Here is a 261,431-nt window from a genome sequence, read left to right as displayed (position 1 = left end):
TGAACCTGTAGGACTGGTGAGGAAAAGGAAAGTCGTCACATCAAGTAAATGCATTTGCAGGTAATGTGAAGCATTACTAACAAACCATAGGAAGTCTAGGGACTTTGAAGCCCCAGTATTGGAGACACACACACACACACAGACACACACAGACACACACACACACACACACACACACACACAAGTGAAGAAAGCAGATGCTGGGAGAAACTGGCTTCTCTAAAAGGGAGAGAAGGCAGGAAAGCCTAGGAGAGAGGACAGACAGAAAAAAGGAGCGCTGTCCTTGTGACAAGATGAAGGCCACAAAGTTACACTGAGGAGCTGTACCAGCTGACCTCTTAAAGGGGGCCTTCAGGATGATGAAAGAAGCAGTAGTCACTCATTGGGCAGATTCAGAAACATCTTGTCCAAAAGGTTGCCAGGATTGGAAAAAAGTGACTTGCCAGAGTAAGTCCGTTTCCCAAAACTACGGGCCTAGAAGACCCACGCATAAAGTCCATAACCGCTAATGGACTTCGGAGTCCTGTAGAATCCCTGCTGTACCATTTGGCAAATCCGGTGACTCCCGTTAAACCGCTTGCCCTGGGCGGGTCACACTTTATGGTCAAGGGCAGACTTGGGGCGAGAACCCTACAAGGTCGCTGACTCCAGAGAGGTGCCCTTCCAGCAACCCGATGGTCCCTGGGGCCTGCAGCGCCTCTGTGCCCCGCGCCTGGGCACCCCACAGAGGCGTCCCACGGGGGAGCGGGCCGGGTGGGTAGAGTCTGCAGGAGGTGGGCGTGGGGCTGGGGGTCGCGGGTGGGAGCTCCCCGAAGTGGCGGGGCCGCGCGGGGAGGGGGCAGCCAGGTGGTGATTGGCTGGGCCACACGGGCAGCTCCGGGCCGAGAACAAAAGAGCGTGGCGGCGGGCGGCCCCCGGAGTAGGCGCTCCCGCCCGCCCGGCACGGGCTCGGTGCTGGGGGAGGACGTGCCCACCGCCCGCCGCGCAGCCGGCCGGCGCGCTCCGTTTCTGGGCGAAAGCCGGCCGTGCACCTAGGAATTAACCGGCCGGCGCGAGAGGGGAGGCGGCAGCGGGCGGGGGTGCTGAGCGCGCGAGAACAATAATAAGATCGCGGTTACGGTTGCTGCCCGAGGAGGAGATCGGAGGAGGCGCGAGGCCCGGTGCTCCGCCGCGCCCGAGAGCCGGGAGGGAGGCCGGCGGCAGCATGAGGCAGGCGGCGCGGCGCCTGTGAGCGCGCGGCGGGCCGAGCCGAGGCCGGGCGCCCCTCCCCGCGGCCGGGCCGTGATTTGCGGGCCTGCTGCGCCCCCCGCCCACCCCACGCTTCAGCTGCCGCCTCGCCGCTTCCCCTCCTCGGAGCGGCCGCCCGTCCGCCCGCCCGCCCGAGGCCGCGGGGAGTGCGGCGCAGTCCGTCGGCCCGCGGGGGGGGGGCGGCCTCCTGGCGTCTTAGCGGCGACCAAGGACGATCGGGAAGGGGAGCGGCCGGGATGGCGCGTCCGCGGCCCCGCGAGTACAAGGCGGGCGACCTGGTGTTCGCCAAGATGAAGGGCTACCCGCACTGGCCGGCCCGGGTGAGTACGGCGGCCGCGCGCGGGCCCGCCCGCCCACCATTTTCCCTTCATGATGGCGCGCCCGCCCCTTCCCATCGCTACAGCCCGGCCGGCGCTGCGCGGGGACGACGGGCCCAGCCCGCACCCCGCACCCCGCGAGGACGGCCCCGGCCCCACAGGCCCGCCGCCGCCTTCCCGGGAGAGCTGGTGCTGACGGAGCCCGGGCCGCGGGAAGCGGCCTGGGGCGGAGGCGGCGGCCGGGGCAGGGTCGTGGGAGACACCGCGGGTCCCGGCGAACGTCGGGGCGCGCACTGCAAATGGCCGTCCGCGAGGCGGCGGGCGGCGGCGTAAATGCTGGTTAAGGCCCGTGTGGTGTCTCCGAGAGGCCAGCGGAAGCCTCGGGGCAGTCGTTCATCCATCTCTCCAAGCATCCTCCGCCATCCAGACTTGTTGAGTTTTCCCCGAGTGCGATTCCGGGGGCCCCGCCTGCCCATCATTGTCCTGGGGTACATGCCTCCCTGTGCCCATCGTTCCTTGAAACTGACGCCCATAGCAGCGGCTGGTGGGACCAGGAAGCCCCTCGTGCCTTTTCACCTCCATATTTGTTTTAGGTCGATCCCAGACCTTCTCCTTGGCCTCCCGCCACAGTCCACAATAGCTCTCTTCCTGTGTAGCAGGGTTGTCGCTGGGCTCTCTCTAGAAAGCATCCGCGGGTGATACATAACATTAATATTTTTTAGTAGGCCCTTTGAGCAAGAGGTACAACACTACCATGTGTGTGCTTTGTGTGTTAAACTAAATCCCTTTTAATTTTTTGATTGTTGGCACTTCATGGCTTGAAATAAGAAATACAGTAAAAGGAGGATCAAGGCATCTCGGAGACTATATTGATTGGTGTCCTTGAGGAATTGAACTAGACATGGGAAATACTGGCGTAAATATGAGTGTGAGCTCTAAAATGTTGTAGTCAAGTGACGATAGCAAAACCAAAGAGAAAAAAATACACCTATTCACAAAGGAAGTGACATCATGAGTGAGCAGCCTGCAATTTAGTGAAGTTGAAGTAAATGGATGGACATGATCATGTTTTTGTGTGTGTTTAGGTTGCCATGATTGTAAAATGGAAAGAACACTGGGCCAGGAATTGGGGGACTTGGTATCTGATGTGGGCTCATCATTTCAACTATCTGCATATCCATTTCTGCAAATATAAAATCATCATCTCTAGGGTTCCTTCCACCACTTAGACAACCTCAGATTTGAAATGGAGAAAACAGACTTATTCAGGTTCCATGAGACTGCAGAGAACTTTTCTCTACATCTGAACTGGAAGTTGTCCTTAAATAAGGCAAAATTGTCCTGGTAGAATAAGTGGTTATTTTTCATACTGCTGTGCCATACTGTTCAAAGAGGCAAGACTTGTGTCTTTAGGAGCCCTTCAGTGAATCCCTGAATATATTTGTCAAGTGAGAAACAGCTATAGGGCACATATGTTTATACATAGTCAAAAGTGAATTAAAGGTTAGCATTATCAGTTGGTCGTTTCCTTGTAATGCAGTGGCTTTCTTTAATCTTACCTTTGAAAACTATTCTCAGTCAAAAAGAAAACAGTCTTAAAATTTCCTTTACAGGTTGTTTGCATCACTTGGCCACCGGTAGTAATTTTGAAACAAAAAAGTGCTGCAGAAGTGGTCCTAGTTGTATATATAATTGTACATAAAATTCCTGTAAGTTATAATTCCAAAACAAGGCAAATTGGAAAATAAAATGAGAAAAATAAAACCAATTATTTTAGATAAAATACAATAAATACAGGAAAGAAAAATCTATGTTCACATTTAACATGAGCTCTTCAAGGAAAGGATCGTAATTTATTTATTTATTTATTTTTGGTGTATTTTATAGTGAGTGGCATGTTGTAATTTCCAAAGAAAAGTAAAGGTAGAAAAAATGAAAGCTATTTGAGTCCCTGCCCTTTGTTAGTTACAGTACTATGTGCTTCATATATGTTCTCAATTTAATCCCAATTCTGAGAGACATTTCCCAATTTTACACCTGGCTATAGCTTTGTAGATGATGATATTACAAAATACTAACTGGAAAAAAAATCCTACTCAATTCAAGTTGCAAATACTATCACTTGTTATGAAGGCCAGTCGTGTGGGGAGTCTATATGGCCCCAAGAAATGAAACCTAGGAGGAAAAACATGGGGGAGACAGATTGCAGCTTTCTAACAGTCAGAAGTGACTTCCCTGCTATAGGGAAGACATCTGGTCCTGGGCAGCCCCTTGTGTGGAATGTAGGCCAAGGCGATTCAGACTTCTGGTAAACTTGGTCAGGTTGGATTTAGCCTTTAGCTGGGCTTCACACTCTGTGACCTCAGGCATGGTCTGTAATCTTTGTAAGTTTCAGTTCACTAGTCTAAAATAGGGATAATTCCCATCTCACAGATTTAGTTCATGTAAAAGCACCAAGCAGTGGTACGTGAATGTTCCTACCTTTTTTCCTTTTAAATTTCTAACTTTCCCCCTGTATCGCTACACTTTCACATTTTCAACTCGTGAGTAGATTTATTTTTTCCAACATTTTATCATGAAACATTTCAAACATACAGAAAAGTTAAAAGAGTTGTATAGTGAACACCTATATATCTCCCACCTGGACCCTGTAATTAACATTTTATTATACTTTATCACATTTTTGTTCATATATCCATCCCTCTATCCATACAACTGCCCATCTTATTTTAATGCATTTTAAAGTAAGTTGCAGACATCACTATAATTTACTCCTAGACACTTCATGCACATCATTAACTAGAGGTCAATATTTTTTATAGATCCTTTTTTTTTCCCTTTTGAGGTAAGATTTACATAGACTGAAATACCCTGTACCATTCAATGATCTTGACAAATGTATACACAGGTATAATAAGAAACCGTACCGAGGTATACAACAGTAGCAATACCATGAAAGTTTCCTCATGCCTCTTCCTGGTTCATTCCAGTGCTCCTCTCTGTTCAGATGTGTTATTTTAACATTGAATAGCTATTTCAAATGAGTATACTTTATTGTGTATGATTTAAAAAATCACAAGTTCATTTATGCCTAAGGATTAACTAACTTAGTACTGAAAAATGTGCTAAAACAAGAGTCTCTGAACGCTTTTGATTATGTACTTCTTGGTAAAATAATTTGAGAATGCATCCCAAATATGTGTAAATTTACTTTAAAATTATATGTACTTTGTACTATTATATACATTATAAAATAAATACAAAAAGAAACTAGAAGGGTTGACATGATATAAACAATATGTTATAAAATTCTTATTGGCAAAATATTAATATGATAGATTAAGTCCATATTTTTAAAAGTATTAATTTTGGGAATATTTTTTGCCTGCTTCTGACCTAGATGATCACAGATTTCATCTCCTAAAGAGAATTTCTATAACAGAACTGTCACCTCAGCCGTTTCCTTGTTTGCTTGTGCTTACATTATTAGTGATCTATTTGTAGGACTCCTTTTAGCCACTTGTTCATTTGGCAAGAGTTCAGTTAGAAGTAGATATTCCATAATTCTAAAATGGCAATAAATCACAGTATACCCAAAGCAAATGAATATAATCATCTGAATAAGGACACTGATGTCAATTTATGTATTAAATATTAGTAAAATTTACTTTTTAGGTAAAGGAGTAAGAAGCAAAAATAGAAGCTGTACTGTTTTCTTCTTACAACCCCCCAAACCATGTTGTTTATCTCCATAATAGAAGACTGATAGAAATATTTCTATTGATAGAAATAGAAAACAGCCCAGATGTCCATGGACAGGAAAATAGATACACAAATTTGTAGTATATCCATGCAATGGAGTGCTGCTTAGTAATAAAAAGTATCAAACTACTGATACCCACAAAAATATGGCTGAATCTCAAAACTACAAGGTTGAATGAAAAAAGTCAGACACAGACAGTATATTCTGTATGATTCCACGACATTCACAAACAGGCAAAACTGATTAAGGTGTGGTAGGCGGGGAGTGGGGGTGGTTACCGGCTAGGAGGAAGCACTGAAGATGTTTTGTATCTTGATCTGGGTGGTGGTTACATGGGTGTATACATACCTAAAAATTTATCAAGCTGCGCATTTAAGATTTGTGCACCATTGAGAAGTTTATGCCTTAATTTAAAAAACTCACTGTGTATGAGGTGGGGAAAGAAAAGAATCTGCTCCAAGCTTCTTCATGTGTTGAATTTCACCACTCTTAGCTTTCAGTGGGAAATTTTTGTTCTGTAAGACTTCAGGCCTACCAAGTTGCTGCTCGTCATAGTGCTGATCTAGCTTCAACCTCTCACTTGGTAAAGCAAGAATAAAGCATTCAACTTACCATTCTGTGACAGCTTGAAGAGCTGAACTCGTATTGAACTTTTACTGAGCACCTACTGTGTGTAAAGTAAGGCACTGTGCTAGATGCAATTTTTCATTTTCTGTCAACAGATTAAATTCTGCAATTTAAATAACATGATTATAAAAGTGTTTCCATTTCCTTTATTAATATAAATAAATACTGGTTGGGAATCCTCTATTTCTGATCCATAGCACTTTGAATTTGTTTGCTTAGATAATAAACTACTAGCCTATGAGACTTTATTTCTGGAAACAAGGCTACATGTTTTCAGGGAATCACTTGGGACTTAAATTCTTTTTAATCTTAAAGTAAGATGTTTATAATCTTCAGTACTTTGGCCTGAGTCCAAAGAAATCCATCATTGGTTCATTCCTCAAGTACAGTGACACAGGCTCACTCAGGCTTTTCCCCAGGGACAATATTCACATAGCCAAGGAACTGGCAGGTTGTCTCATTTTCTTCCGCTCTATCCTGGGAGCGTGTAGGCAACTTAAACACTCAGTACCAATAGGTCCATTTGCATTGCTCCCGTTTCAACCAAATGGTTGTCTATTTCTGGCACATCCCCTTTGGAATGCCCTAATGACTACTTTTAACCCATAATTTGGGTTTGATTCTTTTTCAAAAATGACTGATGGTTTAAAATTATATATGACCATGAAAATGTCTATTAGCACTAGAAAAACATTATAAACTAGTAAGTATAGTAAACATAATAGGGGAAGAATCCAAATATCACTATTTGATGGAGAAAATTGTCTTCTATTGTGAAAGAGTCTCCAGATGTTAGATCAGAATCTAGTCCAGCTGATATAGTTATTAATCCACTGCAAAAAAGGCTTCTAAATCATTTCAAGCAGTACCACGGAAAGCCTGGTCTGCGAACTGTTATCTGTCAGTGACAAGATAGGTAAAGAAATTGAGAGTAAAAGTTCCTACATTTTCTTTTTTTAGCAATTTCACAGAATAGCAATGTTTATGAATCTATGAATTTTAAAAAATGAAACTTGAGTTTTGTACGTCTTATTTTTCTAATAATTCATCTCTAATACTGTGTTTCCACAAAAATAAGACCTAGCTGGACAATCAGCTCTACTGTGTCTTTTGGAGCAAAAATTAATACAAGACCTGGTCTTATTTTACTATAATATAAGACCCGGTATTATATTATATATTATATCATATCATATTATATTATACCCAGTCTTATTTTATTATATAATGTAATAATAATTTAATACCAGGTCTTATATTAATTTTTGCTCCAAAAGACGCATTAGAGCTGATTGTCCGACTAGGTCTTATTTTGAGGCAAATATGGAATATTTTACTAAAATGTCAGTGTGAAACAAATTAGAAAATAACAAACTGGTCCTTTACCACAGATAGCATAGAAGTGCTGCTTCTATAGAAGTAGTGGGCTTTACACCTGACACAATTTGCTCATACTGTATACTACTTAAACTATCTTTAAAAAAGAGACTGAAATGACCATGTTGTAAACAGTAATTTCACCTGTGTGAAAAATGTTCTTAAATCAGTAGTAATGTTCACTGTAGAAAGCTCAGCATCCCTATACCTAGCTATAAGCATCATGAATATGTACCTATAAATATGTAGGTACGTAATTTTTGTAATATATACAGTTTTGCGTCCTTCCCCCCCCCCCCAGTTAAACACTATGTCTTAGATGGCTTTCAATGGCAATGATACATTCCTATCATATTATTTCCAACAACCATCTGATAGGTAATTTATGATATGGACCTATTTATCATAAAAACCACTTCCTGTTAAAGGACATTTGTTATTTCCAATTTTTTACTATAAAATAACAACTCTGAAAAACATTTCATTTAGCTAAATCACAGTTATTTCCTTAGGACAAGTGAAGAGTTGACTGTCGTACCTACTATCGGAATAAGAGAATATCTGTTTTCTCTCTGTCACTCTTTCCTTGAAGAAAAAAAATGAATATCTGTTTCCCACATATTCGTTAAAAGCAGAGGATTCAAATTTGTAAAAATCTTTGTAATTTTAATAAAAATATTTAATTGCATTAATTTCTTTGGTTACAAGCTAGGCTGAATATATATATGTGTGTATATATATATATAATGTATATATACAAGTATATACATTATATATAATAAAATCATGTACAATATGTCTTGATTACAACTTAGGCTGAATATGTATATGTATATAGTAACAGTACTATGAGGTAGCTAGCCCCATAAAAGAACTAAGATTTGGCTAAAGAAATTCTAAGCTCACACTCTTAAATAGGGCCTTAATCTCAGACTGTTAAGAATGCCACAAGAACATAAATGTGATAGCAGATTAGGCGAAAGGTCGGAAGAAACAGTCTGTCTCCTTGAGTAGCCCGTTGACACAGCAGTATAAAAATAAGGAAGACATTAGTTATGCATGTAGAGAGAGCAGAGACCTGTTAAAATCCTTTCTGAACGAGTAGCATGGTGTTGACTTAGGTATGGGTTCCCAAACCTTTATGATGAGAGAACACATCCGCTTGGAACAGCAGGTAGGTAGATATGAGATTTACTGGTTCAGTAGAGCCTAGGGGCTAAATCCTAAGAACTACCACTAGCCTGTGTTGCTTTTCGCCAGTTTACTGCTTTCTCAGTTCCATTCATACTTATAATCTCCTTTCAGCTGATTAAAGTAGAAGTAGTAATTGAATTTTTCTCATATCTTATTCTTAACGATAAGAATTTCCCGCTGTTGGTCAGGTAAATAACCCATCTATATGGTCACAGAGAGCCACATAAAGGTAAAAAGAATGAAGTAAGCTAGTGACTAGTGAGCTCAAGCCTTCGGAATGAGGTCCTCCAGACTTCCAAGCAAGATTTCTTGTAATGTAAGAAAAGACAGCAAGCAATCCAGTAGTTAAAAGACACGCAACTCCATCTCTGTCTTGCTTTGTTAGACTTGAGCATCTTTTTTCTTATAACCTCTTTGTTAAATAAAGAGGATGATAATTCCTTCCTTTTTTTCCCTAGATATCAAATGTTAAAATGTACATGAAAGAAGTGTTTGCTGATTAAGTACCTAATAATTACCTCCCAGGAACACCAGACTCCTTATTATAAAATGCTAGGAACCTAGTAAACTCTCAGTAAATGCATTTGTGGTTTGGCTGGTATGTCTTTCAGCAGCTTTAAATAGTGAGTTGGCTTTAGGCTCTGGGAGTTGTGGGGACTCCTCATTGTTACCCCTCCTTCAGATCTCCTGAGTTTGGTGGTTCATATCTAGAGGTTCCACTACACCGGGCTATGTTGCCGTACAAAAGGGTCTGTGGATAAACTACTCTCCCACTTGATCACGGAGACCAATCTCTGAGTGGATTGTCTAAGTCTGATTATAGAGACCCTTAAACTACCCCAAAGTGGAGATACCCAGTTTCCAAAGTGTAGGCGAGTCAGTGGAACAACAAGGTTTCCTCCATGGGGACTGGAAAATTCTTGATGACATAGTAGTAACTTCTCAGTTTCTATTGCAAAATATGTTTAAGATGAGAGTTGTTAACATGTGACAGGTTCAGTTAAGTTCAGTAATGGTTAGCAAATACAAATGAGTTTCACAGAAGACTCAAATATTTTTATGTAGGGAAAAATGTCAACTTGTGGCTTAAGATGTCTTTTCCTTTTTCTTTGTCACTGAAGTAGAGCTTTTGTAGTAATGGCATCTTTAATTTTGGAGGAAATGCTGTTGAGAGGAATAGTATTATAAATTTTCAGTTGATTTTTTTTTAGAGTTAGCATACATTGAATGGATTGAAAATTAATTCTCTCTAGACCTCTGACTTTCAAAATATGACCAGCTATTTTCAAACAAGGCACAACTGTTCTTATCTCCTTCGCTGGGCTGCTCCACGAGAATTAAGTCAGTAATTTTGAAAAAGTATTTAGACCTTGGAAATGAGTTGTTGCTGATGGATTCTGATACAGTCTAGTGGCTTTCAGACGTTTTTGACTAACCCACGGTAAGAAATAAATATTAATGTCATATGCACACACCAGAAAAATCTTTTCACCAAATCACGTATGATGATATATTATATTTTGTATTATCATGTTGCAACCCACTAAGTCAATTTCACTCCCTACCGTTGAAGAGCACGGGTCTGGTCTGTTAGGCCAAAGGGAAGTGAATCTGTGTGAGTTGTATCTGTTTATATGGAAGAGTAGTGGGATTCGGGGGATGAGTTAACAGTCCTGAGCTTTTTAATCTGCTATAGCCACGGTCTTACCTGCAGATGACATGATCATAATAAATGAAAGTTACATTATGTTTGGTCATTTAACCATCCAAGCCAGTATTTCACTTGGTCTCAAAAGGCTAGGTATACAGAGCTGTATCTTTGTACTCTCCTCTTCCTTCTAATCTTTGAACTGCAAATGTGTCTACAACTTTCTTGAAGCTAATGGTAGTTTCATATACATGCCTTTGGGGTAATCAGCTCCATACATTTGCTAACTACTGCGCTATGAGACTACACAGTGTTCCCTGGCTGGTGATACTGGAGCTCTGCGGTTTTCTTGGGTTTGTGAGACTGGACTGTGGAGGTGTCAGGGTATGTAGGCTGACAATGGAGGACGAGGGGCTTTTAAGCCAGAAGACTAACAGGTAGGGCGGGTTTGTGGTCCCCTCTGAGGGTACAAGGATTCCGATTTCTCTGTGTCTTTGTCAAGACTTACTGTTTTCTGTTTGTTTTTTAAGTAATAACCATCCTCATGATTTTGATTTGCATTTCTCTAATGATTAGTGATGTTGAGCATCTTTCCATGTGCTTCTTGGCCATTCATATATCTTTGGAGAAATAGCTATTCAAATCCTTTGCCTGTTTTTTAATTGGGTTGTTTGGTTTTTTGTTACTGAGTTGTAAGAGTTTTTTAAATATATATTCTGGATATTAACTCATCAGGTACATGATTTGTTAATATTGTCTCCAATTGTGTGAGTTGCCTTTTCACTCAGTTGATTGTTGTGCTCATTGTAATTTATTTAAATAAGCAAAGAACAGGACTGACGCGAAATCCCCAGAACAGTCAGTGTGTATGGAAGTCCGTCCATATACTGCATATGTGGGGAAAGCAAGAGCCATGAAGTATGAGGCCCTGGGGTCATTGTGACGTTATCAAATACATGGAATAGAACAAGAGAGGACGTTACTGAAAGATGAAAAGGTAGGACTGTGGACAGTCCTCAGCCGAGTTTGCCCAGGTCTAATCTTACGTGAGGCAATTGGGTAGAACTGAGAGCAAGTAAAATTAGGGTGCTCAGTGAGTGATCATTAAGTACCTGAATGAGTTTTTGAACAGATAAGGTCTATGGTAGGATGGTTTGGCTAAGCTACCAGCTTTATTTGTCAAAAACAGGCATAGTTTAAGACTAAATATGGTTTAGGAGCATTGGAGATCATGCTTCCTGGCAATTGTCAGTTTTGGCTCAAACTCATAAAAATTTAAAAAAACTATGGTATAATTTGGTTTTCTGCCTAGGATTATTCACATTTTCACATGATGATTATCCTCTCTGAGACAAACTGAGGGACGCAATCTCAGAAAATTATCCAAAAATTATCTATTTTCTGCACGCTATGGTGCCAGGAACCAAGTCTTGTACTCTACTTGTGGAACTATTGCAACTAGTTCATTGTGTTATATTTTATTTTTTTAACAATTACTTTGAAACATTGAGAGTTAGCATTCGTTTCCTAATCAGAATAATCGCCATTGTCTGCTCTTTTAATGGTGGTACATATTGGTGTTTTCTTCCTATTATGGTGTCTACTTTCATTATTAAATATTTGTTTAGTCCGACAGGTATTCAACAAAGTTTTTTGGTGTTTTTTTTTGTTCTGTTTTGTTTTTGGCATAAAGACAAAACTATCTTCACATCTTTATTGCTAAAAGAGGTAAAGTACAATAGGATGCATTTAGCAAATGGTTCTAAATCCTTAAGGAGTTATTAATGTGCTATAAGTTAAATGTTTGAGGCCTTTGATGGATTGTCACACTTATACTTTGAATCAGTGATTTTTGCCTTTTTTATTCAGGGTAATTGCTGCTGTTTTAAATATGAATGTATACAAAGAGTATTTCCTTCCTCCCACCTTTCTAGAAAGTCTTCTCCCACAGGCTAACCTAGGACTAGGGGAGAGGAGTAGGTGATAAGTTCAAGGAAATAGACAAAATTCATATCATATAGGATCTTACAGTTACAGTAATGGGTTTAGGATTTTTTAAACTATGGAAAGTCATTGGAGAGTTTTGAGCAGAATGACATGATAGGACTTGTGTTTAGGGTCTGAAGAATTGCTGGAGGCAGAGGTGGGGGCCGGGAGGTGGATGCAAAGGGCCCAGCTAGAAGACTTTTGTAGAAGTGGAGGCATTAGGTGATAGTGGAGTAGACCAGAGGGAACGCAGTGGATGTAGAAAGAAGTGGATAGTGTGGGGATATATATTTGGGGGGGGTGCGGGGGGGATTGAAAGGACTTAATGATAGATGAGATATGTATGTATGGGAGGGAAATAAGGAAGAACTTCCAAGTTTCTAATAGAAGCACCTGGTTGGACAGTGAGGCATTTTGTTCACGCTGGGAATACTGAAAGATAAACAGGTTGCGCCATAAGACCAAGCGTTTGATTTTAGACCTCTTAAATTTGAAATGCCTATGAGACACCCAAGTATGTGAGGCTGAAGCCCAGAAGGGAGGTCTGGAGTTCAAGGGTAGACATATGAGACACATAGAGCGCATTCAGAACTTCGGAACTAGATGGGATCACTAAGGAAGTAAGTGTAGATGGAGAAGAGACTGAGAAGTAGTGGATGGTGGAGGAGGAACAACAAGTGTCAGGAGAGCGTAGCATCCTGGAACTCAAGGAGAAAATGTTTCAATGGACATAATACATAAGAGAAATACATTTGCAATGGAAATTATAGATACCAGGTTAACATAGTACAATAAGTGAAAAGACAGACCCCTGTAGAGAAATGCAAAACTGATGTGATTAGGCAGTTCATTGAAGGACAAATCTAATAGCCAATAAACTTATGAACAGATGATTAATCTCACCGTTAATCAGGAAAATGCAAATCTAAAAGAGCAATAACACCTAATGTTGTCAAAGATTGGACGGGAGGTCATTTTCATAGCTTGGTGGAAATGTGAATTATTACAGCTTTTTTTGAAAGCAACCTAGTGATATCTATTAAAATGAAAAATACCTCGTGATCCAATAGTCTCACTCCTGGAAATACATCTCATGGAAATAGAAGCATCAGTACACAAAAGTCTAAGTATGTTTACTGTAGTCTTCTTTAAGGGCAAAAGCGCTAAACATAAGGTAAATACCCATCCCTCAGGGAAATGTTGAATAAATTATAGGTTATACAGTCGCTGAATTATTCTGCATCCATTAAAAATAAATGAGTTAGATCTATGCCAGTTGACTTGAAGGACTTTCATAATGCAGAGGATTTGATAAAGGATGATCCATTTTGCGTGTGTATGTGTATAAAACACGGTAGTCCCCCTCTCTCCAAAAACCTGCGTGTGTAGAAAACATTTGTATGTATATGATTGTGTATATGAACATGGAGAAGAGCGTACTTCGTTACCAATAATGATTACCTGGGGGAAAGTTAGTCCAAGGGAGGTTGTGGAGGGAAGCTTCCACCCACCTACTCACTCGATAAACACACACACACCTCTATTTAAAAGAAAAAGGATCTCCATGATAAAACAGTGTCTGTGACGTATCCGATATATGTAAAACATATATGCATATATATATATATGTATAAGACATTACAATAGTCACCAAAATGATAACCCAAAAGTACAATTAGTTTTTTAAAATAAAATGCTAAATTGGGATTCACACGTTTGTTATCTCACAATTTCTGTGGGTGAGGAGCCCAGGCACAGTTTACTTAGACCCTCTGCCTCTGTGTCTCACAAAATCACTCTCACTTTAAAGCTTGACTAGGGGATGGATTTGCTTCCAAGTTCACTCCAGTAGTTGTTGGCAAGATTCGGGTTCTCAGTGGGTAACTGGCCTAAAGGCCTCGTTTGTTCATGAGCCACTGGCCAGAGCCCTTGCTGGGGTCCTTGCCACATGGGCTTCTCCATAAAGTAACTCATAATATGGGAGCTGGGCTTCCTTAGAGCAAGGAAGCAAAAGGGCAAGTCAGCAAGAAGGAAGTGACATCCTGTCACTTTTGTCATGTTCCAGTCATTAGAAGTAACTAGATCAAGCCCACACTCCGGAAGAGGGGTTACACAATGCCATGAATACCAGGCCATGAGGATTATCCTTGCCGTTTTAGAGGCAGCCCACCACCCAACCACCAGTATTCCTGGTGTTACCTCACTTTCACTTCTTTTGATACAGGCTAATGAATCTCTCTTCCAAATAGTCATTTAAAACCCCCTCTTCCCTGAACATCTCATGGTACATTTCCACCTTCTTTCTGCTGTGGTCCCCTCACCTGCCCCCTTGGACAGGTTTTTAAGAGAACCTTCACACTCTCTCTACCTAATGGTCTGTGGAAAACTTGCATCTTTACCACAAGAAACTCTGGGAGTACAAGCCGATCCCAGTGCAGTCACCACTCATTTCACTCTGCCATCAGAGCAACTAGCCAGAATCCTATATTCTTTCTCAAGATTTCTCAGACTTGAGTCAGAATTCAGTCTTGTGTGACTCCCAAGCTCTAGAAGACTTATCTTAAGCTCTCCGGATGGTCTTGGGGAAAGGGAGCTTTTTCCAAAAAGCCTCTCCTAATCTTCAACTCTTCTTTTGTCTTCTCCAGTCCTTTTTTGTTGTTCTTACGGTAGACCTGAAGTTTACAAGGGTTTTGGACCACATTCTTTGCAAGTCTGACATAGTGGTTACCTCATTCTGAATGTCCTACTTTTGTCTTGGATCTTCAGCTGAAACTGACACTCAAGTGGTTCCATGTTGATGTCCTGTTTCATCTGCTCTTTGCCTTCTCCCTACTCCTTTGAAAGCATCTGCTTTGGAGAGTTGCCTGGTACAGTCACTGTAACAAGAAAAACGATTACTAATTTATTAAACCAAACTGTAAAACATAAGAGAGAAAAGATGGGGAAAGATTAATAAAGAATGGGAAAGCAAAGAAGAGAGGGGAGAGTACTGAATACCTTTTGTTTCAGATCAGAATAAATATTCTTATATAAATACTGTTTTAATAGTGCTCTTGAAATATTTGAAGTACTTGTAGAATTAAAAATGAGGTATTTGAGTTATAATTCGTAGAATAAAGGTAAATATGAAGATTAAAAACAGGCATAATAAAACCAGACATGGTATTACAAGCATAAATGGTCTCCATTTGGATCAATAAATAAAATCCAACAATATAATGTTTATAAGAGACTTACCTAACACAAAATAGTTGATAGAAGGCAAAAATTACCCTCAAATTGGAAATATGTGTTTATCACACTTGAGTAAAACAGAAATGGCAGTAATTCATATCGGACAAAATAGAATTAAAGGGTGAAAAAGCAGACGTTGTGTATCATCTTACGTTGGCAGCATAAGACCCAGTGAAATTGACACCAAAAATAAGAGATGTACCCAAATTGGCACAAGTCTAGTGAATTGGTTTGACAAGTTTCTGAATTCAGTTTTACATGATTATCTTTCTTTAAATTTTTTTTTGGTGGGGAGCCAGGGTTTGGAAGGTCTGAATAAAGCAGTGAACTCTCTCCCCATTATAACGTACTACATAAAATTTTTCGTGTGATTAAGGAAATTTCGCTGAAGGAGGACCTGCTAGGAATCCTTACTAGGAAAATGAGAAAAGGAAGGCTAAAGTTCTGCAAATATCATTTCCTTAGGCATTCAAGCCAGAGTGAGAACTGGAGACTCATTCTAAACCCCTTTGTGGGGTAATCAGATAAGGTGCTCAGTGGTTAGGCCTTACAGGGGCTGACTGTGAGAAGGAAAAGCCACCCTTAGCAGAGGCAGACAACCAGGTCTGCTCAGTTTAATTAGTTGTCCACTTGTTCATACGTAATAAAATTCCATTCTGGAGTCACTGTTTTGAACCTGACTTTTTCTGGGCAAGCCCTAACATCTGCATTTTCATTGGTTTACTTTTAATATAATTAATGTTATTGTTTTTCATTTCAGAACAAATATAGTTTTGTAACAATACCATTCCTACTCCATTGAGCTAACTAGCATTGATCGTGTGGCATGTACCCTCCGAGTGTTTTCCTATAAGCACTCACATGCACACACGGTTTTATGGAATTACAGTTTTTTATTCTGCAGCTTGCTCTTTTCACTTGTGCTTGCTATATTGCCGGCTTTCCAAGTCAATACATATAGATCTTGGCTATGGATATGCCAAGCTGCACCATAATGTCGTTAACCATTCCTACGCCAATGGCCTGTTAGTCGTTTCTTCTTTTGGCAGGAGAGCTTCGGTGAACATCTTGATATGTTTATCTTTATATACTTGTGCTCTGATTTCTGTAGGATAGCTTGATTGCTAGAACTGGAATTGTTAAGCTATGTGCCATGTATGTTTTTAATTTTATAATATGTATAGTCATATCAAGTTCTTAAATGTTTAGGGGGCCGGCCTGGTGGCTCAGGTGGTTGGAGCGCCGTGCTCCTAACGCTGAGGTTGCTGGTTTGATTCCCACATGGGCCAGGGAGCTGTGTCCTATACAACTAGACCGAGAAACAACAGCTTGACCTGGGGGGAGAGAGTCTGAAGAAAGGGGGAAAAAACAAACAAACAAGAACTTCTTAAATGTTTGTAGCCATTTAAATTCCTAGTAATAATCCTTTATGTGGGTGTTCATTTCCCCACACTCACTATTAGGCACATTTCTAGCTTAAGAAAATAACTCATTAAAACTACAAAAATAATACAAAGGAAAATAAGGAGGATTTTTTGGGTAATCTTGGAATGGAAAGGCCTCTTAAGCAAGAAACAGATGCATAAGTCAGAAAGCAAAAGATTAATAGCTTTTACTGTGCAAAAATTAAGAATTTCTGCTGGCAAAAATGTTTCAGATGAAATCAAGACAAAGATAAATGGGTAAAAAACATTTATTTGTAACATTTGATAGAAAAAGGGTTGCAATATACTCATGTATAAACAAGATGAGGTTTTGCAGATCAATAACAAAAGACTAAAAAAATTGACATTGGATGTGAAAAAGCTTTTACAGAAAACGTTAATACAAGTAACTTTTAACAGGAAAAGATGTTCAACATCATGTATAATTAAGAAAGTGATAATTAAAACAAAACATCATTTTTTGCATAGCAAATTTAAGTAAGATATCGATAACACCCATTATTAGTGAAGATATAGGGACATAGGGACTCAGTCATTATTGGTGAAAGTATAACTGGTGCAATCTCAGTTATTGGCAATTTGGCAGTTTTCAACAATTCTTTTGTAATTGTTTTTAGCTAAATATTGTATGTACATAGTTTTAAAACTCAACCTTGGCTTATAACGAAACACAGCTGTCTCTTGTCTCATCTTGATTTATTGACTAAACAATATCCATTAACTTTCCATCTTAACAAACAAGGATGTAGATATAATCAATTTGCTATACCACCTTCATCCTCTCTCCCCCTCCTCTTGCCTATTTTTACCAAAATGTTATTATGAAAATTTTGAAACATATAGAAAAGTTGAAATATAAAGTGAACACCATGCACTCACCAACTAGATTCTACAGTTAACGTTTTGTTCGGTTTGTTTTGTCACATTTCTCTCCATCTGACAATCTCTATCCATCCATCAATCCATCTTATTTTTTATGTGTTTTAAAGTACTTTGCATACATTATTATATTTTATTCCTAAATACTATAGTATGCGTACAATTAACTAGAATTTAACATGTATTTTCATTTTGAGGTAAAAGTTGCATCCAGTGAATACATAAATCTTAGGTGTTCCATTGAATGGCTGCAGTGGGATACTACTTGGCAACATAAAAGAATGAACTACTAATATATAATATGTATTTATCTCAAAAACACACTGAGCAAAAGAAGCCAATGACCAAAGATTTCTGACTTTTTTTTTTTTTAAGTTCAAGAACAGGCGAAACCGATGAGTGGTGATGGAAATCAGGAAAGTGACCTGTGGTGGGTGGGAAATAGCTGGTGGGAAACATGAGGAAATTTTCTGAGATGGATTAAATATCCTTTACTTGATTAGGTATTGGTTATATGGGTATACGCATTTATCAAATTCTCATTAAATATGCATTTAAGATCTGTATTGTATATATTGTATATACTATATATAAATTTTATCTTAAAATTTATACTGTGTATAAATTGTACCTCAATAAAAGTGAAAATGAACCCGAAAAACAAGTATATTTTATACTTGTTCAAAATTGAACCTGTGTGGACAGTTGCTTAGAAGATGAGCAGGAGTTGGGGGAATATACCAAATTTTTAGACATTTCAGTTTAAAATATGACTTCTAAAATTTAAAAGTAGGGGACCCGGAGGCTTACATAAAGATTTATATGAAGACCGTAGACCAAACTCCTCACTTTTTACTGGTCAAGTTGGGCTTTTTCAGCTGTCAGAGCCTGGCTGTCCTGACACGAGGTGCCACGAGGATGGCCAACGCTTCACATGAGCTGCTCCTCCAGATTCAACCCTGTGGGATACAAATGAGGAACCTCAGGAAGGCTCGGCCTGTCCCTATACATGGCCAACAGGAAGTTCAAAGCACTGTGTTCTAAGTATATCATGACCTCTCAGAATTATTCTAGTGAGATGTGACATCTCTGCTATCTGCACAGATTATGCAGAGGGCAGAGAATAATGACCTTTTATCACATCTTGTTTGGAACAGATAGAGTAGCTCCAAGACCAATTTGTTGTTTTCACAGAAAACCAAATTCTGGCTTTTGTATTAATAAATATTTGACAGTAGATTTTTCAAGCTTTCCCTTTTTAATCTTACGAATAAGTCCATCAAAACTGAGCCAGCTTTGGCAAACTTTTAATATTTCATTGTATATTTTTAGACTATTATTTGCAGTTATCGTCCAAGGCAAATCAATTTCCCTTTTCCTAAACCTTCTACAGCTTTCAGTGTACATCCAGGTTTTGTCCTTCGTTATCCTCTCACATTTTGGAGCATCCTAACAAAGCTAATCTTTTCCCATTAGTGCAATAAAAAGTGCATACTATTACCTTGCATACACAGTTGTATTTCTATGCCACTGTTGTTCTTAGTATAGTCTCAGTCTCCATGGCAATTACAACTTAACCAAAGTAACTGACTTCTGTTCACACAGGGTTAGATCATTGAGAAATTTTTGTCATATACAGTATTTTAGCAAACCAGCAAAGTTCATGGGTACACAATCCTCATAGCTTTTCTGTAACTTCCTTAAGTGGCAAAAATAGCCACTACATAACATATAAAAATTAAAATCATATATATCTGAAAACTATACTTGATGAACAATGTTTCAATAGTCTATCTTACTTAGAAATTATTCAAGTATGCAAAGATTATTAATGAATTTAATATTAAGCCAAGGTCCTAAAGTTATTGGAAATTATATTTAATCTAACATACCCACAGCACATAAGTACTGTTGATACAGAAAAGTTTGTCAGAATTATAATTCAAGTTTACATTTCCCTTAATCGTAAGCATTAACATGGAAGTAAGAGTTTGCTAGATCCATTTAAGCAGTTCAGATGTAATTAGTGCCTTCATGAGAAACCAAACCCAAATTTTATTTAAAAAGTAATAAAACATTTGTTTATCTTACTCTCTAAAATGATTAAATCTAGACAAGGCAAATATCTGTTTTTAAACCCAAAGTATCAACCAGTCTGATTTGTTCAAGGATTCTCTTTGATTACTTAAATATGGATTCATATATAAAAATGTTTCTGAGCTAGGTGTCTATGAGAAGAGTTTTTCTTTAAAGGCCACTACATTTAATATAGTGTAGAACTCCTTTAGTAAAAATAGCAATTTTGATATTTTTTAAAGTATTAAGAAAACAAACGAGCACTAATGCATTTTTGTAATCTCAGTGTAAAAATTTTGCAGATTTAGAGATTAGTATTAATCAGAAGAAACAAAGGCTTTGCTTGGGATGAATATTCATATATACTTTCTGCCTTAGAGGCATCCTCAGGAACCACACCCAGAAGATGGAATGCCTTAAAATGTATCTCAAAATCATCTGGAGGCCTCTAAAACAGATTCTTGGGCCTGATTCCCAGTGGGTCAGGTCAGTAGGACTGGGTTTGGACCTGAGAACTAGCATTTCTAATGAGTCCCCAGGTGACACTGGTGGTGAATGTCCAGGGATGAAATTCTGAGGACAAGTTTTCTAGGAAACATGAGGCTGCCTAACTCCAGGCCCAAGTCCATGGGCTGTGGGGTTGGAGACTGCATGGGACAGAGACTTCCCCTGAATGTTTCTGCCCTGAGCAGGCAGAGCAGTAATAAAAAGGTCTCTATATATATTTAAAGTAATCGGTATTCACTTGCTTATTGCCTAAGGATTCTTATGTTCCTTTATATTAGGTTTTTGTAAGTCTTATTAGTATCTGCAAACCAATAAAAACAACTCTTATTTTAAGAAGCTTGCATCTAAGTTGTTAATACCCTTTCCAGAAGCAGAATGTTTAAACTCACAAGGGAGATAAGGGGTAAGGTAAATGCTCTCCAGTATAGACACACAGGGCTTACAGCCTCAGGTCTGCAACTTCAGCTACAGGTCAGAGGAATCACCAATGCCCTCACTGATCTGGATCTCAAAGGCCTTTTCTTTTCAGTAGAAGCAAGACATACACTTTTACAAACCAAAAGACTAATAGTGTTCCAGATTCATTAGCCATGTCACACCCAAAAGACAATAGGTCCCCATCATCCTGTTATGAGTAACACATTGGCGGTATGCAAACCAGAGTCAGAACCAAATATAGCCAAGAACCAGAAATAAAAGTACAAACACAAAGTCAGGAAAACAGGAACAGTAGAGAGAGAAACAGAAACTCTGAAGATAAAGTTCTGTTGCCACTTGGTATTCACTCTGAGTCAAAAAAAACAGTGCCTGGGAGGTGCACGCTTTAATTGGTTCAGAAAGGCTTACCCACTTAATAGCTTGGTATTATTCCAAAATTGTCAAAGTATGATTTTCAAAAAAGTTAAAAACAAGACTCTCAATAAAATACTGTGAGACCATGTCAACACATTAACACTTTTGTGAAGAAGCCAGCGTGGTGATAAGGCCAGTGTCTGTTTTTGGCAATATTTCTTGCAGGGAACAGGAACTCCAATACCTAAAGAGGCCAGGCCAGCCACGTAAATAAGCAGGCATCTACTACACCTAGAGAGTGGTGGGGTGTGTGACAAACTGGAGAGCACATACCTGTGTCAAGCTGGCAACCTTGGATCTTCTTCAGCTAATTGTCACCTTGTGGGAATGCAAGCTTAGTGTTGCTTATTCCCATGTTCCATATGTTTTTCACAAAAGCTATTAAACTGGATTTTACTGTGAATTTTCCTGTTTTAAAGTGTTATCCATTAATCCGGTTTTTAAAAAGCACTGTATGAGCCTGCAAGCAGCACATCGTTAGGCGAGAAATGGCCCCAGGGCTATCAGCTTCCAACCTCTGCAGTAGATATTAGTTGTATAACATAGCAAAGGAAGAGTTAAACCAAAAATTGTGTTTTTGTTTGAAAGAAAAGTTTTTAGAGATTTTTTAAAAGCCGTTCACTTTCAGTTTTCTCATAAAAATGGTTAAAAAAAGACATCATGTGATACTGCTTTGTCAGCTAGTAATTCAGTGCCTACCACATAATATGCGTTTCCGTTTTAATGTCTATTTTTTGTCTATTTAAGATATAATCATTTTCTGGAGATCTGTTTTACAACAATGAATATTCTTAATTACTGATAAAAATGGTTACTGTAGAAAATTTTATGTCGTGTTTTTCTCACAATTATATATATATATATATATATATATATATATATATATATATATATTGAATTTATTCAAAATGAAGTTATTGATGTTAAATGGTCTTTGTGTAGTACTGAATGTAACACATACCAGAAGTTATGGTAGGTAACAGGAAATCCTGGAAACAAGGTGTTTTGAAAGGCTGCTATAACAGCCTCGTAAAAAGATCATGAGAACTTGATTTAGGGAACTAAATTTTTCCAATGGGAATGGTGATCAATTTGAGAGGTGTTTCAGGAGCTGAATTGGCAGAATTTGGTGCAAAGCTGAATATAAGGCTGGAAAAAAATAATAAAAAGATTAAGGCTTTCTTCTTGGTAACAGAATGTTCCAATAATTAAGATAGGAAACAAAAACAGATTCAAAGGAAATCAGCTCAGTTTTTTAGGCAAGCCATGGCATTTCAGAACTTGAAGGGAACCTGGAGGTTAGCTATGCAGCCACCTCGCGTTACAGATGGGAAATTCACGGCCCCAGGACAGTGATACCTTCGATGGCAATTTAAATCAGAAGCAGGACTTCAGTTTTCTCGGTACAGCAGAGCATCTGCTGTGTGACACACGGTTCATTTGTTCAGAGATGCACTTAATGATGACGGTGCTGTAATCCCCGGCTATTGCCGTGTGTTAGTTAACAAGGCAGGTTTCTTCAGGAGGCTGGGTACCAGAGCCTTTTTCTTGCTCTCCAACCTACAAGTGTGCCTCCTCTCCTCCTGTTTGTAGCCTTTTCTTCAGTTTAAGCTGCTTGTAGGACATGGAAATGGAGATGGTTTGTAGATGTTTGTAATTTCCTGCCTGAAGACCAAAGGGAATGTTGGGGCTACAGATGGAGATTCGGGAGTCAAAGACCATCGCTTCAAACATTCTAAGGAATAATGCGTATATAACTATATAACATTCTAAGGAATTTGGACTTTGCCCTATCTCAACCTCAACCGTACAAGAATTGCTGGGTCTGGGGAAAGGCTGAAGTATTTTCATTTTTTTCAAAGCTCCACAAGTTTCAGATGCACAACCGAGAATGCTATAAAGCAATGAGAAGCTATAGAAGGATTTGAAGCAAGGAAGTGGCATAATCAAATGGGCGTTTTAAAACGCAGTTCTAGCTTCCGTGGGTGGGAGAGGAACTGGCAAGTAGTCCAGGCAAGAGATGACATCTTTTAATGCCTGCATAAGATTTCTTCAAGTTACTTCTTCATAATTCTCCTATCTTGCAACACTTACGTTTCTGTGTGTGTGTGTGTGTGTGTGTGTGTGTGTGTGTGTGTAAAAATTCACTATTACCCCCAAAAAGTGCATCTTTTGGGGTTTTTTTTAATTGTTACTCTTTTGGATAGATTCCCAGGAGCAATTCTATTGAGGGGAAGGAAATGAGTAGTTTAGTCTCCTGATTATGCAGTACCATGAGGGTCATAATCAATTTACAGTGTTACTGTCCATGTGGTGGGCCAAATATGACCTTTAGAATCATTTTTAAGGTTCAACAAAAGAGAAACTACTGGGATTTTTATTAGAGTAATTTTATTTTGAAACTAGCAGTACATTATCAGAACAATGTTTATATCATACTTACGCTATTTTATGTGATTTAACTGCATATTTAATAACTTAAATTTATCTTTAATAGATTGATGAACTCCCAGAAGGAGCGGTAAAGCCTCCAGCAAACAAGTATCCTATCTTCTTTTTTGGTACCCATGAAACGTAAGTGAGCAAAGCAAAGTTTCCACAGCTCTAATTTGACTCTGTTAGACTACATTGTTTATAGATGATCTATATAACATTTTATATATTGTTGAAATCATTATGATTAATTATATAAAATTAGCAACCTTAATAATGTGTTTTTCTTAAGGTAAATTATTTTGCTTTTGAATGTCATTTTTGTTTCTGCTTAAATGTTGAGCATCACCCAGAAGCTTGCTTTAGGATATTTTTAAGTCTTACGGTGGTCCCCTTACTACTCCTGGTAATTTCTTTTGTCACTCTTATATATTTCCCTTCTAGAGAAATTTTTCCCATTCATATTTCACTGAACAATATTATGTCCTCTTAGGCTCTCTCAATTTGTTGGACCCTGAAACAAACATGCCAGCTTTTGAGGGTTTTCTAACTGTATTGGTTAGCATACAGGCTGAATTGTTGAATAAAGGAACCTGAAAAGACAAATATTTCAAATAATACAGAGGTTTAATTCTTTCATTTGAAACAATCCAGAGATAGGCAAATAGAATAAGGTGGGTGGAATGCTGCGCTCTAGAGACCAAGGTTCCTGTGTCATGTTGGCATGCCAATCCCTGGTGTGTTTTCTTTGTCTGCTTATTTCTAAAGAAAAAAAGTTTTAATTAAAAAACAAACAAAACTGGCTAAGCAGCACCTGTGCATCTTCCAGGTAGAGGGAAAGGGGAAAGAGAAGATGTAAAGAACACGTAATTTCTTGTAAGGAAATGACAAGGAAGTTGCATATATCACTTACACTTGCTTTCATTTCCTGTGAAGGGAAACTGGGAAATACAGTCTGTTGTGGGGGGTGGGGAATTGGGAGGAGTGATCCATTAATAAAAGAAAGAAGATAATGGATACTGTGGGACAATTGGCAATCTTGACACATTAAGAATGCATGTAATTACAACAATCACACAAATGGAATAAGGATTGCAGATGTGGGGAAAAGCTAGAAACTATCACGAAATCTTACACGTCTTCAAATTCAAGGTCCTCCCCTAGTTCACTTGAGTGTTATTAGAGCTAGGTATGCGCCTGTGCGCCTTGTCTTAGCTTGATCTCTCTGCCAGTCGGGCACCTTCCTCATTCTCGTCGGGAAGAAGAGCTCTCCCAGAGAAGGCCCTGACGACATAAGTCTTTCTTATCTTCACATGAGAAATAGTTATATATCTTTCAGGAAGTTAGTTTTATTTTATTTTGTTTTCGTCTAACAGACACTGTGACTATACAACTTACTATGTTTTCTTCAGTAGAGAGGTTGCTAGAAAGTAGCACAATCCAGGGTTGCTGGCTTGTCTAGCCAGCTATCCATTTTTTCTGCCTTGAAGCATATGTGTAAAACATCTTGAAATATGTACCTAACTCAGACGATTTATATATACTTTTAATTTGTTTATTAAAATATGCTCTGACACCATATTTGATTTTAATACTAAAAACGTCTTACAATTGAAGGTCAGAGTATCAATTTTATTTCCAATGTATCTCTGCAGTGCATTTCTAGGTCCCAAAGACCTTTTTCCATATAAGGAATACAAAGACAAGTTTGGAAAGTCAAACAAACGGAAAGGATTTAATGAAGGATTGTGGGAAATAGAAAATAACCCAGGAGTAAAGTTCACTGGATACCAGGTAATGATTTACTTCATTGTCACTTGCTATAACTCATTTCTTTGATTTTAATTCCTTTTTGGATGTTTCTTATATGTACTTTATATTAAAAGTTAACCTCCATTTGAAGTCAGAATTCTTTTTGGCTCCAGTAGCAATTTGCATTAAGTGTGATTCTGTTACCTGAGAGGGTTTAAGTGAAGTGATCACTGGGAAATTGAGGTTGACAGCCCTTTCTTTTGAAAATCTTAAGAGTAAGCTAAACCCTTTCAAATGAAAATATAATGATTCACAATCTACTTTCAAAAATGCAGTTAGCTAATATTTTATTATTTCTTAGGCAATTCAGCAACAGAGCTCTTCAGAAACTGAGGGAGAAGGTGGAAATACTGCAGATGCAAGCAGTGAGGAAGAAGGTGAAAGAGTAGAAGAAGATGGAAAAGGCAAAAGGAAGAATGAAAAAGCCGGCTCAAAACGGAAAAAGTCATACACTTCAAAGGTTACTGAGAAACTGTTCCCATTGTTATTAATGTTACATGCTTAGTCATTGACAGTGTTAGATTATTTTTAATTCATTCATTGGGCACACAGAAATATACTAGCTCTGTGAAGCTTCTGCCTTAGAGACACATAGCCGAGGGGAATTAGACAGGTAATCTTAGATGTGAGAGTACCTGGCTATTGACTGTTTGGGGCTGATTTAGCCCCGAAAATACCACCTTCTCAGCTAGAGGAGGCCTATTCTTTAGTCAAGGGTGCAAGCTAGGCATGCCTCCTACAGCAACCCCCAGAGGAATGCTGCAGAATTTGGGCATATAGGAGACTCAGTACTACATAGGACCATCTCAATGTACTATAGATGTAAATATAAAGACATATATTCATATATACTTTCTGCTTTAAAGAATGTGCTTTCGCTCTTTTGTGTTCAGTTCTTGTATTTTCTCATCACCAATTCTGTCAGACACTGCACTAGGTATACAGTAGTGAGCAAATCCATCCCTACCCTCATGTAACTTACAATTCAATGAATGGGGCGGGGGAGGGCAAAGTAAACCAGCAAATAATAAGTAAATATAAATTGTGAAGGAAATGAATGGAAGCAGGGAATGACAAGGGAGGGGCCTGACCCTCTGAAAAGGTGAAGTCCATGCTGAGACCTGAGAGGGGGAGTTGGGAGGAGGACCACAGTGGCAGAGTAGCAGGGCCGAGGCTGGCAAGAGTTTGGCATGTCCTGAAGTGAAAGAAGGCAGGTGTGGTTGGACAGGCGTGATCCAGGGAGAGACAGACAGAGGCTAAATAGTGGAGATTTGCATGCCACAGTAAGGGCTTGGCTTTTAGTCCACATGTAACGGTAATTTATTGAAGGTGTTAAACAGAGGAGTGACATGATCCTAGACTGACAAATTGGAAGTCCAGGCTTTTCATACAGTGATTCAGAAATACAATTGAAAAAATTAGGAGATTGTGGAAACTGTTCACCTTTTATAAACTGAAAGCAAGGTAAACGGATCATTGAAGACCAAAGATTGGTGTAGGTTTCACTACAGTTGGTCTGTCACACGATTGAATACATGGATAAATTAGTTCCATTTAGATTCTGGTGTTTTGTGGCTGGCTAGACTTAGGAAACACCTTAAAAACAGTTGCCCAGAGTTTGTCAAACTATAAACATTTTGTGCTACAGTCTATAAAATCTGCCCCTCACTTACAGGTAAAATTGTATAAATACGTGTTACTTCCCACGCACCCAAGGAAAACCATGGTATTTGCTTAGGATGAGGATGAAGTTTGCAAATAACAAAATTATTAGAATTTCCCCCGTCAGACTGTATCTTCCATTGCAGTCATATTTTAAGCTGAATTTGTTTTAGCCTTTTGGACTTCACTTAAACACCCAGTTGAATAGATTTTATTTAATTTATGATTACCTGCTGAGCTTCTGTGTAATGCTTTGTATCACCCCAAATAGCCAAGGTAACTTAGGCATTTAATAGTGTGGAAATGTAGCTTTTAAGAGCAGAAGAGCAGAAGTAATGGGGCTCATACATCTGTTTACATCTGTTTCTTAAAAGTTGAATAATTTTCCTTTGCCACTAAAAACCAGTGATTCACAAACTTTTTGACTGCATCCCACCCCCTCTCTACCTCACATAATAACATTTTCCTATGAGAAAACAAAATTCAGTCAGTGATCAGAATGAAAAGCCATACGTAGCACAGGCGGATTTGAGGCAGGTTATGTATATGTCTTTTAGCAGTCCTTATATGGATGACTCATATTTGAGCCATAGCACACAGTGGAAAATTGTAGGTGAACATATTTTGCATGCAAATTATTTACTGTATACAGTAGGGCTAATCCGAGAGCTTCCCAGTAGATGATGCCAAACCACTAGTAATCTTAGTTAAAAAACAAAGGTGACAACAGCTGGGCACAACCAATTCAAGGCCACACTGGTGAAACGGGTGAAGGGTCCTTCCCCCAAAGTACAGAAATTGTGATCAATATGCACAGAAGATGCTTTGCAAGGTTGGCGGCCCAGTTTCTTAGTGAAGACGGACTGTGACTCATCAGTTTCAGTAATGCCCGATCGTAACACAAGTGACTCTCAGGGTTACTCCTAAGTAGCCTTTGGAAGCATTGCAAGTTTTAGGGAGTTGGGCATTGTTATCTAGAACTGCAGGCCAGGGACTATTAATATTTGAGAATCACTGTATAAATTGGAAGGCTTTTCATATTACTACAGTTAGTACATTTCAATAATTATACTGCATTTACTAGGAGAACAAAAAGTATTCCGCTTTTTGTATTGTCAATACTGGATCTTAACTACCTCACTCCACACTTGGATTATGAAACCGGCCTTCCCTTCCTGTAAAAAGTGAAAATGACCTCATTTTAAACTGACGTTTGGGGCATGGTTGGTAGTTTCAGTTAAGTCAAGTAGCAGCACTGTCATTACGTAGCCTGTCACGTAGCTAGAAGCTGCATTCTTAATTACTGATTGTCTGAGGAAGCTCCCGTTTGCTAATTCATTGCTGAAGACCCACAGTGATTTGGCTAAATCAGGTTTGCCTTAGCTCTTATTTGCCACGTGCTTCAGTATTTTTAAAATTCCTCAAAGAAGAACTGTTAGTGAAATGCTACATGTTATTTTCTTCCAGGTGTCCATGGGGCCCGCTTTGGGTCACTTTAATGCTGTTCCACAAAGCAGCTCTGGCTGTGAACTCTACTGACTCTTTGTCTTCCTCTAGAGTTCATCTTCATTTCTAATGCAAGATGATAAGGACCAAAGGGCGAGTGCACCAGTATGGCCTTGGGTTCTTACCTAACTGTCCATAATTTGAACAGCTTATATCACCTGGTGATAACAAAGTTTTGTCGAGATCATTCCATGTGTTCCATTAGCTACATGGCTTCAACAGGTGTCCCAACGTGAATATCTGTGTATTATCTTAGATAGCTCACCTCGCTTCTCGGGACCTCAATTTCTACTGTAAAATGGTGGAGAAGGAGCGGATGGCCTTTACGGCGCCCTCCTAAGGCGTTGTCCATGTGGCGCTGTTTCTTCATTGACAGTGCTCTGGGGGTGTGAATCTCTTATTTTCTGCTTTTAACATCACACTTCTGGAAAGAACTAAAATAAAGGCTATTTAGTCCACCTCTACTTCCTTTCCAGCTGGTTAAACTGAGGCCTAGTGAGGTGAAATGACTGGTCCAGGGTCACCAGCTCAGCCTTGGCACACTGCAGGTTGTAGCAGTATATCCTGTTGTCTGGCGGGAAAGACAGGGTGGAGGTCAGTTACTTCTGCCTTTCTAGCTTACACTTGTGCTTTGGATTTCCACCTTTGACTGTAATTTTTAACTTATCTAAACATTTAGAAATCCTCCAAACAGTCCCGGAAATCTCCAGGAGATGAAGACGAGAAGGACTGCAAAGAAGAGGAAAACAAAAGCAGCTCTGAGGGCGGAGACGCCGGCAATGACACGAGAAACACAACTTCAGACTTGCAGAAAACCAGTGAAGGGGTAAGGAGACGCACAGCCTGTCTCTTCGCTTCTGTTAACGTAGGAGACACTTTGCTTCAAAGTCAGGATTCGTGTCTCAACATTAGTAACCCTGTCGGAGTCAGTGGAGAAGCAGTCTCAGCCTGATCCTAGATCCATCCAGACCCCCTGAGGAAGAGATGAGGTGCTTAGAGTCTGCGAATAAAAGTGCCAGGTGGGAATTGTACCTGCCCACCAGTTTGGATCTCTGTGAACAGTTTATTCTTTTTTAACCTAACTTCAGCAACTCGAGAGTCTCTTAAAGTAAGGTGTGAAATACTGAAATTATGAAATGCCACCTCAAAACTTGACAGTTGTATTTCTTTCACTGTAAAGTAAATGGCATGTTCAAAATAGGGTATTTCATACTGCTTCTTTCCTAGAAGTGGTAGGTAATTTAATGTACCCATGGGGATTTTAAGTGTTTAAATAGTCAAACAATATATGACTTTTGGTATTTAAAGCACCCAAGGGGAAAACTTGCCCACTTTGAGTCTTGGTAATTTTTATTAATGTCTAATAACTTCAAAATCACAGGTAAGAACCCTGTTGTTGAAGTGTTCGTGAAGGCCTGCTTATTATCCAGTGCCATGTAACAAATTACCCCAAAGCTCAGTGGCTTAGAACAGCATTTATTATCTAGCATTTTCTATGGATCAGGAATCCACACAGGTGTAACTTGTTGCGTCTTCTGTCTCTGGGTCTCTCCAAAGCTGCAATTAAGGTGTTAGCAGGGGCTCAAGTCATTTTGAGGCTCAAGTGGGAGCAGGTCCTGTTCCAGGCTCATTCAAGTAGCTGTTGGCAGGACTCCGTTCCTCACAGCTGTTGGACTGAGGGCCTTAGTTACTCGCTAATGTTGGCCTGAGGCCTCGCTGGCTTCCCGGCACACGAGTCCCCTGTAGGCAGCTCCAGCAGGGCAGCTGGCCTCATCAGAGGACGTGCAGAGGACCAGCAAGAGAGGGCGCTGGCAAGACAGAAGCCTGTCTTTGTTATCTAATGTCGGAAGGGACATCCCATCACTTCTCTGTCATTCTCTTCATGAGAAGCAAGTCATGAAGTCCAGGCCACACTCTGAGAGAGGGGATTACATGGGACATGCTACCGGGAGGCAGGGATCATTGAGAACCATGTCAGACGCCCGTCCCTGAACCAACCACTGATACAAGGGGATTTGAACTGGCTTGGACCAGTCAGGTTCTACCCACCCCTGGAGCTGGAGTCAAATCCCCAAATGACAAGGCTATCAGGTAATTTCAGGGAGGGGCAGAGGATAGAATACGAGGTGTGATCCAAAAATACGGTGAGTGTTTAAATTTAAAAAATGAATTACAGTAAAAGACACATTGCCATTAATCCCCCTCGAGATGCTCCCCCTCGCTGAGAACACATCCCATCGTTCCTGCCACTTTCTGAAGCAGCTCTGCAAGGCCTCTTTCCTGAGTGTCTTTATGAGTAAATGAGGAAAATCTGGCTTTACTTAGATACTAATTGGAAAATGTATACAAGTATTTTAATAGTCTTTTCAGATCATTGTGGTTATTTTTTGATATGACACCAATTCTTTAAGTGCTAGCTTCTCAAAGGTTAGGTGCAGTGTGGAATCTGAAATCTTTGTATTCTGTTAGGTGGAAATCTGTTGAACTGTCTGGCACGTTGAATATCTTTTACCCATTTGGAAAATACTGGTTCTCTGAGTTATTTGTGCCTTCCAAATATTTCATTATAAATATACCATCCATTATAAAATATTTAAATTACATATTTAATATCACTACCTATCTTGTCAGAAAAATCTGTAAGTATTGGGAAGCTGTCGATTGTAGAGGATTTAAGTTTTCCAGAGTTCTAATTTTCACTTAAAAGCTACAATTTTATCACTGGCAACAAATACTTCCAGTTGTTTTCCTTGAAGTAATAGTCTCATTTCATTTATTTTTGACAAAGTGCCAAATAGCCAACCCTGAAGAACCATAGTTGATCTGTCATCACTTTTTCAAGTCAAGATGGTGTTCCATGAAGAGATCCTATGACTTTTCCTGCCTCCTAACTTCTGCTTACTGTGTCCTGGCTGTCTTTCACCCTCACACACCCTACAGCCTCTCCCTGTGCCTCAGAGAGAAGCTGATTAAATTAGCTGGCCATTATCCGCTCCGGGGGTGCCATGGCCCAGCCTGGCAACCCTCGCACGGGCACGCACTTCCGGCTGCTCACTGGAGGAGACTTCCTGGTCTAGAAAACCCTCCGAGCACACTGTCCAGAACATACACCATTATGAATTAGTGAGATATTTCTTGATGCATAGATGCAAATAGAGTGATTATGGTATGAGAAGTAAAAAACAGATTCATAATTTGCTTTTATAAGCATCCATTGGACAGCTCCTTGTTTAAAGACACACCAAAGAAAAGCATGTGCTTAAAGTTGTGGCTACATTCTCGTGCCATCTTCACTTTGTTTGGGGCAGAAATAATTTTCTGAGGCTGCCGTGGCACCGGGACCATCTGTTCCAAAAATATTCTTCAGTGTGGATTGAGTAATTGTCACTATGAATTTTCTACCAGTGTGGATATAGAATGCATTGCCTTTCATTTTACTATTAATAAAAAGACATTGTTAAAGAAGTTTTTTTGATTGACAGTTTTTCATTGTTTTAATGGGTGTCTTCCTCCTTCACAAAGGAGGGAAATCCTTCAAAGTCTGTGAGTATAATCTTCTATCTAGTGGTTTTATTTGTTAATAAATACTTAGAAGTCACCAGACACTGCATTTTGTAAGTTCACAGATTTTAAATGTGTTTTTTTTGTTTTGTTTTGTTTTTAAGATTAGCTTTCTCGTTTTGGTAGGAACAGAGAAGGCTAAGAAATGTATTTCTGCTGCTTGAGGGGATGGTAGGCTTAGCAGTTTTTCTATTTGAAGGTCTTGGAATCATTTATATACGGTCTTATGTACAGTTCAGTATAGACGTTGGGTCTGTAAGTGAGAACATATCCATGAGTGAGCACATTATGTGCTTACAAACACATTCATTCACTTAGTGAAGTAAAAAGGTGAAGCGGGCTGTTTTTAGAAAAAATATTTGCGACCTGCGTTCCCTCTTTCACTCATCCCATGAGAGCATTACTCGGGGGTTTAATGTATTTGGGTTAATGATGAAGAAAACAAAAAATAGCATCCCTGTGGGGAAATGTAACCTGACACAGTTTAAAGTGGGACCCACATTGAAACATCATTCTTTTAGGAAGTAGAAATATTTTATCTTTGTCACATGGATGCAGTCTGAATTCTAAGAGAAAACTAGGCTTCCTTTCCCTTTGTGCATCTTAATTTTGTCAATTCTTGTGTTTCTGTGAGCCATATGTCACAGTAATTAAGTTGTAAATATTATACAGAATAATTTGCATACACTCCAAATGCATTTTACATTTGAAGCAGCTTACCTTTCTTTCTGACACCACAGATCTCATGCAGATGAATTCCCTGCGTTTCTCCACTCACTGTGTGTTCTAACAACACATGGCCCTCGGGCTGTGCAGAGTGCACGGCTGCACTCGGTGCCCTGCCAGGCAGTGGCTTAAGTTTATTGTGGGGTTTTGCCCCCTTGTTTTAATAGAACACTAGAAATGTCCTAGTAGCTCCTTTGGCTTTCTGCCCTGATGGGTATAACACAAAGCCTCAGAGGCTGTTCTTGCTAAGTGTAGTCGATGCTGCAGTGCAGCTGAAAATCTCAGACGACCCGGTTGTATACCGTCCAGGTGTGGGTAGCTTTTATTGTTGGTGTCCTCAGTCGTCTAAACCTTGGTTTTCTTTCTTTTTTACAGACTTAACTACTGTACTGAATGCTGCATATTGAGAGAAACCGCAAGAAGGTTGTGTGTTTGGTTGTCTAATATTCTTGGATTTGATATGAACCAACACTGTCCTTGTTGTCATTGACAGATCCCCAGTTTGTATGTACATTATTCACATTCCTCTCTGTTGTGTTTGGGGAAAGAAAGAAAAGATATTTTAGCCTTTTTTAAGGTTATTGATTTAATTTCATGTTATTTGGTTGCATGAAGTTGTCCTTAACCACTAAGGATTATCAAGGTTTTTGCACAAACTTATACATGGCTAGGATCCTATTATCAAGGCAGTTATGTTCATAATTTTCCTGCCTTTCTCCACCATCACCAAACACTCAGTTAAGTATAAATTCGCATTTTTTTTAAATGACCACTCAGCATAATGTGTATTTCCTCTCTGTGACAGAACCCAGGAACCATTCCTAGATATATAACGTTGGCATATTGAAGATGAAATTAAAATTGTCCTTCAGTTTTGAGGCCACGTGTAAAGTTTAATCATACTGTAAAATATCTATTCTGTATTAGAAATAGCTAGTTGACAGCTTATACTTCTCAAAACTCATGTTGTTATGTACACAAACTCAGTTTCTATATGTGAAGTCAGTGAGTCTTTTTGTGTTACTCCAAAATAAAGACAACAATTTATTTTTTTCCCACTGCCAATACAATGTGAGCGAATTACTCAATGTGGGTACTTTACATTTTAAAGCAGGAATCAGCAGTAGCCCTATGGGAAACCAGACAAAGCACTGACTTTTAAATATAGACTTTTAAAATGGACTCATTTTCTTTCAGAACTAGAATTAGAATAGTTAATATCCATCCACAAACCATTATTATGTGTACATTATTGTTGCTATTGTGATAATAGAGAATTTTATTTATTTTTATGCCAGCTTATATTGTGAGAACACATTTAGTCAGTTTGGGTTTTATCAATCCTGTTATGCTTGTCCTTGGACCATCTTTCGCGTATTCGAGATTTGTAGTTGAAAAGTTTACTGTAAAAAAAAAAAAAAAATCAAAAACAAAAAAATGTATTGTTTTTACAGAATAAATTTATTGGAATGTGTACTGGGAGTAAGATTTGAGGTTGTAAACAACTAAGTTAGTGTAATTTGGCTTCATATATGTAATGTGAGGTATTAATGTAATCCATATATTAAAGCAAAATTTGTTAACAGCAAGTTGACAATAGAATCAAGTGCAGGTGAGGGTTTTCTTTTTCTTTTTAAATACTCTCTGGGCTTTAGTTTGTTTGCTTGTTTGTTTGTTTGTAAACACTGCGGGGAGGGAGAGGAAAAGCTCCGTGATTGCTTATACATCTAAGATATTTACCAGCTCGATGGACCCTAAATTCAGACACTTGACATTATCCATGTATTGATTTGACCCCATTTTCTTTTAGTTTTCTTGCTTTGGTGAAGAGCTAATAAATAACATGAAGAGAAAACGTGAACGCTCTAAAAGCCTAAGGGCATTAATGATGCCGATGGTGACGGTGATGGTGGTGGCCAAGGGTGATGAGGGTGGTCCAGGGTATGAACCCCCCTCCCCACTACCACTGTAGGCCACAGCAGAGGCAGCTGTGTTTGGGTTTCTCTCATTTAGCAAATGCTAATGTTTTTCTTTTATACTCACGATTCCAAATGTGAAAAGTTCATTAAAAGATAGTAGGAATGACAATCCAGTTCTTTTTCCTTAAAAGGTACTTTTTGAGTATTTTAATTGGATTTAAAATTAATGAAATGTAATTACTGTGTCAAAAGGGCTCTTCATTGCTCACACTAAAACATAAGGAGACTGTAGATGGCATTTTGACTTGGAACTTACTACTGACAAAGTTTTAAAATAAAAAGCCTAAAAAGACTGCAAAACTTCTGGAAAAAAAATGTTTCAAATTTAATGAGATTTGTTTTCATAAAAGGCCAAAAATTTTATTAAAAATATACAGAGAAATGCAATAGAAATATCTCCAGTTACCAGTAAAACAAATATTCCATTAAGGGTAACAATACAATTATTGATCTCTCTTTAGCTATTTAGGCTCACAAAGAAATTTTAGTAAAAGCAGTTATTAAAACAGCAGTAAATAATATGCTTTCCTTGGGAAAACATTTTTCAAATAGCATTTTAAAATATTCTGGCAATTTGCCTTTTATATCAATGTTGATAATGAAGCATATACATCTTATGCAAAAATATTTCTCCAATCTCTATTTGCTATTTTGAACTTTTAATATGCATAAACCATATTCACTTTTGAATCGTTTCATTTCCATGCTCACTATTGTAGGAGATAAATTGTAATTTTTCACCCTCATGTGCAAACAGAATATTGAGATAGATGGTCAAGTTTATTCACAATTTTGACTATTTCTTTAAACTGTTTCTCCACTTCAATTTTTATTCAAAAAAAAGAAAACATACCCACACAATACCATATATAGCTCACACACATAGTGCAGAAAGAAGAATTTATATATTCTTAAGTGTTCCTGTGTGGGAAGGGAATGGAATGGGACAAAATACCAGTACCAGGATAACAAAAGTCAGTAATATAGAGAAGAACAACATGAAATAATGTTTTTATTCAACTTTTTCATCTGCCTTTATTTTTATGAAGAACTCTGGTTTGTAGATACAACGATAGGCCAGGAGCTGAGGAAGAACTCCGTATGCTATGTTTAATACTAGAAAAAGGATTTTCGCTTCTTCGGGGACTCTGTACACATAAGCAGTTCTAGCATGAAGAGAAGCACCGATGTGAGAAAACTGAGCCTGTTGCATTAAAAAACAAAACAGGGTAAGCATGAACTTTGTGTTCAGTTGGGTGTACAATGAGTTCTGAATTCAGACCCTGTTCCTCTGCCTTCAAAACAGTACTTTCAAACAATCCATAGTCGTCAGTATGTCATTGAATTTAGGGCCAGTCTTGACATAACTGTTCAAATAAAGTACACCTTTAGCGTGGCTTTATTTCACCAGCTGTTTTATAACCCGAGCAGTGCCCGAGACCAAACATTAGTTCAGTCTAACAGAAAAATCTGAGAAAAGTCTGTTTTTTCCTGATTTGCATTCTGAACATCCTGTATAAGGTCTCGATAGTGGCTCATAAAGCGTGTTCCAGTGAAAATTAAGAAAGTGCAGAGTTGAAAAGCGCTGAGGACCTCAGTTTCATTTATTAGTCTGTCACCTACTCCCTGTAGCAAGAGCTCAAAGCCTTTCATTATGTATCTTTGGTGCTTTATTTATTCATTCATGTATTTGTTTCTCGTGCAACTTGCAAAAATGCTAAAAGTTGTTTTGTAAGATAAGGTTACCGATGCAGGTGGCGATGGACTTATGGTTGCTCTCCATAAAATGGCAACTGTACAGGAAGGCGACCTTTTTGAGTCTAATTATAATTTATTTAGAAGTACGGCTGGTCTGCTTATAAAATGGAAAGGTAAGAGCTTCTTTACTTGTTCAGAACACACATCAGAATGTGCTGGTTGGTCTTTTTGATACTTTTCATAAGTACAGGGGGAACTGTATTAGAAAAGGTTTCTTTCTGTGGGATTTGCTCAGGATCCTTGTATCATTACAAAGTGCAGTCCTGGAGTCTGCATTTTCATACCTTACTGAGACTCAAGATACACAGGAATAAAGAATTGGGGGTATAACTAATAGGTGGTGAGTTAATAGTTCATCAGAATCAAAGGGAAGAGACAGAAGGTATCACAGTCTAAGAAAGGCACAGATATAACAAGAATGAAAACTAAATAATTTGCTTTAAATACATATGTTATCTTGCATTTCCTTTCACATGAAATCAGTTTATTCTGCTAAGAGGTTAACAGACAAAGGTGTTACTAAGCACTTGATTTTCCCATGACAAGCAAAGGACAGGTTTTCATAAGCAGCACGTGTATGGCTTTATATCAGTGACAGATATTTCAACAGACTACATTTATATAAGTTACTGGGACATTCTGGGGACCTCTGTTATAGGTTTGCTGCTCTCTGGAGATAGAAATCAAATTAATTGGGTGTGTTGCCAAGGACACCTGCTTTGTGGTCCACCAGGCCCTAAGAGGGCTCTGCCCTCGAACACCTCCCGGGGCAGGTGCCTAAAGGGAACCCAGCAGCCCATAAGCATTTCTTCTCTGGGCTCTGAAGACAAGTGACCTTGAGAATAAAGGGTATTTGAGAGGTTGCCCAGAGCTGCTGGTCCTGTGGACATCGTGGGAACACTTAACAGGATAGTGCTCCCGGCACTATTTTCCCCTAGGGCCTGTTTGGAATAACAGTGTTTGACTGACTGTAACCAATGTTTTTCTTCTGTACTGGAGGCCAGATTTGAAACCTGATTTTCAGAAGTGTGGGTTTGGTGTCTCTATCTTTATAGACACTTGTACACATCATAGAAAGCACCAAACGTGGGGCAATGCCAACCCTACTTGCAGAGAATGGGTGATCAGAGCGATCACGCCTACTCGCATGGGAAACCAGCACAGCCAGTGATTCCTGAGGCTTTTGTCCTGCACTAACCGTGCAGTTAATACCTCATTTTCTCCAACAGCACACTCATGGCCACATGAAACCATGATCCTGTCTTTAGAGTAGATTGTAAGCCCACCGGGCAGGTACTGTCTGATGTTTTTTGTGTGCCACCTCTCGCACTGTTAGAGCTCAATAAACATTCTACAACAATGGTCTCGTGGCTGTCAAAATACAGAAAGCTTCTACAAAGCATTTCTCTGTTTTTATACCTGTTTTAGTAGGCCTTTGTCTTCAGAATTATTTCATGGGGCAAAGACGATGTTATTTTTGATCAAGAGGTGCATTTCTGTGAGAGAAGCAGCCTGAGGCTTGCTTTCTGCCGTTTCTGGTGCTGTCCATGGTTCTAATGGTGTGTGTATGATGGTGGCCACACCTCAGCGGAGTGGGCACCCAGCCTCAGCATCTGGAGTTGTTTCCAGGCTTCTGAAGTTTCAGAAGAACCTTAGCCTCACCTGAGGAGAGTCCCCAGCACATAGGTGAGAAGGGGCTGCAGAGTGTCTCCCACCTTATGACGAGGCCCAAGCACTGTGCTGGGGTCTGCTGCTGAGCTGACATGGCCCAGGCTTGTAGGTCCAAGTTATGGATCCCACACATTGCTCCAAAATTCAGTGATGTGAGGTGGAGCCCCTAATAATTTTTTGTCTACTCCATTCTAAATCATTTTTCACCTTTACATGAGATATATTTTAATTTTAATTTTTTTTTTTAGAATGGATGATTGGGATAGAAAATGAGATAATAAAGGCAAAGAAAGGTTAAATTTTAGTAGCTCTGTTTTCTTATATTTATAGAGACAGTCTGGAAGGGGTGACTGAAAAGCACATTCCTGGCTCCAGAAAGGAGAACTAAGTTTCACGTATCCACACAAATACAGGTCAAAACGAATGGGAATATTGGGACAATAGCCAGGCTCTTTGGCCAATACAGTATAAGTAGCTAATCCAGGACTGTGTTACCGTTTTTGTAGGCTTTTCTGAGCAGCATAGTCTAGTGGTTAAGGACATTGAACCTGGAAGCAGACTGACAGCGTCCAGTCCCGGCTACACCGCAAACCAGCAGTCTGACCTTGCGTTAGGTATGTAACCTCTTTGGCTCCCTCATCTGTAGAAGTTGGCTAATAACGGAGCCGGCTCCTGGGGTTGCCATGCCGGTTCAATGAGTTGATCTTTGGCAAGAGGTTAGGACCGTGCCAAGTACATGGGGCTTTTCCACAGACAGATTCAAAACCCAACCGAAATACCTGTCCAGGATCTGTACTCTACTTCGTTGAAAACCTAGGCTCTTTGGTTTTAGATCCCCTTGCTGACCTTTTGACAATTTCAAGACTGTCTGTCTCCACTAAAGGATAATAAGCACGTAAAATAGTAAACCCAAAGTCTAATTTTAAGAGTAAAGATGTTTAGTGAGGCATCACCCCAGAAGCACATGATTAAAATGGGATTTGCATTAGTATCCCAGTTACCCATGTTCTTCATAAAGCTTTCAGATATTTCTTAAAGGTTTCCATAAAGGAGAAACATAAAATTTACCTCCCATAGAGTCAACTGAATTATCTGCAGATGGGCCTCTAGACCCCTTTATGAGAAAGCATGTCGCACCTGCATAGCCAGGGAGCTGAGGACGAGGCCTGGATGGGAAGGGCGTAGCCTGGCTGAAACGGAACCGCTCCTGCTTCCGTGGCCGTGAGGGTTAACGGTGGCGTGGAGGCTCCCTGCCAAACCCACTGTGAAGCTGCCCCAAAGCTTTCTCCCAGTTTCTCTGATTTTTAGGTTATTACACACAATACCCATCGCTACAGATTAATGAATGGATCTTCTGAACAACATAAGGTATTTCCCCTCCAGATTCTTACTGGGACTCTTCTAACAACAACAAAATAATAGCAATGAAGAGGTTCATAGATTATGACATGCCAGGCAGTGTTCAAAGCCCTTTACACATATTGCATCATTTAATCCTCACAGCAACTCGATGAGAAAGGTACTGTTACTATCCTAACCACACAGAAGAGGGAACGGGATCTGAGAGAAATACCAGGCTCACTGAGCTCATTAGTGATGGCTGAGGTGGAACCAGTCTGCCTTTGGAGCTCACGCTCTTAGCCATTTTGACTCTGTTGGCTCTGATTCTCTTAATTTTCAGTGACACTTTAGCAGAAAAAAAAATTCTTCAATTGATAGAAAATGCTAATGAATGGATCTAACGAGCCTGTAATACTTTTCAAATTAGACTTGCAACTTGAATCCTATGCTGAGGAATTTCTATGGGAAGACACTTGGGTTATGAATGCGTCCCCAGTGGAACTCTGGGGTAAAATGCATCCTGGTTTGATTTGATTTTCTTTTACTTCTTGATTGATCTTTCGACTTCTGAAGGCGGCAGATTTGGCAGACTCCTGCACGGCCTGAAATCAGGGACCAGTAACTACTTCACAATGTTTTCTATGGACTTGTACTGATCTAGAAGCTTTTCAAAGGTATTTTTCTTGTTAAATTGCATAGGCTCTTGGGAATTCACTAGCTCTTTCAATACATGCAGGTTTTGACGAAGTTTGTAGGATCATGATTGCGTAAGACTTCTAAATGAGGAATGGTAGCAAGCAGGGGTGCTAGTCAAGGTAATGTTGGATGCTTTCTGTGAGGAGTGTGTCAGATACCCTCCCAAGAGGAGCATTCATTTCATAAGAAGTATTCGCTAAGTAGAAAACAAATCCCATGACAAGAATTCAACATTCTCATTGTGTGCACTATTTTGTAGCACTATGATTTGTAACTTCTCTTGTGGCTAAACACGCGGAATAGGTAGATACTAAAGCCCAGCCAAGAGCTATGGGAATGTCAGACACGTAATTTTTGGATTACATTGTTGGGTCGGGAGAAGCATCCTTCTGACATTTACAGGATCTAGTCTGTAGGCTCAGGCTACCTTGCTACACTGAGTGGTGATGGACAAGCCCAAAGATTCCTGCAAAGCCTGGGGTCTGGCCGAAGCTGCTGCTGCTGCTGCCAGTTGCTCTGCTGTCTACGCTGCCCTTCCCAGAACCGCCTGGCTGGAGTCAGGTGCCCATCTGCAGGCTCAGCCTCACCAGCAGGTACAGTCTGGGGTCAGTCCTCCTGAGTCAGCTCCAAGCACCCATTTGCCTCAAGCTGTGCCCTTCACACCTCCTGGCTGCTGGCAGTCTTCTGAGACTTGACCAGGTCCAACGCCTGGCCTCACTCGTACCAGCATCCCAGCCGATGACACGTGGCATGCAGAGGCAAAGCACACAGGTAACGAGTAGTTGTCTAGCTCTGAGCAATCTCATCCTCTAAAGAAAGGGCCTGGTAAGAGTAGGGTGAGTGGGAGGCCCTGTGTCCTTGAGGGCACAGGAAAATGTGGCCGGGGAACCAGGCCAAGAAAACAAAAGCCAAGGCTTACTCTCCCCTCAGACCTGCTGCACGCCCCATGCCTAAGTGTGTCCTTAGTCTAATAAAGCCCACTCAGCCCAGCTTGATGGCACTGCCTCCTACCCCCGAGGGTTCTCCAACTCCTTCATGCCACACACAATGCCTTACATAGCGTTCTCGGAGCTGTGTAGCATGGCTGATGTCTGCATGAGGAGAGGGATAACAGTGGAGAAGAATGTGGGCTTTGGGGTCAGACACGACTTCATATCCCCAGTCTGCCACTTAGTAACTTTGTGACCTTCAGCAAGTACCCAGCTTCCTGGACCCTTAGCTTTCTCATCTCTCAGGGAGACTTTTTAAAAACTTAGAGAATGCCATGTGGTCATCACACAGGAAGCCCACATTTATCTGCCTCCCTTCCAGGCCTGGCTCTGGAAAAATCCCACCTGATCTTTGTACACGCGAGAAATAAAACTTGATTGTGTTAAGGCACTGAGTATCTGCTACTCCAGCAGAGCACGTAGCCAGCCTGTCCATAACACAAATTCAGCGTGGTTGGCCTCACATGAAGGATGGTGATGAGAGCTCAGACCACTAGTGGCAACGAGGCTGTAAAAAAGTGCATTTGAGAATTACTCTGGAGGCAGAACTAACCAGACCTGGTGACAGGCTGGATAGAGTAGGTGAGGGAACAGAAAGTAGAAGAATTAACTCCCAAGTTTTTGACTTGAGTTGCAAGGAAGATGGGGGAAATGGAAGAGAAGTTGTGGGCAGAACCAAGAGTCCTGTTTTAGACATTAAATCTGAAATGCTAGTGAGACATCCATGTGAAAGGACTGAGTTTGGAATTTAAAGGAGTCTGGGAACTGTGGTTTAAAGATAGAAAATTGGAAATCATCAGCTTATAGCTAGTATTGAAAGACATGGAAATAAAGACCCAAAACCAAAGCCTGAGGAGTCAGGAATTCAGAGGTCTGCAAAGAGGGTAAATATTAATTATCTTCCTTCTTAAGTCCTTCAAGGAAAGGACAGCAACCATTACTTGTGGGTGCTGCATCAACTTTTTTGATATTAAGATATTAAATAAGTCCTCACATAGAGTCATTGATAGGTTCTACAACTTTAAGTGAAATGACATATAACGAAACCGGTTTTCCCATAGGCTCATTGATACAAACAAGAGTTAAAGCTCCTACAAAGTACCTCAGATGGGAAGAATACAACCCATTGTGTTAACCCATAAATACCATAACTTTTCAACCCTGTCAATTCTAGTGTGTCTTTTTGCCATCAGTTACTGTGCCATGGTTATAATGAACTGGACGAATATGCCTGGAGTTTCTGAATGAACCTCATTCTTATGCTGCTTGAAAAGAGCAAGATGAAGATAATTTTAAAAGATAAGTTCATTTAGTTTCTTTACTTGTAGTAAGAAAATAGAAGATAAAAATCACTTAATTTTCTTTCTTGTTGATAAGATGAGTTTGTTTTGCTAGTTGTTATTTTGTGAAAATGTACTTTGTGTGATAATTCCATAGCTAATTTCATTTCCAGTTCAGTGCAGTAGCATTCACTGAACACCTGTTCCAAGCTGGGGCCAGGGCTATATCTTATAGATAACAGCTCTCAGTTCTCTTTAGCAGCCACGGAGTTTAGAAACTGGGAAAAGGTACTATAAATAGCAGTGCCACTTGCTGGGTATGTGACCTTGGGCAAATCACGTAACCTTGCTGGGCCTCACCGGTATAAATGACGGTGCACCTACCAGGTAGTCACTGTGAGATTTAAATAAAATGTATATGCAGGAAGGTCTTCTAAAGAACTGTAAAACAAAAGGGCACAACATATCTAATATTTCTTACCCTAAAACACCGAGCAGAGATGTTTTTCAGCTATTCAGCCATGACAGCCCCACCCCCAGTACACTTCCAGAATGGAGCATATGCTTAGTACCTGTGCTAGACCGCCAGCGTGTATCAGGGTTATGTCAAGCATCCAGGAGCATCCGGGCACCACTAAGCCATAAAGTGCAACCACAAAGTAAGGGACAGAATAGAACAGATAGACCAGCATCTGTATTGAACAGAGAAACATCATCAGCAAATCCATGGTCAACCTGGCCTGAAGAACAGCACGACAAGTTAACATTTCCATCCTATGTCTTACGTGGGACCACATTTTCCCATTCTTAAAGAGGAAATTAATTTTAGAAAAATCTTAGGTTTTGTAACTACTTGACCTGGATTTTAGGATAAGCAGCAGGATCCTTTAGATAGGGCTCTTGAAATTGCGCATAAAATCGGCAGAGCTCAGCTGGGCAGTCCAAAGCAATCTGAGAACAGAAATGAATTCATTACGAAGATAGTCACATCTGGTTCTTAGGTTTGCTGATAAGGCTGAATGTGCCAGGTTTAGTCACAAGCTGCTTTGCTATCTAACAAAAACTATGTATTGTAGAAGCTCATCAGTAAAAGGGAAAGAGAAATATTCTGCCGATTTGCTCTAAGGAGATCAAGCAGAGGTTAATAGTGGAGCAGGCACTGGAAACTAACACTCTGCTCTTGGGTACCTTTGAGTATTCAGTATAAGCATCTGGCGCTCGCCAGCCAAAGCACAGCCTGCTTTAGTTCACCAGCTTCACTTTTCCTGGGAATGACTAGCCAGCTATTCCCTGCAGGAAGAAGAGTGCATTTCTAGACCACATTCATCTTACTACGCCACCCTCTGTCCAGTGCCTCGCAGAGTATATGGCCTTTGGGGGCGGTAAAGGACAAGGGTCTGAAAGAGGGGTCCTCTCATCCAAAGCCACCTCACTTTGAAAGAGAGCAGAGCAGGTTTGGTCACCGCAGAGTAGACCTGAAGGCCACAGAACGTGTCTCTTTGGCACATTACTGGGTCCCCTCCGAGTCACCTCCCTCGGGCATCATCCCTCATGCCCTGGCCGTGGATGTTATCCCACCCAGGTAACGCATATGAACACAGGCCAGTGGCGGAGTTGGTCACAGTGCCCCCACCTAAATGCCCACCCACCAAGCATGTGCACACCCCCACGCACACATTCTCATGTACGGGCATGAGGACAGTGGGAACTCATCTGTGTTGTTCTCTTACCTTCGGGAATTACAGCAAGCTAACCAAAGAACAGTTTCACGACTCTGTGGTCTGAGTGAAGCCTATGGCCCTGATTTCCGCTTTACTTCCCTTCTCACGCTGAGCCCAGCCAGCCAACCCCAAAACAGTGAGTCCGCTACCACAGCTTCCTCTCACCACGCTGCTCCCCAGCTGTTCTGCAGGACAGCAGGCTTAGGACAGTTACTAATTGTCATTGAACTGAACATAATTGACCGTGTAATTCTGGCTGCTCAAATTTGTTTCTCCTAAAAATAAATCGTGAAACTGGGGCACTGTGAAGAATCATTGATCGATAAAAATAGTAACAGCAGTCATTTACTGAGCACTTACTATGTACTAGGCCCTCTGAAGTGTCTGTTGTTCATTATTTCATCTTTAAAACAATACTATAAGGTAGGTTCTGTTATTTTGTAGAGGAAGAAAGTGAGCGTCAAAGAGGTGAAGTAATTTTTCCAAGGCCCCAAAACTAGTTAAGTGGCCAGGATTCTACCTCCTCACTCTGGTAGCCGCCAGTCCCATCTCCCGGCTCCTGAAAACACCTGGAGGCCATGGGCCACAGTTGTACACAGTCTTAAGTTATCAACTTTACCTGGGAGCTCTAAATCAGAAACATCAAAGGAACCAGAAGAATGAGACTCTAATGGCTAATTTTTCAGCTGCCCTAAAACAGGGAGGAAGAAACCTCTGGGGACAGTTTCATCTAAGGACCTGAAGCAGCCCAGAATGGACCACCCCCTTGGGAGGGGCGGTGTGGGCTGGACCCAGGTAGGAGTGGCAGGAAGCAGGACCAGCCTTCCAGGCTCGAATGGGAGGAATACGTTGTTAGTGTGCTAGGAAGTCCGATACACATATATTTGAATGTTATTTTGATCTATTATGCTTACCAAACCTCTAAACAGGCTAAATCCAGTTGCCAGAAGGAGACATATGACCAACATTAAATCGAATGGTCTTCTCAGCAGGTCCTTCGCTTGGACTTCCTGAACGACCTAAAATACAGTGGGTAACTAATGAGCAGGCCCAAAGTATCCAAGAAGTCTGAGATCTACTGAAACACACGTGCTATGATGATGGATGACAAGGGATTCTGAAGATTCACAGCGCCCATCAGAAACCACCAGGCATGTACCTTTAGGAAAGTCATTTCCCCCCTCAGGTCTCAGTTTCCTCATCCATGAAATGAGCAGAATGGGCCATGTGATTCTGAAGGGCCCTTCTAGCTCTGAGTCCTTTTTTTTTTCTTCTTGAAATAGCATTTTTGTGATTATAAATGTAAGATACACTCATTTTAAAAAAGTAAACCATAAACCTATCACACTATTAATAGTTGCTATATTTTTCTGGATACTTATATATCTATAGATCTATATCTACATATATATATAGATAGAGATATATATACACACACACACATTTATTTTTCACAAAATTAAGACTTAAAGGGTTAAATTTGTTAAGGTTGAGAATCGAGCCAAATTGCTTTGCAGAGCGATTCTGAGTTTCTGTTCTGTCAGCACTGCATGATTCCCTTTCTCCCTGCCACCCATGTGTTTTAACATTTAAAAATATAAAGAGGAACACTGCTGACACACTGACATGGGCCTCCAGCAGCCGCGGCACCAAGACCAAGGCCATGGTTCCTGTTTGCTGTGGCTTTGTAACAACCACCTCACTCCTCAGATAAGAGCACGGGAGGACCAGTTGTCAGTGTGCCAACCTCAGTCTACATGGCGGGTGTCTAAATGTTTACAAAAGAACTGTTTGTAAATTAAAATGCATTTTGACGAATTCTATTATAAATCGTTGTAAAATGAATCATCACATTCTGATTATCTAGTAATTCATATTTTCATATATTTAAGTTTCGCTTAAAAGAATTTTGCTTAAGGATCTGATACCTATAAAAGAAGCGAAACTTAGAAAGATGTCACTAGCTTAGAAGCAAAGACCTTAACAGAGTACCTGCCGGGCCAGTACTGTGTCACCTTGACCACTTGGCTGTGAAGGGAAGGAAGCTGACTCAGAAGACGTCCTGTAGCCAGTTTCCATGGGCCTGGATCTCCCTATGGCTGTGTGTGCCGCCGTGAACGGCAGTATCTTCCCAGCCTCCCCTCGGGGCACTACCTGCATCGGTATCTCTGAAAGGGGTGCCCAGGTGTTCAAACTCCAGGCCACTGACAGCCCCAGACAAACCACACAGCATGCTAATGCAGAATTTGAGAGGAAGAGTCACGGTGACCACTGGCAGAGGAAACAGATGTATTCAGACAGAAACAGTCTGTCTTGGCCACCGCAACTCAGGTCTGAACCCACACGGTAGAATCCACACAGTCACACGGATGGGCAGCCCCACATGCTCCAGTCCATGCAGGCACGGTTCAGTGGCCAGTGGACGTGACTGAGCCCTGGGAGTCTGAGAACGGGTTACGTTTAGCTTAATAAAAATCACCTTTGAGGGATAATTATAATTTTCTGATGGCTGATTATAGATTCTGAAACCAGCCCAGACAGGAAGACAAGTATATGGTATGCTTAAGAAAAAAGCAGGGCAAGTGCGTATTCCATACTTCCCTATTTAAAAGAGAGAAAGAGAAAGTCAGAAGTTTGCCCAAAACATATATAAACACAAGTAACATTTGGGATCCCTCCCCATCTCAAGTCATCTAAAATTTTGCTATGGACCAGACAATGTTTTTAATGAGACAAAACCAAAAAACAGGTCAACTTAGAATCGTTAGGTGTTTAACAGGCATATCCTATTTTAAAAGTATGTTTAATATAATATCCTGATTTGTTGCATGCATAAATAACCTCCTTCACATTAGCTTTAAAGTCTTAATTTTCCAGTACATTTATCGAGTTCCCAGAGTATATCAAGAGTTACACATAATACAAAGAGTTGTAAAAAGTAGTTGCATACTGAATGAAGCCACAAACACAATACTTACCCCTCTAGGTGCCTCTAAAAGTCAGTAATCACTGATATTAAATTGCCTAATTGTTCAATGTACACTTCTGAAAATTGCTCAAAAACACTTCTTAAAAGGTGAGATTAAGGAAAGGAAAACAGTTCTGCAAAACACCTTTTTACTAAGCTTGGAATTTCTTGGTTTGATTACAAGCAAAATAGCTTCTCTATTTAAAAACAATCTCCATTGTTTCAGAAAATGAAAGTGAAATTTTAAGATAAAGTTTCTTACCTACAATGTTTCCTGGCACAAAAACAACAATGCTCATAATAATAGATCCAACCCAACATAGGCCGATGGTTCTATAACTTTCCCTGTAACGAAAAAATCTTGGCTTAGTACTCTTGACTTAGAATTCTAGTCACAAACAATGACCCATGATATGATCTTTAGTCTAACTAGTAAAGAGCATGAATCAAAACTTACTAAATTGGAAGTAATAAATCAAACACAAGGAACCCTGGTGATGGAACTTCCTTTCCGTACGTGTATGTTATAGAACACTGTGTCCTTTGGAATAGGAACCATGCTTGCTACACTGATCTGTTCCCTGCAGCTCACACTGTCAAAGGCGTCCTGCGTTGCAGTCTTATGCATGAAACGAGAAAGAAGGTTCAAAAAAGGGAAACTGGGTCTACATCTTAAGTCATTGTCAAGTATGAGTAATAGGACGTTAAGTGGACTTTTCCTGGTGTGTCCGAATTTTGGCCACAGCCCCAAAGATGAAGAGAATAAGTGACATCTACCCCATGTGGTAATCTTCTTAATTGGCGATGCTGACAAAAAGTTCTTTCAACTGATAACCCCATAACCCACCTCCAGAAGGGGCGATGAGAAATTCCAAAGGAGAGTCTCAGAAGGGAGCGGAAGTGGAGACTGTGTGCGATGTGCCCTGCCCCACCCCCAAGCCAAATCCAGCAGGTCACAGGAGGCCCATCCCAAGGACGAGGATGGGCAGCAGGAGCCAGTCTTCTGCCCCAGGGGGAAGCTAATGGAGCTGCAGAAACCCTGGCCCCCTCATGACAGCCTCTGCGCCGAGCCCAAGCATTCTCAGAAATACCTGACGTGTCCCCTAGAGCTTGAGAGCATTCATGAACAGAGAGGCTGGTACCTAGAAAAGTCCAAAAATTAGCTGGAGCTGTCCTCGAGTCCATGATTGGAAGGAGAGGAGGCACTGAGCCGGCATTTGGTCCACCTGAATGTCAGCCTTGTGTGGGGGAGACAAAGATGCGTGGCTTTCTCTAACCTGTCACTGAGAGGAGGCGTGAGAAGGTCGCTGGACTTGAGCCGTCTGGAAAGGATCCCACTCCAAAGGGTCTGCCTTCTGGGCTACAGGGAACCCAGCAGAAAGAACCACCACGGGCACATACTCAGCCAGAGAGAGCATGGCGCAGTGTGGAGGGCCCTGTGGTGGGGTCTCCAAAGAACCCACACACGTGCCCCCCAAGCCAGACCTAGCACATCATAATGAAGGGGCCCAATAGCCAGAGGACAGCAAACGTCACTAAGACTCAGCCCCTCTGCCTTTACCCCCACGTACATACATTCCCAGAGAAGCCAGCGCAGAGTGAGTCGAGAAAGAAAAGAGACGGGCCGTACACCCCAGTTTCAGTGCAGGCCCCTAAGCCTCAGGGCTGCGCCTGAATGGGGGGCAGAGAGAGCTCTGAACTGACGTGAGATGGAAGTTTTGAATTAGAATGTGCTGGGCTTACATTCCTGAACGAGACTGTTCTTCTGAGAAAACATAATCAGAGAGTTAAGGGGTCTGCCATGGCAGGGGCTCATCAGAAGGACACATTCAAAAGGCAGTGGGGCCCAGAACATAAAGCCAGGCCTAACTTGTGTCCACCGAGCAGGTACCCATGTCTGTTTGTGCCTGTCTGTGTATTTGCCTCTGTGCGTCTTCCTTACATACCCACTGAGGGTTGCTAAGATGGCAAAGGCACACATACACCCCCGGCAGGCCAACTTACTCCCACGCTATGGCTGCCACCATCACCAGATACATCAGGTAGTGAACAGAACCATCCCAGTAGCAGGTCATGTGCCCATGCGCAGTGTTCAGATACGGTTCACCCTGAGGGAAGCATTAGAAAGAAGTCCACTTTAAGTATGACTCGAACACGTCCACACACAACACCAGACCTGTATTACAAGTGGAATAGAACAGAACTAATTTAGGTTAGTCTGTTAAAATAAAACTTCATCCTGTGAAATTACAACATCGGTGGGAACATGAAGATATGGCTTTACCCTGGAGCCACCAAAACCCTAGGCCCTCCTTTCTCCCCACCTTCTGGACAAGCTCCTGTTCTCTCAGACCTTCAGGTACAACTACTCTGATGGCCCCCATTCTCTCCACCAGGAATGTTTCTCAGAGCTCAAGACCTGCAAAGCCCTGCCACTGGGACATCTGCCAGGATGTCCCTCAATCGCCTGAAACTCCACATGTCCCCAAATGAACTCAGCATCATCCCTGCAAACCTGCATCTCAGCCTAGAGTGGAGAGACACAGATTATTTGTCGTCTGCAAGGTTTTGCCCAAACTGTCCCTTCAGCTTGGGAAGCCCTCCACCTCCCCAGTCTTCTCTGGAAAATGTTTGCCGTCCACTGCCATTGCCATCTTTTAAAAATGCTAAGCAGTGTCACCAAACCAATGAGGCCTCCCCAACCACTCACTCTGTGGACTGCTGAGTGGGAGTCTCGTCACTGCCCTGGGACCATGCCATCTCCCTGCCACGGCAGACCTGGAGAGAGGGAGCAGGGCTAGGACCCCAGAGTCCATATCAACCAATGTCTGCCGAACTGAACTCTTCCTCTGGCTCCTCTCGGGTTGGATAACCAGCATACTTCCAAAAGCAGGAAGCAGGACGGCGTCCTGGACCTTCCTCTCGCCATCACCCCCAACTCATCCCCAAGTCATCATTCTGGCTACTCAGTCTCCTGACTTGTGTCCCAAATCATGGCACTGACCATTCCCTTCAACCCCTTCCTTCCCAAAGCTGACTGCATTGTTCCCTGACTTAAAACCTCCCCTCACATATGGGATAAAATCCCAACTCCCTTAGCTGCATACAAAGCTCCCTGTTGTTTGAAACCCAGATGACGATTCTACTCTCTGCTCTGCTCCTTATTTCCTGTGTGACCTTGAATAAGTTATTTAACCTCTCAGGCTGGATTCATCACACCACAAGATAAGAAAATAGGACTAGTTCTCAGGTGCCAGGTAGCTCTGTAATGCTGTGATGGGGAGCGGGGGTCATCACAATTAAACGGCTTTGTTAAATATTTGGTACTTCACACACATAAGACTGACTTGGGCTTTCCGGTGTAGTAATATTCTAATAATAACAGACACGCCAATCCTCAGTGCATGTAGAGTCCCTCGTTGATAGGAAGTACAAGTTAAGGGGAAAGGAAGTGTGGAACGGAGGCTGGCCCTTTGGCTCAAGGCTCCTGATGGCGAGGTGATGCCGTACCTCTCTCAGGTAGTGTGTCATGAACCCGTCAATGAGCCCGTCCTGCTCCAGTGCTATGATGAGGTTCACCACGCTGGTAAATCCGAACACTGCGAACACTAGAGCAGAGATGAGCAGTTTACAAAGCGACAGTGGCCAAGTGCTTTGCATTCAGCATACTAATGAGTTGTTTCAATGTTTTCCAGAAGATACTGTGGACACTGAACACGGACTAACAGAATATACCTCCTGCACACGGGATCTCCGCCTGTGTCAGAGATCTGACATCACTGCCCACATGCTCTCACCAAGGGGACACTCACCAGGAGGTAAGAATGACAAACTCATCCACTAAGTCTGTTCTGCCCTCCACTCCCTACAAGTGGCTGACCAGGGCCCCACCTGCACCCCACCTGTAACCAGGGGCCAAGGGAGCCTCAGGGTGACCACAGGTTTAAAGTAATAGCTCAGAAGAGATCATTCATGTCAGTGATGAATGATGTCCCGCACCTTTGCCCTACTCCACGCCAGAGATCCTAAAGATACTGGCTGATGTGCAAGTGACGGTGGCTTTAAGAGGAGAGGCTAGTGAGTTTTACAAGTGGACATGACACGGTACAATGGAATATTAAAGAAGGAAAGCCATAGCATCTTCAAGAGTCTTACTAGGGTTATGAGAATCTCCTAAATGGAGTTAAAACTACCAGCAACGAATGGTTAAGGAAAAATACTTTTTAAACAGCAGTGATCAAATTGAGTGCGTGACAATTTATCAGTAAGGCTGCAATTTTGAAGTTGTAACAAATTGGTGTCTTAAACTATGTGATGGGCATGCACAGTAGAAAAATCTGATGGTGAACATAAGAAAAGCTGCGAAGAAAGAAATGGAGAGGAGAGTGTGGAAGGGAGGCTGGCTTTGCCCGGAGTCTGCAGCCAGGAGTGCAGCGTTCACAGTCTCCCAGAAGGAGTGGGGGCCCACACGTGCCCTGCCCTGCGGACCCTGCCTCCCTGTTCCTCAGCGAGGTCTTCGGCCCAGATCTCACTGACAGGGAGGAGCCATCGCAGGTGATGAGCCACCGTGTATCTCCCAGAAAGGAAGCATCAACAACTGATCAGTCACTGTTCCAGCAGGAGTGTCAGACGCCAGGGCAGAGAGGACAAGGGCAGTCTGTGCCCTCCCGTGGGCAGGAGTCTAGCCGGGACCTGGCCCCGAGGCTATAAGGCTGGGACAGAGACAAGGACAGACAGCTGAGAGTGTGGAAGCAAGTGTGCTCAACCCTGAGGAGTCAGGAGAGACGTAGATGCAGCTAAGCGTGGGCTCCCGGACTGGGAAGGGCAAGGGGGGAGGGCAGCGCAGGAAACCAGTCTGGAGTGGGGGGCAGGTGCCACTCAGGGGCAGGAGCAAGCGCAGGGGCCAGCTCCTCTGCTGACTGGCTGTCGGACCTTAGGCAAGTACATTATCCCTCAAAGCTTCAGTGTTTTATATGCAAATTGGGAGAAGTGAGTTACTCACAATTCTTTCCCTCCCACCTTTGTCAGTGATAATGGGCTCGGCCATGTATTGTAACTTGCTTTTTGGCCAGTGGAATGTGTGTAGAAGTGACAGTGGCCAGCTCCCAGCCAAGGCCTTAAGAGACATCACTCTACTCCACTAGCCCCACCTGTGTCTCTGTATCTGCCTTCAAAAGGGCACATCCTGGGGAGCTGCTGGTCCAAGAACAAGGTGACCCATGGGACAGCCCTGAGTCCCACCTGCAGCCTGCAGCAGAGCGGCCCCAGGGAACCTGTAAGCCCCTGAGAAGGAAACAACCCAAACGTCCCTCAACAGATGACGGATAAAGGAAATGTTTTATATGTATATGTATATGTGTATCTACACCTATATGTGTGTGTATGTGTGTATACACACACACACACATATGTATACACATTAAAACGGAATATTATTTGGTCATAAAAAAGAAGGCAACCCTGCCATTTGCAACAACATGGCTGGGATCCTGGTGAAGGATCCGCCACTTACTCCTCCTTCCCTCCCCCCAGCATGCTCTAACCTCAACTCTCAAAGGAGCTCCTTCCGGAGCTTCCAGCTGAGAGAAGGTGGGGTCCACAGCCTGGGAGAGGGTTCGTTTAGAGGCAAGGCAGTACTCCATTTCCAGCCACTTCCCCTGTGGGCTCAGCTTATTCACAGGCACGGAGGGAAAGTGACAGGGGACCTGCTGTGGGGACCACATACCATAGAATAGCGGGTCCCGGGGTAGTTTTCTCTTGACCAGGACTTGAGCCAGCAGTGCTACCAGGAGCAGGATGAGGGCAGCAACCCCTACAATTGTCCAGGAGCTGCAAGGAGCAGAATAGCGAGGCTGTCACTTATCAAAATAAACATGTTGGTGCCGGGAATTTCCTGGCTATTGAATACAGTTACTCCCAGCTCTGCCTCTGCCTGCAGCTCAAGTACTGTGGAGTAAAGGACCTTTACCTTTATCTGTAGCACATTGGGCCCTCTGGGCTGCCCCCTGTGACTTTTGGGGACCGGAGCCACCAGGTCCTCACTCTTTTGTCATCCTGACCCCCTGCACAGACTGAGCGTCCTCCACCCTCTGTTCCCTGGTGGCTGAAGGGCTGGAAATCCTCAGACTGATCTCCAGGGAACACGCAAGAGTCACAACCATGCAAACCTTCCAGGGGAATGAGGAAGAAGGGCCACAGGCCATGCGTATAATCAAAGGGACCAAAGGACAAGGCCAGTCCACGGAGGGAAAGAGTCTGGGCCCGGCTCGTTACCACACTCAGGGCCAGCAGGCCAGTATCCCACCCCACACCCGGAAAGCCAACGGGAGGTGAGGCTGGGCGCAGTTTCTGGACCTTCTCCTGGGAAAGGGAGTGGCGCCAAGGAGACCAGGGACCATGGCCCCTCCTCAGCAGCAGCACGAGGCCACGACGTTTGGTGAAGTTAACAGTCAAGACACCCGAATTCTAGTAACAATTCTGTCACTGCCTAACTGTGTGACCTTGGGAAAGTCGTGGCGTTTCAGTCATCTGTTTAGTAATTAATTTAAAAACATTGAGAAAAAGGTATGTTCTGTGCCCCTATGTGCCAGGCACTGTGGATGAACAAGAGAGGTCCCTGCCTACACGGGGGCCCTGTCTCAGTGGGCTCTGAGTTCTCTCATCCAGGAGGTCACCTCCAGTCCCACACAGACACTCGCCCTCTCACACCTCTAGCTCCAACAGGGCTTCTAGTTCTAGATGAAGCACCTCCTGGCCCACTGCAATGGCTTGCCGTACCAGAGACTTCCTCACCAACCCTTGAGAGCTGCCGAAAGCACCCTCCTCAGCTGACACCCCTCCACACCACCACAGACTGACATGAGGACTTTGGGTAACCTCCGCCATGTGCCCCTGGGACTTCTGGAGAGTACCCTCCTCAGTGACAGGTCCCACAGTCCCCCATCACCATGAGTAACAGGGACAAACTCAGGCTCAAGTTCACTTCACACACCTGCAGTTGGAATGGGTGTCAGGCACCGCTCAGAAATCCTCCCCCAGTGTCAGGTCAGTTGGGAAGTGATCCATCCGACCTGCAGGTGGATGGGCCACAAGGAGACTGGCCACAGGTGCAGGAAAGCCATGTCCCCAGCACCTGAGTCGGGGAGTGGGCTCTGGGCATCAGATTTCCAAATGCCACCCTCGACCTAAGGAATCAGAATACTTCAGAGGTGGGGCATGGGGATATGCAACTTTTCAAGATGCCTGGATGAGTGTTACACTGAAAGGCTGCCTGGGTACCTCTGCTAAGGTGTAACAAATGGATGGATGGGTGAGGGACGGAAGGAGGGAAAGAGGAAGTGAGGTAGATGTGGTTGGACAGGTGACACAGTCCTATATGAGGATGACCATGTCGGCGTCCAGGTAAGAGACTGAAATACGTTTCTATTGGCGCCCAGCAGTGTACACTCCAGGCTCCTCCTGCAGGAATAAGTTGACTCAGGAGAGGATGGGAGAAGAAGCTGATGTGGGTCAAAAACATGCTGGGCTGAAGCATCCCGTGAAGAGGCAGTGGTTAGGGTGCTACGTAAGCTGCCGGGAATGTTCGTCGCAGCCTGAGGCAGGTGGTGGCCAGGGGACAACCCCATCCCTGCTCCTACCGAGGAGCTCGGCTCACAGCTGGCACCACCACACAGCTGGCACGCTTCTGGAGCACGAGAGCGCAGTGTAAACTGGTTCATGGGCTCTCCTCACACTCTCCACCTCTAGGGGAGGAGCCACGACGGAAGAGAATCTGGGGCAGCAGGCCATCTGTGTCTCCCAGCGAAAGCCGAGTGCAAGACCTGCTCAGAACAGGGAGAAATGGGTCCAGCAGGAACTGGGGGTGGGGGGCAAAGAGGGTAAAGGCTGTGACTAACCCAAGGGTGGAAAAGTTGTTAGTCTTGGAATGGGGGCCAGCGATTACTGATGCTATGTAGGAAATCTCCATGCAGGAGACGTGTGTGGGTATGAGCAGGGGGAGGGCAACCCCAACCCTTTCCTGACTCCACCTAATTTGCTTTTTCTGTTTTTCAGGCCTTTGTGAAAGGTCTGGTAGGAAGGAAGCGGCAACTAATTCCAACTAAATCCAACCCAACTGAATGCCTACTATGCGCAAGGCTCTGTGCTGGGCAGGACAATACAAAGGTGAGCTATGGCCAGGAAGGAAAGTTCTGACCACGGGAAAGTAACTCTCGGTGGAAAGGCGTGAAGAAGGGGGCTCCGAGGCAAGAGAGAGCACATCTGCTAGGAGGGAGGGTCTGGAAAAGGGAGAGGTGGCATTGTACTCTGGACCAGAAAGTACAGGTGTGGCTCCCACAGTCAGGGACAGAGGAAGAGTCCGGCGTGAGCAGCGGTAGGACAACACTCCGGATGTGGCTGAAGCACAAGCGTGAGCCGGGCTGTGCTAGGCTGAGGGCAGGGCGCTGCGGCAGGGAACCCCCGCCCCATGGAGGCTCCGCCATGGTCTGGGTGGAAGAGGGCCAGCGCCAGGGGGAACTGGAAGGAGGGAACAGATGCTAGTGCAGACCCAGGACTTATGAGGAAGGGGGCAGTGGAAGGGACAGACTGGTGACAGAAGAGGGAGGGGTCAAAGGATACTGGGATTATAACCTGCAGGAGGATGGGGAGAACGGTTGGACCAATTAGTCATAACTGCCATGCTCAGCAATACACGGTGAGTGATATACATGCTTCAGAATGTACTCAGTAAATGCCATCGCTGTCCTCCTAGGGGCTGAGACCAGAACCTCAAGGTCATTGAAAATCCTCTCCTCGCCACGTAGTCCCTTCAGTAAATTGCACTGCTCTCCCTCCAAAACATCCCATGTCCAGCCACGTCTTTCTCCCTGCACTGCCCTTGTTCCCCTACCTGGAAGGCTCTGTCCCCAGATCTTTCTGTGGATACCCGCTGCAGCTCAAGCGTCACCTCCAAGAAACCTTCCCTGACCACCAGTCCCCTTTCCAGTCACTCTTTCGTGTCACCCCCTTTTATTTATTGATGTTTGTCTCAACACAAGCCTCCTCGACCTTTTCTGGCTTGTTTCTAGGTATATCCCAAACATTTAGAATAGTGCTAAGCACACAGTAGGTACTCAGTAATTATTTGCTGAATTGCCCATAATGCCATTTTAGGAATGCAGGGGCTAGATTCACAGATGTGTGATATTCACTGCCCAGAGTTGCTTCTTCTGGGAGATGTGCCTCCATACTGGGTCAGACCAAGGGCAGTCACTGCCCGTACTTCGGGAGCATTCAGTATAGATGAGTGCCATCTGGATAAGGTGGGCAGCAAGTGGTGGCCCCAGCAGCGAGAGAGGAGGAAGTCCTGTGGCAGACACTTCTCCTGTGGCAGACACTTCTCTGCAGCCTGAAGGTCTGGAGGGGCTTTGCAGCCTGCATACAGACTGATGCAATTTCCTTAGCACCAACTGCCGTGGGTAACATAACAGGTTACTTCCTCCTTCTGAAGACTGAAGGCACGGGGCCTGGCACCTTTCCCACTGCCCAGGCTGCTGCAGCTGCTGGTGCCGGTTACTTAGGCTGGGATCTGACCCCCGAGGGGCAGGGCTGTGAACCTAGCCCACGCGTTGCCTCCTTCAGCCTCACCCACTTCCTTAGCAGCCCCCTTCCCATCCTGCCCAGGCTCTGGGTCCTGACAATAGGGGGCACATATGGGCCACTGGACAGACCAGAAAACTGAGGCCAGGCCACAGGGTCAGGGCCAAAGCCAGGCCTGGAACCCGGGTCTTTGCCTGTTGGTTCAAGGCTATTTCCACTAGTCATTCACAACAGTTTCTAAAATTAATAAGAAATGATAAGTATGTGTGTGTCCCTACATGGAAGCATTCCTGCAAAATGCCAGCCGAACAAGACGCCACCAGAGCTAACACGCCCCCCCCCCCATAGCTGTGGGTGTCATACTGCCCCCAACCCTATCCCTGAGCTCCTCAACGGCAGAGGCACTGCCTTATTGATCTCTGTAAGCCAGCTAACTGGCACTGAGCGGGCACCCAGCACTTAACAGAAAATAGCGCCGAATGGCAGGGACGCCAGCCTGAAAGAGGATCCCCGCCTGGCCGTGCGACCCCTGAGGCGCTTCCCCTCCCCGCTCCTCCCCTCCTTTCCCATCTCCCCTTCCCTTCCTTCTCCCCATCTGAAAAGTTGCTGGGGCTCCTGCTGCCCCTCAGCGCCAACCCCCACCCCCTGCACGCCCACTCACTCGTGCTGGGACGCCAGGTGGTTGAAGACATAGGTGACCGGGATGGCCGAGAGGGACAACACGAAGACCCCAGTGGCTGCAGAGGCACTCATCGCCGCCGCCGCCGAGCCGCTTGCCCTTCACTGCATCCCGCGCGGTTGCCCCGCCCCGGCTTCCGGCAGCGCCTGCAGCGGAGCCCTGAGCCCTCGGAGAGACCGGTGACTCGCCCGGTACGTCCCGCGCGTCCCGCGCCCCTTCCTTGTGCCCAGCCACCGGCAGCTGCTGTGCAGACCCGGGAGGCACCCTCGCTGCCCTCCCGCCAAGGGGCACCAAGGGACAGCCGCCAGCTAGGGGAGCTCGGAGGAGGTGACAGCCCCCTGCCAGGGACAGGTGCTCCAGTAACACTCTGCCTGTGTGCGGGAAGGTGGCAGCACAGCCAGGAATTTGTCATGGACGACCTGGGGAGGCTCCGGGCTGAGCTGTGGGCCAGCGGAGGGAGGAGCCAGACCAGGGGTGTCAGAGTGGGAAGGGCTTGTAAGAGCATCCACGTGGGGAACCCTCGACCCAGGGTCCAGAAGGGACAAATGACCCTGAAACCTGGGAACCTGTCCACCGAAAGCCATCAGCGGGCAGCAAGCACAGTTCCTGCTTGGCGTCTGAAGCCCCATTTTCAACCCTGACTGCTCGCTCACCAGCTGTTGACCTTGGTCAAGTTACTTAACATCTCTGTCTTTTCTATTGTCTGTGAAACGGGGATAACCCACGTCAGTGTGACTGGATTCACTGAGTTAATACGCACCAAGTGCTTACCCTCTGCTGCTCACTGTACTACTGTCGCCTGCAATTCCCATTTTTTGGATTGAAACTGACACCCAGAGGAATGACCTGATTTAAGAGACTCTGGTGCCATTCATGTCTGCCCCAGGAGGCCAGCCAGCCTGCACCAGGCCATATAGGATACAAGGACCAGAAGCCAAGGCTCTGCCCACAGAATATTGTCAGATAGATGCCTGCTAGTTAGAATAATGTGAGCCAAGTATTGCCTTGCCTGCTTGACCTTGTCTGGGGGAGGAGGTGTCAGCAAGCCCCCTGAGACTGAGCCTGGGATGGCCTACTGGCTGGGAATGAGAAGGGAAGAGAGTTCCGATGCAGAACAAACAGCTCAAACCACCAACGATGTGTGACATGTACTTATGTCCTTACAACTGCCAGTGAGCTGAAGAGCCCGCAAGGAAAATGACACGAAGAGGCCATGACCTTCTCCAGGGTCACCCAACTTTTCTAAAGTCAGCTCTCTAACCCCCGACCCCAGCACTTGGAGGCTTCTCCAACTCCAAGGACGCAATGTTAAAGCCCCCGGCCTAATCTGAGACATAGCCACCGTTTCTCCAAGGAATGTCCTTACCTGTGACCTGGACATCACCCTTCCACCACTGCTCCTACCCTCCACCACTCTCCTCCAGCTCCTCCTTCCTCCTCTGAGACCCTTCTCTCCTCCAGCCAGGCCAACCCCACCATCACCACCCAAACCTTGCTGCAGCCAGCTTGCCTTCTCTCTTATACCTCGAACCCCTCTCTAGCAACCTTGGGTCCTTCCCCTTGACCTACACACATGCTCAACTATGTTCCAATTTCCAAACATGCTCCTGGGACCTGAGTTTCCTCTCTGTTTGCCATCTCCTCCCTTTTCGTCTCTCACTTGTGCTCGGTTTTAATGACCACCTTTGGGATCTATGCTGATAGATCCCAAATTATCCTTCCAAGCATTGACCTGTCTCCTTCGCCCTGTTCCATGGCCCCACAGGCACCTCACATTCCCTGCAGCTGAATGGAATTCCTTGTCAGCCTCAAGACCGCTGCAGCTTTATTTCATCTGGTGGCACCTCCATTCACCTGGTCATCCATGCCGAAACCTGGGAGTCCACATCGGTTCTGGCCAATGTCGGCTCCTTTGGTTACCACAGTCCCGCCAACCAATGTTAATTTCCAAATGCATCTCGAGCCTGTTTGTTCCTCCCCAATGGTACCACCACTCTCTTAATTCAGGTCTGTGCCATCTCTCGTGTCCTAGCTTCCTTCCTCATCTCCCTGCCTCTGACCTCACCTGCTCTAGAAGACCTTCCCTGGCCACCCTCCTGTGCCCCCCACCCTCTATCAAGCTCCCTGCTTTGCTTTCTTCATAGTAGTTTACTTATAGTTTCCCAAATTATTTTTACACACCTTTACACATCCGCTTCCTGTTCTGGGTTTCTCTCTCACACTTAGGATATAACAGGAACCTTAGCTTGTTCACTGCTCTAGTCCCATCACCTAGATTAACACCTGTTGCTGTACCAGGTGCTTAAGAAATATTTGTTCGATGAATGAATACTCTAGATCACCATCGTCTGATTGCAAGATAAAGCAAGGCACAAATGTGGGTCAAATGTATAATTTAAAATTTTCTAGTAGCAATATTAGTAAAGTAAAAAGACATGGATAAAATTAATTTTAATAATATATTTTATTTAACCCAGTATGTCCAAAAGATGACGGTTTCAACAGGTCATCAATGTCAAAGATATTAATGAGATACTTTACATTCTTTTATTTTATAGTAGGTCTTTAAAGTTGTAGGTGTATTTTACACTTACAGTATATATCTTTTCAGACTAGTCACATTTCAAGTGCTCAGTAGCCACATGTGGCCAGTGTTGTGTGTACTGGACGTCACAGCTCTTTCTCCTGTTAGATTGACCTGGCTTCCGTTGTGCTCTCTGCTACTGGAAGAATGTGCATGGTAATGAAATCACTCATAGATTTATTCAAGCATCCTCAGAGATTCTACCATGTTTCCAGCATTGTTTTAAGAAGTGGCCACACAAAGATGAATTACAAACACATCTCGCCCAAGAAGACCACCATCTAGTGTGAGAAAAAGACATGTAAACAATTACTATATAAGACAATAAAAGATGTACGTACAAATTGCTGTAGGAAGCACCAGTTCTGTCTGGAGGGGTCAAGAAAAGCCTCTGAGGGGAGGCGAGGCTTTAGGCCACGCGTGAAGAACCAGTAGAAGCTGGCCAAGCAGACGGGGAATAGCTGGGGGCTTTCCATGCAATGGGGACAGCACATGCGAAAGGCAGAAATGTGTGAGACAGCATGTCACTTGATGCAGTTGTTTGAGTTTTGGTTTTTTAGGAACATCGGTCCTGCAAGCCGTGAAGGCTAATATTATAGCTGTGAAATTAGATGAACTTCAAGTCATTTACTGTAATTGGAAGTACTGGGAGGTCCTGCATGAGAGGAGCTGGCATGAGAGGAAGTGAAGATGGAGGGAGGATCAGGAGCTCCATCTCAGAGAACGTCAAGTGCAGAGAGCGTTTGTGATTTCTGAGCAGGAGGAGAGGCTGACCTGATCCGAGTAGCATCTTCAAAGTTTTAGCTGGCAGCTGGTGTGGACCAGGGTTTACAAAGAGGAGAGCTAGGAGGCAGGAAACGCAATCAGGCTACGACAGTTGTCCCAGCAAGAGACAATGAGGGCCTGATCCAAAGGGGTGGTAACAAGAGGGAAGAGGAGAGGGCAGAGAGGACGATCTGGGGAGTTGCTGGACGAGGAGAAAGTTGGGAGGAGAGGGCTAAAGATGAGTTTGGTTTTGGACATATTGGGTTTCTAGTACCCACCGGGGGAGGGGGTGCTCCCAGGAGGATCTGTCCCATAGGAAATTGGGGGTGCTAGTCTTTGGCACCAGAAGAGGCTGCAGATGCAGATTTTGGGGTCATCAGCATGGAGATGTGGCTTAAGGTCAAGGAAGAGAATTCAGTATGGACCAAGGGCCATGGCAAACCTTTGGGGCACAGTGATGTATACATTGGAGATGATGTGATTTTGTTGCCGACAATTCCCCTTAATGCTGAAAACAGGAGTGGTCAGAATGCTTGTCGTTGAGAAGACTGCTGGACAGGACCCCTCCCAGTTTTCCAGGAGGTCACCAACCCCCTGCACATAGCCCCATTTCGCAGCACTACGGTATTGTGTAAATTATAAAGTAATCCCACTGACGTTGTCTCCTTTAAACCTCACAACAGCTCTCTGTAGAATATAGAGCCATTTATGGTGGAAGAAACTGGGACCCAAAGAGGTGAGACGACTCGCCTGAGATCAAAGGGCTACGAAGGACAGAGGGTGAGTTTGAAGTCCGGTTTCTGACTATAAGTCACTGCACCCACGATGCCACAGCCGAAAAGCAGCAAAGCACCATGCTGGGCATCTGACACTACAGATGGGACCAGTTGACTCATTGCTCAGGAGACTGAGGTCTCTCTGGAATTCTGCTCGGTGCAGATCAAGAATTACGAAGTTCCCATGTGCTTGCAGAAGGGTTGGATGTGACTTAAAATAGAAGGCATGTCGGCAGTAAAGTTGTATGATTTTTGCTTTTTAATTTTTTAGGAACATCAATCTTGCCAGCTCTGAAGGCTAATATTATAGCTGTGAAATTTGATTCCAAGCTTCCTGGAAGCAAAAATAGAAACATGGAGCTCTGCACACTGCTCATTCCCTGAAGAGAAAGACACAGTTTTTTGTTGTGTAGATTAAAAATAATTGACTTCTCAGGAATTAAACAGAAGGGCTCGTCCCCATGCCTGTTTCTGCCAAGAGGAAGTGAAAGCAGAACGTCAGGGACCTTATCACTAGGAAGTAGGGACTAAGAAAGAGCGTTGCTGGCCAGGGACTTAGGGTCGTAGTGCACAGGAACACTCGTCTGGAATAGTAAAGTGGGGGTCAGCCCCCGCCTCACTCTTTAGCTCCCAGCCCCACGGCTCTCGCTCTCTTCTCCTCTTCACATGCCTGCTTCCCACTCTAATCCTTCTGACAAAAATTGTGTTTGTGTTCTTGTGAAAGGCCACACACTCTAGATGAATGAGCAAGGGACAATCAAAGTGATTGATCTACGGGGTGTATAGGGACAGAACAAATGACCTCAGAGTGACCAGGGCAAGGATGGTGTGCCTTAGACGAGTAGGAGCCTGTCTGGAGAAGGGGTCCCAGAGTGACCAGTACACTCAGAGACACTAAGCTACTCTAAACACTAAGTTACGTTCAACACTCGGGTTCTCTTCTGTAACCCTGAGTGCCCTGACTAGGGCTACAGTTATTAACATGGGTATTTGTGAGTGACAATTGCTCTATGCCCGGCACTTAACACAGTGCCGGGCATAGAGCAGGTGCCCGATGGATGCTAACTAAAGAGAAAAAAGAGAGCGGAAGAAAGGAAGGTGGCATTAAAAAAAAAAGGGGGGGGAAAGAAAAGAAGGAAGTCTGCAGGAAAATGATAAGAAAAAATGAAGGGTTAGAATGTAAAATGTTTGTCAAAAGGTCTTGTGCAATTGCTGGATGAGGTCTGCGCCATTGTCTTGGGTTTCCTAGCAACCAAAGCAAGAAAGGGAACACAATCAATTATAATGTTCACAGTGTCCATAAGATAAAAACAGATCAGTTGCTCAGAAATGTTCTCCCATGACTCCTCTCAAAGGGAGTACAGGGACACTATACGTATAGTATGTATAGTATGTCCACAGCAGCATTCCTACAATAAATATAGAATCAAATTCTGAACAGCTGCCTCTCAATGCAGGTGACTGGCATATTGCCAAGAGGCACTCAGTACACTCAAGGAGCCAAAAGAATTGCACACAAATGAGCTAGTCTCTGAAGGTTTAGCTTGGTTCTGAGATAAATGTTTCAATATCTGGGGGCAGGAGTGGAAAATACCTTCCTGGCAAGGGTACTATCACTAGCAATCCAAGCCCAGGGCAGACCTCCCCAGTGATCACTGAACTCTGTCCCGCGGAGACTGGACGTCACCTCATAGACCTTCCCCGTGGAGCGTGGAACACACCGATCGGTTCCTCTCACATGCCAGCTTGGATCCATCTGCCAATCAGAGCTTATTGATACATACTCTTCATCGATATGCTCTATGAATATTATTTCATAGCATAATGTTTTCATATAGATGGTTTTAAAATAAATGGAGGCTTATAAGAGCTTGCACAATAGAGTTTGTCTGTCATGAGGATTTTTCTTGTCACCCAGCCACCATGCTGTAAGGAGGCCCAAGCAGCCATGTGGAGAGGCCGACATGGAGGAGAGCCAAGGCCCCTGGCTGACAGCTGACCTGACATCCCAGCCAGGAACCAGCTCTGATTAAAGCGTACCGATTCCATATTGTCGGAATGTTGCCAACACCACCGTGGAAAAAAGTTAGTTGACCTCCCAGCCATCCCAACATCAACACCATATTAAGTAAAAGAACTGCCTGGTCAACCCTCAGAAGTGTGAAAAATGACACACTTTTGATATTTTAAAGTTTGAGCTGGTTTGTTATGCAGCAGGGGATAACTGAAAAATAGAAAGCAGTGATGGAGAAAGGACAGAGGAAATTTAAACCTGAGACCAAAATTCTTCCCAAGGGAGACAAGGAGCCGGGTGGTGGTGGTGGTGGTGGTGATGTGTGTGTTTTAAGGTAGCAATTTCCTTCCTAAGGAGTTGAAGGAGGTTCTGGGAATGAGATATGGTCAGCTCAGTTTGGTGTGTTTGTGGGACTCCAGTAGGAGACTTCTGCAGATCCAGTAGACGTTTGCATCTCCAAAACAAGAATTATGCTAAGAAGAAGAATGAGAGCTGGGCATGCGGATTTGGGGACCACCAGCATTAGTTAAAATCATGGGAATAGATGAGATCATGCAGAGAGTGAGTATGAAGGGGTAAAAAAGAAGCAAGCCAAGAATGGAACCATGAGGAATGTCATCCGTGCTGAAGGGTGACTACACACCAGGACATGTCACATAGGAAACTGAAAAGCAAAGGACAGAGAGGGACGAAAAATTACAAAACTGCATCACAAAACCCAGGCAAAGAGAGTGTCAGAGTGAGTGGTCACTTATCATGCCCAACGTGGTCAAATAAAATGACAAAAATAGGGTCTTTGTATTTGGCAGTTAGGAGATCACCAGCCAGCAGCCGTGGAGGTGTCTAGTGCAGTGGTGGCAAGCCAGACGTTGTTGCTTGAAGACTGGCGGGAGGTAAGGAAGAAGCGTAAGACCCTGTGACAGGAAGGAAGAAGAAAGGGAGACACTTGGGGGCTGGCACAGTGTTGAGGCCATTTTTTCAGTTAGGGGAAATAATTACATGCTTGTGGGTACCAAGAAAAGGTGCCAGTAGAAATGGAGAGGTTGGAATCACTAGAAAGAAGAGAGAGGTTGTCCACTAAGACAGTAAGGGGGTGAACTCAAGAGCAAAGGTGGAAAAATTAGCCTTGAAAAGAAGGGAAATTTCTGAGGTGGCTGGGAGAAGAGAAAGAGACCTACTTATAACTGGGTTCATCTAGTTTCTCTTGTTGGGAAATGAGCAGAGATGGGCAGAATTAAATGAAATGTGTCCACATAATCAGCCTGGTCTATATTTATTTCCCTGTAACCAGAGAGGCAGCATATTTAAGTGATGTGGACTCTGAAACACAGCCTACTGCTTTGAACTTCATTTCTGGCCCTGACATGCTTTTTCGTGGAAGGTCATATTTATTTCACGGCAACTGTGCTTGGTCTCCATGGCTAATTTCAAAGAGTCAGAACACGTGGGACAGATAATTCCAGCTCTTTGTTGTCCTTGGAACCCTGGTAAGATTTTTATAAACACAACAACAGCCTTGATAATGTGGCATAAACTGGACTAATTATAGTTATTTATCTTATGCTCGATTGCATCAAAATACTAGGTGAGACAGCTAATGATAAAAATACAACTGAACAGTTAAAATATATTAAGGGAAAAAATCACAACTGTGACAAAAATTTGAAAACTATTTAGCTTTCACAGTAATTATAGAAATGTAAATTTGAAAATGTGACACCGTCTATTATATAATCCAAAGGAAAGTCAAATTAACAAGTCTGCAGGGTAGACTTTAGGAAAATAGTATGTAGAACGGCAAGGAAATATTTCAGTTGGTTCAATTCTTTGCATGACTGCTGACATTTATTGAGCATTTAATCTACATCAAGGACTATTCTAACGTGTATTCATCGAATCTTCATTTAACCCTCTGAGGTAGATTGTGTCAATGTTATAAAAATGAAACTGGGGCACAGCATGGTTAAGAAAATTGTCCAAGGTCATGAAAAAAGTAAGTGGCCAGGCTGTGACTCAAAACCAGGTAGACTGATTGCAAAAGCCCTTGCTCTTAACTAGCAGTTTTCCAACTTCTTGAAACTAGGGTTGACCCTCTACCTGCTTTTTTTTTTTTTTTTAATTCCTGGAGCCCTGCTGCTAGGAAAAGCCTCTCAGAAACTCTTGATGCTAAAAAAGGAGGCAGGAGATGTTGGTTTTTAGGGCTTAGGTCAACCACATCTTTCTGAAGGGTATTAATGCTCAGTTGGAAACAGGTCAAGTGTGGGGAGAAAAGTACCCTACAGTCTCAGAGGTCTTAGAGATAAGATTGCTGTGTGTTAGTGACACCATAGCGAAGTTTGGTGAAGGCTTGGACTGGTTAAATCTTGGTTCCTTTGGACTTTTACCCCGCTCCCTTCTTCACTGGAGCTCAAGCTTGGGTCACGGGCAGCCTAATGAGGAGAGGGTATTATTTCACATACTTACAGTGTCTGCTGGACAGGGGAGTATTTTTCTGCCTTTAGCTTCTTGACCTTAGTTTCTATTTATACCTACAATATTCATCCTGTCAAATAGAGGGATCCAATAGCAGCTACATTTCCATGCACTCCTGAAGTATGAAAATCCTAAGGACATAATAATTGCCCTTTATATTTTTTAAATGCCTTATCTTTCTTTGTCATTAAATGAATTTCCAGAATAGATCTCTTCCTCCTTCTTTCTCCTGACTGCCTTTTCTAGAGTTTAACTAAATGTTTCTTTGCCAATAGCTCTGTTTCTTATAAATCCTCACATTTGTTCTAATTATAAACTAGCACACATGGTGACATACACTAGTTTCCTAGGCGGAATTCCAGAAAGCAATGACAAGCAAAGAAAGAAGAGCTCCATAAGTACGCTGAATTTAATCTAGGGTATTGCAAATTGCCCTTGCTGCTGCTTTTTTTTTTTTTAATCCAAAAATAAGTTTTATTTCTAGCTGGACAGGTCCTAATGGGTTTCCCGCTCTCTTTGGGGCAAGTAATGTGCTGTAGTCATCTTTGTAATCTCACCCCTAGTGCCTTGCATGTAGGAAGTCAAAGAAATAAACTGCGCCTGATGGTATAGACACACTGGTGTCCTTGTTATAGCTTACTGGTTAGCTAATTCAAAAATTGTATGTAGTCAAATCTCACAATATATTTATTGTGAAAAAAACAAACAAGAAAAAAACCTTTCTTACCCTCAAATAAGAAAAGGAATTTAAAGTGGGAAGAATCACAATCCTATCACCCTAAATATACTGTTAGTAATAATAGTGGTTATAGACTTTTAGTCATATATATAATATATATAACATCTTATATATATTATAATATTTTATATATATGTAAAATGTTACATATATTATATATTATATATAATACATAATATATTAAAATATATTATATTTTATGTATATATTTATATATGTATTATATATAAAATATGTATTTGTATACATATATAATATATAGATATAGATATATCAGACATTTAAAACAAAATGGTGTACTCAGAGCCCATAGGACAAAATGGTATGCTATACATCGTATTCTGTAGCCTGCTCTTTTACTCAGTTGATTTGATACTTTCTTAAATCAACAAACGTTCTTCAAAAGATCTTTATGCTCTGTCATATGATTGATTGACTGATACTTTCCTTTCTGTAAGCTCTCTTGGTCGGGTTTTGGTATCAGAGTTAAGCTCACTTCATGAGGTGAATTTGGAAGTTCATCATCTCAGCTTTCAATAGTTTATTTAGCATCTATTCTTTGAACAGTTGAAGGCATTCCACTCCCAAACTGCTTAGCATGGAAGGATTTCCACAATGTATTAAATAAAAAGAAGAAAGTTTCAGAAAAATATGTGTAGTATGATACCATTTTTATTTTTTAAAAATTGTGTTTAGGGGTATATTTGTTCAGATAGATGATAGGTAGGTAGGTAGATAGATAGATAGATAGATAGATAGATAGATAGATAGATAGATAGATAATGTTCTTAAGTATACAGGAAAAGTTTAAAAGTATACATATCAAACAGATAATGCTGGTGACCCCTGCAGAGTTGTTTCGCAGGAAAGAAGGACAAGTCAGTATACTTTATACATTTATCTCTATATATTGTATAAGTTTTTGACATCTGATTTACTTTTCTATTGAAGTATAACTTCGTATAGAAAAGAACATAAGTCTCAAGTATAAAGCTAAAAAATGTGTACATGTGTAAACACCTATAGCTGATTGCACTTTCTGAAGATGATAGCAACCTCTCCAATCCCTTGTGGCTTTCTCACAAGGTGACTGGCCACTCCGCCATCAAGAATAGAGTCTGTGTCCCCTCCTTTTGAACCTGGCAGGCCTTTGTATCACCTCAGCAATGAAGTGTGGAGGTAATATGCTGTGTGACCGTCAAGGTTGCATCCTAAAAAGAGAGCCTCTTCCTGGCTCTCTCACAGGCCACTTGCCCTTGGAGCCACCATGCTGTGAGGAAGCCCAGTCCCACGGAGAGGCCCACGTGGAGAGAAACCAAGGTCTTGGGCCCTCAGCCCCAACTAAGCTCCCAGCCCACAGCCAGCCCCAATTGCCTTCTTGGAAGTGGGTCCTCTAGTCCTCAGTCAGGCCACCCCAGATGACTGCATGGAGCAGTCGTGAGCTTTCCCTGCCAAGCCCTGCCCACGTTGCAGATTCTTAAGAAAAACAAAAGATTGTTGTTTTAAGCCACTAAGTTTTGGGCTGGTTTGTTACACAGTAATGAATAACCAGGACTATACCCATGTGACTACCACCAGTTCTCGATATAGAACATTTCTGTTCCCCAGAAGGTTCTCTTGTACCCCGTCTTAGTCAACAACCCCCCAAAAGATAACCACTATTCTTCCTCTAGCACTGCATCTTAGTTTTGCCTATTGTGAAGTTTCATATAAATGGAATCATGATGTATTCTTCGTGTCTGGTTTCTTTTGCTCAACACGTTTATGAAATTAATTCATGTTGCAGTATTACGGTTGGTTCTTTTTCATCCATTGTATGAATACACCACCGTTTATTCATTCTACCACTATTGATAATCATTTGGCCATTTATTATAGAGAAAGCTGTTATACATGTTCATGCACTTCGCTTTGGCAAGCGTAAGTACTAGTTTCTGTTGGATATGTACCTAGGGGTAGACTGGTTGGGTCATGGGATATGGGTAGGTTTCACCGTAGTAGTGTGGTGCTTGTAAAACATAGTCACAAATTCTTTGATACTACTCCATCAAGAAGTGGAAGAAGTGGGGTCTATAATCCCCCCACCCCCGCCTTTGAATCTGGGCTGGTCTTAGTGACTCATTTGTATCCAGTATAATGCAGTGGATCTAACCTTGCATGACTTGTGAGGCTAGGTCCAAAAAAGCTACGCGGCTCCACCTGGTTTTCTTGGGTCACTTGCTCTGGGAAATTTCTAGTCAGTATTTTTTCAAATACTGTTCTGCCTTATTCTCTGTTCTCCTTCTAGTCCTCTATTATACATATACTAGTCCTTTTAATTTTGTCTCATGGGATTGAGATAAATTCTTTTCTGTATTTTCTGTCCTTTTTTTCTATGTTTCAATTTGGACATCTACTGACTTGTCTTTTAGTTATACTGTTTTGTATTTCTAGGAATTTGTCCGTTTCATCCAGGTTATCCAATATTTTGGCATACAATTATTCATAGTACTCTTATAATCCTTTTACTTTTGTAGCATAGGTGGTAACGCCCCCACTCTCATTTCTGATTTTAGTAATTTGAGTCTTCTTTTTTCTTAGTCCATCTAACTAAAGTTTTATCAATTTTGTTGATCTTTTCAAAGAACTACCTTTGATTTCCCTTATTTTTCTGTATTGTTTTTCCGTTCTGTTTCATTAACAGTGCTCTAATATTTATTACTTCCTCACTTCTGCTAGCTTTGGGTTCAGTTTATTCTTTTTTCTAGTTCCTTATGTTGTAAAGTTAAGCTCTTTCGTGGTTTTTAATGTGAGCATCTGTAGCTATAAACTTCTGCCTTAGCACTGCTTCCCATAAGGTTAGGTTTGTTGTGTTTTTGTTTTCATTCATCTCTAAGTATTTTCTAATTCCTCTCGTGATTTCTTCTTTGATCCACTGGTTGTTTAAAAGTGTGTTGTTCAATTTCCACAATTTTGTGAATTTTCCAGTTTTCCTTTTGTTACTGATTTCTGACTTCATCTGCTTGTGGTCAGAGAAGATACTTCACATAATATCTTTTAAAATCTGTTGAGACTTAATTGGTGTCCTAACATATGGTCTATCCTGGAAAATGTCCCATGTGTAGTTGAGAAGAATGCGTTGAGTACGTCGGTTAGATCTAGCTGATTGTGCTAGATAAAGTGGTCTGTACTATTTTTGGTTTGATATATTTAAGGTTTCTTTGAGATTTAAAATATGGTTAGCATTTGGTAAAGGATTGTATAACACATTAAGGAAAAAGAATCCATGAGTCCACATGGATATTCAAAAAGAGAGACAGAAAAGAGGGAGGAAGAGGACAGGGAAGGCGCTTGGTTCCAGGTCATCTGGTAGATGCAGACGGGAGCAGCAGCTTCTGGTGTGGAGGACTCCTGCCTCCCCTCCCACAGGCTCCCTTGGCCGTGTCCTCCGGACCCCTCCACTTCCAGGTGAGAAACTCTTTGAGGGACAGTCTAGGGTCATGTCCTAGGTACACGGGGGGCGCTGGAGCTGATGACGCGGGGCCCGAGGGAAGGAAGGGGCCGGAGCAGCAAGCGCCCCAGATCGGTGGCGGCGCCCGGAGCCTGGCCGGCCGCACGCGGCCCCCAGAAGCTCCACCTCCGGGAGCAAGGCGCTGAAACGTGCTCGGTGTGCCCTTACGGCCCGGCCACCGCTGGACACCCGGTCCCCTCCAGCCGGATCGGCGCTGCGCGCGCCCCCGCGCCCCAGCCGGCGGGGACGCGCCGACAGTTCCGGGCGGGCGGGGCGGGGCGGGCTCCGGAAGCGCCTTTCCCGGAAGGCTCGGGGGCGGCGCGATGGCGGCCGGGCGGCGGGGGCGCTCTCCGTAGCCCGAGGAGCCGCTCCGCGGGAGGATGGCCTCGCTCGGGCCGGCCGCTCCGGGCGAGCAGGTTCCAGGGACCGAGGCGGAGGCGGGCGCCGCGGGGCCGCCGCCATCGCCGTCCCCTGTGGGGCCCCTGCTGCCCCTGCAGCGGGAGCCGCTGTACAACTGGCAGGCGACCAAGGCGTCGCTGAAGGAGCGCTTCGCCTTCCTCTTCAACTCGGAGCTGCTGAGCGATGTGCGCTTCGTGCTGGGCAAGGGCCGCGGCGCCGCCGCCGCCGGGGGCCCGCAGCGCATCCCCGCGCACCGCTTCGTGCTGGCGGCCGGCAGCGCCGTCTTCGACGCCATGTTCAACGGCGGGATGGCCACCACTTCGGCCGAGATCGAGCTGCCCGACGTGGAGCCCGCCGCCTTCCTGGCGCTGCTGAGGTGAGCGGACCGCCGGGCCCCCGCTGACCTTGGGCAGGGCTCTCCTCACCTTCCCGGGCCTCGGGGATGCTCCGGAAGGTCGACGGCAGGGCCCGTCTGGTGGGACGTTAGGGCCCAAGTTACGGCCGCGTCCAGTTAGCGGGGCTTTGCCGTTGAAAGGCGCTCTCACGTTCCAATCGCGGATTGTCGCCTGAGCTTCAGAAGTGGAGAGCTGGTGGATCAGGTTCTCCTGACGGCCTGTTTGCAAAGTTTGTTTTGGTTGGGAGTAGGGGACTAAGAGTTGGAAGTCTTGAAGGACCAGGACCACATGGCCTTTTTTTCTTTCTGAAAAACGGTGGCTCCTTTTTCATTAGCATGTGTGTTAGTTGTCAGGACCCAGGACAATGAATACCAAAATAAATAAGTGTGGCTTTACCTGCCTTGCCTTTCTGTAGACAAGGTCACATTTGCTTAAAACAGGATTCCAGCCATCAGTGCTAGAGTTTGCTTTTTGCTTGTCTGAGGTTAGTAGATTGACTTCTGATTAATTTTACTTAGTGCAAGAGAGTAGTATGGCATTATTAGCTTTCACTCACGAAAGTCCAGTTAGGGCAGTATAGGTGTTGTTTTACACAATTTCACAAAAGGGATTGAGGTCCAGGAAAGGCAAGTAAGTGGCCCGAGGAGGTAACAGTGCCAGCTCACCCCCAAAACCATGTGAGTCTCGCTGTACCAAGCTCATTTCAGCTGCCTAAATAGAATGTGTTATTAGTAGTAGCAGTCTGGGTGGTACTGAGGCAAAAACAGGTAGGTCAGGGGAACAGAGCTATAGCACAGAAAGCTCACAGCTCAATTAGGAAGATCAATAAGCAATTAAATACAAAGTTGACACAAGTGGTAAAGAAAAACCACCATCCCATTAATAACTGGATAAAGGACAGGATAGATAACTTTGGGAAAGAAAAAACACAACTGATGAGCGTTAACAATGACTGTTGAAACTCATCAGAAATTAAAGACATGCAAATTAAAAGTGAAGTACTTTTTCCTTTCTATTAAGTCCCCCAATTTGAAAAATATAACATTGGAGGAGCCTTCTCTGACATAAATAATGGTCAAATGGTTTGACCATTAGATTTTTTCCACAGGTAGGATGTAGTCAAGTACTGAAAAAAATGTTCTGTACAAAAATATTTACCACAGGATTATTTATAGTAGTGAGGAAGTAGTCAGCTGGACGGAATGTTTGGATAATCAATGATGGGTCCCTTTGATGGAATGTAGTGCAGCTACTAAATATGATACAATACTAAGTAATAACATTAACATGCAAGGTATGTATAATAATTAGCATTTGAAACTGTGCACACTGTTATTTAAAACTCTGAGAAGAAACCGAACAAACATACCTAGAGATTAAGGATGGAAGGAAACATACCAAAATGCTAACCAAATTGTGTTGGTGGTAAGACGGCATTGACCTTCTTTTCTCTTTGTTTCTTATATTTTCTGTAATTTAGTTCTGTTACTTTTATAAAGAGGAAAAATAACTCAAAAGCTAGGGTCTAGGTCATTTCGGTTTTTATTTTGAAGTTGACGAGGAGGATTGGTTATAGCTTGTGTAGATTTTCTAGACTAGAAGTATTGTAGAAAGATCGGTTGGTCTACCTGCATTGTAATCTCCTGGAGTGCTTGTTAAATTTGCAGATACCGTCCTCTCAGAATATGTTTGGAGGTGGGACCTTGAGAGCATTTTTAATACTCTCCCTAAATACTGATTTAAAAATATTGTTGGGTAGCTTTATCCTTAAAAAATACTGAGATTGCTAGGATAAGAAAGTAGAGGGAAAAATGTTTATTTCATCTTTTCACTGAAGCTGTTAGTCTTTCCCCATCAATAGAAAATAAGTGAATTAATTTTAGAATCCTTGGAATATTCCTGTTTTCAGTGTAGTTGTGGTATTTGTCCTTCTCCAGGCTCTGGTCATTGTTCTGCTCTGAAAGTGATCTGAGCACTGATTTTTAAACTCAGGTGTTGGCTGACAGTGAAACATAGATACTGTATTTACCTACTATTGTGTGACAAAAAGATGTCTCATAGTTAGTTCTTCCGGAGGTGGAAAAACAGGTTAGCTTGGGCCTATTTGTGGGCCTAGTTTTTGTTATGTTTACAACTTGAATTAGTTCATATTAAAGGCTTTAGAACTTGAGTTTAAAGCACTTTAAGAAACTGCTCATTTTGATCTGCCTGACCTTTCAGTGATGTTTTTCAGTTGTTCATTTGAGAAATACCATGTGCCTCCCCTGTGCCAGTCACTGTTTTAAGATGTTGGATACAATGCTGAACAAGAAAAGTCCCTGACCTGATGGACCTTATAATCTAGTAAGGAGAAACATAAATATAATGTCAAGTACTGATAAGTGTTTTGAAGAAAGATGACCCAACCATGAAGGAAGGAGCTTTCCAAGCAAGGAAAAGCATGTTTAAGGCTCTACATTTCTCCTGTTGGAGGAACTGCAAGAGTAAACCAGTGTGAAATGAGCAGAGTGAATAAAGGGGAAAGTGCTAGAAGATGAGGTCAAAAAGATCGGCTGAGCAGGACCATGCAGGGGCCACAGAGCCCGCGGAAAGCCTGCGAGTTTCCTCTGGTGTGTGCTGGGAATACTTTGGAGAGTTTTGAACAGGGAGTGATGTGATCTGATTTACATTTTTAGAAACTCATTCTGGCAGTTGTTTGGAGATTAAATTAGACTGTAGAGGGAGTAAAATGGGCAGCAGGGAGTTGAATTAAGAGAAACTTTTTCAGTAGTCCAGGCAAGAGATGGTGCCGGGTTATACCAGGGCACTAGTGCTGGATGTGATGAGACGTGGTCAAATTCTGCATGTATTTTGAAGGTAGGACTGAGAAGATTTGATTTCTCCATCCAAGGAGGGAAAAAAGAGTAGACAGAAGTATGAACCTGGAGTTTAGGGAAGAGCTTCTTCCCTGAACATTAGTTGGAACGTTAAGAGTGAGGGATATTTATACCACGAAAACAAATGACATTACATACAGAGGGAATGTAGATTGTGAAGAGGAAAGAGGGTACAGCATGATCCCCGAGATCCCCCAATCTGTAGACCCGTGGCAGAAGAAAGGGAGCCTAAAATGAGACTGAAACAGCTGTCAGTGGAACTAGAAGGCAAAGCAAGGAGTGTGGTATCCTCCGTCGTGTTGAAGAAAAGGTTCCAGTAAAGGGAGTTGTCAGCTATGTTGAATTCTGAGAATCGGGTAAAATGATGACATTGAATTGATTATTGGTTTTGACAAAATGGAAGTTATTGGTAACTGGTAAGAGTGATTTCAGCAAATGGATTAGAGTGGATTGGGGAGAGAACAGGAGGTGAGGAGCTGGAGATGGCTAGTATAATCCTCTCAAGGAAGGAGACATGGGGTAACTGGTCCTCAGGGTCCTGTCTCCAGCTGTCTTCCTTTCTCCATTAACCCATAGCGTCACCTACTCCCCCGGCTATATTGCCAGGCTTCTGCTTAGCTCCAGAACCCAGTTTCCACCTGGACATCACAGATGTCTAGTACCCATGAAGATGAACATATCAGTAAAAAGGACAGCTGGCATTTAATGAGTGCTTACCATGGGCCACTTACTGTTGGAAGCACCATATGTGAACTCACTTAAATTTCAGAACAGGCATGTCTTTGAGACAGGCACGTTTTTGCTTATGCCCAGTATTAGTCAGCTTTTGCCATAGTAATTCTGTAAAGCACCCCAAAACTCAGGGGCTTAAAAGCATCCATATATTCTTGCTCAGTGGGTCAGCTGAGGATTGACTCAGGTGGGCTCGGCTCCATGCTGTAGTTTGGTTCCAGTCTGTTCTACCTGTTCCTTGTCCTTTTGGAGCCAATCATGAAGGGTCTACCCCCTTCTCTTAATTGTTTCCGGCATCGCTTCAACCAGACCACTGCCTTTAGACTTAGCTCTCTCCATTCTTCACACAGTTAACAAAGTTGTCTTTCTAGTAGCCGGATGTTGGCATATGCCTCCCCTGAATCTTTTAATGACTTCTTTTTGCCTACAGGATGCAGTTTAAACACTTCAACAGGCACACCAGACCCTAGGATTTGATCTGTTTCTCCCTCTCCTTCCAGCGACTCAGTGCCCCCGCCCTGTGGCCTTTTTCTTATTTTAATGCCTGCCTCCTAAAGCCTCCTTGCTTTTGTACTTCTCAGTCTTTTTGTGTACAAGAGCTCCACACTTCATTACGCCTCTTGTATAAAAATCACTCCTCTCCTCCTGCAGGCAGAACAGTGCTGCCTCATCTGGTCTCTCACACAAGTTTCGTATCTATTGCTGTAGAAGAAACCACTCAACACTTAGCAGCACAAGCGTGGTTTTATTATCTTGCACAGTTGTGTGGGTTGACTGAGGTCAGCTGGATGGTTCTTAGGACATCTCCTTCGGGTCGCCTGTGCAGTTGCAGTCTGGTAGCAGCTGGGGCTGGAGTCTTCTGGACGTTTCACAGACTGGCTGAGCCTTTTTCCTCTCTACATGGCTTCTCCAGCCGATCTTTCCAGCTGGGTGGCTTGACTCCTTGGATAAGTGCTCATGGCTTCCGACAGCACAAAAGCAAGAGCTGCCAGCCGTCCTCAAAGTTTAGGCCCCATAAAACTGAGACTTGAACTGTGGTAAAGAAAAAGGAACCATCAAGAAAGCAAGAATTCTTAGAAATGTAAACATGTGATTGCTGGGGAGAAAACAGAAGGGCTAGACGGAAAACCACAGAAAAATGAGGCAGTATGAAAAAAAAGAAAATAGCAAACACTGAGGCTCTTTGTCAGGTGCTGTTCAGAACGCTTTCTGTATGTTAACTTATATCAGTCTTCACCAGAACATTATGAAGTACCCCCGTTCTCATCTCTTTCCAGAGAGGAACACAATGATAATAACCTGTGTAAAGCCACACAGCAAGCAATGAACAGGCTCAGCCCCAAGCCCTCTCCTCCTGAGTCCACTCCACAGCCTCTCCTGGTTGGCCCGCTAGGCCTGGAAGCAGTCAGAAGCCCAGAAGTGGTGTGTTGTGTGTTTCCTTAGCCTCTGTTCCCCCATCTTTAAAAAGCAGGTAACAGCACCTGCCTTCCTTTTGAGAGGATTAAGTGAATTGGCATCTGTCAGGTAGTAGACACCTAACACGTTAATTTTCTCTCCTTTTTACTCATCCCCCATCCCGGACTGTGAGGCGCTGTGAGTAACTTGCTTTTCCTTCCTCTCTGCTCATCGCAGAGGGTGGCATGTCATGTTCAGCGAGCGTTATGAGGGGGATACCGCTGGCTGACTTGAGTCTCTAAGAGGTTTTGGGAAAAAGAGTTTAAAACAGTGCAATCCTAAGAAACAGCAGCATTCACTTTTGAACTTGAGATATAGGGGTGCATGAGGATGAGCAGCCCCCACTCGAGATAGTTGTACGGATCGTGATAACAGAGAAATACCTGTGTTGGATTAGAGTGAGAAGCTAGGGGACGTGATGGGTGAGGCTTTCGTCTTGGGTGGTGCTTGTGGCCACAGGAATCAAAGAAGAGGAAATTGAAAGGTAGGGGGTAGTAACATAAAGTAGAACTGACTTTGCTCACTCCACTGTAATACTGTTCTGAAGGAAGTTAGTGGCTTTTCTTACACACTAACTTTCTGATTTTCTGACTTGGATCCTGGGCCTGTAAGTGTAATGAGTGTTCTAAGCCCTGAGTGTGCTCAATGCCGAAGATGTGCAGCGCCCTCAGCCGTTCTGAGTGTGACTGAGAGGGACCCCATCTCCTTCCACAAGACCCGCCCAGGCCTTCACTGAGCGTCGGAGCTTTGTCTGCAGTGCTGTGAAGCTGATTTATCTAGTGACTTAGTGTCAGAGGCAGTGAGCTGGGAGGAAGGAAGACGGTATTAGTCTGCTAGATAGTATTTTGAGAGAAAATTGGACCTAAATACCCCAGAGCACATAGCGACATGGGGTTATTGAAGATGTTACTCAATTGTTTTGTTCCTCCAAAGCCCCAGGACTCTAGTCTTTCGTGGTCATGCTAATTCTGGGATAACAATGAAAGGATAAAAGGTGCCCAGAATAGGAAAACACCATTATCAGGAAACAAAGGAATGTTTTGACATTTTGGTTTGTGAACTTCAGCTCTCTGTAGATTTGCTTAAGTGAACATCCTTTGAAGAAGGAGAGATAATGAACCACGGTTGTCTTGAGCTGCTATGGGGTGCTAAAAGACCTCAGAAGACTTGGCTTAGAGACATGGGTCTGTTTCGTGATCTTCACTTAACTTCATTTCTCTCTCTCGAAGTTTTTTATTTGCCTCTCAGGATTGGGTAAGAATAAAATGAGATGATGTGTGTGCAAATGCCCTGTAGCCCTGGAAAGTCTGATCCACATTTGAGGTTTTCAGTTTACTCATTATCTTTAAAACATTCCTTAGAGGTTTAACTCTGATGGATTACTTGTCTAAAACATTACTGACTAGGTCTACAATTTCCAATTGCTTTCCAGATTCCTGTATTCAGATGAAGTTCAAATTGGCCCAGAAACAGTTATGACCACTCTTTATACTGCTAAGAAATACGCAGTCCCAGCCTTGGAAGCACACTGTGTGGAATTTCTCACCAAACATCTTAGGGCCGACAATGCTTTTATGCTGCTTACTCAGGTAAGTCAGGTATATATCATTTAAAAAGCGAGTATAACTGTATGTGAGTATGTACTGTTCTCTGGAGAACTACTTCTAGATCGTTACTTTCAAGTTTATGTGATTTTTCTTACAGTACCATTCAGGGAAATATATCAGATTTATATGATATCAGAAAAAAGAAAAATAGAGTTAATACAGTATGACAGGTAAAGAAACTGAGGCCTGATACAAGCAGGGTGTCAGGACTCAGACGTTACGTAGCTATTTCGGATGGGAGTGGGGATTCGGATCCAGCATTTCTCTTGCTGTGATTGATTGAGAGCGTGATCACATCGTTTTCTGGAAACCTTTAGTCTGAATTTCTTGTTGGATCTGAAATTGGGGTGGAGTATTTGAAGTCCTGAAAAGTGCTCAGGTTCACTGTCTTTGAACTTGTATCCGTAAGCTTGTTAACCAACTCCTGAAGGAGTTAGAATTGAAGGTTTATATGAAATATTCTTTCTCTGACATTTAAAAAAGTTTTCACAAAGTACAGGATACCTGCAGAAAAGTGCACATATTATATTGTAGGTGTACAGTCTGATGAACTTTTACAAAGTGAGCACATTAATTGGTCCTTAATATACGCTTTTTAGCATTTGTGAAATGCCTGTAATCTGAACTTCATATTTTAGATAGAAATAAATTGCTGTTTTTCTTTTTAGGCAATATTATAATACCCTCGTACGACTTGTTTTAAAAATTCGAAGCTAGCCTGTTGTTAGGCCTAGTTTTGACTTAGTTTCCCAGGGCTTGCATACTCTAACAGATACTATAACCATGGGTTGAATTGTGCCCCCACCCCAAATTCATGGGTTGAAATACTAGTCCCCAGGACCTCAGAATGTGACCTTATTTGGAGATAGAGTCTTTACAGAGGTAAACAAGTTAAAATGAGGAGAAAACAAAACAAAACTAAGCTGATAATATGTAATTGTCCTAAATATTATTACTGGAAATAATCACAGTGGTCCCTAGCTCAGCTCACTCATTTTCCAAATGGAGAAACTAAACAATTACCTGCTGAAAGTCTCACTATAGGCTGGGCGGGGCTGGATCCCAGAGCTTATGCTTTCTGGTTCTGTCCATCCTATCATATAGAAAATGTCTGATGGCATCCTTTTTGTTCTTTAAAAGAATCTTCGGTCAAGAAATACCTGTAGTTAATAAAAGAAAGAACATGCTGATATCACCTGTTTTTAGCCATCACAGAGCTCCCTGTCTGTGTATATAGTATGCCAGACACCAGGCTAGTCCCTTTGTGGATATTACACCTTTATACCTAATTATGGCTCTATCATGTTGTTGCCTATTATTAGCCCCATTTTAAATGAAGAAATGGAAGCTTAGAGAGGTAAATATCTTCTATAACATCAGACAGCAAGTGGTAAAGCTAAAGTCTCCACTTTAAACCAATAGTTCTTAAGGTGTGGTGACAGTGATAACGATAATAGCAACAGGTATTGAGTGGTTATTGTGTGTTGGGCCCCATTTGAGTACTTCACCTGTATTACTTTAATCTTCCTAAGAACTTGAGGAGGTGTAAGTCTCCTTGGTAGAAGTTTCCTTACTGCCCCATGTTATAGATAAGGAAATGGAGGCAGAGAGAGATGGCATAACTTGACCTAGGTCATATAACTAATAAGTGATACCTCCCTGCATTTTTTTCCTCTTTTGAATTTCTGATGAAAATCTAACAAAGTTGATATTCATAAGATTCTTTATTATCTCAGGGTTATTTTTTGTGTGTAGAGAGGATCACTTTGCTACTTTATTTTAAAAGTTCAGTCATAAAATTCAGAAACCAATACATTAAACTTTGACGATTAAAATACACTTTCTAGTTCAGTAGGTCCGAGATGGGGCCTGAGGCTCTGCATTTCTAATAGGCTTCCAGATGGTGCCCGTGTGTCTGGATCACACTTTGAGTAGCAAGGGTCAACAGCTGTCACTGTGAGCAAAAAGACCTTTTCGGTGCCTGCTTGGTCTGAGATCCCAATATTACTCCGAAGTTTTCATTGGTGGGTCATATGAATTAACCTACAAATTGTCATGTGACTTCTTGTTCTGGCCAAGTGAGGCATTTGAGTGAAGCCTCTCATTTACTATTTACTGGAGAGACCCATGCCAGCTTCCCTCTCACACAAAGGGCCAGTGTACTGTGCCAGCGTGATTTCCACAGGGGAGACTATGAAGTGAAACAATCATAGCGCTTTCTTACCAGAGATAATGCCAGACTCAGCAGCAGTGGATTCCATAGGAAACTTGATATTGCTACTCTGAATAAAATAATTTTTATAAAAAATCGTTTTTCCTAAAGGGAAAGATCAATTTTTGCATGAACACTAACTAAAAATATAGTTGAGTTGGCCAGTTAAAAAAATTGACATTAGAATTTCACTTTTTAAAAATGTACTATTTTTCATATTTTAAAAATACATGAACTATGATCCTAGATGAGATCCTATGCTAGAAAGAAAAGTGCTATAAAAAATGCTGTTGGGTCAATTAACAACTGACATACAGATAGTAAGTTAGATAAAAATACTGTTATTTACAAAGTTAGCTACTAATAAGAGAATATCCTTATTCTTAGGAAATACGCACTAAAATATCTAAGCGTAAGGGCCATGATGTATGAAGTTTATTCTCAAATGGTTCAGTCCCTTATTCTCAAATAGTTCAGTATACACACACTCTATGTATATAAATAAAATGTACGTAACCTAGTTTCTTATGCGATCCTTATTTTGATCCTCTAGGTTATATAAGGCAGACATTATTATTCCACTTATAGATACATATGTACATTATTATGCAGATTTTATTTAGGGCTAAAATTAAAAATTTGACTAAGCAAATTAATATAAATAGGCTTAGTATATAATCTATGAAGAGCATTTTCAAACATTTGAGTATTCTATAATTTTAAGAAATGTCCTGACTTTAAAAATATTTATATGTATATAATTATGTATAATACATTATATATATATTTAAAATTGAAGTCAGTGTGTTTAGTGTAGTCTTGTTTCCCCTATAAAACACAGGATAACTGTTTAGGGATGTTTATCATTTGTTCAGTAGCATCTGAGTTATTGAAGCCTTTGAAATGAATTTTACTTTAAAACGAAGTGAGGAGTCATCAGCCGTACCGAATCATGGTGTCATTTATGGTGCAGTTAACTAGTTGGCAGCATTTTCAACAGCTTTCTGCATGACGCAGCAAGAATACCTTCTGAGCATTTCCTGTTTGTGCTGTTAAATGTAAACAGAATCAAAGATTGGCATATCTACCTTCACATCTACTTTTCAGTGTTAGTTTTTAAAAATCTCATTTGAGTTTGGATTCCACCTTTCCCACCCCCCAGCTTTTTAACTTGTTTAGAATTATAGTACACACCCTGATAAGCACATATAACTCGACTTCTGACTTCTTAAAGCCTAGATAAGCTTTGCTGGAAACATAACAGTGTATACTGTTTTGGTATCAATATATGCTATGACTTCTTTTGCTTATCATTAAGTTGTAGGATTGATCCATATTGTGTATAGTTAAGATTTTCATTCTCATTGTTGTATAATATTCCATCATGTAATCATGTGAATTTATCTATTTGTTCCTTTTTTTTTTTTTTTTATTAAATTTATTGGGGTGACAATTGTTAGTAAAATTACATAGATTTCAGGTGTACAATTCTGTATTACATCATCTATAAATCCCATTGTGTGTTCATCACCCAGAGTCAGTTCTCCTTCCATCACCATATATTCGACCCCCCTTACCCTCATGCAACCTCCCACCCCCCACCCCCCGCCCCCCTTACCCTCTGGCAACCACTAAACTATTGTCTGTGTCTATGAGTTTCTGTTTCTCATTTGTTTGTCTTGTTCTTTTGTTGTTTTTGGTTTATATACCACATATCAGTGAAATCACATGGTTCTCTGCTTTTTCTGTCTGACTTGTTTTGCTCAGCATTACTCTCTCAAGATCCATCCATGTTGTCACAAATGTTCCTATATCATCTTTTCTTACAGCCGAATAGTATTCCATTGTGTATATATACCACAACTTCTTTATCCATTCATCTATCGAAGGACATTTTGGTTGTTTCCATGTCTTGGCCACCGTAAACAAAGCTGCAATGAACATTGGAGCACACGTGTCTTTATCTCTAAATGTTTTCAGATTTTTTGGGTAGATACCCAGAAGAGGGATTGCTGGGTCATATGGCAATTCTATTCGTAATTCTTTGAGAAACCTCCACACTGCCTTCCATAACGGCTGTACCAGTCTGCATTCCCACCAACAGTGTATGAGGGTTCCTTTTTCTCCACAGCCTCTCCAACATTTGTTGCTATTTGTCTTGTTGATGATAGCCATTCTGACTGGGGTGAGGTGATATCTCATTGTGGTTTTGATTTGCATTTCTCTGATGATTAGTGATGTTGAGCATTTTTTCATATGTCTATTTGCCATTTGTATGTCCTCTTTGGAGAAATGTCTCTTCAAGTCCTCTGCCCATTTTTCAATTGGGTTGTTTGTTTTTTTGTTGTTGAGTTGCATGAGTTCCTTGTATATTCTGGATACTAGCCCCTTATCGGAGGCACTGTTTGCAAAAATCTTCTCCCATTCAGTTGGTGGCCTCTTTATTTTGTCAATGGTTTCTTTTGCTGTGCAGAAGCTTTTAAGTTTCATATAGTCCCATTTGTTTATTTTAGCTTTTACTTCCATTGCCTTTGGAGTCAAGTTCATAAAATGCTCTTTGAACCCAAGGTCCATAAGTTTAGTACCTATGTTTTCTTCTATGCAGTTTATTGTGTCAGGTCTTATGCTTAAGTCTTTGATCCATTTTGAATTAACTTTGGTACATGGTGACAAATAGCAGTCCAGTTTCATTCTTTTGCACGTGGCTATCCAATTCTCCCAGCACCATTTATTGAAGAGGCTGTCTTTGCTCCATTGTATGTTTTTAGCTTCTTTGTCAAAAATTATCTGTCCATATTTATGTGGTTTTATTTCTGTGTTCTCAATTCTATTCCATTGGTCTATGTGTCTGTTTTTCTGCCAATACCATGCTGTTTTGATTATTGTAGCCCTGTAGTACAAGCCAAAGTCAGGAAGTGTGATACCTCCATTATTGTTCTTTTTCCTTAAGATTGCTTTGGCTATTCGGGGTCTTTTGTGGTTCCAAACAAATCTGATGATTTTTTGTTCTATCTATTTGTTCTTGTTAGGCCTAGTTTTTGCTTAGGTTCCCAGAGCTTTCATAATCTAAAATTCGTGTACTTCATTCTCTATCCCCAATCAAAGCAGGAAATGGAAAAAAAAATCTGTTAGTACTGGTATGCTTGACAAATGATATTATTGGTTAGTAAAAATATCATTAAGACTTGGCTTTAATAAGTACTGGCTTTGCAACATAACTAGCTGGGTATTAGGCAAGTTGGTATATGTCTCTGAGCCTCTGGTTCCTCATCTGGAAAATGGGATAATGTCTGTCTTATCTAATGCAGGATATTTGTTAAGAATCAAAATAAGTAACGCATAAGAAACTAGGCAATCTCAATATAAGCAAGTGAAAATACAAATGCCAGTGTTGGTAGTAGTGGTGAATTTGTTATCTCAGCAGGGCATTTGTGCTTTTACCTTTTCATTTCTGAGTGCGGAATGAAAAGTTTTAAGAATATATAGGTGTTATAATTGTATTTTAAGTAGGTATTTTTACATAATTAGCAATTATACCTGTTTACAGTATTAACTTGGAATGTGTACAGCCTAAAGGTAAAATAACTATGGAAATAAAATAATTATCTTTTCATATGTTTAGGCTCGACTCTTTGATGAACCTCAGCTTGCTAGTCTTTGTTTGGACACAATAGACAAAAGCACGATGGATGCAATAAGTGCAGAAGGCTTTACCGACATTGATATAGGTAAGTTCACAATGAGTGAAAGTTTTACCTATAGGTATAGTAGTAACACCTTACCTTGTTGGTGGATGAGCTGTTTTGAAATTAGCGGTTTTTCCAAATAATCTAAGTCTGCCTCTTTAAGAGTTTTGTTCTCTTTATTTTGGTGAAATATTCCTAACAGTCTTAACTACCTCATTGCCTTTTAAAAGACATCAAATCACGTAAAATTCATTGACTGCTTTCCATATGCGCGGCATTATGCTAGGGTCCTATAAGAAATACAAAAGGTAAGATGTGGTTTTTCCTAAGGAAACTCAACTGATTGGAGAAGCAAGGAACAAATATGTGAAAATTAAGATTTAAGACATTAATAGAAGAGGTGGCATACAACAAAATGTGATTTTTGCCTTTTCTGAACTAGATACATAGAAAATAATTATTGTGTAAATCCAAAGCATGCAGAGGTTAACCTCACATTGGAGTAATGTTGACAGAGGACGTTCTGATAATGAATATTTGGATAAGGAAGAGGGAACGGCATTAGAGGCCAGTGGAACCTCACGACGAAGTGGATATAGAGGAAGGGAAATACGAGGCAGGTTAAAGCCCGTGTCAGGAGGGAGATCTGCTGACAGAGTGAGGAGTCTGAATATTGGCTCATAGGAGAGTGTCTTGTGGCTTTAAAAAGAAGCCACACAGTGGCTTCACTGTGTTGAACCCAAAACATACATCTTCAACCCTGTCTTCTGGCGCCAAACTTATATACCCAGTTGTTTACTTGACATCTTCATTTGGAGATTTTATAGGTATTTCAAAGAACAAAGCTGAGAGAGAATCATGAGTTCTCCCCTATGCCCTGTCAAATCTTTCCTCTTCATTTTCATTTTTTTTTCACTCCTCCCTGATGGCGCCACCATGCACCTGATTACTCAAGCCAAAAACCTAGACGTTATTCTTCATTATTCTTTCTTTCATATCCCACATGCAGGTTATCAGTAAGTGCTTTCAACTGTAGTCTTACAATGTATCCTGAATTTGACCATTTCTTACCATATCCATGCTACTGCCTATCAAAGCCACTGTTCTCTCTCACCTGGATAACCTCTGTCGTTTCCTGTTGTCTCCCTGCTTCCAACCACTCTTGCTTTCATATAGTCCATTCTGTACACAGCAGCAAATTTAAACCATAAATCACATTGTTATCACTACCTTGCTTCCAGGGTCTTCCCACTGCAGTTAGAAAAAAATTCCAACTCCTTACGAGAGCCTGCATGATCAGGCCCTGTATCAGTGGTCTGGGCTTGGCTGTGGTGATAAATAGGCCCCAAAATGCATGCTCAACATATTTACACACATACACCCAAAACTGCATACTGGCTCAAACACAATGGAAGCGTATCTCACAATCACGTAACAGTCCAAGGTAGTGTCCTGGCCAGTAAGCAGCTCTCTTCTACCTTGTGACTCTGCCACTCCCTAGGGTCTAGTTATTACCTGGGCAGATAGGAAAAAGCATGGGCAGGGAAAACATCTTAAAAGCTTTGGCCTTGAAATGGCACCCTGTTACTTCATACTTCAGAAGTTCCATCACAAGATCCCGTCTCACTTCAAGGGAGGCTGAGAGATGCAGAGTACTCATATCCTAGGAAGAAGGAAAAACAGATGTGTTGTAAACAGCTGGCAGTCACTACCTGTCTCTGTCAGCATCTGACCTTGTCTCCTACATTCTCGCCCTCATTCACTTTGTCCCATATGCACTGGCTACGGTTATTTCTGTTTTAATCCTTAGTATTTGCTTTTCCTTCTGATTGGCATCCTTTTCCCCTGAATCTTGGTAATCATTCAAAGATTTCAGGTGAAATGACACCTAAGACAGGCCATCTCAGACCTACTTCAAGTAGATGCTACATTCCCACGAAGAATCTGTGATTTATTTTTCTCATAATACATATCACTGTCTGAAATTCTTACCTGGTATTTGTCTGTATGCATATGTTGATTGTCTGCCTTCCCCTCTTGGATTGCAGACTCCTTGAAGGCGGGACTTTGTCCTGTTTATCACGGTATTTCTAGCACCAAAAACAGTAGAAGATAGTAGGGGGTCAGTGACCGACTAGACTGGCTGGCTGTGTTTAGAATGGTGCCTTCCTTACCCACCTGGGCTAGTTCTTACTCAGTCTCAATGTCTTGCCTCAAATCATACCTCTGTAGTGACTCCTTTCTTAAGAACTGACACCCCACCCTCTTCTGTTTAGTATATTCTTCTGTTACAGTAATATCCCATTGTTAGTTTGACTGTCTTACACGGTACCTTGGGAAGGGTTCGTACTCACCTTGCATTATCCTGAAGGGCATGGACTAAATCGAGTTCCTCCCTAGCACCTGCATATCATGTGCTATTGGATTTTTGTTGAATTACTGGATATTTAAGAGCCCCGAGCACTGCCCATGTTGCTAACGAAGCATTGCTTAATCCTAATTTCCTTCCCTTTAAGGGGCTGTGCAGTGCTCCGTTTGCACTTCAGTCTACACTCCTTTGAGATAACCCTGCCAGCATGGGTGGCTTCCTCCTGGAGGTGGTTTTGCAAATAGTTCCTATGTTAGGCATGCCATTGGAGCCTGGGAATCTTGAAGGAGGTGCTTGCACAGGGTAAATACCCTGTAAATAGTTGTCGATTTGATTAGACTCAAGATTGTTTATATTCAAATCCAGTATTATGTTTATAAGATATAATCTTAATGTATTTTTATGATCTTTATTAGGCTCTCAGCTGTAATTTCTTATAACACATCTGCCAATAGAAAACCTAAGTGTTTCCACCCATAGTCTAGTTTTCTCCAGATGTACTTGCTGAGAACTGGGAAAGCAAGGGGAGCCTAAGAGCTGAGAGAGAGAAGGGCCTGGCTCCGGGAGCTTTTCTTCTCACCGTTTTAGATTCTGAGGACGCTTTTTCTCATCTGACGTTTGAATATGTGTTCTGGAGGGATATGCTTATCATTTTCCAAGTACAGAGATACTGTTTCTCTCTAACAGCTTTTTGCTAAAGAAAGAAGATAATCTGTTTCACTGATAGAACAAAATGAATTTATATTATGCCAAGGGCAGTATAATGTGCTTTTTTGGGGTCATGTTTTAAGTTTCTATGTTTATCTCTACTGAAGTTATAAATGTATAAGGTAGAGACATATAGGTCCACAGTCGTCTGTTTTTCCATTGCATGATTAAATATTATGTATGTTCCTAATCCTACAAGTATTTAGGTATATTGATTTATATGTATTTACATGGAGCCTTAGTTCATAATCACCTGCTCAGCTACAAGAGAAGGAAAAAAAGCTCAATTTTCTTTTTCGAAAATTGTGTTTAACCTATTCATTTTTAACATTTTGTTGAGCTCCTGCTATGATCTGGGGACTATGATATCTTTGCTGGAATGATTGCTGTGCTTGATATTAAACAAATACTGGGTTCTACTATGAATGTGTAGACCATTGCAGAGGAGAATTTTAAAAAAATAAAATATAAGGTTTCAGGTTTGCAAAGTGAAAAGACTTAAGGAGATGATGGTGTTGATAGTTGCACAACAATGTGAATATAGTTAATACCATTGAACTGTAGACGTAAAAATGATTGAGATGGTAATTTTATGTTATATGTATTTTATCACAATTAAAAATATTTTTTAAAAAAGTATAGAGTATAGTTTTAAGTGTCTAACCTATTTTTATTGAGATTTGAAAAAATATATAAGCAAGTTTGTCAGTATTGTTTTGTTAAAGAGCAAAGTATTCCTAATTTCATTTATTTTTGTATTTACCTATAGACACGCTCTGTGCAGTTCTAGAAAGAGACACACTTAGTATTAGAGAAAGTCGACTTTTTGGAGCTGTTGTGCGATGGGCAGAAGCGGAATGTCAAAGACAGCAATTGCCTATGACTTTTGGAAACAAACAGAAAGTTCTAGGAAAAGCACTGTCCTTGATCCGGTTCCCACTGATGACTATTGAGGAATTTGCAGCAGGTAGGGTTATAATTTGACCGACATCTATTTAAAATGATTTTAATGGGCAGGCCGTCAGTCTGCCTGTGCCAGAGAGGAGCAGATGGTTATTTATTGACTCCCACAGTCACTCTCCTAATTACATGATACCTGTATGTGCATTTGTAATTCTCCTTATAGCCCTTCAGGATAGTATTATAGGTTACATATTTTAAAATGTATACATATATTTTAGCATTTTATATATTACAAATATATGAAGAGTATATGTGTTCTGGGATAGAAAACTGAACTTGAGAGAGGTTAAGTCCCTTACCCAAGGTTATACATAATGCTTTATCAGACAATAGAAATTTCTGTGTAACTCTTTAGTCTCTTACCAGCCCCCTTCTTGTTTGTGCATAGCTTAGAAATCAGCAAATACAGAAATCGTGCACAAAATGTTGGTCTTATTTCTCTCTTAGTCCCTTTCTTCAGGATCACTGTCTGGCTGCCTTACTAGCTTTGAATTCCACTATTTGTCTTTTCAACCAAGTGAGGCCTGCCACAGTTTCTAGGTTGCCAGTTTCTATTTGGCATTTATGACCTGTGAAGCAAATCAGCAAATATTCCAAGGGGAAGAAGTGGTGACAGATACAGGGCTTTGTCTCAATCTGTTTCCCTTCTGAAGCAGTGTCTGTCTCAGCTGTTGTCTGTGAACTGTAAATAGCTGTCTTACGTATTCCGTCCATAGTTGTTTTCTGACGTAGGCTATTCCATCCTGCAGACTTCTTATCTATTTTTATGTAATCAAATAATGTTTCTTCTTTTGCTGTTAGGCATATTATATTCTTTTTTCCATGTTACCTCTGTATTTAAAAAAATGTTTTAATGAAGAGTTCCCTTTATTTTCTCCATTCTGCTATCAAGTGTGTTTTCTTTGCCTTTTTTTTTTTCTGTCTAGAGATTCAGAAATATAAATTTTGTATTTACTTTTCCCCCCTCAATTTCCTTATTTCTCCATTTCGTAAAAAAGTTATATTTACTGACCTTCTCTAAGACAAGAGTGTTAGCATAGTGTGTTCTTCCTTTCAACCTTTCTAAACCAGTTAACGTTAACTGATTTCTCACACACACAATTACTGTGTTAGACTTAATTCTAGGTTGTATTGCTTGTCGTGCTCATCACCAGTTCTTTTGTGACACACCTTGAATTCTTTATTTTGATTCACTCCTCTGTTAACTGGAGTGTATTCTCTGATCACTTACTTTATTTAGGTATATAGTACATATCTGAGAATGTTTTTCATGACCTGAAGACCACTTTTCAACTAAGGAAATTTTATTATAAATTATTACATCACCCTATTTCTTATTTTCAGTTCTTTAGGAACACTAATGTTTCAAAATCAGGGCTTTTGGGATGCACTTGAGATCTTGCTCCCCAGCAGTATATGTCATCAATTTTGATTCAAGTAAAATCTTGCAACACTTAAAAAAAAAAAAAAAAAAAAAAAAATATATATATATATATATATATATATATATATGGTTTTACATTAAAATCTGAATTTATGGCTTCCTAACCCAAATTTCTAGTTTATCAGTTATTTTTTGCGGTTCATTTTAATTTTTAATTTAGTTTTGCAGTTTCTTTTTCAGATTGTTTTTACCAGGCTTTGAAGGGATCTCCTCTCATCTTTTATGAGGAACAACATTTATTCCTGGATAAGTTTAAGCTGCCGAGAATTTTTCTGTTCTTAGAAACAGTGAATGGGAAAATTATAACATATACACTGCTTCCATGGCTCTTCTAATTTTAGCTCCTGCCCTCTGCTAATTTCTAAATCCGACAATGAAAGCACTATCCCATCTATTTCTGCCTCTAATTATATTCCGTTGTTCGGATTATAATGTCAGACAGGTATTAGGTGGGAAAACTAGAAGGAACAATAGCTCTGGCTGCCATTGTGAGCATTTCTTCACCTCACTGAATGACTCTCCTCTTTCTGGTGAACAAAAAAGTCCGTGGTACTCAGTGGCTGAGTGGATAGAAAAATCCAGAGGTCTTTCTGTGATCTCAGCCTTTCCTCTAAGCTTTAATTTAGTAATGATTTTAACACTTACATTTCATTAGGTTAGGTTAACCTCAAATGGATTTCGAAAGATTTTTAAATTAAATATATGCTAAAATTATATATGCTAAGATTTTGCTACCTCATTGTTACTTTACATCTTCCAGATTTGAACTCACATTATTATGTGGAGTATTACAAAGTTAGGAATTGAAATCCAATTGCCTTTATTGAGATTTATATTTTTATTTCTGTAGGTCCTGCTCAATCTGGCATTTTGTCAGACCGTGAAGTGGTAAATCTCTTTCTTCATTTTACTGTCAATCCTAAACCCCGAGTTGAATACATTGATCGACCAAGATGCTGTCTCCGAGGGAAGGAATGCTGCATCAATCGATTCCAGCAAGTAGAGAGCCGTTGGGGTTACAGTGGAACAAGTGATCGAATCAGGTATCTGTCATATTGTGGCCATGGGGGTGGTTGGGGCGGCAGTTAGCTTTTAGCTTTTATCCTCATATTGTGGGAGATCATTAACCAACATTTTATCTTATACTTTGTGTACTGCATTTCTAACTGAGAGGTAAAAAGTCAGGCATAGTGGTCTCTTCCCTGAATTATGAGTTAAGGGATCTCTTAGGAAACAAGTAAAGTAACAAAGGATTGGGTCAGGCCTTCTGTTACAGGGATTCTGTTTGGATTACCACTGCTGGGGAGCTGAGGTCTAGACCATAGTTGATCAAACACTGTTTTTACAGTCTTAGAGCTAAAATTTAATACATTTAATCTTACTCTCTTTAGTGTGAGTTTTTTCTTTGCATGGAAAAATATCTCAGTATGCATTTATAAAAGCTTTGAATGGGAAAAAATTTTTTAAATCTTAAAAGATTCATTCCATACAATCCTGTTAGGAATTTATCTTTGTTCTATTGCAATTCTTTAGGTTAATGTCAAAACAAAGTAAGTACTAGTTTTCATAAAACATAGCTTTTGGGTTTTCACTTATTTAATAGCACTTTTATATAAAACTAGAAACTAATAACAAGTTTGTTAGAAATGGACCTCTGAGGGGGAGAGGACTCTTAAATATTGGATTAAAATGTAAATTAAAAAGCATTTGTGAATTATTCAGTAATCATTCACAATGAGAATACTATATATGAAAACTTACATACAGAGGATGAAGTGGACAAAGTGTCACACAAAGAGACAGTTGTAATTAACTACTTGTACTAAATAAGAGTAGAAATAAATGATTTATGCATTCAATCTAAATAGCTAGAAAACGGAAACCAAAAAACCATAAAAAAGGGAAAGGAAATAGATAAATGTAGAAATTAATGAATTAAAATAGTAGAATTGATAAATCCATAAGCTGGTTACTTAAAAAGACCAATAAAATAAATAAACCTCTGGCAAAGGTAATAAAGAAAACATACATTTAGAAATAATGGGAATATAATCATATACGGAGGAGATTTTTATTTTAATTCTGGGTTTACACTGTGCTAATAAATTGAACGTCTTGATGGAATGGATCATTTTATAGGCAAATATAAATTATCAAAATTGACTGAAGAAGAAAGGCTGAATAGACCCATTCCATGGAAGGAATTAAAAGTTATCAAAGAACTGTCCCTTCACAAGGTGGTTTTTACAGGTGAGTTTTATCAAACCTTCAAGGAACAAATCATTTCCTTGAACATTAAAAGAAGAAAATACTTATCTGTTAATTACTGAAAAGAAGCATAACCCTTGTGCAGGAATCTGACAAGACGAAAAATTTTCTAGATCGGTCTCACTAACATGGAAAGAGATTATTCTGTGTAAAATATTAGCATATTGAATCTAGCAATACCTTGGAAAAATAATATTGTATGAGCAAATAGAGTTTATTTGGAGATTGAAAGAATGGCTCAATATTAGGAAATAGAATTTACCACAGTAGTCCATCAAAGAAGAAAAACAATTTGATATTTCAGAAGTTGTCAAAAGACTTGATAAAATTCCCCTTCACTCCAGATGTAATCATTCATAGACGAGGGCTAGAAGAATACTTCTTTAACATGATAGACTATTGAAACCTCAAGATAGGGATGCAGTGTTCAAGTCTTGTAGTTATAAACAAGTGTCTCACCACATGAATTCTGACAGCACATTTGAAAGTTGATTGGCACTTGAAACCTATGTAATTTTACTAACTATTGTCACCCCAATTAATTTCAATTAAAAAAATTAAAAAAGAATGTTGATCGGAACTCTGTTTTGGCAGACTGTCCTAAGCATTGCAGTAAATCTGGTGACCTGACCCTCTGCCAACAGTGCTCCTAAACCTTTGTGAAAACAAAAGCCCTCCTTCTGGCTTTTGAAAACGACTGGTCCATCCAAACAACCTCAGAATCAGTGAAAATGTATTAGAATCAATAAGAGAATAGGGACCGCTTATATTAATAACACGTATGTGCAAAAACCAGTGATGTTCCTACATACGTCATCAAAATTCAGTTAGAGGGATGGTCACGATGGCTCACAACAATGTGAATGTGCTTCCTGCCACTGAACCATACACTTAAAATGGTTAAGATGGTACAATACATTTTGTTATGTATGTTTCCACAATAAAATAAAATTTTAAAAATGTTTAAATTTTCAGTTATTATTTACAATAGTAACAAATTAACATAAAGTAGCAGGATTAAATCCTGTAAGAAATGGACAGTATAATACCTTGATGAAGAACTGGAGAATTTCAACTGGAATCAGACAATGTCTTTCCAAACTAACCAATGCATGTTACGCAGTTCCTTTCAGAAGTCACTTGTTTTTGGTAGGGAGGAGTCGCGTGGCAAAATTATTCTAAAGTTAATCTGGAAGAGTAAACGTTTCTTTTTTAAAAAGAGTGGTATGGATGCAACATGATAAGCATTGTAAAGCTGTCAGTCAGTGTCATATGGGAGATACTCCAGAGTTCAGAAACCATCCTAATGTAAATGAGCATTTAGAAGGTGAAGGAAGGAATAACCACTGGGAAAATAGTTAGATCCTTACTGATGACATCTACCAATATTTGTAAAAATTAAAATTTTAACATTAAAAAAAAAATGAAACCATGAAAGTGCCGGAACGATGAATGTTTGTTCTGAAGATGAGTTAGGCCTCTCTAAATTTGGCATAAATTATAATTTGACTACAAATAATCCAAAATTTTTATGTCCAAAATCACCATAAAATTCAATGACAAACAGGAAGCTTTTTGCAACGGATATTACTGACAAGGCACAAATAACTACATAACGTGGTCTTTCAGCTCCACATGAAAAAGATACTCGTCAGCAGAGAAAATTGGGAAAAGAATATGAGTGGGTATTTCATTAAAGAGAAAGACCAGTAGATAGTAAGCATATGAGCAAATGTATGAATTCACTAATCAAAGAAATATAAATAGAATTTGTTAATCATCAGTGTCTCAATGGCTAAAAGAAATGAAAATACACTTGGCTGTTGAGAGATGGAAGTGATCTTCATTTCTTGTAGGGTGTAAAGTGTTCTAATCTTCCCAGAAAGCAATTTGATAATGTTTATCTGAAGCCCTAAGTATATGCCTTTCATTTTCTCCAGCAACTCTACTTCCAAGAATTTATTCTAAGGAAACAATGAAGGTTCTGCAAAATGACTTAGCTCTAAGATTGTTCATCACAGTTTTGTTATCTAATAATAAAAACTGCACATAACCTAGATTATCTCACAAGTGGGGGTTTTTTAAATACAGTGAATCGATAATACTCTTTTACCATTTTACATGAAAAAGAAGTTACAAAAATATATGTATTCTGACACAATTTCAAAAATAATACATTCATGGAAAAAAAAGTATATTTTCCTTTTGTTAGAAAAATAGAAGTAAAAGTCTGAAAAGGAAATGAACCAAAGGGTGAAGGGGGGTTACCTCCAGATGGTGGATTTTGAGATCCCTTCAAAGTTTTCCGTGGTTTAACTGCATTTTTTTAAAGCAGAGACCATGTATTTATTTTATAAGAGAAAACTATAAATAATTCATTACAGTGTCTTAAGGGGACTTGAACATAGTGGTTCAGAACATGGGCTTTTGCTCCAAGCAGACCTGGAATTGTGTCCTGGCTCTGCTAGCACTTCCTGATCAAGGCAAGTTAGTTTCTCTGAACCTCAGTTTCTTCAACTGTAAAAACTGAGGATAATAAAAATAACACTGGGCTGCGTAGTTTATAGAGCTGTTGTGATGGCTAAAGGAAATAATTCACGTAAAAAACTGAAGCTCGGTGCCTGGCACAGGAGGTGGTTTTGACCATTATGACCAGCCTGCACCTGCTCATTGTTCTGCATGAAATCTTCCACTCCACCTTGTCAGTGAGGTCCTGTGCCCGCCTTCCACCTCCGGCTTCCGTCCAGCGGCTTGCTGCTTCACAGCTCTTGTCACAGTTTATAACTCACTCCTTTTTCTGTTTATTGTCAGTGGCCTTCATGAGGCTGTAAGGGCACTAGGGGTAGAGCCTGCTTTGTTGACCATTATTTCCCCAGTGCCAGGCCGAGTAGCTCATCCGACAGGCTCTCAGTAAATAGTCATCGAGCTGATGAATTGTCAGAATTTGGGACGCCGCGCTCCAGGCCTGACGGCTGACTCATCTGTGTTCATGAAGCAGATGTGTCAAAATGGCAGAAATCATCTTGCAGCAAAAGTGGGTACTAGGTACAATTCCTTTGACTCAAAAATGTATAGTACAGAAAACAGGTGCAACTTCAGTTCCCAGTAAGTTAAAATATACTCTAGAAAGAGGTGTTTTTTATTTTTAGGTGGGGTTTTTGTGGTGTGTGTGTGTAAGCAGATGACATTTCCAAGGATATCTAGTTTGTCGTAGTTTTCCTTTTTATGAGCAAAATTAGATGTTTGGGGAACACTCAAAATATTTGTAAGTCTTCAGAAAATGAATGCTTGCTGAATTATGTATGTTGTTTAATATTTGACCTTGTTCTCTCAGGTTCACAGTTAATCGAAGAATCTCTATAGTCGGGTTTGGTTTATATGGATCTATTCATGGTCCTACGGATTATCAAGTCAATATACAGGTACACTTTTTCCTGCACTATATAGCATCTTAAAATAAACCTGTAATTTTAAAATAAGATACTGTTTCGACAAAATCCAAATTTCAGTATAAGGAGCAAAGGAATCAGAAAGCATCTTAGTAGCCTAGAGACTTGTGTTTTACAATTGATCTGAAAAAATCTGGTTTCAGAAAATTGGGGCCCGGGGTCCTTCACAGAAGCATTAACATACAAGGGGCTCTCCTTCCTCCAGGAAACCCCTGTGTTAGTCCTTCCTGCGGTGCCGTGACTGTCTTATTACAACACCCGCCTGCTTCTGTCATGGGACTTTGAACTGTCTCATTCCTTGTAACTACTATGAACTCCCTCTGGTTTCTGATTGTCTGGCCAGGCCCTGCTTCATTCTTTAGGTCTGCTCCCCTCAATTCTTGATACGGGCGTGTTACCTAATCTGGAAGGGAAATACCGCTCTCCTTCCCTTCCACTTTTGAATGCACAGCCCAGTTAGTAAGATTGATTTAGAAACACATCTACACTGTACTTTTATTTACAAACTATACATATGCAATACTGTACTTATACGTTACACATAAACTAAAACAAAACAAATAGGAGTGAGAAAAGGAAGTAAACAATGTTTCAAACTTGTGTTTATCAGAAAAAAACTGCCCTCCCCAAAATTATAATGTATTATTTTTAATAAAAACTTCAGTGACCTTTGTGATCACAATGCTTCATGTTTTCAAAGTGTACAACAATTCAAAGAGCTGGTTCCATGACAGCCAAAAAAGATACCTCACTGCCTCACAAAGACAACCTTGCTCCAAATGGAAGAATTGTGTGATTGCCTGTGCGAATGAAATCTTGGTCACTTTCTAATCACATCTGCTAAGGTTTATAGTAAAATGTAGCTGATAAACTCATATCACTCATTTCAGTTTGTTGCTCTTACAAACCACTTATAAAGTTACATTTTTAATATTTTTAACAAATACGTTCAAAACCCACCAAAATTGTTTATTTTAAAGCGGGTTAGAAAAATTTGTTTTCCATGTTTTTTTAAGTGCAGAAAAACCACAGCGAATCTCTGAGTGGTGTAAAAGATTTTCATGATCACACCCCCATTTAATTTTAATTGCTTTATAAATATTGTTAACGGTCCTGTCCAGTAGGCTCCAGGAACCCATTTCAGCAGGCTGGATAACGTGCAGGCCTGCGAAGGAAGTAGGGCCCACTGTCAGCCTCTTTGATTGTGGAACCCACTCTTCCTTCAGGGTCCCTCACCAGAAGTCACCAGACTCCTTGTGGACAAACTGAGGGAGGGCATCAGGGTTATAGACACATTAAAATGATAAAATACAAATACTCTGAGTAAAGGAATACAAATAAGACTTCCTATTTTCTTCCCCCATTGGCTAGTCTCACGCACGCACTGCCTAGACACACACCAGCTAGACCCACCTGGGTTTGAATTGCTCTACCACCTACAAGGTGTGACTGGGCAAATTCTGTAACCTCTCTAAGCCTCAGTTTCCTCATCTACTAGGACAGTAGTGGTACCTACCTTATATTTTGTGAGGACCTGTTGAGATGATGCATGTAAAGTGTTTAGAACATAGTCTGTTGCTGTCTTTGTTGCTAGAGTTTTATAATTTGATTGTAACAGTGGCCCTAGGAAGAAGGCAGAGCAAGTTTTTTTTTCCCCAAATTGGAAGCTAAAACAGGCTCTGGGAAGTGAAGTGGTTTGCTGTAGCTGACACTGCCACGACCAGGTCCTGCGTCTGACTGCTGCATTCCAGGGCTCTGGCCTGTCATTTTAAAAACCCTTTTACTTCTTTATTGAACTGTGATACACATACAGAAAAGTGCACATACTTGTAAGTGGTACCTGTGGCTCACTTTTTAACTGAACACACTTGCGTAACTGGCAGCCAGATCAAGGAACAGTACATTCCAGCACCCAGGAGCCCCCTCATGATCTTTTCTCCCCGCAGAGGTGACCACTGCTTTGCCTGGTTTACTTGCACTGTTTTTATCTGATGTGTGTAAAAGGTAGGTTTGGGACCCTTGCCTCTGCACATGGCATTCCCTTGCACAGGAGCTCTTTCTCTTGTAACCCAGTGAGCTCAGACTTCAGCTTTTAAAACTCTCATCCCTTCTGACAAACTCACTGTTTCCTCTGTTCAGCCACTTTGTCATAGCTCTCGTCCTGTAGGTAGTGTACTGAATCACCGTATGTGTCTTCTCTAATGACCGGAGAGTCTTGAGGGTGTCCCTCAGAGCCTGGTACAGAGTGAAATAAATTAAAAGACAAAATTTTTACATTTTGAGTATCCACATATTTGAATACTGCATTTAAGGTCATTTTAATTTCAGTAAATAACATTTAGACATAAGAAATGCTATGAGAATTTCCTAGCAACGAGACATAGGCTAGCAAGGAATAAAGGCTCATTTCCCTCAGACAGCTAAAATCCACACATCTCAAAAGCCAGTTCCTGAACCATGTCTTTTATGGAAGCTCCTCCGGCAGCCAAGCCTGTTATCTGACATCTTCCCCATCTTTAGTGCGATGAATGATAAATATCTAAAGCCATCTTTGGTAGTTACAGAAAGTAGAGAAAAATTACAACATGGAGATGTAGTAGTCCATTCTGCTATTCCCAAGGGCTGTATTATATCCTTTTCTGTAAAACATTGTTTCAGCTGGTTTAACTCACATGTAACTTCTCTTTTGAAAATTACAGATCATTGAATACGAAAAAAAGCAGACTCTGGGACAAAATGATACTGGATTTAGTTGTGATGGGACTGCTAACACATTCAGGGTCATGTTCAAAGAACCCATAGAGATCCTGCCCAATGTGTGTTACACAGCATGCGCAACACTCAAAGTAAGAGTCATCCAAAACGGTCCAGATGGTGAACTTGTGGGGCCCATGGTTTCCCCGTGCATGCTACGGAGAGCGTGTTTTCAGTAGAAGCTGAGAGCCACTGACAGGCTTCCAGGAAGAGGGGGACAAAAGAGGCTGGGAAGAAGTGCCTCAGCAGAGCTCTGCTCTGAAAGAAAGGGTTCTTCGTAAGAAGTAGCCCTTTGTTTGAAAGGAGATCAAGTGTCTGTCTGACAGAAGATAAAATAATTATTTTCTTAAAACCATTTCATGTTCTCTAGTAGCTGAGCTTTCCAGTATTTTTAATCATTAATTAGCTTTGTAGCAAAAAACGTTATTTTTCATTAAATGACTTGCACAAAATTTTATACAAGAGCTATAATGCAACATAATAGATCATTCATTGAATTAAAACATCGCCTTAAATTGAGTGTTTATTAAATAAAAATTACTAATGGACCTTTTGTTTTCATTTAGGGGCCAGATTCCCACTATGGCACAAAAGGATTGAAGAAAGTAGTACACGAAACGCCCACTGCGAGCAAGACAGCTTTTTTCTTTTTTAGTTCCCCTGGCAATAATAATGGCACTTCAATAGAAGATGGACAAATACCAGAAATAATACTTTATACATAATTTAGCATTATAATACATCTTGGCGAAATAGTACCATATGGTCTAGTTTCAAAGGCATAAAAAAATGGCCACAAAAAAGAGTTTGAGTGTTTATAACTTTAAGATAAGAAACATTTTAGTTTCTTAGAGGAGATAGGTAAATGTGGATTTAAATGTCTGCATGATTTAAAGGCAGATTTTCTGTTTTGTTAACCTTTGGGGAAAGATAACTGGGTTTAATAGTTTAAATAAAAAACAGCTATTTCAACTTTATCTTGTATAATTTCATAGATCAGCTGACTCATGATCTTTCAACAGTTTTATAATTGAAAGATTTTTGTTTTCTATCACTGGTTTGTTTTGTTTTTGTTTTAACTATTTTGAAGATTAGATGAGATGAGCATATAGGCTTAAGTGTAAGTGTTTTGAAGGTTCCTAGAGTTGAGATGGGTCAGTATTCCTATTAACTCAGATAACTAATTTCAAACAATTAAGAAAAATAATAACTAAGATGTTATACTTGGACTTTTAAAATATCTGGTTGTTAGCATTTGGAATATTGTTAGAAATAGGCCTAATAGATGCCCAAGAAAATTTTCATTGCATTTACAGAAAAGGATATTTTGTATAGTAATGTGTTACATAATACAGCTTTAAATGACAAATGGCATTTGTACAAATTCATAATAGTATCATATAAACTAAGGATCTAAAGGTATAGTCTAAGACTGGATTCTTTATTGCTGAACTGCACCCGTCTTATGTGGGGGACGCTGCCAAGAGTTCCCAAGATTGAGAGGATGGTGACTATGCTGGTGACTGGTTAAACAGATGTAAGTTCAACATGGTGGCGATAATCTTACACAGCAAGAAATGAAATAAAATGCTAACATTTCTAACAACTATTTTGAAACTTGAAGTATCCAACAGAATGACTCCTGTCACCTACACAGTTCTATCCAAGAAGTAAAATATATTGAATACTCCTGACCTCACAAATGTCACAGGTATTATTAGGAGGAGGATAGGAAGTATATCTGGCAAAATGACATTTATATTCTTTTTTATTATAAAGTACAATTTTAATATCAATAACATTCTTTTAAAAGTGATTTTCTGATATAAAGTAATGTGTAATTAAGTTCAAGGTATATCAAACAGCTGTGGAAGATGATTAAAATCACAGTTCTTCATCTTAAAAATAATTTTTTCTAAATAGTAATAAGGATATAAAATTTTTTCATCTAAAGTCGTATTTCATTTTCTGTTTTCAAGAGGATAATGAGATATGTTGGTGGCAGACGTCTCTTGAAATTGCTGAAGAAAAGGGAAAATGTTTTTATCCCTGGTACCATGACCATATGGACCTAAACCTCAGTTAACTGGAATATCCATGGCATGTCTGGTTCTGTTTAAAGATTAACCAGCAAACACTTTGTAGTAACCATTATGGAAAATAACTTCTGCCTTAAAAAAGATCGTATGCTAAGGGTATGTTTATGGTTTTTGACATTTGCGGCATTTCAAATGCTCCCGGTGTGTAGCACTGAACAATGATGGTAACTGAAGGTAGCCAGTAGGAGGCACGAGAAACAACTGTTTACTAATATGGGACATCCCCTGGAATTTTAAAAAAAATAAATATTATCCTTTTATTTTTTATTTTTTTGTCATTTGTCTTTTTCTTCTAAAAGTTGAGTGTAAGATGCCATTTTGGAACAAGGGTTCTAGTTCATTGAGGTGTAACTGTATATCTAATTTACAGAAGTACATAATGGAACACGAAACAAGACATAGGAACTGCAGCAATAACAGCTGCTGTCATCTGTTTCTTGATCAGGTTTTTATGGTCTCGGGTTCTCCCCTCTTCTAATCACAGGAGGCGAGAGAATGAAGACTACTTGTTATTGGCTAGTGTGATGACCATCTCACTGTTTAGTCTCAGCAATAGCTACTGGAGTGATTAGTGGGTACCAGGCCCTGTACTAAGGACCTGACACACATTCTCATTTGTTTCTCACAACATCGCTGTGAGGTAAGGACTGTTAGAATACCCTATTCACATGCAAAGAAGTTCATGTTTCAAATGGTCAATAAGTGGTAGGAGGCAGAATGAAAACCCAAGTCTATCTCCAAAGCTAGAGCTGGGAAAAGTTTTTTTGTTTTGTTTTTTGCTGGGTCCCAAAGTAACATGTCACTATTCTCCAATTTCACAGTAAGACCCCAGAAGCTACCTGGCGAATGTGTATTTACTATAGAATATGTTTTTTTTTTTTTTTTTAAGTGTGGTTATACCAGTATCTTCCCAACAAATTGAGATTGTTTATTTGTATCATCAAAGTGTTTTTTTAGTTCCACATATGTAGTACCTAGAGTTTTAAAGAAAAAATTGACCCGGGAATAGACAAGCTTGTAAGACATTAGAGAGAGCCAGGTCTTTGAAGGCAGTATGTCTAAAACGTATTGTTCCACTTCCCTTTCTAGTCCCATGTCCTTCAAATCACTTTCTGCTTCCCTGTTCTCGTCTTCCACATTCACAACTGGGGAATTGTCCCTGGAATTAGATGCATCCTTCATAAGGGATGGTGCCCTAGTGATACCACCCGGTCAGCTCCAGCCCCAGAGCTACATGGTTCATCTACACTGTCTTGCCTAGTTTATACAGTTTAAAAGTCCATCTTTTCCATGGGCAAAGCTATGACAAGCTTTACTTGGAACTTTACTAAGAACTGAAAGAAGATAAAATAGGAGCCAATATAAACATTTATGGGTTTTCTGCCATTTGGGTCATAGCCCCTGTTCTTTCCCACACCATTGGGCAACATTTCTTCCCATTCTCTTTTCCCCTCCAAAGGCAGAGACGTTGAGCAGGAGCAACCAGTCAATTGCACAGTTTGGGGGGGGGGCACATGAGGCTGATGGCTTTCCACCCCCCACCCCCCACTCCTGAATCACCCTTGGGACAGGCTGAAGTTCTTTGCAAGGCACCTCTTCTCTCTGCCTTCACCCATCTAGTCAATTGCCAGATGCGATTAATAATTCATCATCGCCAGGTGCCCCTTTATTTCAATCATAATTGTCAAAGCTCTCATTGAGGCTGTCATGACTTCACAAACTCTAAATAATGCTCTTTCAGCTTTTGTGCCTTGTTTCTTAACTGATTTCAAAGAAAAGGCTTTGATTTAACACGTGGTTGACTTCTGTCTACCAAAGCCTTCATACTGAGTGGCTTTGGTCTCCGTGTGGGGTGGACAACCCATCCAAACCCAGCTTTCCATTTCCTCCCGACCTCCAGTGACCTTGACCGTTGTACATCAGGCAGTGCACCTGACATCCTGTGCACCGTGTCACGTGGACTTGCACCACCTCTGACATAGCACAGTCATTACCCAGCTCTGACCACAACCTTCTATGCTCCTTCAGCTCTTGCTAGCGCTCCAACTGCATCTGTTACTGATCCTTAAAACTGCCGTTCCCTTCTCTGCATTGTCAACCCTCTTCATTCCCTACCCAGTTAGACTCCACCTTAGACCTTTATTTCTTTCTCCACTTTGGATCTTTGATCACTTTCATCAATAACCTCAAGTCCCTCATACCCACCTGGATGAAGCCAATTGTCTAACCTTATCTGGCTGCTGAGTCCAAGTGTTTAAAATGATACTGTACAGATGGCGGCCATGATGATTTCATGGCCTCCAAGTTCAACTAGACTATTTGGGGCAGCCAGGTGAGTCTTCAACAGTCAGCTCTTTGCCATTCTCCTGGGCATTTAAATCTGTTCCACTCTCCCCACACCTTCAATATTCCCTCCTTCAGCTAATGAAAGAAACTCCAGCTCCTCCCCCCAAACTTACAAACACACCTGCATGTGCGCCTAGGCTGTCACATTTGTGAAGGAAGGCATACCTGACAAAGGCTTCCCGTAGGTGGGTCGGTCCCCATTTGTGCTCAGAACCCCACCACCTCCCTCTGTTACCTCCCCTCTCCTGGCTTATTCCTATCAATGTTCACATATGGTTAAATCCCATCCAGTTTTTTTAAAAGTCTTAATGTTTTGTGCCCCTCCAGATACCAGTTAATTCCTTCACAGTGAACTCAAATTATTCCCTCAACTAGCTACCCCCCTCACTACATCGTGGGATCCCCAGCGCCTGGCAAGCTGGGTGCTCCATCACTACATAATGGACAGTACCCAAGGGCTAAGAGGGCACGAGGCTCTCTCTACACCCACTTGCGGGGCTCTGTCCGCACCTGCGGGTTGGCTGCGGGAGCGAGAAGACACCTGGCGCTGTGCACTCCTTGTCCTTTCTTCCCAGGAAGAAAACAGAGCAGAGGTAACACAACCTTACCACCGGTGGAGGTGTGTGGGAGCCCAGCTCCCCACCTCTTGGTCTCCTGGGCCACTTTTCCAGGACGAGAGGGGCCCGCGCGAGCCTGTTGGAGCGAGGAGTCTTCTTCCCGCCGCCGGCAGGTGTCTCCCTCGGAGGCGGAGCCGAGGCGCAGGCTCCGGGATCCCGCCCGCCCGCGGCGTGCGCAGGCGCAGAAGGCGTTTCCGGCGCTGGCCGTCCGCCCCGCCGCCTTCTGGGAGAGGATGCTCCGGCTGGGCTGCGGACTAAGGCCGCTCGGGTTGGGACGTGGTGCTCCGGCCGCCGCTTGGTTATCTGCAGGTGCTGAGATGCCGAAAAAAGCTGGTGCGACGAACAAAGTCAGTGGCAAGTCTCGTGGCAGCGGGGAAAAAGGGGGTGGGCCGCGGGAGGCGCATTGAGGAGCGCAGGAGAGACAGCGGGGCAGCGGGGTGTGGAAGCATCAATGGGTTCGGGGCTCCGGCTGCTCTCCCGCCTCGCCCGGCCGCTCCACCCGGGTGCTCCCTGGGCCGCGTCTGCTGACCTCTCTGGTCTCGTTCCCCGCACTCCTCGGTGGGCTCGTGTCCGGCAGCGCCTTCGGCCTGTGCCTCCACCCGAGGCTCAGTTCTGCGCTTTCCCTCACCTTGGCCAACCGCACCCCTTCTGTCAAGAACACGCCACTCCCACTTTGCAGGCCTCACTCCAACCGGTCTCTGAGACTTAGCTCACTTACCGCCGCCTGCTGGCAGGTCCCCAGGCCGGACCTCCTTCCCTTCTGGGGGCAGCGACGCCTTGTGCGCGTCTTGTAGCCCCTGTAGGCACAGTGTGTGACAATTTCTTCCTCCCTGACTATAGTCCCAGCTCCTTGAGGTCCAGGATCACGTGTCCTTATTCACCTTTATACATATACCCTTTGCCTACAGGCTGGCGCGGTGCATAGTTCATGTTTGCTGAATGGAAAGTTCTATTACAGCATCAGGCACATAGTAGGCCTTTAAATATCACCGGTGTTCCTCCCTGTCCCCTAAATTCACACATATGTAACATATATACACGTCCAGACAAACATGTATTAGCTTATGCTTCATAAGATACAAAGATGAATAACACGAGGTGTCTGCGCCTGCGGGATGGGAATACACAGCAGCCGGTAGGAACCAGAACTAAGATGTGGAAGCCAGAGGCAGGTCTTCCAGGGTAAGAAGAAAATGCCCTTTGGGGTCGATGGGAAGGCTTCCTGGAAAAACTGATCTGAGCCAGGGAGGATGTTGGAAAGCCATTCCACGTGGCCAGAATTTCCTGGACACAGACGATTAGCCTGGGTTGTCTTGGTTAAAGGTGAAAGGGACTAGTGGAAGGATTAAAGGTGTGGGAAAATATTTTGTAATCTGTAAAGTTGTAGTGTGGTTGTTGTTGTCGTTTTAGGGGAAAAGCCAGAGCAAGGAGCCAGAGAGACCACTTCCTCCCTTAGGTCCTGTGGCAGTTGATCCTAAAGGTTGTGTCACCATAGCCATCCATGCCAAACCTGGTTCTAAGCAAAATGCTATAACAGGTATATCTGGACACAGGGGCGGGAGTCACGTATGAATCAGCTGTCCCCCCTCCCGCTTCCCTTTGCCTTGGTTAACTGAAAATTTATCCTATACAACCAAGTATATTTTTCACATCTGCAGTTAGAAGCTTTTCTATTTTTAAATTCTAGATTCTAATGTAAATGTGTAAAACCAGTGTTAGAAGTGAATATATAATGTTTAAAAGGTACAAAATTAGATGAAAAGCCATTGTATATTTTCCTTTAAAAAATAAGGTATTTTAGAAAGGACGCATGTAGAAGCATGTATAGGTTAGATTATTAGTTTGCCCTATTCCAGAACTGTAGATATCAGCCAGAGAAAGAAAGAAGGGACATTTTAGTGACGTGTAATGACCATTGATCCAAGGAGGAAGAGGAAACCTGAGATCTAAGAGCACTGATCAACTCCCGTGTGAACTTGTTTTAAATCAAAATGATACGGAACATTTCCGGGTCCAGTTCTTTCATCTGTCAGATAGTTGGACTAAGTTAGAGACTTGATTTGTTGCCTGGAGCCTAAAAGGTGCCTCACGAATCTCTGTGGGGTAAGGGGGAGGCCAGCAGACAGGGTTCCTGAGTAGCTACGTATGTTTACATTTGTTTAAATGTTGGGATTCCAGGGGAAATTGGTGGTGGGTGTAGAGGGGAGAATTTTGAGCAGTTGAAAACCATTGATCTGAATTATCTTGAATGTCTTTTTCACCTCTAAAGCTCTGTATTCCAATTTTTAAAAATTACTTTGAAAAGAAGACCTTAGAAATGGGGTGCTAAGGCTGGTTGCACAAGTGGCCATGTCAGCTTGGCTGTTTCTTGGCCATACCCTCCTTGGCCAGCATTTTCCTAAGTACTTGCTATGCCACTGTCTACTGTTGGAATACCATGTTTCATCAAATCTAAGGTGCCCTCAACGATAAGGTACACAGGTATTTTATGTACCAGTAGGTAAGACAAAATCTATATCAGTTAAACACTTATTTGCATCTATTATAAGACACATCTGGATTTCAAGATTAAAATGTGCGCCTTAGCATCAGTGATAGGATAGGAGGAGGGTTGTTTTACCTCATCCTTGTGGATCCTGTGGCCAGGTTGTTTACCCAGGCAAAGTGTGAGTGTGCGGAAATGCTTAAGTAACCCCACAGGTAGGACCAGCTCGAGCTCACTGGCCAACTGCTTTGAGCAAATATTTCTCTCTCAGAAATAGCAGTGGAGGACTACAGGCAGGCTGTATTGATGGGGGAGTCAGGACCATTATTCAGAAGGAATGTTCTTTGTCCCTGGATTTCAAAGCATGAGACCAAACTTATTTTTGAATCACAGCATCACTTTCTAGCCATGTGATCCTGGGCACATCTTGATTTCTATTTCCTTATTTGTAAATGGAGGTAATATTGGTATTAGTAGCTTCTTCCTAAAGTTGTTATGAGGATTAAACAAGTTAATATGTGTAGAGTCCCTAAAACATGTCTGTGTGCCCTTAAACTTAGTGTAAGTGTTATGTAAATGTTTATTAAATATTACATTTTGTAAACATTCAAGAGGCATTTCACGTAAGAGATGAATGTAGCCCAGTGCTGTCATTGTCCTGATGAGGAAACCCTGCACAGCCTTGTACAGTCCAGCAAGCTGCCTCGTTCTCCCTTCCTCTGTGACATTGCGGGGGCTACACCCCAGCTCCTGACGCTCTGCCTGGAGCGCTTCTTATCAAATCAAGTACAGTTTCCAGTTGCCAAAATCCAGGATACTGCCCAGGACTCTGTAGGCCCATCTTGGTCAGTGGGGTGGGATAAATATTTGTTTTCTTCCTGGATTTCTTTTCTGTAATGGTGAGGGCACACTGTGTTCCCTTAAGTGGGATTAGTTTAATTGTTCATTTCTTCATCCAGTAGTTATTCATTGAAAACGTACCGTGTGCCAGGCAAATGCAGACTCTTTGACAAAATATCCTCATTTCATGAATAAAAAGAAATCCTTAAGAATAAAGTCCACACTGTTCTCATTCTAGATTTGACAGCTGAAGCTGTAAGTGTAGCTATTGCAGCACCTCCATCGGAAGGAGAGGCAAACGCTGAACTCTGTCGGTATCTTTCCAAGGTCTTAGAACTCAGGAAGAGTGATGTGGTTTTGGATAAGGTATGTCTCTCTCTCTAAACATCTCTGGTTATTACACATCAGTTAGGATTTCTAAAATACTGATTTTTTTTCCCCCAAAACAATTGAAAAACTAGTTGTTTTTAACTGTCGTATTCATTCAACAACTAAATCTGTGAATCCTTCCTATTTAGTCACCTTCTTTCCTGCAGCCTTGATCCTTATTCAGACTGTCCACGCTCGCTATTTAGATTCCTTAGTTGCCCCCGTTTCCAGCATGTCCTCCTTTCCAAATTCATTCCTGTACCTTCTGTCAGATTAATTTTGCTCCTGTCTTCCTTTGAGTCATCACCATACTAAACAACCCAAAACAGTTTGCACTGCTGCTCATCGCATTTGTGAGTCCATCAAACATTTCTGTTCCCCCATGTTTTCCTTCCCCCAGAAGACGCACATATGAAGTCATTCATACCACTGGTTTGCATTGGGGTGGGCAGCAAGATGACCTGGGAATGATTTATAAAATGCACGTTCCTGGGCATCACCCTGGACTTGCTGAAATGGATCCTGCACGGGTGAGACCCAGCCCGGCTTACATGCCTTAAAGCCGTACTTGGTTTCCAGTGCTGCATTCGAGCTCCCGTCCAGGTTCCGGCTGGCATTCAGTCATTGGTTAATAGGCTCCATCCGATCAGGCCACGTCCCTCACCGTCCCCTACCTATAGCAGGTCATTCCTGGTTTTCTGCCAGTGTGATGCTCTGACATTTGCCCATAAAGCACTCCCCACTCTTCTACCCATCTACATAAATCCCTGCTCAAATTTTACCTTCTTCAAAGGATTTTAGTGGTTATGGGATCACAATACCTTGGATATGTGGATGCTTATTTTTTTGAATTTTCAGAAATGCGTAACAGCATAGAGAAGAATAGCAATTTGTTCTATATTTTGGAATTATTTTTATACAAAGTTTACATAAAATTGCAATATTTGTTTTGGTAATTAAAAAAATTTTTACTTTTAATTTAAACAAAAGAATTACTGGAAACCAGAATATTATGCATCTGGATCCCATATTCATTTAAAATTGTAATGCCTAGCTTTTATTACAGAAATTGATGTCTGCAGGTAAGAACCCTGGAAAGTCCTAAGCATTTGTAGTAAGGTGGAAGCTAAGAGGTACCGTGTTTCCCCAAAAATAAGACCAGGTCTTACATTAAGTTGTGCTCCAAAAGATGCATTAGGACTTATTTTCAGGGGATGTCATCCTGAAAAATCATGCTAGGGCTTATTTTCCAGTTAGGTCTTATTTTCGGGGAAACACAGTACTCTTTGTTTGACCAGGATTCCCTGAGCAAGTGGTAGCTAAGCTGTGAGGGAAGCTTAACAACCTCACAAGGACGTGGCCGTGATGCATACAACTGAGGTCTGTCTCTAATGGTGTTAGAAAGTTTACTGTGTTATCCAAACTCTGGTTTTTTCCTTTTAATCTAGGGTGGTAAATCTCGTGAAAAAGTGGTGAAACTTTTGGCCTCCACAACTCCAGAAGAGATCTTGGAGAAATTAGAAAAGCAAGTTGAACAAAAATAAAAGTAAGAAATGAAAAAATACAACCTTGATGAACGTTTTTATACTAATGACGAAGAGGCTGTCAAATAGAAAAATATATTTAAATGCACAGAAGGACATGTAAATATAGATGTAGATTTATATTTAAATAAGAACAGGTCTCCAAAAAGGAAATTTTAAAGGTACTATACATTGAACATGGGTTCTAAAATTCCTGACGCCAAACGGCTTGGAACATGTGACTCTGATTTCATGACATTGCAAAATAACAAAGCTGGAAAGCATATTCAAGATGACGCGATTCAGCCCCTTTTCATTTTGTGGTGGGACTTCTGATATCCAGAAGTTGAGAGTCTTATTCAGGATCACACCATACAGGAGAACAACTAGAACCTAGATAGGGATTGCCTTCTAATTCAGTTTACAGGTGACAAAGGAAAACCTATCACACCGCTTTGTAGTCTTACTGTATACTTTTAAATGCTCATCTATATGCAAAAATGTTTTCTGCACTTTTTTAAAACTCTTGAGCATTTTATGAAAAAATAAGAATAATCAAGAGTTGTATTGGCATACCTCATTTTATTGCGCTTTGCAGTTATTGCGCCTTATACATTGAAGGTTGGTGACCACCCTGTGTGGAGCAAGTCTCTAGGTACCATTTTTCCAACATCATTTGCTCATTGTGTGTGTCTCTGTGTCACATTTTGGTAATTCTCACAATATTTCAAACTATTTTATTGTATTTGTCACGGTGATCTGTGATTAGTGATCTTTGTTGTTACTATTGTCATTGTTTTGGGGCGCCACGAACCATGCCCATACAAGAAAGTGAACTTAACTGATCAGTGTTTTGTGTGTTCTGACTGCTCCACTGACCAGCCATTCCCCGTCTCTCTCCCTTTCCTTGGGCATCCCTATTCCCTGAGACACAATAATAGTGAAATTAGGTCAGTTAATAACCCTACAATGGCCTCTAGGTGTTCAAGTGAAAGGAAGAGTCGCACATCTCTCACTTTAAATCAAAAGCTAGAAATGATCAAGCTTAGTGAAGAAGGCATGTCGAAAGCTGAGATAGGCCGAAAGCTAGGCCTCTTGAGACAAACAGTTAGCCAAGTTGTGAATGCAAAGGAAAAGTTCTTGAAGGAAATTGAAAGTGCTACTCCAGTGAACACACGAACGATAAGAAAGCAAAACAGCCTTATTGCTGATATGGAGAAAGTTTTGGTGGTCTGGATAGAAGATCAAACCAGCCACAACATTCCCTTAAGCCAAAGCCTAATACAGAGCAAGGCCCTAACTCTCTTCAATTCCATGAAGGCTGAGAGAGGTGAGGAGGCTGCAGAAGAAAAGTTTGAAGCTAGCAGAGGTTGGTTCGTGAGGTTTAAAGAAAGATGTCGTCTCTATAACAGACAAGTACAAGGCGAAGCAGCAAGTGCTGGTGTAAAAGCTGCAGCGAGTTATCCAGATCTGGCTAAGATAATCAGTGAAGGTGGCTACACCACACAACAGATTTTCAATGTAGATGAAACGGCCTTATACTGGAAGAAGATGCCGTCTCGGACTTTCATAGCGAGAGAGGAGAAGTCAGTGCCTGGCTTCAAAGCTTCAAAGGACAGACTGACTCTCTTGTTAGGAGCTAATGCAGCTGGTGACTTTAAATTGAAGCCAATGCTCATTTACCATTCTGAAAATCCCAGGGCCCTTAGGAATTATGCTAAATCTACTCTGCCCGTGCTCTACAAATGGAACAGCAAAGCCTGGATGACAGCGCATCTGTTTACAACATGGTTTACTGAATATTTTAAGCCCACTGTTGAGACCTACTGCTCAGAAAAAAAGATTCCTTTCAAAATATTACTGCTCGTTGACAATGCACCTATTCACCCAAGAGCTCTGAAGGAGATGTACAACGAGATTAATGTTGTTTTCATGCCGGCGAACACAGCGTCCATTCTGCAGCCCATGGCTCAAGGAGTCATTACTACTTTCAAGTCTTATTATTTAAGAAATACGTTTCGCAAGGCGATAGCTGCCGTAGATAGTGATTCCTCTGATGGATCTGGGCAAAGTAAACTGAAAACCTTCTGGAAAGGGTTCACTATTCTAGATGCCGTTAAGAACATTCGTGATTCATGGGAAGAGGTCAAAATAGCAACATTAACAGGAGTTTGGAAGAAGTTGATTCCAACCCTCACGGATGACTTTGAGGGGTTCAAGACGTCAGTGGAGGAAGTCACTGCAGATGTGGTGGAAATAGCAAGAGAACTAGAATTAGAAGTGAAGCCTGAAGATGTGACTGAATTGCTGCAATCTCATGATAAGTCTTTAACAAATGAGGAGTTGCTTCTTATGAATGAGCAAAGAAAGTGGTTTCTTGACATGGAGTCTACTCCTGGTGAAGATGATGTGAAGATCGTAGAAATGACAACCAAGGATTTAGAATATTACATAAATTTAGTTGATGAAGCAGTGGCAGGGTTTGAGAAGATTGACTCCAATTTTGAGAGGAGTTCTACAGTGGGTAAAATGCTATCAAACAGTATCGCATGCTACAGAGAAATCATTCACGAAAGAAAGAGTCAATCGATGTGGCAAACTTCGCTGTTGTCTTATTTTAAGAAATTGCCACAGGCGTCTCAGCCTTCAGCAACCACCACCCTGATCAGGCAGCAGCTATTAACATCGAGGCAAGACCCACCACCAGCAAAAAGAGTACGACTCCCTGAAGGCTCAGATGATGGTTAGCATTTTATAGCAATAAAGTACTTTTTAACTAAGTATGTACATTGGGATTTTTAGATACAATGCTACTGCAGACTTACTAGGGTACAGGAGAGTGTAAATATAACTTCTCTGAGCATTGGGAAACTGAAAAGTTCATGTGACTTGCTTTATTGTGGTGGTCTGGACTGAACCCGCAGTATCTCTAAGGCATGCCTGTAATTCAGTGTTAATTATCATTATTGAGAAGTCACTGAATTGTTTTCTTCTTTCAATGGTAACTGCAGTCATCAAATCTGGTAGTTCTTAGGCCCTCTCCAAAGAGCCTTAGAAGAAGGCGGACCTGGAAGCTATTTTCAGTATTTGTAAAAGCCTATCAGAAACCACATCTGTATTAAAGCTTCACAAGCTAATAATAAACATCTTGTTTATTCAATGCAAATTGCAATTTGGTGACATAAATAATAATTTGATTGACTTTGCATATCAGAAGAGCTGGTTTGCAATTGTGTGCTTTGTCTGAATACATGAGAACAACATGTTGATAGTCAAGATCTTTAAAAATACAAAATCCCCAAGAAGGACCAGTAATAAAAATGACTGATGGTAAAAGAGCTGGGACCCACTCATCTAGTACATCTCTCACTCCTTCGTGTCCAAGACCACAGAAGACATTACTGGCAGCATGGGTTATGTTCAGCTGCCTTCTCTAAACCGTTACACTGTACTACCTCCAGATGTGCTCCTCTTTGACACGGTCTTAGCTGCAGAACTTTTTCTACTCTTTTCAACACTGTTCCACTGTGTGCTCTGAAGGCATTGTACTGTGCTTTTTACGTGGATCGCTGTTTGTTAGGATACTTTCCTTCACAAGTAACAGAAACCCAACTCCATCTTGCTTAAACAATAAACGGATTTGTTAGCTCACAGACCTGGAAAGTCCCGAAGCAGGGTTTCCTTCAGGGTTAGTTTGAATCAACAGCTCAGGGATGTCATTAAGATCTCTCTTTTCTTCCCCAACTCTCTTCAGCAGGGCCACCTCTATCCTCAGGCCCACTTCCTTCATGGAGGCAAAAAGACAGGAGATCCACATATCACCCCCTGCCCCAGTAGGAAGAAAGTCCACTCAGAAGAGCTGTGAAAATTCTTTTCCAGCTTCTCCTGTGTCTCAGCCCAAATTTGGCCGTGCAGTTTCTAAACCAGGCGCTGTTAGGGAATGCTGTCCTATAGCACATGTTACCTAAACCAGTGGCTAGAAAAAAGAGGAGAATTACCCTCATTGTTTTAGATGATAATTAAAGCCCGTCCTAGCGATGGAGATGGGACAGTCAGCCTACTCAGACGCAAAGGAGTGAATAGAGAGGTACCGGAATAAAAAGTGGGAAGTTACAGAGAAAGAAATGGATACTGGATGGAATCAACAAATATCCATTACAATAATTTACTTCATTTTAAATGGCCATATTTTAACAGGAATGTTTTTGCCTAATCAGTTTTTTTGAGAAACATACAGTGTCTTTTAATAAAAAAGATGCGTCCAGTGACACTGTCATCAGACACTGTTGCGGAGGCAGGAACTAGCTCAGGAGCTGTGTTTGAGGACATGATTTCCCTTTCTTCCTCAGCAAACAGCCGTTAGCGGTCTAATGCTTCCCTGTCCCACACAGGGCTATCCCCCACTAATGACAATCACAGCTAAGGCCTGGGCGCCTTGACTTGCTATGAAAGTTTACTTAATGCAGCTTTTTTCAGCTTGGGCCCAAGAATACTGAGACAGGCCCGTGACCTAGGCCTGAGAACACAAAATCTCCAACTCCTGGACATTATTTGTCTAATAACCTGATTCTAGCCCTGCCCACCCCCATTAATTTTAAGTGAATACCAGCAGACAGTCTATGAAGTGACATTATTATACTGCATTTCTTGTCCTGTGCTCTCCTGAGGGTCCAGCCCTGGAGGCAGCCCATAAATGAGGTTTGGTGACTATTATCTGATGTCCTAGTACTGCAGCATCACATATCACCCCGACTTCAAGACATGATAAATGATTTATGAAGAATTTATTAATAACTTGGGTTGAATACTGCGAGGTGCCTTGCCTCCAGTATACATGGACAGGACCTGCCTGAGAAAGAAAAACCCGGCTCATCTGGCCCCTGATTCCAGTGGGCCATTCCTCACTCCTTTGCCAGCTAGAGGATGGAGAAGGAACCAGAGGATGTAAGTGGCACTTTTGCAGTGTTTCAAGTTGCAGACAGTTACCAGCTCACAAACTCTGGGAGGCAGCTCTTTCCTGGGCTGGGGACTACCAGCATCCCTCCTCTTACAAATGCTAGGGATTTGGGGAAGTACTTCCTTAACTGTAATGCAGAATCTAAATTTTGGAACACACTATGGCCCCCCACATCAGATTTTTTTTTAATGCATGTGACTAGAGACATTTAAGAAGCTAGATTTTCAATGTACATGCAAGAGGTGGCACCATAATGCCACAGCAGAGAGCCCCGTTATTTGAAGACAAACTGAACTGTGCTGTTAGGACATCCCTTTGGCAGTGCCGGAGACCGATGATCTTTCTTGTCGCATCTTCTCAGAGACATTTCTGAGGCTCAGTCCCCTCACATCCTGAGTTTAGCTCAGGCCAGAGTGTGGTCTGAACCCAGGTCGGCTGGGTTCTCAGAAGTCCAGGGTCAGTGGACCTGGCATCAGACTGGTCCCTCCTGCCTCCCTGAACACGGCAGCTTTCAGAAATCCCCATAGTGTTTTTGAAAATGGAATTGGGCTGGATAATTGACGGGAACTAACTTCTAAACAAGATGCCAATTTATTAATTTGAGTGAAGAACACATCTGCCAACTAGACTGTCTAGTGGGATCCTCTAGTGAGTACATTTTGACCCTTTGGGAAATCTCTCCAAGAAGCCAGTCATCGTTTGAAGGCTGCTTGGAGAGCTTGGGCTCAGAACCAGGGAAATGAGGCCAGGGTCACGGAACTGTGAGCATCTGGAGCTCCCATTACCTGTTACCGGCCCCTCTCCTGGGACAGTCCTGGACACTGATGATTTATGGCACAGATGTTCCCTTCTTCTGGCCTCCAGCTATGTATGTGGGGGAAGACCACCTACTTCTGCCCACACAGGCTTTCTTCAGACAATCCTTATAATTACACTGATAAGATTTTCCGCATTTTACAATCCTAGCTGTGCCATCCAATCCCCCTGCTATTAGATTGTGGGCAGGGGAGAATCCCCAAACTTCACAGCACACGTTACAGGCTCTGTGGTTATTTCTATATGAAACCCTTCTCCTCACCCGTGATGTGGTTTTACTATCGGAGTGGCTTTCCCATTGTTTCAGAGCCTTGGGTTTCCCCAGAGATACCTCAGGAATTGGAACACTGGAGAATAAGGGGGCGAGTCAACAGAACTCCAAGCCTTTAGTCGTCTTCTAGAGCTGTGCTGCCAGCCTCGTAGGGCTATTGAGGACTTGAAATATGGCCAATCAAATTTCAAAATAAAAAATAAAAGCATCACAGAAATAAAAGCATCATAGAAATAAATGTTGCAAACAACACACAACAGAGAAGACACTGAAAGCATGGCATGGGATTTAGAGGGTGGGACAGAGAAAGGTGACCAAAGAAATGAAAATGACATGTAAAAATCAGACAAAGGAAAATCAACACATACATAACTGGAGTCCTGAAGAGAACCAAAGAATTGGAACAGAAAAAGATTTAAAGGTATCATCAAGAAACTATTGGAGAAATAAGAGATACATATACAGAATGGATCAGTGTCCCAGGTGAGAAACACTGAAAGATCAACAATGAGACAATTGTGTAAGGTACTCTGATTTAAAAAATGAAAGCCTGTGTCCATCTGGACAAAAGTTGAAGTCACAGGGAGAGGGGAGACACATGTTCTGGACAGGACTAGATTGCTACAGTGTTTTAGAAAATGTGGCAGCATTTATTAAAATTAAGAACACAGATCTTTTTAACTCAACACTTCTACTTTTGAGACTACCCCCCGCAAAACACAACATTAAAAACAGCAAAGGATATATGGACAAAAACAATGAAGCATTGTTAGTAGGGGCCAAAAAGGGGAAACAAGCTAAGTGTCTACCCCTAGGAGAATAATCATACTGTCAGTGGTAAATCTGTATTATAGAATATTATGTCATTAAAATTAAATCATTAGTTTTTAATCTATAACTACTGGCCTGGAGTGATGTCTTATATTCTGTTGCATAAACAAAGAATAATATACTTGTGTGTATATGTATTTTTATATATAATATAACCTTAAACTTTAGTAAAAAAGAAATGTATACATGTATCAAAGTTATATATATTTGTGTGGGCATGGGAAAGGAGACGCATACACAACAGACCATAATCACTGTTTGGCTGCCGATTATTCATATTTGTATTGTTTCACATTTTATAATATTTATTTTCTATACACACAAAACATAGTGAAGGAAATTTGTAAATGAGAAAAACACACACAAAAACAAAAAAGCTCTACCCTACATTAATTAGGGTAGCTTTATTTATCTAATTCAGACAAAGAGGCCGGATCCCTTAGGGAGTTAAAAGTCCCAGCAGTGGAAAAAAAAACATGACATCATCATCACACTATCCCTGAGGCGGTCTCAGGAGAAGTCACTTAAACCCAGAGAAATTCTGACTGGTAATTAATACATGGGGCTCTCTATGCCCCTTGGAGACAGGAACAAAAACACCAACTGAATTAGCCCATCAGCTGCTAGAGACATTGGTGAAAGATTTGGGAGTTGTACTTTCACGCAAGTCAGCCCACGGACACCCCACGCCACATCTGCAGATACATGCTTACCTGGACTGGGCACCTACTGGGAGCCCAGCTTTGCGCCAGGGTCTTTATGGAAATGCTTTCTCTTAATCCTGCAAGGGGGCAGTCAAGGCACATCGTTTTGAGGAAGACTTGTTAACCTCCTCCTCCCATGCCATCCTGTAAATCTCAAAATCTGAGGGGTGGTATCCACAGCTCATGTCCACTTTTCCAGTGTGAGATCATTGGTAACTAACTACAGAGGCCTCAGCAGCTGGAGCAGCTGAAATTACTTCCTCTTCACCTCTGGCCTATCTTGATAGGGTGCAGCCCCATTGATTGAGACCATGCAGCCATTGTGGCCCAGAGCCACTCTCCTAAAATGGCCACAGATCAAGGGATTTCTGCTCCCATTCCTATTTCCCCCCAGAGCTGTCCCAGTAGAGGTCAAACCAGACTTCTAGCAAGGAGGAAATATTTGCTCTCAAGGCCACCTTGGAATCCAATGGTATAATCTGCAACTTGCATCATTCCTGATTTGGCTCCATAATAATTTAACATAGTAGAAGCCAGGAGAAATCTTTTAGATATTATGGAATTTCACATCTGTATATCTGAATCCTGATGTATTAATCTAAAATGAACATTATTAACTTTCCACTAGTTTCAAGAGTGTGTTCTTCTGTTGGTCTTAATTCATTCTAAATTAAAAACTAGAGAATTTTAAAAGCATACCATTCAAAATTTATAGAGGCAAGATTCTCTTGAGTGACCTATATAATTAGGTTTTTCACACAATTAACCAAAGCCTATTTAATATTTTTTAAAGTCCTCATTGATTTTACACACACACACACACACACACACACACACACACACATACACACGAGGGTGATAAAAAATATATATAGTGAATGTTTAAATAAAAAAAATTTATTACAGTAAAAGACACAATGCCATTAATTCTCCTCAAAATACTCCCCCTCGCTTCAAACACACTTATTCCATCGTTCTTGCCACTTTCTGAAGCAGTTCTGGAAGTTCTCTTTTGTATCTTTAGTTGTGCTGTTGTGGCTGCCTCAATGTCCTGAATCCATTCAAAACGTTTACCTTTCATGGTCATTTTGACTTTGGGGAAGAGCCAGAAGTCACACGGTGCCAGATCTGGTGAATAAGGTGGATGAGGACACACTATAACGTTTTTCTTTGGCCAGAAATTGCCATATGCCAGAAGCGATGTGTGACAGGGAGCATTGTCACGGTCAAGAATGAAGTAAAGACACTCATGAAAGAGGACTTCCAGAACTGCTTCAGAAAGTGGCAAAAATGATGGGATAAGTGTGTTCGAAGTGAGGGGGAGTATTTTGAGGGAGGTTAATGGCAATGTGTCTTTTACTATAATAAATTTTTATTTTAAACATTCACCATATTTGTTGATCACACCTCATATATCTTAAATGTTTCTTTGGTGGAAAAACAAGCTATTTGAAAGAAAAATCCCAAGTAAGATTTTTAGTGTTTATATATAATACCTCAATTTGTCTAACATTACCAAAGTAAGTGCTTTTACAAGTAACGTTTCCAGCTAATTGAAGTTATCCAATGGTACTAGAAGCTGCCTCAAGCTGGGAGCGTTTATTTCCTACATTTCCTAATAAAAAAAAATCCCTTTCACTATAAACAATAGTGCTAAAAGAAATCAGAGGTCCGGGGTATAGATTTCCATACACAGCCAAATCTGTGATTGGGATGAATCAATGAAATGGAATAGAAACTCTGGGAAAATTCTTAAGGTATTTAAAAACTTGTATTTAGAAACAAAGTGTAGTGCTTTCATTAGAGCTCAAAATTAGTGATATCAGTAATCTTCAGGGAAAATACTAAAAGGGAAAGAAGTGATCTTTAGCTCTGAAGGCAAAATGTTTAAATACTGTTGGAAAATCACCTTTCTTCTGAGCTTCCTGAGAGGGACCCTCACTCCAACACTGCCCCATGGGCCCACAGATCTCCCTAATTAGTGTCAAAAGCGGGCACAGCAGAGGGACTCCAGCGTCCTGCTTTACAGCTGTAGTCAGCTACTGTCCCAGCTGGTAGTACCTGGGCTTATCAGTTGGTAAATACTCTTCGTAGCCCATCTCCTTTCAGAGATCTCGGGGTATCATCAGGCCGTTGTTAAGTCTTGCGGTTAATATCTGTAGTGTTAAGACCTATCTTGATGTAACAACACTGGCTTGTTGCCTATTGAAGTGATTAGAGGGGTACAGGGAAAACTCTTTATTTACATCTAAGTATGAATACTTGGTTTATTAAATCCTTTCCAATAAAATCGTTACCTGAAAGGATGGCAGGCAGTGGGGGAGAGGTAGAGCGACTCTCAAGGGCCTAGAGTGGGGTGCTCAGAGAAGGCTGATTTAGGAAGTTGCCGTTTCATTCCTCAGACCTGTGATGAAACTTGTACTCTTACTATTTACTCTTAAACCAACTAAACCTTTTTCGATGGATATGAAGGACAGAGTAATAAAAAAACCAGTTAATGAGTTGGCTAACTGTCCAAACTTGAGAAATTGCTTAATACATATTGTATTTTAATAAAACCATTGTAATGGTCATTAAAATTATTTGAAATATGATTATCATTCTGAAAGAAAGTTACAGCATCACCGTATTTATAGAAGAGGAAGCAACAAGCATGCACATTTGGAAGTGAATATAACATTGTAAATTCAACCCACATTAAATACCATAAAAGGAAGTAGAGTCAAAATGCAGCATTATTTAAACACGATTGAAAAGGAAAGGGAAAATTACAGAGTTTTTGTTCACACTTTGGTATAACGTGTGAATTTTGCCCTACTATGTTTGAGTTTGAGAAAAGTCTTAGAGTTTGTATAAAATGATGGTGTGCTTTAATCCAACCTTCCCACTAGGTCAAGACCCTGAAGGTGAGAATGATTCCTTCCTTCTATAACTTTAGTCTTGATATTTCTTTAAAAAGAGACCAACATTATTGTAGGGCTGACTCATACCTATAGAGTAATTACCAAGTACCATAGCCACATAACAGAGCCAAAAGAATCAGTCAATTGTTTTACCTTCCAACTGCTGTTATATAGAGTACATACATCTTAGCGTAGTTGTGCATTCACGAGTTGATTTTACCAACCTCTCAAATTTTAGGAATGGGTACTTTCTAATATTACAAAGTAAAAGCAAGCATTTTCTCTTTTAAAATTTCTATTTTATTTCTGTGTAAAACAAAGGCAGAACTCCTGGAGGTCAAACAAGGGAGAAAATACATCAAGATCAAAGCACTAATAAGTCATGAAACAAAGAAGGTTCTAATAAGTCATGGAACAAAGAAGGTTCTGAAATAGAAATCAATATAATCTACAACCTTTTCAGGGGAGTATTTATTCCCAGCCACCATCACATCTCTCTAGTAAGAATTAATTTTTTAAAAAAAATCTGGAGATCCAAAATATTAATAATCCATTCTGTAAAATCATATGTAAAATTATGACCAACAGAAGAGACACACAAACTTTCGTCAACACAGGAAATGACATTACTAAAAGCAGCTGCCATTTCTATCAGTGGTCACCATAGGGAGGCCGTTGGTTGTAGCCATAGTGTCCATACTGGTGGGGATAGTAAGAGTCTTGTCTGTGCTGTGGGTAATGGTTACCCCAGGGTCGTCCATGCCATTGATTGGATCGATTGTCACTTGGCCACCCCCGTCTGCTATCTCTACCTCTAAACTGTCTGTTATCTTGCAACCTACAACAACAAAACAAAATTTTTATACTTCCCTTTTATTTTAAGAAAGCACATGACAAGTCTACCTTGGTGCATCTGATGCTTAGTAAACAAGAGAGTAAAAAACATTTTTCTGTACAGAATAATCGAGCACCAGTTATTCAAAAGAGTCCTAAGATTTAAATCATTCTTTCAGTGTTATACTGGACACACTTTGCAAAGAAATAGGCAGACTACAACACGAAACCCTCAACAATAGGATAGTTCTGAATCAAACTGAAACCTATTCAATTGTACAAAAGCAATGTGGTCATTTATTCCTTTTATCTATTCTGAGTTATTAAATAGAAGTAATTTCCATTGTATAAACTTCATTCTAGAGTAAAACCAAAAACATTACCTTCTTGATGGAATTTAACACAGAGTTTTGCATAAGACTCTAGGTATCTAAAGTATATTTGCAAAGAAAGTACTAGTCTACAGAAAGAACATTTAAAAAAAACATGAATACACATACAACTGAACAGTAAGAAGAAATGTATGGTGCTGACAAAATATTAAAGCAAATAATTATCAGCCACTTACTCTGTGCCGAGAAGAGCCACTGTTCTCGGCATGCGGTACCATACTGAACACAAACATTGGTCCCTGCCCTCAGTGGGCTTCTAGGCTAGCACATTAAACCTATCTTCTCCCAGCTCGGCCCTCTGCATTCACTTTTCTGAAGTAATACATACCGATTGCCTCTGTTTCTTTGGTTCCCACCAGCTCTGTGATTCCATTCCTCGACAATTGGAGGGGTCTGGGGAGGGCGTTTCAGGTATTCCTGGTACTCTTTGTCATCTTCTGTGAATCTACTGGCAAACATCTCTTCAAAATTTGAAACAGCTTCAGAAGTGTCAGTCATTCTGGAATTCTGTACAGTTTTTAATATGTTTCTGTTAGAATTTTTTTTTACTGAACACTATCTTACCAGATAGTGAAAAACCAAGAAGTAAACAATTTTAGACAGTGTATTCATAAAAGCCTCTTGTGTACTTTTAAACTTAAGATAGATTTTAAACATTGAATTCATTATTTCTTCATTACCGTATACATTGTGCTAACTAGGAGCCTGGGGTGCAAGGATGAACAATAACCATGGACCCTGCCCCCAAACAGCTCTCACTCTAGTAGAAGAGACAGATACGGTACAAATATAAAGGGAGGAGAAGTGAATGTCAAGAAATGAAATTGGAAAATAGACAAGAGTCAAATTGTGAAAAACTTTGTGTTCCACGCGACAACTTGATACTTTTTCTGGTACCCAAGAATCATAGGTGGTTTAAGCGGGGAAGTCTCAAGATCAAATTTGCTATTTACGCATACAAGGCTCACTTTTCTAACAGGGTAGAGAACAGATCAGTGAGATTAGACTAAAGGCAGGTGACTGCAATAATATAGAGACGTGCTGAGGAATTAATCACTGACTAGATACCGGGATAGGGGAATAACCAGGACAACTCCCAGGCTTCTGGCCAAAAGACTGGACAGGCTACGGTGCCATAGGAACTACAGGAAGAAGGGCGGGCGGGCATCCACACTGGGTTTGTAGTTAGCTACAGTACGTACACCACGTGGAGTCGGTTCCCAGTTAACCGACTGCACTGGGTTGCACTGGGTTGAAGATGAAGATGGGAGGCATCGGCAAGTTTGTTGGTGGTTACGCTGTGAGAATGGATGAGATGCTTCAGGAAGACTGGAATAAGAAGAGTATCAAGGAACAGAATCCTGAAGAACATCAACAGTGGAAGATAAAGAAAGGATGGGAGAATGCACAGAGATAGATACAAACCAGGAGAAGTTATCATAGAAGGCAAAAGAAGAAAAAGTGGTCATCGGTGTTGAATGGTACAATGACAGAAAGAACCAAGAGGAAATTAATTGGATTTAGCCATTAGGAGTTGATTATTTTAGAGTAGTAAGGATTGAAGCAGGATTCCAGTTAATTGAGAAGTCACTGGAAGTAAGGGAGTAGAAATCATGGATTATAGACTAAGTTTTCAGGAAGCTTGGCTGAAAACAGGAGTGACTATAATGGTATCCAATGTATTCTTATTCCAGATTCTGTGATGAATGAAAAATAACTACTATTGATATTGTCTAATGAGTATAAAAACTGAAATCTGGATTTTCCAGACCAATCATAGAGTCACTCAAGTAGTATTTCTTCACCCACATTTTCAGAGAGCCCTCTACCTCTAAGAAAAGATTTGGCTTAGGCTGCGGAGGCCTAATCCTTGAGAAACCAGGAGACGGAATTTACCACTTTTAATCTTCATCTAACACCTGGAAGCCAGCCTAGCAGCCTTTCTCCATTTTCCAGTCTTCCTTAACCAAATATTGGTCAGTATTCCCATCCGTGACCCTTTTTAACCCAAACCCATCTTTTTGCTCTTTGCTTCAAGCCTCCTACATCCTGTTTTATGATTTGGGGCATATGTGACATCATGCTAAAACTTTAAAACCAAATCTTTCCCTCTTATTTGACATCCCAAAATTATTTTTCTTCCTGTGTTACTTCAATTTATAGTAAAAAGTTTTTGATAAACAGATGTGATATTGGAAGATAGCTTCTTCATTAGTACATCTTTCCTCCAAATCCCTCAAAACGTACAAATGTTTATAACATTTTTAATACACCCTCATCCCAACAAAATTAAATGAAGATTATTGTTTGGATGCAAGAAACAATATCTAGACTTTTTACCTTTCAGCTACTGCTCTCTTAGAGAGTATGTCTTATTAAATATCAGACTTTCCATGTGTCTGGGATTAGCAAACTGCTATCAAATTCTCACATCCAAGGTATGATTTAAAATAAATTTAGCTAATGAAAATTGTGCCTGGATTTCTATAGGGATCATAGAAACCACCAGAAAGATGGCCCAGGCCTAACCCGATGGGCAGTAAAAATCATAAGGCAAAGCAAATGTGCTACTCATTTTTATGTTCCCACAAGTGAACAAATATCAACTTGATCATTACTCATGAGAATGAAGTTAAAATAGAATATGTTATTAACCAATGTTCCCCCAACAAGTTTAATTAAAATTAAAAATAGTATTTGAACTGATCTAAATTAGTCCTACCCAAGGGATTTGAGGCTGTACAATTAAATGTCTAGATTGTCCAGATCTGTGGGAGGAGGAAAAAACTTGAAGAAAACACTCAAAGAGGGAGGTAAGGACCCTAAGAGCCCAAGTTAATGAAGAGGTTGGATGAAAAGTGCTCTGAAGACTTCCAACGCTAACAGAGCTCCAAGGGCCAACGAAGAGCTTGAAGACGCTACAAAGATTCGTCCTCTGGGCCTTCAAACCCAGTAAGCTGGTTCCGGCATGAATAACTGCAGAAGGTAGTTCTTTTCCGTGGAAAAAGGCACAGCCTTTCAGATCTGTGCTCTAATATTCGTAGTTTATTATCCACAAAACCACATAGTACTTTGTGGCCGACTAACCTTGGAAAGGCCGAACCAGGAAGGGGCTTCCCTGCTCCAGCAGTTGAACCCATAGAACAGACGAAGGAAGGGACAGGAAACCACCGCGTTTTTCAGTCCGCCCTCAAAGCACATTAGAGCTGGTCTACCAAGCCTTTGATAGATTCCCTCCTGAACCACCTCAGATCTCCAGACGCGCAGGGAACTGGACACCGTGAGGGATAAGGGGCCTCCAACCTCGCGAAAGCGCCCAGACCTGGAACTGCAGCCCCAGGACTCCTCTCCCGCCACCTGGCTCGGCCCGCCCGACTCCTCGTCCCCGTCGCCCAAACGGACAACTCACTCGCCAAGCGCTGGGCCTACTCAGCGCGGGCCGACACACGCAGGAAACGTACCTCTGGCCGACAAGACTGTCAGTCCAACTCCACACACACTCCACCTCTCCAAGGTAACGGAGCCACCGCTGTCAGAATCCGACAGCCTCCTGACTTCCGCTTCCGGCGAGCAAAGCGGAGGCGGGCTTCTCAAGCCTCGCGAGATCCCGGGCCGGGCTTGGGACGTTCCCAGTACTTCAGACGCTAGTGCAACACCTGCGGCCGGGTTAAGTGAGGTGATGCCCTCAGTGCGCTTTCCGCCCGCCTGGTGCCTGTGCAGGAAAACACGTCACCATGTGTGAAGTCCCTTTGACGGGGAGCGGCGGCGGGTAGGGACGGAAGTTCTGGAAGTATGCAGGGAAGAAAGGGAAAGGATGCTTCCCGCCGCCTGCTCCCGGAGCCTGTGGAGAACGCGAGGCGAGCGCGGGCCGTGAGGGGTCGGCGCGAGCGGATGGCTTCAGACGACGCCGGTCCTTTCACTCCTGCCAGGGCCGCCTCGGTAGTAAGAGTCCCATAGACCGGATTGTACGTGCTTCTGCCGAAACACACCCCCTCTCTGCCCCACTTAAGTGGTCAGTACCCAGTTACCTGCAAGCGTCTTGGCCATTTCTTCTCGAATGGTCTGCAGGTGTATATACGCTGAACATCCAAAAAATAACTTGGCCTCTTCCTTCCCAAATTGCTTTCCAGACAATGCACCTGTTTCTGTTCATACTACCAGCCGTTTCCAGCGTGGAAACATTAATGTCTACATTTTATGACATTTATTTCCTTTGTTGCGACCCTTGGTTGCTACGTTCTACCCCTCCAGGAATTCTGACATCCATCCACTCCCCTCACCCACTGCCTCCACCTCGTCCAAGTTCCCGTTACCATCCCCTGAGCAGTGGAAATGCAGTACCTTTCTCAACCACTCCCTTCCTTTGGCACCACCTCCCTACCTCCCAGCCCATATTACATGTAGCTGCTATAGGGTTAGTCATCTGCAAGCACAGTTCTGATCCAAAACCTTCACTGGCTCCCTGTTGCCTGTAGATTAAAGGCCACTTTTATTTACTTGGGTTCAAAACCCTAACTTTATTTTCTACTGTTCCCCTTTCTTTCCCCTGTAGCCCATAACGTCAATACTCCAAGGATTCATTGAGTTATTACCACTTTCTGACTTAGACCTAAAATTATTTATGCACAAGTCTTTCCCCCCAGTAGATTATAAACTGACCTATATCTGATTCGTTTCTACATCCTGGAGTGTGTGACCCTGTGCTTCGTATACAGTAAGCACTCAGTAAATGTTTATGGAATGAATGATGGAACTATTGAATGTTCCAAGCCATGTTTTAGACACATTAACCTGGCAAACGTGTGTAGGACAGTACGGATGGACAGATATGATAGTCTTGGTGTTGAGTGGTAAAGGGGAGAGCAGAAAGGGCAAGGTTGCAATAATTGAATAGTACTGTCCTTAGTAACTGAGTGGATGACGGGAGAAAAGGATTAGAGGAATCAGGGACGACTCCAATTCCTTAAACCTGGGAAATTGGGACTGAAAAGGGACAGGCATAGAATGGGTTGGTTTTAAAGCAAAAATGAGCTCAGAGCTCAAAAAGATTTATAGAATTTGAGATCATGGACTATCCAAAAGGAAATTTTTAGGGGGGGTGTTAGAAATACAGGACTAAAGCTGAAGAGAGAGACTCTGCCTGAATATGTTGAATGTCTGAGTCATCCATGAAGAAACAACAGTTGAAATAAATCAATGTATACAAGAGTTCCACAGGAGAAAGTATTTATAGAGAAGCGCAGAAGGTCAAGGCCTTCACCTCAGGAAATACCTATATTTAGGAGGCAGGAATAGGAAATATAAACTTGAACAAGGCATTAGAATGAATATATGGGTAGCAACGTGACAACTGAAAAACTCAGAAAAATGCTTCTCCACCTGTTATCAGGTGAGAGCGTAGTTAGGGAAAGGAGAGTTATTGAAGGCCAGCTTTCTGGTTTCCTTGTGACTTGATTATTACATTATTGCTAGGTAATGAGGACTTACACAGAAAAGTATTTTTTTTTAAGTTCATAAATGACGTCTGGGAGCTTCTAGGCTTCCAAGAGTTTCTATGAAGAATTCTAGGTATTCCAGCCAATTTTCAAATGAAACTATTTTTGCCCATAACGTTTTCTCATATTCTGATATTTTATCAGTTATTATATCTCACTTTATGACATCATCAGGAAATAATCTGTTCCATGAAAAGGTATTTTCCAGATAACTGACACTTAGTCTTTAAATACCAAAACGTTGTTATTGGAACTACTTTTGATGGAAATGGACATAAAATGTAATACTTCTCTGCCATAACCACAGTATATGGGCTGTAATTTAATTTTTGGCAACTAAAGTCATTGTTACAGCATCAATTGTGGTATTCCGCTGGATAGTAATATCCTTGGGCCTATTGATACATATGGAAAAGATTACCCTTTGTTAGTTTACTGTGTGTTATATCTCAGTGTTTTATCTTCTAGCCACCTCATAAATTAACCTAATTTTACCCATAATTTTAAGCCTCACTTTGACCCAATGATCTAGAGGCAAAACACATCAACAGAAGTCCCCAGGGAATCCTGGCATCGATGGAACCCTGCTTTCAGAAGCTGTGAGTGACCCTGAACAATAACCATTTTAAAGATGGTGAAACTGAGGCTCAAGAGGACATATAATTTATTCAAGGGCACAGCTGGTAAGTGACAGCAGGATTTGGGTCAAATCTGTGATGCTTCCAAAAGCTTTGCTTTTTCCTCAGTGAAACACTGTTTTTTCCTTTCCATTCCCTAGTCCACAAATCTTTAGCCACGTTAAACAACTTTGCTGCTGCTGCACAGCCCAGATTCTTCCCCTGCGTGGTTGATGGGAACCCCTGTAAGGCCAGGACCTCTGCCGCTGCAGCTTGCACACCAGGAAGTGAACTCCACAAGGTACCCGTCTCCTTACATTGCTCATCTTTAAAAAAAAACACAATCTCCTGAAGGTGCATGTCTTAGGCAAAAACCAAGTCACATGTCTGATCCCTAACTAAAAGGAAGGCTGGGTAAGTCAGCTTCTGTTTTCTCCTGGAGAGGCGGGACTCATAAGGTAATAAATTCTCTAACCAGAGGAAGGTATTCAAAAGGGACTGGGCAGAGAGGAAATGTGACAACTCCACTCTAGTTTCCCACTTACCACCGTTCGCCTTGTTCATTGTACGAGTACACATGAAATCACACTATCGAAGCGTTCGAAAGGATAATGTGGTTGAATGCTTTTTTTTTAAAAAACTGTTGACCCGGGAGATGAAATGACTTCTCCACAGTCATAAAATTGAACAGTGACAGAACTGGAACTATAACCTTCAGGCGTTCTTCATTGATTTAACAAATATATTTTGAATACCTATTACATGCCAGGGACTGTTCTCCGCCCTGAAAACATCAATGAATGTGGATAAAAGCCCTGCCCTTATAGAGCTGACATTCTAGTGGGAGAGATTGACAATAAAAAAGTGACTATGAAGAATGCTCTGAAAAATAATTAAGCAGGGCAAGGGGACAGAGGGTATCATGCAGCTACTTTGGATAGCATCATCAGGGCATGTACGAGTGTATAGTTTTCATCTCAGCCCATTTCCTTAGAAGGTGGAATCCCTCACACTCTCACCTCCTATCAGGAATGTAAAAATTGAATACTTTCTTTATTTTTAACATCCATTCCCTTCATAAGTAAGTAGAGGGATAGCTCTCATTTCTGAGACAAGGCAGATGTAGCTTCGTTTGTAGTTCCTAGACTGTGGCCAGTGGCAAAATTGAGTGTCTGTGCCAGTAGCTTGAGTTGGAATCACAAAGTCGCAAATTGTTAGGTTAGTCAAAGCACTTTCCCCTTTCCACCCCCACTTCCCCACGCCACCCCAGTCTTCACAGAGCCAAGCACATGGTTGGAAGTCAGTAAGTTCCTAAACAAGAGTTGAAATATGTCAGCCTCCCACTCACTTTTTCTGATCTGGGTAAATCTCATCGTATTTCCCTGCCCTGATTTTATCTTCGATAAATGGGAATAATAACCTTTGCTACTCTCAGCTTCATAAGGTTATTGTAAGAATTAATTATTGCACATGTAAAGTGCTTTCGGTTCAAATGCAGAAATATATGTGATTGCTAATGATAATTAGAGTTATTTCATGTTACATAAATGTTTAGTCTCTAAGAAAACATTTCAGGTTACATGAGGCTTTGGGTTAGTTTCACATCTGTGCTCCTGTGGCTTTAATTACATGGAATTGTTTTGATCGGAGATTACAAGATCTTAATCCCATTCTCCACCTCAGCGCCATCCGCCCACATAAGGAATCCTTTGTGTAGGGGATTTTTTTCAGCAGAGTGCAGGAAGCCACCCAACACTAGTTACAAGTTTCTTTGCTATGTGAGTATGACTATTTACCATAGAAACCAGTTGTTATCAGTGAAGAAATCACAAGAGAAGGAAAGATGAGTTGTCTTGGGGAAGAAAAAGCTGTGAGTTGGGTTGAGTGGGTTGGAACCCAAGTCTTTTCTAATCCTAGAATCTATAATGGTGGTATGAAGGTGTTTGCTCTCCTTTTTCCTGGTGTGTGTTACATAAATAATGGCACAGACTCTTGTTTTCTAAGTGGACGTGATCTGGACTCGAGTTGAACAATATCTGCCTATTTCTGGTGGGGGGGGGGTCCATCCACGGCTGAAGGATGGTTCTAATCTTTAGCATCCTTCCTTCACTTTTTGTGGCTGCTTCGTGCGCTCCATTGGCTGGTTCTACTAATCTACTTCAGTGTCTCGGTCCTCTCCACCTCTTCATCCATGTGTGTGTGACACTTAGAAGGGACCTTGGAAAGGTGCAGAGGCCCAGAGACTTGTCCAGAATTGACTCTCAACCGCTCCTCCCGTCCCACCACTGTCTTTTCTCCTCTACGTAATTTTCCAGAAATCTCTTTCATTGAAGGGATAATCACAGTTGGAGTGTTATAAGCATTTTCTAAGCACTTGAAAGTGGCATGAGTCAGTCAGGACCCTTATCTGAGGGTGAACTTCTGCCGTCTTCCCCATTTTAAGAGGGTAAGTCTTTTGGGTCTCATTCCAGGGTCTTGGCAAGCTTGTTGTCCTCGGTGACAGGTGGCTTGTTCGCACTTGTGTGAAGCCAGCCTTGCTGAGTAATGTTTCGAAAGAAAGGTACAAAAAGGCCCATTTAAAAACAGATGTTCATGTAGTGCAAGTATCTGTACCATAAATGAGCGTAGCATAGGGAGTGGAAAACGCACCAGGCAAGGAGTCAGGACACTTACTTACTCCCTGTGGGTTTTTGCTGGAGGAGATCGTTGAGAGGATGGGTGCAGGTGACTGGAAAGCTGGGTCCGAGCAAGCTGGTCCGTTCTGCCCACCGACCCCACAGCCAGAGCCCTTCCATTTGCACGGCTGCACCCTTGAGAGAGTAAGGCGTTGTTGAGACCATCTGACTGAATACATGACTCCCCCAGTGAAGGCCTTTGTCTAGACTTTTAAGATTCTGGCAGGTGGTGCGGAAATCTGCTCGTCTTGTGGTTGCCCAAGGCAAGCCTCGTATGTAAGTTCCCTTGCTTGTTCGAATTGCCATCTACCAACCTGGAGTGTTCTGCCTCTTTGTTCCGTCTCTCCTTGCCCTCACTGGAGGGGCCAGTTTGCAAACCAGGAGTTGTCAAATCACCATCTCGCTGGGCCTTAGTTTCTTCACTGAGTTTCTTATTTCACAGATAAAATTGAGGCTTCTGCCTCAATTCCTTTGATTTCCCAATCCCACGCCTACAGTTGGACCTCTTTCCGCCCCTGTTCACCTTTTGTCTTCCAGTCTTGCTGCTTGTGTCTTTGGTCTGTGCACTCACTGCTCTTCAGAACATTGCTTCGGCAGTTATTCCTTCTCTCTTCTGTCTATTTGCAACTCTCCCTCCCTACTGGCTCGGCCCAACCCCCCCACGCCCACCATGTAAGCTTGCTGGGGTTTTTCCAGTCTCAGAATAAAGCCAATACCCTGCCCTCAACCCTGCGTCCTCCTGTAAATATCTCGGGTCTCCTTTCCCCACGTGGGGAGTTTCTCACAAAGAGTGCTACTCCTGCGGTACTATAGTGCCCCCCCTTCCTATTCACTGCAGTCAGGCTTCCGCCCCTGAAACGCCACTGAAACCACCTGGCAAAGTTCACTGGGACAGAGTTGACCTAGGGCCAAATTCGATGACTCTTTCTCTAAAATCTTCAATTTACTTAATAGCTGTACAGCATTGGGTCCTCTTACTTCCTCTCTCCCTTAAACCTTCTTCTCACTTTATTTCCAAGTTTTTTTGTGTGATTCTCTTCTGCCCTGTGTCACCGTTTCTTCTCTCTGTCTCCTCTGCTGACTCCTCACTCCCCTGCTTGTCCCTAAATGTGGGTGTTCCCATGGCCCTGTCTGCTCCCCTTACGTTGCCTGTGCGGACTCGGTCTCTTCCAGGGCTTCAGCTTCAAGCTCTGTGCTGATGACTCAACAGTAGATACCACCAGCCATCCTTCATAGCTCAGCTCCAGACACTGAAATAACTCCTGCCTACTAGAAATCGGTATCTGGATACCCAGCAGGCATCTCCAGCACGTGTCTGAACGTGAGTTCATCTTTCTTCCTGAACCTGTTCATCTGCCTCTTATCTCCTTTTAGGAGAACGCTCCCTCCTCGTACCCACACCAGAAACCTCGCTGTGATCCTGGACTCCTCCCTCTCTCTCATCCCCCACACCCCGTCCCTCCCCAAGTGCTGTGGACTTCAGCCCCTGCCCATGTCTTCTGTGTGTTCTCGCCTCTGCTTTCCTGCTGCCTCTCAGTTCTGACTCTCATCCCTTCTCATACTGACCATGGCGATAGCCTCTAACTGGCCCCTGCAGCCAGCTTTTCTCCCATTCAGGCCCTTCTCCACGCTTCTAGTACAGTGTTCTTCTTGAAGTATTTTGAAACATACAGAAAACAATGGGCGATGATATAACCAGTTCTTGTGTGTCTCCCAGCCAGCTCAGAGGAGGTTCGTTCTAAAACACAAACGTGATTACATCTGTCCCTGGATCGGTCCACCTTTCCGTGGTTCCTAATTGCTTCTAGGATACACTCTAAGCTCCTCAGTATAGAATTACAGCCCGTTAAGATTAGTTCTGTCCTATCTACGCAGCCTCATCTCCTGCCAGTCTCCCTAACGAAATGCACAGCTATATCAAACTGTTTCAAGTTCCTGGAAGACTTCAGGTTGTGCTGTATACATGCTGTTCCTTCTGTTTGCAGTGTCCTCCCCACTCTGATCCCCTTGGTAAGTCTTAGCTCATTGTGTCACCTTCAGGTGGTCTTCCCTAATGCACCCCCAATACCCTTTGTCCCATCTTCCAAGTAGAACCGATTGTTTTTTCCTTTAAATCTTTCACATATGTAGCCATATATTTATCACAGTGTAGTGTAATTTGTTTACATCCACCTAAATCATGAACGTTTGGAGGGTAAGGCTGTGTTTCACATCTTGGGCAATGGAGTCTGTCAACCTGGTACATAGTTGGTGCTCAGTACATGTTTATCGATCTGGCCCCTACTTTCCTCTCCAGTTGTACATTTGACTAATCTTTTCCTACTTACTTCCTCCCACTCAGTAAACACTCAACCATATATATATATATGTATATGTATATGTATATGTATATGTATATGTATATGTATATGTATATATGTATATATGTATATAGCTATATAGCTATATAGCTATATAGCTATATACACACATACATACATACATACATACACACACACACAGACCCAGCTCCCCTCCTACGAATCTATCTGTTTTTATGTCCATCTTCATGCTGGAATGTAAGTGCCAGGAGTCCAGGGACCTCGTGTGATGTCTCTTCACCACCAGCACCTGGCAGTGGGGCTGGCCCAGCCGATACGGGTGAAGAAGGCTTTGTGAGCATGTGAGTAAAGGAGTTAGACTTGCTGATTTCTAAGTTCTCCAACTCCAAAACGATATAATGTGAGGTTCCAAAAATTGTGACATAATCTAGAAGTTTGCTCCCGGCAGATGATCAGAACAGTTGAAACACCACTGCTAACAGTTGGCAAATGTGAAGGTAAACATTGCAGAAAGTGAGTCAGATGAAGGTGAATCCTCCGAAAGGATCGGGAACATTGGCAAACACTGTCTCCAAGTATCGCAGGCACCCCCTTTGCACCCGCTGGTGGCTTCCATATGTTCCCTCCAATGGCACATGTGCCTTGAGAGATTCTCAGAAAGGTGTTTGACAACCTCCCTGTGACTAAACCCCGACTGGGTAGAGATGAGCTGAAAGCACAGTATTCTCTGTAGCCAAAATTACTTTTTTCCCATTAACACTTCACTTTAATTTGCTCATTTTGGTAAACGAAACAAAAGTTTAGTCATTTATTTAATATTTCTCTTCACATAGAATTTTGGAGAAAACCCTAAAGATGCTCTTAGCATTTGTAATCTTAATTATTTTTTCACTCCACAAGCATTTATCAATATCCAGTATAATTTTCAGCTTAATGTTGGAGTGGAGATAATTTTAAAAATGTGGAATACAGATCTTAAGATCTAATTGAAGAGTCAGGCAGAAGATAGCTATGATGTAACATGTGCGTTATAAGAAAATAGTACATGATAGCCTAATGAAATAAAGGAAAAGCTCATTCCAACTGACTACCTGAGTATGCGGAGACTTCAGAGTGAGGAAGAAAAAACAGAGCAAAGTGACATTAACCAGGAGAAATTTACTGAAGGTGGCACATCTCCAACAAGTGTGTACACACACACACACACACACACACACACACACACACACACGATTGCCAGAAGGAAGACCCTGTGAGGAATCTGGGTTTTAGACATGGAGGATGGAGAATGGCCATTGTTCTGCTAAACCCTCTTCAGAGAAAGACTCCGAAGCTGCTCCATTTCCCTTTGGCCAAATCCCAGGACTCTTTAGTCCTTCCTGTGTCCCGGGTCCCCTCAGAGACCCCTGTGTAATATCATCTCTGTCATAATTGGAATATGAGTTGTGATCTCAGCTCACCTGGGGACATGCATGTCTCTTCGGATTTCAGCATATCTAATTACACATTGGTGAGGGTTGACTGTTTTCCTGGGGGGCAGGTAAGACCCTGCCCCCTCCCACAGGTGGGTGGGAGCTTTTACTCTACAGAGATCTAGCATTTTTAGGTGGGAAGGGCATTGGCCTTAGATGCAGACCAACTTGAGTGACTTTAGCCAAGATAGAGGCTCAGTTTCCTCACTTCTAAAATGAGATTATAATGATTATTATTTTCTACCTCCTAGATTATGATTATAAGGAATAACAAATGTTAGTTCCCCCTCTTCTTCCTCACTGGACGTCAGACCAAGGTAATACACTCCAACTTGGCAGATTCGAATAGAGAGGTTCTGACGCCAACATTTTGCAATAGTCCTGTGAAAACCGCCATGTCAAAATTTGAACACTGCTACCACCACTATTTATTGAGCAATTACTGCATGCCAGGCACTGGACATAAAGAATCCCACATGTCTCATTTAGTGTATGCACTTGGATGTTTCCTTGTCTTCTTAAAATACAATCTGTTGTGGCTTCAGTTCCTGGAATGCAGAAGTGAACGGGGAGATAATTTAGTAATTTGTGGTGTATCAATGCAATGCAGTTTCAAGCAGCTATTAAAAATGCTTACAAGCAGCTATGGATAATTTCTGCTTCTCGGTGCATCATCTAAATTCCCCCCCCCAGTGAGAGTCCCTTTCCTTTATAATCAGGAAAGAAGGGAGAGAGAAACAAGGGACTTGATCAGGTATTTTTAGCGGGAAAGGCGGGAGAGAGCAGCATTTGCTGTGACTTTTCCTGGCGATGCCTTGCTGATCCCTGGAGACATCTCAGGTCCCTTCCGTTTAGATCCCTTTTCTCTTCCAAGTGCCGGCCATGAAGAGAGCTGAAGCCTCTGGTTTGTCTCCCCCCCATCCTTATCAACAGAAAGTACTTTTTCGACTCTGACCTGGCTGGGGAAAGGACCGACTGTATTCATTTCTGTAACCTCAAAGCCCTTACACAGTGTGCGAAGCAGTCTGAATTAATGGGATACTATGCAGCTGTAAAAAGGAGGGAGCTCTTTTTGTTCTGTTAGAGAACGAGCCCCAAGAGAGTGGAATTGAAAAGAGGCCAACTGCAAAACAGTATGTATGGGATGCTACCGTTTGGGTAAAGAAAGGGGAAAGGAAGTTTTAATCTCGGGGGATGAGAGGAAGGAGGAAAGCCCGTCACTGAAAACTCCTGTATACCTTTTGAATTCTAAATCCTGTTGAATGTTTTAGTGATAAAAAATAAATACAAATTTTTTTTTAATTGGGGAACAGTTCTTTATTGGAGAACAGTGTGTACTTCCAAGACTTTTTTCCAAGTCAAGTTGTTGTCCTTTCAATCTTTGTGGAGGGCGCAGCTCAGCTCCAGGTCCAGTTGCCGTTTTTCTAGTTGCAGGGGGCGCAGCCCACCATCCCTTGGGGGAGTCGAACCGGCAACCTTGTAGTTGAGAGGACACACTCCAACCAACTGAGCCATCTGGGAGCTCAGCGGCAGCTCAGCTCAAGGTGCCGTGTTCAATTTTAGTTTCAGGGGGCACTGCCTACCATCCTTTGCGGGAGTTGAGGAATTGAACTGGCAACCTTGTGGTTGAGAGCCCACTGGCCCATGTGGGAATCAAACCGGCAGCCTTTGGAGTTAGGAGCACAGATCTCTAACCACCTGAGCCACCGGGCTGGCCCAAAATAAATACAATTTAAAGTTTAAAAATAATGTTGAATTTATTTGAAATATCCAGACTAAGCAAATCAGCAGATTAATGATAGCCAGGGGCTAGGTTAGAAAGAAGGAATGGGGGGCTGACTGCTTAAGTGGGCGTGGGGGTTTCCTTTTGGGGTGATAAAAATATTCTGGAACTGGATAGTGGTAATGTAGAAAATGCCACTGAATTGTACACTTTATTTTGTTGTTTATTGAGATATAATTAACACATAATGTATACTTTCAAATGGTTAAAGTGGTGAATTTTATGTCATGTGATTTTTACCATAATAATATCCTTTTTAGAGTTGACTTGTTGCTTTGTGGTTTTAAAGAAACCAAACTACTTTTCCCAGAACTGCCCTGCTAATTTCATTCTTAGCCATAATACATCTTGAAGAAGTTAAAAGTTTCTTATCTGAAGGTGACTGAAGTTGGACAAGATGCTATTAAAGTTCCCTTCCTACTCACATGTCTCCTAAACTGTTTCTGAGGAACAGCTTTGCCCGCGGTGGCCACATTGCCGTGTGGCAGGAGCTGGCAGTCATACGGTGCCAGTGAGGTGTCGGACCTCCTAATTGGAGAGGCGCTAGGTTAGCACTGGAGCTCCCCAGCAGGAACCTCTGCTTCCTCCCTCTTAGTTAATCATTTCCTAACTTTCCCCATCCCTGTGTGATACAGTTCTGGATGACCCTCCTTCTCCCTCTGGGGACTCCTCGGTAAATTAACTTTTCCACGTTGTCCGGACTGGTACCACAGAGAGTCAGAGAGCAAGGCTTCACAGCTTCCAGCTAACACTGTCTCCAGAGAAATTGTGAGATTTGACTCTTTTCTTTCTTTCCTCCGTGTTTTTACTCTTCTTTGTGTTTATAATGCAGTTACTGACCCAGTACATGTTTCTGTATGTCCTGTTACAGGCTGACTTGATTCGTTCATTTTCCTCTTTTCTCCACATGTCAGTGAATTCTCCTCTTTATCGCGGACCCCTGGCCCTGGACTGTACCTCCATATCGTCCCCCACATGCTCTGAGCTTCAGCACATGGCACTCCACAGTTTATTCTTACTCCTTTCCTTTGCCCCTCAATTCTGCTGTAGTCCCAATGCCAAGTGCGCGTACCCTGTGAAGTGATGACTGGAAGTGGGCTGGAGGACCCACCTCCCTCAGGGGCAGTGCCTCTGTTGCCTAGCAATGCATCGTGGCTCAGTGTGTGCCTGTATCTAACCCTCAGCAGGCCCACTGGGGAACTTGGGGCACAGGGCAGTTAGATGACATGCCTAAGGCTGATAGGTGGGGGAGCCCAGGTAGGAATCCAGACAGCCTGCTCGCTTACCGGCTGTGCCCTCCTGCTTACTCCTAGGAAGTGATTTTTGTGGTTACGGAGAACAGTGCCTCAGAGGGAGGCGATATTCACCTGAGAGCAAGCAAAGGAACAACTGCTTCTTTCTGATAGGTCACGTTGGGCCTGGGTAATAGTATCCTTTAATTCAGTAGTCCCCAAAATGTGTCCTGTGAAAAATTACTTAAGGTTTCATTGTTAATCAATTCATTCAATTTAGAAAGTATGTTACATAGTATTTACTTCTTGGAGTTTCCTAAGTCTACACTGACATGTTAGAGGTTCCTTAAAAAAAAAAAGTAAATATTTCACTTAGTTTAGCGCAATATTTACCAAATCTATGAAGCATGGAACCTTTCTCTGCTACATAATACCTGTTGTTACCCCTGGAAATGCTGCTTTATGTAAACTTTCTGGAGTAAAGATATATAAGGATCTGTTTCAGAAGTTGCATTTTAATTAATACAAAGCCTTACTGCATTTATTGAAAGGAAGGCCCTGAATGTCTAGCCTGTTTTCCATAACCTGCTCTGGTCCATTGTACCCTGGATGGCTGTTGGGAGGGAGTGGTCGTGTTATGGTCGGGGCGCTGGAGCAACCCGAACGTGAAAGAGCTCCTCTCAGCTGGCTTATATCAAAGGGCCCCCAGGTGAAATTTCAGCTCCCCTGGCAGAGTTGGTATCCAGTGTCTCCCTGTGTAAACACTGACCTCAGATTTTGTAGATAGAAGTTTCCCAACTTGTTTCCATACAATGACCCAGCTGGATCTAAAGGAAGAAAATGATGTCGCCAGTTGTCTGTGGTCATTCCCTAATTAATACCTGGCTGAGGAATACCTAGCGCTTTTGTTCTAAATTAGGACTACATCTCATTGTCGGCCCTCAACTGTGGGGAGCTACGCCAGGGGTCAGGGCTGCCAAAACGTGGGATCACCCAAGGCCTCGGGCAGTAGGTGCAGAAGTCAGAGGCTGTATATAACCCTGTGTGCAGGCCCAGGGAGCACAGCCCAGGGGTCTCACCAGCTCCTGGGAGCATGAACTCCGTCTGGTGGGGAGCTTTCCCTGCACAGCCCCGACCAAGTGTCTGGATTGGCCCCACCTTGCTGATGGAACAGCCCAGTTCGTGCTCAGTGTGCCTTTCGTAAGCATCCCAGGACTGAAGTGGCCTGTGTGTAAGTGCCCCACGAGCTCTGCGATGACGCCAGTTTGGGGAGACACGGCTGTAGCTGTCCGTGGGAGCTTACTCAGGAGGAATGCGCTCAGTCCCTTCCTCCAAGTGCTTTGGTTTCCTGTCAGTTTGTGTTTTGGGCCCGACTTGGGCTCTGGAAGGGTCTCATGTTGTCTCAGAAGGGAGGAGGATGTCACCCTCCTCATCCTTTTCTCCTTCAAGGCTCTGGACACCTAGCCCCACCGGCCAAGGCCAGGCCATAGCCGGGTGTTGAACCCCAGTTAGAATAATCCTGTGTGTGTTTTCTCCCTTTTCTTGGGTCAGCCTTCCCCCCTCTTGTAATAAGGCAGGTGGGTGCCTCTTAGGTACCTTTTATGTTAAACTTCTTATCTGCTCGAATCAGCCAAGACTATAAAGCACATACTATCCAGAGAATAAGGAATAAAAAGTAAATTGAGATGGGCCTACTTTCTGGGCGTTGAATAACTTGTTCAGATTTGGGATAACAAAACCATTCTGGAGAAGAATAGTGGTGATGGCTGCACTCCAGTGTGAATGTACCTAATTCCACTGACCTGTACACTTAAAAATGGTTAAAATTGTAAATTTTGTGGTATGTATATTTTCCCACAATTAGGAAAAGAACCCAACTTTTCAGGAGACAGTGCACACATGAGGCATCTGAGCAAGACAGTTACAAAGTGATAAGCCAGCAAATGTAAAGAAACACCTGAATTTAAAGGGATACTTGAGTAAAGTAAACCAAACACCCAGACAGCTTTTGTGCTGGTTTTGAAGGAGGTAAAAAGTTGATAAATTGGGGAATTATGCAAATGAAAGCAATGGCACATGGGAAGAGAACAATAGATCGTAAGCAAATTTCTAAAGGGAAGAGTCTGCTGAAGAGGCAGCCCTCACATTACCAACCAGCCTGGGTGTGGAAGGGTTTGCTGGGGGGTTTGAGGGATGAGGAATCATAAAGAAAATGGTGACAGGGAAGTCTCCCTGGGTGGGTGGTGATGGTGAGGCCTCTTGCTTTGGGTGAGTAGAGAGGTATTGTCTTGATTCGAAGTGATTTTCTGCTAACTCTTCTGGTATTATAACTGCAGTTACAGAGGAGACTCCTAGGGAGCCCTGAGGGGAGAGCTGTTGGAGATGGTTAGAAATGGCCAGAAAAGGTGGGCCAGCTGCCAGATCGTGCATCTCGGCCCATGCGGGAGCTGGGAAAGAGCTGGCAGTGGGCCTTGGAGCATAACAGGCCAGGGCTTTGTGGAACAGACAGCCAGGAACCTGCTGGGCAACGGTTGTGAGCAGGTGGCTTTCGGGAAAGGTGGTACCTGCCATGAGGACCCCAGATTTGTAGGGGGACCTCACTTAGCACTACTAATAGATGAACTGAACTTTACTAGAGGCAGAGATGCTAGGAACCAAGCCTCCGTGGCCTCCCAGATGACGCTGGGGAAGAGAAGGCTGTGTGTCTGATAAGCTAACCGTGCCAGCCGAGCCATCTGGGGCTCGTCTGGCACTTAGTAGGCGTTCAGTAAATATTGCTACATTGAAAAGGAATTGAAAACCCACTTGTTTCTATTTTGTGGGATTTGCTTTTTGTTTGTTTGTTTTCGTTTCGCTCAGTTTTCTGGTCAAGGGTTATTTCCTTTGTTAAAAAAGACGATGTTTGATACAGTTAAACAAGCCACGAGGGGGTTGATCCATGTCCAGCACAGTGTGTGGCCCCTGGGTACTAACGGCCACTCTGTCACCCTCGCAGGCTCCCTGTCCTCCCTCCCCGGGTGAGCCCATCTTTGCCTTCCTCAGCCCCACCTCTGCTCCTCCTGCATGCTCTTCCTGGCTGCAGAGACTGTCTTGCTCACGGCTCCCATGTGTCCCTTCCACGCTGCATATTTGCCGCATCTCACTGCCTTCTGGACACCTCTTGTTTGCGCCTCCGATTCCTGCAGCTCAGCACGTCCACGATGGCGCTCGTCGTCTCTGCTTTCTGATGTGCGGCTGCTCCCCTCCCTCCACGATCCATATATCCTTAAGAGGCATCGCCATCTGCTCTGTGTCTGCAGTTGGAACCCTCAGTGCCACACATGACTCCACCATCTTCTGACTACTCCTTGGTCTTGTTGAGTCTGCCCCAGACGTGGCTCTGGAGTCTCAACTCACCTGTCTGAGCCTGCCCCATCCCAGCTGCTCCCCAGGTACAAACAGGTGCCTGTCTGCCCTGCTGTTGCTGCCAAGGCGAGGCGGTGAATGCATATAACGCCAGTCCCTCCGTGAGAGCTAGCCGGCGGTAGTATTCATTCCTTCTGCCCTCTGCACCTCCTCAGCCCTACAAGGAGGTGGGTCTCTCAGTTCCTCTCCAGAGCCCTAAGTCTCAAGAAAGTCCAGCCAGTGAGCTAGGGTTTGTCCCCTTTTGTTCCTACCAGTTCCCAAACTCGGGCAGCTCTGGAGTTGACGTCCGCTTCTCTTTGGGCTCTGTGAGGCTTAGAGCAGTGGTTCTCCACCTTGGCCACACACGGGAATTACCTGCGCAGTTGAAGGGATTGCTGACGCCTGGGCATCACCCAGACCAGTGAAATCATTCTCTGCCGAGGTGGGGCCCTGGCGCTGGCAAGGCTCCCTGGGCAAGTCTCTCTGCCTGGGGTTCTCAGAATTGGGCCCATTTCCCAGCTCTCCAGGGGCAGACTGGCCCTTTCAGATTCTTCTCCAGGAATAAATAGCTTAACGTGCAATGACTAGTAGGTTCTTGACTATCTTTCATCTGACAATTCATCCGTCTACTCTGTTCCAGGCACTGGGAATAAGATATAACGATGTGCTTCTAGTGGGCGTCTGTTATTTTGGGGCACCTCCCCATAGCCGTGTACTTTGATTTTCCTGATCCTGATCCTCTGGGTTCTGCTCCAGTCCATGGCTCTCTGTGAGAAGCTGCCTCCACACCCCGCTCCAGGGCCACTTGTGACCCAGAATAAGCCAGCCAGGGCAGTCAACTCCCAGCCACAGGGCTTGGCTCAGGGATGGACGCCTGCTCCAAGGCAGGACAGTCAGACACAGCGCAGCTCAATTCCGGGACTTTGCTTTGAACTATTTGGAGATTTGCTCATTTCTTGCCAGACAGGAATGAGAGACTAGAGCCAGGAAGAGAGCTTGTCTGAGGATGCAGCCCAAACAAGGCAAGGCCCAGCCAGGGAGGGATCCTGCCCTCAATCACCACTGTCTCCTGAAGGAGGCTCACCTGGTGTCACGACCCAGAGGAGCCGTGATGGTGGTGATCAGCATGCTAGTTCAGGGCAGTGGGGAGTCGCCTGGATGCCCCCGGGGCAGTTGCAGCTGGCTGAGCTGCCCACATGCTCATTTCTAGTTTTCAGTTCTCCGAGCAGGCAGCCAGTGAGGTCCAGCCTCTCCTAAGGTTGCTGGGTTGTCGGATGACTGAGCCCTCAGTGCAGCAGCTGAAGCCTCCCGGGCCCCAGCATCGCAGGAGCTGCCTGGCTCCCCGTCTTATTTCAGGCTCCCAGCCCTTACTGATGAAGGAGGCTGATGAATCACCTCCTCTCCTTCCCAGCCTGCTCACATCCTCCTAACCGACTTCTCCCGCCTCAGTCTCGGCCTCTCTCGACCATTCTCCCTACTGCTGCTGAAGGTCTAAGAGGCAAGGTCTGATCGTGCCGTCTTTCGACTTCAGAACTTCCACTCACTCCCTGTGGCCCTCGGAATCAAGTCCAAACTCCTTACTGTGCCCTCGAGGTCTGTCATGATGTCCCAACTTTCCTCTCATGGCTGGCCAGCCACGTGGACATGCCCTGTCATTCCCTGTTGGAGTCAAGCCCTTAAATGCCCTGCAACTTAGCAAGTGCTGGTCTATTTGCCAGAATTGGCCTTCTCTCCCGTACGTCCTTTACGCCCCCTGAGAGAACCCCTTTGTGAAGTCTTCCCCAGGCAGCGTCAGTATCTCATGGAATTTTCTTCATACCCCAGTTACATTATGTTTTGCCTGTGAGGTTGTTTGAGGACACAGACTGGCTCCGAATAGGTGCTCAGTTAAGGTTAAATGAATGAATGAAGGCTGGCAGAATCCCTGGAGGCATCTGGGACAGATAGACTTAGGAAAGCCCTGGCTGGTAGCGACCATTGGAGACCATTTATAGCTAAGCTTTCTAAGGGTGGGTCCTTGGCTAAAGGAAAACAGAAGGGGCTGGGGCTGGTCCCTTACTGACTTGGTGTCATCTTAAAGAGACGCTTCCTAGTCTTCTCCGCCCGTCAGGTGCCCTGAAGCTGTGGAGAGCTTTGGACACAGGTTAACAAAGGGTTACTTAGCAGGAAACGCGTGTACTGTTTCCCTCCAGTTTCAGAATACTCAAACCCACACTGTTAAACTCTAAACTGTTAACTATATAAACACCATTATAGCAGTAGTAATTCAGTTGCGATAAAGATTAGAAATGTCACCCCAGTTCCACCATTACGGCCAGTGATTGTAATAATACTTACAGTATTGGGAATGTCCTACACCAGGGATAGAGCTAAGCACTTCACATGTTTTATCCCAATCTTCCTAACAGCCCAGCAAGGGGCCCCATTTTACAGATGAGAGAACTGAGCCTTAGAGCAGTTCAGACGCTTGCCTGGTGTCACAGAGATAGTCAGTGGCAGAGCTGGGACATAGCCTGTACTGATGTTTTTATCCTATGTTCTTTCTGCTAAACTTCATTTTCTATACTTCCAGGCTTTGTCTATACATACTAGTAGTTTTTACATAATTACGCTCACAGCACAGCTGTAAAACTGTTTTTCTGAGATTAATTTTATATCATAATACACATCAGTCGATCCCCAAGTCCTGCTGAATCTGCCTCCAGTGTGTATCTCTAATCTGTAACCCACTTCCCTTCATCTCTACCCTTATCTTTTGTCTGGGCTCCTGCCTCTTAACTTGTCTGCATACTTTTACTCCTTCTTCTTATCTGTTCTCCTTCCAGGAGCCAGTGATGTTTAAAAAATGTAAGCCGTGTCATGGCATTCCCTAAGCTGTCAGTCAGTGCATCGGGATAATTCCCAAGCCCTTGGCGTCCTGTCACACCTCTCCCACCTCATCCCATGCCTCGCTAAGCTCACTGCATTCTAACCACACTAACCTTCCAGTTCCCAGAACTGCCCAGTTCTCTCCCGCCTCAGGCCTTTGCACAGTTTCCTCTGCCTGCGACCCCTTCCCTCCACACTCTCCCTGGCTAATGCTCTTTGTTCTTCAGGCCTCTTCTTAGATGCCTCTTCAAAGAGGCCATTGCTGACCCCCCCCCCAACCTAAATTAGGACGCTTCTATTGACACAGATCGATTTGTATGTTTGTGTGATTATTTGATTCGTATCTTTCACCCCCGTCTCATAGTGCCATCATGGAAGAACTGTTTCTTTTGCTGAGCACTTTATCCCTAATGCCCAGCACAGTACCAGATGCATAGTAGGTGATCACTGTTTATTAAAAAAAATAAATATTTTTCTATCTTACTATATAGTCTTCCCAAGCGTAATCGACTAGCTGCATAATACCTGACAGTTACCCATGTAATTAATGGCTTTAGTAAGACATTTGTTTCATATGCAGTTGAAAGAAAACCCTAATGGTCAGAAGAAAAAAATGTTCCCTGGTCGTCAGTTCAGCAACCTGAACACACTAATAACAACACTATACATGTACATGATGAGCCTCATTTTGCTGTTGGAAGAAACAAAATATACAGAGCACAGGTTTTGAAATCAACTTCATGGGTTGTGAGCAGTACTGCTTTTAAAAATAGAACAGAGTGAAAAATGTCAGAATGCTCTGCAGGTGAGAGGATGAGAATTGTTTTGTATAACCTTCACTTATATATATAACTTCTGTTTCCATTTTATACAGCTATAACTATAGATATAGTTGAAGTATGAACTGGGCTGCACTGTAAAATGTGTTTCTTACTGTGGGTGGCAGTTAAAAAAATTGAAAAGCACAGATTTCAATGGCTTGCTTTGGAGTTCGGCAAACGTTTTCAAGTCCCAGGGGTCACCTGTCCTGGGTCCCACAGGCTCACCTTTATGACATTGCCAATGCCTAGATTGCCTGGAGGACTGGTGGACAGGAGACTCCAAGGATACTTTCTTTTTGCATAAACTTTTTCTTTTGGACCAATTTTAGACTTAGAGGAAAGTTGCAAAGATAATACAGAATTCTCATATACCCCTTGCACACTTCCCCCTCTAACACCTTACATTACCACGGAACATGTCACATAATAAGGCACTAAACTCCAGCCTTGATTTGCATTTCACCAGTGTTTCTTCTTTCTCTCCCAGGATCTAATCCGGGGTGCCACGTGTAATTCATCATCACATCTCCTTAGTGTCCTCTGCTCTGTGACCGTTTCTCAGTCTTTCCTTGTTTTCCAGAACCGTGACAGTTTGCAGAAGTATTGGTCGGGTATTTTGTAGAATGTTCCTCAGTGTGTTTCTCATTATTAGACTTGGATTATGGGTTTGGGAACAAAATATCACCCAAGTGAAGTACACATCTTATCGCATCCTTTCAGGGGTATGTGATATCAACATGGCTTATCTCTGGTGGTGTTAGCCTTGATCGCTTGGTCAGGGTGCTGTCTGCCAGGGGGTTTCTCCACGTAAAGTTAGTTTTTCCCATTCTGTACTCTATTCTTTAGTAGCAAATCACAAAGACACTAAGACCAGCCTACTCTCAAGGGGGTGGGGGAGCGGGGCTGTTAAATTCCACTTCCTGGAGGGGTTAGTATTTATACATATTATTTGGCATTCTTCTGTAGGAAAGGTTGGTCTCTTCTCTACTCACTTAGTACTTTATATCAGTATGGACTCATGTATATTTATTTTTTATTCTGCATTATAATCCTGTACAGTGTTATTTATTCTGCTGCTCACATTTCCCAGCTTTGGCCATTGAGGGCTCTTTCAGTTGGCTCCTGTGTCCGTTTGACATGACCCCATGCCTTTTTTTTTTTGAGTACTGCCTAACTTTCTGGTGCTACAAGGTGCCCTAGGCTTCTCTTGTATTTTCCCTGCCCCCTACTAAAATCAGCCATTTCTCCAGGAGCTGCCTTTTGAGAGACGAGAAGCAGAGATGTGGAAGTCACCCTTTTGGGTACAGAGGGTGCACAGTGCTTTTCTGCCCAGGATGTTTGGGAGAATTAGTTGGCAACACAGGAAGGGCACACGTGGAGCAGCTCCCCGTTTCTTTTGTTTCTCAGGCTTACATAGCTCTCTGGCGAGCCTTTTCTGGTTATCTGATCTGCCCCGGTTAGAGTGCAGAATGTTCTTTAGACCGATGGGCCGTGCCTGGCGATCAGATTCTGGAAGGCTCTGCTGCCCACACACAACAGCAGGCATCCCCAGTCCCTGAGCTGGTGCTGGTCAGGTCTGGGTGCCCAGACTTCTGGGGGCTCTCAGTCCTGCTCATTCTCGACTCTGAATCAATCCAAACACCAGTGTTTATTTTCCCAAGGCTGCTGTTTCAGACTTGGCTTCCATTCCCCCTGCCCTCCTCCTCTCGCTCACGCACGTTCAAAAGGTGTGCTTGATACCTTTAGAAAAAGTCCACCAGACAAGTTCCCTCAACCTCGCTCACCTTCCCTGCTGGACCCTCCTCCTCTCTGCAGGGCTCACTCCTTCACTTCCCCAGGACTCTCCTTCTTTCCCACATCTTCAGTCTTGTCCCCACTCCCTGGCTCCTCCGTGCAGCCTAAAAGGACACTCAAGTCTTGGCCTAAAAATGCTCTCCCTGGCCTTGCCTCAGCCTCCAGCCTGCACAGAAGCTCTCTCCACTTCACTTCAGGCCTCTTGAAAGAAGAGACTTCACCATCATCTCCTTTGGCACCTGGGGACAGGGAGACCACGTTGATAGGAGATTTTCCCCAGAAAAAGGGGGACTGTGTTGGCTTTGATGGAGGGGAGGCACTGACAGAAATTAAGTGGCCGCTCTCTCAGGAAGATTCCAAGTTGATGAAATACTGCTAGTGAGGACATCTCAGAAGCTTAGACAAGGCTCTGGCTGTCTGGGAAAATTCTTGGGCCTGCAGTTGGGGTTGCAGGAGAGGAGTGGAGGCCATTTCCCACAGGAGACAGAGGGGCATCCATTTCCAAAGCTTGTCTAACTCTTTCCTCTCCTCACTCTGTAGCGAGAGCCTTCAACCAGAGTGACAGCCACTTTAATCACAGCATTTAACCTCACATGGGTTCACCCCTCCAGCATCGCCCTTCTTTCCCCAGTGATTCACCAGCCCCACCTGTTTGTCCTCAGTGCATCTTCCCGAGGTAACGCGGGTGTGCCCTTGCCATCAGTGGAGCAAGGGAAACTCCCATTCAGGGTTTGGATGCTACTTGGCCCCACTGCGCTCTGAATCTGTCTTCTGGTACCCCTGCTCCAGCTGAGTGTCTCCTGGTATTGGTTCCCCTTCTGATGACCTCTCCCTTTGACACTGCCAGGAAACCACCTCTCAGCCCCAGCCCCAGCTCTGGTCTTTGGAATTCCACTTGTTAGATAAGTTTTATCCAGGACTAAGTGCTTATCCTGCCCTGGCTCTAAAATTGAGCTTATAGACCCTGGTCAATTCTGTGTGTCTGTGGCCTGGCCTATTGGCTAATTCATTCATTCAACAAATATTTATGGAGGACTTTTCAGGCAGAGTTCTAGGCACTGGAGATACAATGATGAGCAAAAAGATGCAGTTTCATAGAGTTTGCCTGGGAGACAGATAGTAAACTAATAATTGTGCAAATATAACAAAACAGTAAGTGCAACGAAGAAAACGTATAGGAGTTCACAGTCTTATCTGGGGCATTAGGTGAAGGTTCCACAAGGAAGTGACCGTTCAACTGAGATCTGTAAAATGAGTAGGAATTTGACTAGGCAAGGGGTTGGGGTGTCAGAGACAGGAGCGGAGAAAATTTTCCCAGACTTTGAGAATAGCATATGCAAAGGTCCTGGGGCTGAAAGGAGTCTGGTCAGTGGCTAGAGTGCAGAAAGCAAGGGGGAGATTGAGAGGAGCAAAGGCTGGAGAGGGCAATGGAAGCTCCATGGACAGGGCCTTGAACACATGTTCAGTGTGTCAGTCTTTATCCCAAGGACAGTGGGAAGGAAGCCACTGGAGGATTTTGAGAAGTGACATGATTACATATGTAATTGTGAAAGTTCCTGACCAATTGTTGGTGCCTCCACCCCCCCCAGAAGATTTTGGGGTTAGCAGGTAAAGTTGTGGTCGGGAGAGAGAAGGGTGGGGTAGGGTTGGTGGCCCTGCTCTGTATGCTTGTCCTTGACTTTTTACTGTCCTGAGATGCCAGGCTCATGTGGGCAGCATGTTCTCAGCGGCAGCAGATCCTGTGGAAGGCCCAGGGAGGGGACCAACGTCAGTAGGTCCCAGTGCCAGCCTTTTGTAGGGACACAGGACCTGATGTGTGGAAGGGGATCAAGAGACTGCTCTGCTTTAAGTTCCACTTGTGCCATCTGTTTCCCTTGCTCTAAGAGGAAGAAGAGCTTTATCAAGCCTCCTCAAAAGCCGTTAGCCTCTAGTTGGGCGCCCCCAACCCCATATTTACCCAGGGAAGAGCCCAGAACACCTGCTGCGGGTCAGGATCCTCCTTGACACGTGGGCTTCTGGAATTTCATGGTGGCACGTCCCCTGAGCCACCCAGCCTGGCAGAGCAAGGTGAAGGTGGGCTTCCAGGATGGGCGTGGCCCTGCCCATCGCAGATTCTGAAGATCCGAGCTCCGATCTGAATGTGTGACCTTGGGCAAATCACTTCCCCTCAGGGGACTTCGGGGCCTCACCTGCAAAGTCAGGGGAGCCCCAGAGCCCCCTCCAGCTGCGAGTGGGACTGAGTCCAGCAGGCAGGGTGCTGGCTCGCGGCGCTTCCCGGAGCCCCCAGATGGGCCTGCGGCGGGGGCGCGCTGACGCGGGATCGCAAAGGGAAGGCGGCTGCCGGGGAGGCCAGCGACCACCGAGCCGCAGCGGCTTCCCCCCACGCCCTGCACCAGCTCCCGCCCCCAGTCTGGGTAGAGCGCCCCGGGGCCACTGGGTTACGTAAGGAGCGGGGTGGGGAGCGGGGCGGGGCGGGCACCGCCTCAGCGTGGCTGCCCAGCCCCCGGAGGCCCAACCCCCGCCCGCCCGCGCCTGGCGGCGGCGGCAGCAACAGCACAGCCCGCGGAATGGAGCGGCGCCGGGGCTGAACCGGGCGCGCACGGGCCTCCGCATGTGCCGCGCGGGGAGCAGCTGCCGAGCCGGCGGACAGCGAGCGCGAGAGGCCCCGTCGGAGCGGCCGCAGGAGAGCGCTGGAGATGGGGTGAGTGAGTCCGCAGCGCCGGAGGGCGGCGGGGCCGCCACCCGCGTCCCGGCTCGGAGCCCCGGCGCCCAGAACCTGGAGCGAGCGTGCTGCGCCCGCGGACCTTACTTCCGAGCTCCCCGGGTGCGGGCACCGCGCGGGTTCAGGCGCTTGCCCGGCCGCGGTGCCTCGGTGCCTCGGTCGTGCTGCGGTCCCTTCGCTCCCGGGCATGGTCGGTCAACTCCAGGGCCTGTGTCTGAGTGTAGGAAGCAGTTTGTCCTTCTCAAAGCTTGGGTTTATTACAAACCCAACGGAAACCCAAGTTTTCCTGGAAAGGAAATTAATAACACCCCAGCATAGAGAGAGTGGACTTTGAGTCTGCTGTGAGATGGCTGAGCATGGTGGCAGGTAAGGCTTCTGTCTTTTGAAATAACCAAGTATCGGCTCAGGAGAGAAGTTGAAATACTCTGTCTAAGTGACTAATGCTTCTCAGTGCATAAAGTAATTCAGAAAGCGGGATTGATTTCTCCTGGCGTCTCTGAGCCGCAGGCACTGTGAGTCAGGGAGCCACTGTGCTTGTAATAACACAGTCAACTCCTTACACTGGCTCCCGAGGTGCGTGCTCCTCCAGGATGTGCCGTCGGGATTCCGGGAATGGTTATTATGCCCATTTCACAGATGAGGAACCTGAGTGGCTGTGTGACTTCCCCCAGGTTGGGCGTCCGGTGAGCGTTCAGAGAGGGACACTGTGTGGAAGCCACCGGGGAAGCCACAGCCGGACGGGAGGGGGAGGTTGCCAGTGAACCAGAGCTGCCGAGCTTAGTTTAGCATCTTTCCTACAGCCCTCCTCTGCTCTGTGGGTCTGGAGATGTTGCCTTCCTGCGTGGGAATGGGTGGGGAGTGGGAAGACGTGAGATGGCCCTGGTGTAGCGCCTTCCTCCACATGAGTTTCTGGAGTCATTTTACCTGGTGAACTTCATCTGCGGGGTCTGCAAAATGCCTAGAGGTACCGGAGGCGCGCCAGGAGGAATTCTGAGCAGGGGAACGCAGGAGGGCTCTGGGTCAACATGAGCAGGATGGGGACAGGGGAACCAAGAGGTTTGCTTAAGACTCTGGTGCTGATCCAGGAGATTTCACACACGGACAGAAACCGGGGGAGAGTTTCCCAGAGGCACCCTGCCTGGGAAGCCGACTTTCTAACATTTCCAGTGACCCTTAATGGACTGTGAAAGGGCTGCTCTTTGAGCAGTGGGAACCTTTGCGGCTCTCAGGTTTCATACTTTAAAAAAAAATGTGTGGGGAGGAGTTGGCAAACATAGGTCTTAAGATGGAAGATAAAGGGATCTGGTCATTTTAATGCTCTGTCCCCTCCTCCACAGCCAACAGAAAACCAACCCAACACACTTGCATGATCAAAAACAAATATTGAAATTCCGACTGTGGTTGAGATCAAATGAAAATATTTACTCATAAAAGCTTAAAGAAAACGTCAGAAAATAATTTTTGTGGAGAGTATGGAGAGTAGCTTGGGGATTTTGTTTAAAATGGAATATGTCTCTCATGTAATTTTAACATCATCCGTAAATGTCTATTACTCACTTCTCATAGGTACGGGCTGGCTTGTAACTCCTACCTACTTCTGTCATTTTTAATAGATCCACTTCTATAATTTATGGGCATGTACAAGCCCTGGTTGTAAATTGAGATGGAGCTAAGGCTGGGTAAGCAGTTCAGACAGAGGCAGGTGGAGGGAGCCATTTTAACCGCAAATAGAACCAATGTCATCTTTTCCTAGAGTTGAGGAAGACAGCCAGTGGGAAACTTCACTGTGGTCCTGCAGCCTTGTCATGGTTCTACTGTGTAGACATAACCGGGATTTAAGAAAAAAAGAAACCTGAGTTTGCCTCTCCCCATTTAAGATGCTTTCCCTCATTCAGATGTTCACTGCAGTGTCCAGCTTCTTTTCTGGGAAGTGTGTTGCACTGTGTGTGGTTTCCCCAGTAAGTTGTGTTCTCCCCGAGGCAGCAATTTCATACCTTCTCCCCTCCTCAGAGCTCCCGTTCCTCCCCACGACACACCTGCCTCCCTTCTCGACAAAAGGGAAGCCAAGACCAAGGACAGCTCCAGCTCCCCCACTGCAGTCCCTTGTGCGCTGCCCTTGGTTTTCCTTCCCTCCTGTTTCATGGGATGGCCAGTTCCTCCTCTCGTCCTGCCAGAGGCCGACCCCTCCTGGGGACCGTCCATCTCATCTACTCTCACCTCGTCAGGAAACATTTCTCATTCTTTCACCTCCTTCTCTCCCCAGGCTTTTCCCCATCAGTATATAATATGCTTCAGTTCTTCACCCATTATTTGCTCACCCCCTTCATTCTGCACCCTGGTTTCTGCTCCCACCTCTCCACCAAACCTGCCAGGGTCCCTGATGACCTGCACGTTGCCAGACTCGGTCCTTGTCTTACTCTACCTCAGCTGTGTCCCTCAACCAATGGCCATGCCCTCCTCCTTGAAACAACTCCCCTCCCAGCTTCTTGGCACCACTCTCTCCTGGTTTGCCTCTGACCTTCCTGATAGGTCCTTTCCGTCTCCCTGCTGGTTGCTCCTCTGCCTGACCTCTGAATGACAGGGTTGCTTAGGGACTGCTGCTGCTTCCTTTCCGCTGGCAACGCTCTCTTCCTACGTCATGTTATCCCACTCCTACCCCAGTGGCTTTAAATGCCAGCTGTATGCTGCTGGTGAGTCCCGTGTTTGCCCCTGGGCTTCTGACTCTTAGCCGTGCATGGAGCTCCTGATATTCCTTCCACTTGTTTCCTTCCCTCCATCCTCCCCATTCCAGTCAGTGGCCTCGTCATCCATCTGCTTGCTAAGAGTCATCCTAGATTCTTCTCTCCCTCATTTCAAGGGTCTGCTCCAGGGTACGCCTGGAGTGCATTCACCTCTGACCATAATCCTAGCTCCGGTCTATACTTGGCCACTGTTGCCTTCTTCCTGGGCTAACTTCCTCGCGGGCCCCCAGCTTCAACTCGGAGGTGTCTCCAGTCCATTTTCCACATTGGACTCCAGGTGACTGACTTTTACAATCGCAAATCCCATCACATCACTCTCTTCCCTACATACCCTTCAGTCTTCAAGGGATTGGCCTGTGCTTTTCTCCAGCCTTGCCGGCCACTCTGCCTGACCTTCATGGCTGTGACGTCCTCCTTTCCTTTTCCTGCCCTGCCTTGGGGTCTTTGAGCTTGTGCCCTCTGCCTGGAGTGCTCGGCCCTGGCTCTGCAAATGCCTTCTTCCTATTCATCCTTCAGATTTCAACATCGGGGTCACCTGCCCAGAGTCTTTCCCGAGCACCCCCATTCCTCACTAACACAGCCCCACCTTTGTTTCCACAGCACACCTGCAATCATCTAGGCCTTGTTTAGTTATTTATAATCTCTTCCCCGATAGCATCTGGCAAGGATAGGGTCTTACCTTTTTCATCAGCGTATCCCAACACCTAGCAGTGTCTTGACACCTCCCAGACCCCCGCTAAATATGTTTTGATTGAGTTAATGCTTGAATGTGCTGGCCTGGAAGTCCAGCTTGGAGGCTGGCCTGGAAGTTGTGATACGTTCTGGATTACCTTTTATATAGCTTGCTTACTTGAGAGTTGCAAGGGCCAAGGGAGAAAGAAATCTCGTTTGGATGTAGTTTTCTTTTCATGCTAAAGCAAGTCATTTAGCCTTTATTGTGACTTGGGTTAATTTTCGGGCATTGGCTGTCATCTGAATGTTGGGGTTGTAAATGATCTTTTTACCTGCCTGCAAAAGGCTAGCAGAAAAGCCGTCTCGCCCGCTGTTGTGACTTTTAGCGGATTTGGTCCGTGTTTACAAACGAGATCTCCTGTATGTGTGTTTGGCTTCAGTTTACACTCATTTATTTTGTTCAGCCAAGATTACGTTGCAGTGTACAGAGGCCACAATCTTGGTTATCTAACACCTCAGGCCGTCTTGCGGTAATCTATACCGATTAACTTTCTTTTGATGTTCATTCCTTCTCCTCTAATTTTCCATTCCTCCTGAATCACACCAAACTATGTAGTTCCTACAAATTATGGCCTTTTCTTTGGGGATTGTTGGCTAAAACAGATACAGCAGTCTCTCAGATATGTGGAGGGAACTTGTCTTCTCCTTGCCTTCAGCCTTTCTAAGGTTCATGCCTTCTCTTCATCTGTAAGGCAGTTGGAGAGTCTGTTGGGCATCCAGAATGAACAGAGCTTCTAGTCAGTTCCTGCCCGTGTGGCGTTTATAGTTTAGAAGGGGAGATAAGCCACCTGTACAGGTACCAGCCTTGCATGTGAGTTTAAGCAGAGTGTTATAATCCGTAGGGTGTCAGACGTGACACCCGGCTATTTGGGGACCAGTACACATGGGGAGGTGCTGGGAGGCCGTTAGCATTTAGGATCACCATTATTTAGATTTAGTGTCAGAGTTAGAAAAACACACAGTACTTGGAACGGGGTGGGCGCTAAACAGATTCGTATGTATTGAATGAATGAGTGATAGCAATGAATGAATGAATACTCTATGTGAATTGACTTTTGGGGAGATGCCATCATTTTTGTTGGAAACTGCTCTGACACTCCTGGGCTTAGGGGTTTTAGGCTGAAGCCAAGGGCACATTTGATGTTTGTACACAATCCCCTAAAGGAGGACCCAGAGCAGAGGGGTTGTTTGCATTGTCTAATGGACTTTGGCTAATGGTAATTGTATAAATTACTAGGTTTCTTTTCTAGAATGGCTCCTGGGGAACTTAAGAGTCAAATGTGTGGTCACCTTTAGCAAATTTAGCAGACCTCGTCCATCCTCTCCGTTCCTCGTTCAGATTTGTGGCCCCACCCTGTTTGCCGTCACTCTTTCTTACCTACCACCTCTTTTTCTTTTTTTTAAATTTTATTGGGGAACAGTGTGTTTCTCCAGGACCCATCAGCTCCAAGTTGTTGTCCTTCAATCTAGTTGTGGTGGGTGCAGCTCAGCTCCAAGTCCAGTCGCCATTTTCAGTCTTTATTTGCAGGGGGCACAGCCCACAATCCCATGTAGGAATTGAACCGGCAACCTTGTTGTTAAGAGCTCACACTCCAACCAACTGAGCCATCCGGCTGTCCATTTTTTTTTTCATTTTTTTTTTCAGTAAAATGAAAATAGTGTTGCTTTTTTTCTAATTATAAAAATATTACATGTTCATCCTAAAAATAACAGTATAAAGAAGAGAGTGAAAATGACTTGGCATCCCACACTGCAGGCTAGCCTCCATCAGCAATTAGATGTGTCTTTGCAGACTTTTTCCTGTGTATTTGTCCCTGTGTCTACAGAGATGTCTACCTAGAGCGAATACATTTTTAACAAAATGCAATGATATCATACATCTGTTTTGTAACATAAGTTTTTAAACTTAAAATACCTTGAATGGACATCTTTCCATGCCAATAACTATAAATACACATCATCATTTAAATCCACACCTACCACTAATTTGTCATTTTGCTGAATTTTATATATCTTTGTGAATCTGCTTAAATCCTTTCTAGAACAAGGCAGGGTATATTTTTAAAAAGTGAACAAGACATTTTGACAATCCGTTCAAAGCAATTGTTTGCTTTAAATGAATTACCCAAGGAAAGAAACAGTGGAGGAGAGCAGGATCACAGTGAACGTTGGGTAATTTGCGGTGACACTGTAATTTTGGGTGAGTCACCGCTCCTTAGTGAATATTGGTGAGAACTTCAAGGTTTCGTCGTTGTCGCTAAGGGTGTTTGGTGGACTGGGCCCAGATGCTCAGATTGTTTCTGCTTGTGTGGAAATATCGGGGCAGAGAGATTCTGCTTTAAGACCTGGATGAGAAGGTTCTCTGCCGGCAAAACCGTGCCCACCCCCGAATGCCCCTTCTAATGCAAGTGCCCTTTGGTGGCCATCACACCCCCTCCTACGGAGAATTCCTTTCCTGAGACGATTGGCAGGGACATCTGTCCAAGAAGGACTTCGTAGTCCCTGCTTTAGTTGTAAGGCAATTTAAAAAAAAAGAAAAAAAAACCTGGATAAATCCTGTGCCATGTCACCTCAGCCAGCATCAGCACCCAGCACCTGTGGTACATGAAGTGGGCATAGGATCTCCTTTTCCATTCGAAAAGAAAGATTTCTTTCACCTTGGTCACAAGTAACATGAATAGCAGTCCAGAAAGAGATTTGCAATAGAGAGAAAGCATTTTCCAGAATATTAGAAATCTCAGGTGTAGCAAGTCTTGACCTGATAGATCTTGAGAGTTAGGTAGACTTTGTTCTTTCCGCCCCCCCCCCCCAATGTAAATAAATTGAGCAAAGCGAAGCAAGGTGAGGAATGGGGGCCCAACGCTCCTAATTTGCGTTGGTTTCAATTAACTGGTCTCTAAGCACAGCTTGCTATGTGTGTACATGTCCAGGTGTTGTGCTCACAGGCTGCCCCTGAGTCGTCCTTATAGGTTGGGAGGTGAGCGCTGGCGGCAGCAGCCAGCTTCCTCGCGGGCTGCGCTCCGTGTGGGTTGAGCGTCAGGTTGGAAGCCTCTGCTAAATGTACGATGAAGTCTCCTGTACGTCTGCCACCGGGGGCTGTTAGTCATATGGTATCGTTCTGGTAGCTTTTATTCAAATTATATTTCAAATTAGCTTCTTAGAATAAATATATGCTCGTGGCAACACATGTAGACATTTGTCAACGACTAGAGACATTTTTTAAAAAAGCATTTTTATTCACAAGCCTGGTTGATAGTCTTATTATTATTCCTCGGAGGACTTGGGGACCACGGGGTCCCCTCCTCTCTGCAGAAAAGCTTAGGATAAGGCATTGCCACCAGCCAAAACAGCCTGGGAACCGTGCATTAAGGAACCAAAACTCCCAGCTAAATGGAGGCTGGGTCCCAGCCATGGGAGGGGCTCAGATGAGGCCCCTTTCTCTTTGCCTTGGTCCAGATCACCAGTGAGGGACAGGCCGAGCCCAGGGCCCTTTGTCCTCCGTCAGCTCTGGGGGTGGGGGAGGAGGTGACCACAGGGACCCAATTAGTGAGAAAGACCGCAGACCCCGCTGCCTGGGCATTGGATCCCTTTGGGGATCTGTAATTGGGAAAGCTTTTAATTGGAGAAAAGGAGAGTTGCTTTGGCTTCTGTTGTCCTGGGGGAGGGGAGTGACGGAGAAGGACCTCATGGGGAAAAGGAATGGAGCCTGTTCCGGGAGGCTCCAAAGGGCAGGAAAGGAGCTCCAGGCGGAGATGGCATCGAGGCTGATTTCAGCTCAGTGGGTCGAAGAAGAGCTAAGTCCTCCGAGCGGACTGAAGAGAGAACTGGCTGTCTCACCAAGTGGTGAGTTTGCCGTCCTGGTGGGCCACTTCTCTGAGCTGGGGAGGATGGTTAAGTACAGACAGGTCACCCCCCAGCCCCGTTGGCTGGCTGTGTGAGCTGGGACATTTTCTCTCTCTAAGCTTCATCTGTTCAATGACTGAGATGATTGAATGAGAAAATATGTGTAACCATTTAGCACAATGCCTGACACATTAGCGGTGGCCAAGTTTATCATCATCATCATCATTTCTGCTTTGGGTGGGAGGTTGGCGGGTGACCTTCTGAATTACACGGTCGGAGACGGCCCGTCACTCATCTTTGACCCTCGTGGACACTCCCCCAGCCCTGAGCAGTGCCAGCGTTGGTTCCGTCATAATGACCCAGACACTGAGGTTGCCCTCTGAAGCCTTGCCTCATGTCACTGAGCCTCTCAGGTGGTGAGGGTGGAGAAATGTCACCGGCCAGAGGACGGGGAAGAGCTGACCACATGCCAAGGAGAAAACTAGTCTGCTGACCAGTTGCTTTCAGAAGGAGGTGCAAATGTGGACAAAATAAGAAGAGTTTCTCCCCAGTGTGGGAATCAGACTAAGGATTTGTGTGGGAACCGTTCATTTGATTGTCTGCCTATTCATTCACTCATTCACTCAAGAACTGGTGACCTTGTGTCAGGCACTGTTGTAGGTGCCAGGCACACAGATGACATCTGTGGCCGCATGATGCTGACAGTCTAGTGGGGGAGGTGGACCTCAACAGACTTTACCTAATGGGTCACCGTGGGGGGCTATAGGACCAGGCGCCATGTGAACTATACACTGGTAGCTTTCAGGGTCTCACATCTCTTGGTCCTGTCTCCTGATCTGAGCTTTTTCTGATCCCTTCCTCTGTTCGTCAGCTCCTGTCTATACCTTTCTTGACCATTTGACCAATGACCACCACCTAGCTGTTCAGCACCTTCTCTGGGCCAGGCACCAGAATGACAGAGGTTGTTAGAACACTGTCCCCACCCTCCTGAGGGGGATAGATGGTGAGCAGGTCATTACGGCAATGAGATAAGCCCTGTTTTTGAAATATGAACAAATAAAATGCTTCCTTCTACAAGAAGTTAGAGAAGGCTACTTGACAGGCGACCTTTGACCTGAGTCTGTCTGAAAGCAAAATCCATGTTCTTAAGATGCACTTTCTGGAGGATGAACAGGAGTTTGGGGGTGGTAGTGGGAGGCATTTAGATGAGAGAGCTGTCCATGGGGGCCGTGCAGTCTGGGGGTCGAGAACAGAGATCTGCGACTCAGTCCTGGCTTGGCCATTCACTTGGCTGTGTGACCTGGAGCAAGACACTGTCCTTCTTTGAGCTTTAGTGTCCTCATCTGTGACACGGGAAGAGTCATAGTCCCAACATCCCAGGACAGTCTTGAGGATTGAATGGAACACACCTTTCGATACGCAGTAGCTATGAGCAGTGGGCCGGGAGATGAGAAAGAGTGTGAAGTGTGTGGTGAGTGTAGAGAGGGGTCAGGAAGGTACAGGCATGAAGAAAGGCCTTTGTGCCAAGGTGTTGGGACTTAATTCTGTGGGTAACAGGGAGCCAGGCAGGGGTGAGGCTGGAAGTAGGGGAGCAGTTAGTTCTGGTATCCAAGAATGAGTCCTGACCCAGACAGTGGGCTCAGAGAGGAGGAGATGACGTGGGGTAGGAGGCAGAAGCGTAGTATGTATATACCACGGAGTTTGGACTTCAGTCTACAGGCACTGAGGGAACCTTTTCAGGTTTGAAGAGAAGAATAATACTTGTGTTAACATTATTCCACAGGTAATAATGAAAGGCAGTGTGGAGAGTTTAGAGAGTGGAGGGAAGAGACCTAATAGGAGCCAGCCACTATCTAGGCAAGAAATGTTGAGAGCAGAAGGGATGCAGAGGAGAAAGGAGATCTATACAGGCACACCTTGCTTTCCTGTGCTTCACTTTAATTGCACTGCACAGAGATGTTTTTCACAAATTAAAGGCAAGAGCCTCCACCAGCAAAAAGATTGAGTCCCGCTATTACAATACGCGCTCTGTATAACCTGCAGTATCTCTGAGGTGTGCCTGGGAAACGGAAACCGTGCCTTATTCAGTGATGGCTCTAAGGCTGTCTCCAGGGATGTATGTAGTACAGGAAGATAGAAAAATATATGTAACGCCGAGGATGAATGGTAGGAAACCTGACGGTCTGTCCAATGAAGTGGCTAAATTAGGACATAAATGAAGCTGCCATTTAATGAGGACTCAGTGGGTTGAGTTACTATGCACAGTGCTGTCTATGCAACATCTCATTTAATTCTCACAACCATCCCCACTTTCATAGTTGGCGAAACTGGGCGTGAGACACTCAGTAATCTGCTCAAGCTCCCGCCAGGAAGTGGCAGAGTTGGGAGTCAAGCCCGAGCCTGTTTGAGAGCAAAATCTGTTCTTAAGGTGCACTTTCTGGAGGCCCAAGCGCCTCCAGAGGGTCTGTGGGAGGTGGTCCCACAGCTCTCGGTGTTTGGGATGAGAGACAGGAAGAGCCTGAGTTGCCGGCAATTGGAACCTTCCTAGACTCTGTGACTGAGTGGCTGCTGGTGCGATTGACCGAGACGGAACACAGGATGAGATGCGTTATTTTTTTTGGGGGGAGGGAATGGTGAGAGTTTAGTTTTGAGTAGATACGGTAACTTTCCACTTGTGCTGGCTCATCCATGGGGTGCCCTCTATAAGTAGAAATCCAGCTCAGCATTTAGGGTAGATTCTGAGAAACGGATTTGGGAGCCGTCACCTCTGAGATGAATCTGCTTTCCCAAGGAGAGTGGGTCAAGAAGATGAAGAGGCAACCCTGGCAAAGGCCTGCAATTGAAGGAAAGGGAAAGGAGCCAGGGGATGAGCCTGGGAGGTGATGAGAGTCAGAGGAAGGCCGGAGGTGAGACAGTTGCAGAGGCCAGAAGAGTGGAGGCTGAAAGGGTGGCGTGTACCTCAGGAGGTTGGGGTACCGCGGGGTCCCACAGTGCGGGCTGTTAAGTACCGCTGCGGAGTGGGAAAGTTAGGGCACTGAGGGACGTTAAGGCAGCTTCAGCCACGTGTGAACGCACAAATCCATTTGCAGGCCATTAAGGAGTGAGGGTGGTGAGGGAATAGAGAGGCCTGGCTGAAGATGAAGCTGAACTTAAGGGTGAGTCAGGGCAGAAGGAAGGTGGAGTTTTGTTTCATGAGTTGACCATGTTGGGAGGTTGAGGTCAAAGCAAAGGAGGAGATTGAAGGTACTGGAGAAAGGTGAGAGGCAGTGAGGTTGCAGGCATGAAGGGACTCGAGCGAGAGCTTAGAGAAGGAATCCGCCTCCAGAAGGGGGCCAGGGATTGTCCTCAGAGCAGGCAAGGTGCGGGCACACAGGCATTTTGAGGCTGTGGTGAGAAGGGAATGAGGAAGCTCGGTGAGCTGGCTCTTCCTTGTCAGTGTGAGCCAAGGAAAGGGTTTGGTACAGCAGCGTGTGGGGTCGGGGCAGGGAGTTAGCTGGCGCAAATACAGCTTTGTGATGGGCCAGTTCGAGATTCAGAATGAGTTTCTAACGGTGCTAGCCACACAGCGGAGCAACTCGCCAGCACCCCGAGGGACCTGGGAGCAGCAGCAGAGGTGAGCAGTCCCAGAGCAGGAGGTGGGCATGCAGAGATGGCCACTGTGGTTGGACTCCGTCCACTCTGCCTTCGGCAGCCCTGGGGGGCACTGCATGGGGGGGGGACCCGCTCTGTCCCCATTAATCACCTTTCTCCCCTTGCTTCTCTGAGCAGCCAGGCATTGTTCTGTTGTGAATCATTCTTCCAGACCCTTTCTAAAAAAATGCATTAAAATTCTTGCTAGCGTGACCTCCTCGAGTAATGAGATCTGTAAGTTTATTAACCTCTGTGAGAAGCGGATTTCTTGCTTCATGGGAGCAGATAATCTCTTGGAGGAATGGACATTATGTGACCTGGAGGTTGAGCTCAGTGCCTGAGGACAGGCAGGGTGGGGGCGGTTGATCCGTGCCCTCCTCCCCACACCATCTGACTTCCGTGCGCCCCACCTTCTGCATCTCCTTCTCCCCGAAGCCCCACTCGGTGAGTCTCATTCGCAGTGGCCCAGAGTTGAGATGGTCAGAGAAACCAGAATGTTACGAACCCTTGTTCCTTTCAATGCATCTAATTCTGTAAGGACGAGATAGGAAAAGGAGGAGTGGGAGCGTTGAGTCTTCTGCAGACAAGAATGTCTAGACTGCACCCATGCTGCAGGCCTGGGAATCCACTGCAGCGGGAGGGATGGGATATGCGCTGTATGACCCTGTTGGGACACCTCCGCCGTTGGCCTCCAAATGCGTGCACCGATCGGCTATCTGACATAAGCTGCTTGCAGGGCGTCCATCTAAGTGGCAGTGATTCATAACTTCCTCCTCATTAATGTGGCGTTTCAAGCCTGCTGTTACCTAGCCCGATCTACCTGTCTTCTGTGTGCCCTGAATACTCGGCTCAGGCCCCGGTATGTGGCTTATCACGTAAAACACTTAATTGTTATACAAGGTTATGTCATATCATACTCTGCATCTCGCCACCCTTGCCAGCTAGACCAGTGCAGTCCAGTAGCAATGTAAGCGCCACCGATGTAATTTTACCTGTTCTAGTGTCCACATTCCAAAAGGGAAAGAAACAGATGAAATGAATTTTAATGTATTTTAACCCAGTATATCCAAAATGTTATCCTTTCCACATGGAGCAGTGGTGAGTAAATCAGACATGGTCCCCCTTCCCGTGGAATTTACATTCTAGTGAGGGAGACAGACTCCACCTGTCTCTGCTCCCGCCCCACAGAAACACCTGTGAATGAATCCACAAATAAAAGAACTTCAGGCTGTGCTCAGTGCCACGAGGAAAAGAAGCTAAGGCTCAGACCACCTTCAGAGCGTGTGGTTACGAGATGCCTCTCTGAAGAGCTGACATTTAAGCTGCTTCCTCCTGAGGAACAGGAAGAAGCATTCGAGGAGGAGGTCGGAACAGGTGCAGTGACCTTCAGTGGGAAGGAGATGCCAGCAATGTTTGAGAAATTGGAATCAGAGCGGGTGGCTGGATAGAGGAGGTGAGAGGAGAGCCCATGGGGGGCTGGAGAGAAGTTGGGGGGACGGGGTCGGCGGAGGCATGGACGCTGGCTTCTGATTCAGATGCACTGAGCTTGATAAGGTGGGAGGATTCTAACTGAGCTGCGACATGACCTTTCTTCAGTGTTAAGACTGCTCTGGTGCACAGGGTCCCACGTAGAGGGGGTTGCAGAGGAGAGAGAGAGAAGTGGGCAGATTCCACAGACGGGTTGGAGATGGGTTTGCTAGAACTGTCTGAGGGATTAGATGTGGGGCACAGGATGAGGGAGAGGGAGGACATGAAGAGGACCTTTGGGTTCTGGTTTGAGCATCTAGTAGATGTGAGGAAGCCTGGAGGACAGCTGGGTGGGGGAGGCAAGTTCAGGATCCACGTGTTAAGCGTGAGGCAGTGAGTTACATGCATCCTGGGCTCAGCAGAGGTCAGACTGCAGATAGACTAGGCAAGGTCATGAGCGAGAGGTGGTAGGCAGGGTGGGAGAGGGCTCAGGAGCCTGCAGCACCCATTGTTTGGAGGGAGGAGGAGTGGCTGGTGAGGGAGGAGGAAACGGGGCGGTGGCATCAGGGGGCTGATGGAGAAGTGTCTCAAGGAGGAGGGCCTGGGCACTGCTGAGACGCGGCCTGGGACCGAGCGGCATGGCAGCTGCTCGTGGCCCTGACTTGAGCCCGCTGAGCGGGGAGGTGCAGCCAGGAGCCAGGTGGGTTGGAAGATGAACGGGGGCCAGGCATGGGGCTGTGTGGGGATGTGTGGACCAGGAAGTTGACTGTTAAGGGAGCAAAGAAATAGGACACTAACCTGAGAGGCTGTAGGTAGTCCACACACAGCTCTAGCACGCGTGGGTGCTGACAGGAGCGGCCCCGGAAGAGGGGGTGCCAGGGGAGCTGAGGCCTGAGAGAATGACAGGGATCCAGACACTAGGGGAAGGGTTGTCCCTCGGAGGGTGAGTGGGAGGCACCCTCTCCTGGAAAGGAGGGGAGGAGGCCACTGGGGGTAGATGCAGGCAGGCTTGGGCGTGGTGGACAACGCACGTTCCGGCCCACGGCTCCTGTTTGCTCCGTGAAATACGAGGCAGGTCATGTGCTGAGAGCGAGGGTGGAGGATGGGGAATGGGAAGTCTGAGGAGGAGAAGAAGGTGTGACATTGTCTGGGGGTGGGCGGCCACCCTCCCAGAGAAACCCAGGCTGTGGGCCATGGCAGAGTGACAGTTGGAATTTAAAGTGAAACTTGTCCACCCAGTTTGGTGACGTTGCCCAGTTGCTTGGGTGTGGGCATGAGGAGGCAGGTGGCAGGACGCACAGGCCGGGAGGCAGCGTATTCTCATGGGACTGAACAGTGATGGATCATGGACGGGTCTGGGCCAGCAAGGAAGAAAGTGGAGCCAGGAGGTGGTCAGGCCGTGGGTGGAGGTCTCGGTGAGGAGGGCATACCTGAGGGAATGATCTGGAAGGACGGCAGGGTGCGCAGGAAGCAGGGGGTGGAAGTTGACACTGAGTTGCATTCCCAGAGATGAGGGGTCCCGGTAAGGCTGGGGGCAAGCGTCACTGAAGGGACATGGGGACGAAGGCATTTCCGTGCAGCAGGTCAAGGAACTCCATCCAGGGTGTTGGGTGTTATGCACATGGGTGGTGACTGTGACAGGCGGTGAGCAAAGGAAGAAGCTGGTCCTGGAGCTGAAGCCCCTGATCAGTGGCAGGAATGACGGGCTGGGTGGGAGGCAGGTGGCTGGAATGGCCAGGCCTCCGAGGGCATGGAGAGGGCCACATGCGGGAGTGAGGGGGCCCAAGGACACCTGCCCTGTCCTCTTGGGTTCTGTTTCTGTGGAGGGTGAGCGGAGCAAATCCGCTGTGTGCACGGTGGGGCAGCTGCCCTCAGGGACCAGCCTGCTTTCAGGGAAGGCATGAAGGTGGAGGGAGTGTTCTGGGTGGGCTGCTGGGGCCTGCTGATTGCAAGGAGTTCACGGAGCCCACGGCAGGTTTGCCTGTGGGGGACGGAAGGACTGGCTCGGGTTTGTGAATGAGCAGAGCAGGGAGGATCCAAGAGCCTGAATGCTGCTGGGCGGCTGGAAACATGCGGCCTCTCCCCAGGGGAAGGGGGTGGGACGTGTTCGTGTCCTGAGCTGGGGAGTGGGGCCGAGCTGTCTGAGCGTGGGAAGGACTTGGGATTTCCAGCTGATGGTGAGCTCTACATGAGCCAGCCAGGTGGTGGGCTTGTCCCAAACACTGACTAAAACTTGGAAGACTTTGGTCGAAGGTGACATAGATGTAATAATAAATTAAAGGAGGTGATGAGCTTGCTTCCCTCTGCATCTAGAATATTGTATTTGGTTCTGCACCAGAGTTTATCCAGATTTCGATGTGTAGGGGGATATTTGCAGGAGGGAAGGTGGAGCGGGAGGGATCTGGGCACATGTTTCCCTGAGGATGATTTGAAGGAAGATTTCTGAAAGGGACATCTCTAGATGCAGTGTGGGGGTCTGTGAATGCCGTGCTCCCTAACTGTGTGAATTGTCCATACGTATGCACATTTCCGGGGAGGGTGTCCATAGTTTTCATTAGACTTTCAAAGGGGTCCCTGACCCAAAAGTGATTAGAACCACTCGTTTAAAGGATATGGGTGTTTTAACTTAGAGAAGGGAGAACTTGGGCCAAGAAGTGAGGGTAGGGCCAGGAGAGCGCCATTTCCGTGTAGGTGACCAGCTGCCGTTTGGGGGAGGGGGCCTTGCTCTGTGTGGACTCAGCTGGTGGAACTCACATCCGAGGGGGGTAGGTGAGGGAGCCTGGGTGTGGCTCTGTGGGTGTCTGAGGGGCCCTGAGGGCGCCATCACAGGTAGGCTGTGCAAAGGGCAGGTGACAGAAGGAGGTGGTCTGTGATGCTTTTGATGCCAAGGCTTTGTCCAGACCTGGTTGTGAGCAGTAAGCAGCTTTGGGTGTTGCCAGGCTTTCCACGTCTTCAGGGAGACTGTCCTGTGGGCTGAGCTTTGCTGGGAGCGATGAAGCCCCTGCAGGTGCTCAGGTGTGCAGTTCTGGGCTGCAGAGGCCCCTGGAAGCCTGCCTGCCTTTCTGGAGACAGCACATTAGGTGGCATCTCAGGGAGTGGTCCCTCCCCTCTGGGGGCCTGTGACATGGGAACAGTGTTCCTTGTGGCATTGCCTTGGGTGTGCCCAGCTGTCTCCACCTCTCATGCAGGTGACAAGCCCACCTTGTGGACCCTCAGTCACCCACCGAGATGGTGTGTGGCTTGGGTTCCCTTTTGTGATGTGGAGCTGGGTGAGGCAAGCCCTGAAGTGGGCTCACAGGCCTGGCTGAGCACAGCTTTATCTCTGCAAGGGGGCCCTGTACACCCCGTACCCAGCGTGCTCCCAAGTGATGGTTGGGCTGTCACCTTCCTCTGGCACCCGCAGATTCTGATCTGAGCCGCTAAATTTAAAAGTGACTCCACTGGGGCAAAACTGGTGCTTCATCGAGTTTGGCTTTGCCAGAGCTTCCTGCTTCTTTTTTTTTTTTATTCTCTCTTTTTTTTTTTAATTTTTTTTTTTAAAGCAGGCATAGCTCACCAAGCATAGAATATTCTGGAAAACTGGAATTGAAATCCCACCGCCTGATTGAAAGCCATATCACTTGCTTAAAGGGAGGGAGCTAAAAAAAGCGACTCCTTGGCTTCTCCCATGCATTTTAAATGTTCTGAAAGCTTTGCCCACAAAGGAAACAATGCCTCATTCCTTAAATAATTAAGTGGAGTTCACTGCGAATGGAGTGTCACCCAGGCCTGGTCACACCGTCGCCCTCAGAGCTTCTCTCTCAAGGGGAGAGTTTGGGCCAGTGCCTGAGCAGGTCATCGGCGTAGAAAAATGGATGCAGCCTCAAATAGCTGCCTTTCAAGCACTTGGTGAAAATGGCACAATTTCGTGAAAGAGGATGACGCGAGGCTGTGGTGTAACGCAGGTTTTCCCCTGACAGGCTGCATCCAGCATGTTTGTATCCCCGTGAATTCCTAGTTGGTCTCACTTGTCCCTTCACTGCCCATGAGACGACTGTAGCCTCGGCCAAGTGTGTAGCCTCCCAACCACTGTAGTGTTGGTGCTGGTTTCTGTATGTACTTGGTGGAAATTTCTGGAGAATCCGTGCAGGGAAGAACAGTCTACTTTACCTCCTAGCAGAAGACCCTCCCCTCAGGAGCAATGGCGGCATCTCAGAACTGATGGATTATTATTACCTGGGTGTCTGCCTGTTCTGTGGTTACAGAGGTTCTTTATGTCTGAGGCCACAGAACGGTATGCTGGGCGGACATACCATCCTGCCAGAGGGGCACTGGGGTGTCTCACTTGGTTCCTATTGAAAAGTGAGTCTGCCAGAGGGAAGGGAACTAATATTTATTACGGATGTGCATTATTTCATTTAAGCTTCATGTTGTATGGGTCAGTAAAGGAGTTTGGAGAGGTTCAATGACTTGGTTACAGTCCCACAGCCAGGACACAGAGCGGGGCTGGTGGTTCTATGTTGTCTGGCTCTGAGGCCGGTCATTCTGAGGTCCACACACTCTGTAAGACGTTCATATTCCATGAGAAAACAACCATAGTTGCAGAGGTACAACCTGAGGTGTGCACGAAAAGCAGAGACAAGCCTCAGGGAAGTTCCGAAGCCCACCAATCACAGGGCAGGCGTTGGAAGCAGCAGTCTGCTCTGACGGGAGTGCGTGGCCATTCCCACAGCTGTCTGAGTTTTCTGCGGACTTTGTTCCCAGAATCCACTGAGCCATTTCTTCCCTTTCTCATCCTTCTATCTCCCCGTTTCTCCCTGGGCCTGTTTCTCAGATTTCAGTAGAGGGTGTCAGAATGACTTAATTCTTCACTGTTGTTGAATTGCGTGTTGAGATCACGTCTGTTAAGACATTATTCAGATCACGTACTAGGACTCTAAATCTCGAATAAATAAACCTGTTAGGCTGGGCCTACATCAGATTAGTTATATCGATAGTATGTTGACATAGGAAGGTTGTCAGCTCTCCAAAGCCCATGTTGCTCACCCTCTTTTCAGCCACGGAGCGGAATCTTTCCCATACTCGTCAGTGGCTCATGCTTTAGGTGGTTGCCTGTGTGGTTTGTCTCAAAGATGTGCAAAAGCTCTCTCCTTCCTTTCTGTTTTCCTCCCTCCCTTCCTTCCTTTTTTTTTTTTTTTTTGTTGTTTTTTGTTGTTGTTGTTGTTGTTGTTGGCAAGTGCTGTCACTATTTTGCTGTCACTGGGGCTCTCCTGGCTGCAGTAGGAGGACCCGCCTGTTGGGAATGTAAGTGGGAAGGTGCTTTAGTGATGTGGTTTCCCAATCAGTACTTTGTTTCCATAGAAGTGGGAGGTTTCAAGCCCCTCCATCCTAGATGAGAGGTCAGACTGAATCTGACACAGTGAAATTTTATTCTCTCTGTGCATCTGAAAAACTTGGTTGTTTAGTTTGTCTTTTTTCCTAGAGCAAATCTCTTCCCCACTGATGGCCAAATTATACTAGTGGATCTTGAGTGAAGAAGTCAGACTGAAATTATGATCTGAAGCCCAGATGGGATCTAGTTAAGTGTTTTTTTGCAGGAAGAAGTTCATGGTTGAGGGTCTTCCAGGCAGTCTGTGTTTAGAACGAACATTTTCGGGTAGCCACCGACACTGGTAACAGGTAAAATCACCTTCTCCCACATCCATGGGATCCAATATTTGCATAGCAGAGGCAGAAACCACAGTATGTGCTCAGACCTCTGTGTCCAAGGGCTTCTGGTGTTTCCTGCTTGGGCTTATCAGAATCACCAGCTTTATTTAGGTCACCTGTGTTCAGGTGGCAGCTAGTGACAACAGCACCACGTCTACACAGTTCAGGGGGAGGCCACCTTTGCAAGCAGCAGAGTTAGTTGGCTCAGCGGGGTACTTCTTACGTCCTAACGTTGCGCCTCCGTTCACTCAACTGAATAATATTTACTGAGTACTTCCAGGGTGACTGAGGTGGATTTGGCCCTGTCCTTGAAGAGGACACTAGATACTGATTAATCACAAACATACTTAATTATCGTTCACTTGTTCATTGAAGTGTTAGTTGAGCTGTGTGTGCGAGGCGCTGTCCGTGGTGTTGGGGTATCAGTGAACCAGACGGACAAGTCGGTGCCTTCGTGAAGCTTGCTGACATTCTCATGAGACACACGGTGCATAACAGTATAACAGACAAGTACATTTTATGGCACGTTAGCAGGCGGAGGCAGGTAAAGGCGACCGGGAGCATGAATTGGGCCAGTGGGGCACAGAGAATGGGCTGCATGAAATAAAGATGACAGGTAGGCGGGAGTTAAGAATAAGTGACAGGTGGTGACAGGGAGTTGAAGAGGCCAAGGGAGCGAGAGGGGGAAGAAGAGACATTCAAGCAACTGAGAGGCCAGTTGGTAGGGTCATCCACGCGTGTATTGAAATGACTGAGAGTCAAGCCTGACTTCATAAGTGGGCGTTTCCGTCTCGGTGGTGAGCAATCACCGAGAAGTAAGAGGGAGTGACACGGGGCTTGTGGTGGCCGCAGTGGGGAGGTTAGTGGGTGACAGTCTGATGACAAGAGTCAAAGCTGGAGGAGGTTGTCTGGAAGGGGCAGTGAGGAGCCTGTGGCCGTTGTGGGGGCTGCTCTGCAGGCGAGTTCCAGGTTCCCGGGGTGGGGGTGGGGTGGGGGGGTGTGACCAGGCGCGGAGAGGCTGGGGAAGGCTTCTGCACTATTGTGATTTACAGTAAGAAATACATATTTGGCCTTTAGTACTTGGCACAGAGCTCCCAAAACCCTTGGAATTTCCTGGGATGAGAATAATAAAGGTGTCTTTTGTTCTGTTAATGAGGTGAGTTTTGAAAACCACCTAAGGGTGGGATCTGGTTGCCAGGGGAGCCAGCCAAGTGATTAGAGGGTTGGAACTTTTGGTGCCTCCCACCCCACCCCACCCCCGAACCCCTCCCTGGTTGAATCAATTGCCAGTGTCCCAGTTGTATAGTCAGTGGTACCTATTTAATGAAGCCTCCGTTAAAAACCCAAAAGGATGGAGTTTGGAGGGCTTCTAGATTGGTGAGCACGTGGAGGTTTGCACCGTGGCGTGCCAGAGAGCATGGAGGCACCTCACCCTTCCCCAGCCTGCGCCCTCTGCTTCGCTTCCATCTGGCTGTTCTTGAGTCCCACCCTTTCCGCTAACCTGGAGCTCTAGTGAGTAGCATGTTGCTCTGAGTTCTGTGGAAGCGCTAGCAAAGTAACAGAGCCCGAGGGCGGGGTCATGGGCACCTCCCATCTGTGAAGCCAGGCAGACCAGTGACAACCTGGGCTTGCAATGGAACCAGCTGCTGCCAGCGGCTGTCTTACTGACTGGGTGGTTGGTTGATCAACGTGGCCCAAACAGGCCCAGGGGGCCCCTTTCGTCTGAGAGCTCTCGGGCAGAAACCTGAACGTTTGGGGAACGTGGAGGGTATTTTCTGGGCTCTGTGCTGACTGTTGTGACTTGGGGAATGTCTGTGAGGACGCTGCTGGTGAGCAAGATATGGATTTCTGGGTCATTCCGATAGCCTGCCATGTCAGCCTGCTAAGGAGTGGATAAGGAAGAGCCTGTTCTCCCGGAGACCTGCTCAAGAGGGCTACAGCTTGAACATGAAGGTGGGTGGGGAGGAAAGCGGCTGAGGTGGTCCAGGGGGTGGCCAGCAGAACAGGAATGGGACGTCACTGGTGATAGGCAGTGGGACGAGTGTGAAGGAGCCTGAAACGTGTCAGGCTAGAGGGCTCATGTCACTCTCACTTAACAGCAGTGCGTGGCTTTGGGCAAGTGGCTTCATCTTTTCCCCCTTTCTGTTTTTCTGTAAAATGAAGACACAGACTTTGGTTTCTCAAGGTTGTCGGGAAAATAAGGTGAGATATATAAGTCAGTGCCCAGCACGATGGCAGGACATAACAGGTGATTAACACAGGCTAGAACCTCCAGGAATCACCTAGTCCCAGGTACTGCTGAGACCTGGGTGGTCGGCATCTCAGGGTTGCTGTGTGACCCTGGAAAGGCATTTCTGATGTAAAGAGCGGAGCTGAAGGAGAGGAGCCTGAATTGCACCAAAGATATAAATGTGCGTGGGAAGCCGCAAACCTGAGGATGGAAGATTGAAGCAGAGTACTGGGAGAAGATAAACACGACGTGCGGAGACGTCTGCACACAAGCCATTTGGCCGTTTGGAAAAGCCAGGCGACGTGTCCTTGGTACATGGGAACAAGCACGAGCTGTTCCCATGTACCGAGCACGGGGCCAGACTGTCTGACACCTGCTGCTTTGTTCTGCTAGAAGTCAAGCATCGGGCTTTTTCCAAAAGGGAGAAGAAACTGTAGAAGATCCAGTACTGTAGCCCCACATCTGATGCATCGTAACCTGCTATACATACAGCTACCAGAGAACTTCACAGAGTGACAAAAACACGGCCTTCTTCTGTTGGTCATTTCTTTCTATTTACTGAAGATCTACCAGTACTTTGCACCTTTTCCTTCCAAATCCAAAGAAGTATGAAGGGCGTTATGGGGTGTGTGCTCTTATCCCTTGTTTCTCTCTCTCTCTCTCTGTCTCTCTCTCTCTGAACCTTCTCTCTCACCCCTTTGTTGAGACATGTCTTCTGGGTGCCAGGCATTGGCTGTGACATGGCACGTAAGACATAGTCACGGCCCTTGAGCTCACCCTCGGTGGTGCTTCCAGCCTCTTCCAGGACAGGCAGGGCACATGGGAAAGGTCATTTGTATGGCACACTGGAGGAGAGGGGAAGGTTGCCGGTGGGGACGCTGTGAACCAGGCCTCCAGCTGTGCTGGTCAGTATTCTCAGCGCGCGCGCGCGTGTGTGTGTGTGTGTGTGTGTGTGTGTAACATCACCTAACAGTTCTGCAGTAGAGAGGACTTCTCCAGCGAGGATCTGCTTATTTGCCTTGTGGGAATTACGCGGGTCCCAGCAGCCGGTAGCTGGTCACTCAACTTCAAGTGCTTCCTCTATCAGTGTGCCGCAGAGGCTTTAGAAATGAAGTCCTGATCCCTTCCCAAGGGGGTTCACTGCCCAATTTGGGGGTACCACACACACCTATAGCTACCCAAAGACAAGGAAGGTAACACGAAAGCCGCCGAGGAGCTACACTCCAGGGGTCGAATCTGGTCTGGTGCTGGAGCCAATGCCTCTCATAGATCAAGTGACCGATTTGTACTTGACCTTGAAGGATGTAGGATTCTGACAAGTGGGGATGGGCTGAGAGGGGGATGGAGAGAAGCAAGAGGCATTCCAGGGGGAGGCAAAGCTCATCTGTATGGGCTGAGCAGGGTCTTCTGTTTTGGGAAGCCTGTAGCTTGGATGAGGCATTGATGGGGAGAAGCCGCAGAGTCAGCTGGAGCCAGAGGCTGGGTGAGCATGCGGCTTTCGGCTCTGGGGGCTGCCTGCACCGCCCGTTTCTGCAGCTGGACTGGGTGGACGCCTGTAGTTGGTTTGAATGGGGTGCAGTCAACACGGCGTAATACAAGGGAATTGAGCGCAAAAAAGGTGCTCTTCACCCATATGTCACTTGTTTGAGGTCCACAAGGGCTGACTTCGGATTGAACATGGCCTTCCTCGGCTCCCTCGGAGCCATCACACGCCTCGTGCCGCGGGCTCTGGGGAGCTGTGGCACAGACTATTTCTGTGCTCCTTCAAATGCCCGTGTTTATTTTTAAACTTGAGCCTTTGTAAAGCAGGGATATATCATGCAGGCTTTGCTTTTGAGTAAAAAGGTTCTCTGGGGCTGATGGAACCTGCAGAAGATCTTCTTAGTTTAAAGTTATCCATTCTCTTTATTTAATGCCTCAGTGCATGTATTGCCAGCATTATAGGGAAGGCCACACAGTAATTTGCTTTGTAAAAAATCCTGGAAAGAGGAAACCCACATGCGGCTTGCTCGTTCCCTGACTTGTCCTGGCAGATTGGTGTCATGCGCAGTGGTGCTCAGACAAGCTGGGATGTAAGTCTGAGCCCTGCCATCCCCTCAACTGCCTGCCGATAGGAGCCCATGGGCGAGGGCCTTAGACTAGAATGTCGGTTATCTTTTAAGCATTTGCAAGTTATAACTGAAAAAATTAATGAGATTAACTTAGATTTTAAGGTGGAGGATTCAGCACATGTGCTTTATTTATATGTTTCCTCCCCAGAACCCATTAAAATGATAATAAGATTATCAAAACATTATTAAAAGTATAATCCTATGGCGGCAAAGTGAATGGGAGGGAGTTACCAGCAACTGAAAGATTCCAGTGGAAAGCTGGGGGAGGATTGGTGGTGTCAGAAATGTAGCAGAGGACATGGAACCCAGACGTCACAGAGGAGGGCGCCCTGGGGGTAGGGTGGGGGCCAGTGTGTCCTGCAGACTCCAGAGTGGGAGCTTCTTCTTTTTTTTTTTTTTAATTTATTTTTTAAATTTATTGGGGTGACAATTGTTAGTAAAATTACATAGATTTCAGGTGCACAATTCTGTATTACATCATCTATTACTGCATTGTGTGTTCACCACCCAGAGTCAGTTCTCCTTCCATCACCATATATTTGATCCTTCTTACCCTCATCTCCCACCCCCCACCTTCTTAACCAAGCCCGCGGGTCCAGCCCCAGGCAGGGATGAGAAGTGGTGCCAAAAGCTGGGACTTTAATTGAAGGTCTTAGGGACACCACGTTTATTAGGGGCAGGTGAGTCAAGTGAACTTCACTGGGAGTGTGGGTGCAGGCGCCCTAAGGTAAAGCTTTCCTCGGCCTGGCCTGGAGCGGGGCAGGTGGATGGGGTTTATAGCCGTGGACTAGGGAAGATCTCAGTGCACAGAGAACACAGAGCGCTCTCATGTTGAAGAGCAGGAAAAGGTACAGCCTGCAAAATAAACTTCTCACCAGAGAGCAAGGATGCCAAACAACAGTAAAGCAAGGCCTTCAAGGTTCTGAGGGAAACCATTTTTTAACCATGGGGAAAAAAAATTCACATCCAGTGTGGTAGACTGAAAAATGGCCCCCACAGATTTTGGGTCCTAATCTCTGGACTGTGCAAGTGTTACCTGATGTGGTAGATGTGATTGGGTAAGGATCTCGACATGGGGAGATTATCCTGGATGTCCCCGGTGGGCCCTCTGTGTGATCACAAGTGTCCTTATGAGAGATTTGACTACACACAGAAGAGAGAGGGAACGTGAGGATGGACTGGAAAATGCTAAGCTGCAGGCTTTGAGGACGGATGAAGAGGCCAAGGAATGTAGCTCTAGAAGCTGGAAAAGGCTGGGAAACAGATTCTTCCCTAGAACAGGAGGAAGAGTGGCTTCTGACCTCTTGGTTTCAGACTTCTGGCCTCTACACTGTGAGAGAAGTTCCTGCTGTTTTAGGCCGCCGAGTTGGTGAGCAGGAAACTACCCAACCAAGGCAGTTACGGACATGCCAGGACTTAAAGTTGACTTCCCACTCATTTTGAGGGTCTACACAAGCAAAACAAGAGTGAAGACTATGAAGGAGGCAGTTGGGGCAAAAAGAGAATGGGTGGCTTCTGGGAATCTAACGAAGAACTCCCAGACACAGGGCTGTGAGCGGGCCCCAGAAGCACCCAGTCCAAATCAGAACTGGAACTCACTGGCTCCAAGAATGATATCTTCAGGACAGAGACTGGATGGATTCCAAACACGGACAGAATGAACAAGAAGCTGGAAGATGCTAGGTTATGGGGAGATGGGCTATATTTCTTTTCTCAATAGGGAAAGGTATGCAATAGAAAACTGCACAAACATAAATACAACCACAGGAGGTTCTCTTCCAAATGGGGGGCACCCTGAGATACCGCCCGCTTTTGGATGCTTGGGAGAGGAGAAGCTCCTTCCTTGCAGGAGCACTTGGCTCTTGGCATAGGAGCTATTGAGAAGGAAATATAATTCCGGCACATTTCTTGGCTCTGTGGGGAACAATATTTATGTAGTCATAATAAAGTTCTCTTGTTTAAATGGTTCCATAGTACGCCATTGTGTTCATTTATTGACTTTACTCTTCCCAGTACTACATTTCCCGTTCAATTTCTGGTTGACCTTTTGTAAACAAAACCTGAGGTCAGTTTGCTCCATGAAGCCTCTTTGTTGGGAAAGCCTGAAAACTGGCTGTATGACTATGTATAATATAGAAGAAGGGCCCCACGTGCAAGAATGGTGGCCGAACTCTGGAGGGAGGTGGGTGATTGGCTCGTGTCGACTGTCCCCTGACTGTGCCAGGCCCCAGACCAGCAGGCCAGCCTGCCCTTGGTCCTCCCCGATCCTGTGCAGACGAGCCTGTGGGCTGACAGGGGCGCTGGGTGGAGCAGGCAACTGACTTCCAGGTCTGGTGCAAACGGACATTTGTGTTGTTTCCACTTTGGGGCTATTACGTGCTATGTTGGTGTGAACATTCATGTACAAGAATTTGTGTGGATGTGTTTTTTTGGCTCTTGGCCAAATACTCAGGTGTGGAATTGTTGGGTTATATGGTGCTTAGCTTTTTGAGGAATCACCAGGTTGGTCTCCAGAGAGGCAGCACCATCCTGCATTCCCACCAGCAGTGTGTGAGGTTCCAGTTTGTCTACATTCTTGCCAATGCCTGATTATTATTATTATTATTTAATAAATTTTATTTTTCAAAATGTATAGTTAGTGGGATGTGTTGTTCATGCATCTCACCAGCAGCTGGGGCGTCCCCACATTTGGTGTTTCTGCTGTACATTACTTGAGCTCTGTGCTTTGAAACTAGTAAGTCAGGAATCACAGGTCTTCAGTCTCTCGGAGACAACAGCTGGGGTTCTGAGCTTAGAGTTGGGGAATTCCTTACAGAGATTGTCATGTCGCTTTGTCACACAAGACTAGCTTACCGGGCTTGTCCCGAACTTTGCCTTTGGACCACTTCTTTTTATGTTCTGGATACAGGTTCTTTATCAGCTATATGATTTGTAAATATTTTCTCCAATTCTGTTGGTTATCTTTTCAATTTCCTTGATGGTGTCAATTGCAACACAAAAGTTTTTTATTTTGATGTAGAGCAGTTACATATTTTTTGTTTTGGTGATTATGCCACATCCCATCCTTGAACAAGTCCTCCTAATACCACTTTTGAAATCTCACAAACCCATTCCTTTCTTTCTTTCTCCACTGCTCTTGGCTCTTGGTTAACACCTGGGAGTGGAATTGTTGGGTCATGTGGTAACCACAGCTCTCTGTGCCTTGATGTTTGTGGAGTGATTTCGTAAGAGCCTCCGTCTCTTCTTGCTTCAGCCCATCAATACGAGTGCCCCCGTGTCCCTCTGAGTTGTAATTCTGAGTGTGCTGCTCCTTTGCTCAAAAATCAGCATGTCCTAAATTTGTTTGACTGTAGCCCAGTTCACCCATTTTGAGATATTAGTGGGACATCAACAGATCATAAGACATAACATGTCTTAAAGTGGACAGCAAGATATGCTGCCACAGGTGAATTCATTGCAGAACAATTGTTCATATTTATATTTGAGTGCTTTTTAGTTATCACAGAGTAAAACATCAGAGAAAATTAGTTTATTAAGAATAAAATACAGGGGTGGCCGGTTGGCTCAGTTAGTTAGAGCGTGGTGCTGATAACACCAAGGTTACTGGTTCCATCCCTGCTTGGGCCACTGTACCCTGCGCCCTCCTTAAAAAATAATAGTCTCTGGGTGGTGAACACACAATGGGATTTATAAATGATGTAATACAGAATTGTACTCCTGAAATCTATGTAATTTTACTAACAATTGTCACCCCAATAAATTTAAAATAATAATAATAAATAAAAAAATAAATAAATAAATAAAGGAAACTTAAAAAAAAAGAACAAAATACGTAAGTCAGTCACCAGACATCTAATTTTATTTTTGCTATAGATGAGCACAAAAGCCCTCATCATTTAAAATCGAGAACACTATTCCAGTTCTTTAAGAAAATTGTAACTACTTAATACTGGGACAGGTGTTGCCAAGTCCTGTCCTCACATCAGGTATGGCAGAAAGTCTTCTATACTTTGTTTTCATTGCTGTGTGATATGAAAATCTCTGTGCACAGATGGGTTATGGCCAAAGGAAGAGCAGAACTGGTCCTTTGGCAATATTCTGTGCTCTCTTGAATTACGCTGTTCCAGGAATCATTAATCGTTATGACTTGGGCAGCTTGCCACCTGCTTTTTTAGAAATCATCACTTGGATGTATTCTGATTCTTGGCTCGTGGGGTTCCCAGTGTGCAAATCATAAAGCTGCTTGTTTGTTTGCAACTTCCTTTCCCCCCATAGATTCAGATAGAAGGAGCTTTTATTGTCTAAAGGTGCAGTATGCCGTATACAGAATAAAATCGCGAATACATGGTGAAATCCTAGGACAAGATCTCTTCCATAGCTGAAACATCGTGGCTAGAAGATACCCGTTGGTGCCATGGCTAGTCTGTAAGGGCAGGCCACACGCCCGTGTGCAGCTCCAATGACAGACGTGATTTTCCTGACAACCGTAGGTAGAAACAGAATTTCTTAAAGGTGGTACCACATAATTATGAGAACAGCTATTCAAGTACATTTAACATTTTCCCTACAGATACATATATATCTTGGAATGTATATGGAAGAGAAAATAGCTTTGACGTAAATTTTCCAGGACACACAGTTAGGGGGTGGTGGCGCCCAAGATAAGGACCGATTTTCTTAGCGTGGCATTCAAACTCCATGGCTGTCCAGTTTGGCCCACCTTCGGGCCTCACCTCTTGCCAGCCCCCTCCTGTAGCCACGCGACGGGGAGGGCTGGTCCCTGAGTGTGCCTCTCGCACCTGGAGCGCCATTTCTACCTCATCTGCCAAATCCTGCACCTTGGCTGGGCTCTGGGCTGGCTGAAAGGGGGTGTGAGTAGGAGGGAGAGGGGATTCCGTGTAAGGGTGGAGGGGTGCCATTTGGACATGAGATGACATTGCAGTATTGCTGGTGAGTTTTGTTTTATTGTCTCCCTTGATCCTGACCTTGGGCTTGTGCTTCGTAACCTGTTTACCTTGTCTGCGTCCTCAGAGAAGACCCCACCCCACCCCACCCCATGCAGATACCTGCTTCCATCCCGCCTTTGCTTCTCTGAAATGGCCTCTCCCCTCCTGACTGTCGGGGTCCTCACCCACCACCCCTCTGCACGCTTTCCCACAGCAATGGGGATGGGTCTGATGGGGCAGCCCTCAGCCTGTGACCCAGTCCTGCACTTAGTCAAACCCACGTCACAGGAGACCCACAGAAGAACGTGTGTTGAGAGCTCCTGAACTCCTGTCCAGCCCTCTAGGATATAAGCAGAGAAAGCCGTCAGCACTCACTCATCAGGGGCCCTTGCTGCAGTCCATGCCCTGATGTAGATGAGACCCAAAAAGGGAACCCCAGCCTGTGGATTTGTGACAAATGTGACTTCTTTGCGATCTCCCATGTATCAGGTTTGTTCCTCTGGGCAGTTTGGGGGCAGGTGGATATAACTTTAATAGAATGGGTCTGCCATGACCCACTTAGAGGCCTTCACACCTGGCAAGGAGACGCACTTCTGGCTCAGGCCCAGCAGCTGCAGGATTTCCCCAGGGAGTGGCTGATCCGGGCTTGTAACAGGGTTTGCGGGGTGATTTCTGTGTTCCCACTGGCAGTCATATACGTAATTCCTTGAACTTTACTTTCTGGACTCTATTCTGTCATATCATTCTATTTACTTGTTAATACCTTCCTGTTTCATTTGCTGTAACTTTATAATAATATTTTTCAATATTGGCTAAACCCCCTCATTGCTCTTCATTTTCAGCATTTTCTTGGCTGTCTTCACATAGTGAGTTTTCCCCATGCATAACCCTGTTTAGCTCTAAAAATAATCCTGTTGATGTTTGTATTGTGTTAAATGCATGTATTAATTTAGGGATAATTGACATCTTTATATTGACTTTTCCCATTAAAAACGGGGTGTGTCTTATTTATTAAAGTTTTCTTTGAGTGCCTTACAAGTTGTATTTATTTTTGTAATACAGATCTTGCATATTTCTTAAATAGATTCCTGGAAATTCTATCTTTTTAGTTATGACTGTAAATGGGATCTTTAAAAACCCATTATATTATCTATCTGGTTGTTTATAGATGTAGAAAGGCTATTGATTTTATTTTTTATTAGTAATTTTGTATCTAACCACCTTACTTACCTTTATTATTCATGATCACTTTTTTCCAGTTGATTTTCTTGAATGTTCTAGACGAGTGATACTAGCTCCAAATAATGGTAATTTTATTATGGGGATTTTATATTGTTGTAGAACTACAGTATGCTCATGAGTTAGATTCTTCGCATGGAAGAATGTGCTAGAAGAACCTTTGGTCCTTGTCTCCTTGTTTCTCCAGCTCTCTGTCCTAGGCTTTGAGGATTTGCCTCATCCAGCTCCAGGGCCTGTTGACCATCCAGAGCGAGGGCTAGGAGTCAGGAGAGGCCATGCTTCTGGTGCCTTGTGACAGGTGCTCAGTGCAGGGCCTGTGTCCTGAGAGCACAAATTAGGTGTCTCAAGATGCTCTGGCAGGACTCGAAGGACTAAGAGGAACTCTCCTGACGAGCCAAGGGGGAAGGACGTTGTCAGCCCGTGAAGGGCATGAGCGTGGTCATGTGGAAACGCAGGTGATTCTGAAGTGCTCACAGCAAAGCAGCAGAGCCAGCCCATCGGCGAGGGGGCCGGACCAGGTCGTCAGGGGCTGCGGGTCACGCCGATGCACCTGGAGCTCGCCCTGCGGGGACAGAGGCACGGAAGCCTTGGAAGCTGGGGGGACAGTGCTGGGGGGAGCCCTTCTCTCGGTGCTGTGTGAATGATGTTTGCAGGTGTTTACGACTCAAGGCAGACAGGCTAATTAGACCATCCTATGAGTCTGGAACACTGTTTAAAGGCTGTGAAATAATGTCAGAATGGTTTGTTTTCATTTAAATCAGGTAGAAGTAGGAATAATAAGAATTGTGAGGTTACAGGTTCATATCAGCCTAGAGCTGAGCATTTCAAGTGAGGGATTATGATAAATTAAAACATCATTTTTGTTTTTTTGTTTTTTGTTTTTCCATTCAGAAAGTAAGTCATGCCAGTTCTTCACAGAATCATTTCACACGGAGCCAGAAATTGTTCTAAGCCAGAGTGGTCTCTCTAGCGAGTGGTTTTCATATTCCAAACATACATGTGTTGCACAAAGTGTCTAATTATTCTTGGGGACAATTACTGTCAGGTTCCAAAATGTGCTCAGTGAGCAGCAATTGCTGTTTATTCAGCTCTAAAAAAGACTATGCAAGGGAACCATAGGTTATATTGTCTGCCTAAGGAAATGTTTTGCCATGTAGAAACATCTGCTTTCTATTTAAAGCACCGAAGAGGGGATGGGGGTCTATTTGAAATAGACTCCCTAGGCCTCGAACACCAAAGAGAGAATAAATTGGGTATGAAGGTGGTTTCTGTTCTCTGATACACACTCTCTTCAGCTTTTCCCTGCTGGGAAGGAAAGGTGGCCTCCTGGTTTTGAAAGTTCTGTCTCTCAGATTTTTCTATTTATATTGATTTGTACACTTATGGGAACTGACTTCTATGTCCTAGTTCCAGCTCTTTTACTTTCTTAGGTGAAGCAAGATGCTCTTTCAGAGTTGGGGGTCTGCATTTCTGACTTTTGTAGTGAGGTTATAGAGTGTTCTAAGATGTAAAGATTTGTTGTCCAGGTGGCCTAAAATCATTGTGAGCCTCAATTTTCTATGTGGATGATGTCGCCCTTTCCCTCCCCTAACCCCCTCCCCGTCCAGAGGATTCAGTGAGAATATATACAATCTGCTCGGTATATAGGACACTTCTGTGAAGGATAGTGTCTTAGTTAACCTAGTGCTGTGTAATAAACTGCCACAAACTTAGCAGCTTAAAACAAAACACATTTCCGTGGGTCAGGAGTCCAGGCATGGCTTATAGGGTCTCTTATAAGGTGTCATCACGGTGTCAGCCAGGGCTGAGGTCACACATGACAGCTCAACTGTGGAAAGATCCACTTCTAAGCTTCCAAGTGGTTGTTGGCAGAATTCCAGTTCCTCAAGGGGTGTTGGACTAAGGGCCTTATTTCTCTCTAGCTGTTGGCTGGAGGCCACCCTCCAATGCTGCCACGTGGGCCTCCCCACCATAGCAACTTGCTTCATCAAGAGAGACAGTCAATGGAGAGATTTTGCCAGCAAGACAGAAGTCACAATGCTGTGTAACCTGCTTGCACAAGTGACATCGCATCATCTTTGCCATATTCTATTGGTTAAAAGCCAATGACAGGTCCCACCCCTGCTCACAGGGAGGGGATTGCGTAAGGGTGAAGGCACGAGGAGGCGGGGTCGTTGGGACACATGTCAGCAGCTGCCAAGTCTGGACACTATGTATGATGTGAGGGAGAGAGGATGGCATAGTGGTGAAAGGGAGGGTCAGTGTCATGTAGCACTGACTTCAAATCTCAGATCTGCCAACCGCCACTTGCTAACTGTGTGACCCGAGGCCGGTTCTGGGATTCTCTGTGCCCCCATTTCCCCTCCTGTAGGGCACCTTCCCCATGGGGTTGTTGTGATCCTAAATGAGAGACCACGTGTAAAGCCTGGCAAAATGATAAGAGGTCAGTAAATATTAGCTACTGGCTTTCTTTTCATTATTGTCTGTTTCGGGCGTTTTCTTTCAATACAGTTAGATTTTTTACTTTGAGAAGAATAAAATAAAACACCCCAGTGGCCTCAGGATTGCATGTGGAAGTCTCAGTCCCGTGGGTGGCTTGCTAGGCCCAGAGCTGCTGCCACACTGGCTGTGCAGGTCCGCCCGGCTGCCCGGGGCCCCAGGATTGAGGAACACTGGTCTTTGGCCTCAGAAGGGCCATGGCTCCTCCCGTGGCGCCTCCCTCTGCGTGGGGCTGCGGGAGTCCCTGCAGGTCCCCTCCCATGTCTGGTACCTCTCCCCAAACTGGCGAAGCCACTTTCCCTACAGAGGCCTGACCATGGTGACCAGGGCTACAGCCACCAAGGGTGTGGCCGGCTGAGCCCACTTTGCTCTCCCAACAAATTGCGTTTCTGGTTGGTGTCCCAAGGGCAACCCAAGATGGCTTCGGTCCATCCCCAGACCCGAGGAGGCAGCTTTGACGATGGGCCCTTCTTGCCCCATGCTCACTTTGACCGGAATCGTGCCAAGCAGATGACCCACTGCTTTTGCTTCTCTCTGACCGGAAAGCCCTGCCATCTTCTCTTGTCCCCCATCCCTTCTACTCTGTCTCTCTCTGCTTTGCTCTCTTCACTTTCTCACTCCTGTGGGCTTCAGACACATGGGGTGCTTGCAGAAGGTCACAGCTTGGCCACCACAGCTGCCCTCTTTCCTGAGCAAAGCACCTCTGCCTCTCCTTGCCCCTCTCCCCATCCTTTGCACCCAAAGATCCTGTTCTTGGTCCCACTTTGTTTCCTGTGGGCTGTGGGAGGACATTCTGGAGTCAGTCTACCATGTTTCCCCGAAAATAAGACCGAGCCGGACCATCGGCTCTAATGCGCCTTTTAGAGCAAAAATTAACATAAGACCTGGTTTTATTTTACTATAATATAAGAACGGGTCTTATATAATATGTGATGTGATGTGATGTGATGTGATGTGATGTGATGTAATATGATATAATGTAATATAATATAATATAATATAATATAATATAATATAATATAATATAAGACTGGGTCTTACATATATTAATTTTTGCTCCAAAAGATGCATTACAGCTGACGGTCCGGCTAGGTCTTATTTTCAGGGAAACAGGGTATGTCATTCACTGTCAGCTGTGTCATTTTGGAGGAGAGATGCCAGCTGTATGTGTCACTTCTTCCATTTTTTTCTCACTCATCTGATAATGTCTAATGTGAGTATCTCCCCAGCTCCTCAGACCCCTCCCCTAAAGAGCCAGGTTCCTGGCAGTGAGGTTGGGGCCAGGGATCTTGTATTTTTAGTGGAAGTGCCCAGCTAATTGCTATCGGAGGCCTAAGGGTGCTAAAACCCAGATCCCATCTCTCTTCCCTGGAGTGGAGGACACGAGGTCTGAAAGCACGCCCCTTCCCTGGGAGTGCTCTGGACAGGGGAGCAGATGTTTTAGCATAATTCTGTTCTTTCGAAACCTCTTCTATCTGACTGCCCTTTCCGTCGCTCCCTCGTCTCACATATGCAGCAGAACACCATGTGAGTAGCGTTTTCCTCTGTGGTGGGGTCCTTGGATAATTGGCGAAACGTGGTGTCCGGGCTGGCCGCCGCACAGCTGGGGGTCCAGATGTTGGATGGCCCGTGTGGGCTTGATGAGGGGGCTTGTATTCATGTGCTCATATGCTCCCCACGGGCTGCCCTCTCCACAACAGCTGCGGGAAATTTCAGTGACACTATCCCTTTGGTTTCTACAGCTGTCACCCTGCCTCTGGAAGGCTGCCTGTTTAGGATTGAGTGGGTGGTCACCGGTGAGGGGAGAGAAACAGCCTAGTAATCCACATCCCCGGGGCACTTGTCCTGCTCCCCGGATCTAGAAGGAAAGATCCAGGGGCAAGGAATACTGGTCTCTGTGCATTCTTCTGGAAAGCCGGCCTCGACAAACAGCTGCACTGAGAGGGCACGGGTGGCATGCTCTCGGCTTCATTCACTGAGACAAATAGTCATGAAAAAGGTTTCTGCATTTCTCTGCAGCCACAGCTGATGGTTGGTGCTGCTCTTCACGGTGCTGTTCAGCATCCCTTGCATGGGGCTCAAATAGCACATTGCTTTTCTAGGACAAAGTTTCCTTAGAAATAGCTTTCTTCCCAGTAATGAGCCTTGTAGAGTCAGGATGTGCTCAGACCTGCTTTGTCTAAAGCCACTCCTTCTAGAGACCAGAACACTTAACCTTCACTTTTCCGTTTGGATTTTTTTTTTTTTTGGTCTCCACTTGGGTGTCCTATTTGGTTATCTCGTCTCTTTTGACATTGTAAGGATTTACAAAAATTAATTTCTGTAAATTACCTTTTGATTAACTTTTTATCTTTAATAAGTGCTTATTAAATGTAGCATTTTTATGAATGATGGAATGATTTTTACATCATAATGCCTTTTTTTCCTTATTTTATATTATTTGGAACACTTTTAAAAGGATATTGAACCAGGTTACCCGAAGACCCTTTTTCCAAAAATAAGTATTTCGTAATGAGTCAGTTTCATTTTGTTACCTTGTTAAATAGGTACTTTTAAATATAAAATGTAGTGAAATCCATTACAATTTTTATACATCTGCCTTGTCTTTTAATGCATATTGTCAAGATCTAACTAATTCCCCACTAAACAGAAACAGGTAACGTGCTAACGTGGTTAATAATCACATTAAGACTTTTCAGGCAGGTGGAGTGAAAAAGCAACAAAACAGACGCAAGAATAGCAAAAGAGATAGGTTTGATGACTTTCACGTAAAACTCAAAAGGTTTATAAGTTGGGAATATAAAACTTGGTCGATTACAAATGAATGCATCACTCATACAAAGCTGTGAATTTGAGAAGGACTGAATAGAAATAGAATATGAAGTTGCAAATGGTTTGCAAAATCCTAAAATGGTTGCAGAACCTCACAAACTCGATTTGTTGCAAAATCCTACAAATGCCAACAGGGTGTCAGGAAAAGAATAGGACACTTGACGGGATGCAAAAACTGGACGAGGAGCTGCTGCGTTTTAAGCAAATCGCTTAGTCGGCCAATTGTTCTGCAGCCTCAGGGTGTTCAGTTTCAGTAACTTCTCTGGTGTCTTTTTTCTCCTCTTCTCATTTCTTATTTTAATTGTCCTCATGCATATGTATCTTCCCCTATACGCTATTAAAATCATTGGGGGCCGTGGAGGGCTTAGAAATCATAAATTATACATCAAGTCGTGTTTCATCAACTGACGCGCCCATCTCTCTCTTCCAGAGAACAGCCCATCTTCACCACCCGAGCACATGTCTTCCAGATTGACCCCACCACCAAGAAGAACTGGGTGCCTGCGAGCAAGCAGGCGGTCACCGTTTCCTACTTCTACGATGTCACCAGGAACAGCTATCGGATCATCAGTGTGGATGGAGCTAAGGTACCACCCCGCCCGCCACCTTTCCAGTTCTGTCACTTAGTTCGCATCTAAAGCGATACGATACGTTTAAAAAGTGGAGGGAAAAAGATGCACCCCTGTGCTGCCAGCTTAACACAGATGTTATTGTTATAATGTCTGTATAAGCACATATCCTGCTTTTTTTTCCCCCATTTAAAATTTCGGAAAATGAAGGGGTGAAAAAAGATTTCCCTGTTGCCATATTGTCTTTATAACTAGCATTTCAATGCCGGTGTAATAATGCCTCCCAGGCCCTGTAATGTTCTTAATCTGTCCCTTCGTGGTTAGATATTTACGTAGCTTCCAGTTTTTTACTGTTATAGGTAATGAGCATCGTCACGCAACAAGTACCCTCATTTGATTATCACATGCCTAATTGCTTTCTTTTTGGACATTTCCTTAGGATAGGTTCCGGAAATAATATGATAGGTCAGAATATTAACATTTGATGGCTCTTGACGGATATTGCCAGATTGCTGTCCAAAGAGATCTTTCTTCCAGTTTATTGCACCCCCGCCAGCACTGGATATCATATCTAGTCTGGTTTCGGTGTTATTAGGCATGGGAGTTGAATTTTAATAAATGGTTTTGGAGTATTTCTTGAAATAATTTTTTTCCTGGTACTTCCATTATTCTGCTGTCTTCCTCAGTGTTTGTGCTACATTACTATGAGAGCACAATAAAAACAGGGATAACAATAGAAGTATCACCAAGTTTACAAAAGAAAAAAAGGAAACTTGTTGCTTTATAAGTTCTTTTCTGTCTTTAAACTGTGTTCGTCCTGCTGGGCGTTTTTACACGGATTATCTGCTGTCACCTGAAGTTCAAACTGTCTGAAGCTGAATTCTCCTATTTCCCCTCTAAACCACCTCTTCATTTTCATTTCCCAATCACTTGGGCTAAAAAAGAGAGAGAGAGAGAGAGGAAGGAAAGGAAGGAGGAAGGGCATAGAGTCATTCTTTTTTCAGTTGGTCAGAGGAATCTGTCTTCGGTGTCTCACATTGATGCCTAATGTTTTGTTTCAAGGCCATAACTCTTGTCTTGGCACATTTTCGCTTGGATCATTGCAGTAGCCTTCCAACTGGCCTCCTCTCCCACCTGCAGTCTGTCCCGCCCTCTGCCTCATGGTCAGCACTCCTAGGCAGTCGGAAACGGGGGAGCTGGGGGCTGGGTAGTAGAATGGAGCTTGCTTGTCAGTTCCTCCCTCCACAAACCCACAACCATGGAGCAGAAGGCATGGGAAGCCTCCATTTGAAGACCCCCTCTCCCCCAGGAAAGGTGTGAGAACCTTCTGGTGTGTCCCGATCTCTTGGTGAGTTTCCCTGTTTTAAGGCAAAACTCTCCCCTCAGCCTGTGTTCTCTAAGTGCGCCCTCTGTGCTCTCAGCGTCGTGGAGACTGTAGATGAAGGCAGCTTGGACCTATGTTCCTCTTTTGCTTCCTTCCTCCTCCTCAGGAAGGGAGCCTGGAGTCTTCATTGTACAGCTGAGGGCAAGGAGAGGCAGTGACCTGGCCTGGCACACGGGTGCTTATGCCCAGTGCCTCGGACTCCATCTCCCTGCCCTTCGGGTTGGAGCAGGCTGCCCCCGGCCGGGAGGAGGAGTGTGTCCTGACAGCACACTGTGCAGGCAGGGTATTCAGGTGGAAGGGCTGGTCTGGCCCACACGTCTAGAGAGACGCAGGAACTGGTGTTCTCATCTCCGCAAGCAGGACGGTAAGACGAGGCAGGGCTCTGGGGAGCATTACGACGCGTGACGGTGCCTGGAAGGTAGCACTTGTGTTGGAGGATCGAGTATGTTTATTTGTTTCTTCTGGGAGACGTGGTGGTACCGCAGTTGCATTATCCTACGACCAGGGTGCCCTGATAGGGGTGGAGAATGAAGCCAACCTGCCATCTTTTATCTGTAGATTCTGTCAGTTCACCTGCCACCCATGAGACGAGTTTGCCCTGTTGTCATTGAGTTATCCACGGATATATGGGGCTTAAATGTAGATAAAGCGACTTTCTTCAAGAAAGTGCTTCAGTCCTATTAGCTGGGCTTTTAGTAATTTGTGTCAGTTCAGCCACTGGACGGTGTGGCTCTGCAGTTCCTGAAGGCTGTGCCGTGCTGGGGTCTGGGGCCAAATGAGCAAGCTGAGAAATCGGGTGTAGGAGGGTGGGCTGGCCCCTCGCTGCAGAATAAGGCTAATTCAGGTTCAGTGTGGGCTACAGCAAGTCACAGAGTCACTTAAATGGGAATCGGAACCCCAGGCCATGGGGCACCCCTGGAATTCAGACGTGGAGACCAAGGGTCTCAGGCCACCCCTCCTGTGGCCCCTGGCCACCTGCTCTTCCTGGATCCACCCAGAGTTCCCGTCTTACCCACGGGGGCACAAGAGCTGTGGCGGTGCCTCATTCTGCAAAAGGAGTGTTCTGTGCAGGAGCAGAAGGCCCGGGGGAATGTGGGGACATGGGGACGGACGGGCCCAAGTGTTTAATTACTGTGACTGGCACTTGGGGCCCAGGTGTGGGAGCAAGTGTCCTGCCCTGAGAATGAGCACAGAGCACTGGACGGCGGTCCCAGTGCCATCTCAGCCCTGCTGGACCTTCCCTAGAGCTGGCGAGCGGCCTCCTGCAAAACCAGCAGCCCGGGTCTAGGTCAGACCCTGTGCCTCCAGCTGCTCCAGAGGCCAGGTGGGCTGTGGGGAAGTGGACCTCCCCAGGTGATAGCAGCTATTGCCACTGCCCCGTCTCTGCAGCTGCCCCCTCCCTACCCAAGGCCAAGTTCCTAAACCCTGAGCCCCAGCGTCCGCCCCGCCTGCGTAACCCAGACGGATCTCCTTCCTTCCACGGGACCCACATAGGGCAGAGTACATTGAGCTGAAGCATTGCTCTTGTCTGCTGCCTGTGCCCACCGCTGCCCCACCCCAGCTTCCCCAGTTTGTGTCCCACCACATTGGGACAACCCGCCTTGGTTTAGGCCTTCGGTTCCACGTGTTGCTCTGAACCGAGATGACAGATGGTCAGAGCTTTAGCCTCCTGGGCTGTGTCCTGGCCCATGGGCTGCTCCTCTGCCCTTGGGCAGGTTCGGGCCCGGGTCCTGCCTTTCTGTTGGCCTGGCCTCATCCCATCCGTGACCTGGTGCCTCTGCTGGTGCTTCTGGGCCAGCTGTTCCTCCCAAGGCGGAGACTGTCCTGGACAGGAAGCCTGCTCCATGCCCCCCTGGGGCAGGAGGGGACGTGCTTCGGTAAGAAGTTGCTGCTGTGGCAGGGACTTGGAGGTCGTTGGGAGCAGAGGCCACAGCAAACTCAGCTGCTGAGTCAACCATGGGCAGAAGGGAGGAGCCGCCAGCAGCTCCAGCAGCTGTCATTCCACACAGGGCACAGCCACCTCGTGTTTCCTTGGGGAAGGATGCGGGAAGTCCTCTCCTCAAGCCTGAGCACGACGGGTGCCACTCATCCCAGGAGCGTCTTCCTGAAACAACAGGGCGATTCCTCCTCTCCGATAACGCGTTTCCATGGCAGTCCCAGCTGCTGCCCAGGGCACGAGCGCGGGACATCGTGGTTGTCGCCCCAGCATTGCCCGACCTCCAAGTCCCTTCCATGTCTGTGCACAGGGCTGCCCAGCGACTGCGCTTCTAGGGCTGGGGACCAGGCCTGGCTTGTCTTTGGAGTCCTAGCACCAAACCAGAGTGGGCAACACCCCCGAAGTGGGTGGGGCAGTGAGTGGGTGATGTGTCAGGCCTGGCCTGCAGCAGGTGTGCCGTGTCCATAGAGGGACAGTGGGCAGGGGTCGGGTCACCACCAAGCGGAAACCAGGCTCAGAATCTCAGAAGTCACCCCGGGTCGGCCCTGTGCGTGGACAGACGGAAGCCACATGAGGGCATCTCGCAAACCCAGCTTCACGGAGCCCTGATGTGAGCCATGACAGTGCCAGCAGCTGTGTGGTTCATGGCGTGTTGGGGGCAGAACCGCCAACCCCATCCTAAAGGAGCCCATTCCAGGGTGTTCTTTAGTGGAGCCATCGCAACCCTTGATTTCCTTGTGTGTTGGCTTCCTGACAGGCCCAGTAAATCACTGCTGTCCTGGGGAGAAAGGGCCTGCGCCTATGGATGAGACTTGCCTGGAGCAGGTGTTTCTCCCCGGGGCTCTGGATGGCTCCGCTGCCCTTGGTTCTCAGTTATTTATAGGAGAGCAGGAACCTCTGTTGGAAGAGACCTTAGAGGTCATCCGTTCTCCAGTTATTTAGCAGCACCCACTGTGTAGCCAATACTGCCTAGTCGTGCCAGCTCGGCGGATATGCCTCTGAAACCTGACTCGTGTGGTATTTCCTTCTGGGAATGTGGAATCCTTTTCAAGAACAGTCAGGGTCCCCTCCTCCGCCCATCACTATAGTTTCCTCTTTTGCATAAACACAGGTGCCTTCTGTTCATGCAGCGAGCATATGGAAGGTTCTTAGCACACAGTAGGTTTTCAGTGAGTGTTGGTTTCTTTTCTTCCCTGACTGTGGTAAAAAACAAAGGAAAAAAAGCACCTGTTAACGCCTACCCTGGAAGCCCGCAACGTCTCTTAATTGTTGTAACTCTGTCCCAGCCTCTTGTGGGAAACTTCCACATTCTTCCAACCTCCATCTCCCTGGATTTGGGGCACACTTTCCAGGAAGAGGCACCCGGAAGGCCTGATTCCCATTTTGGGACAAGCGGTCTCCTCTGAAGTTCAGAGCAGGACCAGAGACTGAAGCAGCTTAGCTTTGTGCTTCTTCCAAGTAGCTCTTGTCATGTATGTTTAGTGCATTTTCTGAAAACACGGACCGGTGCTCGGCAGGAGCTAGGGCGTGTGTCACTAGCAGTCTGGTTTCCTCTATGGAAGTTCCAGCGATAACTTGTGGAAGAGGAAGGGGCGTGTGTGGGCTAGAGGAGCCCACCTGAAAGCTTCACCCAAAGCACCCTCTGGGCTTCACTTTGTCCCCACCCTCACCTTCCCTGCTCCCCAGGGAGGCACCGCTTCTCATCCTGCTGCATTTGCCACCCCTGGCGTGCCCCCTCGACACTCAGCGCCGCGCTCTTCTGGTCCCCTCCCGACTGACCCCACCACCTTCACTCCTCCTGCTCTTGTTGGATGCCTTCTACCCAGGCCTCTTCTCTTGTCCCTCTGTCCCCTCCTGCTGGGTGACATCCTCCAGTCCTGTGACCCCATAGCCTTCTGACTCCAGAATCCACAGTTCCAGCCACTTCCTTTGTCCCCAGCACAGTTTTCCAGCGTCCGGTGTGCAGGGTACCATGTCCTCTTCTCACCAGCCTCAGCTCACTGAAGACGAGCCTCCCTCACAGCTGTGTTAGTTTTGTGTAGTTTAAACTGCTCACCTGTACTGTTGAACGTCCGGTAATAACATAAACACTCACGTACTCACCACCCAGGTGAGGAACTCCATCCTGTCCTAGGCTTTCAGGGTCCTTTCTGGGCCTCTCCCTACGTGCTCTTCCCATACCCCACTCTCTTGAAATTGGTATTAGGTATCCCGTGCTTTGCTTTGTCATCTTGCCTCCTGGGTGTAGATCCCGAAACCAGAGGTTGGCAAACTTTCCCTCTAAAGGGCCTGATAGTAATTATATATATATATATATATATATATATATATATATATATATATATATATATATATATCATACAGTTTTTGTAGCAGCTATTCAATTCAGCTTTTTTCTTGTAGCAAGAAAAGAGCCATGGCCTAGTATGTAAATGAATGGCTGTGGTTGAGTGCCAAAAACTTTATTTATAAAAGCAGACTGCAGGTGGATTTGGCCAGAGGGCTGTGCTAGTTCGTGGACCCTTGTCCTAAATACTGGGTTACGTCCTTTTGTGTGGTTTTGGCTTTGATGTAAAGAGAAGCATACTGGAGACCCCTACTGTCTGTCTTCTTCGTGACTTCCTTTTCTTTCTTTTTGCTTTAAGTGTTCGTGATTCATCCGTGTCGATGGCTGCACCTGGCTCGTCTTCCCTGCTGGGTAGTAGGTCATGGTATGACTGTCGCACGGTCGGTCCATTCTGCTGCTGGTGGGCATTCGTTTCTGCAAACACTGCTACTGTGAACATTGCCACCCATGTCTCCTGGGTTACCTACACAAAGCTCTCTTCCAGGTGTACACTTAGGACGGGAGTTACCAGGTGGCAGAGAACGTGCGTGTTGAACATTATCAGAGAAAGCCTTACCGTTTTTCAAAGTGGTTTTACCAGTCTTTGAGCTTTCATTACCCCACATCCTCACCCCACCCTCGCCGTCATCAGACATATTTTGAATTTGGTGCATACACTTGTGTGCTGGTGATGGCAGTGCCGTTTCCGCATTAGTAGTGAAATGGCGCTTCTAACTTACGTCCGTGAAACCCAGCCGGCCTCATCCGACCAGTCTCACGAAACGGGTCCATTCACCAGGATGAAGCCTCCCTCAGGTCCCATCTCCTCACCCCCACCCCCAGGATATTCCTCCTACACACACGCCTGGCCGGGGTCCTCACCACCGTAGACCCAGGGCAGACAAAAGGTGGTTTCATATGTGACCACTGTAATTCACTCCTCCATTCATGCTGAGGAGGGTGGAAGTCAGTAATGAGTCGGAGCCTCAAAGAGAAACAGAAGCATTAAGGTGGATTCCAGGTACGAGAGCAGTTAGCTGGAAATGACTTGGGGACATGAGAGGATCGCACACAGGAGCATATCCTTAGAAGCTTCTGGAAAAGTCCAGCTTTCCAGGAGGACCTAGTCTTGGTAGGCTGTGCCACGTCTTGCACAGGCTGGAGTTGCCATGTCAGTGGGAAGTGGAGGGAGAGGTCTGGGTAGACTGTCTGACAGCATGATTGCTCTCACTGTCAGTCTTGCTGCTTCTGGGAAGGTCAGTGCACTGGGTTTCCTGGGAGAGCAGCCAGCCGTTTGTCTCACTAATTGTAGCGATGGGCCTGTCAGGGGCTGAACGATTGTTCAGACAGCTACTTCCGGTGAGCCGGTGATGGAAAGGATCGTGTGGATGGAAGGGATGGCTTTCCTCCCCTTTCTTTCTCCCCTTGGGTCTCGGCAGCTCCACCACTTCCAGAGCCTGTGGTGAGCTGTTAGGAGACAGCCAGGGCATTACAACGCCTGCAGGAACCAGCCTGAGGGGTGGCAAGAGCAGCACGGTGAAGGGAGCGGGCTTCCCTTTATGTTCTTGGCTGACCTCCCACTGTGGGACTGTGTAGTCGTGTTTGGTAAGTGCCTGGGCACCTTCATGCTGGTGACAGAGTGAGAGGTGGCTGTGCTGAACCAGGATCAAAGCAACACCCCTCCCCAACCCTGCAGAGCAGGCTTGTCAGTAAGGAGTGGGGAGGACAGAGGACCCCATTTCAAAATTCGCATGGAGCGTTCCTGCAAGACTGGGAATTTGTGTTCCAGGAGTGAAAGACCTTTTGTCTGTTCGAGATCGGCAGTGGCCAGTGCAGGTGTGTGGGTAGGAGGGCCCTCCTGGGGTTGGGTGAGGAGGTGGGTCCTGGGGCTCCGAGCGAGGCTTACTTCTCATTTTATATGATGCCCCCTCTGCGGTCCCCATGTGCTGGTGCATCCTTCCACAGAAGGCCACCTCTCCTGTCACAGCAGTCTCTCTCCTTCCATGACTCTCTCCTTCCACATTCTATAGCCTACTCATCCCCTCATCCTTGGGTCCCTGTACTGTCCCTTCCAGTTCTGCTCCACCCAGCTCACACCTGTATCATCAGTCTCTTCATAAATTAAATGGTCCACACAGGATCCCAGTTGGGGTATATCTTTTTCTTCCTGCTGGGAAGCAGCAAGCCCCATCGCTTATGGACACTTGAAGTTGTTTGAGCTGGACACTGGGGCTCCAGGTGCTAAAAGGGGTACAGCATGCAGCTCTTCAGAGAACGTGTGACATGGCTGGCCATTGAGGGCAATTGGGTGCCTGGCAGCTTTGGGGAAATAAATAGCAGTTTTGGGAACTCTCCTTCGAGAGGCTTTCTCCCACTGATGACTTACGATCTGACGTTGCCCCACATCGTGGTTGCGTATCCGACTCAGCATGGGAGGAGCCACAAGAGGAAGAAGTCAGGACCGAGGGACCAGAGTGAAGGGCCTGCTTTAAGCGTTTGGTCCTGGCTTTGCCGACGGAAGACTGTGTGAGCAGCCGCTGTGGTGTCTCGTTCAGTGCTGACGTTCTGCTCTCTGGGCTCTTTCCCTGCAGGTGATTATAAACAGCACAATCACACCCAACATGACTTTCACCAAAACGTCGCAGAAGTTTGGACAGTGGGCCGACAGCAGAGCCAACACGGTGTTTGGTTTGGGGTTTTCGTCAGAACAGCAGCTGACAAAGGTATGTGGTGTTTTCCACAGCACAGGACGTGCTGTGTCGGAGGCTTTGTCACTGGTCACTGCCCGCTGAGGGACCTTGCAGGATTCCTCTCTGCCTTTGGTTTTGCCCCTTCGGGCACCACAGGGCTGCCAACCCAGTGACCTTTTAGAAATGCCAGGTTCCTTGAAAATGGGGTGTCGTTGGGGGAGGGAAAACATCCGACACGTGCCACGTCAGAGCCTGAGGTCGCAGCAGCAGGAAGCAGCTCTGCCTTCCTCCTCGCGTGTCAGCCCTACTCCCTGTGCCCTGGGTGTCAGCCATCAACGTCGGGGACCCTCTGGTTGGAGCCCTTAGACAGAGGGATAAGGTGACACTTAACAGCAGTTCTTAACCTGGAGTCCCCACAACCTTTAAGATGCCACACAGTGGTGTGTGTGCATGTGTGTGTGTGCGTGTGTATGCGTGTGTGCTTGCGTGCGTGTGCGTGTGTGCGCATAGTTCTGATTCGCTTCTCCAAGGGGTCTAACCATCTGTGGACGGTTAGAGAGGTGTCAGAGAGCACATCCTGACTGACCACAGACTCAAACCCCAGGGTCTCAGGGAACAAACTGATGGCCTCTGAGCGCCCTCACCCACATGATGGAAAGAGCTGAAAGCTTGTTTTAGGAAAATAGGGTCCCTTTTAGGGTGCTGGGGGAGTCCTGTGTAGTTATTAAGAACGCATTGGTTAAGAGCAAGACTGGCTAGTTTCCATGACACGGGAACTTACTGGAAGAATGTCCGAGTATCTCAGATCCAAGGGAGAGTTGAAAATCCAGGCCCCAGGATGGATGGTGATGCTATTGTTTGAAATAAAGAGTGCTGTGAGGATCAGGAGAATTTACATCAAGGGGAATCAAGTATGATAATGATTTCTTAGAAGAATAATACTAGAACCTCTGTCTGCGAGCCATGGGACTGCCTTCGTTTCTATCCTGAATTAGTGCCTGGTGGGGGAGACGGGGGGTAGGACAGCTGCTCGCCTGCCGAGCGGCCCCTTCCCACACCTGCCTCATGTCCAGGCTGATGGGGTTGAAGCCTCAAACTGCAGGGAAGGATGAGGTGGGGAAGCTTCTGTCAGAGATGGCGCTGGCTCGTCCCGCCCAGGGCTGGAGTTCACAGACGCCCAGATGGTCTGAGAGAATCACTGCCAGCTGCCTGGAACAACTTCTTCAATCTTTGGAGGAATCAAAGTATCTCGGAAGAATAAAGGGGAAAGTTTCACTGAACAGACTTGAAAAAAGGAAGAATTCAAAACAAAAATCAGAACAAGTTGCGAAAGCTCAGTTGTTTATGCTTCTGAGAACTGGAGACCTTGAGCTGTACCTTCTTCCCGGTGTGGCCACGTGTGCTTTCCCCCAGACACAGGAAAATGTCCTTTCATTAGTGAGGAGCGCCTGGTCTTCCCGTGTCACTCCATCTCCTTCGAGCGCCGGAGTCCCTGCCCTGTGACAGTGGCCTGCCATTGTCCCAGAGACTTACCACAAAAGCACTCAGGTGTCTCCTTTGTGCAGAATGTTTCAAATCAACCTTGCCCTTCTCTTTGAAGGGAAGATTAGCCACACGCTGATAAATTACTGTGAAGTGAGGCTGGCAGTCTCCACAAGTGGCAATTAGCTGGCAAAGAGGAGCCTGAGCCTGAAGGGTTCTCGAGGCATGTTGCTGAGGGGACAACTGTGGCTGGATATTCCTGACTCCACAGACTAACCACCCACAGATCTGAAAGGCGACCTGGTAATCAAACACGGTAACTAGGCTAGAAAAAGGAACACCAGTGTGGATATTCTCATTTGAGAACATTTCATACACACTTCTCTCTGCACCCCCGGAAGCAAAATAGATACCTTGATCTGTACTGCCTGCATTGTAAGGGCTGCTTTACACCACAACCCAGAAAGTATTACGGGGCCATGCTCTGCTCTTTAGATAGGCTTTCTAAAAATACTAGAAGCTGCCTAGTCCCAGGCCTGTCTACCCATGGAAAGGACGTGAATGTTCAGCCCACTGGAGAATGTTGAACGCGGACGTGCAAGCTCTAATAAAAGGAAGAAGAGCTTCTGGAAAGAGACAAAAGGAAGTGGAAGCAAAGGAAAGAAGGAGCCAGTTGTTGAAGTTGAGATTCCTTCTGGCATCTGACCTTGAGATGTCACCGTGCTAGATTTGGTTCCATCTCATTCGTGGCAGACAGAAGGAAACACATCCTGCCACGAAGGGGAGTGATTCAGGATGGGGCGCCAATGCTCTGTGACTGAGCCATAAAACCCTGCCACACATGTGGTATTTGCTTTTGACCCATTTTGATGATTTCCTCTGCAATTCAAACGTTTACTTTGTTAACTCAGTGTATTTGTAGAATATTGTCTTATACCTTTCTGTCACCCGATTTGAGGGCCAGTTTTGTTTTGTTTTCAAATGGGAGGGATTAATCATTCTTTTGATAACTTTTTCACTAGAATGCTTTTGGCTGCAAATCACAGAGAACTTGATCGCAGTGTTTATGCAGATAGAGTTATTCTTTTCACACAGAAGAGAAGCCAGAGGCGGGTGTTGCCAGCATTGGCTCAGTGGCTCCATGATGTGGGGTCTGAGAGCTCTGTGGGTTCTGTTTGTTTTTTCTATTATTGGCCTTCCCCTCATGGTGATAAGATGGCTTGTTAAGCTCCGTCCATCACATCTGCATTCATGGCAAGAGGGCGGAGGCAGAAGGTGGTACCACAGCAGCTTCCCTGTGAGCTCCCTTGGCAGAGTTCTTCTAGGGTCCCATTGTCACTCCGGGGTCCCTAGGCCACCCTCTCACTCCCCCAGAAACCTTTGTGGTTTGAATATCCTTGGATCCATGGGTTTACTTTGTAGAAATCAAGTCTAAGGAAATAATTTTAACTGAGTACAGAGATTTGGCTATGAGGATTTTCCTTGTATCGTCATTTACCACAGTAAAAACAAACAATAAAAACCCAACCTAGCCTAAATGTGTCGCAGTAGGATATACCCCAATTTATCCTTCCGCATAATGTTGTACAGCAATTCAGATGATATAATGGATCATATAATTGCAAGGAAATATTAATGTCATATTGTTAATTTTGAAAATAGCTAGCTATAAGACGAGATATACAGAGTATCATTCTATTTTTAAAAAGAAATATGTGTACCAGATGCATAGATACATATAGTAAAATATCAGAACTTTGTGTGGTTAGTGCCTGTCTTTAGGTGATGGGACTATAGGTTTAAAATATTATTTTTAAACTGTGCTTGCTAAATTTACAAGCATATGTGCCTTTTCATAATAAGTGGGAAATACTATGAATCTTAAGACTTGGAGAGAAGGGATGATTTAGCAAAGGATAGTCGTCTGTCAACTCTCTCTGTGACTAGTGCTTCTCTTCTGAGGGTTGGAGTCTGTGAGGGGAACATTCTCCCAGGGTGTCTGGATTGCTCCCAGTTTCGTATTATTGCGGATAATGCTGGGATCTTCTGAATATCTTGAAGGCCTTTTTTTCGTATTCTCAGTTATTTCCATAGAATAGTTTCCCAGAAGTGATATCACTAGGTCAGTGGGTGTGAACATTTTTTTCACTCATTATGCATATGTCCAGATTGTTTCTCAGGGGGCTGTACCAACACACAGCACTACCGAAGTATCTCGCCAGCCCCGGTTATTATAATTGCATTTAGTGTTTGCTCACTTAGCAGGCAAAGAATGGGGCCTCATTATTTTGATTTGCATTTCCAGTGAGGCTGGTTAGTCTTTTCTGTAAGTTGCTTTTGTATTGCATTTTTTAATTCGTGAATTTTGCCATTTCTCTATTGGGTTTTTCATATTTCCCTTTTCAATTTGTACAAACTCTTTTTGTACTAAAGAGAATGGCTCCTTTTCTATTGTGCTAGCCTAGCTATAGCTAGTTCCCCCAGGCTCTTGTTTTCCTTCTGATTTAGTCTTTTCCCTTTTGTATTTTCAAAAGCTTTACATTATTATGTCATCAAAATCTGTCACTTTTGTGATTTTCTTTTATTTTTTCCAAGTTTAGAAAATTACTCTCTCACCCCTCAAGCAGAAGTTTGATAAATGTTCAATTCTGTTTGCGTGCAGATTTTTTAAGGTTTTAAAAAATACCCCTTTAACTCATCGATAATTTATCATGCTACTGGTTTGCGGTAAGGACTTAAATTAATTTTACCCCAATTTAGTAAAGTTATCTCAATCATCATATACTACATAATCTTCCCCATTAATTTATGAGTCTTCTTTTGTCATAAGCTAATTTTTATATAAATGATGGGGCCTGTTTCCATCGTGCATCTGCTAATAGCGCATCTTTTTAAGTGATTATTGAAAATTGATCTGATAGGGCTTATCTTACTTCATCACATTGTCAGCTTAATTTCTGAAATTTTCTTTTTGATTCTCACCCACTTGCTTGTAAAACAAAGTCCTCTACAGGCTTTGAGGACAGGAACCAAGTTTTTCTTATGTATTCCAGTGTCCCCAGCACATAGAGACACCTACTCAATATTTTTGAATGGATAACTTCACCGTTTGTGGAGCTCTTTTACTAAAGTTCACAGTTTTAAGGCTTTCGCTGTCATTTTACTTGAAGAAACACGTCAAATCAAGGCCAGAGAAGCCTCGCTTCCCTTTGCTGAACCCGTTACATCCCTAGCAAAGCCCCATCTCTGGCTCTCCAGGGATCCTTGGAGGTGGTATTAGCATCCACACTCTGTAGAAGTAGAAACCGAGGTTCACAGTGGTTCATGTGCGTGCGTTTGAAAGGCCACTAGGGGTCAGGTTTGGGCATCTTAGCTCAGGTAGCAGTTCAGCAGGTAAATCATAGGACACTAGTGTCCAGTGCTGGCATCACGCGGCCTGTGTTCAGTCCCACTGTGACCTTGGCCAGTTATGAAACTGCCTGTTCCCCATTTGTATACTGACAGTACTAAGCGTACCTCAGGGTCACTGAGGGGTAAGTCAGACTTTGGACGTTCTAACCACCCTTCATATTTCATCCCTATGGGACGAGATTCCTTTTTCCCCTTTTTTGAGATGTTCTTGGCTGTTATTATTTATCTACCACCTTGAAGCCCTGTAGGCTGTGTGATTTGATGTACATGTGTAACTGAGGAGAACAGTTAAAGGATGGAGCTGCAGGAGCTGTGACATCAGAAGTTGTCCTCTGGGCCACTCAGTCCATATCTGACGCTCCGTTCCTCAGGCCTTGTCTTTGCCGTAAGGGTTCCTGTGGCCTGTTTTGGAGTTAAAGCTTGTATAGGTCATTTTATTTTGAAGAGGAAGTGAGTACAATTCTACTTTACATTTTAAGGTAATGGGGCTTCTCTTTGCAAATGGAAGATCGAATCAATAAATAGTTAGCAACTGCTGTGGGCAGGACTCTTGGTGTTCCTGTTGGCACAAGGAGGTGACTGGATGTGTAGAATGATCACGTGGAAATCAGATCTGGGCCCAAGTTCAGGTTTACCGTTTACTAGCCGTGTGACCATGGGCAAGTCTTAACCTCTCTAAGGCTCCAGTTTCTTTTTTTGTTCTTCCTTTGAATTTTTATGAGTTTATTTTACCCAGACTGATGACATATGCCAGCGAGCAAGATCTCAAGTGCTCTCTCTAGGGCTCCATTTTCTTATCTCGAAACTGTAAATGAGAATTCCCATCCTACAGAGCAGTGGTAAGGAGCAAACGAGGGAATGCGTGGTAAGGAGCCATTAAACTCCTTCACATGTAGATACGGGAAGAGTGTGGTAAGTCTGCCCACCTGGGCCACCTGGAGGGGCTGCCCTGGCGGGTGTCGGGGCAAAGAGAGAAGAGCCCATTGGAACTAGAGCTTTGAGCCCTGAGTCTCTAAGAGCTGAGCTAAGGTCTGGACCCTTCGGGGATGTCAGTGTCAGGTAGGAAGAGACAGAGAGAATGGAAGCCCCAGGCTCTGTGTGGAGGCGACTTGTTCTATCACAGCTGGCAGGGCTTTATTTACTGGCTTGTCTGCCACTGTCTCCTGCTATTCAACTCTTGGCCTCCAGGGAGGCAGGAGTAGGACTGGGACCCACGCAGTGTGCATGACGCCCCAGCTCCCAGCTTGGTGCATGGCCCGGTTCCGGTAGGGGGAATACGTGTCCGCTGAAGTACTGACTGGTGCTCAAGTCGTGTTTGTTGACTGAATGAGCGTGATGCTAGCCGATGACATTTTCAATCTGGTTTTACAAGCAACTTCGAATAAGACACATGAGAGAAAGGGGCCCTAATAGGTACGAGAAGGACCTGAAAACAACAATGCTTTGGTTTGGGCGGCTGGTAAAGGATTAGGGTATTTGTGGGGAGAGAACCAGCCCCCACTGTACTGAGCGAAGCACAGGCCGGGCTCCAGTAGCAGGGGCGTCTGTTGAGAACCACATGCATTACAGTTTTCTTCAAATCATGTTTGACTTTTAGTTGATTCTGGGCACAAAGACATTTCAAATAAAACCTTCTAAAAATCGCATCTTTTAATGTCTTAATAAGACTGAAAGGCCCTTATGGTGCTTGCTCCAAATCTCTTCCAGGGTGACATTCGTATTTTGAGTGATGCCTTAGGTTGTCCCGATCAGGTAAGCTTAGGAAGCAGAAAGATGGGGCAGAATAATCCCAGCTCTCATCACAGCACCTCCCCGAGCAGCAGTCTTGGTTATCTGGCAGAAGAACTGTGCCATTCTTAGCTTAGGCCTGCGCCCTGGATGGGGGTGTGTACAGGCCTGGAACCAGAGCTCATTTGCTCACTGAACTAGCTGTGCCTGCTTTATGCCGGGGTTGAGAGGAGGTGCCAAGAGAAAGGCATGGACCTGCTACCATCAAGGAATTCATGACGTGACGGTTTTACGTAAGGGGCCCACTAAAAGGAAGGAGGGGGGCTTTGTCCATCCCTGCTGGACCTCACTTGTTTTAAGCAACAGGTAATGTGATTTTGCTCTGACAGCCTTGGGATGGTTACATATGAAGCCCTATGGCTGTGGCTTTCGTGAGGGGCCTGCAGGAGCAACACAGGCCAGAACAGAAAGGCTGACCTTCCCTGCTTTGAACACGGTGTGCGGTTCACCAGCGCCTGTTGTCTGGCAAGGGTCCCGAAGCAGACCACTGTGGTCGCTGTGGGGAACACACTCAGGGGAGCCTGCACTCAGACATTAATGAATCGTCAGCAAGTCACAGAATGTCGGTAGCCTTACAGCTTGCTAGCTTTTTTTTTTTCTTACCAAGCACATTGAGCTCACTCTTGCTTTGCCATGCCAGCAGGATCTATCACAGAATGTTCTCTGTTCAAACAATGTACTTGCTAATTAAAATCAGTTGCCTTGTCAGGGACTATAAGCCAGTGATTGATGTGATTGCCCTGGGATTTTAAGAATTTTTTTATTATGAAAATATTAAAACATGTTTAAAAAGTAGAGAGCATAGTATAATAAACAGCCATGTACACATCGCCTGGTGGTTAACATTTGCCACATTTCTTCACCTATTGTATTATTGTTGAAGTACTTTAAAGTAAATTACAGACATCAACACATTTCACACCTTAATACTTCAGCATTTATCTCTAAAAAAATGACATTTTCCAACGTAAACAGCATCATTAGCACTTCTGATAAAACTAATATAATTCCTTGATGTCATCTAACCCAGTCTGTGTTCACATCTCCCCCACTTGTTCCCCAGGAGCCTTTTATAGTTGGTCTGTTCAAAACAGGATTCATCATAGGCTACATGTTGTCATTTTGCTGGTTTGCATTTTGACATTTTATATCTTAAGCTTTTAAAATCTAGAACAGTTCCTTCTCCCCAACTTTTTGGATGTTTTTATTTTCCATTGCATTTGACTTGTAAGAGTTCTTGCATCTTTTGATAGAGAAGATGAAAATTTTCACAGATTCCTTCTGCAGTACAGCTAAATTTCTTTTCTTGCCTTTGTATTAGTTACTGTTAACCAGATGAGTTTGTTTTCAATACATCATCATCAGATTAGCCTGAATAGCTTTTGACCCTGGCCAGTAGTATTTACTGGAAGAAGCATTGCTTATATTCATGTTTTTCTGGTTGTATTTATATTCATTTCTTTTTAATCTCAAGTAAAATTCTTTTCAATTCTGTAAAATTATACAGAATTGGCCTAAAATGAATGCAAAATAATAAAGACAGGTTCTGAATATCAGCCATGTATAAGGTTAAGAAAAACCTTAATAACTGTTCTTCATGTTCAGTTTGCAGAAAAATTCCAGGAGGTGAAAGAAGCTGCCAAACTAGCCAGAGACAAGTCGCAGGACAAAATCGAGACCTCAAGTAATCACTCTCAAGTGAGTAATTTGTCCATAAAACTAACCCGAGTGTGATCAGTGATTGAGCCTCTGTTCCTTGTCACTTTTGACAAGAAAGAGGGAATTTAGCAGCAGGGCATTTTGAGGGCTTTCCAACTACTAGCCTGTTGATACAGGTGGATGGGACATGTGCTGATGAGGCTTCTGAACTTCTCAGGGTTGGTGATGTGATTTTGATGGGATTAGGGTAATGCATGTCCCTGACCCCTAAGAGGCATTCTCTGGTCACTGTGTTTAAACACCGGTGGCAACGCAGTGTGTTTCCCTGCTGTATTGGGAGGCAAGCTCTACGTGAAGGACGCATCAACAAGTGTAGGTACCTTGTTCCCGTGAGAGAGAAAACTTGACTGATGCCTAACAGCCCTCGTCTCTGTCTCCCTATTCTAACAAAAGGCAGGTAGGAGACGGAATTCCAACAGCTCGGGTTTAGCCAAAGGACGTGTAGCTTTGCCAGAAATCGAGTAGTCTGTCTCCATAACAGTATGATGACCAACTCAAAGAGACCTCTTTGAACCTGAAATAAACATACCTTCATTCCTGATATCTAGATTGGTGTGTGTAGTAGTGGGCGGACAGCTTGACCTAGTGACAGGGTTATACATAGAGAGACAAGGAAAGGGAGACAACAGGAGCAAAGATTTGGGGTCAGGAATAAGCATGATGCCGCCGGGCTGGGAATGAGGTGTGCTGTGGGAGGACAGAGAGGCACTTGGAGATACCGGGAAAAGCCTAGGATTCTTCATTGTACATAGTTTACTGTTTATTAGGTTTTATTTAGTTATTTATTCTCAGGTAGTTGGCAGACTTCGGCAGTGTTTCATGACTGTCGATCTGAAATTGGCATGAGGATTGCATGTGGGTGGTGAGGAAGTCAGGGTGTGCCAGAGAAGGTCAGGGGGAGGCTGGGGGTGAGGAATGGCCAGGCCACAGGGGTAAAGACGAAGGAATGCGTGTCGGGGACAGCTGGTGGGAAGAGACGCAGGAGGCCTGCACGCCGTGAGCAGCCAGGACCATCAGCCTCGTAGAAGCAATAGCTGAAGGCTGGCTGCAGCGAGAATCAGTGGGGAGAGGAGGGCAAGCGGTAGGGCCTTGGGAAATGAACCCATTACGGGCAGTGAGCCAGCAGACAAGGCAGACAAGTCCCACCATCACTGAACCCAAGAAATGAGGCTTTTCAGCACATCAGTTCTGTAGAGGAGGGGACATCATGCCAAGAGGTCCCTGGGTTTGTCAGCCGCTGTGGCTGGCCCTTAGGACACGAAATTTGGTGGCTCGGCGTGTTTCGTGAAGGCAGAATCTGTATCTGTCTTGAGCCACTCACGCTGGCCACCAGTAGCCCACGGCAGCACACAGCAGCCCACGGCAGCACACAGCAGCCCACGGCAGCTCACGCCAACCTCAGGCTGCTCACAGCAGCCCTGCTCCAGGGAGAGCTGTTGTTCACAATCTTAGCTGTAGAGGGCGCAGCTCACTGGCCCATGTGGGAATCAAACCAGTGACCTCGGCGTTAGCAGCGTGGTGTTCCAACCACCTGAACCCGGCCCCAGAATCTTTCTAAATAATCTTTAATGTAATCTAAGTGATTACTGTTGATTTAGTATCCTTAATTACCATACTGAGCAATCTGAGGATCTATAAAATCGGGTACCTGAAATGGTCCAAGGTCTAAGGAAAGTTTGTAGCCCCAGGATTTTTAAGTTATGTCAGCTTCTAATACTTCTTCCTCACTTACCGTTTCTTGTTCCTTGTTCTAAATCTTTCCTCTTCATTTAATTTCTGGCTTCTGGCTTCTGACAGTGTTATTGATATGGAGACCAGGCATCCAGGCTTGTTAGGCTTAAGTGTGGGCACACAGGCTCTGAGTAACGGCCCCAGGTGCTCTCTTGTCCGTGAGGTATGCAGACTTTCTGAACTCTCGCGGCCCTTCTGGGCTTTGTCCTTTGTTCTGGAGAGTCTTTGCTATTGGTCTTTGACTTGTTAGTCTTCACTGCGTTCAGGTAAGATGAATTGTTCTCCTAAACTCACAACCAGTTTCTCATTATGCCTGACTTGCTGCCACTATAAGGACACTCAATAACGTGTGAGGTAATTCACTTTGGCCAGGAGTCTGGGTGTGAAAGCCCATCTTCTACTCAGGCATCCAGTGTCAATGGGACAGACGATGAAAAAGCCTCTCACGCGAGTCCTGCTGACATACACCTGAAGTCAGAGAACAACAAACTGAAGATCGCTTTGACCCAGAGGTAAGGGCATTTCAAACCCAGGTGCCGCTTTCTCCAAGGTCAGCGTTTCCCTGAAGACGGTCCTGCTGGGCAGGGGTCCAGGAAACTGGGACAGGAGACTGGGCCCTGCTCAGAGCGGCCAGTCTTCTGTCCGGGCCACGAAGCCAGCTGACTGACCACTTCATATGCAATTTGTGTGAGTGTGTGAGTGTGATAGAGTGTGTGTGTGTGTGTGTGTGTGCAGTACATGAGAGAGTACATCAATGTGTGTATGTCTGAGAGAGAGGTGTGTGCCTGTGCGTGTGTTTTGTTTTGTTTTTTGAGAAGCCAAGTTTATCATTTATTCATATATGATAAGATTGAGTCTTGAACATCCAGAAAAATAGGTAAAAACCTAAGAAGCTATTAAAAATAATATAAAACCTCACAAAAGTCAGTAGCTTTTTTATGCACAAACAAACAGCACATGGAATACATATTAGAAAAAGAAATTTCCTTTATAATATGAACTGGAATCCTAAAATACATAGGAATAAACTTAAATGCACAAGGGCTATGTGAAGAAAATGCTAAACTGATTTTGAGGACCATCAATGAATAATTTAACAAATAGGTATATTCTATTGGAAGTGGTAGGAAGCCTTGATATTTTAAAAAGGTATCACCTTCCTCTCCATTGATCTATAAATTTAACACGGTCCCCATAGTGATATCAACAAGATTGTAATCTTTAATGACTACACAAGCTGTGCCTGTGCATTTGTGTCTTGAGAATGTGGCCCGTTTCCCAGAGGCTGGGCTAGACTCCCTGGTGTGGGCTGGCTCACCAGCACCTCAGAGGGGCTGGCTTGGAGTCATTCTGCTCACCTGGCTGGGGGTTTGGCCAGCTTCCCCCAGCCTCTCTGTGGCTGAGAAGCTGCTCTCCTCAGAGTTGCCCCATCTAAGAGCTGTGTCATATTAATTCCCCCATTTTATAGATGAGGAAACTGAGTCTAGGTGGTAAAGCGAGGCCTTCCTTGCCCAAGGTCACATGCTTGGTAAATCATCTCGCCACCCCATACTTCCTTCCTTTCACTCAAGGCTGCAGCTGCAGTCTCTTGAGGAACCTTCTCTGAGGAGCCAGTCACATTCCCCAGCTGGAGCCAAAGGGTTGGTACCCACCTCTCAACTCAGCAGGCCTGGCCCATTTTTGGAGCTTACGCCCTGTGTTCTGCCCTAGGAATTCCAGAAAGATACGTGACCCTTAGATCCAGCCACCTTCTTTGGATTGTGGGTTTTGTCAGGAACTTCAAAAGGCAGCATTGTGACCAGTCGCTTTTCTTACTCATCAGACAATTATAAGGACTATTTTTAGTTGTTTAAGTCACAGTAAGCTGCCTGAATAAAAACGTTCTGACCCCAAAAATAAATGTTTTGAAATCCCAGTTTAACAAAGAAGTGAATTACTGCAATGGGTGTGAAGCCATTTCCCCAAATCAGCTTAAATTCTCAATCATCAGTTCTGAAATTAATCAAGCAATAATGTCTTACTCTTTTTTCAGTTTGTGGTGTTTGAAACTGAAAGTGTGTATTTTCCAATCACATCCCCAGGTCCTTGACGCTGTGGGATGAAAGATAATGCAGAGTATTCAGATACAGTTGTTTTTCTTTTTTTTAAAAAAAAAAAAAGCCTTTAGAAGCAGAACACTGCTCAGCCAGGCAGTATTCCGGAGCAGCCAGGGCTTTCTGATGGGCTTGTCACTCAGCCCGGCCCTGACACCTTGGATCACACCACAGATTCAAGGGTTCCAAAGCCAGGAAACAAAAGGCGCATCAAGAGCAAACAGCAAATGAGGGGAGCCTGACTCCAGTTTGTTTTTGAAAACTTTTTCACTGAACACATAAGATCAAAGCTAAAAAGGGGGTTTTTGTGGTACCACAGAGGTGTCCCTCAGATCTGTGGTGACACAGGGCTGGCCAGGGCTCCCACACACACTGTGATTAGAACCCCAATTCTGTCCCCAGGGGCATTCCAGTCACTGTCTCCTCTGTCCCCAAGTCCTCTGCTCTCAGGTCTGGAGTCCTTTAAAAGCTCTCAGGAGGCAGAGGGTATGGGGGCACCATTACTACCTGGAGCCAGGCTGTTTGTTAAACCCGGGGTCCTTGGCTCCTAGAGGGGTGTCAGGAACTTGTCACAAGGGTCTGACAGCTTTCATGAGATTCTCAGAGGGCCTCGTGGTCTGCCCAGCACTCCGAGCCTCTGTCCTTGAGGCTCATTTCAGGAAGGAACTGGTGTTCTGCGGCACACGGAGTAAGGGAGGGGGTCTTCACCACACTCTGTGGCTTCATCCTGCGCTCCATCCTTCATCTCCGCCTTCTTTAAGAATTCTGTTCATTTCTAAAGTGATTCTTTAAGAAAATAGCCTGGGAAGGTGACGGGTTTGCACCAGAGAGAGGCCAGTCCCTCTTGGCACTTGGTTCTCCAGCCAGCCCACCGGTAGGTGAGGCTGTAGCCCTCTAGGGGCAGCTGAGGCAGGGAGGGTCCCCTTCCCCAGGTGCATGGGGGTGTGGCAGGAGCGATGGCATCTGCCATCCCGGTCACCGCCTGGCCTCTCCCCGCAGTGCCGCCAATGTGAAGAAATGGGAGATCGAGCTGCAGACCCTGCGGGAGAGCAATGCCCGGCTGACCACAGCGCTGCAGGAGTCGGCGGCCAGCGTGGAGCAGTGGAGGAGGCAGTGCTGCATCTGCCGTGATGAGAACGACCGGCTGCGGAACAAGGTGGGCACTGGGGGCCGCCCTGGAGGGGGCAGTGGGAGGGCTGCCAGGCCCCCTCTTCCCCCCCACTTCACCCTCATCCCCACGGGCGGGGGGAAGACTGCCTCCCCCCTGAACCTCCGTCCACCCCAATAACTGATTTATTAGTTCTATAATTCCTGTTGCGAAGGACGAGGTAAGTACACGAGAGACCTCAGCAGTGTCCCTGCAAACAGCGCCCTCTGATGCCAGCTGTGGGCAGCCCTCCTGGGCCTGTCTGCGTTCTGGTGATCTGAGGCGGAGAAAAGGGACCCAGGGTTGAGTGAAGAAAATTGATTTAGGAAATGGTTAGGAGCATTTGCTCAGAAACCCTGCCTCCGGCAAATCACTATTTCTGAAAATGGGAATGTGGAAGTGAGAAAAAGAATCGAGCCCTCGAAGTGGGGGGTGGGTGCGTGCTGGCTGCCGTCATGTGCCCTCTGCTCTCCTGCCTTCACATCCAGGCATTTTGATTTTTTCAGAATTCACTGCAGCCTCCCCTATAATTACACTCTTCGTAGCTGGACTGAGTTAATGAGGAAGTTTTGGGGTGGCCAGAGAATCCCCAGTTGGGACCTGAGGTCGCTGTGCTGATCGTGTTTTAATGGTCAGCACGTTCGGCCCACAGGTTGTGAACACATTCTGCTTGGTAAGTGCAGGATTTCAGGGGTGCACATCACATGACAGTGGTATTCACTCTCCCTCCCCCCCCCCCATTTATAACCTGCCCACCCAACCTGAGTGGAGCCACTGGAGACCGCTGCTCTGTTTCAGCAGCTTCCTGGGTACAGATGGCACATAAAAGTGCCTTGTGTCATTTTTCCTTCGTGCCCACTGCTGACAGTGAGGGGCACCGGGCCAGGTGCTGACTCCGCACGTTCCCTGCCGAGGCCTGGCTGGTCTGCCTGCCAGAGGGACCGATGCCCTTTCTTTCCTTTTCCAAGAAAAGAGCTGAGCTTCTCCCCGTGCACCTGAGTAAGAAACAGAGAGCAGGGCAGGAGGGGACGGCGTGAGTGCTCCCTGAGAGGAGTGTCAGCTTCCTGATGGGAGGCCCTGGGACCCCGGCAGTGGGGCACTTTTTTTACACGTGGTTCCTCCCCTACGGTCCACACTGCACATGCACTTTGGGCCCCAGGAATCAGTCAGCATCAGATGGCAGTGCCAGGGGTCTGGCGCCTTTGTCTCCCTTCTGAGGGATCAGGCCTGTGAGGGAGGGAGAGAAAGGTGCACTCGGGATTTGCGGGTTCAGCCGGCACCACTGCTGGTGTCCAGGAAGAGACCTGCGGGCCAGGCTCCTCTGCATGTGTCCGTGTGGAAAGGTCATCTTGATTTAAACCCTTTGAAATGTTACCGTGCCCATTTGGTGGCCACTGTCCCACAGTGCTCGGTTCGGTACCCCGCTGGCTTAAAGACTTGAGATGAAACAATAATTCAGCACATGATTAAAATGATGTAAAAATCATTGTGGGGAGAAGCAGGTAGATTCATGGGAGGTCTGGCCCCTGCTTGTGACGGGTCCTTAAAGCAAACCTAAAGGTTCTGTCCCGTGGCCATGAGAGAACCCAGAAGCCCAGAGCATCCTGAGGCCAGGTTTTGTGACTTACTTGGCTCTGCTGGAGGTAAGTAAGGCATCTTGTGCCAGCAGGGAGGGGCAAGCAGCCCCTGGGGGGCCACATAGAGTTTGATCGCAGCCATGAGGAACCGTTTCTAACTGGGTTAGTTTATGGTTAATTTAAAAGAACGCATAACCAGCTGTGGTGGTCTTTTGTTGAATGATGAAAGTGAACTCGCATCCCTGCTTTAACATGCGATGTTTACCCAAGCTTGACAAGCTGGAAGAGCAAAGCAGTGTGATCAACAGGGAGAAGGAGAAAAACTTCCAGCTGAAGAGAAGAATCGAGGAGCTGGAATCAGAACTGCGAGAAAAGGAGACGGTGAGTGGCAGAGCTCTGACGGTGCCCCTCAGTGTCTCTCTGGGCCTTATGGGGTGATCTCTACCCAAGGGCACAGCAGGTGGCTGTGGGCATGTGACCGGGCCTGGCAGCTGCCTGGACATCAGCACGGAGACAGAGGCAAGAGTTGTACCAAGGTGCAAATACTCCAGAGCAACGGCCAACCCGTGACCCTCTGCAGCCTCCGGGCTGTGTTTATTCTGTGGTCAGCCATTCAGATCCAAGAGGGAGCTGAACGCTGTACCAAACACTCACAGGCTTATCAGGTGATCTGTCATCAGAAGTAATGTCCTGCTGTCAAATTACTGCGGCGAGAGCCACTGGTCATACTGTCATTTATTTTCTGGGAAGCAGGACAGCTAAGTACACAGACGCTACAGACCCTGGGCGAGTTACCAAACCTCTCTCAGCCTGTTTCCCCATCTACAACGCAGGAATCATCAGAATACTTCTCTTTTTATGGTGGTGTACGGACCTTGTGTGATAATACATGTTACACACTTAACCCTTAGAGTATCTGATGTGTTAAGTGGTAACGTCATCACCTTTATTATTTCTGCAAACAGTACAGGTTCCAAAAGCTGCTTCCATTTGTGTACGCACAAGTTGGGGGATTTTCAAGAATACATTCTATCTGACTTTCACATTCTTTTTCAAATTTCTGTGTCCTATAGGAGTTGAAAGATCTCCGAAAACAAAGTGAAATCATACCTCAGCTCATGTCAGAGTGTGAATACGTCTCTGAGAAGTTAGAGGTAAGGGCGAGGATACATCCGGTTTGCTCAGACGGGAGGGCATTTGTGTCACTCATCTCTCCAAGTCCTCTCCTTGCATACCCTGCTTGGTAAGGAAGAGCGGTTTTCTAAAGCCAGTAGTGCTTGCATGCCAGATGCCATCTCTGACCCCCGGGCAGGTTCAGTTTTCCACTCACGTGAAGGTGTCGTGTGCAACCTAACCGTAGGGCAGAGCAGCGGGGGCTGAGAGCATAAGCCCTGGGTGCTATTCCATCTCGCCATGTGACCTTAGGCAGGCCCCCCTCACTGGCCTCGGATTTCTGATCCCCAAAAAGATAGTTTTAACCTCCTCCTTCACTTCCTAGGTCTCTGCACTTCAGGAGCCCTTTATTCGGGTGCACCACTCCAGTATTAGTCACTGGTTCCTGTACGCATGTGCAAAAGAGTCTCACTGTGTACCCATAAAGAGGAACCTCCGATGTGATAGGAAGAGTGTAAGGCATAAGCCTCATTGAAGGACTCCCAGCCGTCCTGCCTTTGGGAGCTTGAATGTCTCCATGGCAACACCATGGACGGATGGTGCGCAGACCAGCTGTCCCTGAGTCTGGCATGGCCAGTCCTCCCTCAGTGAGCGCCACAGGCTGGCCTGGGGCCGAGGAGGCCGCGCCCTTCCCGTGGAACCAGGGGAAGGAAACAAGTCACTCCCCCGTTTGTCCTGTTTCTCTCTCAGAATGGAACTGAACGGGGCCTCTGCTGAGCTCTGGGACTGGGGATGACAATGCCTTGAGCTGAGATTTCAGGCTTTCTCAGCTGGGCACTTATGAAAGGGTCAGTTAACCTCAATCTCCCCAGGCAGGAGTCCGAGTTCTGCATTCTGTGGGGATGTCGTTTTTTAGGCCAACTGTTGATCGTACTCTGCCTGTTGGCACCTCTGCCGGGGAACAGGCAGGAAAGGAGGGCACTCTGAAACGCCCTTGCCTTCTGTGCTGCCATCAGTGGGACTAACACTTCTGGGGATGCAACTGCAAGGGAGCGCCGGCAGTTTGGCTGTAGCAGGTCTCAGGACGGCTCCCATCACGCTTCTCCCTTTTGTTTCGCTTCAGGCGGCAGAGAGAGACAATCAAAACCTGGAAGACAAAGTACTTTCTCTGAGGTCGGACATTGAGGAGAGCAAATACCGACAGCGCCACCTGAAGGTGGAGCTGAAGAGCTTCTTGGAGGTTTTGGACGGGAAGATAGATGACTTACACGACTTCCGCCGCGGCCTCTCCAAGCTGGGCACGGACAACTAGGGGGAGTCCCAGGCCTGGCCTCGAGTCCCAGGTGTGTGTGCGCGACGGATAAGACTAGGTGTTCTCCTGTTGGCGTTGCTTCTGTAAATGCAGGCGCAGTGGGCGTGTTTCCAGTCTCCCCTCTCCAGAATAGAAACCTCCTCTTGCTTCTCTTGCCTCTGGAGGTTGTAGACAACGGGAAGATTCTGACTCAGGAATCCAGGACGAGGTGTACCTTAAACATTTACGTCGTCAGGGCAGGGATGTTTATATCTTTCTTAAGGGCTGTTGCAACCATATCAACTGAAGTGAGTTTTCTAATCCAATATGCAAATCCTTCACACCTCCTGTGTTTAAATGTCCACCAGGTACCCGTGCGTGGGGTGTGGAGATAGCAGCCCCCCTCTCAGAGTATCAAGATGCTTTAGAGCAGCCACTCAGTAGAGACTTGTCCAGAGAAAGAAGACAAGCTGCTGGTGGGTGCCTTTTCTGGCACGGGGACCACCTGCATCACTCTGCCCTCCCCGGCCCCCCAGTTTGTAGGGTTGCGACAATGCTCCTTGTCTTGGTTTTCATTTCTGAGCTGATTGCTGTGCTGTGGGAACAGCATGCAGTGAGGGTACCTACCCGGTACCTGGCCCAAAGTAGGTGCTTAATAAATATTTGTTCAATGAAACATGTAAACAGAATTTAGTGTTTTAATCCAACCCCAGCAGAGTCCCGGCATCTTGGTGCTCTGGGTCATTATCAGATGTGAATGCCCTTGGTGGTCAGACTCATGGATTGGCTCGGGTGGCCCTGGGGCAGGGGGGGTGGCAGTGAGAGCAGCAGGAGCCGGTCTGAGGCCTCCCAGGAGCCATCCGTGGTGCTCTGCCCCTGACGGTCTCTGCCACCTTCTTCTCCGGGCTTCGGGGCCTGTGGCCTGGAGGATCCGGGACCACTGGTGTCCCTGGGATAGGGGCTGCCCAGGCCTGGGGTGTAGGGTGGGGTCCTGTGTTGGGTTTGGGCAACATCAGCCCATGAGGGAGAGAGCATCAGCTCACGTGCCAGGAGCCTTGGACTTAGTGACAGAGTCCTGCCCACGTCTGCCACCGCCTCTCTCAGCTCCTGCTAAGGAAGGGATGAGCCACAAACCTCCCCTCCCTGACAGAGCTTCTCTGGGGGCATTGGGTGCTGTTGGCATCCTGCCTTGGGAGGGACTCACTGCCCTATGCCTGGCATAGGCCTTTCTAAACGCCTTCAGGACAGGGCGGCCGTGGTGTCTCCTTACCTGCTTGGAGAACCACTGAGAGAACTTGCCCCTCTAGCAAGGTTTTCTCCCGTGGCTACACTTTCTCCCTGCTTAATTTGGATGAATGGTAAAACAGCCCGAGGGCAGGTGGTTACCCACAGATGTAGGCTGGTCCCCAAGGCGAGCTCCTAAGTCCTGCGGCTCTCCTTCCCCTAGCTGAGATCCTCTGAGCAGGGAGGTCTTATTTGGGCTGGGGGAAGGAGGGGAAGCTGGGCTCTGGAGCACTTTAGGGGCGAGCCTGCAGACTGAGGGAGCGGCTTTGGCTGAGTACAGGGCACACAGGACACGCAGAGTGTGGTCAGCCCTCCTGCTGATGTGAGACAGGCATGCTAGCCCGCCCCTTTTCTGGAGTTCCTGGTGGTTCTCAGGACCATTGGGGGCAGCTTCTTTCTGGCTGTGCCAGGAGACCAGGCAGCTGTGCTGGCCCTGTGCCAGGCCTGTGGCCAGCGGTGGGATAAAGGGGGTTCTTCTCAGGCCAGGTCGGTCCACCTGTCAGCAGACTGGACACGTGCTTGCCCAGGAGCCGTGGACACGAGTCCAGAATCTGACCTTGGGTCTTCTGATGCCCATACCCCATCTATTAGGTGGCGTGTTAATCTAGCAGGAGCCATCTGGATGACGGGAGCATGCTCAGGTGACACAGTCATATAGAAAGAGACAGTGGCTAAAGGCACTTCTGCTCCATAGCAGTGACTGTGGGAAACCGGACATGGCACAGCTGTTGCTATGGCGACTGCAGCATCCCTCTGCGGTCCCTGCTCACCCGTCCCTGATGTGTGCCGTAGATCCCATGTTGTGTGCAGCCCAGGAGCTGCGAGTAGTAGGGGCTGCTCGGAAGGGAACGGTAAGCTGCAAGCACAACTTCTCAGAGCACTGGACTTCCTGTGCCTCTGTTTTTCTCTAGAGATCTTGGTGTTTCTTCATTTACTTTCTTTTAAGGAAAAGGGCCCCGGGGATGAGCTGGACAGTGAGGACAGAGCCTGGCCCTGTCTGACAGACTCTGGCTCAATATAATGAAAACGAATTCCTCCCGGTTTTCACTCGAACCAGTGTAACCTGTCCTCGTTTATCAGGATATCCAGTGCTAGTCTCAGCGCCGATGTCCTTTAGTTGTCATCATCTTAAGCCAGGTGCAGGCAGGACAGAAACCTTTCGCTCATGAACGTCCAGCCATGTTGTGCTGCTGGAAGATTTAAGGCCAGGACTGCGTTTGCATTTCCAAGCGATGTCTCCTGAGTTTGACCCATTGAAAGACGCAGTACTGTATTTTAAGATGGAGCCAGCCGCCACTCTTGGCTCATCACTGCAAGCGGGTTGTTTGTGCCATCCGCCCTTCTAAAAGTTAGGATTCTTTTATCTACTTGAAATGTCACTGGATTTTGAAGCACTGACGGTTTAAAGTAGAAGCTTGCAAATTGATGTCCATATACATTTTTAAATGATATGCGTGGTTTACAAGGATCCTAATTTCTGAGTAGGTGGTTCCCCCCAAAGAAATATTATGTATGGTGGTGGGGGTGAAGCATGGAGAGGGAACCCTGTATAGAAATGTGTGTTTATTTACATGTCCTTTCCATCTACCTGTCTCAAGAACATGGGTTTTCTAGTTCCTCTTTAAACACCAGCCAGGCAAGAAGGTGACTTTGGCAAGAATTTGTCAGCTGGATGAAATGGTCTAATGAATTTAGGACCTTGTGTGTGTGTGTGTGTGTGTACATGTGTGCGTGTGTATGTATGCATGTGCGTGTGTGTGTATGTGTGTGCATGTGCGTGCGTGTGTGTGTGTGTGTGTGTGTGTGTTGGGGGAGGAAGCAGCAAGGGCAAGTGGAAGAAACAATGTTTTCAGTTAAAAATACGTATAGCTAGGCGGAGTCTTTCCTAACCCTGGTGGTGATGTTACATGGAATCCATTTATGAGATGAGGTTGCGGGGCTTTTCTTTCACGTGGAATCGTACAGTGCCCTACTCTCTTTGACGATGCAGAGCCTTGTGAAGAGTGGTCCCCTCAGACCACACAGCCCCCCGGTGCACCTGGCAGGAGCCCAGAAAAACCACGGTGGAGTCCAGACTGTGGAACATTTTGGCAGATGATTGACAGGTCTGATGACACGCAGCTGTGGGGAATCTGTTACTGTTTTTACCCTCTCGCACCCCTTTTAATATAAAGTCCTAACTTTAAATAAATTGTTGTAGCAATCGCTTATGATGTGACAGGCAATTAGGCATTTCCTCCATCAAATGTAAGAGTTGAATGATTAGTATGCGGTGGACAAGTGGACTTTCCCAAGAGTACTAGAGGTTTTTTTCCCTTTTTTAATGCCTTTTTGGTACATAAATAATATATACTTTTTTTTAAAAAAAGAAAAGAAACTACAGATGAGTGAAAAGCAAAAATCACCTGTTATTACACCATCTGATTATAACCACTGTTAACATTTTGGTATATATCTTTTCAGGATTTTTTTCTATGCTTCTGTATTTGTTTTATTATTTTTTTCATGAAATACAATCACACGTGCTGTTTTATAGTTTACTTTTTTTCTTTTTAGCACTATATTGTGAATATATTTCTATATCATAAATACGTAATTGCATCATTTTTGTCACCTATGTAGGTTGTACCTTGGATACTTAGGTCGTTTCCTGTTTTTTACTGTTGCAGTTAAGGATATGATGACATCCTTTCTTCTAACATCTTTGTGAACTTTTCAGAATATTTACTTAGCATAATTTTCTGAAGTTGGACTTGCTGCCTCAAAAGTGTGGGGGGCACATAGGCGACTACACTTTGCGTTAGAGTCGTTCCGGGTCCTGTGACTCATTATGACCAATGCAATGTGGAAGTGACATGTGACAGTTGCAGACCAAGCCTCTGAGATGCCCAGTCTCTGTTCCCTGGTCTCAGCAAATGGTGATGCCCCAGAAACGGAGCCTCAGCCTTCTGGGTCCCTGCTTGACTGTAGAGCAGCTCCCCTTCCTAACACCCCGGCCCACCCACCTGTGTGGACATGTGGTGTGAATAAAGAATAACCGTAAGTGTGACCCCACTGAGATTGCAGGGTTCATTTGTTCCTGCAGCATAACATACCCTAGCCTGACTAACAATAAAAAGGTGTGCACATTTTTACAGCTTTATTATATATTGCCTCAAATTGCCTTCCAAAAGATGATACCAGATTACACTCCCACCAGCAATGTGTGACAATGACCTGCTCCCTCTTTAGCATTGGTGTTACCATGGGGCTGGGGGGCTAGTTTTCATCCACATTTTTTTTATTAAAATGAGACCCTCACTAGCAAAAATATTTATTAGATGATATTCTTTTGTAGTTTACTTATTCATCTCCTCTGGCCAGTTTTCTCGTAAAGGGTTTAACTGTCTCACTGATTTCTAAGAGTTTTTTGTTGCATTAAGTATTGTAAAAAAAAAAAAAAAAAAAGTTGTATGTATGGTTTTTTAGAAATGTTCAGACATTGAAAAACACTTTTTAGTCAAAGATGTCTTTTCCTTTAAGGTTGTTACCTTTGCTGTCATCCTTATGAAGAGCTTTCTGATTCTAATTCCAAGATTGTATAAATATTCACCAGTATTTTATTCTGGTACTTTTATTTTGTTCTTAAACAAATCTGTGATCCATCTGGAATTTATTTTCTAAATTGTCCCAACATCCTTTATTGGGAAATCTATCCTTTCTCTACTGATACGAAATCCTATTTTTACTATATACCCAATCCTTATACAGGCTTCTGAGCTTTCTGGCACTTGTACCACATTGTTTAAGCATCATGGATTTAGACAACATGTCCCCATTAATTAAACTTTTTCAGAAATTTTCTAGTACTTTTTGTATATTAATATTTCCAAAAGAAATTTGGGATCATTTTATAATTTTAATAGAATTGGAAATTGAATTATGTAAAATGTGTAGGTTACTATAGAGAGAATTAACATCTTTATAATATTAACATTTCATTTCAGCAAATTTTAAAGTATTATGTTCCTCGGTATATTATTTTCTAGCATAGGTCATTTTTGCAGTTGTGGTTACTATTGTAAATTAGCTCTCCAGCTGCTTACTGATAGTATAAAAGTACATCATTGATTTTCTGATTTAAAATGTTAATTAAAAGTTGTGTAAATATAAAGATTGTGAAAAAACGTCATGTAGAAATAGAGTCCCTCATAATTAAAATCCCTTTGCCTCAAGATAGTCAACAGTTGATGCATATTTCTCAAATTTTTTTCCTAACGTATGTTTTATCATTTTGACCATATGGTACAACAACCCTTCTGCTACTTGCATGCTTCACTTGGCTGGAGACCTTGGGCGTCTTCCTGTGTGAGTACCTATCAATCTACCTCATCCTTAATTCTGGACAGAGAGTAGTGTACGGTTGTATACTAATTAATTTAACTTGGTAATTGGTTATATGTTTATTTTGTAATGAGCCAATTACTGAATTCTGTTTCATGCTGGTAGTTTTGTTGTGTTATTGTTGTTAATTCTTTTGCGTTTTTCAGGTAGATAATAGTTCTGGATAGTGAGGATAATTTTACCACCATATTTTTAATCATCTTCTTTACTTCCTTATCACATTGGCCAGCACTTTTAGAACAGTGTTCAGTAACACACTGTGTTGTGTTGGTATTGTACATTCTTCTTTATATATTATATATTTTTTACTTACAATATCTTTAGTGTTTCTTCAGACGTATAAATTTGACTCTTAATGTAGATATTCTTAATATTTGATTGATATGTTAAAGTTATGCCCTTTCAAGTTTGCTGAAAGTTTTATCAGTAATGATGTTAGAATTTTGTTAAATGCCTTTTTTCACATCTGTCAAGATGATCAAGTGATTTTTCTTTATCATGACTTAAGATGAATCATTTTAATAGATTGGCTAATGTTAAGCACTCTCTACATTTCTAGAAAAACCTGATTGACCCATGGTATAGTCTCCTTTTAATGTACTCTACTCAATGTTAACAGTGGTTATTTATGACGGGTTGGTTATGGTAGATTTTTGTGTTCTTATCTGTGGTTTCTGATTTTTCTACAAGGTTCGTGTATTATTGTATAATAAAAATAAGACCTTTAAAATTAAAAAAATATTCTGGATTTGGCTAGCTTACATTATTTTGGAATTTTTCATATGTTAAGATAGATAATTGTGTAACTTTTTCCCCCTCCACTCTCTCTTCTCTCTCGTATGATGTTGGGTTTATGTTAACATCTGAAAAAAAAAAGAGAGAGAGAGAGAGAGAGAGAGAGAGAGAGAGAGAGAGAGAGAAAACCTGGGAAGCTCTCTTTGTTCTATGCCCTGGAATGGTTTAAATAGTTTTTAAAATTTTTTGCTCCTTAACATTTTTATAACATATATAAAGTTGTCCAAGTCTAGTGCCTTTTTGGGAAATAATCTTTGACAATTTTTTCAGTGTTTCCCATCCTCATTGGTCTCTTCAGATTTTCTTCCTATTCTGTAAGTTTTTGGCAATTTAAATTTCCTAAATAATGACCTGTTAAGATTTTCAGATTTGCTATCATGAAGTTGTATTTTCCTATTCTTATTTTTTATGTTGTATGTCCTGCTTTCACTTTTTATTCTGATGAGTTTTCCAGAATTAGTCTATTCTGTGGATCTTTTCAAAGAACCAACTCTGGGACTTATATCTTAATTTACTGTTTTATCATTTTATGATTTGGGGGGCGGGGGTTGTTCTTATTAATGGCTTCCTTTATTTTATTTTTTTCATCTTCTCAAGTTGAATACCATTTTAACTTTTTCTTGTTTAATAATAGCTACAGTTACTAGTAATTGTAAGGCTATGGCTTTTCCTCTGAATACTTCTTTATTCATATCCCTTAAATTTTTAGGTATGATATTCTAAGTTATAAATAATTTCAGATTTGAACTTTATTTTTTACTGAAGAGTTATTTGAAATTATATTTTTCATTTCTAGATAGTTTGATATTTGTTGTTGTTTACAACATTTGCTATAAATTTCTGGTTTTACTGCCTTGCTGTCAAAGAGGGTACGGCCTATACAATTTCTGCATTTTGGAGTTTATTGATATTTTCTTAGGACCTAATAAATTGTTCGTTTTAATAAGTATTCCAAGGAAACTGCAAAATAAGGTATATTCTCTGAAGGGAACAAAATTCATATGTATTAATTTGATCTTATTAATTATAATATCATGGATCTTTCATTTTTACTTACTTGTGTCATTAAAGACTAAGGAAAGTATGTTATTCTCCCACTACTATTGTATTTGTCTATATCTTTTGTGTTTCTAACAGTTTTTGTTTTATGTGTTTTCAGTATGATGTTATTTGTCAGATTATCTTTTTATATTTAAGGGAAAAAATATTTTCCTTTAAAGACTTGTATACCTTTGTGAATTTTACCTGATTTTGTTGTAACAGAGTTGTTTTTGTCAAAATACATAGTTCAGTAAAATGTTTGTGTCTCTTTTTAAGTCAACAAAAATCTTTCAGAACCTTTGTGTTTTAAGATGTTTTGGAAGCTCTCGATCTCCCCAAGGGTAGGTTGGTACTATCCGGTGCCACAAGCAAGGATGGCAGTGTGGGTGGAGGCACATATGCCTTGGGGACAGAAGGAGGGATTTTGAGTTTGCGACATTCCCAACTCCTGCTTTGGGGCAGCCCCATGTTCTGGTGAGCTTAGGGGACGCCTGCCCTTCAGCTGGTCACGTTGTGCCTCCATGGGCCTGATACCAAAGCATTTCTCAACCCAAGAGGCACTTTTCCTCTGCAGGCTCGTTTTCTGAGCTGAGGGCAGCAGACAGTGGATGCTTGTGTTCGTGGCTTTGGGGGGAAAAGCTCATCTTGGAGACTCATTCTACTGAAAGATTTTTCCAGAGCCTCTTGAACAGATTATTCACATGGCAGAGTCTGCTAGACAGAGAACCAGCTTTCCCCAAACACGTGTAAGAGGAGTGACTCTCAACCCACAGCTCAGGAGTGAAAGGCATAGGCCTTCTCGATTTTCCCTTCATTCAAGTTCATTTCTGTTTTGAGCCCCCATTCTCTCAGGCTCATATAAGTGGATCTCAGTCAATTCTAGGACACTCTTTTCTCCAGATGTAAGTCTTCAGCAGTTTGGGGGAGCTTATATATTCCCAGGGTGTTAGGAGCAGGGGGCCGATATCTGCCAAGATGTCTCCTGTTCCTCCACTACTTAGTGTCACGTTCGTGTGCTTGGGAGTCCAAGAATTCCTCAGATGTCCCCATACTGCAGGATTCTCCGTGAGGCTGTCCTGGACCCTCTCTGCAGCCTATCCTTGTTTGACAGCAGAGATACAAGGTGGAGGGTGATTCAAGTTGAAGGGACTGCTAGCGAAGCCAGATGCATGTTTGCAGGAGAGAGTGTATTGCTGGTTGGACGTGAGTCTGGCCGTCAGTGCTTGCTCTGCGACGGTCACAGTCACAGGCCATCTCACTTGTGGGCGGGCTTTGGCCCTGCCGCCGGCGTGAACCCCCTGCAGGAGGGCCTCTGTGCTCCAATTGAGGTTTTACATCTTGCTTCTCCATGGCGTTTGGCAAGGTTGACCTCACTCTTTTGAAATAATCCTCCCCTGACTCTGAAGTTTTTCTTCCCAAGTCTTGTCTCGCTTCCGACTCTTCCTCTTCCCTCCTCCTCTGCTCTGTAGTGTTGGGGTCTCCACGTGCCTGGGCCGTGTTCCTTTGACATCTCCAGGGTGACTTCAAGGCCACAGTCGACCGTCAGCAGCCACCTGTGCCCTGTCCTGTGCCCAGGGGCCCCTGTGCATGAGCTTCTGCAGGGCGCTTCCCTGCTCCCCTTGTCCCAGTGCCCCGGCCACTCAGAGCCAGCCCCTGACGTGGAGTCGGCTCCCCGCCCTCCAGGGCTGCCCCCTGCCCCTCTCCGATCTGACTGGCACGGCTGCACCTCCAAGTGTTGGCATCACCTGTGTCCTGTCTTGCGTCTTGCGCAGTGAGTCACAGTCTTGTGCTTCTCTCTGGTCTCCCTGATCTCTTCTCTTCACCACTGCTCCTCTCGCTGGACCGTCCCTACGCCGTTGTTGGTCTCCTCGCCTTCTGGTGCCTCTTACGGAAAGTTGCCAGAGGCCTCTTCCTGAAGCTGGGCCAGATGAGGTTCTGGCCGCATCTCTCCCGTCCTTCACCCCGCTGCCCCCGGGAGGCCACTCCAGGAGCCTCCCTGTCTTGCCCATGCCTCACATCTCTTTCTTCTTCCTGCTCCTGCCCTTTTTACTGCCCGAAACCCTTCCCTGCTCCCACCTCGTTCCTCTTCTTAGGACCAGGTCAAAGGCTTTGGTCCTCAGGACGAAAACCAGCAACTCCCGGGGGACTTCTCTCATGCTTCCGACATAGCTCTTTGCACACGTGCAGCTCTTAAAGCATTAATTTGTGTGTTCATTTAACAACTGTTTCTTGAGCACCTTTATGTCCAAGCCCTGGGAACCCAAAAGTGAAAGGACACGGACACTCTCCACAAACCTGTTACATTCTAGTGGAGAGGTGAGATGCTATATTGCAGATGCTAATGGGCCTCAACTGATGGGGCTTTGTTTGTCCCCCTCAAGCAAGGCTCTCACAGGTGGCCAAGGCCAGGGGTCCGAGCACGCCCTGTTTCTCCACAGCTGGGGTGACCTCAGGCCACTCTGAAGACATTGAGAGACATCAGGCATCAGGGTTCATAACCTCGGGAGGAACCCACAATGACTAAGTACCCCTGCCTCACTCTTCTCTCCTGACAGCCCCTCGTTTCCTGTTGGACTCGTGGATAATAGTGTTTCTCTAAGGACGGTCTGTAGACCGGCCATTTCCGAGCTATCTGGGTTTTCAGTCCCTCTCAGAAGACCCTCCTGGCCTAGGACCTTTGCAGGCTGGGCCTGGCGGGGTGCATTCCGGCAACCTCCTCGTGCAGGATGATGGCCCCTCAGAGGTGTCCACGTCCTCATCCCTACAACCCGTGAATATGGTACCTTACATGGCAGAAGGGTCCTTATCTTGGGTTACCTGGGTGGGCCCAATCTAATGACATGAGTTCTTAAAAGCAGACAACCTTTCCTGGCTGGGGTCAGAAAGAGATACGACGATGAAAGAAGAGTCAGAGAAATACGATGTTGCTGGCTTAGAAGCTAGAGGAAGGGGCCACAAGCCAAGGAAAGCAGGCGTCCTGTGCAAACAGGAAAAAGCACGAAAATGGCTTCTCCCCTGGAGCCTTCGGAAAGGAACACAGCCCTGCTGACACCTTGAGATTACCCTGGTGAGACGCGCGTCGGACCTCGGACCTACGGAACGGTCAGGTAATACATGTGTGTTGTTTTGAGCCTCTAAGTTTGTTATGGTAGCAATAGAAAGCCAATAAATACACTCCCCACATGAGTTTACACACCTAAGATCTGAAGCCTCTGCTGTGTAAATTTGCCCAACTACAGTTTCACATGATGGGAGGTCGCTAATCAAACACCTCTTACTGCTCGCTCTTGCGGCCACCTGCTTTGTTCCCAATCCACGTTCTGGAGAGGGAACGAGTGAACGAATGCAAAATCAGTCTGACGGCCCAGCTCCTCGTTTTGCACTCAGGACAATCCACGTGAAGCTGCCAGGGATAGATTGGCTATCCTAGGGTCAGCTTTGCCCACAGGGCCAGTCTGGAGGGGTGGCTGCCCCCGTAGCCAGGGCTGTGGGAGGCAGTGTGACTAGAGTCTAGGACAAAGTGGCCGCACAGGAGAAAAGGGGTCAGGGGAGACTTGGGAGAGGAGGAAACCACGGGGTTGGCGGAAGGATGGTGTGGATTTGCCAGGACCTGGGGACAGAGGACTGAGGGCATCCCAAGCACTTCTGCTTAAGAGAGCAGGGCCATTCGGGGCAGGCAGCAAGCGGCTGGATATTGCTGGAGTAAAACCTGGGGAAGGGGCCGGGTAGGGCCTGCCTGGGGACAGCAGCCAGGTCTCAGGGTGGGGCCACCGCGCTGAGGCACCAGTGCTCACCGTCACGGCCGGCTGGAGAGCAGCAAGGATTGGCAGCACTGCAGAGGGCAGATGGGAGAGGTCTGAACCCAGACAATGGGACACAGACTGGCCCCTCCCCTTGGCGCTGAATTCCCCAAGGCCAGAGTCTGGACTGACTGCAAGGCTTGGCTAGAAAAGAAGGGGAAGGGAGACATGAGGGAGAGAATGTTCCAGAGAGGGAGAAGTCTTGAGACACAATTGGGAGAGAAGTTTTAATCAGGAGAACTCTTTTGAAAAGGATCTTTTTTTTTAAGGGTCTCATCTTTGGCAGCCCTTAGAAAGCAATTCTGAGAATTTCCCAAGCCTGAATGAGCTCACTGGTTCACAATACTGAATTTACAATAATGAAAGTAAAAATAATAGCTAACTGTAAAATACACATTTTGATTTTGCTGTTTTTTAAAATATCACATTCTTTCCAGAGAAATACCTTAGGGCTAAGCTTGGCCTGTCTGTGGTGGGGACGGAGGCCAGGGGCACACCACGTGACCTGCCTCTGGGATTTGGAACAGAAGCCCAGCGTCATTTCGTTTTGTGGAAACCCAGAATTGTCATGGCCCCGTGAGGGATATGAGGTTAGTGGGAAACTGGGCGATTGGAGAAATGTATATTCTGCTGTTTATCGGTCCCTTCTCCTTTCCTAATTTCAACACAAAGCAAGGAGGGGAAGGGAGACCAGCAATGGGACTTCAGTTTTGAAGGGAACACTTTCCCCTTAGCATTTGCTTAAACGTTTAGCTAAAATCTTATTAAAAACTTTAACACACACAGGAAAGGCTGTGCTTTTCATCAGTTAAGATTTCATTTCCTCATGAACGACACAGATGCATTATAAATAGTTTTTTATTATGACTTTATAGAATGCTCAATACATAAAATACATTTCATTTAAAATATTTAAAAGAATTCCTGAATATGAGCAATGCATTCTGGTTATTGCTATTATAATGTTCACATTCAAACCTTTAAATCTGAGGAAAGCACTACTGCACACACACAGGACACGGTCAGTAGTCTAAGAGTGCTGTTTACCATATGTCATCGGAGTGTAAACGTTTTTCAGAATAAGGGAATGATTCTAGAACATCCACGGTGAAAAAGAAATACTATCCTCTTATGCCAGCAATACTTAGTGCCAGTCTTAGATTCCCAGCTACGGTTCAGTGTGTGACAGTCACCACATCTGTACTTCCCTGGTTTTAAGAGCCACAACATTAAACGAAAGCTGCGACATCACACACACAGCCTTGCATCTCCCAGGCGTTGTGTGGCCGGTCTGCCCTGTTCACATACTTTCCAGAACGAGCCTGGGGCCTCGGTGCCTTCCTGCCAGCACACTGCATGGCCCTTGGCCTTGGAGAAGGGCTCAGCGGTCCCAGTCGCTGAGGCCCTGCCCATCGCTGTCCTCTTCCTCCTCCTCGTCCTCCTCGTCTGAGTCAGCAGACACCCTCTTGATTCTCTGGAGCGCCGCCTTGATGCTACTCTCCAGGTCGCTGGTTGGTTTACTGCTGGGGCTCAGGTCACGGTTGGGGTGAACTTTCTTCAGTTTGACGCCCTGCCTTATGGCAGCCAGAATGTGCTCGTTGACTGAGGTGCGGGGAGGGGCCGAGGGCACGTCCACTTTCTGGAGTGGGGCTCTGTCACGCCTCAAGGAGGCCAACACCTCATCCATAGATCCTGAAATTGAGTAAACAGAGCATGTACTGTCAACAAGTCAGACATTTGTGGACTAGGTCAAGGTGTTAAGTCACACATCAGTTAACACCATGATTGAAACAAAGAACCATCCTTTCTGTAAACAGATGTTTGGGTTATTTGCTAGCAAGACCAACCAGAAGCTCCCTGTGTGGATCCAGCATAGTGGAATCCCTGACGTTTTATCTTGACCACTTTCTTCCCGCCCCAGCAACTCACAGGCACAGCTGTGCACACCTTTGGTTAGAATGGCTGTTTTTCAAGACACAGATGTTGTGATATTTCCGTGTGATCCTGAAAAGAGTGACAGATGCCTGGGGCATAAAGACTGTGATCCCACGTGTATGACAGATACCTCTGACACTGCGTTGCCTCCATGTCCCTTGCCACTTTAAAAACTCTTTTTAAAAAACATACCCTGCTGTATCTCTCCAGCTTCAGTCTCAGGTATTAGTGATGACTGATGAGTCAAGTATGACAGTGAGGTGAGTAGGTTTCCACACATGAAAAGGCTTCAAGGACAACTTTCATCAGTAGCTCAATGAACCTGGCAGGGGTGGCACTGGCACGTCCCTCTGTATATAGTGTGTTTAATTCCACCCACGGTACCCTGAGGTAACTTACACTCTCTGTTCTTGAGGGTGTGAAATGCTGTCAAAACACAAATTAGAGTTTCGAGGCCGTGGTGAAGAGAAGCTCTTTTTCACTCTGGCACGCGGAGACCCCTGGAGGGCACGGCTGTGGGCACAGGTTCAGAGATCTCCCAGGTAAGGCTTCAAGATGAAGCCTTCTCATTCAGGACTGAAGGCCAGGCTATGGCTAACAAAATACTACTTCACTTTGGACTCGAACCTATAACCTGTTAGGACCTATAACCTCTTAGGAGGACGATACCCTCCTAAGAGGAAGAAGACAGTTGCACAGTTTGGTACTAGTTCACACTTTCTTCTTCTCAGTGGGAGAGGCAGTGTGTGGGAGTTGAAGAGGGCTCTCCCACACTGTGCCCTAGACCCAGGCTGGAATGGGGCGCCTCCCAAGGATCTGCCCACAGCTGGACTGCGAGCTAGGCATCGGCACGCACGCTCTCCGTGTTGCACACGCCATGGACGTGGGCTTCCACCGGACAGTGTGGACATTTTCATTTGCACCTGTTCTACGTACAGTGAAACCTGAGCTCAAATAACCACAATACTCAATTATCCAGAACGACAGTTTGGAACCGTTACATTTCTATTCATATGACCTGTCGCAGTACCTGTGCATGTTCTAGCTGGAGGCATTCACACATAGTCTTAAAAACAAGTGTACACAGCATTTTGCTAGGATTTATCTAACACACTCGTGTGTACACACACACACACACACACACACACACACCCAAAGGCTTTGAGTCTTGGCAGATTTAAGCCAGTGTCCTCAATAGTTGATGTCTAAACCATAATGAGAACTATAGACCTCATTAAACAAAGAAATATTCAAGTGTATTCAGTATACTGTATTTGGAAAGGCAAAAAGTGGTCCATTGTTGTTGTTTTTTACCACTTTAGAAAGATTTCCCACAGTAAGGTTCCTCAGTCCACTGCTCAGTCTGTAAGAACAGCCTTACATATTCCGACTATTATTCCTCTGCAATAATTCCCAACCAATCTTCTGCTTAAGATACAAGTTAATTCTGTAAAAGACTCAGATGGAGCAGGAAGCGTGATTCAAAGCAACACAATCAGACACTAAAGTCTGAAACAGGTTGAGTCTTTGACAGCTTGAGGGATCCCTGGTCATGTGACCATGAAATGTATCGAGATGGTTTCTTCAAGATGAGTTAGCATTTCTCAAACCCTGATTTAGGCTATGCTAACTTTGCACTAAAAGAGTAATATTTAAGGTAGCAAATACTGGGATATTTTAAGATTACAGAGAATTCTGAAACAGATGTTGATTTGAAGACGATGGCTTCTAAAGCCCAACCGCTCAACACCCCATGGGGAGCAGGGACAGATTCCGGCGGATTACCTGGGCGTTTAAAACTGTCTGAGGAATCACGCGGTCCTTCAGCAGGCGATTCAGACACTAGAGGAAGTGGCTGATCATCTTTTACGGAAGTCCTGACATGTAAATTCCAATGATTTGCAGATTGAGAAGACAAGGACAAGGCTGGGAGGGGTGGCGGTGGTGGCGGTGGTGGTGGTGGCGGTGGTGGTGGTGGTGGTGGCGGTGGTGGTGGCGGCGGCGGCGGTGGTGGTGGTGGTGGTGGTGGTGGTGGTGGTGGTGGCGGCGGCGGCGGCGGCGGGGGCGGAGGGGGAGGGGCAGGAGGTTGTGTCGGTAGTGACAATTCCTCACTGGATCTGGAGTGTGCCTGGTCACCAGCTGGAACAAAAATCTGGGCGGGGATACCTCCAGGACAGTCCTGAAACTCGGAGGTTTTCACGTGACTAACTTCCGGCAAGGGAGCACTTCTGGTTTTCCTGGCGGACGGAGGGATTACCGCCTTCCTCTGAGAAGCTGGCAAGGAGGTCCGCTGGGAGAGTCTACCTGGCAGGTGTGGAGCCTCCAGTTCTGAGCAAGAGGCCTTTGGTACAGACCGACCTGGACATCTCTGAAAATGGAAAACTGTTGTGAGAAACGTGCCACAAAGGCAAATCATCAAAATGCTGGAACTTTCGATAAACAAATGAACACTGAAGATTTCTGTTCCTGAATTGTTCTGATTCACAAAGTGGCTCCTTCTCAGTTTATACAGCCACCTTTACCACTAAATCTGTATTAAAGAATAAACATTTATATCCATTGATATAATACTTTCTCTGTAATAAAACAGATATGAAAGGATACGTATAAAAATATTCATCATAATATTTTTAGTATTAAAAATCATAAACTCTAAATATCAACAATAGTTGAATTACAGTGAATTTATTTAAAATATTAGGCAGCCATGAAAAATCATAAATGGTACAAAGTCTGAAACATCCTGAAAAAATATAGATGATACAGTGTTATATTTATAACCATGCAAAAAACATATCTATGAAAAATGCCTGCAGAGTGGACCTCAAAGTAACAGGTAGAACAGGAATTGTGGATGTTTCTTTTCGCTAATTTTTAGACTTAAATTTTAGAATTTAGAAATGTAAATTTAAAAAGTTCTGGTCTCTCCAGTATTTGATAAAGAAATCCCTAACCTAACAAAGAACTAATTTTGGGGGTGGGGGGTGTCCCTAAAGAAGACATTGATTAGCCAATAAAACACATAAAATAATACTATGCAGCCATTAACATGAACTAGATCTATATATATATATATATATATATATATATATATATATATATAGACACAATACATATATATATATATGTATATATATATATATATATATATATATATATATATATGGACACAATACATCTCAACACGTGATTTAAGTGAAAAGAGAAACTGGCAAAGGATGTATACAATATGATACTTCTATTGTAGATGTAAACCAAAAACACACACCAAACTTAAAACACTGAAGTTTGTGTTAAATGTAAACTTAAAACACTGAAGTTTAAGTGTAAACTTAAAACACACAAAAGCGTAATTCGTGATAAACTCAGAGTACTTCTGTCTCTCCCACATCTGTTGTTTTCAGAAAAAATAGCAAAGCAGTGGCCGCAAGCTCCCAACCTCACTGATGTAGCCGCCGTCCAGCCCCTTTCTGTTACAGAGCAGGCCAGTAGAACAGAATCCCAGAAACTCTGGCCAGAATCCAGGGCTCATCATGCCATCCCTGATGTCGGGGAGCCCCAACCAGCAAGGAGCCCCTCCTTCATCCCACAGCAGCAGGTTGCTGTGACTCCGGCCTGCTGAGTTCTACGTGACATTGCTGGGCAGACTGCCTCCCTGAGGCTCGCCCAGGACCAATGAAATCTTTCACCTCCTCACAGCCTTTCAGGTATGTAAGGAAAACTTGTCTGGGCTCCACAAGTATCTTATATCACATGACTTCATTTCCGGCCTTCTCCCTCTCCTACTTCCTTCCTTCCAAATATGCTCAAAGGGGACGGAATTCTCTCAGTCTACAAAGGATGCTTCTGTTCCTTTTGAAAAACTCATAAGCTTTTCTTCAGCTTTATCCCAAGTGATTCACATTAAACTGAAGGAAACTAAATTCTCAAGGTTCTTTTCCCTACATTTAAATCACACACACGCACACGCACACGCACACTCCTTCCTACCACCCCCTGTGAAGTATATTTTTGGACCAAAAAACCTGCAACTTAAACCAATTTGAGATCAACCTGTTAGGTTTTTTTTTTTAACTCATTGTTCCACTTTGCTGAGCGCTTAGGCGGCCTGATTCTGTCACTTGCCATCTGTCTATCCTCCCACCTTCATACCATCTCTGTTTGAAAGTTGATCACTAATCTATCTGACTGGTTCGGGGCTAAGGAGCTGGACTTGGCCTCGGGAGTCCCTTCCTCCGTGCTGACCCCACTGCACGCAGGTCCTCTACTGACTGACCGCTCCCGTGCTCTGCGTCCAGCTGGTGTTCCTGTCGCTCCCTCCACTGCGTTCTTCCTGCTTCCATTCATGCCCAGGCCCCAGTCCAGGACGAGAAACTTAGAATCCCTGGAAGTGGGGTCTGGCATTAGGACTTTTAGAGGATCCCCAGATGATTGTGATGTGCTGCCCGGGCAGGAGAATCTGGGCTATGGCTCTGGAGTGAGAGACCCCGCTCTGTATAACCCCGTGGAAACCTTGCTTACTCACCTGTAAAGTGGGTGACAGTAGCTCAGGAGGTTGTTTTAAAAATGAAAGGAGAATGACTCTAAGTACCTAGGCAAGGAGACTGGGATACAGAAGGGGGGACACTTGGTGACGGTCATAGTAGGATCAGAAAACAAGATGAGGGCCGTACGTCATGACTTCTCCCTCCAGTGGCTTGTTATCACACAGCACACCTTCCGCACCTTATTCCAGAGGCTCGTCTGGAGTGAGTGGTTTGCTCTTTGCGGCACCAATGAACTTGGGTCTTTGTGAAGATGTGTGTGGAAATGTGTGATGAGAACCGGTTTATGTTTTATATTCGAAAGTTTAATGTTATTTTTAAATAAGTAACTATTTGCTTTTTTAAAAAAAAAAACCTATTTACTTTTAACGGAGCACTTAACAATACTTACGTCACAGTGTTTCTTTGACTTCATTTTAAAGAATTCTTTATTGCAAATGAGGAAGAGGCCAGCTTAAATTGAGGGCAGTTTAACTATTTTCCATTTTCCCTGCTGGTCAACATCATGGTGGGCAGAGCTAGCACCCCTCGGGAGGGGACAGCAGGAACCCTAGCATGTGGCAATGTCAAAATATCTTGGTAGTCTAATATTTTTGGCTTTTATCAATATACTAAAAATAGCGGCATTTGGGGAACATTTTGTGTTCCAAATGATCTGTTCATAACACTTCATACTTTCTCTGAGGATGGGCGATCTTCACTTATATCTGCAGAAAATGTAGGCGAGGTGATTATTTCTGGAACTTACCTCTTTAAATGCTCTCAATCGTTGCAGGGTTTTTTGGCGTTCTTGGTTTATCCATTCTTTTTTCTTTTTTTCTTCTTCTTTGATCTTGTCTCTTTTCTATATTTAAACAAACACATTTGTAAATTCCTCAAAACAAAAGTCTTGAAAGAGAAAGGGGCTGTACCCGACATCACATCCCCCTGACCACCATCAAGTCTGCTCCCCAGACTGCAGTCTCCCCCGGATCGAGGCTGACAGCTGCAGGTCCAGGGCAGGAGCTCCAATGTCCATAAACTTAAGCCAGGGGGCCATATGATGCAAATCTAAAACATTTTTCTTTAATTACTCACCATCTGAATACTATGATGCTGATGAAAATATTTTATACTTTCTTTAGCCTGCTGCAATCGGAGCCGATGATTTTCTTTGCATTGATCCTGTTGGAATAATATTTTAATATTACCATGGGCTATAGCATAAAAGGTTAAAAGAAGAAAGCACTGCCTTTGGGGTGCTGTGTGAGGCACTCGTGAATAGGAGTTTCTGCAGTGGCTCAATGGTACTGCCACCTCCTCAGCCATGTGATGAGGGCTGCTGGGTGCTTGTAGGAATCAGTTGTTCCTGACCAGAGGGCCACAGCTATGATTTAGTGCTTTAGGAGATGAAAAAGCTAATTCTCCAACCAAAGGGAAATGAAAGGACACAAAGGAGTCCCCATTCTTAAATGGGATGTGTCCTAAGAATGAATGCTGTTGTTTTAACACGTTACAAATAGTAATTATATTTCCAAACATACCTACATAAACATATCCAACCTATAAACACCTGAAAAATTATATTGAAAACTGTATTTCAACTATGCTTAACCATTCTTAGCATGTTAACTTTTTATTATGGAGTTTTTAAAAATTAAGGAAAAAACAAATATGAGGATTGAAATGAGCTAAATTTTTTTTGACAGATTTTATCACCAACAATTTACACTAAATTTTAGAATTTAGTATAGCTGATTATTAGAAGTTTCTACTTATTGTGACTTTTAAAATACCTGTGTATGTAATAGGCAGTCAACACATAGTTATTGAATGAATGAATTAAAATCTAGAGATTATGGTGAATCCTTAAATCCCAAGGAAACAAAGTTTCGTTTTAAGAAAAACGTTTAAATGTATTTTAATTGTAGCCACTGTTATCCATATAAACACAAAAAAAATTAATCACTGGGTTGGTAAAGCCTTATTTTCAATACCTCTTTAATTTTCATGAAAGAAGAGATCCCAGGAAGGGGACAGAAAGCAAGCTGCCCTGGGCGCCCACCTTTCTGTTCCTGAGATGGGCTCTTCTAGCGCAGATCCTGCCCCGTTTGCTCTCCAGCTGCTGGCACCGCCGGCTGAGCTCCTTCACCTCCAAATTCCTATCATCCTGTAGCCCCGTTACTCGGTCAATGACTTTAAGTTCCTCTGGACTTTCACACGGATCATAATAGACAACTTCATCCTGTTTATCTAGAAACATATTAATGATTTGTAAAGACATGTTTTATTATAAAAATGCATAAAATTTTTAAATGTAAGGAAAGTAAAGAACATGTGTAATCCCACCGTCCAGGGAGAACCACTATTAACAATTATGTGTGTGTGTCTGTGTTACACGCACAACTTACATAGCTACACATATCAATAAACAGAATTCTAAGAGAACAGTTTCTATGTGATGGAAATAAAATTTAATGGCAACACAGTATTCTCTAATTCAAACATGCTGTTGTTAGAATATTCCAATGTTCCATTATTATCAATTTCATTGTGATGGACTTCTCTGAATAGAGATCTGTGTGTACATTTTTTTATTACTTCCTTAGCAGATGAATATCGAACACTCTCGATAACTACCGTCAAATGGCACTCCAGAAAGGCAACTTACATGCTACCAGCAATATATTGTGTAAGCTGCCTTGATGATATTTAATATTCATTACATATTGATTTTTTTAAAATGTATGCTAATTGTAACAAATTCAAGGCCTACAGAATTATAGAATACAGAAAGAGAAATTTTCTTCTTCTTGCCCCAAACCTTTGGGACCTCAATCCAGAGGAAAATATTATCAACAATGTGGCATGCATCCTTCCAAATTAACTTTTTCTTAATAGAATTTTTTCCTAAATTTGTAAAATGCTTATAACTTCAAACTACTGCAAAATTTTTTGAAAACCTAGGATTAAATTAAATGTTCAGGATCTATATGAAGAAAATTATTAAACTTGGAGGAACTTTAGGGAAAAAAATATTTAAGTACATGGAGAGACATACCATGTTCTTGGATGGGAAGATTCAAAATTGCAAAGACAACAATTCTCCCCAAATTAATCTCTAATTTTAAGCACAATCCCAATAAAAATTCCAACGAGTTTTTTTTTTTTTTTGAACTTGTCAAAATGATTCTAAAAGTTCATCTGGAAGGATAAAGAAATGAGAACACTTCAGAAAACTTGTGGAAAAGTAGTGAGAGAGATACATGCTTTCCCAGATAAATAAGTGTACCTCCAAGATACAATAATGGGAACAGTTTGGTACCAGTACCAGAAGCCATTCACAAATCTATGAAAGAAAATAACAATGTTCATAAATAGATCAAAATAAATATAGTAATTCTGGATATGAGACAGGTAGCAAGTCAAAACAGTAGGGGAAATTGTTTTCAAAATCGGTCATTGGGACTGCTAACAAATTGGTGGGGAAAAGTTAGATTCCTACCCCACATCAAAATAAATTTCACATGGATTAAAGAGCTAACTGTTCTTTTAAAAATCATAAAAATATGTAAAGTACTGATATAATTACAGGATGAGGAGGATTTTAGCAGGTGTAACACCCAAAGCAGAAAATTGATGTGACTTCATAACAGTTAAATATTTCTTCTGCAAGGCAAGGAAAAGCAAATGACAGGGAGAATTTATTTGCAACATACAGCAAAAAATAATGTCCTTAATATGGAAACAGAACATTCCAAAGAATAATGGACAAAGACCATGAATAGACACTTAATAAGAAAAATACAAATGGCCAGTAAATATACAAAATTGTGTTCAATATCCCTTATAACTGAATAAATGAAAATTAGAAGATGTTTTTTTTTGGGGTATCAAGTAGGCAAGAATTTAAAAGAATGGTAAAAGTATGGGGAAACAGATATTTTCATAAACTGCTGATGGGAATGTCATTTTGTATAACCTATCTGGAGGCCCACTGCAGTATGAAATTTAGAACTTAAAAAATAATAGAGGTGAGAAAAAAATGTTTACCAAAATGATTGTTGTGTTGTTTTAACAGATATGTGTCAAATGTAAATTTTTTACTGTCCTTGATCCAATGATTCCATCTTTAGAATATTTATTCCAAGGAAATCATCTGTCCTACACACAAAGACATGTGTAAAGAAAGGACCATTTTTCACTGCACTGCTGTTCACAACCGTGAAAAACTGAAAATCATGGTTGGTACATCCATATAATAGAATACTGTGCAGCCATTAAAATTTTTGAAGATTTCATTACTCATTGAAATGGAAAGATGCTTATTACGTATTAAAGGAAAACGAGGATACTGAAGTGATATATTAGTTTAAAAATTGATAGATACCTTTTTTTAAAAATCTTTTAAAAATTTATAGATATTTATATAGACATCAGGCTACAAAGCTAATCAGCAAATTATTATCACTAAGCATCACTAGATGATGGAACTGGGGTAATAGCAGTTTTCCTTCCTTTATTTTGCTGAGTGTTTAACAATGAATGTATTATTTGAATAATAAAAATACTGAAGGGAAACTTTATTTAGGAAATCTCAGTAGATGTTTTAGACAATTTATAAGAAGTAATTGATAATATGGTCTGTATTGTCTTGAATGTGTAATTGAAACATTAATATATATTTAAATATAAATTTTACCTTTTATAACTCTTTTAATAGAGTCCAACTGTGTAGTAAGTAGTATTTCTTCATATTTTAATATCTGCAATTTAACTTCATATAGTTCTAGTTGAACTTCATAATACTGTATTTCTAATTCATCTACAACATCTACATTTTTTTCTTGTTCTGGAAGATTTTCCATCTTGTTTTCATGAAAAAAAAAAAAGAGCAAGTTAAAATAATTATTATTGTTAAAAGCAAACTGTAGAAGCATCTGAGCTATTTCCAATTCCTTGCTCAATACCAATCATAAAAAAAGCAAATGGAGAATAAATATTCTTCCATTTCATTTAATGAAACAAAAGTGCCCTATGCAACATTTTTTTACAAATACTTTATCTCATCCTTAAAACATATGAAAATATTTAGGCTTTGAGAAAAATCAATGGCAGTGAGGTCTTTACAGTGTTTTTCTGCTTTCAAGTCATAACATTACAGGAAAAAATTTACGTGACCATGATCCTAAAGCATCTCTGATTGTCCTAAAGTTGTGCTGAAAACATTGCTTGACATTGAAAATATTCATTGACTTTAGAGTATAGTACCCATTTCAGTACAGAGTTCAATGTTGTTATCAAGTGAATCCTACAATATAATACTTCAAAGCCACTCTTGAGCAAAGTGTAACTTTATGGCCAATCTTCCTTCGTCTAAATTCTCACCTGCTAGAAGATAGTGTTGGAATAAGTGAAGAAAGGAACCTCTTTAACAATGGCTGGAGGGAAGATGAGATCTAAAGTCAGTGTATTTCTAAAACAAAGTTACCTTAGTCTTTGCCTTACCTTTCCCTGAATTTCAGCTCTTTTGTGATTTAAACACAGCTCTTTGGCTCTCATGAGCTGCAGCGACTCCCGGGCTAACATCAGCTGGAGTCTTTCTAACCTTGGGGTTGCTGTGGCCCAGGCAGCCTGGCCAAATCTCTTCTCATCCTGTTCCATTTGTTTCTGCATTCCTGTCGGATTATAATGGAAACATTTATCCTGACCTAATTCTTTTATTGCTTCCCGTGTTACCTGTGAAATATCCTTTTTAAAAGAAAATGTATTTTAATGACTTTTTTTTATTATCACAAACAAAAATAATACGTCGTCCTTAGTATAAAATTTTACATATTTCATTTTTTTAAGAAAGAGGAAAATAATCATGAATCTCACCTACTTGCAACTGCTTCTTACATTTTGCTGCATATACTTCTAGACTGTTTCTATATCTAGCCAGACAGACAGGGTTATATAGATAGTTTGACCAAAAGAAAAGAAAACCCAAAAAACCCACAAGATAATCATTCTTCTCTATATATTGTTTATTTCACTTAATATATGTAATTCATATAATTTTATGAATGAATTCCTGCCATTCATAAAAATAAAGACAGAGAAGCATGCTTAGTAGCTACTGTGTTTCCCCGAAAATAAGACCTAGCCGGACAATCAGCTCTAATTCAGCTTTTGGAGCAAAAATTAATATAAGACCGGGTCTTATTTTACTGTAATATAAGACTGGGTCTTTATAATATAATATAAATATTATAATATAATATATACAATAAATATAATATAATATACAATACCGAGTATAATATAATACTGGTCTTATAGTAATTTTTGCTCCAAAAGACGCATTAGAGCTGATTGTCCAGCGAGGTTCTATTTGGGGGAAACACGGCACATGGTATTGTTTCATGAATACTATAATTTAACAAACTGGTTGACAGACAAGAACTTGTTTCGTCTTTGGAACTGCCATGGACAATGATTGGAGACACGACGAACTTCCTTCCCCCAGCCCACACGGCCCCCCAATCTCGTCCTCCTGTCTTGCCTGCACTCCCCCAGTCAGCCCCGCCCGATTCTCTACACTCTGCTCCAAGTCCTGCGCCTTTCTCTAAGTTTCTCACACTTGCCAAGCTCCCTCAAGCCAGAGGGCTCGGTAAATGCTATTCGTTCTGCCTGGAACACTCTTCCCTCACCTTCTTGCTCTCTCAACTTCTATTTACGCTTCAGACATCAGGGCAAATGCCACTTCTCAGGGGCCCTGGCTGACCACTCTGATGGAGCCTCATGTCTCTCTCAGGCTCTCAGAGTCCCGTGTTTCTCTTCTCATGTGGCTCGTTGCCACTGCCATTTCCCTGTGTGTTTGTATGAATGTGTCACTAAGATTATCTCCCCTCAACAGACTGGACAGTGTCTGTTTCTGATTATCCTTACACTGAATCCCCAGGACCTAGTTAGTGCCTGGTACTAAAGAGACAGTCAAATGATTTTTTAATAAAATGAAAATTACATGTACCTTCGTGCAGTATTTTAAATTATTACCTGCTAATGCTTTCACTGTTTCTCTAAAATAATTCACAGTAATATCCTGAATAGAGACTATAGCTTCTTCAGCCCGTCTAGTCCATTCCTGGGCTTCCTTCTGCAAGGCCACTATCCTTTTAGGACCTAGGTCATCTTCATCCAAGGATTTCTATAGAAAGGGGAAAATTGTATGAGGAAGAAAGAATGGTAATGTACAGCCATTAGGAAATTGAAAGCAAACTGGTCAAGTGGATTATTTCAACTACTTTTATTACTACTACTTAGTCAATAACATTTCATTCATTCAGCAATTCCTTACTGAGAATGAGTACAGCTCTAAGTTGGGTACGCCCTGGAAGACAAAGGGATACTCTGGGACATAAAGAAAAAAATAAACACCTACTTTTCCTTTGCATTACTAGAGTAACTCTTTCTAGAGACGAATGCTGTCACGTTATGTTTCTCTATTAATAATCACACATAATTGTGGAAATGAGATCTCTGTTATTCAACAGTCAACAGGAGTCCTGACACACAGCACTCAAGTGTTAGCAGTTACTGTGGTTTTGTTTACGGACATGGCAGGAAGCTTTTCAATGCCATGATTCTTTGCACAAATAATACAATAACCTGAAAGACAGTAAAAGCTATACATTCATGACTAGGACATGTACCGTGTCATCCAGCATCCAATTCTTCTGCAAAGCTAGTAATATAAGACATATACCCGGGTTCAACATTAGGGATATGTAAATCCAAACTATAGTGAGGTACCCCTTCACATCCACTCCCATGGTTGTCATCAAAAAGACAGAATAACAAGTGTTGGTGATGACGTGGACAAACGGGAACCCTCATTTACTGCTGGTGGGAATGTCAAGTTGGGCATTTGCTTTGGAGAACAGTCTGCAGTTCGTTTAAAAGTTTAAGCATAGAGTTACCTTATGACCTAGCAATTCCACTGGTAGGTATATATCCAAGAGAAATGAAAACATATGTCCACATAGAAACGTGTACACAAATGTTCATAGCAGCATTATTCATAATGGCCAAAAAGGGGAAATAACCCAAATGTCCATCAACTGCTAAGTGGATAAGTAAAATGTACTGTATCCATATAGTGAATACTTGGCAGTACAAAAACATGAAAGTCAGATACCTACTATAACATGCATGGACCTTGAAAGCATGCTACATGAAAGGAGCCAGACACAAAGGACCACATATTGTATGAGTTCATACAACGTGAAATATCCAGAATAGGGAAATCCGCAGATGCAAGAAAGTATAGCCTGGTAGTTACCTCGGGTTGCGGGGGAATGGGGAATGGGGAATGACTACTAATGGGTATGGAGTTTCTTTTTGGGCTGATGAAAATATTCTGGCATTAGATAGTGGTGATGGTTGCACAATTCTGACTATACTAAAACCCACTGAATTGTGCACTTTAAATTGGTGAATTGGTCTGTGAATTATATCTCAATAAAACTGTTATTTAAGAAAAGAAAATATATATACAGAAAGTGAAGATTATGCAAATAATAGACTTTCAAAATAATCAACAGAACAACTTTCTCCACAGGTTAGAGTGGCAGGAGTTTCATCAAAACACAGTGCCATTTTTACAGTACAGTGGACTCGTGGGGCTGTGAATGCATGTGGGGAAGGATGGCCCAGGGTGGGGGACAGAGATCAAGCGATCTCTCTAATGTCTTCTGATTACTGTGGAGTGAGACCAAGGAAAGCTAATGAAGCCCGCTGGGCCCTAGCTTCATTTTTAATACTGGATGAGAATGCCTGTTCTAACTAGTGTCACAGGGTTGTTCCATGGCTCAGTGAAATTAGACGGATGACAGCATTTACTAAAGTTTAAATTACCGAATTACAATTCAGAGCCTTGCTATTTAACATTTCATCTTATTTCTAAGAAATATGCATGTGTCCTTAGAGGTGGAAAATAATAAGCATCACATCAAAAAGAAGTCGTCAGCAAAGAATGTGTTTAACCTTTGAAAATCTGTGGAAATCTTAATGTAGTAAGAAGATGACCAATGTAAAATGTCTTCATTTCTTATCAATTTTTAAAAATAAAATGAACATATCTACAGTATCATCTAAACATTAAGGGTGAACCCAATGGGCAAACAGAGATTGAATCTTAAATGTGACTAAAGAAGTAATATGTGACAAACAGTAAATCTGATAAAATAAAGACATAAAGAAAACATACCAAAATATCAAGCTTACATGAAGTCGCAACTTCTCGCATATCTCTAAAGGGCTGCAGTAAATACTGGAAGAACGTGGTTGCCATGGTAACTAATTCCTGGTACACCTCATCTTCTTCTCGATAAACTTCCATTAATGCTACCATGGTGCTTGCTTTCTCATGCTCTTGAAGAATCTGGAAGGCAAAATGTAAATAAGGCTCGAATTTGGACAGTATTTAGAAGCCCACACCAAGCAAACAAAACTAAACAAAAGAAACCCTCATGTGGTAAACTTGAATACACTGGGGGAAAGCAGAGTTCAAAATTTTATCTCAACTTCGTACAAAGTACTCAGAGAAAAGGACGTGCAAGTCATCAAATACTAACTGGTTATCTCTGGGTTGTAGATTGTGGATGACACTTTTTCATCACTTTTCGATAAGTTTTGCGAGGCTGTACTCCGTTTTTAAATCTCACGAGGACGTAATAGAGTTGCGTCAAAGTGAGGCCGTCATGTAGACTCCCTCAATTCCCAAGGTTTATAGCGCCATCAAGCCCCCAGCAGAGTAGACTCATTTACAGTCACAGCAATGACTCTAGTCTCTGCAAAGCACTTCTTCTGATACTGCGCATTTATGATAAATAACTCATAGTGATAATTATAAACTCGTTTGGTAAGAATTATCCCCAGGTCAAGAGAAATAAAATCAACAGTATAGAATTTTTTTTTTTCAATAAATACATCCTTAAGTTATTCTATTTCCACCCATCTACTGAATTCTTCTCTTACGTCTCCGGTTCCTCAAAAGAATGCACTGAAAAATCATCCAGAGTAAGAATGGCCTCTTTTCCGATATAACAGCCTGCTCTGCCAATATTTTCAGTGAAAGGAGTTAAGGTCCACTCCGGCTCCCAATTGCTCCAATTTACCCTAACTCGTCCTCTCTCTGCGCCTTCCGCGCGTCTCCGCAGCTTACCCCTGGCTGCCCTCTGCAGGTGAAGGACACCTGTGACCCTGCGCCCCCTTCTCCACCTCAGACTGAGAACTTGCTCCTCCACAGCGCGAGCCTGGTTGAAGACCCCCACTCTCACCCTGGAGCCCCTCTGATGGGCCGGACACTATAGGGACAGGTGGCAGGGGGCCGGCCCGCGTACCTGGAGCAGCCGCGCGCCCGCCTCGGCCCACCGCGCGCGCAGGGCGCGCTCCCGGAAGGCGCGCGGGCTCTCGCAGTCGGGCGCGCCGCCGTCGGCCGGAAGGAGCGCATCACGCACGGCCGCGGCGCCGCAGCCGTCGGCCGCCTGGCCCAGGTAGCGCTCCAGCCGCACGCACAGCTCCTGCAGCGCCGCCTCGCCGGGGCTCGCACGCGCGGGCCACACCAGCGCCCACAGGCCCCAGACCCCGCCGCCGCCTGCTTCCAGCTCCGGCGGCAGCGGCGGGAAGCAGCGCTCCAGCGGCGGCCACAGCGCCGCCAGCTGCCGGTGCGCGCCTTGGAGCCCGGCGGCCGAGAGCAGGCCCGCCCAGCTGGGCGGGAGCGCGGGCTCGGGCTCGGGCTCAGGCTCAGGCTCAGGTGGGGACCCCCGCCGGCTCCCCTCGCGCCGCCGCCGAAGCCGCTGCGCCGTGCGGTCGTGACAGGTCACCGCGAACTTGCCCTCCTTGTCGTTCCAGGCCACGAGGAAGCGCAGCTGGTGCCGCTCGGGCTCGGCGAAGAGGTCCTCGCGGACCGGCACCCAGCCCTCTAGGCTGTCGGGCTGCTCGTCCTCCATGGCACCGGTGGTCAGCGTCCGGAGGGCTCGGCTTGCCGGGGCCTGGCCTCCTCGCAGCCCCCGCTACAGGAGCGTCCACGCCGCGACATTTTTCGCTGGACCGTCATCGCGTCAGTGCCCCACGACCGCCCCTCCGGCACTTTTGATTGGCGGTCAGCGCTGGAGGCTTCCAGAGGCTTCCGGGATTGGCCGCGTGACAGAGGGAGGGTCCGCGACAACCAATGAAAAGGCCAAAGGTCTGCCTGGGACCCAGCCCTGGGAGTCAATCACTGTCGCAACGTCCCCTGGAGTCCTGGAATTCCCACTCTTGCCTCACCTTTAATACCTTTGTACTTACTGACGTGGGAAAGGTATTTGTGAAACAAGTTACTGTGAGCTCTTGAGAATCGGGCCCCAGCTGATAACTTCTTCTGTCGTCAGGGCCCTAGTGAATTCATCATTCCTGCTCTCAAGGAAGGTACACAACTTGTTGGAGAGAGCAAACATTAAATTAAACAGAAGTTATGTATTGAGACCCTCTAAGCGCAAGCACTGGGTACGAGCCACACATTTAGTATCAATTCAACAAGCTTTTATGGAGGGTCTGCTGTGTGCCTGTTTGGGGGCGGGGCAGGGACGGAGAGGGGGGCCATACAAAAAGGTAACTGTCCTCAAAGCATATTTAATTAAAACCTATCTGCTGACTCTTCATTTTAGAACTAAGAAAACATACCCACCCAGAAAAGAAACTTCACACGATACAGAGACACTCCAGCTAACCAAGACCCCTTGACTATTGAAGACCTGTTTAAGGAAATCGGGAAATCTAGTTTGCGTGTGAGGATGGAGCCTAGGGTGGAGCTGGACCTGTTATCAACGGGGAACAAGACAGCCCTGCTCTGTGCCCAGGTGTGTACCTCCTGCTAGCGCCCATCCTGTGAGTGCCCTGAGCGGTGTGGGGGGTGGGGAGGGGAGATGCCCAGGGAGCCACCAGGAGCCTCGCACCAAAACCAGGCTGTGCGGGCTTGATTCAGGAACCAGTGAGGGAGCTTTGCATGGTTTGTGAGCTGGGACAGCCTGGAATCAGATTTGCACTTGCTGTTATGCCCAAGGTAAAACAACAACAAATACCCACCAAACAAAACAGGACCCGGCTGAAACTATGGTCAGGGCATGTCTCCCCCTTGAAGGTGATCCCAAGGCATCTAGGTCTAGAGTTGCATCTGTCTGAAGGTCCCCCCCACTTTCATACCTGTGTGGGACTGTGGGCCTTGGACTCAGAACTGCTGCTCTCGCTGTCACTCAGTCCCTCTTGGAGAGAGAACCTTTCAGCTGAAGTGATTTATTTTTCCTCAGACTATTTTTTACTGCGTATATTACTTTAGCTAATATGATTTACTTATAATTCTTTAGTAGTCTGTTTAAATCTCTTTTAAAATATTTATAGCATGTCTTTTTACTGTATTTGTTTTATACTTTATCTTTTCTAGTAGTTTTTCTAATTTAGTAGTTTTTCTAATTCATTTCCTTTTTCAAAATGAAGGTAGCAGACTTTCTAATTATAATTATTTTCTAATTTGTGTGTATGAGAGGGGGATAAGTTTGTAAATTCTTAGGGAAAAAAAAAAGGGAAAATAGACAAACCTAATAATTGTTACCAGGATGCACGACTGGTTTAGATTCACTTTTGTAGTATTTGCTTATTTCTAAGCCAAATACCATATATTATTTTACCATGAAAAAGAAAGATTTTTAAAAAATTAATAAAAGGTACATGTAATTGTTATGAAAATAGACACTATCAACGATATAAAGAAAAAAGTAAAATAACTCAAAAGAAATAACCCTCTCACATACGTACTCGTACATACGTGATTATATTGTAATCATATGTTGCATACTCTTTTTCTACTTTCAGTATATTGTGGGCATTTCCACATTTAAAAAAGCGGCATCTACATCATTCTTAATAACTTCCAATATTGAATTGACCATATTGTGATTTAATTTAATGACTTCCCCACGATGGACATAGATTTATTTCAATTTTCGGCCTGTGTAGCCGATGCTGTGATGAACATTCTTGTACACACATCTTTGCATAATTTTTTCTTTCAACTCTTTTTGCTTTAGACATTTTATTTTGCTTCTAATTTTTTACTTCCTGGGTGCCCTGTAGTAATGGTATCTTAAAAATGAGGTTTTGATTGAGGACCCAAAAAACAATACATATAAAATTCTGAGATCAAATCACCATCTGCAGACTTTGAAAGGAAATGATCCAGAGCCTGATTCATGGTCTCAGCTGAATGAAGAAAATAAAAAGGGATCAGAAAATAAAAAGAGGATGTTTGGAAGGGAAACTGGTGGTGTGATTTCTTTGGAGAGAGCTGTTGTTGGACTTGGGGGAGGTTTGGAAGTCCCACACTACCCCCAGCTCAGTGAGGGGTCTTCAAAGGGACCCGTCTGAGAGCTTGCTGTCTTTCCTGCAGGTGGGCCAGTGGTGGCCTGAGGCACAAGGTTTGGTTGCTTTGGTGGCAGAGCCAGCGGAGGTGGCCACATTGGGACATCTGCATCCCAGAGTTTGCTTCCCAGGATGTGGATGTGGGCCAGCAGGAAGCCAAAGCCACCAAGGAGTCACCTAGACGCTGCCTCCGAAAGCCAGCTGCGTGGGTGAGGAGACCTCCTTTGAGAGACCTTGGGCTTTGAGAGACCTCCCCACCAGGGCTTAGGGGAGGACCCCCGCCCCTCCGGGAATAGAGAGGTTCTCAGCCTGGTTGTGAGAACTTCAGGGGCAAGGGCTCCATAATGGGAAACTCCAGAAATACAGAAGCTCAGATTCATGAAAGGGAGCGGGAGAGAGGGAAAGACAGCTCTAAGCATCTATCCGCCCCAGAGCCTGCAGTTAGCTCCCACTGTGACAGCAACTCAAATGGGAGCTGTCTGATGCTGCTCTAGCGTCCAAACCAGCAGCTCAGGGAGGCGGTCTGGGTGGGGAGAAGAGGCCCCTCGTTCCTCCTGTCCAAGGGAAGGCTTCCAGCGCGAGAGGCCCAAGCTGGGGAGGGGAGAAGATTTTGATGCTGGCTAAACTCAGTGTGACTTTTTGATTAATATATTGAATCATACATTTAATTACTGAATGGGGCCTATGCCTTCAAGTGCCACTACGACTGCGTGTGGCAGAGGAGGGAGCAGAAAGTCATGGGGCTGCTGGATTTTTATCCAGAGTGGGCAATGTGTCCACCCCGAGTAAACGTTAAAGGAATGATGGAAGAACAAAATTAGGTTGCATTCGATTGCCTTTAGAGTTGTGGTTTTTCAACGCACTTTGGAAAAAGACCCTTAGCCCAGGGGGAAGGTGGACAGTGTGAGGGCTCTCAGAAGTCCTTTGTGTGTCGCTGGCGGCCCTCTGTACACGACTAACCATCAAGTCCCTCGGTGGAACCAAAGGACTCAAATCCCCACAGTCAGAAGTAACTCGGGACAGCATGTGACCTGTGCTGGTGACACTTGAGCAGAAGTGGCAGGACAGCCTGGGCAGGTCTATATTTGGGCTTTCACTCATAGCAGGCCTGTTGCTATTTGCAGCTGGAGCCAGCTCGTGTTTCCATCGCCTTTCCCCCATTGCAGAGCCCTGGTGTAAAAGAGGCAGGGGCAGCCTGCGGGCACGCAGAGGTCACAGAGGGAAAACCGGGGTGCAGTTTTCTAGCGGTTATCCACAGCCTCAGCGTTCAAAGAGGAGTTCATGGACCCTGAAATTAGCAGGCAAGTTTTTATATAGTCATATTCTTCTCATGCAAATCGTATTACTGAAACCCAGTAACTTTATGCCACAGTGTTAATGCAATATCTTTCCTTTAGGTGCGAAGAGATAGCATCGTGAATTGCAGATGTATAAATTACAGTAAACGGTGTGAATGTTTCCTGTGCCGCCTGTAGCAGGGGAGTCTCCTTTACTGAATGTGGTGTTGGTACGGGGTGTGAAAGCCTCTGATGTAGGTAGAGAGGCTGGTGATTGCTGCCATGTGTCTTGCGGTTATTTTTAGTGCAGGGGCCTATTTGCTAAAACAGTTTGGAACCCTAAATGTGCCCGCTGACAAATCATAATCCCATGCTTTGATTTGAACACTGAAAAACATTGTTATCATTTTTCACTTGTTATGCATACTTTCTTCTCCCATAGAAAGTTTTAAGGTTTGGACTGTGTCTGTAAAGCTGATTTGAACCATTTTGTGTACCGGGCCCAACAGCTCACACTTTAAAGCAGGTTTCTTTCACTGTGGCTCAGGAGTTGCTAGGTGCTACATGGGTGAGCTTCTAAAATTATATGTAAAACTGTTTATGCCCTTATGGGCTCACTTTTGGGAGAGAATTCACAGCTTTCAGTGGCGTCTCAGAGGCACCTGTGACCCATAAAAGGTTAAACAGCATTTTTGGGGGTGACTTTTCTAATTAAAGCACAGGGACACACCTCCCATATAAGACTTGCAAAAGTCTTTTTATTTTTAATGGCAGCCTGTGGTGTAGAGTAGAAGCTATTTAGCTAATATAGTCATTATAGATTGATTTCTTGCTTCATTTCTGTAAGTCTCAGTTTCATCATTTATAAAATGATCATTTATTATTAATGTTCCTTTCTCCCCAAATTCTGGATATTTTGCTAAGAAACTGAAAGAGTCTGGGTGTTGAAGGGAAAGTGAGTGTCAGCTGTGGGAGTATGTTGCAGAATTCCTTTTTGATGTGAGCTCCCAGGGCAGTTTCACTTCAGAAGGCAAATGCTGGCTGGAAAAACATGTTCTTATTAGCACTTGTGCTCGGTGATTTCCGGTCTTCCTGTTTGTGGAACAATTCAAGTTGGCGTTTCACAGTCCAGCTTCTGGTTGAAAGAATTTCTCTTGATGATTTATTGGTCCAACAGAATTCTGCTTTTCTCCCTTTTGGCAGCACGTGGAAATGTGTTACTTTCAGTGGGCCACTCCGCGGTGTGTGGTCGGTGTGGTTTAGTGGACAGCTGTGTCCACGTCCAGCTCTTCACCTGCCTGGCTATGTGTCCTGCACCCAGCACAGAGCTTGAAACAGAGTAGCCCAGATCGAGCCGTGTGAAATGAAACAGGCCCTTTGCCCTCACAGGAACTCAGTTTTGCTGTCCTAAAATCGGACACTGGAATTAGATGTTCTCCAAGGGATGCTGCATCCCTAGAATTTTACTGCTGTGCCTGGGCCTATTGGGAGCTCTTGCGGTAAGAAGCGGCGATCTCATAGCCAGTGTCTGTGCCTGGCTGCCCTGCTTTGGTGCCTTCTCCCACCTCCAGCTGTTTTCAAGGGACAGAGTGAGCCCCACAGTAGTCACTGTGACTTGTTACTTTCTGACCCTGGTCCTCAGCCTCCGTGAGTGACCAGGTGGGAGGGGCTGAGGTCCACACAATAGTACTAATACTAGCAATAATAACAACAGCAGCTGACATTTATTGAGAACTTACCCCACGCTGCCATGCCAGAGCCCATGCAGGCGTTAATGGTGAGGCATTGTTTCTGTGCAGTGGGGTTACTCTTTTTCCCCCAGCTGTGTTGAGATGTGATTGACACATCACAATGTGAAAGTTTAAGGTAAAACGTGATGATTTGATACACGGAACTCGTGTGAAATGATCACCACAATAGTGTAGTTACCTCCATGGCTTCACATGATTACGCTTTTTCAGTTGTGGGGAGAAGAGGTGCCCTACTTCACGTGAGGCCACATTTCTCCACCCCTAAAGCAGGTGAGGACACGCCAGGGCCTAAAGGTGGGCAGGGTTCTTAGGAGAGGCCCCCAAAAGAACATCTGGCCTCTAGGATCTTCCTGAGTCACGGATGTTGGGGAGGCAAAGCACTAGCCACGGAGCCACTTGCTTTGTGATACTGCCTCTGGAAGGGACCTGCATTTGTCCCTTCCCCGCACCCAGTGGGTGGGCCAGGGCCCCACGGGCCTGCTGGTGGTCCAGGACACACTGGTCTGCTCCCTTGTCTGTCAGTCCTGCGTGGGGCTTGGTGGTGGGACTCGGCCTCAGCAGACGTTACTGAAGTGGTGTTTACCACCCTCTCCCGAAGGAAGAGTTGGGAACATCAGAGAAGGGCACTGAAGACTTTCTGAACCCCAAGTGTAATGTGCCCCGTCTTGGAGTCTCAGGAGTAGTTTCCTTACGGAGATCCAGACCCCAGAAGCCAGGTGTATGTGTGGCATGGGGTGAGGATAGCAGAGTCTGTCCCCTAGTGGCTGCTGGAAGTCTGCGGCTGTGGTGCTGACAGAGGAGGTGGGCAAACAGCACCCTGTGGGAACCTCTGAATGAAGGAGGGAAGAGAGGAGGTCCCCCGGGGCTCCCCAGGCTGGGTCTGTCCCCACGTGGTCAGAGGAGACTGGGCGGTTCTTGTCTTTTTGTCTTGCCATCAGCGAGAGCCGGGGTGAGCCCCCCGAGGGATGTGTCAGGGACTTCCTAGGAGGGGTATAGTCACAGTGAAATTCGGGGAGTGATACTTGGTGCAGAGTCCCAGACAGAGGTGGCCCACCAGGTTAAGTGCAGGGCAGGTCTCCATCATTGGATCAAACCTTCCTAAAACGGAGCCAGCTGTGGGACAAGGGCAGTCCTCTGCTGCCCTCGTCACCGCCCGTAGCCTTTCCCTGTGGCTCACAGGACAGACCAGAGGGCATGGGGACAGGCAGAGGAACCTGGCTGGCTGTCCCCAGGAGTGAGAGGGAGGTCTGGACCACTGGGGCAAAGTGTCGTCTCTGCCCAGACTTGAACAAGGGCCGAGTTCTTTTCCCCGAGGGAAGACATGGGTAGAAAAGCTGAGCAATCCTTGGTCTGTGCAGATAGAGGCTGAAGAACAGGGATAAAAAGGGAGCCTCTGATAGGAAGATCCAGGGAGGAGATTGGGGTCTAGGCAAATCAGTTCAGGACATCACAGGCATCCAGGCCAGAGTGCAGAGAGGCTGAGCTGAAGACAGTGGCTTCTCTGGAGTCTGCCAAGCCAGCTGGGCCTCCAGGCACCTTCTAGTGTGGTCTGTGGACGCCATCAGGCTTGTGGCCTGGGAGACCGGTTGGAGCAGACACCAAGGTGGGAAAAGCAAGGGGCCATGAGCGCCATCTGGTGGTGCCGAGTTGGAAGTGACTGGGGAAGACAACTGCTTCTCTACACCTCTCTGCCTCTGCTTGGGGCAGAGGTTAGGGCCACAGACAAGGATTTGGAGCTGGGAGCAGCGAGGGGCACATGGGAGCCGTGAGAGTGGACGAGAACACCTGGAGCAGGTGGAGAGTGAAAGGAAGGAGGATGGAAGCCTGGGGAATGGCAGTGTGAAGAGCAGCCCAGGGGAGGGACTCAGCAGAGCGCTGAGCCGTCAGTGGCCCAGCAGGAGGTCACAGCTGAGCAGGGGGACAAGGGAGGGTCAACAAGATCGAATGGCCCCAAGCAGTCAAGAGAGCGCAGGGCAGTGTCCCCGGGTTTCACAGTTAAGCCAGCAGAAAATGTGCCATCAAAAGTGGAAGTAGTGGGAAGGCAATTGAGAGGCTTTTTTTTTTTTTTAAATAGCTTTGGGATATGAAAAGGACATTGTGTCAGCAGAGGTGACAAAGTGCAGTCCCTCAGTGCAGAAAGATAAGCAAAGCTGATAGGAGAAGCCACTGAACCTGACTTCTGTGCACAAGTACAACTTGTGCAGAGCACGTAGGAGACAGACAGCTGGCTGCTGGCTCTGAGCGCACAGTGGGGACTCAGGGGAGCTGTTTAGATCGTAAGAGTTACAGCTGGGGGAAAAGTGCTAAACTATATCTTAAAATTTTCTTTGCTTTTGTTATTTTCTTCAAGACCTAGTTCACATGTATCATGTTGGAATAGTTTAATAATATTAGTTTTTGTGGTTTTTTTAAGGATTCAGTTTACCACCATTTTTTTTTAAAGGGGGTCTTAGGAACTGGGTTGTGGTAATGGCTGCATAAATAACTCGAGGTAGTTACTGAAAGTGGTTGCATTGCGCACTTAAAGCAGGTGGATTATATGGTATATAAAGTATATTCCAGTAAAGTTATTTTTAAAAAGATACTAGGGAATAAGATAAGCAGCTCACATAATTCCTGGTTTTATGTAGGAATGTGTTGTTGGTGAAATATTTGTGCAGGTTATTACCGTGGTGCAACCATTCCAGTGCATGGAAATTGAGGCCAGTGTTTGGACATCAGCTGTACCTGTTTGTGACTTGTGCAGTTAATTGGGAAAAGAAAACAAAAATGAACCCTGCTTCTCTAAACAAAAAGGTCATCTTTTTTGTGTGTGTGGATCGGTGGTCTTCAAACTTTTTTGCTTGTGAGTCCCCTTAGAACATTTACGTTATCTAACACTCCTCCAGTAGAAAGCAAATCTTTCTTTACAGATGGTTCCAAGTGAAACCACCCCTGAGCTGCCTGGATGATTTTTAAAACTTGTGAATGAGTTGAGCCCAATCTAATGACCACCTCCTGCAGTGACCTCAGAAATCGAGTTTTTTTTCCTCTTTCTGTGTTCTAGGACCCAGGATATCCACTATTAACCATCCAGGAAGGATCCTTTTAGTGCACAGGTGCTGCCCTGGGCTTCCAGAGCGCCTATGGAGGAGGAAGCTGGGGGGGCACCGGAGCTGGACAGGTCTCAAGCCCCCAGGGACTTCCACTTCTATCCCATGGATCTGTATGACACTGAAGATAGACTGCCAATCTTCCCGGAAGAAAGCCGTCGGAGGAGAAGAGACGTCCCAGCTGAAACAACCAGTGAGCCAAGAGGAGCAGCAAAAGGAAAGCCTCAGAGACACTTTGAAGGGGAAGTGGATGAACTTGTCCGTTTATACGGACTTGAAGATGACCATGAATTAGGGGATGAGTTTGTTGATGAAAACACGCCGAGAATAGAGGTTTCGGAGTCTCCTCCTTACGTGATGGCGAGGAGAGAGCCAGCCAGGGAGCAGAGAGACTGGAGACTTACTGGGGAGGCAGCCGAGGCCGAGGCCCTGGGCTTCGGAGGCTGGGGCTCGGAGGGCCAGTGCCAGGACCTGCGGGAAGCCTACAGGTACACACACGGCCGTGCCAGCGAGGAGTATGAGTGCTACGTCATCCCGGAGGAGGAGGACGAGGAAGAAGCTGCCGACGTCTTCTGTGTCACGTGCAGAACTCCAGTAAGAGCGTTGGACAAGGCTTTTGATGAACACAAAGAGCACGAGGTGACCCCACTCAGTAAAGCACTGGAAAACGCCAAGGTAAGGTCTTCTTGGTTCTTCTTTCTCGAAATTACATCTACACCTCAAGTACGTGTGCAGGGAATCAATCTCAAATGCCTTCTGCAAAAGAGGGAGAAAAGATGCAGCATTAATGTCTTCTTGTGATCTTCTGTTTGATAGGATGAAATTCACAAAAACATGTACAGATTGGAAAAGCAGATTATCGAGATGGAAAATTTTGCAAGTCACTTAGAGGAGGTTTTTATCACCGTGGAGGTAAGAGTGGCTTGATGAGCCTGTCAGACTCACGTTGCTTCCAGCAGTGGCTGGGGCAGCAGCTGTGTCCGGTATGAGTCAGACAGTCTGTTTCCTTAGAACGTGGTGTCACGGCTGCCCCTCTCCCTTCACCCTTCCCTCTGCCCTCCCACAGCACCTTGGGCATACACTGCCTGGAACCCATTACCTGTCAGCGTTCCTTGCAGAACTCCAAGCTTTCAGTGGGGAGGCTGTATCTTTTGCAACTTTATGTCCCCAGTCGTTCCACAAGGCAGGACTCTTTCATGGGCCAGCCTTAACAAGGCTTTGCAAGACCTCATCTTGTCATCCATAAGTCTTCTTTTCCTCAGCCATAATCTATTTCTCATAATGTTAAGTTTCTGTGTCTGTCCCCAAACGCATCACAGCCCCCTGGCTGTGCCCAGTATGCAGTATACCCCTGTGATGCCATCCAGATGAGGCAGACCAGAACTGAGGGCTAGGGGGCTTCCCCTCTCCCCTCCCTTTATGTGGATGCTCTACTTCTATTAATGCAGCCTCAGCCTGAACCAACAGGAGCCCCTTGTATGAATTAACTACGATTAGGTCCCTTCCCATGAAGCTAGACCTTCTTCACCCCCAGCCTTAAAAGGGAGGAGAGCTACTGCACTAATCCTCTAGAGAAGGGACAAGCCCTTCCTCTTCCAGCCAGGACAAAACTCCCTACACTCTGAACTGCCAGCTCACTCTCAGACCAGAGTATCTTCACCTCAGTGAGGACCCTGAGCTCTTGCTTTTACACTCACCATGAGGGAGTCATCTACTGGTTTTCCCTCTCTCCCACCATTCTGAGCAAGCCTTACACACAGTAGGTGCTCAGTAAACAGCCCCTGCATGATCAGTCCGAGCCTCTTCGGAAATGTCTCTATTATCTGATGAGGGTGACATCAGTGAGAACCCACAGGGCTCCCCTGGGCTTCCAAGCTAAGTAATGGAGCCCAGGCGTTGACAGCTCTAGTCAGTATCTCTCATCCCCTGGGCTCCAGGAGTGAGTCCTGTCAGGCCTCCTCCTGCCTTCCTGCTCCCTGTCTGGCCACCGCCCGTATTCCGCTTCCCTTTCACCTTTCTCTTAGCTGATAGGAGGATCTGTGTGGCCCTGGTGTTTGTATAATCCAAGCATCAGGGGGTGGAGGTGAGGCTCATGGGGTGTTGAGAGCTCAGGAGGGAAAGACAGGTGCAAATCTTCACGTTCAAGTCCAAGATTCCAGTGGTAGGATGACTCATCACTCATAATCTCTTTGGTCCGTTGTCATGGTGATGGGAGGTGGCTAAAACAGATGTGTGGTGGGGACGAGGACGGCAGAAGGCTGCGAGGAGAAAAAGCAGTACTTTTGGAATTAAGATTATCCCAGGGTTCTAGCTGGAGACCCCTGGTCCTAGCCCTTCCCAAATCCACCCCAGCACCCTGGCAGAAGGGAAGACGACAGGGGGAGACTGAAATAGCTCTGGGCGGACACCACTTGTACCGAAGTGATGATTGAGGGCCACTGTCTTGCAGGAGAATTTTGGAAGACAAGAACAAAACTTTGAGTCCCATTACAACGAGATCTTGGAAACGCTTGCTCAAAAATACGAAGAAAAAATACAAGCTCTAGGGAACAAAAAGAAAGAGAAACTGGAAGCCTTATATGGACAGCTGGTCAGCTGTGGAGAAAACCTGGATACCTGTAAAGAACTGATGGAAACAATAGAGGAGATGTGTCATGAAGAGAAGGTTGATTTCATAAAGGTCAGTAAGGAAGTAAAATGAAATAATGAACTGAAATGGCAGTTCCTGCCTGGGCAGGTTCCATTGTCCCCTCTGCCTGGAGATGTTGGAATTGGCTTTTATGGTGAGCGTCTGTTTGATGCCACAGATGCTCATGACGGTGAGATTGTCACCATGCGTGGCCAGGCAGGCTCACCCACAGCTTACCCCTCCCTCCACCGTAGCTCAGATAGCACCTGAGTGTCTGTTCCTCTATCCTGGTTACCTAGAGATCTGTCCCCTCTGCCCGGAGCCGAGCAAGCCCCCATGCAGCTGGCCTGTGGGAATTTCAGTCTCTCAGTCCCCTTTCTTCATGAGGCCCCACAGGACCAAGAGGTTCCTGATTGCCACATATGGCCCCCACATTGAGCAAGCCCCATCATGGCCCCTTGGAGCCCACCAGCCCCACCTTCTAGCCATGCTTGGGGTGAGGGATCTGTGACCGAAGCCGGGAAGCAAGTTGGCGGGCCCCAGTAGAGCCCTCAGTGCTCAGCCCTTTTGAACCAGTGGTCCCTCGTTGTCCCACGATCCCACTGTATCTCGAGACACGCTCCGAAAGGTGGAGAGCATGATATATGTGAAGATGTCCTTCTGTTATTTATGAGGGTGAGAAATTGGAAACAACCGGTACGTCCAACAGAAGAACAGTTACGTAAACGATGGAGTTCCCATTCAATGAGCTTGCACATAGCCTTTCTGATTGATGGTCCCAAAGACCATTTGTAACACGCAAAGTGGTTGTGTGACGCTGGTGGGATAAAAGCAGTAGTTATGGAAGAATCTGTGCAGGCTTTGTAAGAGTGGTTTTGTTAGTGTGGGATAAGGCTGATTCCCCCACCCCCAGTTTCCAAGTTTTTTAATGTGTTTATATTACTATATAGTTTGAAAAAGAAATTTATTTCCAAAATGAACTTCATATTTTCTCCTTTTCTCCTTTTTAGGATGCTGTGGCTATGGCTGACAGGTAATACTTTTGTTCTGACACGTATTTTCTTTTGTTCCTTATACCTCTAGATATCTAAACATACTCAGTTCTCCTTGGTTTATACTCCCAGTTCCAGCTCTTGTGTCTGTTCCCAAGATTAAATAGCACTAACGTCAGAACGACAGTGAGGTCACAAGGACCCTCTGACAGCAAACCTCAGAATCTTAGGTCTGGAAGGGAGGGAGCATGTAGTGAGGCCCAGCCAGCAAGCCCACAGTCAGGTCGCCTCCACGAGCCCTTCATTTCACCAGGAGGAGCCGGGATCCAGAGGGTGTCCCCAGGGTCCCCCAGCTGTGCCGGGACCTAGACTGCGCTTTGCAGAAAGTACAACGTCATAGAGTCAGACAGGAGTTCAAGTCCTGCTTCCCCCATGACCTTGGGTGTCCAACAAGTCTCAGACCCACGTTTCCTTATCTATGCAAGGGGTTGTTTTGCGGGAGTGGAATCTGTCTGTAAAGCAGCATGATCACTGAAGCTTAATAATGTGAGGGCTAAGAACATGGGTGGTGGCCAAAGACAGTCCTGGTTTCAAATTCTGCCCCTTCCACTTCCACATCCTGTGACTGCCCGGAAGCGAGTGTAAGATGACCCAGGACCCCAGTCCGTGGTCCCCAAGCTGAGGGCACTTGCCCTGTGGAGAGGAAGCCCCACAGCCGGGCTGGGGGAGGCATGGGGGGTGGGGGACCTTGCAGGTCAGCATCTGAGGGCTGTCAGAGGTGGTGGATCTGGGCCTTGTGGGTACATGGCCCCCACCCCCGCTCTCTGACATGGCCACGCCTTCCTCTCCCTGCTAATGCACACCAGTCCTGCCCGTGACTCCTGGGAGAGCAGCCAGGAGCACGTTAAGGAGATAAAAGTTCTGCCAAGCTCTCGTTACGTGTTCCTAGTGGCGCGGCACAGTAGCTGGGCCCTGGGAGGCTGCCCCTCCATCCTTACTAGTGTGCTGTTTACACCAACAGACTCCGAAACTTCCTGGAAACAAAAACAGACGTGGAAATCTCTGCGCAGCCTGCCCTGGAAGACCAGAGCCTGGACTTCTCCGACGTGGAGCAGCTGCTGGGCTCCATCAACACCATCCCAGGTGCACGTCCCCCCCACCACACCCCCAGCGCAGACCGCACAGCACATTCCGGTTTTCTGAGCTTTGCGTTAGAAACTCTGATGGCTACAGAATCCTACAGATTTGGAAACAGGTGTCATTCGGCCTTACTTCATGTTTTTGTCATTGTGGCTTATAAGGGTGAGGCCAGAGGCTGACCTCCCGGAGGTCAGCGCCCACCCTCCCTGTCCAGAGTGCTGACATCTGGCCCGGGGCAGCCTCGAAACAGTTTTTGTTTGTAGCCTGTCCAGCTTCATAATCTGCTCTCCTAATTTACACCAAATAAGGAGCCTGAATTTTATTTTCTTGATTACCATATTGGTTAAGAGATGAGCTTTGGAATCCTATGGAGTTGGAGAGAATCCCAACTTTGCCACTTCCTAGCTGTGTGACCCAAGACAACTTCCCTAACCTCTCTGAGCCTTGGTTTCCTTGTCCATAAAATGGACCTGAGAAAATGCCTTGTGGGGACAGGGTGAGAATTAAATGAGGAACTGTATGTATGTCCCATCACATGGTGCCAGGTAGCTCTCAAAAATATTACTGTGATTACTTATTTCTGAGAATAATTCTAGAAATCAGCTCTTTTGCATGGCTCACCTTCCTTTCCTCACCAACACCCAACAATATTGTGAACAATATTATATATATCCTTTCAGGTTTTTTCTTTACATAGATTTTTTAAAGATAAAAATGGAATCATTCTGTTCTGTAATCTGCTTCTTTTAGCAAAACAATTATGATGCATATTTTTCTCACATTGATAAATTCTCCTACAACATGGTTTTCTTAATCCTCAGCTGTTGGATGTTTCTAGGTTTTTCACCATCGTAAACCATACTAGAATGAATGTCCTCAGTCATAAATCTTGGGGGCCATTCTTAGACTCACTGAAGGCGGCAGTGCTGGGGTCCTCACTGTCCCCCCCTTTCGGATGGCATGGAAGGGTCAGCGGACCCATATCTAGTGCAGGACTTGCAAACCATACCCCAGTCTGAGCAGCTGTCAACAATCCCTTCTCCCCAAGCTCACATGGGTTGGTCAAAGCAGGAATGGACGAACTGGCTATTGCCTGTCAGTTCCTGGTTGGGAGGTTTGGCCTCCTATCCTTGTTCACTCTGGGCTGCTTTGCCCATTTCCCAAGCCCATGGGTACACTGGGGGGTCAGGGGCCCTGGAAAAGGGGCCATCCCCACCCCACGCCTCTACTGAAGCCTCCTCATTAGTGGTGTTTTTCTCCCTTTCCCTTTTCTAGCTCCTTCTGCCCCAGTGATAAACCCACAGGCCCCCAACTCAGCCACGGGGTCCTCGGTCCGAGTGTGCTGGAGCTTATACTCTGATGACACCGTGGAGAGCTACCAGCTGTCCTACCGGCCAGTGCGGGACAGCTCGCCTGGGAAGGACCCAGCAGGTGAGGCGCTGCCAGGAACACGGCTCCGGAATGCCTGAGGCCCCTCAGAGACGCTGGCCCTGCCTTCCGGGCCGCTGGGAAGGTGGGAATGGGGAGAATCTGCTCTCCCGGCTCCTTGGAGCTGTCGCCACCTGGGAATTATCCAGAGCATGGGGTGCCGGCAGCTGTGCATGGCAGAACAGGCTAGAAAGGCAAGTTGGGCCTGACTGAGGGGGTACCATGAGGCCAGGCTGAGGTTTCTGGGGCGTATCTGCACCGACAGATCATCTGCCCTTGAGATGAGTCTCTGACTGCACTGTGTGCAGGAAGGTGGGGACGCCCCTCACTGAGGAAGCCCGGTGGGCTCATGGGTTCTGTCAGGTCCCGGCATGTGAGGGCAGGCTGGCTCGCCTCAGAGCAGCCCTGCGCTGGGAGAAACTGGAGGGTTAGTTTGCAGACCCCTATGAGGGGTGAGGGCAGCTGCTGATCTGACCCACATTTCAGACTGAGCCAGCTCTTGAGAGTGGCACCCACTGTGGGACCCTCTCGGCCCAGCCTCTTCCCAGGGAAATGGAACTGACCTGCCTGGGGTGAGAGCTGGGGTAGCTGGCTCCCGCGCCCCCCCCCCCCCCACATAATAGATAAGTTATTCTCCTGCTGAGGGGGGAGGGTCAGGCAGCAGAGGAGCCCAGCTGAGTGTCTGAAGGAATCAGGGATCAGGGCCAGTCTGGCAGAGCCTGTCCTGTGTGCATGTGGTCAGAGTGAGATTGCTGGTAAGGGACTTAGAGATTTCCATTTTATGGATGAAGAAACTGAGACCCAGAGAGAAATGAGCTGTCCATGGGGACACCGTGAGTTATGGCAAAACCAGGACGAGAATCAAGCCCACAGGCTCCCTACTTACTGCTCTGTTTATCGTACCCAGTCGTGCAGGTGGAGGGTTCTCTGTGCTGGAGGTGAGGGTGGTTTTTCTGCCCAGGGACCAGGAAAGGAAGGAAATTATTGAGAAAAGTGAGAGTAAGGTTAAGCAATGATAAGGGAGGGCAACAGCAGTCAGAGTAAGAACTATAAAGGGCATGGAGGGGTAAAGGGAGGTTGGGGACCAAGTCAGATCTGATTAATCACTGTTTATGCCATGAATCACCCTGTTGGCACCCTCTGCAGACACACAGGAGAAGCTGTTGTGTTGGGGCTGTGTCATGGCAATCTAAGATCTTTTAAATGGGCCCCTTTATTATAAGGGAACTGGTATCAGAGGGTGGATTAATGAGTTACCACTGCCTTTCAGGAATCTGGGGATGTTTGCGGGTACAGCAGTTGGCTTTCGCTCCATAACAGCACCCCTACACACACCGGCACACCACTTTGGCTTAAAATGACAAACATTTACTATTTCTTATAATTCTGTGAGATGGGTGGACAGTTCTTCTGGTCTGGGCCAGCTTGGATAGGGCTGGATGGTCAAGCGTGGCCTTGCTCGTGTAGCTGGGGCCCAAGCCGTGGTGGGGCCTCTGTCCACGTGTCTCATGCTCCAGGAAGCTGACGCCATTCCCAGCAGCAGAGGACAAGCCCCTGTGCTCACTTCCCGAGCCTCGGCTTGCATCATGTTTGCTGTTGTCCCGTGAGCTGAGCAAGTCACATGGCTAAGCCCAGCCTCTTTCTTCAAAGTCACATGGCAAAGGGCATGCATAGAGGAGTGGGAGGAATTTGTGGCCAGCTTTGTAATCTGCAACGGGGAGATGCAGCGCAGTGACTTCAGAACCACTTGGCCTATTTTAGGGTTGAATTCCAGTCTTTTCTTTTTTTTTCCTCAGAGTTTACAATGACCGTCAAAGAAACATACTGCTTAGTGATAAACCTTGTGCCAAATACCCAGTATGAATTTTGGGTCACAGCTCAGAACAGGGCTGGTGTCAGCCCCGCCAGTGAGTGTGCAGTGTACATGACAGGTAATGGGGCCACTTGTTTCTGTAGCAGGATCTTCATTCAATGGGACACAGGAGTCACAGCTTTGTTGAAATGGCAGGGCTCTTGATTACATTTGGACAGACAGAAACAGCTGTGTATTATTTTCTTTCATGCAATATAGCAAATCTACATGCCTGGAATGGCAGGGATATTTTCTCCTTGTTGGTCTCAAACTGTCCAAAAGTACTGCTCTCGGTCACAGGGCTTTGGAACCTTTCAACTGTCCTCACTCCAGGAATAGCTGAAAGGGAGTCCCTGGCGTCTCGGTGCGATTGGCTGCTGTGACAGAGCACTACACACGGGGCGGCTTACAAACAACAGACATTTATTTCTCCCGGTTCCGGGGGCTGGAAGTCCAAGACACCGACAGATTCCGTGTCTGGTGAAAGCCCTTTCTGGTCCAGAGGCAGCAGTCTTTTTGCTGTGTCCTCACCGGGAGGAAAGGGGTGACGGCATTCTCTATACAAGTCCCCTCTACCCACATGACCCAGTCACCTCCCAAAGACTCCAAATGCCATCACATCGGGAACTGGGGTTCAACATGAATGGGGTGAGGCGGGCGTGGGCACACAAACGTTTCGTCTGTGGCACTGGTTTGCTTTTTCTTGCCCTGGAGTGTCTTGTGAGAAGAGAGTAGTTGTGGTATCGTCCATGCTCTGGATAAAGCGACTAGATATGGGCAGAACGGTTGTTCACCTCTCCCTTCCCCTTTGTTCAGCGCCTTCTCCCCCCGTTATAAAGAGCAAAGAGATACGGAGCTGCGAGGACGCCGCGCTGATCTGCTGGGAGTCTGGGAACCTGAACCCTGTGGACTCGTACACAGTGGAGCTGATCCAGGCGGAGACGCCGGAAGCCTCAGGCGTAACTGAGTGAGTCCCAGGGGTCGTGTGCTGGGCGCGACAGGCCTCACACCTGACACAGTGACACAGCTCAGGAAATGCATGGCGTCTGGAGAGGAGCTCAGAGTTTGTGACACACAGGAACCTGCATTTCAGGTTGCTTAGCTTTCGTGAAGTAGCAGGAATGCTGCTACTGAAGGTGAAGGATGAGGGAACGAGAAGTGAATAAATGGTTAAACCTCAGGTTTGCGTTTTTAGCCCAACTGCGGTTTATCATTCATTCATTCATTCATTCATTCATTCATTCATTCATTCAACAAGTATTGAGGGCCCAGGTGGTGCCAGGTGGTGTGCCTGCATTCTGGTGAATGAGACAGACAGATCCCCTGCCCTTGAGCTGACAGTTGAGTGGGGAAAACAGATAAAAAAACAAGAAAACAAAGGCATAAAACACACATTGCTATGAAGGAGAAAGGAATGTAATGAAACAGAATGGTGGTAGAGGTGGGGACCTGCTCTGGATAGAGTGGGTGTTTAAAGTGAGACCTGAACACATGGGGAGGACTGAGGCCTGAGAATAGGGGGTACAGGGACGCCCCTAGGCAGCAGTGAGCTTGACACGCAGGAGGAACTAAAAGACCCACTTTGTTGGAATTGAAGGGGCAGAGGAAAAATGGCATGAGGCAAAAACAAGAGATTTGAGTTCAATGTACAGAGAATATCGTGTCCATGCAGAAGGCTGTCTGGGGGCTCACGTTCACGCTGGCTGGTGGAGAGCTGGAGGGGTTCCCAGGCAGATGAGGGCTCGGTGACCTCGAGGGCCTACAGGTCCTCAGCTGTGAGTCTCCGGCTGTGTACAGTGGAGCAAACATGGGTGACCCCTGATTTGAAGGGAGGCCGGGTGCGTGGGCCCGTGGTGACCGCGACTCTGCTTCCCCCCAGGTCTGTGGTGGGCATCCCCTCCTGCGAGGCCCTGGTGCAGCTGCAGCCGCGGCGGACCTACACGATCTACGTGCGTGCCCTCAACGTGGGGGGCCCCAGCGCCAGGGGCGAGCCCGCCACCATCCACACGACAGGTCTGTGCCCCGGGCCACACGCTCTGGGACCCACGTGGCCAGTGTGGCACACTCAGTGCTACCGTGATTTCAGTGGAAAATACGTAAATGTTCATAGATAGGAACACATGGCAAGTTGGGCTGGGAAGGGGCGCAGGGGTAGCCCCATTTTACAGGTGGGGAGGCTGGAGGCCCAAACCACACAGCGCTTTCTGTCTGAGCAAGCATCAGAACCCAAGGTTTTCTCCACGCCCTCAGGTGGACTGGAGGCTTGTCTCAGTGAACCTGGGAGACACACCTCACACAGGCTGAACACCAGCCCTGGGGCGGGGTCTTTATGAAGTTGCAGGAAGAGCCATTGCCTGTGGCTTCTCTCCCTGTCGCCGCATTTGATCCAACTGATTTCTGGTTGCCCACCTCCTCCCAGGCCCTGTCTTGCTCTAGTGGGTACCCACAGGCCTAAGTCCAGGTCCTCCCCCTTTTCATTGGCCATCGTCATGTCATAGAATTGTCACATCTCATGTCTAGGCCTTGAGTCAGCAGGGACACCACTAGAGACATTCTGTACACCTCCTGCTGTCCCAGCACTGCGCTGGCTCTGGGTGCTGAGCTTTGCCAAAGTGCGCCGAAGCCAGCGGGCTCTTCCCACCCTCCCAGAGCAAGTCCAGTTCAGGCCGGCCAACTGGGTGGCCTGCAGATGAGAAGCAGAGGCAGGGAGCCTGGGCGCAGGGAGCCTGGGCCTGGGCTCGGGAGACAACGCCCCCTTGACTGGGATCTTTCACGGAGGGACATTGTCATTTTGTCCTCGTTCCCAACGCCAGAAGGAGAGGTCTGTGGTTAGTTCCTACTTACATGCCTTCCATACAGAAGGGAAAACCGGTTAAGTAGCCGCCTAAGGTTGGGGTGTTAGTGCTGGGATCAGGACTCAGCCTTTTCTTCCATATTGTGCCGGTGCCCTCTGGTTGGCTGGCTGGCACTCCTCATATCCTGTACTGACTTGCTGTTTTGAAATGTCAAAGTCTGGCTATTGCAGTGAAAGATGAGAGCGAAAGGTACAGCCAGCTCTTGATTGTACAGCTGTCTCTGAATTAGTTTGTTCAAATAATTTTTAAGACTGTATGTGTGAAAAACTCAGATGAACTTGAATCAGCAAAAAGCATAGATTCAAAGTGGTCCCTGTTTGGGGCTAGAGAGTGGCAGTGCGGGCCATACGTGTGTCGGCTGCAAGGTGGGAATCTGCTGCTTCTCACCAGTCCGCTCAGATGACGAATCACATTTCCAGCAGCATCAGATTGTGAAAATAACTGTGAACAGCTTGATGCTGACGCTTGAACTAAGGTTTGAGACAACGAGAAGTGACAGAATGGGAACTTAAGAAAAGAATTCGGCCAAGAGACAATAATGGAGAATGAGTTACTATGTTCCTAAATAATGGATAGTTTTTACTAAAAAATGTTTTATTAAATGTATTCTGTACCACATTTTGCTGAGCTTTGCTTTAACCATGATGTTGGGATGGCTGTAATCGCCTTCCTTCTCCCCCACCGCCCTAATTGGAAGTTGGATGTTGGATTTTGCTAACCTTTAACAAATTGGTCATAAAGAAGCCCCTCAGTTCCTTTTCCCTGTAGGTTAGAAATACCGGCCGCTGTGGAGGCATTGACAGCCTCTAGAATCAGAGGGCTTGGGGTTCAAATTGGAGTTCAGGCAACTAAGCCCGCGATGTGCAGCGCTCCCTGCGCCCGCGTGGCGGCGATGCTGAGTAAGCCGGGGACTGACTGGCTGCGGATGGATCTCTGGGTTTGCTCCCCTGCAGGCAGCTACTTCCGCCTGAACCAGCACACCTGCCATCCCTGGCTGACCATTTCTGAAGACGGGCTGAGAGCTGTACGAGGCGAGAGGAAAACCCCCGCAAAGGAGCCGCCCCCCAGAAACACCCGCTTTTCCAGGTAGATACTGTACCCAGCGCTCATTAGAACATTCTTTGAACCTCCCTAATACACACTGTTATTTGCGTAAAATTGGGTTAGGACAGAAGCATGCTTGAAGGGGGACAGAAGTCTCAGAAATGAAGGGCTGGGGGCCTGGTGGAGGAGAGGCTGGTGCCGGCAGAAGACACGAGGTCCCTGAGGTCCAGCCCTGCGCTGCCTGAGCTGGAGGAGTCAGACTAGGAAGCCGTGGCATGAGGGGCACAGTGTCGGGCTGTGGGAGAAAGAAACTAGGCCCCCCATCTCCCCGTGCTTACTAGTCTGGTGCTCTGTCTCCCACATGGGAAACCTTATTTCAAAACTCGTGGTGAAGTGGCGATGGAGTGAACCCATGGGAAATCGCCGGGGAAGGTGGTGATTGTGCTGGCGTGTGACCTGCGCGGGGTTGGTCCATCAAAGACGGCTCTGTCGAGATCTGCTATTTCCAGACTTGTACTCCATTAATGTTGAAACGATTTATTTATACCTTCTATCCAAAGACTGAAGGAAGACTTAAAATAAGAGGCAAATACCCAGCACGAAATAGGACACTCAAGGCAGAAGGAACTGAAGGACACAGATAGGTGAACGTCAAGGGCTGGTTCCATTTCCACGATTCAGCATGAAACGTGGCTCGCAGCCTCCCAGTACTCAGCACAAACAGAAGTCTTGGGTGGATTCCAGAGCCAGGAGGATCTTCTGAGGGAGAAAAGGGACTCGGCCGTGGGGGCCGGAAAGGCCACTGGTGGAAAACTGCAGCCTCCTGCCGGTTCCTGGGCTGTCCCCGCAGCTGGCTCTTCCGGACACTGGCTGCCTTCCTTCCGGCCTGTTACTGCGTGTGTGTGAGGCGCCTGCGTGGTGCACGTGGGAATCACCTACCACAGTGGAAAACAACTTCATCCTTCCGCACCTCTGCCCGTTCAGCCCAGGGTTGGGGGCATGGAGAGGAGGAAGAAGCAGGAGAGTTCTTACCGGGGTTAGAAAACAAAAGTCAGCTGAGCTATTCTTACGGGCTTTACCCAACGATTCCTGCAGTGGGCAGCACCCATGGGACAGACAGCAAGGGGCTCCGCGGAGCTCGGCAGAGGGAAACACTCCACTTCCCTGGACTGCTGAGTCCTGGGAGATTTCAACCCCATTCCTTGTTTTAGATGAACAAGTGAACCGAACCTTTATTTTGGTTACTAAGAAGCCCAATCCTTTTAAAAAGCACACAGACCCTGTTCTGTTGGTTTGTGTCCCCCTCTCCCAGTACCCACAGTGCAGTGACCTTCTACCTTCAGCATCAGTCAGGTGAGCATGGAGGGCTGAGGGTGTGCGCTTTACAAGTGAGGTGCTCACAGCACCCATCGCCCCGCAGATACACTACCGACTGACCACCCCAAGTTGGCATCACGCACCTGCACAGCCAGGCTTGGGTCACCCCAAGTCACACGCATTCCCACTTTCTCCAACCAGGTGTGTTGCTGTCATGGGGAATCTAATTCCGGTCCGCGGGCGCCACTACTGGGAGGTGGAGGTGGACGAGCATTTGGACTACACAGTGGGTGTGGCCTTTGCTGACGTCCCTAAGCAGGAGGACCTGGGGACGAACGGCCTGTCCTGGTGCATGAGGCACACATGGGCATCACCCAGGTAAAGTCCAGGCGGGATACCCAAGCCAAAATCCGCTTTTGAGAGAACAGAGGGGGGGGGTGTTTCACTAGCAAAAACTAAGGCTACAGTATGTGGTAGAAACTTTCTAAGATATTTCAGGACTCGTTTCCAGCCCCCTTCCCTGAGGCCCAGGTGAGAAGGGAAAGAGCAGCTGTGGGGGCTTTTCTTTCAGATGAAAACAGCTAACGTTCATGGAGACTGTTCTATACTCTTACACGTACTGTCTCGTTTGCTTGTCACCACTGTATTGTCCCCTTTCCCAAATAAGCAAGCTACACCTCACAGCAGCTAGGTAACCCACCCAGCACAGATCAGAGCTGGATTCAAACCCAGGCGTTCTGGCTCCAGAGTCAGCTGAGCCGATGGTGTTTCATCTGTGCTCGGCGTCGGTGTTACGAAATGGATAGTTTGATCGGAAGCCCTGATTCCGTCTTTTTAAGTAATTGTGGGCAGAGGCTTAATGGGTATGGCTGACTGCTCTGCTTCTGCTAAGCACTTGCTCTACACACAGGGTAGCTCCACAAAGCAGAGAAAATCCCGGGAGGCTCAGGCCAAGGGACGTTTTCAGACTTAGAAGGCCCTGGTTGCAGCCTCCTTTCATCTCAAACATTGCCCGAGAAATGAACCACACCTTTCCCAGCACACGACCTGTGCAGCCTCTGACCATCATTGGCTTGTGAGTCGTTAACAGCCCTTTGGGTGCTATGTCCGAGCCTCCATGGTGGCTGGTTAAACGTTATTTGTCATGCGCAGCTGCGAGTGGGAAGACTAGCTTTCCCCTGTGAAGTATTTAGACTTTAGTGAACTCCACTGAACCTAAGACCCAGTTTGGGGAAGGCAAGAAATACTGTGCACTAGAAATCAAAGTCTCCTCTCCTAGAAAGGTAAGAACAAGGGGCAGAGCAAAACTGGGGGAGCATAAAGGGAATCTGTGTAGTGGGAGGGGTGAGGGGAGAGGAGACGGGAGTAGTAGGGACATGAGATAGAATAAAACAGGAAGGGCAGAAAGCCGAGCACTAGAGCAGAAGTTTCTTGCAGCCTCATCTTGGAAAGATGTATGACAGAATTACGAGTAGACGATGAGGGTAAGGTATCCTAGCTCATTTGTACTTTTTGATTCAGTCTTAGACTACTGGTGGTGAGGGAAGGGCTCATTTAGCTACTGGTGGCTGCCTAGTTAAGAAAAGCAGACGAGGGGAAGATGGATGAACTGGGATGGAGATAGACCAGCTGGCTCTGACACACTTCGATTGTGTCCTACCAGTCGTGTGGACCAGCACGCTGGCACAGAGCTCGTCAGACATCTGTGGTAGCAGCGTCAGGAAATCCATGGCTGGTGTTGACTTCAGCCATTTTCCAAAGCACAGTGTGGTGAAAGGGTGGCGGAGCTACACGACACGGAATGGTGCCAGGCCCGGATGCCCTGCTCGGTTTGAAACGCTAAGCATTGGGTGCCTTGGAGCACGGGCACAGATTATACCGAAAGGCACATTTTGTTACGTGAAAGACCATGAGGCTCCCTGTTCCAAATCTATTACGAAGGATTTACTCACCTGAACCTTAAATTCCAAAATTCTAAAACATGTTCTATTTCTATACAAATTTTGATGCAGTGAGTTTATGGTATTGTAAGTTTCTTAGGAAAAGAGGTTGCACTTAGTTTAAAAGTATAACTTTCTGAAGACAAATTTTAGAAAAGAGATTTAGTTTTGGAAACAGCCTGTTACTTTGGTAGTCATTTAATAACAATTATAGGAGTATTTGAATAAAATTACCATAAAATGTTCTGTAAATAACCCATCTACAGAATTTCTAAAGATTTGTTATATCACATTCAATTTTCAGGCATAAGTATGAATTTCTACACAACAAGATGACTCCAGATATAAGAATAACAGTTTCCCCAAGGAAGATTGGCATTCTGTTAGACTATGAAAATTCAAAATTGTCATTTTTCAACGTGGACATTTCTCAGCATCTATACACATTTAGTTGTCACCTTCACCAATTTGTACATCCCTGTTTTTCTTTGGAAAAGCCTGGGTGTCTAAAGATACATAATGGCATTTCAATGCCAAAGCATGTCACTTTCTACTAGACCGTCCTGATGCCAGCTCCCTGTCTGTCTGCTGCAGCTACCCCTCTGTTACCCACGCCTCAGCCGGCTGACCTCGGCATTCAGGCACCCAGCAGCACTTAGGGCTCGTGTTATCACCTCACGGGGTTCTAGTACCTGTACACCTGTGGCTGTTAGTCATTACCGGGCCCGCTGTCAAGTGAGGGTTCAGACTAAATAAATGATCTCCAAGGTCTTTCATACTGTCAGAGTATATTAGTCTGTGTCTATGCAAAGTAACAGGGTGTCCAAGGCCTACAGAGCTGGGGAATGGAAGGGGAAAGGAGAGGAGAGACGCGTCAGTGGCTGCAGCAGCCCCAGCACCCACATGACGTTTCATTAGTCAGCCAAGAACAGACTTGAGAAGGCGGCAGCCATGTGCCCTTCTGTCCTGTCAGTGGCAGTGTGCACTTTACCACACCGTTCCTCCTGCATAGTCCTTACCCCACTCTAATTCTGAAATGACCTCTAATTCCATGAAGGTGGGGACAGTGTCTGCCTGGTTCATCACTCCGTCCCCAAAGGCAACCTGCCACATAAAGGTGCACACCAAGTGTCTGTTGAACAAATATCTTCTTTCTCTGACCTCTGTTCTCTGTGGGAGGCACAGCAGGGCGCCTCTAAAAGTAGAGCAAAGGATCTGTGGCCAGGAGACGGTGAGAACCTGGAGGGGAGGCTGTGTGAAGGAGGGCGTCTGTGGCTTGATGGCAAGATTGGGGCAAATGGAACACTCCTGATACCACTTTCTCGTGTCTCAGAAGCCTACACATAAATGTGGAGCTTTCACTGTATGTGTGTATTGGGAGGATGGATTGGGGGAAAAATAGAAAACATTAGTTGTAACTGATTCTAGAATGAACCACATTTGAAATCAAGACCTAGGTTTGATTGCTACTTTGCCTTTTAACCCTAGAAAAGTCACTTTTATCTTCCAGAGCTTCTGTTTCCCTTTAAACAGAAAAATAATACGTTGTCTCGTAGGGTTGGGAGATTCCATGACAAACGTGAGGGTGCAGAGCAGTATCTGGCATGTAGCAAATGTACAATTTCTTAAAGGAAGGCAATAGCCACCTAAGTGCACAGCTGAGCCTGGTGGGAAAGGTGGTCTCTATCCAGCAGCTTTCGGGCATCCTGCCTCACTGCCCTCTGCCATTCTGTGACCTCGCTGCCCACCTGTTGGCTGCATTCCTGGCTCTCCAGTGCAATTTCTAGTTGCCACTTGAAGCTCTGCACACACAGCATTTTCAAGCTTGTGAGTCAAAATACAAAATAAATGACTCCATTT

At 44.9% G+C, this 261,431-nt stretch overlaps 8 protein-coding genes and 2 long non-coding RNA genes across 43 annotated transcripts; 6 read left to right on the top strand and 4 right to left on the bottom strand.

Annotated features, from left to right (window-relative positions):
- The first annotated feature begins 888 nt into the window (after positions 1-888).
- Positions 889-34,455, top strand: HDGFL3 (HDGF like 3). The gene is made up of 6 exons (XM_019743446.3): positions 889-1,568; positions 23,651-23,727; positions 25,242-25,380; positions 25,700-25,858; positions 29,246-29,392; positions 33,229-34,455. The coding sequence occupies exons 1-6, from the start codon at positions 1,485-1,487 to the stop codon at positions 33,232-33,234; spliced, it is 612 nt and encodes a 203-aa protein (XP_019599005.1). The 5' UTR covers positions 889-1,484; the 3' UTR covers positions 33,235-34,455.
- A 1,361-nt stretch (positions 34,456-35,816) lies between these two features.
- TM6SF1 (transmembrane 6 superfamily member 1) lies at positions 35,817-57,633 on the bottom strand. 6 transcript variants are annotated; one of them, XM_019743443.3, is made up of 10 exons: positions 57,494-57,633; positions 52,982-53,085; positions 50,767-50,864; positions 49,261-49,364; positions 47,519-47,601; positions 46,768-46,889; positions 45,203-45,307; positions 43,426-43,518; positions 43,140-43,259; positions 35,817-36,036 (listed from the first exon to the last, which is right to left on the bottom strand). In XM_019743443.3, the coding sequence occupies exons 1-10, from the start codon at positions 57,583-57,585 to the stop codon at positions 35,845-35,847; spliced, it is 1,113 nt and encodes a 370-aa protein (XP_019599002.1). In that variant the 5' UTR covers positions 57,586-57,633; the 3' UTR covers positions 35,817-35,844. The 6 variants fall into 6 exon arrangements, with proteins under 6 accessions (XP_019599002.1, XP_074173956.1, XP_074173957.1 ...); XM_074317855.2 differs by lacking the exon at positions 52,982-53,085 and having other exon boundaries at positions 57,494-57,625; XM_074317856.2 differs by lacking the exons at positions 52,982-53,085; positions 57,494-57,633 and adding an exon at positions 49,967-50,034 and having other exon boundaries at positions 50,767-50,855.
- On the top strand, positions 45,234-66,904 carry LOC109453618 (uncharacterized). 6 transcript variants are annotated; one of them, XR_012491341.2, is made up of 8 exons: positions 45,235-45,439; positions 50,952-51,074; positions 55,309-55,419; positions 56,006-59,518; positions 61,544-61,640; positions 63,555-63,721; positions 64,460-64,543; positions 64,942-66,904. It is a non-coding gene; the product is annotated as an uncharacterized LOC109453618 (long non-coding RNA). The 6 variants fall into 6 exon arrangements; XR_016018281.1 differs by having other exon boundaries at positions 45,234-45,439; positions 63,555-64,543; XR_016018283.1 differs by lacking the exon at positions 64,460-64,543.
- A 3,742-nt stretch (positions 66,905-70,646) lies between these two features.
- Positions 70,647-100,033, top strand: BTBD1 (BTB domain containing 1). 3 transcript variants are annotated; one of them, XM_019743433.3, is made up of 8 exons: positions 70,648-71,126; positions 77,641-77,797; positions 83,650-83,755; positions 87,559-87,756; positions 90,047-90,239; positions 94,799-94,886; positions 97,613-97,759; positions 98,234-100,033. In XM_019743433.3, exons 1-8 carry the CDS (start codon positions 70,732-70,734, stop codon positions 98,390-98,392), a joined length of 1,443 nt encoding a protein of 480 aa, XP_019598992.2. In that variant the 5' UTR covers positions 70,648-70,731; the 3' UTR covers positions 98,393-100,033. The 3 variants fall into 3 exon arrangements, with proteins under 3 accessions (XP_074174437.2, XP_074174438.1, XP_019598992.2); XM_074318336.2 differs by lacking the exon at positions 87,559-87,756 and having other exon boundaries at positions 70,647-71,126; XM_074318337.2 differs by lacking the exon at positions 94,799-94,886 and having other exon boundaries at positions 70,647-71,126; positions 98,234-98,373.
- On the bottom strand, positions 71,146-102,944 carry LOC109453617 (uncharacterized). Of its 7 annotated transcripts, XR_016018326.1 has the most exons (8): positions 102,721-102,944; positions 97,037-97,148; positions 92,514-92,653; positions 85,706-85,803; positions 85,229-85,376; positions 80,974-81,076; positions 78,839-78,975; positions 77,760-78,319 (listed from the first exon to the last, which is right to left on the bottom strand). It is a non-coding gene; the product is annotated as an uncharacterized LOC109453617 (long non-coding RNA). The 7 variants fall into 7 exon arrangements; XR_012491467.2 differs by lacking the exons at positions 77,760-78,319; positions 80,974-81,076 and adding an exon at positions 71,146-75,785; XR_016018324.1 differs by having other exon boundaries at positions 77,758-78,319; positions 78,839-81,076.
- C13H15orf40 (chromosome 13 C15orf40 homolog) lies at positions 102,945-115,407 on the top strand. 2 transcript variants are annotated; one of them, XM_019743448.3, is made up of 5 exons: positions 102,945-103,076; positions 104,140-104,266; positions 106,293-106,420; positions 107,872-107,969; positions 112,761-115,407. In XM_019743448.3, exons 1-4 carry the CDS (start codon positions 102,963-102,965, stop codon positions 107,965-107,967), a joined length of 465 nt encoding a protein of 154 aa, XP_019599007.2. In that variant the 5' UTR covers positions 102,945-102,962; the 3' UTR covers positions 107,968-107,969; positions 112,761-115,407. The 2 variants fall into 2 exon arrangements, with proteins under 2 accessions (XP_019599007.2, XP_019599006.2); XM_019743447.3 differs by lacking the exon at positions 112,761-115,407 and having other exon boundaries at positions 107,872-111,112.
- Positions 115,408-118,705: 3,298 nt separating this feature from the next.
- On the bottom strand, positions 118,706-123,273 carry RAMAC (RNA guanine-7 methyltransferase activating subunit). 2 transcript variants are annotated; one of them, XM_019743449.3, is made up of 3 exons: positions 123,116-123,273; positions 119,983-120,161; positions 118,706-119,266 (listed from the first exon to the last, which is right to left on the bottom strand). In XM_019743449.3, exons 2-3 carry the CDS (start codon positions 120,150-120,152, stop codon positions 119,080-119,082), a joined length of 357 nt encoding a protein of 118 aa, XP_019599008.1. In that variant the 5' UTR covers positions 120,153-120,161; positions 123,116-123,273; the 3' UTR covers positions 118,706-119,079. The 2 variants fall into 2 exon arrangements, with proteins under 2 accessions (XP_019599008.1, XP_019599009.1); XM_019743450.3 differs by having other exon boundaries at positions 123,064-123,173.
- A 26-nt stretch (positions 123,274-123,299) lies between these two features.
- Positions 123,300-214,812, top strand: HOMER2 (homer scaffold protein 2). 6 transcript variants are annotated; one of them, XM_088789470.1, is made up of 12 exons: positions 123,300-123,593; positions 125,658-125,832; positions 125,928-126,067; positions 181,227-181,383; positions 189,603-189,734; positions 197,988-198,080; positions 200,205-200,344; positions 202,925-203,081; positions 204,920-205,030; positions 205,723-205,803; positions 206,886-207,105; positions 210,328-214,812. In XM_088789470.1, the coding sequence occupies exons 3-11, from the start codon at positions 126,000-126,002 to the stop codon at positions 207,072-207,074; spliced, it is 1,128 nt and encodes a 375-aa protein (XP_088645596.1). In that variant the 5' UTR covers positions 123,300-123,593; positions 125,658-125,832; positions 125,928-125,999; the 3' UTR covers positions 207,075-207,105; positions 210,328-214,812. The 6 variants fall into 6 exon arrangements, with proteins under 6 accessions (XP_088645596.1, XP_088645595.1, XP_088645597.1 ...); XM_088789469.1 differs by having other exon boundaries at positions 123,300-123,619; XM_088789471.1 differs by having other exon boundaries at positions 123,300-123,666; positions 200,238-200,344.
- Positions 214,813-219,198: 4,386 nt separating this feature from the next.
- WHAMM (WASP homolog associated with actin, golgi membranes and microtubules) lies at positions 219,199-235,811 on the bottom strand. The gene is made up of 10 exons (XM_019743485.3): positions 235,203-235,811; positions 234,068-234,241; positions 231,856-232,006; positions 230,323-230,492; positions 229,517-229,682; positions 226,880-227,067; positions 225,913-225,999; positions 225,584-225,679; positions 222,077-222,659; positions 219,199-220,048 (listed from the first exon to the last, which is right to left on the bottom strand). Exons 1-10 carry the CDS (start codon positions 235,809-235,811, stop codon positions 219,738-219,740), a joined length of 2,535 nt encoding a protein of 844 aa, XP_019599044.3. The 3' UTR covers positions 219,199-219,737.
- A 97-nt stretch (positions 235,812-235,908) lies between these two features.
- FSD2 (fibronectin type III and SPRY domain containing 2) lies at positions 235,909-260,355 on the top strand. 9 transcript variants are annotated; one of them, XM_074318323.1, is made up of 16 exons: positions 235,909-236,047; positions 236,508-236,699; positions 238,283-238,463; positions 239,421-239,555; positions 244,329-245,049; positions 245,191-245,286; positions 246,824-247,054; positions 248,014-248,036; positions 249,017-249,138; positions 250,411-250,566; positions 252,360-252,494; positions 253,232-253,382; positions 254,295-254,428; positions 256,224-256,356; positions 257,833-258,009; positions 259,876-260,355. In XM_074318323.1, exons 5-16 carry the CDS (start codon positions 244,408-244,410, stop codon positions 260,126-260,128), a joined length of 2,253 nt encoding a protein of 750 aa, XP_074174424.1. In that variant the 5' UTR covers positions 235,909-236,047; positions 236,508-236,699; positions 238,283-238,463; positions 239,421-239,555; positions 244,329-244,407; the 3' UTR covers positions 260,129-260,355. The 9 variants fall into 9 exon arrangements, with proteins under 9 accessions (XP_074174424.1, XP_088645591.1, XP_074174426.1 ...); XM_074318325.1 differs by having other exon boundaries at positions 235,934-236,161; positions 239,379-239,555; XM_074318326.1 differs by having other exon boundaries at positions 235,934-236,268; positions 239,379-239,555.
- Positions 260,356-261,431: the final 1,076 nt, after the last annotated feature.

This window comes from Rhinolophus sinicus, chromosome 13, assembly GCF_057876585.1.
Source record: "Rhinolophus sinicus isolate RSI-liver-muscle chromosome 13, RSI-T2T, whole genome shotgun sequence".
NCBI classification, from domain to species: domain Eukaryota; kingdom Metazoa; phylum Chordata; class Mammalia; order Chiroptera; family Rhinolophidae; genus Rhinolophus; species Rhinolophus sinicus.
The sequence above is the reverse complement of the archived record's forward strand: the minus strand, read 5'-3'. Positions and strand labels throughout refer to the sequence as shown.

Excerpts from the sequence above, each read along its gene's own strand:
- HDGFL3 (XM_019743446.3), top strand. The coding sequence starts at position 1,485 with ATGGCGCGTCCGCGGCCCCGCGAGTACAAGGCGGGCGACCTGGTGTTC. Across the intron at positions 25,381-25,699 it reads TAAAGTTCACTGGATACCAG|GCAATTCAGCAACAGAGCTC; the intron begins GTAATGATTTAC and ends ATTATTTCTTAG. Across the intron at positions 25,859-29,245 it reads AAAAGTCATACACTTCAAAG|AAATCCTCCAAACAGTCCCG; the intron begins GTTACTGAGAAA and ends CTAAACATTTAG.
- TM6SF1 (XM_019743443.3), bottom strand. The coding sequence starts at position 57,585 with ATGAGTGCCTCTGCAGCCACTGGGGTCTTCGTGTTGTCCCTCTCGGCC. Across the intron at positions 53,086-57,493 it reads CACCTGGCGTCCCAGCACGA|CTCCTGGACAATTGTAGGGG; the intron begins GTGAGTGGGCGT and ends TGCTCCTTGCAG. Across the intron at positions 43,260-43,425 it reads CTGCTTATCCTAAAATCCAG|ATGCTGGTCTATCTGTTCTA; the intron begins GTCAAGTAGTTA and ends TGTTCAATACAG.
- BTBD1 (XM_019743433.3), top strand. The coding sequence starts at position 70,732 with ATGGCCTCGCTCGGGCCGGCCGCTCCGGGCGAGCAGGTTCCAGGGACC. Across the intron at positions 77,798-83,649 it reads CTTTTATGCTGCTTACTCAG|GCTCGACTCTTTGATGAACC; the intron begins GTAAGTCAGGTA and ends TCATATGTTTAG. Across the intron at positions 83,756-87,558 it reads CTTTACCGACATTGATATAG|ACACGCTCTGTGCAGTTCTA; the intron begins GTAAGTTCACAA and ends ATTTACCTATAG.
- C13H15orf40 (XM_019743448.3), top strand. The coding sequence starts at position 102,963 with ATGCTCCGGCTGGGCTGCGGACTAAGGCCGCTCGGGTTGGGACGTGGT. Across the intron at positions 103,077-104,139 it reads AAGCTGGTGCGACGAACAAA|GGGAAAAGCCAGAGCAAGGA; the intron begins GTCAGTGGCAAG and ends TTGTCGTTTTAG. Across the intron at positions 104,267-106,292 it reads TAAGCAAAATGCTATAACAG|ATTTGACAGCTGAAGCTGTA; the intron begins GTATATCTGGAC and ends TTCTCATTCTAG.
- RAMAC (XM_019743449.3), bottom strand. The coding sequence starts at position 120,152 with ATGACTGACACTTCTGAAGCTGTTTCAAATTTTGAAGAGATGTTTGCC. Across the intron at positions 119,267-119,982 it reads CAAAGAAACAGAGGCAATCG|GTTGCAAGATAACAGACAGT; the intron begins GTATGTATTACT and ends TTGTTGTTGTAG.
- HOMER2 (XM_088789470.1), top strand. The coding sequence starts at position 126,000 with ATGGGAACCCCTGTAAGGCCAGGACCTCTGCCGCTGCAGCTTGCACAC. Across the intron at positions 189,735-197,987 it reads CAGAACAGCAGCTGACAAAG|TTTGCAGAAAAATTCCAGGA; the intron begins GTATGTGGTGTT and ends CTTCATGTTCAG. Across the intron at positions 198,081-200,204 it reads CCTCAAGTAATCACTCTCAA|GAGTCTGGGTGTGAAAGCCC; the intron begins GTGAGTAATTTG and ends CACTTTGGCCAG.
- WHAMM (XM_019743485.3), bottom strand. The coding sequence starts at position 235,811 with ATGGAGGACGAGCAGCCCGACAGCCTAGAGGGCTGGGTGCCGGTCCGC. Across the intron at positions 230,493-231,855 it reads AACAGTGAAAGCATTAGCAG|GAATGCAGAAACAAATGGAA; the intron begins GTAATAATTTAA and ends ATAATCCGACAG. Across the intron at positions 229,683-230,322 it reads GAGCTGAAATTCAGGGAAAG|ATGGAAAATCTTCCAGAACA; the intron begins GTAAGGCAAAGA and ends CATGAAAACAAG.
- FSD2 (XM_074318323.1), top strand. The coding sequence starts at position 244,408 with ATGGAGGAGGAAGCTGGGGGGGCACCGGAGCTGGACAGGTCTCAAGCC. Across the intron at positions 250,567-252,359 it reads GCCTGGGAAGGACCCAGCAG|AGTTTACAATGACCGTCAAA; the intron begins GTGAGGCGCTGC and ends TTTTTTCCTCAG. Across the intron at positions 254,429-256,223 it reads CGCCACCATCCACACGACAG|GCAGCTACTTCCGCCTGAAC; the intron begins GTCTGTGCCCCG and ends GCTCCCCTGCAG.